The sequence below is a fragment of the Schistocerca gregaria genome, chromosome 2, assembly GCF_023897955.1.
Source record: "Schistocerca gregaria isolate iqSchGreg1 chromosome 2, iqSchGreg1.2, whole genome shotgun sequence".
Lineage (NCBI taxonomy): Eukaryota > Metazoa > Arthropoda > Insecta > Orthoptera > Acrididae > Schistocerca > Schistocerca gregaria.
The window spans coordinates 326,439,316-326,727,673 of NC_064921.1; the positions used below are offsets into that span (position 1 = coordinate 326,439,316).

Here is a 288,358-nt window from a genome sequence, read left to right on the forward strand (position 1 = left end):
CTAACGGCTACGAATCATACGCCGGTCTGTCGGTACCGTTTGGACCTTCTGATGCCTGCGTGACGGAGTCTAGTAAAAGCGAATACATTTTTCGAAAATAATATGACTAAGCGGTGTACTTGGAAAAGGTCTGGTGACATGCGAAGATTCCAGCTGGATTACATCATATCAGAGATTCAGGTATTGGATTTAAGGTATACCCAGGAGTAGATACAGAATCAGATCAGTATTTGGAAATGATGAAGAGTAGATTTATGTTCAAGAGAATCAGTGCGGAGAGAAGTGGGATACTGAAGTTCCGAGGAATGATGAGATCCGTTTGAAGCGTTGTAAGGCTGTACACAATGCAATGGTGGATATTAAAGCTGGTAGATCAGTTGAAGAGGAATGAATATACAAATATAGATATACGGACGGTAACTGCGAAGAATCCTTGGGTACAAAGGAGGTGTTTCAGCTGATCGACAATGGAATAAAAGACAAAAGTATTCAAGAAGAGACCGGAAAACAGCAATATACGACACTCGGAAATGAAATAAATAGGAGCTGCAGGAAACCAAGTTCAAATTGCTGCAGGAAAGCTCTGAAGAAATCGAAAGAGGGATGGTCGTTGGAAAGACTGATTCAGCGTTGACAAAAGTCAAAACAATCTTAAATTAAATGAAAAGCAAGGGTGGTGACAGTAAGAGAGGAATGGGAATTCCAGTGTTGAACGCAGAGGAGAGAGCAGATGGATGGAAAGAATACAATGGAGAACTCTATGACAAGGAGGAAAGTCTGATGATGTGATAGAGGAAGAAACTGGAGTCGAAATGGAAGACGTAGAGAATCCAGTATTGGAGTCAGAATTTAAAACAGCTTTGGAAAAATTAAGATTATATAAGGCACAAGGGACAGATAATATTCAATCGCAATTTCTAAAAGCATTAAGTTAAGTGGCAACCAAACGGGTATTCAGTTTGGCGTGTAGAATCTGTGAGATTGGATACATATCATCGGATGAAAAATATCATTCACGCAATTCCGACGAAAGCAAGGAGTAGATTAGGCTGAGAACTACTGCACAATCTGCTTGACATCTCAAGCGTCAAAGCAGCTGATAATGGTAACAACACTGAAGAAAAATCAAGTTATGTTCATAAGATTTATCGGCCGGCAAAAACGTTCCACAAAATAAAATGTTGCAAGACGTTCGAAATTTGCTAAAGTGGTTTGGCGGTTGATGGTTGACTGTGTGTGTGACGCTGCAGCGCAGTTTCACCGCGCGCGGCTGGCGAGGATAGTGAACAGAGCACATGTCGACAGCAGGGCGTAAGTCTTCGCAAATTTCATTCCGTGAACTCAGGAAGACAGTAATTATGCCTCGTAGACAGGCGCGAGAACAATATACACGCATATCAGCATTTGCGAGAGAACGTATTGTTAGATTGAAAGAAGCCGGCTGGAGTAATTAACGATTCACTCGACATGCGCTGTCACTATTCGACGTTGTTGGCAGGAATGAGCAAACCATGGCCGAATAAAGCGTCAAGAAGGAAGTGGTTGACCTAGTGAGACGACAGAAAGTGAAGACCGAACAATCGATAGAGAGGCACTCAAAGACCAGCATTCATCATCATCATCATCATCATCGATCCGGTGTGCAGCTGGTGCTTCAGTGACCACAAGGATCATTACTAGACCACTCGCAGAAAGGGGGCTCCGCTGGCTGCGCCCCTAGCGCTGACTGTCATTGGCCTCTTGTGCACCAACAAATTCGTTTACGGTGGTTGACTGAAGTAGAATTGTTTTCAGTGATGAGACTCGCATCGAATTTCGCCCAGATGACCAACGAAGACGGGTCTGTAGATGCCCTGGATAGCAGTAATGTATCAACCTGACTATGCCCGCCATACGACCGGAGAAGTAGGAGCGATGGTCTGGAGTGCAATTTCTTTTCATAGCGGGAACCCTTTGGTTGTCATCCGTGGCAGCATTACAACACAGCGGTACGTCTACGATATTCTACGCCCCTTTTTGGTGTCCTTCATGGGAACCCATCATCGGCTTGCATTTCAGCAAGATAATGCCAGCCCGCACACGCCGAGAATCTCTACCGCTTGTCTTCGGCTTGCGAAACCCTGCCTGCACAGTCACCAGATCTCCTCCCAACTGAAAACGTTTGTAGCATTACGGCTAGGGCCATAGGGATTTTGACAATTTAACGAACCATTTGCTCAGAATTTGGCGCGGTACCCCTCAGGAGGACATCCAGCTACTCTGTCAGTTAGTGCCAAGTCCAATAACTCTTTACATAACTTCCAGAGGTGGGCCATCGCATTATTGACTTGCTCAATTTCTGAAACTCTTGCTCTTGAATACATCAAGAAATTTTTATGAAATTGTAATCATTTATTTGTCTGTATATGTACATCAAGTCTACCGATTTTTCATTCGGATAATTCCTTCATGTTTCGTCGTTTCTTTTTTCCTTATAGTGTACAACATATACAAGGATCAAGAGGGAACAATAAAAAATAAGTCTAGGAGAACAAGAACGAATGTCTCGGATTAAACACAGTGCAAGGCTCGGTTGCGATCTTTCACCCCTAATGTTCATGGTATGTATCGAAGAGGTAATGAAGGAAATAAAGATAACGTTAAAGAGTGGCTTAAAATACAGTGCCAGAAGTTATCAATGGTTAGATACGTTGATATTGCAAGCCACTATGAATCTGGTGAAGAATCGCAAGGCCTATTGTGCGGTATGTACCCTCTAATCACTATAGAATATGCGTCGAGGGTAAACGGAAAAAAGACGGAAGTGTGAGGAGTAACTGAAATGAGACGAAGTGAAGAAATTCTGCTATCTTGGAAGCACAATAGCACATGCAAGACGAAGCAGCACTGTCAAAGAGGGTCTAACTGATCAGAATAAGTCTACTAATGTCAAAGACCAACCAGCGGTTGGAGCACTGCACTGTCTGGCGGTGAACATGGACAGTAGGACAACTAGAAAAGAAGAGAATGAAAGGGTCTGCGATGTGGTGCTATAGCTGGATACTGAAAATTAGGTGGACTGATAAAACAGGGAATCGACAAAGAAAAGAACACGTGAAAAACACTGACAAGAAGAAGAGACAAGACGATATTACATGTGTTAAGACAGCAGAGAACAATTTCCATAGGACAAGAGAAAGTAGTAGAGAGTAAAAACTATAGAGGAAAGCAATGACTGGAGAATGTCAACATGTAAATGAGGACGTTGGGTTCTTCTCTGAGATGTAGACGTTAGCACAAGATAGGAATTCTTGGCGGAAAACATCAAACCAGTCCAAAGACCAACGACACGGAAAAAAGTCGACAAATAACAGGAAGCGAATGCTACAACCTTACAGCCGTGTCTCTCTGCCTTTAACCTGCTTGTAATTTTTATCCATGATACATCATGTGGTAAATGATACGTAGACGCCAATCAATCATATTGGCTGTCGCAGCTGTCCTGTCTCCAATTAAAAGTTATGCACAAGCCGACTGCAGCGCCGCTATATGAATGTCGGAAATAACAACCTTTGTCGTCTTTCACGGCAAATACAGTATATTTTTCACTATTAGAAGCGGTATCTGCAGTTACAGGTACTACTTGTAAAGTGTCTTCATGCCAATTGTTCGCTTTAATGCTTCGTCTTGCTTGTCGCATCCGTTTGCCCTCTCCCAATTGGATGCTCTGTCATTATATTCTCAACCGTCCTCACCTTATATCGTTCGCTGTCAGCGAACTAATTACCAGTAACGTTATTATTTCCCTTCTGATCAGCAGGTTGGTATGCTGCCGCGTCTTGAAAAACACATCCCACCGTCCCTACCAGTAAACATTACTCCAAGTCCTATTCAGTCGCAGCTTCAACCGTTGCCCTCTCTCAAGCAATAAAATTCGCCCCAACATTTATCCATCCTAGCAACTATAACTGTTCCCCAAATATCCCACACCACAATTGCGTTCCCACTCCCTCTTCAGCTATCCCTATCCATTCCTCTCTTAATACCATGTCCCAGTCCACCCACCCAACTTCTTCCTCTTTGTCTTCTCGCTACCCACCTTATCACACACCTTCATTTCCACAGAGTCCGCCCAATGGTCTATATACTGACACCCATACCTCTTAGCCACTGCAGATCACGAAAGCTTTCCTTGTATAATTGTCAGTCTTTTTGATTAAAAAAAAACATGAAGAAAAACAACGTCGTATGTTGTGTACATAGATTTATAAAATCATCTTCTTATAGATTTCAAAACCATTTTTAAATTTTCATTCTTAAATCTTCATTTATATCGTAAAGCCTTTTGTCTGAAGAGCTTGGTATTGCACCTCTCATAGCCCATCCCTGCCCATGTGGGCGAAGAAGATGAAATAACAATAAATAAAAAAAACTTGTATCCCTGTCGTAAGGTTTGTCTGCCCGCAATACGGTGGTGGCTGGACAGCTTGATCGCTTGAGCTCACGCATCACAGTTAACTAACATTTTTTAATGTGTGGCGACAAGGCGCAAGGAAGAGGACAGTTGATCCAGAAAGTATTATTTTAGTTCTCTTTAGGCCCTGTGAGTGATCGCAAATGCGCATCAATTGACGACCATATTCAGTTCCGACTGGAAATACGTTATAAGTCCATGAAAACGTTGTCAACTGTGGCACCAGTCGGTAGTCTGTATTAACAGTTTCAACAAGATGGACGTATTATTATGGTTTTTGTTTCTGGACATCTGGGTGTATCTGCATCAGATTTTAATGGTATGAAAGGTTTTTATTCCATGGCCTTTTTTAGGCTGACATTCAGATCAGAAGATGGCAGTCACATAACGAAATCAACAATCAGTTGATGTAAGTCTGTGATAGGCATTGGGCCTCAAGACATTTAAAATCATTCGGTTTCCCACCAGTTCAGTGTACTCATATAACCGTCACTTCTCGTAATTTTGTCGTCTGTTGTCAATGTTGTACGTAATGGCTGTCCGTTATTTGGAGCTACTTCTTGAAAATGTCATAAGAGCCGAAATGGGCTAATAGTGGAAAATAGACAATAATTAAGGTAAATTGTGTCTTTTAGTGGTACCTGTCCAAAGAAAATAAGTAATATAAATGTAGCTGTGTAATGTAGGGTTGCTGTGCTAACTACGTACTTATCTTTTGTACATGGAGGTATAATAAGAGGAGTAGCCAAGAAGTCGTAAACTTGAAGCCGACGTCCACCATGTTCCTAGCTGCAAATTAGCTTTTCCTGGAATTGTTTTGATAAAAATCCCTACTTGCCTCATTTACGGGTATACTAATCATTCTGATTATAGGCTAAAGTGTCAAGGAATCACATTTAGTTCGTAAGTGGAGTCATTCAAGCGATACTTTCTTTTATATATATCTACCGTTTGGTTGAGACATTTTCTTTACGGTAGCGGTTTATTTCTGTCGTTTGACTTTATATTTCCTATCAGTCCAACGTGAAAAGCTCTTTGGGCGAACGGTGTGAGAAGGAACGATTGGAAAACAACCAAAAATAGAAAAATATGTTATCAACAATATCAGAAAGGCAGCATAGACCAAAAAGCAGTTTCGCCAATCCGTATTAAGGAAATGCTGGCTTACAGAAGCAGCGGTTTTATATCACATACTTCTCATCTTGATAATTCGAAACGTGCAACGAAAAGAAATTTTTGAACTAGGCGAGGATAAAATATTCATTAAAGACCAGAGAAACGTCTGAAACTGCCTTACAAACTCTGTGTTATTCACGAAAGCACTATAACAGTTGCTGTTTAAAACAACCGTTGCTTACACACGACAGAAACTAAAAACAGGAATCAATCGTAAACGGTAGTCTGCGAATGTTTTGTGGTGTTTAACATGGCGACGCCGACTTCAAACCAACGTACAGCGTAAGTCTGTAGTTACATCTTTTGTATCAACGCCTTTGCTTCTCATCGGTGTTTTTATGATCCTTCCTCTACATATGGTAAGCCGTATACTTCAGATTGGTACACTGCTGCTGTGGAGTAAGTCGAATACATTTGAAGAACTAGAGAACTATGTCTGGTACAAAGCATCAGATAATCCCCTACTCAGAGTTTTCAAAGTGTCTACTGACTGCACCTCCGACTAAGGGCTTTATTATGAGGGGCGTTTGAAAAGTCCGTGCAAAGTCAGACAGATGGCACCACCGGCCGTATCGAGGTAATGTGTAGTTAGTAGCATCTTTGGAAAGAACACACACCAAGTTTCAGCCATATTTGTCTACTTATTTGTGTGTGTGAATCAAGGAAGTCGAGTGATTGTCAAAAAATGGACGAAAAAGAATTTCGTGAGGTGACTAAACATTACTTTATGAAATGTAAAACGCCTGAGGAGACTACAGAGAAGCTTGATAAACATTACGGTGACTCTGCACCTTCGATTACAACAGTTTGCAAGTGGTTTCAAAATTTTCGGAGTGGCCATATGGGCACAAGTGATGCTGAAAGTTCTGGACGCCTTGTGGAGACTACGACTTTAGAAATCAATGATAAAATCCGTGATATGGTGATGGATGACAGAAGAGTTAAGGTGTGAAAGATTGCTAGTGCTGTGGGCATTTCGAATGTACGGGTACATACTATTTTACATAAACATTTGCACATGAGAAAGCTATCCGCAAGATGGGTTCCACGATTGCTCACGCTTGACCAAAACGGAATCGTGTGAAGTGTTCAGGAAGAATCCGCAGGACTTTAAGCGTTGTTTCGTCACTGTGGATGAAACATGGATGCATTACTATACTCCTGAGACCAAACAACAATCTAAACAATGGGTTACCAAGCGATAATCTGCACCAAAATAGGCGAAGAACATTCCTTCGGCTGGAAAGATTATGGCGACTGTGTTTTGGAATTCGCAAGGGATAATCCTCATCGACTATCTGGAAAAGGGTAAAGGTATTTCAGGTGCATATTATTCATCGTTATTGGACCGTCTGAAAACCGAGCTGCAGAAAAACGCGGGCGACTGGACCGCAAAAAAGTCATTTTCCGTCACCACAATGCACCAGCACACACCTCAGCAGTTGTGGTCGCAAAATTAATGGAAATAGGATTCCAGCTCGTTGCACATCCCCACTATTCTCTAGACATGGCTCCCTCGGGATACTGTTTGCTCCCCAAGTTGAAGACATGGCTAGCGGGACAAACATTTTATTTAAACGTGGAGATGATTGCAGCAACTAATAGCTATCTTGCGGTCTTGGACAATTCCTATTATTCGGATGGGGTAAACAAATTGGAACAGCTTTGGAGGAAGTGTATAAGTCTAAAAGAAGACTATGTCGAAAAATAAAAATGGCTGGTTCAAATGGCTCTGAGCACTGTTGGACTTAACTTCTGAGGTCATCAGTCCCCTAGAACTTAGAACTACTTAAACCAAACTAACCTAAGGACATCACACACATCCATGCCCGAGGCAGGGTTCGAACCTGCGACAGTAGCGGTCGCGCGGTTCCAGACTGTAGCACCTAGTACCGCTCGGCCACTCCGGCCGGAAAAAAAAGGTTTACCCCAAACACGTAAGTAGTTTTTATTTTTGCACGGATTTTTTAAACGCCCCTCGTACAAGCAACGAAAAGTACATGTTACGCTGCACAGCCCAGATTCGTTCAGGTGCAAGCACAGCAGCAAACAGAAACGAAGAGTTCCCAGTAACAGAAGTAGTTTGGGGAATTTTTGCTGCAGACCGTTACGGTAAAAGAACGCAGGCTAGGATGTAAAAGGAATGGTCGCCTGCGCCGTCCCTGGAACCTGTTGCGCAGTCTCTGTGCATCTGTGCCACGCGCGTGGCACTCCGTCAAGTGCGTGGGACTCACGCAGAACAAAAGTGCCTACCTAGAGAACGGCTTCTCCATTCACTCCTTGTCGTTTCAGAAGCTTTAATACCAGTCGCTGGTTATCATCGCTGCAGTAAGCTAAGAACCATCCAGCACTACAGGTTTTTCCTACTTGCGTCCATTACAGAGAAGAGCTTCATTCTAGATATTACACTACGGATGACGTCAAATGGAGTATCAAAGGTAATTTGTGTCTCGAGTAAGCCTTCCTTGGTAGTGAAGACTCAGCACGTTACATTGGATGGAGAGTCATGGACAAATGTAGGACTTCAGCCGTGCCCCAGGGAAGTGTATTGGGCCTATAGGTACACGTGTTGTATATTAAAGACCTCATTGTTACTATTATCGTGTCAGAAACATACATAAACACGGTTTATACAATTGTTGACAGATCAACATGGTTTATATAATCTTTGTTCAAAATTTGGTACTTCCATTGCATTTTCCGTTGTTGGTGCAGGTCGTCTTCTGTGCAGGTGGCTGGACACAGAAGCACATGTTGAACAATCTGTTCTTCCTCGAAGTCATATTGTGTTTTGTTTTCTACATTGTATCCCCATTTTGCCAGGTTAACCGGCGATCAGCCCACTCCCGACTTCAGCTTATTCAAGGACTTCCAGATTGGCCAATTCGCATCATGACAAGGGGCTGAAGATTCTGAAAATCTTTCACGAACAGGAGAGTGGGATGTCTCAGCCCTCCATAGTTGCAGCCTGGCTTCTTCATCAGTGGTCGTTAGTTTCTCCAGTGTTCTGACTAAACTTTTCCTCGAGCTCATTCTTGTGGGTAGGGTTGATGCTCATGCGTAAGCATGGGATCCGTTTTTTTTTTTTCTGATCTAGTTTCGTTCTTTCCCGGTTTGCTACTATTTCTCTTCGAACAGGAGGTGGTGCAATTACTGCAAAGTGGTAGAGCCATTCCATGTATAAAATTACTAACAATCTCAGATTTCTTGCAAATGATGTAGTTATTTATAATAACATACTATCTGACGAAAGCTGCACAAAAAACCAGTCAGATCTTGATAAGATTTCTAAGTGCCGAAAATAGTGGCAGTTTGCTTTAAATGTTCGTAAATGAAAAACTGTGATCTTCATAAAACGCAGAAAAATATCGTATGAGTACAATATCAGTGAGTCACAACTCAGACAAATATCTGAATAAAAGACGTTATAGGGATGTGAAATTAATCAAGTACGCTCAGTCGTAGTTGATAATGAGATAGCGTAGTTATTTTCTACAAGGGAGACTGCTTTCAAGTTTTGTTCCATCTGCCAGGAAGTCATGAATCTTGTCATAAATCTGGTCCGATTGTAGATAAGTTCGAACTCTATTCATTAAATAACAACTGAATCCTTTCCGGAAGTTAAGAAATACGGCAGAAGTCTAGGTGCCAATATCTATGGCAATGTAAATCTCCTGGGCAAACATAGCAAGCTGAGGTTAACATCCCTGCTTACAAAATCCATGTTGGTTTTGGTAGAAGAAATTTTCGTTCTCCAAAAAGGTCATAATGCAGGAGCAATAAACATCTCCAATAATTCTAATCGACGTCAGTGCTTTGTGCGACGCCCCTTTTTGTAAACGGGAATGACGTGTGCCATTTTACAATTGCCTGATACGCTACGTTGTACCAAGACGAGCCATACTCTGCTGCCAAAAGGAGAGCAAGTTCTTTCGCATAAAATACTTAAAATTACACAGGTATGTCGTCCGCTCCAGATGACTTTCTGTTGTCGAGCGATTTTAGTTATCTATACCGCGACCATTTACCTTAATTGCTGTCATTTCGGCATTCTTGAGATGGTTGATTACAGGAACAACATAATATACTTCCACAGTGAAAGAATTTCCGAAGACCAAATTCATTATTTCGGCCTTTTCTCTGTCATCCGCCTCTGATATGAATGCCAACGTGAAAAAGAAACTGTGTGCGCTCTGTTTCATTACACCCATGTGAGATGTTGTTTTCTGTAAACAACTCTCAACGCTTTCTGCTGAGACAGCGGACGTTGTTAACGTGAGGCTCATCATACTGGAAGTGCTTGTCTGAAGAAAGAAGTTATTTGATGGCATGAGATAATCAAGAGCACATTCCCTCTTCGTAACTCTCATATAAGTCAAGCTTTGAAGGACATTGCATTTTCACATTTCAGTCACCTGTTGCGCAGTGCTATGTTTAATGTTCAATCTCACACAGACGTGGACAGCAAAAGTGTCAAGTGTGAAGGAGAGCAGAAACGTTCAACGTCGGTGACTGTATACGCCTCCGGTATACCCCAGTCATCATTGTCACAGCTGCTACTCTTTTTATTCTGCTAACCAGGAAAGCAACATACAAACACAGGAAATCCCTACTGACAGTTGTTGGCCACTGCATAACCTCTGAGTAACGTGTGTGCTCAGTAAACAGCCTCCTCTAAAAGGAATGGACAGTTGCTGTAAGGAGACTGTCACCGTTCTAAGAGGGGAACAGGTGTTATGGTAAAAAGTATTCGAGGATGTGATAAGGGAACTTAACTAGTTCATGAAAACATGCAGACAATTAAAGACAATGAAGTAGACAATGAAAGATACTTTACATAGGTACTTCACAACAAAGGTAAAAATGTATCTTTGAATTGTTTCTGTGAAAGAGACACTGCTTTATTATTTAACTAACGACGCAGCCTGGATTCTCTGGGTTACTATTAAATATGTACGGCTGGGTGACTTATCTGGTGTAACGATAATTTTGTTTATGGGACACTGCAGAGAGCTAAGATTAAAATTCAGAGAACAACGTTAGGTAAATAATATCATCACTTTCATATAAATTAAACGTAACTTAAATGATTTAGGCAACATATGCCAGGTACTTAAAATGAGAGCTGTGAAATTGAGAGTTATAGGCTGAAATGGTGTTTAACTGAATTTCTCGCTAACAAACCGAAAACTGTCCGACTTCTAAACTTCCGATTACAGATTAAGACCTAGAATGGGCGTACGTACACTACTTTTGAACATGCACTTTTTTATGCAAATTGCTTTTTATCAATGTGATTTTAATTAGTGTAAAATGTATCTGACCGTAAAGACAGACTGAACAAAAGATCGCCCGCATCTCGTGGTCGTTCGGTAGCGTTCTCGCTTCCCTAGCCCGGGTTCCCGGGTTCGATTCCCGGCAGGGTCAGGGATTTTCTCTGCCTCGTGATGGCTGGGTGTTGTGTGTTGTCCTTAGGTTAGTTAGGTTTAAGTAGTTCTAAGTTCTAGGGGACTGATGACCATAGATGTTAAGTCCCATAGTGCTCAGAGCCATTTTGAACAAAAGAACAAAACTCGAGAATATCCAGAATGACTAACTGTTACGTAATTTAAATGTACCCTATTGCAAAAATGCATCTGTTGGTTTTACATGGAATATCACTGATTTAAAACTGTTCCTAATATTCTGTTAAAAATGTTTATTTAGGGCGGCAAGAAATCTTACCTTGGAACGGATAACTTGACTCTGCTCTGGCTTCACGGACCAAATGATGATCTGAAATAAACCACTGTGTGGCAGTTTGCCTTCTTATTCTTATTTCTTTTTAACTTGATGTTTTAGCATATTGGATTTATTTTCAAAATTGTTAATTATTGTTCACGCAAAAGTGCAAAGCTTGACAATGCAAATTTTACCGAGCTTCATGCAGCAGTGGGGATATGCTTGGTGAAGTATTTCTGAATGACAAAAGAAAGTGCTTTCAAATTTCCGTCCTTTTAGTGACACCAAAGTAAATTTCAGGTAATATGAGTAATCAGCATTCTCCTACAATCTAACTTCGTGGCTGATGGTTGCAATCACTGCATTACTATTGGAGTCTACGGAAACTAGTTCATACATGTTAGCCACTGATGGCATCGTGTATACGACTGGAGTTCACCCTCTGAGCATTATTTAAGGCCTGAGGATGGCGTATTGAATCATCGAAACTAGTAGCTATATTATAAATAACATAAAGGCTGCAGGTATTCCATCTTATCACATACGTGAATGGTCGAAGTTCCTCAAACCTCCAATCAGAAGGACTGTCGTACAAATACTTAATTGTTTAAATGACTATTTTTCATTAATAAGTGTCATATCAAAAAATTTTAATGTATTACTAATTTTAGATCAGAATACAGAATGCTAAATAATCTGTCTCTTGAAAACAGTTGTAAAATTTCTCTATATAGTTAGATCAGTTGTAAATTATGTTATAGCAAGGAGTTGTAAGGAAGCAATGTTACAAAACTATGAAATGCATAGAGTCAGTGATCGCACGTCTCAGTCGTGGTGATGTTTTTGCTTTGTCTTTGTTATGTGCTGGTTTAGTCTGTTACGCACTCTCATTGTAATGGTGGATCATTGTCTAAACTGTGGTCACATATACAATTTCAAATAAAATTCATGTATGAAAAGAAAAGTGATTCGTTAAGTATAAAAATACCAATTACATAAGACATAATATTTGAAATAGGTATTTTAGTTTTGAAGGCAAAAGTCCCAAGTTTGAGTCTCGGTCCTACAAGTTTTTTTTAAATATTTAGATGCTCTGTCCCAATAATACATGATATGTTGAACTCATGTTTCTTAATTACAGCGATAGAATAAGTACTTGGCAAGGTAAGTGAGCCGTCCCGAATTATTTTATGCATTGATTATGGTTGGTAATCGGGAGGAGAATTTCGTACGTGAGTTTATGTACCGTTATTGTATTATGTAGTTTGTCAACAAAAAAGAACCTTCATTGTTTCATCTTATGAGTCGCACTTCTAGCAAATACCTCAAATGCTTGTATACCTTTTGCATCTCCCCTTCCTCCTCGTGGTTCACATGCCACACTCATTGGTCAGAAATGATGTGTAATAAATGCCATAGACGTCTCTTCTATGCAACAATGGTATCTTATTGTTCCAAACATGATCCTTGACCACACCATAGGCACCAGCATGAATCCTATTGATGAGTTACTAACACGATGTTTAGATTAAATTGCGAATCGCAGATTTTTAAATTTGGTAGCTATCTTAATTTTTTTCAATAATAGTGTGTTGTCTGCCGGGTGAGGATTTTCATGGCATTATTATTTTTTCATGAGCGTGTATCTATCGAATCTGTTTGGCCGTATTCGTATTTGGAATTTATACAGGTATGACTCCATGACGAACAGCTCTATCTCAGATAGTAGTAGCTCACTCACTTTATAATTATATAGTAAATATATAACTTTACTTCCTTCTCGCTTCATGTTACACGTATATCGTGAAAGACTGAACATACTCGTAGCTTGTAATGTTTCCTTACATCCAGTATCTACGTTTTTAAATACCGTACATTTTATGTATACCAGGACGCTGCTATTTTTCGAGCTTTATTCAAGAGCTACACAGTTATGAAATAAACTTATTGCGGTTGCATTGCCATTTTCAAGGATCTGCAGATATATAGCTCTATTGGTATAAAAATGATTCATATGGCTCTAACCACTATGGTACTTAACATTTGAGGTCATCAGTCCCCTAGAACTTAGAACTACTTAAAGCTAACTAACCTAAGAACAGCACACACATCAATGCCCGAGTCAGGATTCCAACTTGCGAGCGTAGCAGCAGCGCGGTTCGGGACTGAAGCACCTAGAACCACTTAGTCACAGCGACTGGCACTATTGATATATATACTTCTTGAGTTATATATCTGACTGGTCTTGTAACAGTGTGTAGAATATTCACTTTCATATCTCATCACTGACTTTGTCGCTGTCAAATATTTGTGCATAGTATATTGTAGGGCAGGCTGAGTTGTTTTCTTTATATATTTTGTTCTCGACATAAGATGTTGTTACTGAGTAATTTTTGTTTCAGTTCTCGTTTTCTAAAAATTTGACAACTTTACTTGACAGAAGTCAACGATGTTGTATGGTTACATATTTATTTCATTCATCTGAGGAAAGCGTAAAAATTTTATTGAAAATTTCGTCGAAACCCTAGAACACAGTAATAGATAAAATGATAAGCGAAGACTACTAACAGAAACCTATACAAAGAATCGGTAAGCACCACACAGTTCCATATATGAATAACATAAATGTGTAATTATACACCATCGTTGACTTTTGTCAAGTAAATCTGTCAGATTTATAAGAAACAAAACATAAAAGAAGATACTCAACAACAACATCTTTATATAAACAACTTAATCTGCACTACAAATGCAGTACACAGACGTGAAATATGGAAGTAAGTATTCGACACACTGTTACATAACCAGCCAAATACGTAACGTAAAAACTGTATGTACTAGTAGCGCTATATATAACTGCAGATCGCTTGAAAATGGCGATGCAGCCCGAATATGCCTGTCGTCTAATTGTAACACTCCTGAATAACAATTACTTCAAAAATGGCAGCCTCCTGGTATAATATACATAAAATCTCTTTACAAGAAATCTACTGCACTGAAGGTCCTGGAGAATAAAAAATACGTTTGTTAATGTTTATTCTGTTATTCAATGCATCATAAGTCGAACATCGCGGCGTGGCAAAGTGTGAAGTGTGAAGTGTGAGTCTGGAGAAACACATGTAGATCTCCGTCATTTATATAAATAAATTCAGCAACAAGTTAAAACACCGCACCTCCATAACCATCTTTGTCCGTACAGTATGCCGGCCGCGGTGGTCTATCGGTTCTAGGCGCGCAGTCCGGAACCGCGCGACTGCTAAGGTCGCAGGTTCGAATCCTGCCTCGGGCATGGATGTGTGTGATGTCCTTAGGTTGGTTACGTTTAACTAGTTCTAACTTGTAGGGGACTGATGACCTAAGATGTTAAGTCCCATAGTGCTCAGAGCCATTTTAGAGCCGTACAGTATGAGTTTGCGTTCCTGGAAATACAATGCGAAATCCCATCACCGCCTGTCGGCTTTTCCGTACGTGTTAGTCACCTAACTTCTCCGGCCCGACAGTTGTGCCCTTGGCCCCAGATCGGCGTCGTTAAACTGAAACATCGCCGGCCGGAGCGTCTGCCTACTCCGCTTTCTGTGTCAAGGCTGTGGGCGCGGTTGGTTGGTAAGATGCGACGCGTCATACGGCCCGATAAGGAGCGGCCGCAACACGTCTTTCATAACAGTATTTCTTTGAAGTACACGATGTGTGTGTGTGTGTGTGTGTGTGTGTGTGTGTGTGTGTGTGTGTGCGCGCGCCAGTGTGGTGCATCACAACGCTGCTAGTGTATTGCAGCAAGCAGCAATGGCAACATCTGTCGAATCACTTCGAAAGTTAAAATAAAGAAAGTTTTTGATAAAAATTTCGGTTTTCAGCCAGGTGTCAGTACTGAGATACCGCACCGCGACATTTCGACAAGTGTCATACTCATCATCGTCAAAATATGAAACGAAGACCGTATGATTAGTAAAATACGCCTGGAAAGCCTATATTCACAAACAGTTCCATGCGAACAGCAAGCATTTGGTGTAATTATATAAACTACCTCAGAAATTATCTGTGGAAATGTGAATGACACATTTGATTTAAATCCGAAATTGTGGTTAAATCATACATACATTTTTTATGAAACGTTTATATGCTTGCCGCGCGGGATTATCCGAGCGGTCTTGGGCGCTGCAGTCATGGACTGTGCGGCTTGTCCCTGGAGAGGTTCGAGTCCTCCCTCGGGCATGGGTGTGTGTGTTTGTCCTTAGGATAATTTAGGTTAAGTAGTGTGTAAGCTTAGGGTCTGATGACTTAAGCAGTTGAGTCCCATAAGATTTCACACATTTGTACATTTGTTTATATGCTTACTAGTTTAGCGCCCGCTACTTTGCTCGCGTTGACTGTATTGCCTACAGAGAATTTTTTGTTTTTATTTAATAGATTTTTTTGTTCTTAGATTACAACACCTAAGCTTTTCACGCTAATTAAGGCCATATAAGCATGGTATTTTCCGAATGCACTTCTCACTAAAAAGCGGTTCTGGTATATGGAGTCCTAAGGTTTTGCTAATCATGCCTCCGCGTTCTTGTGGAGATATTTTCGTAGCAACTTTCATCCTCTAACAAATCTTTATTTATATCTAACCGAGAAGTGAAATATCAATTTAAAAAAATTAAGCTTTAATTGTTTTTAGTGTAACGAAATATTTTCTCAAAAATTTTCACTCCTCTGTTGCCATCCCTTGGGGGTTGAATTTTCATAAACAGTAAAACACATTTTGTTTCTAGTCAAAAACGAATTACCATTGATACAGCCTTAAAATCTGTTAGTACATCTTTGGTCATTATTTATTTTTCAAAAAACTTTAATCCACTATTTTACTCTCTTACTGGTTGAATTTCCAAAAGTGTTGAAACACGAATTACTTATTTTCTGACTGGGAAACCATATTCCAGTTTTCGCAGTTATAGCTTCAAAATTTCATTAATAGCGACATACTTTCAAAAAGCCTTTCATCCCCTATTTCATCCACTTAGGAGTGGAACTGCGGACAATTCCTTCTTAGACGATGCCTACACTGTAAAATCCACACCGTCTCCAAACTTCAAGTTTTTATTGTTAGCGTTTTGGGCTTGGGGATGACGAGTCAGTGAATTTGTATGACCCTATTTCACCCCCCCCCCCCCCCCCCCCGCCGCTAAGGGTTGAATTTCCAAAAACTGTGAAAGACGTATTTCTTCATTTCTAACTCGAAAGAACCAAATACCAATTTTCAAAGATTTTACTCTAAAAATGCTTTCGCAGTGAAATATTTTCAAAAAACGTTTCATCTCCCTTTCACCCCCTTATCGGTTGAATTTCCAAAAAAAAAAGTAAGAGAAGTGTGTTTTATTTATATAACAGAGAAGCCAAATACAAATTCTCGTAGGTATAGCTTCAAAAATACTTGCACAGTGACATATTTCCATAAAAACTTTCATCCCGCGTTTCACGCCCATAGCATCTGAAATTTCAAAGACAGTGAAAGACACGTTTTTATTTCTAACTGAAAAACCGAATTTAAATGTTCATAGATCTAGCTTTAAAAATGCTTTCGTAATAAAATATTTTCATAAAAAATCTCATTCTGTATTTCACCTCCTTAGATGCTCAGTTTCCAAAAATGTTGAAAAACGGATTTCTTTATTTCTGACTGAGAATTTTCGTAGGTCTATCATTAATAGTGACATTTTTCAAAAAACTCTTCATCCCCTATTTCACCTGCTCAGTGTTCAGTTTTCGATAAATCCCTCCTTAAACGACGCCAATATCGGCTTCGGCTGAGTTATGTGAGTCAGTCAGCCAGCCATTCAGTCAGGGCATTGCCTTTTACGCAGCGTGTATCGGTAGAGCGTGATAAAATTTAACAGAACATGGAGAATGGTCCATAGAACACTTTGAGGTAGGGAACCTGGGGTCGGAGAAGTCAGATTAAGGCGATAATAGGAATAAAATCACTTTCTTATTTACATTAGTTACAGTTAACTGCAAGTACCATCACTGACACAATGAATGTACTATTTGTAGTTTATCTTACAAACTGATGGCCATCAGCTTAAATGCAAGCATGACATCGGCGAACAAGATGCTGACGCACCCTGACAAATATCCCTGGTGTGTTACGAATCACATCAGAGGCACCTATAGTTCTGGCAACTAATTTCATATCCGTATCCACTGAGGTCTCATACAGAAGTGACTTCAGATATCTCCATTGGAAATAATCAAGGGGATTCGCGACAGGTGACCTCGCACACCATGGAATAGCACTCCCCTTCCAATCCTGCGATCGAGAAATACAGCACTGAGACGGTTGCGGACATCCACACTGAAATGAGGCAGTGCACCGTCATGGTGTGTCCACATCCTCTCACGTACAGCCAAGGGCACTGGAACTGTTTGGAGGAACCTCAAGCATAGGTGGCCATTCAGACCTGCAATTCGCTTTTACTCTACTGCTTTGGCTCCTTACTTAGCTTGCATTATCTCGAATCTCTTGCCCAACGTAATGTCCCGAGCGACTGGAAAAAAGAGCAGGTGACGCCTGTATAAAAGAAGGGTAGAAGGACGGATCTTCAAAATTACAGACCAATATCCTTAACACCAGTTTGTTGCAGGATTTTCGAACATATTCTCAGTTCGAATATAATGAATTTCCTTGAGACAGAAGTTGCTGTCCATGCATCAGCACGGCTTTAGAAAGCATCACTCCTGCGGACGCAACTCGTCCTTCTTTCACATGATATCTTGCGAACCATGGATGAAGGGTATTAGACGGAAGCCATATTCCTTGACTTCCGGAAAGCGTTTGACCCGGTGCCCCACTGCAGACTCCTAACTAAGGTAAGAGCGTATGGGATTGGTTCCCAAATATGTGAGTGGCTCGAAGACATCTTAAGTAATAGAACCAAGTACGTTGTCCTCGATGGTGAGTGTTCATCGGAGGTGAGGGTATCATCTGGAGTGCCCCAGGGAAGTGTGTTTGGTCCGCTGTTGTTTTCTATCTACATAAGTGATCTTTTGGATAGGGTGGATAGCAATGTGCGGCTGTTTGTTGATGATGCTGTGGTGTACGGGGAGGTGTCGTCGTTGAGTGACTGTAGGAGGATACAAGATGACTTCGACAGGATTTGTGATTGGTGTAAAGAATGGCAGATAACTGTAAATATAGATAAATGTAAATTAATGCAGATGAATAGGAAAAAGAATCCCGTAATGTTTGAATATGCCATTAGTAGTGTAGCGCTTGACACAGTCACGTCGATTAAATATTTGGGCGTAACACTGCAGAGCGATATGAAGTGGGACAAGCATGTAATGTCAGTTGTGAGGAAGACTGATAGCCGTCTTCGGTTCATTAGTAGAATTTTGGGAACATGAGGTTCATCTGTAAAGGAGACCGCTTATAAAACACTAATACGACCTATTCTTGAGTACTGCTCGAGCGTTTGGGATCCCCACCAGGTCGGATTGAGGGAGGAGATAGAAGCAATTCAGAGGCGGGCTGCTAGATTTGTTACTGGTAGGTTTGATCATCACGCGAGTGTTCCGGAAATGCTTCAGGAACTCGGGTGGGAGTATATGGAGGAAAGGAGGCGCTCTTTTCGTGAATGGCCACTGAGGAAATTCAGAGAACCAGCATTTGAGGCTGACTGCAGCACAATTTTACTGCCGCCAACTTATATTTCGCGGAAAGACCACAAAGATAAGGTAAGAGAGATTAGGGCTCGTACAGAGGCATATAGGCAGTCATTTACCCTCGTTCTGTTTGGGAGTGGAACAGGGAGAGAAGACGCTAGTTGTGGTACGAGGTACCGTCCGCCAAGCACCGCATGGTGGATTGCGGAGTATGTATGTAGATGTAGATGTAGATAGAAGATATGACCCATTGAGATTGTCGCCTACATTGCCGGCCCAGATATCCGCAGCAAAACGTTCTTGATGGTGTGACTCTACTACAGGTGAGGGTTTTTCTCGTCCCACACATGCCTACTCCTGTCGTTCGAAAAACCATGACAATCAAATGAGGCCTCGTCAGTAAACAGCACTATTTGGAGGAAATATGATCGATCAATCTATTGTTGGAGCAGTCACTGAAACAATGCGACCCTTTGTGCAAAGTCAGCCACAAACATTGCATGGACTGGATGTGGGTGTTGTGGGTGTAATCGTTGTTCGTGGAGAACTCGCCACATGCTAGGAAGTGCAGCGCCCCTTTCACGTGTAACACGACGAGTACTTGTAGTTGGGTCCGCTGCAACACGTTCCAGCACTTTCTCTTCGAAACTGGATGAGCGAGTAGTCCTTCTCTTGACAGATCCCTCGTTTCTCCTTTCCAATGAAGACGCATTCGTCGATCGTGGTGCACGTCAGCGACTTCTGCGAAACTGTACCGATACTGCTCCATAGTATTGTAGTGTGCGTCTCTGAATAGCACTGAGTAATGAATGGCTCCGTCCTTGATTCATAGCACGTTCTGTCATGGGACAATGTAAATTCAACAGAGCCTCCTCATGGACACCTAAAGTAAACAAAACCGGCAACATAACGTCCTAGTAACCAGGCTCGCCCTTCTTGCTTCCTGGCCGGAAATAAAGAATGTACATGTAAATAAACAGCACAGTACGTGCAAACTTGTACGCACGCTAGTTGTAAACAAGCTGGAAAATAGTAATGCCAGACAAAGCAGTAGACAAGTTTACTTCCATATCTCCTTAAGCTGGCTACTCCGACCCAGGTTCCCTACCTCAAATTGTTCAGTGGAGCTTTCTCTATGTCCTGTCACATTTTTGCACGCTGCTACGCAAACACACTGTATACAGAGATTGTACGTTAACCAGAACCGTTGCAAGCATAACTGTGTTTTCTAGATTTTAGCTTTCCAAACGTTATCAACGCTTTTAATGTTACTTCATTGGTTTTATGAGTGTTTTCTACACTGTGAACCCGAAATCCATCTACAAACTTTCGGATGCTGTTCAGGGATATTTTATGAATGTTTTAGTGCAAGGGACCCATGGCCTCCGGTGAACCGTTGTAGAGTAGCAATGTTGTAACGTTTAATTCAGTTTGTTGCCTTGGTTTCTTTCACAGTAGTGAAGAATCATGTAATACACATCCGTCGAGCCGCTCATGAGTACCGGTAATTCCGGGTTCGAGTCCCCTCCGCCAAAAATTTACAGTTGCCACCATTGCATTGACATATTGTCGTGAGCGGCTGGAAACTATGAATTCCCACCCATGCCTTCGTTTTCTTCCCCAATTCTCTATTTCGTATAACTTTCAGGAAAATATTATTTGCAATAATTAACATGGTTTCGACTAATTCCGTAGACTGCCTTTCCGCTAACTTTATCCTATATCCATGCCTGAGAGAATTATTGCGTAGGAAACCAATTATACTGATTTTATTTCCTTTTATGGCGTATCAGCACACTGTGTTGCCCTTTATCCGTAACCCAGTCAAGGCTAGCTCTGCGATGTATAAATGTGTCTTGACTGAAAAATCGCATCTGCGATCGTAGAATCAGAGTAGCTTTCTTGGTTCTGGTTGCAGAAGCGTGAGGAAGTCCGTTAGAAAAGTCGCATGGAATGAATGGCTGGGAGACGTCGAAGAGCAGGTTTAACCGCCCGTAGACATCTTTCCTTGGCGAACTACACTACTGGCCATTGAAATTGCTACACCAGGAAGAAATGCACATAATAAACGGGTATTCATTGAAGAAATATACTAGAACTGACAAGTGATTATATTTTCACCCAATTCGGGTGCATAGATCCTGCGAAATCAGTACCCAAAACATCCACCTCTGGCCGTAATAACGGCCTTGATACGCCTTGGCATTGAGTCAAACAGAGCTTGGATGGCGTGTACAGGTACAGCTGCCCATGCAGCTTCAACACGATACCACAGTTCATCACGAGTAGAGACTGGCGTATTGTGACGAGCCGGTTGCTCGGCCACCATTGACGAGACGTTTTCAATTGGTGAGAGATCTGGAGAATGTGCTGACCAAGGCATCAGTCGAACATTTTCTGTATCCCGAAAGGCCCGTACAGGACCTGCAACATGCGGTCGTGCATTATCCTGCTGAAATGTTGGATTTCGCAGGGATCGAATGAAGGGTAGAGCCACGGATCGTAACACATCCGAAATGTAACGTCCACTGTTCAATGTGCCGTCAATGCGAGCAAGAGGTGACCGAGACGTGTAACCAGTGGCACCCCATACCACACGTCGGCTGATACGCCAGTATGGCGATGACGAATACACGTTTCCAATGTACGTTCAACGCGATGTCGCCAAAAACGGATGCGATCATCATGACGCTGTAAACAGAACTTGGATTCATCCGAAAAAATGACGTTTTGCCATTCGTGCACCCACGTTCGTATTTAGGTACACCATCCCATACGCTCCTGTATGTGACGCAGAGTCAAGGGTAACCGCAGCCATGGTCTCCGAGGTAATAGTCCATGCTGCTGCAAAAGTCGTTGAACTGTTCGTGCAGATGGTCGTTGTCTTTCAAGTGTCCCCATCTGTTGACTCAGGGATCGAGACGTGGCTGCACGATCCGTTACAGCCATGCGGATAAGATGCCTGTCATCTCGACTGCTAGTGATACGAGGCCTTTGGGATCCAGCACGGCGTTCCGTATTACCCTCCTGAACCCACCGATTCCGTATTCTGCTAACAGTCATTGGACCTCGACCGACGCGAGCAGCAATGTGATGATACGATAAACCGCAATCTCGATAGGCTACAATCCGACCTTTATCAAAGTCGGAAACGTGATGGTACGCATTCCTCCTCCTTACACGAGGCATCACAACAACGTTTCACCAGGCAACGCTGGTCAACTACTGTTTGTGTATGAGAAATCGGTTGTAAACTTTCCTCAAGTCAGCCACCGGCGCCAACCTTGTGTGAATGCTCTGAAAAGCTAATCATTTGCATATGACAGCATCTTCTTCCTGTCGGTTAAATTTCGCGTCTGTAGCACTTCATCTTCGTGGTGTAGTAAATTTAATGGCCAGTAGCGTATGAGCGGTGTAAGTGCATGTGTTAAGTGTAGGTGACTGGAATGAGTATGTGTGAAGTGTTGAACGTCAGCTGAATTTTAGCTTTCAGAGCTGGCTTGTGGCGTCACAGGCAGAGGCCGTTTTTAGATGTTCGTATTGCGACTTGTCAGTCAGACCAGTGTGTGAACTGTGGATTTTCCACTGAACTCTCGATGAAATCCAACCGACTGGATGAAATATTTGACTTCGGTGGTTCGTTTTCGTGACGATTGGCCACCCGCCATCTCCACTCGGGGATGCAGTACCAGGCTACCGTGTCTTGAATGAAGCGTGCTGCTTCCGAGTACACTTAGGATAAAACATTTTTGTTCGGTTTCAGGTTAGACTTTAGTCTTATAATGTAGTTAATCCGTGCAGTAACCTAATTCACTGATCAAGGGCCACATTTTAGTTCGTACATGTTAATCGCTTTTCGTGCATTCACTACTCTTTTTCACGTCCTGCTGTTGGTGAGAATGGATGCTCTGCTTGAGAATCGTCTTTTTAAATTGTTAATACAATGCATTTCCTAACAAGTCGTGCTGAAGTCGTTTAGTCAGATTCCATTATGCATTGTAGATAAATCTTTGGGACAAATCTCATTGTACTCTTCAGGCGACACTGAAGACAGTGGGACATACTAATCGAAAGGGAGTGCCAACTATGATAAGAAGCACAGTAGATATGGCGAAAGATGTGACTCTATTTTCAATAGTACTTAAGTTCAGAATTAAAGTGGATCAGGTGATCAATAGCATTGAAGTGAGCGATTCAGTCTAATTGAAAAAAATGGGCTTCTTTTACAACATCCGAAATGATGCCGGTGGATTTCGCATTCACCGTGTATAAGAAATTAAGAAATTATTGGGATTTCTCTCACACCTGAAATCCATCTTCATGAAATATGGCATGATGTTTGTGGACGTGAACAGTGGACAGTTCGCAGTTGTTTTCTGTTCTCAGTTGTTTCGTATGCCATCTCCTTTTGCTGCAATTGACTGACTTCCAGTATAGGACAGTATTTGAGTTATATTACTGCATTTTATTTTAAACCAATTATTCTGATGCTATCTGAACAACTGAATGTTAAAATAACCTTCTTCCGCTTTATTTCTCTTGCAGATATCCTTCTTGGGCTGGAATGGTAGGTCTGTATGATTGTGGTAGCAAAAGGCGTGCTGTTGAGTCGGAGTTTAAGTAGCACGTTTATGCTGTTCGCTTGGGAATGCATTCAGATCCTAGTGGTCTGGAGTACGCAGTGTGGTAACAGCTATAGACTAAAAGGGGTATAAGAGAGATTTAGTCTGTCGCCCCTACTGTTGAATCTATACATCGAAGAATTAAAGAATGGTTCAAGGGTGGGCTTAAAATTCAAGGTGAAAATATACCAATGACGAGATTTGCTAATTACATTGCTATCCCCAGAGAAACTGGAGAAAAATTACGAGTGTTGTGGAATGAAATGAACAGTCTAATGACCACAGAATATGGATTGAGAGTAAATCGAAGAAAGACGAAAGCAATGAGAAATAAGAGAAATGAGAACAGTGAGAAACTTAATCATCAGAATTGGGGATCTCGAAGTAGACGAAGTTAAGGAATTCTGCTACCAAGGCAGCAGAATAGTCCATGACGGACGGCGCACAGAGGACATATGAAGCAGAGTGGCACGGGGAAAGGGGACATTTCTGCGCCAGGGAAGCCTGATAGTAACAAATATACGTCTTAATTTGAGGAAGAAATTTTTGAGGATGTACATTTGTAGCACAGCAATGATGGTAATGATACATGGACTGTGGGAATACCAGGACAGAAGAGAACCGAAGCATTTGAGATGTCGTGCTAGACAAATGTGGAAAATTACATGGACTGATAAGGTAAGGAATGAGGAAGTTCTCCACAGAATCGGAGAGGAAAGGAATATATGGAAAACGCTGACAAGAAGAAGGGACAGGATGATATGACATATGTTAAAACGTCATGGAATAACTTTGATTGTACTAGAGTGAACTGTAGAGGAAGACAGAGATGGTAATACATCCAGAAAATAATGATGGCCTTGGTTGCAAGTGCTAATCTGAAATGAAACTGTTGGCACAGGAGAGGAATTCGTGGCGGGTCACATCAAACCAGCCAGAAGACTGATGACTCAAAAAAACTGATAAGGCATTCGACGGAGAAAGAAGGAGATACAGATTTAGAATTAAGGAACGTAACACCACGTCAAGCACTAATGAAATCTCCACCTGCCGTGCACATCTTTGAAGGAAATTCATTCAGCTGATTTGCCACTGACTTTGAAAATCCTTCATACAATGAAACAGGAAGTTTGTTAGACATCCTGGAAGAAATCCAAATTCGCAGGTACATTTTGTGTGGGGCACAATTTTGAATGGACAGGTGTAATTAAAAAATACGTATCTTACTGATAATATGCAGAACTTGTTGTTCCGATATGACATGACGTATGTCGTGCTGACATTTGAAATGATTACACTGATGCATCAAACTTTTGTTGCGCTAATTAAGCTGTGGTTTGTTTGTTTCTATGTAACATACAAGGCTTGCCCAAACGGTAGCTTTCAAAAGATTATTCCATAATTCAGTTTCACTTCCATTTTGGATTTCATCTCAGAAAAAGTAATTTCCCTTCAGTAAAAAATAAGAACAGCTCTGTCATTACATCTATTACACATAAAATACAGCGCAATTAAAAATAAAACATTAAGTGAAGTAAAATATTGGTACAAATATAATGCACGTAATGAGAAAATAAATATACATATAAAGAGAATGCTCAGAAATATTCTAGTCTGGAAAAAAAAAGCGTTTTAGTTTTAATATTTGTGTACTTTCTGCAATCAACACCGTTTCCTGTTGCAACAGTACTTAGACGATACATTCCTGTCGCATTGTTTGTTGTTCTCGTAATGAGAACTTTTAATGTAATCTCTCTCCCTGTTCATCGTTAATCGTCGCAGAGGTCTGAGGTAACTGATCCACGTGACTGTACAAGAACTATATTCTCATGTTAATGTTGCACCTAAGGTAGTGAAAGGCGAACAACGTTCTTCCAGCCACATCTGTATCGTTACCCGCCTTGAGTTGCTCATAAAGTTTCCCATAACTTCCTTAAAAGAAAACCATCTTATTCATCTTCCTGATAAGTTCTTCCTCTTGTACGCACATATCCATTGAACATTCCTTCCTTGATAACTACCTACCAAGCAGGAAAAAGTAGTACTGTACATCGAAAGCGATCCCAGTCAGAGTTAAGTGACCTGACGAACTGCTTCATTAAGTTAAACTTGATGTAAAGTGGGGTAAAATTTATATCGACTCAGCTAATTATTGGTTCATAATTTTATGCATCCCGGCTTCCTTGTCACCTCGGATGGGCCACTCCTTCTGTATCGAACTTGGCTATCCAACAGAGAAAAGTAGATATTTCTAAAGCCTGACCGTTGTCTAGGACGCTGACAACCTTCAGATCCGCATACATAATCCAAGTGAGTTCGTGAAATCCCAGCTTTTCATACAGTTTTATATCATTAGAGTCTTCTCTCAAATACACCCAGTGACGAAAGGGAATTGTGTTCTTTAGTGGTTTAAAGCACATTGTTTCTTTAGAACCGTAATTAATTGACGTTGTTCATAGTTTAGGCATTAGAAGTTCTGGCCATTATCTTTGTTATGCTGGTCAAACATACAGTGTTTGTGGCGTTCGATTCCTTTTAAATTTGGCTGCGGAAGGAAGCTTCCGCTTTTCTCGCAGTGTTGTGTTCCACGCGCCTGTGTGTGTGCATTGTCGTCGTCAGTATGGGTGACACACTAAATTTAAAGCAAGTACCACAGTTAACTTTCTTATTTTTATGTTTTCTTCTTTTTTGTGTGTTTTTATTCACTTCAGTTTTAGTCCCTTTGAATTATCCTATTGAGTGTTATACTTGTGAAATGTCTTGTCTACCGAATGTAAATGTAGTGGAATGTGTACGTCAGGTCTACTATAGAGGTATGGTGATTACTTTTGTCTGTTTTTATCTACACCATGGCAATGTAGGTTACGGATATAGTCATTGTTATGAACTAGTGGGCTTTTGATTTGTAAAATTTTAACTCAATTGTATGCAGTTCCCTATATAGGCTTATTCGGCTGCCCTTACCTGTGGGTTTTATGCAACCCGCGACAACTTCAAATACCACATGCAAGTTTTTCATATTATCTTGTTCGCTATGTGTGAATTACTTGTGCTAAAGAAAAAATGAACAAGATCTTATGGTAGAAAATTTAATGAAGTTAAATTTTGTACTGGAATACGCTTTGGCTAGAGACTGTAGTTTTCGAATTATTCAAGAAAAACATATGAAAGTGACCTTCCAATGCGTTTTTTCTTCTATAACTCGGAAACCGTGGTCTTCAACGAAAATGCACCCCAGTACAAAATTTAACTACATTATATTTACTACATAAAGGTCCTGTTCATTTTTTTTCTGTTTGACTAACAGTTTGCGCATAGCGAGCGAGAGAATATGAAAATCCCTATTGCGGTTTTAAAGGTATTGTGGGTTGCATAAAACCCATAGATAGTGGCAACTGAATCAACTTCTATGATCTTGGGTATGAAATTTATTGTATCCGTGATGAACTGATACTAGTTTTACATTTGCTTTCTTGACTTCATTTCGGACTGAGCGAGGTGGCACAGTGGTTAGTACACTGGATTCTCATTCTGGGGTCGATGGTTGAAACCCGCGTTCAGCCATCCAGATTTAGGTTTTCCCTGATTTCCCTATAACGGTTCAGGCAAATTCCGGGATGGTTTCTTTGGAAGGGCACGGCTGACTTCCTACCCATCCTTGATACGATTGGAGATGGTGCTTCGACCTCCAAGTCGAAGGGTCGTTAAACCAAATCTTCCTTCCTTCTTCTCCTAGAGCAGTTCGGAAACGCCAAATAAAACACCATTACGTAGGCATAGACGAGTTCTATGCATCTCAATGAATTTATTTTAAGTTCGTTGAGGAGTATATTTACTGTCTGTTCTCTGTACGTGATCTATAGCTTTAAATCATTTCCTGAGAGACAAACAAAACACCATTAATATCTCAATCAATGTCAGTTGAGGAGTTACTGACGCACCGTAAATACCTTGTTTCTCTAGTTATCCTGCTACAGCCGTTGAAAGTAAGATGAGACTACCATCTTGGTAAGCACAAGGCTATTTCGCCTTTGATTTTCCTTTGTAACGACAGTAAACACATAATATTTTTAGAATCAAGGAAGTTAAGGTAATGTTCCCCAAGAGAATGATTCTCTTCGCTCGAACACGTGAACGCAACGCTGACGCTGACACGGGTTGTAGTTAGTCGGCGATGTTGCAGGAGAAACTGAGTCACCGCGGAGCGAATATCGCTCACTGCATCACGTAGTAGGCGACCATGACGCCTGTATCTCAGGCGTATGATGGTCTATTTCCACAGCTTTCAACACCTTACGAAACTGACTTTGCACAATATTCTCTTTTTTCACTGTTTGCTGCTAAATACTATGAGGAAGTGAATGAGACAATTAAAGCACACGGAAAGGTTAAGAGTATGCGCTTATTGTATTTGAGAGCATAGTCAGCAACACTTATAGCTTCAATACGAATAGAGTGTTGAGAATAATTCTTGACATATTTTGTTCCAAAGTTTTGCTCGTGATTCAGAAAATTTATGATGCATCTAATGGAAAAGTGTGAACTAACTCAACTACAAGTATTGACTCGGAAGAGAGCCTTACACTGCTCTGAAAGTCTCCACACCTGAAGGCCTGTGTCAAATCCGTATCAGCCACGCACGAAGCAGAAAGATTATTGAGAAATTCTGCTAAAGGTACCTCAGTATCACATGCTTCCAAATCTTAGTTACATTCATAGGAACAGACCGATTTCACTCTGTAAATTAAATTTCGCTGATAGGCCGCAATATTGAAACTGAATTTAAAGTCACAGCTTGTAATTCAACACACATACTTGTTTCCAGATCGTAACTGTAACAACATACGAAGGTACGTGCCTTACGACGAAAGCTAAATACGTACATTACCTCTTCCAGCCCCCCATGAACCCTGGACTTTGCCGTTGGCGGAGAGGCTTGCGTGCCTCAGCGACGCAGATAACCGTATCGTAGGTGTAACCACAATGGAGGGGTATCTGTTGAGAGGCCAGATAAACGTGTGGTTCCTGAAGAGGGGCAGCAGCCTTTTCAGTAGCTGCAGGGAAAACAGTCTGGATGATTGACTGATCTGCCCTTGTAACTGCCTCAAGTACATCGCCCTTGTATAGACCCTCTATATACTCCTTCCACCTTTCTGCTTTCCCTTCTTTACTTAGAACTGGGTTTCCATCTGAGCTCTTAACCTTCATACAAGTGGTTCTCTTTTCTCCAAAGGTCTCTCTAATTTTCCTGTAGTCAGTATCTAACTTACCCCTAGTGAGATAAGCCTCTACATCCTTACATTTGTCCTCTAATTCATGTAAATATTCATTTCTATTAATTCCCCCCTCCCCAATCCCCCGCCCCCACCCGTGAACCATGAACCTTGCCTTTGGTGGGGAGGCTTGCGTGCCTCAGTGATACAGATAGCCGTACCGCAGGTGCAACCACAACGGAGAGGTATCTGTTGAGAGGCCAGACAAACGTAAACATGTGGTTCCTGAAGAAGGGCAGCAGCCTTTTCAGTAGTTGCAGGGGCAACAGTCTGGATAATTCACTGATCTGGCCTTATAACACTAACCAAAACGGCCTTGCTGTGCTGGTACCGCAAACGACTGAAAGCAAAGGGAAACTACAGCCGTAATTTTTCCCGGGGGCATGCAGCTTTTATGCATGGTTAAACGATGATGGCGTTCCCTCGGATAAAATATTCCAGAGGTAAAATAGTCCCCCATTCGGATCTTCCGGCGGGGACTACTCAAGAGGACGTCGTTATCAGGAGAAACAAAACTGGCGTTCTACTGTTCGGAGCGTAAAATGTCAGATCCCTTAATCGGGCAAGTAGGTTAGAAAATTTAAAAAGGGAAATGGCTATGTTAAAGTTAGATATGGTGGCAACTAGTGAAGTTCGGTGGGAGGAGGAACAATACTTTTGGTCAGGAAAATACAGGGATATAAATACAAAATCATACACGGGTAATGCAGTATTAGGTATAATAATGAATAATAAAATGCAGGTAACCTATTACGAGCAACATAGTGAACGCATTATTGTGGCCAAGACAGACACGAAGCCCACACCTACTACAGTAGTACATGTTTATACGCCAACTAGCTCTGCAGATGACGAAGAAAATTATGAAATGTATGATGAGATAAAAGAAATTATTCAGATAGTGAAGGGAGATTAAAATTTAATAGTCATGGGTGACTGGAATTCGATAGTAGGAAAAGGGAGAGAAGGAAACGTAATAGGTGAATGTGGATTGGTGGTAATAAATGAAAGAGGAAGCCGTCTGGTAGAATTTTGCACAGAGCATAACTTAATCATAGCTAACACTTAGTTCAAGAATCATGAAAGAAGGCTGTATACATGGAAGAAGCCTGGAGATACTAGAAAGTATCAGATAGATTACATAATGGTGAGACAGAGATTTAGGAACTACGTTTTAAATTGTAAGACATTTCCAGGGGCAGATGTGGACTCTGACCACAATCTATCGGTTTTGAACTGTAGGTTAAAACTGAAGAAACTGCAAAAAGGTGGAATTTTAAGGAGATGGGACCTAGATAAATTGACTAAACCAGAGGTTTTACAGAGTTTCAGGGAGATCATAACAATTGACAGGAGTGGGGGAAAGAAATACAGTAGAAGAAGAATGGGTAGCTTTGAGAGATGAAGTAGTGAAGGCAGAGGATCAAGTAGATAAAAAGACGAGGGCTAATAGAAGTCCTTGGGTAACAGAAGAGGTATTGAATTTACTTGACGAATGGAGAAAATACAAACATACAGTGTATGAAGCAGACAAAAAGGAATACAAACGTCTCAAAAATGAGATCGGTAGGAAGTGCAAAATGGCTGAGTAGGGCTGCCAAATAGGACAAATGTAAGGATGTAGAGGCGTATATCACTAGGGGTAAGATAGATACTGCCTACAGGAAAATTAAAGAGAACCACTTGTATGAATATCAAGAGCTCAGATGGAAACCCAGCTCTAAGCAAAGAAAGGAAAGCAGAAAGGTGGAAGGAGTATATACAGGGTCTATACAAGGGCGATGTACTTGAGGACAATATTATGGAAATGGAAGAGTATGTGGATGAAGATGAAATGAGAGATATGACACTGTGTTAAGAGTTTGACACAGCACTGAAAAATCGAAGTCAAACCAAGGCCCCGGGAGTAGACAACATTCCATTAGAACTACTGACAGCCTTGAGAGAGCCAGTCCCAACTAAACTCTACCATGAGACAGGCGAAATACCCTCAGACTTCAAGAAGAATATAATAATTCCAATCCCAAAGAAAGCAGGTGTTGACAGATGTGAAAATTACCGAACTATCAGTTTAATAAGTAACAAATACTAACGCGAATTCCTTACAGACGAATGGGAAAACTGGTAGAAGCCGACCTCGGGGTAGATCAGTTTGGATTCCGTAGAAATGTTGGGACACGTGATGCAATGCTGACCCTACGACTTGGCTTAGAAGAAAGATTAACAAAAGGCAAACCTACGTTTCTAGCATTTGTAGACTTAGAGAAGGCTTTTGACAATGTCGAATGAAATTCTTTATAATTCTAAAGATGGCTGGGGTAAAATACAGGGAGCGAAAGGATATTTACAATTTGTACAGAAACCAGATGGCATTTATAAGAGTCGAGGGACATGAAAGGGAAGCAGTGGTTGGGAAGGGAGTGAGACAGGGTTGTAGCCTCTCCCCGATGTTATTCATTCTGTATACTAAGTAAGCAGTAAAGAAAACAAAACAAAAATCGGAGTAGATATTACAATCCATGGAGAAGAAATAAAAACTTTTAGGTTCGCCGATGACATTGTAAGTGTGTCAGAGACGGCAAAGGACTTGAAAGGGCAGTTGAACGAAATGGAAAGTGTCTTGAAAGGAGGATATAAGATGAACATCAACAAAAGCAAAACGAGGATAATAGAATGTAGTCGAATTAAGTCGGGTGATGCTGAGGGAATTAGATTAGGGAATGAGACACTTAAAGTAGTAAAGGAGTTTTGCTATTTGGGGAGCCAAATAACTGATAATGGTCGAAGTAGAGAGGATATAAAATTAAGACCGGCAATGGCAAGGAAAGCGTTTCTGAGGAAGAGAAATTTGTTAACATCGAGTATTGATTTAAGTGTCACGAAGTGTTTTCTGACAGTATTTGTATGGAGTGTAGCCATGTATGGAAGTTAAACATGGCGAAAAATAGTTTGGATAAGAAGAGAATAGAACCTTTCAAAATGTGGTGCTACAGAAGAATGCTGAAGATTAGATGGGAAGATCACATAATTAATGAGGAGGTATTGAATAGCATTGGGGAGAAGAGGAGTTTGTGGCAAAACTTTACTAGAAGAAGGATCGGTTGGTAGGACATGTTTTGAGGCATCAAGGGATCACCAATGTAGTACTGGAGTTCAGTGTGGAGGCTAAAAATCATAGAAGGAGCCCAAGAGATGAATACACTAAGCAGACTCAGAAGGATGTAGGTTGCAGTTGGTACTGGGAGATGAAGAAGCTTGCACAGGATAGAGTAGCGTGGAGAGCTACATCAAACCAGTCTCAGGACTGAAGATCACAGGAACAACAACAACATCATCCAGTTTGATTTGAACAACTAGTTGTTCAAACTGTTTTCCGTCACTCATTGCCTAACGCTGTATGTGTCTGCCAGTTTCTTCTTCGAGATTATTTTATTTCTAATTTCACTGTATCTGTCAGTAAAGATCAAAAGATACATTTTTTTGTATGGTACAATTAAATTCTATACAGGGAGATGGCTTCCATGATCCCTAAACTCTAGTTTAACGTAGTGGTTTCAGAAACTAAAAATTGATAATATGTTAAATTCATTAAAAAATAAGTGAAACAGGGTAGGAAATTGAATTGCTTTGTAATGATGAAATGTTTCCCACTTACATGTGTCCTTATAATCTGATGCTGGCATGTGGACTGAAAATTCTTCTCGGAATTCTTTTGGAAATGAAATGGATCCCTCCAGAGTAAAATATTCGAGGTTTTGAAAATAGTATTGACATCTATATAGTTTCGTAAATTAATAGCGAGATACCAGGCACAAAGACTTCCTTGAGTAATACTTAAAGAGGTGCGTTACAATATAAGAAAACCGCTTGGCTTCAACGCTGGGCGTCGCGCTTATACACTCCATCGCGGAGGTGTCAGGAGAAGGGTAAAATGACCTTCCCATCGTGTGATGCGTCCACGGAGGCGTTGAGCAGAATTGTGAAATTTGGTGTCTTTGTGACATCATCAACCCACCTTGCAGCTCGCATGAACTTCAGAACTCCATCCTTTTCCTCGCATGTGTCGGCGCCTTGCTGTTTGAATGGTCGCCGAGTTCGAGGGTAACGTCACAGGGCGCCACGCTTTTGCTTCTTCACAGAAGGAGGGTCTAGGTGCCCGTGAGCCTAATTTCAAACATATACATCGCAGTGGGAAATAATTAGGGTTTTTTGGAAAAGTGATCCATTAATTCTGTTGCACATTACAATTGAGCTTAAATACTGGCCTAGTAGGTGGAAAGTAAATATGCCCATTTGGAGTTATTGATTAGAAGCCACCAAGTGACCAGCATCTGAATAACACTAACCTAAAACAAAACACATACAGTACAGCACCAATGGGGTGGTCGAAATACATTTCATTACTGTTTGAAATCTTACCCAGTATTTAGCAAGTATGAGCACACTAGTCACGTAGTTGTGCGTGAGAGAAGTTGCTAAACTGGACAAATATTATTGAAGAGGAGTCTTCATTTTTTCTTGTGTGTATAATGCTAAAATGGGTGTATTGATAAAGAAAAGCAGTCAGAATCATAAGTGAAAGAGCAAAAGTGCTTGCAGTTAGGAGACTTTGAAAAGGAAATGGCCAATGTTAAAATAAGGAGTTTTTGAATTCAATGTGGTAACAGTAATACAAGCAAAGTTAAGGTTTTACACAAAGAATCACAAAATTGCTTTTGAGAGAAATATATAAAGACTGGTGTGAACATATTTTACTGGATCACAGGTTAAACATTTATATATGTTGCAAAAATCACAAAATACTGTGACAAACTTAAACTAGATTATACAGATAAAATACGATTCTAAATATTCTATGTTATAAAGTCTATACACACGCTGCTTTTATTACTCAGCGATATTAATACCATACTGAAGATCACTGGGAAAGCAGGTCCTTAAATGTTAATGGCAGTGTTATAATTGATACAATGATTGATAAAAAATATCACTTATGGTATGAGATATGTATTGCAACTCTAACTCTAATCTACAACATTGTTTTAATACACAAATTTCAGCCTAATTTACACATATGCACGTCTATAATTAGTACCAAACTCTAAGCATTAACAGTAAGTGTGCGACAGTGATTAATTGCCTGTTAAATGCTAACGGCGTTTCTACAACATTAGATATAAGCTAATTCATCGATGAAATGTGTCCTTTTCCATCACGTTTTCGCTCTATGTGCAGCTTAAGTCGAATGGTGTGTGAAGAACTCTCAAAGTGTACTTCTCACTCTCGAACTACTGATGTTTACTGTTTTTTAATTATTCAGCCACTAGTGCATGCTAAATATCACATTTGTTTGTGTCACAGTTTAGTATATGAATCATCAGCCTATCGCAAGAAGGCACTTCGTGGCGTTTCACCACTTTAGAGTAAGTGGGTATGCCTGTAAACCCCAGAAACTGTTGTGTGACACATGTTAACTTCACTTCACTCTTTGATGTCTCAGAAAATTAGCGTCGATCTCGTGACCCTGGATACTGAATTCACACCAGAATAACTGTTTTGCTGTCTCTGCTTCATACCGCAAGTTTGCTTTCATTGCATCGCAGTGGAAAGAACTTAGTAACAAACACATGGCTTACAGTATCTACTTACCCATCTGTTCAGCGTTTCTGGTCACTGGGAACGTGATGTTATGAGATGCAATTATAATAGAAAATATAGAACATCAAGAATTATACGTTCCGCATAATGAAAAACTACCCCTCATTAATAGATTTATTTGCACCTGGCTGTAAGTACATGTTGTCAACCAAAGTCTTCATCTCTATTGACCTACCTGTGAAGTTAGGACGAAGTTTATTCCCACCTATTTTTCACATAAATAAATTGCTTGTGGAGATCAAAGTTATTAAGAGGTTCGAACAAAAACGTTCTAAATGAGTGTATTGCTAATAAATTGTATAAAGGCTATATTTAACGTTGCATGCAATGGAAAAAAATTTCTTAGGCGGATGAATCGCATGTCTGCTGAAAAATGTTGTATCTATCTCAATATGAAAGAAAATTTTAAATACAAGATTATCCTGTCACTGCTTTAACACAGATTTTTCATGTCATTGCACTATCCAGCTGTTGGTGTGACAATTAAGTTCGAATATCCATTGGCAATTTCTTACTTAAAGAAAAACGAACGTAAACTAGATCCAGCGCGAATGAGGCGTTCTTGAGACTCTCTGGTAAGGATTACAGTTAACGTAGGTTAACAGTTTTCAAAATAGCGCCACTACCTGATAACAGACCACGTTATTTATCAAATGAAGGAAAACAACAATAAGCATGAGACTAAACACGCTCATGCCGCGGCTATGTGAAGCCACTTTACTCTGCATATAAAAGAAGCAGAGAGCCTCCGGTGTTTCTTGAGTTCCACCTAAAGTACGGCGAAACAAAAACGGCGAGATTCGAATACCTCGAAATTCAGTGTGCAGAGGACGTTCTTGTTTTCCGTTCCTTATCCGATGGTGAAAATAAGGCGAACTGTAAAAAATTATACTCGATATTACGATTTTTACTTGTTCTCAAGTCATGAAAAGCTTCTCTTCTCCGAAACACAACAGAAAAGTGTAATTTCATAGCCAGTTATATATATTGGTTAGATTATACAGAATATAGTGCAACCACTGCAAAAGCTCATATGAGGTGACGGGAAAGTCATGTTTATACAAACTAAGACTAGCAGTTAGAGGAGAGTCCAAGTGTCCAAGAAACAATTTAGCTTACAGTCGTCCCAGTCATAGCTTCGTAATATTGTGCTTTCTTAACGTGAAAATGCAGGACAGTGACATTGTATAAGGGCCCATCTTTACAGCAACAACAGGTTGCTGAATAATTCCGCAGCTTGATACATAAGTATCCTGTGAGAAATAAAATTAACCAGCTTAGGAAGTTTTAAGAATGAAGGCTTCGAACAACTTTTTCTTGGTTAAATTTCTTGGGTCTCCAGTCGGGTCGATAACTCAGGTCTCTGTTTTGGTCCGACACTATATATGAACACGATATCCTGGTTTGTCTAGGAGGTAGAGTGCAGTAGAATAAACTTAATCAAAAGCCGCGTACGAAGCCCTGTGTTTTGTAACGGCTACGAACTGAAAGGCAGCTGATCGGCACTATAACCATACCAGTTTTCTGATACAGAGTTTCCGACGTTTCTAATAAAACTGTGCATATTTTATGATTTCGACGTATGTATAACGACTCCTAAAGCTTATTACATGGATGTTACATTCTGCCCGTTATTTCTGCATTCTCTGTTCGTCAGTTCATTACTGACGTTGATGAATGAAATGAATATTCTTCTCTCTACCTGCCAGTAGGATAGCGCGATCTTTATAGACTATTGATTTATATCAAGTCGTGTAGCCCACACTTGAGATGTGTTACCCATTCGTTGGCAGTTTTATTACAAACTGGTCAAGTCCTCACCAAAGAACTTACGTTGCAGTAACAAAAAGGTCTCTTACGAATTCTGAATGGGTAGTGGACGTCATAAAACAACAATTAGAAGGAATAAAAATAACAATTGAACAGGAGAAGACTGCATAGCGCAGAAAGTAGGACGAAGAGGGAGCAGAGCTTCTGAATAACACATTAAAAACATTCTCTCTGTAGGGAGAGAGCTGAATTATTTATGTGAAATCGATTTCACCGATGCGCCTCCTACGATTCTTACGACCTGAACTACTCATTAAGCTCTGTAACTAGCGTAGTTATGCGAGTGCTGGTGAGCGTATTGTATGCCTCAGTGGTCATAATCAGCCGTTTCACGTTAGAAATCACTTTACGTCATTAGTGATATTTATGCGTATTAGTTATTAGTTCTTCCTAGGCGAACAACATGCACCTTACACTGCAGAGGTCGTTGCTCGTGACATCAGCTTAGTCTTCTATGTTTGTGTTACTTTGTTAGTAGTACGACTATAACAACAGTGCTCGAAGCACTATTTTTTGGTGTAGACAGCTCCAGTTAAGGAGTGGTGTTCTGGCGCTGGCAGGGCTGCGGAGGAGCTAAGTCTCATCAGTGATAGTGGTCGAGCGACAGGCTGCTCGCGAATCTGGAGGCGACGACGTCGCGGAGGTCGGCGGGGGCGGCGGCGGCGGCGGCGCCGGCGTCCCTCCAGAGCAGCGTGAGGTCGTAGAGCGAGCAGTAGCGCCGGCCGTGGCGGCAGACGCCCGCGCGGCGCGCCCTCAGCGCCCCTGGCGGCAGCGGCGGCGGCGGCGGCAGCCGGCCCTAGGGCTGCACGCTGACCGTGGCGGCGCCGCTCACCTCCGGCAGCTGCTGTGAGCAGAACGTCGCCACCAGCTTGCGGTCGCCCACCTTGCGCGGCCGGAACGTCTCCGTGAAAGACACCAGCTCTCCCGGCTTCACGTCCCTGGGGCGCGCCGGCGCAGAAACCGAGAACAGAGGAGGTGGCGCGAGGCATGAATTTCAGAGCTTCTATTTTCAGTTATCTACACTACTGGCCATTAAAGTTGCTACAACAAGAAGAAATGCAGATGATAAACGGGTATTCATTGCACAAATATATTATACTAGAACTGACATGTGGTTACATTTTCACGCAATTTGAGTGCATAGATCCTTAGAAATTAGTACCCAGAACCACCACCTCCGGCCGTAATAACGGCCTTGATACGCCTGGGCATTGACTGAAACAGAGCTTAGATGGCGTGTACAGGTACAGCTGCCCATGCAGCTTCAACACGATACCACAGTTCATCAAGAGTAGTAACTGGCGTATTGTGACGAGCCAGTTGCTCGGCCACCATTGACCAGACGTATTCAGTTGGTGACAGATCTGGAGAATGTGCTGGCCAGGGCATCAGTCGAATTTTTTCTGTATCCAGAAAGGCCCGTACAGAACCTGCAACACGCGGTCGTGCGTTATCCTACTGAAATGTAGGTTTTCGCAGGAGTTGAATGAAGGGTAGAGCCACGGCTGGTAACACATCTGAAATGTAACGTCCACTGTTTTAAAGTGCCGTCAATGCGGACAAGAGGTGACCGAGACGTGTAACCAGTGGCACCCCACACTATCAAGCCGGGGCATACGCTAGTATGGTGGTGACGAATACACGCTTCCAATGTGCGTTCACACCAAGTCGCCAAACACGGTTGCGATCATCATGATGCTGTAAACAGACCTTGAATTCATCGGAAAAAATGACGTTTTTCCATTCGTGCACCCTGGTTGGTCGTTGAGTACACCATCGCAAATGCTCCTGTCTGTGATGCAGCGTCAAGGGTAACCGCAGCCATGGTCTCCGAGCTGATAGTCCATGCTGCTGCAAACTTCGTCGAATTGTTCGTGCAGATGGTTGTTGTGTTGCAAACGTCCCAATCTGTTGACTCACGGATCGAGTCGTGGCTGCACGATCCGTTACTGTATCCAGAAAGGCCCGTACAGAACCTGCAACACGCGGTCGTGCGTTATCCTGCTGAAATGTAGGTTTTCGCAGGAGTTGAATGAAGGGTAGAGCCACGGCTGGTAACACATCTGAAATGTAACGTCCACTGTTTTAAAGTGCCGTCAATGCGGACAAGAGATGACCGAGACGTGTAACCAGTGGCACCCCACACTATCAAGCCGGGGCATACGCTAGTATGGTGGTGACGAATACACGCTTCCAATGTGCGTTCACACCAAGTCGCCAAACACGGATGCGATCATCATGATGCTGTAAACAGAACTTGAATTCATCGGAAAAAATGACGTTTTTCCATTCGTGCACCCAGGTTGGTCGTTGAGTACACCATCGCAAATGCTCCTGTCTGTGATGCAGCGTCAAGGGTAACCGCAGCCATGGTCTCCGAGCTGATAGTCCATGCTGCTGCAAACTTCGTCGAATTGTTCGTGCAGATGGTTGTTGTGTTGCAAACGTCCCAATCTGTTGACTCACGGATCGAGTCGTGGCTGCACGATCCGTTACAACCATGCGGATAAGATGCCTGTCATATCGACTGCTAGTGACACGAGGCCATTGGGATCCAGCACGGCTTTCCGTATTACCCTCCTGAACCCACCGATTCCATATTCTGCTAACAGTCATTGGGTCACGACCGACGCTAGCAGCAATGGCGCGATACGATAAACCGCAATAGCAATGGGCTACAATCTGACCGTTATCAAAGTCGGAAACGTGATGGTACGCATTTCTCCTCCTTACACGAGGCGTCACAACAACGTTTTACCAGGCAACGCCGGTCAACTGCTGTTTGTGTATGAGAAATCGGTTGGAAACTTTCCTCATGTCAGCACGTTGTAGGTGTCGGCACAGGCTACCTTGTAGGAATGCTCTGAAAAGCTAATCATTTGCATATCACAGCATCTTCTTCCTGTCGGTTGAATTTCGCGTCTGTAGCACTTCATCTTCGTGGTGTAGCAATTTTAATGACCAGTGGTGTAAAAGCAACGGCATGTCAACGATAAGTGCTTGTCAAAACATTATCCTTTATCATCATACTAAGCAATGAATACAAACAGAAATTGCCAAAAAGTGAAGAATCGATTGTTTTAAGGACGTAGTCTCACTTCGGAACCACTGCGACATACAGTTTTCAACCACCAGTCATTTCATGAAATACACTCCTGGAAATTGAAATAAGAACACCGTGAATTCATTGTCCCAGGAAGGGGAAACTTTATTGACACATTCCTGGGTCAGATACATCACATGATCACACTGACAGAACCACAGGCACATAGACACAGGCAACAGAGCATGCACAATGTCGGCACTAGTACAGTGTATATCCACCTTTCGCAGCAATGCAGGCTGCTATTCTCCCATGGAGACGATCGTAGAGATGCTGGATGTAGTCCTGTGGAACGGCTTGCCATGCCATTTCCACCTGGCGCCTCAGTTGGACCAGCGTTCTTGCTGGACGTGCAGACCGCGTGAGACGACGCTTCATCCAGTCCCAAACATGTTCAATGGGGGACAGATCCGGAGATCTTGCTGGCCAGGGTAGTTGACTTACACCTTCTAGAGCACGTTGGATGGCACGGGATACATGCGGACGTGCATTGTCCTGTTGGAACAGCAAGTTCCCTTGCCGGTCTAGGAATGGTAGAACGATGGGTTCGATGACGGTTTGGATGTACCGTGCACTATTCAGTGTCCCCTCGACGATCACCAAAGGTGTACGGCCAGTGTAGGAGATCGCTCCCCACACCATGATGCCGGGTGTTGGCCCTGTGTGCCTCGGTCGTATGCAGTCCTGATTGTGGCGCTCACCTGCACGGCGCCAAACACGCATACGACCATCATTGGCACCACGGCAGAAGCGACTCTCATCGCTGAAGACGACACATCTCCATTCGTCCCTCCATTCACGCCAGTCGCGACACCACTGGAGGCGGGCTGCACGATGTTGGGGCGTGAGCGGAAGACGGCCTAACGGTGTGCGGGACCGTAGCCCAGCTTCACGGACACGGTTGCGAATGGTCCTCGCCGATACCCCAGGAGCAACAGTGTCCCTAATTTGCTGGGAAGTGGCGGTGCGGTCCCCTACGGCACTGCGTAGGATCCTACGGTCTTGGCGTGCATCCGTGTGTCGCTGCGGTCCGGTCCCAGGTCAACGGGCACGTGCACCTTCCCCCGACCACTGGCGGCAACATCGATGTACTGTGGAGACCTCACGCCCCACGTGTTGAGGAATTCGGCGGTACGTCCACCGGGCCTCCCGCATGCCCACTATACGCCCTCACTCAAAGTCCGTCAACTGCACATACGGTTCACGTCCACGCTGTCGCGGCATGCTACCAGTGTTAAAGACTGCGATGGAGCTCCGTATGCCACGGCAAACTGGCTGACACTGACGGCGGCGGTGCACAAATGCTGCGCAGCTAGCGCCATTCGACGGCCAACACCGCGGTTTCTGGTGTGTCCGCTGTGCCGTGTGTGTGATCATTGCTTGTTCAGCCCTCTCGCAGTGTCCGGAGCGAGTATGGTGGGTCTGACACACCGGTGTCAATGTGTTCTTTTTTCCTTTTCCAGGAGTGTATATTTCAAAACCAGTTTCCTGTTTTCCCTACGCACAATTCCACACGTCGAATCTTTCATGAGCTTATAATGCCTAAAACAATTTCTAGCCCTAAACAGCAAGCAAAAATGAGCCTAAAATTTAATAAATTTAAGAGCACTTAGTGCTACAGTGGTTTCATTTCGAAACCACTTACATCTACATCTACATCTACATCCGTACTCCGCAAGCCATCTGAAGGTGTGTGGCGGAGGGTACCCTGAGTACCTCTATCGGTTCTCCCTTCTATTCCAGTCTCGTATTGTACGTGGAAAGAAGGATTGTCGGTATGCTTCTGTGTGGGCTCTAATCTCTCTGATTTTATCCTCATGGTCTCTTCGCGAGATATACGTAGGAGGGAGCAATATACTGCTTGACTCTTCGGTGAAGGTATGTTCTCGAAACTTTAACAAAAGCCCGTACCGAGCTACTGAGCGTCTCTCCTGCAGAGTCTTCCACTGGAGTTTATCTATCATCTCCGTAACGCTTTCGCAATTACTAAATGATCCTGTAACGAAGCGCGCTGCTCTCCGTTGGATCTTCTCTATCTCTTCTATCAACCCTACCTGGTGCGGATCCCACACTGCTGAGCAGTATTCAAGCATTGGGCGAACAAGCGTACTGTAACCTACTTCCTTTGTTGTCGGATTGCATTTCCTTAGGATTCTTCCAATGAATCTCAGTCTGGCATCTGCTTTACCGACGATCAACTTCATATGATCATTCCATTTTAAATCACTCCTAATGCGTACTCCCAGATAATTTATGGAATTAACTGCTTCCAGTTGCTGACCTGCTATTTTGTAGCTAAATGATAAGGGACCTATCTTTCTATGTATTCGCATCACATTACACTTCGCTACATTGAGATTCAATTGCCATTCCGTGCGCCATGCGTCAATTCGCTGCAGATCCTCCTGCATTTCAGTACAATTTTCCATTGTTGCAACCTCTCGATACACCACAGCATCATCTGCAAAAAGCCTCAGTGAACTTCCGATGTCATCCACCAGGTCATTTATGTATATTGTGAATAGCAACGGTCCTATGACACTCCCCTGCGGCACACCTGAAATCACTCTTACTTCGGAAGACTTCTCTCCATTGAGAATGACGTGCTGCGTTCTGTTATCTAGGAACTCCTCAATCCAATCACACAATTGATCTGATAGTCCGTATGCTCTTACTTTGTTCATTAAACGACTGTGGGGAACTGTATCAAACGCCTTGCGGAAGTCAAGAAACACGGCATCTACCTGTGAACCCGTGTCTAAGGCCCTCTGAGTCTCGTGGACGAATAGCGCGAGCTGGGTTTCACACGATCGTCTTTTTCGAAACCCATGCTGATTCCTACAGAGTAGATTTCTAGTCTCCAGAAAAGACATTATACTCGAACATAATACGTGTTCCAAAATTCTACAACTGATCGACGTTAGAGATATAGGTCTATAGTTCTGCACATCTGTTTGACGTCCCTTCTTGAGAACGGGGATGACCTGTGCCCTTTTCCAATCCTTTGGAACGCTTCGCTCTTCTAGAGACCTACGGTACACCGCTGCAAGAAGGGGGGGCAAGTTCCTTCGCGTACTCTGTGTAAAATCGAACTGGTATCCCATCAGGACCAGCGGCCTTTCCTCTTTTGAGCGATTTTAATTGTTTCTCTATCCCTCTGTCGTCTACTTCGATATCTACCATTTTGTCAACTGTGCGACAATCTAGAGAAGGAAGCACAGTGCAGTCTTCCTCTGTGAAACAGCTTTGGAAGAAGACATTTAGTAATTCGGCCTTTAGTCTGTCATCCTCTGTTTCAGTACCATTTTGGTCACAGAGTGTCTGGACATTTTGTTTTGATCCACCTACCGCTTTGACATAGGACCAAAATTTCTTAGGATTTTCTGCCAAGTCAGTACATAGAACTTTACTTTCGAATTCATTGAAAGCCTCTCGCATAGCCCTCCTCACACTACATTTCGCTTCGCGTAATTTTTGTTTGTCTGCAAGGCTTTGGCTATGTTTATGTTTGCTGTGAAGTTCCCTTTGCTTCCGCAGCAGTTTTCTAACTCGGTTGTTGTACCACGGTGGCTCTTTTCCATCTCTTACGATCTTGCTTGGCACATACTCATCTAACGCATATTGTACCATGGTTTTGAACTTTGTCCACTGATCCTCAACACTATCTGCACTTGAGACAAAACTTTTGTGTTGAGCGGTCAGGTACTCTGTAATCTGCTTTTTGTCACTTTTGCTAAACAGAAAAATCTTCCTACCTTTTTTAATATTTCTATTTACGGCTGAAGGAGTACAAACCTACGTTATTGTACCTTTAGACATACATATTTGCATAGTCAATTATCTCCTCAATATCATCACTATAGAAAAACAACATGCCACAATCTCCTACAAACACGGAGTACAATCTCCGCACCGATTATTGCTTTGAACGCTGTGACTGCTACAACGCACTACATTCGTAAGAGTACCACAGTGCACCACTTGAGATCTCAGTCTTGCAATAGCGATAGCGGTTTCATGCGAAAGGCACTAGGACTTCAAAAAATATTGATGACATAGTGGTTTCAGGGAGAAATCACTGCTACTCAAAGAGCTAAGAGAATCGTCAGGATCAATCAGTGTGGAAAGAAAAGGAACACTGAACTACGGAAGAATGATGGTGTGCGTTTGAAGTTCTCTAAGACAGTAGATACTGCGATAAGGAATAGAACACTAGGTAGTGCTGCTAAAGCGGAACGAGCAGGTCTAAAAAGGGCAGTCAAAGAAATTGGACTTTAAAAAATTCTTGCGCAACAAAGAATTAGTGCAATACATCTACAGTATAAGTCAGTTAGGAATGAAATCAGTACAAAATGCAGGGAAGGTAAACCGTCATGGCTGCTGAGAAAATCTGAGAAACTCTTAACGAAAATAGGCATGGAAAGACAGAATAAGTATACAGCAAAGTGAAAATAACGTTCATTGAAATGAAAAGCAAAGGAATGAATAGTGAGAGTGCAAAGGAAAGATTTCATTGAAGGCATCTACAAGGGGAGGAACTGATTGATTTGAGTTTAGAAGACGTAGACTACCGAGTATTAGAGTCAGGGTTTGCGATCAAATAAGATATAAGGGATACATAACATTTCTTTGGAGTTACTAAGATCCTTGGGCGTGGGGGAGGGAGGCAACCGAATGACCATTCAGGTTAACGTGTAGAAACTGTGAGGCTTTCGGGAAAATGTCAACCACAAGGTTTTGTATACAATTGCAGATAATTCCCAGTACTAACGCGCAGTCGTACCCAAGTTTCTCATAAGAATAACACATAGATGAGTGTAAAAGAAAGTTAAGTGTCCCCTTGATGACTATCAGTTTGGCTTTAACGAAGATAACGTATCACAGAGGCATTTCTGAGGATGGACCTGATAATCCAGCTAGTCTTAAGAAAAATCAACATGCCGTCATAGGATCTATCGATCCAGAAAAGGTGTTCAACACAAAACGGAGCAAGATGGATGAAATTATTAGAAAAATTGGTTAGCTGTAGGGAAAGACGAGAGATATACAAGAGCCAAGAAGAAACAGTAGGAAGGAATAGTTAGAGAACTTGAATTAAAACGAATGTAAGACCTATGGATCAATCTGAACATCAAGGAGTAAATCAGGAACTAAGAGAAAGATTCTGGAGTAGGGTTAAAATTCAGGGTCGAAAGATATCAGCAGAAAAAATAAATCATGTATTAAGACAAGTTACACCTGATGACGAACTCACATGACCCGAAATGTATCGTTTATTTAACAATACAAGAAAATTTGACTGATGGCGTTTCTTAATTCATACTTCCAGTGGATTTCTGAGAATATAGTTTGGAGCACATCATGGATGGAAGTGAATCGTGGACTGTGTGAGAACCTGAAAGGAAGAAAATGGAAGCGTTTGAGATGGGACGTTGTAGAAGGGTGAATTGATAAGCTGGAGATTCTTCGCAGAGTCGGCGAGGAAAGAAATATATGGAAAATACTGGCACGAGAAGGGATAGGATGTTAGGAGATCAGGGAATAACTTCCATAGTATCAGAGGAAACTGTAGATGGTAAACACTGAAAGGGGAGACAGGAGTTGGAATATAGCCATCAAATAATTGAGGACATTGGTTGTAAGTGCTATTCTGAGATTTACGTAGAAATTGGCGCAGCAGTGGTAGTCGTGGTGGATCACAACAAAACACTCAGAAGACTGATGAAACCATAAAAATTAACTTGTGTAAGCTTCAAAATGCCATGATATTTACAAGGTTATCAGATTTTTCGAGTATCTCGGCAGAATAATTATGATGGCGTCTCTGCCAGACGCTAAAACGACACTCCACTTCGACAATCGCATCTGGCGAGATTCCCGATGATCGATAATTAAAGATATTATATGGAAAAAAGCGCAATCTTACCTACATACTCTCAGTTATCAGAAAAATGTACTGGCATAGAAGAGTATGGCAACGCTGAAAAAGCTAGTTTTAATTGTGTTGTTTTTAAAATGCCAAAACCAGTAAAAAATGTAGTCATGATTTAGTTTAACAATTCTACCCGTTTCGAGCATGGTTTTAATATATTGTTCTGTTAAGATTAATCTTAATGTCAAAATGTATGAGATTCTGTAGCATGCTACTGTGCTGTTTGACTGCTGTTATTCGTGATGTAGCTGTTGGCTAATGACTGAACGACGAGCAATTATTCTCTGTTGAAAACTCGTGTTTTTAATTATTTGTTTGATGTTCACACTTATCGCAGTTGTTGCGACAAGAGGCGCACTTTCACGTATGAACTTTGTTTGGAAAACTATTCTGGGTTGCTCTACAATACGTTTCACATCTACATGCAGTCAAATAATGACGAACATGGCTAACAAACAGCTATTGTTATGGACGTACGTTAACCTCATTTTCAGATATATATCTTATTGTTTATATTAAACTTCTTATGTGACCAAGATTTGACCGAAAGTAGTCGACCCAGCATATCACATTTTTAACACGTTAAGTTACTAGTAAAGATTTGGATAAGATATGGGAATAAAAAATAAAACCTATTTGGTTCGCAGAGCACTGAAATTAGAAGCTGATGCGAGGTTATACTCAGTACGTATAAACTATTACAACAACGGAAAAATATTTGTTTTACATGTGTAAGCACATGTATTACATAAATAAATATCTGAAATTCTGGAAACATTTAGCCTTGTGACTTTCATTGTGGAAGTGTGTAGAAAAGAACATCACTTACAAACAACATGAAATATAGATTAAAGGTAAAACATTAATGTATTTTTTTCCTGAGGTTTTTTGTGCAAACTTATTACACATAATTTCAAATAAAATTGGAATCTATTCAAAAGTAGGAATATTGCAGTTAGTTTCTCCACCAATCACAAACTTCATCCGCAATTTTTCAACCCATTAGTATTTCCTTTACAACGTCTTGAATTTGTTCACTAATCTATGTTTGCTGTCTTAAATTTCACATTGTCCAATTTTGAAACAATATTTAAGGACGACTTCTGTCTCAAATGACTTGATAACTTAAGCAGACCTGAATATGCATTTTCTCCTCAGATTGTTGGAACTACACATACAGTTACTAGTATTGGAGAAAACAATATCCAAACTTTGTGCTTTGCAGTGAAGAGCAGCACAATAAGCTTACTGGAAGACATCACGATTAAACTCTCAAGAAAACCATCTTGAGTTTTATTCTAGAAGAGTAAACAGAATCATGTAACATTAAATTTCCTAAATGACTTCTGAAATCTTCCTGTTTCATTTGAAAGAACATTATGTTTTTAACAGTTTCACTGCTTAGTGTATAATTCATTCATTTGTACTTCATCTTCACAATTATACCACTAATTGCCATTATTTTGATTGAAGAACGAACATTTATACCATTATTCATATGTGTATAACTTAGCACAGCCTCTTACACGATTATTTCTTATCCATTAACATAAATCATCATTTATTTGTTTATATAAAAATTAACTGAGTTTGTTTGTTGAAAAATCAACAGTAACATGAAATTTGTGTTTATTACATGTTTTATAATCACCTTCTTCACCTTAGCAACGGTATAGTATATTGTGCTCGTGTCATATACACGGCTTTTGAAATATACCTTTGTTGCATAAACATTTTGAAATAATCATTTTCGTTTTTCTTGTCACGTTGGTGCACTTGTGGTGATCTAAAAGCAGAATGTTACTTCTTACGTCTCTCTTAAGTGAATCGAATAGGTATGTTCATGTATATCAAAACATCTCTATAAGCTCACATAAATCCATTTCACGCATTTCTAGTACTTTTCTTCTATTTAAAATACATTTCCACATAATTATGATTAGTTCAAGAATCTTTCATCATAATTAATCTGACTTTCACCTCAACCAGTACTCTGAATATATGAAGTAATTAGTTTGTATCGTGGTTCGAATTCTATACTGAGGAGTATATTTCTCTATAATAGTTGATAGTGCTCATTCTGTGGCGGTAGGAAGAGAAGAGTATACCACATCCCACACCTATTACAGCATTATGATGACCAAATCACCGTTACGTCCGTTACAGTTTCAATGAAAACTATGCTACAGACAGTACGGCTATATTTGAGAGCACTGGAAATTATTTTTCACTTCCAATATTATGATTTTCGTTGCTGATAGCTCAATAATACGCTGGATTTCAAGTGGTTGAAGAAGGATTAATTTTTGACCCTATCGAACATAGTACACAGTCAAAAGAAATAAAATCATGTTGTCTCTTTAAATCATGTTCCTTTATTAGTTTATGATAATCCCTCGTGCTGAGAAATTTCTAGGCTTTGAAGTATATTTAAGGTAAATGCACTGTCTCATGAAAAGAATCCGAAGACTTTATTAGTGGACATTAGTATAGGGTATGTTCCCCCCCCCTACGCGTTCATGGCGGTTTTAAGTCTGTTGTGGACACTTAGCGTGAGGTGTACGATTGTCTGTGGACAAAAGACAGCCCAATCTTCCTCAAGAGCCAAAACCAGAAAAGATAGTGATGTTTCACGCTGGGGTCTGGGGAAGTCGACATTCCCAAAGGTGTTCCTTTGGATTCACGTCGGGACCATGGACAAGGAATGTCACTCTCTGTGAATCACTGCCTCACGTATGCTGCTTTATGGCGGTGCGTTGTCGTGCTGATACAAATTATCATTTTCTCCAAACAGTTCTTCTACTGTGTGCAGTACACAGTGCTGCAAACTGTTTTCATAGTGTTAGCGTTTCCCCTTAAGCGCAATACGGGGACCATACTATTGGTAATACACATGACGACAGGTAACATTCTCCTGGCGTTCGACAAGCCCAGTATTTCCATCGGACTGACAGAGGGTGCAAATAACTTGTTTACAGTCATGTACTATCCAGTGGTGTTGCTCTTTACGTCAACTCAAGAATCGTTTAGTATCAACTTCAGAAATATGTTGTTTATGCATATCTCCTCGACCAATGTACCCAATTCTTTTTAACTCCCTATGCACAGTCATAGTGATAGCTGAATTGCTGGTAACACTCTGGAACTCATGAACCCTTCCTCTGATTTCATGCGATTCTTACAACGACCCTCCGTCAGCATGTGTGGCCCGCCTGGTCTTGATTTACTTGTGGTTGTTCCTTCGGGTTTCCACTTCAGAGGCTCATCACAAACAGTCGACTTGGACAGCTTTAGAGGGGTTTAAATATCCCTGATAGATCTGTTACTCAGATGACATCCAATGACGAGTCCACGTTCTAAGCCACTGACTTGACCATTGTGCTGTTACTGTTTCTCTAATGACAGCATAGTACTCCTTTTATACTGGAGGGCTCGCCTGTGATGACATCTAGTGGTCGGTTCCGCACTACGCATAGATGTCAGTGTAAATTTGATCATATATTAAACTTTAGCTACATCACTGGCACTTTTTCTTCAGATTACGGATTCAAATTGGTATGTTCTGTGAGGTTAGTAACAAGTGAGCGAGATTTTAATAAAGTTCGTAATTTAAAAATATTCATCTACTAATAACTGTCCTGCTCGGCAACAGTACACCTGACATGTGTTGTGCTCACCTAAATGGGATGACCTTTGGTCGGTTGAGGCCTGGTCCCTCAATGGTGAAGGTGCAGTCGGTGAGCAGCCTGTTGAGTGGGTTCTGGAACGTGAACGTCGCCTGGCTGGTCTGGCCCACCTGGCAGCTGCCTCGGATCTGTAGTCACAGATACAAACGACTCATGTGGACTTGTCTTCACACTGCATCGCAGCGTTCTTAATGGATGACTTGGTGTCGGACTCACCTGTATGCTCAGTTTGGGGTTGATGAAGGGGAAGTCATCCTCCTCGCTCCAGGTCTGACGCGTCTCCTTCACACTGGCGATGGCGTATATCTTGACCAGATTGTGGTCCACGAGCTTGTCCAAGTACTCTTGAGGCATTATCTGGATACGAAGTATCTCACCTGCGGGAGAAGAGAAAATATACTTGTATGTTATTACAGTATTTACTCACCTAGTCTTAGAAGGTAAATGTATTTGTTCATATTTTCCATTTTGTAAGCGGAAAGCGTCTGTGAGATTTCCCTATGAAGTTTACATCAGTCAGTGTTCACAGATTTTTAATTTACTAGTTATAAAAATTTCAAATTTTCATTCATCATAAATAGCACATAATGTTTCTTGTCCTATGACTGCGTTAGAGTATGGCATGAGTGAACACTTGCTCAACGCTTCTAGTAGTAGCCTTGAGGTTATGTTGACTCATATCACACTCTAACGCAGCTATCGGCCACTACTGATAATCACTGAATAGTTGAAATCGGCATAGACAGCAAATAACAACTGTGTGAGCTTTATTATGTACTTCAATTCAAATAGTCAATAGTATGTCAAGAGTCAATATTCACTAGCTCAGTACGAGCAATTCTCGTAAATATACTTACAGTTTATTTGACAAGCATTTCGACTTGAACAGTTGTAGTTCATGCTCGCTAGTATTGTTATTGTCACAATGGGCAGCGTCATACTGGATTGTTCCCCATGAAAATCATCGAAAATTAGATGAATCGTCGTGTACAACAGTTGCTGCTTCTTACCATTGAAACGCTATTGTTAAGTTTAACTACCTGAGCCACTACCTTAATAACTCCTCGTTTTCACACATATCACTATTTAATAATCGTCTTGTCACCGCGTTTCCCCACATTACTCACCTCATATTTCATACTCATTTCTATTTAGCCGCGCGGGTTTACCCGAGCGGTCTTCGGCGCTGCAGTCACGGACTGTGCGGCTGGTCCCGGCGGAGCTTCGAGTCCTCCCTCGGGCATGGGTGTGTGTGTTTGTCCTTAGGATGATTTAGGTTAAGTAGTGTGTAAGCTTAGGGACTGATGACCTTAGCAGTTAAGTCCCATAAGATTTCACACACATTTGAACTTTTTTTTTTTATTTCGCCTGCCGCTAGTCCCCTAAATTCTGACTGCCTCCGCTCGAGACACTGAGAAGTAGGACGCTTCAGAATTAAGCACCCCGTCGGCACTGAGATCACTAAAGGCAGACCATGAACCGCAAGGTGACAAGACTGCATCAGGTACTCGACCTTTCTCTGACTGGTTAAACCGTCGTAGCATTAGTCAGAAGTGATTTGCGGGAACCGCACCATTAAAAAAAGGGGAAGAGACATATGACTGGGTGAATTCTTGAGACATAGCATGATTGCTAGAGAGATTTTGTAGGTAATTAAGGACTAAAGAAGTGGATATTTGCGGAAGAAAAAGGCTAGTTGAAGACTATACTTCATGGAATTCTAGGTTTTTGAATCAGGATAAATGACTTGATATATCAGTTTTACGTTGTCTGTCAGTTGACGTGAACAGCACGGATTCTAAGGTACTGGTGCGAAACGTCGAGATATGGGCTAGGCTGACCAATACAGTGTCACAATCAACCGGAGAGATGCAATGTACGAAAGGTCATAGTGTGTGGTTGGTTATCAAACATCGAAATGCTTGTTTATGTTAATGGAATGTGTAGGTAGGTTACTTCATGATGCTAATCGTTTCTTCATGCCTGCTTTCCTGACCAAGGACAATAAATGAACCATTGTAGAAGCTCTAGTGGAGTTTAGGGAACACTCACGCTGTCCGCCCTGTATGATGAACTCGCCGTTGGCGCGCTTCAGCCTGTGTGCGGTGGCTCCGGTGTAGAGCACGGAGCACGCGGACAGGATGGCCGTGATGGTGCGCTGCTCTTCTGCCTTGTTCTGCAACACACGGCGTGGAAAACAGCAATAGGCGAAAGCTCTGCGGAGATACTACTGTCACTACTTTGCCGATAAAAGGCTGCGCCGATGCGCGGATATGTCCTCAAGTATCCGGAATAAGAATTACTATATAGCTAAAAATTCAAGTACAGAGCCAATATTAAGACCTTCATTTATTTCCATTATTTGCTATCGACGAATGAGTGCATCAAGGGACACCACACGTCAGTTGTAAGCGTAGCTGAAAACTGGCACTCTACATGCATCTGTGGAATGTTTGCGAGGCCCAGGAGCTCTATAAGTCTATTTTCATCCTGATCTAGCGGCGAACACGTTGCCTGATAATACTGTCTGTATGTTGCTGAGACCAGACCTGTCATGCTGTCTGTGAAGCACCACATAGACGACGTGTCTGACTGTTGCCTATCTGCGATGTACGATTATCAAGTTGTCCATATTATCGGTTAATGTTCTGTACAGGATGCGGCACTTAGATCCGGACAAATGAAACATTTTTAAAAGCAAATTTATTAGAACAACATACAAATAAAAATGAAACTCCTTTTACAGATAAGTTGTGGTATCTTTCAAGAGTAAAATTACTCTACGTAACCCCCTTCAGCAGCGATAACCGCCTCCAATCTTGTCCTGAAGAGATCGCATGTACTCTTTAAAACACTGCTGTCCATGTTCGAGAATGCTGCTTCGATAGCGGTGCGCAGAGATGCGACATTAGGGTGCCTCTTTGACCATAACTTGTCGACGAGAGCCAGTTTTGGACTAAATGGCTAATATGAACCGGTGCACCGTCCAGTTGAAAGACATATTGTCTCCCCGAGGTCGCAGTTACCATCAACGGTTTCACGACATTCGTCAGAACTTGATGATAAACTACTTTTGTCACAGTTTCTCCCTTTTCAAGTAAACGTCGCCGTATGATATCACCCTCCCTGGACACAAGACCTAGGACGTGAACCCCAGACTTCCCGGAAGCACTGTATTTGGCCACAATATCGTAAACAGTTGATCTCGGGTACTCGAAAACTCAAACTATTTGTGTGGGCGAACAATAATCGTTGCTCCTCGGTAGGACTGCGCACTTGTCTGTAACATCTCGGCCATTTTGAGGTTCTGGCTGTTTACTAATTGCCTATGGTCCTCAGTTACGACCTCCGGCGGATCTACGATATGGCGGGAAATTCCTCTTGAAATTTGTCCGGATTTAGGCGCCGCACCCACCCTGTAGTGCTTGAATCATCAGCTACATTGAGCGTTGGAGATAGAGTTAGAAGAGTGCTTCACTAAGATGAAGATATGTCCATATTTCATATAAGCAAGGTGACTGTGTAATTGCAAGAAACCAAAAAGAAATCGACAATTTGTCAGAAGTTTGGCTACTGTATTGACGGCAAGGAGAAAATCAAAGATCTAATTGCTTGAATTACGTGTAAAATGTATATCTTCACAGCGTACGTAAAATGTGTTGTAACTAAAGTGTGAGGCTGATCAAATAGTGTAATTTGTTTTTTAACACTAACCCAAGAGTCAAAAATTTTCAAGTACCGGGTGATCAAAAAGTCAGTATAAATTTGAAAACTGAATAAATCACGGAATAATGTCGATAGAGAGGTACAAATTGACACACATGCTTGAAACGGCAAGGGGTTTTATTAGAAAAAAAATACAAACGTTCAAAAAATGTCCGACAGATGGCGCTTCATCTGATCAGAATAGCAATAAATAGCATAACAAATTAAAACAAAGCAAAGATGACGTTCTTTACAGGAAAAGCTCAATATGTCCACCATCATTCCTCAACAAAAGCTGTAGTCGAGGTATAATGTTCTAAACAGCAGTGTAAAGCATGTCCGGAGCTATGGTGAGGCACTGGCGTCGGATGTTGTCTTTTATCCCTAGACATGTAGGTCGATCACGATACATTAGCAATTTCAGGTAACCCCAAAGATAATAATCACACGGACTGAAGTCTGGGGACTTGGGAGGCCAAGCATGACGAAAGTGGCGGCTGAGCACACGATCATCACCAAACGACGCGCGCAAGAGATCTTTCACGCGTCTAGCAACATGGGTGCTTTTTTTGTTATAATAAAATCCCATGTCATTCGAAGCATGTGTGTCAATTTTTACCTCTCTATCTACATTATTCCGTGGTTTATTAAGTTTCCAAATTTATACTGACTTTTTGATCATCCGGCACCTCCAAATACTAAGCCGTCGCTGAAAAAAAGGTTTCGACAGTAACGACTTTTCTACCTTTTCATGAATTGGGGATGATATTGTTGAAACGGTACAGTTCCTAATTGATGCTAGAAGCAAGTACAGAGCTATAATTACTACTTCATCTAAAAAGTTGAGACCAAAATGGAAATCTTGCGTATTGCTCCTTCGTGCAGTTTGAGTGCAGTGAGAAGAGGGTTGCGGTCTCGTAAACTGACGTACGGCAAGGAGAGCGGTGTGCTGATCACATGCTCCTCTACATCTGCATCCAACGGTTGGTACCGTTGGACCTTCATGGCGTATTCGGGCGGAGTTTAGCTTAATCCTAGTTTTTTAGAGTAGAAGGTCGAGTGCAGTGGGTAGAGACTTACGTGTATGTGGACAGTGACGCTGAAAGCGTGGCCCAGCTGGACGTTCTCGATCTCGACTAGGTCGAAGGCGACGTCGTGGTTGTCGGTGGACGGCAGCTCGTAGTGGCAGCGCGCCATGGGCAGGAAGCGCGCCGCGTTCAGCACGGCCAGGCGCTCCTCGTGCGAACCTGCGGCACCGCGGTAGCAACCTCACATCAAATTCTCCACCAGCTGGTCTTTGAAATATCTACTTACAGTTGACATGAATGTGGAACTGCAGTAGTTAACGAACACTTAACGTTTGTGCAAGCCGCAACCCCCCAAAACAACGAAACGAATAAATCAAAACTCGTAGGACGTGCAGACACTATACTGGAAGTAAATGGTGAAGATCACATGGTATATGGCGTACACGCAAGCGTAGCACCGCCCTCGTTGCTTTTTATGTAAACATTGCTCTCAAACGAGGTGAAAATGTAAAAACAAGTGACAGTACACCTCGTGGCAGTATCGGATCGTAAGCCAAACTCGTGGTAGTTAACCGAAAAAAGAAGTTTCTGTTACAATGAAATTGCAGCTCATACGGAGCACGCTGCTAAAATAGTGATCCTTGTGTGACGTGGACAGAAGAGGATAGTGCGCAAGAAAGGGTGCGTCACGATGATTGTGACACTATCTTCAGTTTCGTGAAGGACCGACCATTTTCGTCTACAGTGCTGACTCAACAGTGGATTACCAAGACACGTGTGTACCCGCCAGGGTCGACTCCTCAGGTACTGGGCTGGTGGCACGCAAACCAGTGTTTCTGTTTCCATTGTCCAAAAACTACGTACTACAACCATACTTGAACACTTTTACTGGCATGCTAAGTGGCAAGGTTTAGTGTTTTCGGCCTATTTCCGCTTCAGTTTCTACGGTAGTGATTACCTCCAGGGTAAATGTCAAAATTTCTTTGCATTAAATACAATAAGGGTACGGAACGGCTTAGCCATGCCTAGAATATTTTTAAACATCTTTTATTATAACTATTTCTTTACATTTGTATGGTAACCGTGAGAACATTTATTGCTGAATGAAGACAATCTCTAGTCCTTCCCGCACTTTACGGTCTTCAGATGTAACGCACCCATGCTGTTCCTACAGCTTTCCTGATCTCACCTACCCACCTTTCACACTCTGTCTTATTTCTTGGAATCCACCAACGAACATCTATGGTCCATCTATTGCTCATTTTGCCGCCCACTTATGTTTCAGTTTCATTACGGTCACAATTACGTCTCTCACTCCAGTCCTTTCCCAAGCAACCTAGTTTTTGAATGTTTTCCGCATTTGAAGTCTACCTCTCACCGCCATAGTAGACACTGTAAAATTTCAGTTTTAGATGCATTGAAAGTTTCTTTCTTGGAACTCTTTAGTTTACCGAAAACACCATACCAGTTTTATTGTTTTGTTTATCTGTTTTCCTATGCATCCAGTTGTATTATTCAGCACATAGTAATAAACTCGTTAGCACATTTTTTCCTGATCTGGAAAATGAGCAAGACTAAATGTCTTAGTTGTAAGACTACTTTCTACTTCCCCGCGAATGCAACGCACAAAAAATAGGCTTCACAACACACTGGCGAAAACTTTCTGGTTATTATACACTATTATCAGAAAATCCCTTAAGATTACTTATTCCATTCGCCCGCACCTGCAAGTGTGAAAGTAGATCTTTGTCTACATTATCAATGACAAAAGAAAAACAAGAAATCCAATGGTCTTAGAGCATCAGGTACAATGTTCATCTACCATCATCAAACCGTTTAAAAAATGTACATACATATTCAGTACCAATCATCTCACTGATTCGTTATGAAAAAATGGAAAAAAACATGAAAAAATGAAAAAACACGTGAGGTTGGTTTGTTTGAATGTTGGCTAAATATTATTTATCGTCCGCCATTTTTCAAAAATATAAACTTCTGCAATTCTAAACTTTCATAAACTGCTGCAACGGCGGGAGCGAGTTCTGTCGAATAACCTCTGTAGAACGTCACAGATCTCTCATCCGCTGCCGCAGCCTTTCCACTGTTGAACGATTTTGATTTTTCGATTCCACGATACCGTTTGCAGTTCTGTAGTCCTAATATGTTATCTGTTATCCTGTACATAATCAATGATATAAAAAGTGTGTACATGGAAAATAAGGCAGTCGTAAGAAACATGCACAAAATTATAGTTGTAGTCCATTGTCAAAGCATGCTACTTAGTGCGTGGTGGAGCGTGGAGTGTGTGAAATGAGTTTCAACAGCATGAGGACAATAAGAAAGAAGAGAAATGTGCTTTAGAACAGACTGAGACCATAAACCAAGCAAAATATTATTCGTAATTCCAATAACAGGTTTAACAGGACCTGTCACACATGAATGTGAGTTGCTGAAGTTTCGAACTCATTTCACAGTCAATTCAAGTAATTCTGACAACACATATTTTCGCTGTTGCTATTTTCTTACAACGAAACGTAGGTCAAATTCTATCTCATGATCAAGCTCATCTGTATCACTTCACTGTACTACACTGCCGGAAAAAAATTTGTACTCTGGAATGACGATGTAGATTTCGATCCGGTGATGGGATATGCCACACAGGGAATAGCAGAAGTACTGATAAGTTTCACCGTCGTGCGCTAACAGATAGCGTAGTGGCACGAGAAGTAACCCGTGCGACTCGTCAGCTAACAAAGAGTTGAACAGGTCGGGCAGGCGTGGCATAACATATCGCAGGACGGTTTTCGCCATCTGTGCAATCGATTAGATACCACAGTTAGCACCTACATTGCCGCCCGAGGAGTCTACGTTATGTATATGTGGGTGTTTCAGCATGGATCGATACCGGGCATGTCAGAATCGCTTGTGCTACTGACCTGCAAATTTAATTATTTCACGTACCACATATCTACTGTTGCAACAATAAATCTTGAGTAAATTGGAAACCTCTAAAAGAGTGTACCAATTTTTTTGCTGACAGTGTATAAGATACAATACCGAATTAGGAATGAACGGCAGTGATAACCTACAACAGACCAAACCACCATTTACGGGAAAGATCAGTTGGGGAGAGTAATCGAAAATACAGAAATTGAATACGTAAAGCACAAGGGGTATAGCAGATAAGAAGAGTTGAAGAGATCAATCACAGGAAAATATGGTGGATGCAATAAAATCCGTCTGAAGACTGACAACTACAAAAATATCATATAGGTGTATTTCTTGAATTTTCAGTTCAAGTAGTACAGTTTAGGATTTTGATATTGAGGTCGGTGTGTATGCAGTCGAGATTGCGAAGTAGTGTGCTCACGTAAAATTATTTTGGTAGCTCGTAGTTATCTACTGTAGCAACAAGTGGATCCCACATCGAAAGCAAATATACCATAGGGTTTCCCTTTGTCATTACTGTGTGGTGCACTTTGGTTCCTTGCCCACATTTATGTGATTGTAAGCTGACTGTAAATTAGGATTTTGGGTGATGTGCTGCGTTACACTATTGTGAAATGCCTCGAAGAAAACTGTCTATTAACACAAAAATATCACTGGTTCAGAAAATATCGTCCTAACAAAACACAACTGGCTCTTAGTCAGACGGAGTATTGAGTGCTATCAACAGGGGACCGAAAGTTGATTCTGTATTTCTGTATTTCCAGAAGACTTTTTGACGCGGAAAGATTTAAGTGTTTACTTTCCCCACACGCTATTCGAGAGCTTAAAAGTCGATAAAGAGAAAGTGGTTCGATGAACACTAAATATATTCTGTAGAGAAATTATGTACATGAAGATGCAGACGCAGCCTGTGCCCAGCATCCTGGAGCCGCACGCGACACTCGGATCGCATTACGGACTCAACACAACACAAGGAGCGTCTTTGAGTACCGTTACCAGTCTCTGAACAAGGGCACTAGAGCAAAAACGGCCTGTCACAGAGGAGTTACTTCTACTACAGTCGCAACAAGATGAATATTAACCTACAAAGCAACACAGTAAAACGCAGTCAAGAAGTAACTGTTAAGAATCCTGCACACGTATACTGAAGGAATGTTCAGCTCTGGAGTTCTGATGGCAACCCACTTAAAGTGGAGGGTTCTAGTTCAATGTCACCGGACTATGTGCCATTGCCTTCGAATAACTCAAAACCTCTCCGCAGTGCCTTATAAGAAAACGACATATGAAAGTGTTGATGATGATATCTCCGTCAGACAGAGGAGGTAAGCCCAGCGACATCCCAACTTCCTCTCGAAGAGTAGGCAGTGTAATGCTTCTGCTATTCGTTCCTCCCCTTCCTCCAGGTGTATACTCATCTCCATCATCACATACGTAATATTACACACACTCAGCAAATATTGTAAGCATTAAATAGTAAAAATCACCAGTCGGCATTTTTATTATCTTTCCAAGACATTTGACTGCGTATATTATGTTACTCTCTTAACAAAAATTAAATTTTAATGGACTCGGTGGCTTGCTTTACGATTGGTTTGAATAACATAAAAAAAAAGCAGAATGCAAAAAGTTGTGCTGAGTAATTCAAAGGAGAGAAAATTTTATTGAATAATGAATTTATTGAATAATGAATCACGATGGTATTCTGCGAGATTCAACTCTGGGTCCACTGATTTTCCTTTTTTATGTGAATAACCTTCTTCTTACTATTTATCAAGCAGAATTGGTACTTTTTGCAGACGATACTCATGTTGCAATAAATCCCTTTAGACAGAAAATCAGCAGAATAAATTGTTAACTACGTTTTTCAAAGAATTATTAAGTGGTTCGCTGGAAATGGACTCTCTCTAAATTTTGAGGAAATACGCTGTCTTCAGATCTGTATAACATATAGTTATACCAACAAGTGATGTAACACTTGAACAGCACTCAATAAACTGAGGAGAATTCTACAAATTTTTGGGTGTACGTATTCCTGAAAAGGTGAACTGTGAGAATCATATAATTGAGTTTCTCAGACAGTTAATTCCGGCTACTTTTGCTCTTATATAACTGATAGTCTAGGAAACGAATCAACTTGCTGACATATTTTTAATATTTTCACTTAGTAATGTCTTGCGGATTAATATTCTGGAGCAATTTACTCCTCAGAAACGAAAGCGAGCAGTAACAACAATATGCGGTATTCACCCGTGGCCGGCATAGTAGGTATCTCTTCAAGGAGTCAGGCGTTTTAACAGTACCATCACAATACATATATTCGCTATTGAAATCCTTCATAAATAACCCATCACAGTTTGAGAAGGGTAGTAATGTCCATGGCTACAACACTAGAGGGGGAAAAAGACCTTTATTATCCATCATTAAAGCTGTCAGAGGCTCAGAAAACAGTTCAATATGCAGCAACGAAAACTTATGATTATTTACCCAATAATATACAATGCCTAACCTAGTAAAGCAAATTTCAGATCTGACCTAAAATCATTTCTTGTGGACAACTCCTTTCCCGTAAACGAATAGTTACTTAAAACTGGTATACTGGAAAAAAATCTAGTATAGCTGCATTTTAGGACTAAAAAATAACATGATCATTAGTATTAACACAAACCAGGTATACATTTAAATAAAAAAAAGTTGTTCAAACGATCTATTGAACATGTAACTAGCTACCGCAGAAGAATAGTTGCGGAGAGATAAAAGATACAGTTACTCTTCTTCTGTCCTGACACATGTTAGAAGGAAGGGACTGGAAATTAATAATCACTAAGACCTTGCTCGAGAGACAGAGGGAGTTGTCTCCCCTGATAATTAAGTACAGAACTATTAATACCGCTTTTCTTTTATTGTCAACGAAACGCGATCTTCTTTTTCTTTTTTCTGGTATACTCATAACAAACACACTTCCTTTTCTTGCACAACTTTCCGAGACGTCTTGTAAGCACAACAAGATATTTTCCATTACATTCATACTATAAAGTTTATGATAAGGAAACATTAAAAGCAGTTACTGAAAAACAGATGCATATCATCAGAAGAATTTCTTGAGTTATGAATGTTTTCACTTTGTCTGGCCTTGCACACGACGTTCACAGCTCTCGTATATTACAAAATTGAGCAATTACTATTGACAAATCTTTACATGTAACTGCTTTATACTTTCTTCTCTTTCTTAATAGTAGATCGCAGCAGTGACAAGAATACTGATTAATTTTCTAATGTCTCTATATCGCAGGATAGTAAAACTGACCTGTTTTGCTTTTGGTAAACTAAGTACTGTTTTTTAAAAGTGAAGATACTTATGTAACCAGTTCTTTTTTTATCACAAGTTTTCACTCATGTCAATGAAAAGTTTATTTTTAACGCAGAACGAATAAACATGGGAGTTGTTCAGTGCATAATGGAGAGACGCACGTTGGAAACTACTGGGAGATACAGGAAAACAAATAAATGGGCCACGGAACAGAATGAAATCGATGACGTCATTGTGATTTCAATAAAAATAAAATGTTGGTACACGGGAAGTAAAACCAGGTAAATGGAATTTAGATACAACAAATATGTTATTTTTGATTCAGAGAGATAAGGAAACCCCATGACAGCGACCTCATAGAAAATCTTCAAGAACACCATGGAAAGCTACAGCTGGAATCCGTAATGCATGGATAATTTTAGAGAAGACTTTTATACAGCTGTGGTTCCAAGCTTGTTCCTAAGAGAATAAAAAAATACTTACAAAAAAAGCCAACCTTGACTGGAATTTTAATATTTGTGTTTAGTCATTTGTGTTTAGTCATCATTAAAATATGAGATCTTATTTCATGAAGAATTCTGACGAGATAAAGAAAATGGAAGTAATTTTCAAAATCAGCGTCCTAAATTTATTCTGGAAAACCTATATTTGAGAAATTATCTGGCAAAAATTTTCAGAATGCACTTTTTTCAGTGTATCTAAATACAGTTATGAGTATCAGATTCTAAAATAAGGTTCGAAATCCCAATTAAAATTGTAGGAATTCTCGAACCACACTTTCGACATTCAGTCATGAAAATGCTGTCAAATCAGTGATACGATACACGACCACAAGTTGTCAAACAAACCAGTTCATGTTAACTGACAGACAATATATAATGGCTAGAGTATGGTATGGAAATAGTGGTTGTGAGTGCGACCTGTTTACCTTCAGGGTCCTTGTATTGACTCGTGATGTCCTCCAGATCCGTGTCGCCCTCGTCATCGTCTTTCTCTGCTCTTTTCGTCACAATGCGCTGTCCAACACTGCAAAACAGATATAATATAACACACACTGTAGAACAGATGTTACTTTAAGTTAAAGAAACCCTCAAGGAGCAATAGAGTAAATTAGCCACTTTTCGGAGACATGTTCACCTACTTTTGTATACTCACACAGAAACTACTGAGCGAATTTATATGAATGTCTCCTTACTGCATTCACCATAACGTACAGGATTTGTTTCATCGTGTCAGTTCAGGAATTACGCTTATTAAAATTTGATATAGTCCAATTTGAAGATTTACTCACAGGAAACGACAGGTGCACACTAACACATATTGTATCATCGACGATGGGTTCTTGTAAGGTGTCACTAACGCCACAGTATGTTTTATAAATACGCAAATGCAGTTACTAATTAAAATTAATTATACACTCCCAACAATTAAAACTGCTACACCACGGAGATAACGTGCTACAGACGCGAAATTTAACCGAGAGGAAGAAGATGCTGTGATATGCAAATGATTACCTTTTCAGAGCATTCACACAAGGTTGGCGCCGGTGGCGACACCTACAAAGTGCTGTCATGAGGAAAGCTTACAAACGATTTCTCATACACAACCAGCAGCTGACCGGCGTTGTCTGCTGAAACGTTGTTGTGACGCCTCGTGTTAGGAGGAGAAATGCGTACCATCACGTTTCCGACTTTGATAAAGGGCGGATTTTAGCGTATCGCGATTGCGGTTTATCGTATCGCTACATTGCCGCTCGCGTTGGTCAAGATCCAATGACTGTTAGCAGAATATGGAATCAGTGGGTTCCGGAGGGTAATACGGAACGCCGTGCTAGATCCCAACGGCCTCGTATCACTAACAGTCGAGATGACAGGCATCTTATCCGCATGGTTGTAACAGATCGTGCAGCCACGTCTCGATCCCTGAGTCAATAGATGGGGACGTTTGCAAGACAACAACCATCTGCACGAACAGTTCGACGACGTTTACAGCAGCATGGACTATCTGCTCGGAGACCATGGCTACGGTTACCCTTGACGCTGCATCACAGACAGGAGCACCTGCGATGGTGTACTCAACGACGAACTTGGGTGGACGAACGGCAAAACGTTATTTTTTCGGATGAATCCAGGTTCTGCTTACAATATCATGATGGTCGCATCTGTGTTCTGCGACACCGCGGTGAACGCTCATTGGAAGCGTGTACTCGTCATCCCATACTGGCGTATCACCCGGCGTGATGGTATGGGGTGCCATTGGTTACACGTCTTGGTCACCTCTTGTTCCGATTGACGGCACTTTAAACAGTGGACGTTACATTTCAGATGTGTTACGACCCGTGGCTCCACCTTTCATTCGATCCCTGCGAAACGCTACAGTTCAGCAGGATAATGCATGACCGCATGTTGCAGGTCCTGTACGGGCCTTTCTGGATGCATAAAATGTTCGACTGCTGCCCTCCCCAGCACATTCTCCAGATGTCTCACCAATATAAACGTCTGGTCAATGGTGGCCGAGCAACTGGCTCGTCACAATACGCCAGTCTCTACTCATGATGAACTATGGTATCGTGTTGAAGCTGCATGGGCAGCTGTAACTGTACACACCTCAATGCCCAGGCGTATCAAGGCCGTTATTACGGCCAGAGGTGGTTGTTTTGAGTACTGATTTCTCATGATCAATGTACCCAAATTGCGTGAAAATGCAATCACATGTCAGTTCTAGTATAATATATTTGTCCAATGAATACCCGTTTATCCTCTGCATTTCTTCTTGGTGTAGTAATTTTAATGGCCAGTTATTCCATTTTGACGTTAAATGCGATTTCTATTATTTGTTTGTGCCAAAAATATTGATAAACTTCATCATGCATCTAAAATACTCTTTTCTTTACACCTTTTTCAACTAAAAGTTTATTTGTTAAAGCAACTAACTTAGACTACGGAATGATATAGTGACATTTGATATGCTGTGACAATAAATTGTGGTAGTACGTAATTGATATGGTTACTGAAATACAGGTTATCTGTAACATTGCTGACTTGGTATCGCGTTTTACAAAGTACTCATTGAGACTTTTCTACCTGTATTTGTTTTCAGAAATGCTTTCTAGGAACACGTTTATCGTGGATGTGTGTCCCAAGAATAGAAGGAAAACGGTAGAGATCAGGGCCGATCTAAAAGTAGTAGCGGACACCGACAGGCAGCATACAGAGGTTGGTCAGAAATATGGAAACACCATGAGAAACGCTTGCTTGAACATAAATGCAGATGCCAGCCCAGCCTACATGTTGCGCTGTTGTATTTGAGCACGAATGGTATCTGTGTTATGCCCTTAATACGTTGCTAGTCTCAGTTGTGGTCAGTACAGTATTCAAGTAGTTGTAAGTGTATTATGTCGGAGCTAAGTGAATTCTAACGTGGGAAAATTGTTGGTGCTCGTACGGTGGGTGCTTCCGTAACCAGGGTATGGGAAGTGTTAGATGTTTCGAGAGTCTCCGTATCACATATCTGACCCCATACAGGGGAAAAGGGGAAAATACAAGACACAAGACGGACAAAAGTGTGTGAAGCCTGATCGTGACAAACGGCCATTGAAGAGGATTGTGACGGAAAGTAAGAGGACGATAACTCCTAAAGTTACTCCAGAACTGAATGTGGCACGCGCGGGTCCTGTGAGCACCAAAGAACACGAAGGGAGTTCCAGAAGGAGGGAACTGCCGGACAAGCTAGAATTCCAAAACGCTCATCAGTGACACAAATGTCTGTAACAAGAAACCGTGGTACTCAAGCTATAAAACCTGCAGTATGGAGCAATAGGAGAATGTCACTTGTTCAGATCAGTCTTATTTCACAATGTTTTCAACTGGTATCCGAGCTTACGTCCCAAGACTGAGACACGGCAGTGGTTAGATTATGATTTGGACAGCCATATAGTGATATTTCATGGGCCCCATGGTTAATTTGCACGCTCGCATTACAGCTGTACATTATGTGACCATTTTGGTTAATCGAGCCCAGCCCATGATGAATGTTTGTTCCCCAATGGTGATGTTATGTTCAAAGATTATACGGCCCCTATTCAAAAACTCACATCGCCTAGGACTGGTTTTGTGAGCACGAGGTTGAATTATCGCACCATCGCTGGCTACTACGATCTACTACTTTGGAAAAAATGGTGCGTGATCGCCATCCACTTATCTTTAACTGAACTTACCACTATTTTGCAGGAAGAATGGTAGAATATTCCCTTAAAATCTATACAAGACCCGTATTTATCGTTTCCGAAGCGAATGGAATTCGTTTTGAATCCCATCGGTTTTCCTACACCGTAAAAGGTATGGTAACGGGTTTATGGTATTTCCATATTTTTTCTATCCTCTATATGTATATTTGTGTATCAATAATCGACTGCAAAAAGGCAGGGTGCAATGCAGTGATAATCATATATAAAAATCGTATACTTTCTTATGAAAGGTTGTGGAAGACAAGACAGGTTTCAGCATACCCAGCAACTCCATGTCCCGTACGCAAGGAAACGTTAATGTTCGCTTAGGAGAAATCAAATAAAGATAAATCAAGTACCAGTACACATTTTAGCATCATTTTGAATCTGAAAAGGGGAGAATGGTCGCCCTCCTGAAAGACCTGTTGCCATACCATGATATTTCGTGCCCTACAGGTCAGCTACGTCAGAGACGTGTATGTGGAAACAGTAGATAAAACAGGATTGTCCCCAGATATTAGCGGTACCATACCGCGAAATATGAACGTAGAATATGACCACTAAACTATTTAAGGGGCGTCAGCAGACTTTATTCCTCCGTCCATTGTGTTGTAGTAGCCAACACCGTCTGCTGCACATACCACTGTGTCAGCCTCCACTGTCGGAAATAATAGACGCTTAAAACTGTAATATGGACATGGACGCCTCTGAAAGCTGTCTCACGATTATAGCCGTGTACGTGTTACATACTAACTCGGTGTAGTAGTGGTAGTAGTAGTTTTAGTCATTCGTAGATCACTTTTACAAGCCTATTGGTTGTGGCGTGGTTACAATTTAAGACCAGGAAAAATAAGGCAATTCACGTATGCCGGTATTTACATAATTAAAAGTCTAGTTCAACAAGGTTGAAACATCTAATCAGCCGTGATCTTAAACTAGGTGCCATCCTGGCTTTTACCTGTAGTAATTTAGGAAAACCACGGAAGACCTAAATCAGGTTGGACGGATGAAGATTGGAGTGTTCACACTCCTCTGTGTAAAAGAGTGCTATGTTATTCGGTCTTCCCCTAGTGTACAATGCTGTTTTACAAAGAAGTTATTTAATAATGTAAAATATTAGTGTTATACACTTCATACATTTCTCATTGCCAGTCATTACACATGCCACGCATACATTTACGTGTTATTTCGTAACGTAACACTAACATGCTATCAACTGACGTCAGTACCATAGCGAGGGAGCTTGGTTCCCATTTACTAGCCTGAAAAGCTAAGTCAGCATCTCTCAGTAATAAGTGCGATATTGAGCTCAGATGGTGGATAAGGTGTATTATACGTGGCATAGTAACATTTCCCAGAGAAAAAGAAAAAGTAACTTAGTGTGAAAGTGTAATGCAAAATGATACATGTTTTATTATCGTTATTATTATTTATTTGTGTTACATTTTGTTCCAAACTCGGTGTAGTCTAAGTAATTCTTCATTGTATAGAATGCATTGCTTAACAGATACTATTTAAATGTCTTTTTAAATGAGTTCACTTTTCGTAATCTCTTTAATTTTACGCAGTTTTATGCTATTTTGAGTTTTATGTTTATTTTTTCTCAGTAAATATAAGTTCAGTATAGATCTTGATCCATGGTCACGTACAAAGTTATCTGTGCAGTAATTATCGCTGTTGTTTTCGATGTGCACAACTGACTGCTAAATGTACTCACATCGTGTAGTTAAAATTCCCAGAGTTTTGAGCACACCTTTACAATGAGCTCGGCTATTATTCTTGATTATTAGTCTTTATGGCCTCTTTCTATAGACAGAAAATTGTGTTCATTTGTCGTACACTTGTTCCCCTCAAAGAATTCCATAGCTAAGAATTCAATTATATGAACAATTGTAACTAAAGATCGCTGGCTGTTACACACTGATGATGGTTTTCTAAGGGTATAACTACTAATGTTATTCTATTTGCAGGTATCTTTGTGTGTATATAATAATTCATGTGAAAATCAGTATTTATTCCTAGATATTTGGTGTTTGCCACACAGTCTATAGAGGTGGCACCTACTTTTCATTTAACAGTGGAATTTTCCGTTTTCAAATTGCAATTGACGTCACTTATTTTCTTTATTTTCAGTGTGACTTTTGTTGTACGTTGACCATTAGCAAAGCTTCCTTGTGGGTTTCATTTGCTTTCTCTGCAAGGAGTTTACTTTTTCTTCTTTCTTAGTGATCGATCCTGTTGCCACCAGGAAAGAGAATATTTTCCCTACGTGGAACACTGTAGAGAATGTCATTGATGTATATCTGGAATATTATTGGTCCTAATATGTTAACCTGAAGAACTGCTATATTAATGTATTTTGGGGATTGATAAATGTTTCAGTTAAAGTTTAGCCTTATTTGAGATATGTGTCACCTCTGCTCTTTGTAACATATCTGCACAGAAAGACTGGAACCAGGCATTATTATTCCTAATGACTGTAGCTTATTTAGTTAAATATTATGTTCAGTAGTATCAAAAGTCTCAAACATCTAAAGATATGCCTGTGACACACTCTCTTCGACAAAAGCATCAAGTACCACTTTCGTAAAATTTAATACTGCTGATTCTGTACTTCTACCACTTTGACAAGCAAATTGAGATTTACTTAGAAACTTATATTTATTGAAGTAATTCATTGATCTGTCATTCATAATTAATTCTATTATTTTTAGAATGATGAAAGCAGGGAAATCGTACAGAGGTTTTCTATGTGTTCTGCACTACTTTCATTTAGCCGAGATACGAATGTCGCCTGCTTCTCGTAAATACTTTGAAAAATTTTACTCATGGGAATAAGTCGTTTACTAAGTTTTTTTGGAGAGGGGAGGAGAGGGAACCTGTATACTTGGTTGCAATGTTTCTGCGCACACATGAGTACTCCATGTACACCTGCTGACTTTTTACCTTTTATGTTGTGTATAATTTTTTGTGGATGTTAGTAACATCAATTTATTTAGTGCACAATTATTTTCAGTTATTATATTTATTTTTCGGAATTTTTGTTTTAATTTCTATGCAGTACTCAAAAACTTCACATCCATATAGTTTGCTAGGTGTTGTGGAACATTATTATTTCCCCCCCCCCCCCCCCCCCTCTCATTACAATGTTAATATGCTTTTGTTTGTCTCCTTCACTTTCCCGTTTAGTGATAACCCAGAGTGCTTTTCTTTCATGCTCTGCATTATATATCTTTTGTCATTAAATGACGTGTTTGAAGCATTCAGAATCTTCCTATAAATCTTATTGTACCTTTCTCCGTGGAACTGAGATACTCAAGGATTTTGGAGGAGTTCCAAATATCTGCTGTTGTCCTTTATTTCTGAGACACACTGATATCGATGTGGGTAATTCGGAAATGTCTGCAGTTTGAGAACTTTTTTTCCATCCCTGTTTATACCGCTGTTATTTGCAGACATGGTCTGAATGTCAAAGCTCTTTCACAGCTACACCACACTATTCGGTGTCCATATTTGTGGCCACATAATCGATTTTTGATACAGTCATCGTTGTAACCCTTGTTGTGCTATTGACCAACAGGGACGTGTCGAAACTCTGAAGGATATTTATGAAGGTGTTACTAGTTTCATTTATGATATTTGTGTCTATGTTTATACCGCCACACAAAATTATGTTGAATTTTATAGTTGGGACTTTATGTAGAACTTACTTTAATTTATTGAAAAAACATCCACACTACGCCAGGGTGGTCGATATACACATAAAATAATTAATTTATTGGTGATATCAGGCCCTGTTAGTTCAATAGCTGATATTTCAAAGCGTTCATCTTTATTTTCTTTACTTATTGCAAAAAATTAGGGTATGTCTTGACATAAACTACTTTATTTTTCTGATACAAATGCATGATCCTCCAAATGTTGGAGGATCATTTGAAGTATTCCTATAGTAATAGTCTGTTCATTGATACAACAGTAATACTAGACGTTGTATTTCTATGTTTCTATACCAGCACTCAGTGGCACAAATTACCGTTAGTTCAAAGACTGGAGCACAACAGGATTTTACTTTTTTAGTGGTAGCAGATTTTGATGAAGGGCTGTAAAATCCTTGAAATGTAGATATTACTTATTCTAATTGTAGCAGCTGTTTTGGCGTGTTTGAGTATTTCTACATTTTGCAGAACTTTTTTTTAACTGCTAGAGATAATCTTTACGCAGGTGAACCTATTGTCTGGACTTACCCTAAAAAGACCTACTTCTCCTACTCATGACACTTCCATGAAACAGCTGTACCAGACTTCCGTTCCGACTCCTTTTTATGTGTAAATCATGCCTAGGGGACAGTCCCGACTGGTACCAGAGCAACATGTGCAAAGTCGGCTGCTGCCAGTGCCATTTACAACTTCACATCAGTCTGCCTCACAGCACCACTAAGGCGTGACCGATCATGGCGCCGGAACAGCTCGATAATGTGTACATTTATCCAGGAAGCATCGCGTCCAGGTCACCACCTATATTATATGCCCCACCTCTGTCCAAAAAATTTCTCATCCCACCATCCCACATGGTACTCTTTTGAAAAATCTTTACGTGTGCAATCTCCTCCTCCATTAAAGCTTGTGGCTTAGCTAGATGATATGCGACAAAGGATATATATTATCAATAACTTTTCCAGAGAATGAATACTTATAACTCCCCACTTGTCTATAGGAACCAGCGTAAGACGGCGAATTAAATAGCATGTCCTTTCGTGTGAATAACATGACAATCAGTAAGTAGCTTTTGTGCAGGCGACCATGAGAACTGAAACACTAATTTCCCAAAGTATCATCATAATCCTAGCATTAGAGAATGCAATAAGTAATCAAATAATAACGGAGTTTTTAATAAATTTTGCTCGACACATGTAATGTTGCAAAGCATCACTGTACGACAACTTAATACACTTACAGAGTTCTTTGTTTTGTTTCCTGACTATTTTTGTAACCCATTACCGTGATGTGTTGCTATGATCTGTTATTAGCTACTGTGTGGCCTGTATCATCCTTGTTTCCTAAAGGCTACGCCATGTTGCTGCAAGTACTCAGCCCCACTCTCCATTTCTTGAAAATTTGGCTCTTTATTATTCCCAACACACCTTTTATCATGTCTTACTTATCTGCTCTTGTCTTTTTCCGAAGTTTTCCCTTCCAAAATATTTGTTAAAAATTTATTGTGTATAAATATCCAAAACTTTTCTGTTCGTTGTTGTCAGCATCCTCTGTTTATTGATCTCTTTCAAAACATATTGATTTGATTTAATTTCTGTCTAGCTGGCCCTCATTTACCTTCTGTGAAGCCACATTTTTATCGCATTTTCTGCCTCTTGGTGACTATATATATATATATATATATATATATATATATATATATATATATATATATATATATATATGCCTGTCTTCAGCAATGTCTAACTTTCACAGTCATACAGAAGCACTCTCTAGCTGAACTTACTAACGAATTGTTGACTTTTTTGTATTAAAAGATTTGTTCAACACTAATTGTCTAATTTAAATAAAAGCACGTTTTGCTGTTGCAATTTTTTCTGATTTCTATGCAGTATCTGTTGTCTTCTGTAAATAACTAATTGTATGTGCGTCTTATATTTCAGTTGTTTCTATTTTAATGTCCGGTGGCTTCTGATTTTGAATTTACTTAGTAACATAATTCTTGTTTTTGAATACTACTTTTAAATTAAATTTTTTTTATAACTGTCGCAAATTTAGAAATGATGACTGTGAGCTTTGAAGGTAATATATTAAAATATATATAATTAGACAGTGAATAGGATTATCATTCACTTTAACTCCTAATTTCTGATGTTTTTGCCCTGAAAATTGTGCTCTGTATCCACTAGTATCTGCATGGTCATGAAAACCAAATGTCAGTAAAATAAAATGAAGTCGAAGTGTTATGGTTCGGCGCGCCATTGGACACGACATCTCGGCTCTTAATACCTGATTTGAAACTGCCACATCTGGCAGCATTTAGAGCCCGGGGTCTAGCCCCCTCCTTAAGCATCTATTTGGAAGAACGATTGCATGTTCCGCTGATACGTCGTCCGTCGAACATGTTTTGTGCACAGTTGGATCGTCATGATCGTACACCAACCACCATTTATGCTTGGTAGCATCACATAAAAACCACACACGGAGAAACTGTTGTATAGGAACGTATCTACGCTCTTTTTGGTTCCGTGCTGAGACGTTCAAAACATGTGACTGCAAACCAAGGGGGCATCATACTACACTGAATTCTCGTAATCGCATATGATGTTTACTTCTGTATTTCAAATCATTTGATTTGCATAAACTTGATTTTTTCCCTTTCATCCAGCTTGAAATCCTCGTTTCCGCAATTGTTAGTACAGTTTTGTAGCACAAGAGTAGTACATGAATAAAGTCGCGGCTGTAGGTAGCTACATGTAAAAGCCAAGAGTTTCCAGTTTTACAGCGCATGCTCAGTCGACCCTAGATCTGTTGTACAGTTACGTTTTACTGCTACTCCAGTGGCAGACAGCTAACTGAAATTACATTAAGATGTTATACAGATGACAGAGTGATATTCAACAACTTAATAGCTCGTGCTCATGGCGTGGTGATCTCACCCACCACACATCAAAATGCCGAACAGGTGAGCGATGGAGTGATCATGCGTATCGCGTAGTACAAAGGAATGTCACTCACTCCAGCGCCTCTTATGACACTTGACAGTGACAGCGCATTGAATTGTGAGGGCGTTGTGTGCAAATACGACTGCCAAGTAGCTTTGAGACCGAGGCTGATATATTGCGTCTAGCAAACGGTAAATTCTGTCTATAGATCTCTGAAGACATACGTCATGATTCGCCCTTTGCCTTTACCTCTAACCGGCGCAGTCTTCAAAATTTGTCTTAGGATCTTGTGGAGCTGCAATGGAAATTCTGAGAATAATTATGTGAATAATTTGTCAATAATTTATAGTTCAATTATGTAATAAGTCAACCATCGGGCATGCATCCGTACAAGACAGTAACGAAAAAAAAATTGTATTTCTGCAAACAGCAGTAATTTCTCTAATCGCTTGAGGCAAATCTTATCGACAAAGAGGTCATTAGAGATGGAAACTCAGATGGGGGAAGAATTGGAAAACAAACCAGCCGTACAAATTCAAATGAGTCATCCCACCATTCGCCTTAGGCGAAAAGGGAAAGCACGGAAAACTGAAACTATATGGCAGGAATAGGGATTGAACTCTGTTCTCCAGAATAGGAGTCCACTGCCTTACCGCTGTGGCACCACAAACCGTCTCCTGCAAAAGGGCCAGGCCGATTTCCTTCTCCAATCTGAGCTTGGCTTCCGCCTTTAATGATCTTGTCGTCGACGTTCCCTCCTTTTCATCTGCACTAAAGCACCTAAAATGAGCATTTAATTTATTTTGGTACTGTTTGTAAAGATATCTGTACACGCACTTGTCGAGTAATCCATATATAACATATTACTATAAAAATTAGTTAATTAACATTCAGTTGTTTCGCAGATGGAGGATGGAGGACGCAAGCCATGAGTGAAGGAATTATGCCGAGAGAACTTCATAACTATTTGGTAAGAAAAACTATTGCATTTGTGAAAACTTTTGAAGCATTTGATTCTAACTTTCGCTAGTAAAAAACATGTTCCTGACATGGTAATAACAAAAATCACAAAATATCCAAAAAAAGTGACGTAATGAAGATATCACATCGCCTTAATTCCAGAACAGGGGAGTACAAAACTATGTCATCTTACAAAATATCCGGAATTTTAAAATACAATGGTAACCGATGTTCCGATCAGTTTTCAGCGGTCTTCCTCAGCATCGAAGAGATCTGGAGACAGACAGACTGCTGCTCTTGAGGCTTACAGTGGTAAATTATCGTTATGAACTTTCAAGGTCTCTAGTGAGAACAAAGGTAGGTATCTCTTTGATTAGGACAGTGCAAAAAGTTCAAAGACTGATATTATTTCCGACGCATAAGCTGCATCAGCGTAATAGCTACGATGCCAGTTTCAGCTGGCATCTGTAAACAACAGATGTTCATTCTACCAGTCAGTTGTGAGCTGTAAATGTTAAGCAATGGACGTGTGGCAGTATGGTATCAACATCGTTGTGTCACACATCGCAATGGAGCAACATCTCTAAAGCAAGTGTTCAGTTTTTGAAGAAGAGAAAGTCTGTGCAAAGTTTCTCCCTCGCACCTCGTCACCCGCAAAAAGCAATGGGACATGGACGCCTGTCTTGATTTGACTGAAATGCAAAACGAGGAAAATCGTTTTCTAGAAAAATCATCACCAGTAACAAAACTTGCTGCCGTCAATACGAACCCTCAGCAAAACGAAACAGTGCAGAAATACACATGTAGGGCCAACGCGTTGATGACATAACCGGCATTCAGAATTTTAATTCCAGACGGACGTGACACGTGAGTTGAACAACATCCCAAAGAAGGACATTTCTGACGATTTCACATGGCTGTATGAACGTTCTGTGCATTGTACTCAAGTGAGGAGGGAACGGGGGCTATGTAGAACAACTGAAGCATTACAACCAACATCTTAATTTTGTCTACTTTTTATTAATTCAGTCTTTTTGTACTAAGGAGTAGGTAGTATTTGGAAACGTAGCGTGTCCGTGCCAAAGAAACAAACAAAGAAAGTCTCAATGGTAACTCATCGTTGAACCGGTAATAATTAGAAGTGGAGCTAATTTGGTCACAGTGCACGATGTTTACCGCTGTTGTAGTACTAGAAGAGGAAGTTGATCGTCAGTGAAAGAATATACGCAGTGTGAACCATATATGTAAAACACGACGTTTAGTTTGTCCTTTGGTATTGACCATAGTTACCGCATGCGTTGTGCGATGAGCAACAGGAAGACTTCTTGTCGAACTCTGATAGTGCTGACAGCCTCGGACGTTTCCACCCTTTTCTAAGGACACTTTGCGGCTGTATCCCTATAAAACGTGAGCTAACCCCTTAGAAGCCAGCGCGACCGCGATTTTCGCTTTCGTGTACAGGTTGTAACCACTGTACGAAATCTGAACGTGATCAGTGATAGCAAAGGCATAGGCGAGCCCGAGGATGATACGCAGGGCTACCGCCACGCTTTTGTACAATTAGAGAGGAAGGTTGTATGCACGTTCGACCGAATTTTCAAACTTATGCGACATAATGAGTGGGAGTTACAGGGTTTAGAAGAAGTGATCCTTCAATTCTGTTCCACGGTTTATCTAATAAGCACTGTTTTAAGCAGGTTGCAAGCATCACAGTCGATTTTGTGCTGTTTTCTGAAGTTGCGCAACCAAAGCGGATGCATCGACAGTTCTTCTGAAACAAACGTACTTTACAAACAGGAGGCCTGTATTTCATTGCTTGTTGAAGACCTCATAATAGCTTGAAATTTTCTTTGCTGACTTCTGGTTGCAAATTTCAAAAATGCTTAGCATCTTATAAGGTCTGCAATGAGAGAGAAAAGGAATAAGCTAAAGATTTAACATCCGTCCACAACGAGGACATTAGAAACGGAGCACAAGCTTGATTTGGAAAATATGGGGAAGGAAATCGGTAGTGCCCTTTAGTAGGAATCGTTTGAGACGGGTATCATGCAAAACTAAATCTGGATGGCAGAAAGGGAATTTGTTTGGTGGTGACCTCATTAGGAACACTGAGTGTAGAAACTTTTTGTTTTTATATACCAGGTGTGGTCTGGAAAGTATTAAGATTAGTACACTATTCTACTAACTGATACTGGTTGATGGAGAGCCTGGAGAAGCCCCACTCGGAAGTGTTGTCCTCTATGAAGTGGCAGAGGTCTGCGTTGACCTCCGAGAAGACGAAGGGCGCGTCATACTGGTAGCCCACCTCGCCGCGCTTCACCGCCTCCACAGACGCCGGGCCGCAGCGGTAGCGCTCTGCAGCACACCCAGTGAAATCACCTCCATAGAAGTTATCTGCCGACCTTATATTAATAAAGGCAGATCACTCAATTCAACTGTACGTTGAACAGTTGTTGCAGTTCATCAACGTATCCTAAATCAACACTGCATATCTCAACAGAAATGTTCTTTTCAACATATAATTTATTATACAAGCTACGAGTTTGAGTTTTTATGTGAATCAGTTTCGTCAGCACTATTTGTTCAGCTTCTGTTTACTTGACAATATAACTTCTGCCGCACAGAATATTATATTGTTAAGTTGTAAAGCTGATGCTAATCACAAAGCCAGGTAACAATGGAGGTAGTGTGACATCGCTGCTCCTTTGTAAATATTAACGTGCACACACACACACACACACACACACACACACACTATCTTTGAATCAATGTCAAAAGCTAGCTTAGATTATTGTCTGACTACGTTATTGTCTGCAAGGTACTTTAGCCGTTGATTAATTTCAAAGGAACAAGCCAAAATACCCATTATTGCAATATCCAAACTGCTTAACGAAATGTAAACAGAGTATAGTGTGGATAAATATCAGGGAAAACTGGTTTTTCAATGAAGCATTAGTTATTTATTTCTGCGCGCATTCACATCGAATAAATATATGTGGCCAAGGCTACTAAGCGATATGAAGAGTGACGCATACATTAACTTCGTTGCGAGGAACATATGGACGCCGGCACGGTAGCTCAGCATGTTCGGTCAGAGTGTTACGTACCCTCTGTAATAAAAAAACTGAGTTAATCGATCATCAACTAACTTCATCGGATGTCTTACGACGTCCGCCCCGAGCAAATACAACGAACAAAAAAGCGAACAAACCGAGATTTAAAATTAAAAAAAGAGCGCTAATGTGCTGTTTCCTGGACTCGGGTTGAAGCACCAGCCCCGAATCGAATCCGCCTGGCGGATCAACGACGAGGGCCGGTGTGCTGGCCAGCCTGGATGTGGTTTTTAGGTGGCTTTCCACATCCCATTAGGTGAATAATGGGCTGATCCCCATTTCCTGCCTCAGTCACACGACTCGCAGACATTTTAAGAAACGTTCGCACTATTTCGTGGCTTACACTAGATGCAGACATCTGGGGTACACTACTTCCGTCCCAGGGGGTATGGGGTTGGTACAGGTAGGGCATTGGGCCACCCTCTCACACTAACATTGCCAAATCTATAGTAACAGGGCCGACCTCACGTTGAAGCAGGACAATCACCCAAAGAAATGATGATGATGATTCGAAGAATTCTCTGAAAGCGAGTAAAAACTACAAGGGAGATCGCCCAAGAAGGTAGTATGAGAGTTACTTTCGACTATAGGTTGAATATTTGGAATGCGTGTCATGTCTAATTAAAGAATATTAATGGAGGGATTCAGATGGGTGCGCTAGATTCTCAAGTGGCTGTTAGGTCAGTTCTAGAGATACTTAGATATCTAAAAGGGAATCGTTGAAAGAAGGGGAACATCAATAGTAAAATCTTCTGACTTGTTAAGTGGCATCATATTCCTCTTCAAACATCTCCAGTGTCCGACATTTCGAAAGAAATATGATTCGGCGTAAGAGATCAGAATATTTTACCATAAATGGCAATGACTACGAAAACCTTCAGATTTACAAAGGGAGAGCAAAATAAAATTGTCCTGTAAAAGATTTTATGCACCTTAATATAGGCAACATTATTTACGTCATCTTACCTAGACGTCGATGATTTAAGTTGGTTTGCCTATCTTAAGACGCATAAAATACTTTCTGGGACAGAAAAGCATTTGGGAAACTTGTCACACTACAAAACCACGAAACTGTCTCCATCTTATTTTTCGTAAGCTGATCATAAGAACAAGATAGAGATTAGAGAAGGCACAGTGGCATATGGACTTTTTTTTGCATTCCTTAGTGATTGCCAAAGAAAAGGCGCAGTTAACGGTGCAAAATCTCATACAGTAGAAGCGGACTGTGTCGTTTTGTTTTTCTCCACTTAATTTTATCCCCCTACATCGGTAGAGAAATAGCAGCAGAATTGTTGTGGCTTTTCAGTCAAACATATTGTTCTATTGGAGAGGTCTTAAAACACCAAAAAACACTTTCCAAAATGTTTGTCACCTATTTAAGCATGTGATCCTGAGACGGTGAGGGTAACATTGTTAAATGAGCAATCAGAGAGTTGGATAAAGAGAAAGGGTCTGTGTGTGTAGGTTGCGAGTATCCTACTCTGAAACAAGTATTTTATTTTTAAGTAAATACTATTTATTTTTACTTTAATTCACCTCAATATAGAGCAAGCAAAGAGGTTTAACGGCACATTCAAGTTGAAAGTATAAACAATGCATTTGTGACCACGCGTATTTTATAGCAAAATTGTTTGGCTGGGTGCCGCAGAGCGCTGTAATTGGTGCCTGACCCCTGTTCCCGCAAGCCCGGCGAACTTCTCGACTGCTATATTTACGAAATATGAAACGTAAATTTTATCAAAGTAATATTAGTGCTGCGTCAGAAAGGCATTTTATGTTAAGGAACACATTAACTACACTGTGGCACACAGTACTGTAACGTGTGAATTTCGAATGTCAGTTTGTGTTTGAAATGTTCATGAATATATTTGTGATAGCTAAACCTGAATCAGCGTTAGCCCTTACATGAAACCAACAGTATTCCAAATATGTCTGCTTCCTAAAGCAAAACAAAAAATCAGGGAAAATATGGTCAAATCAGAGAGTGTAAGTGATAAGCAGAGAGGAATGTTCTGGAATGTTCTGTTCTAGGTGAATGCTCATTAGGTTAGGCAAGAAGAGTTAGCAGGAAAATGGGAATGGACGAGGTCTTTGAAGTATTCAGTGGGAAATGAAGTGGTCCGTAATAATACAAGGTGTATGAAAAAGAGTAATCGAATTTAGCGAGAATATATGTTCCACTTGACAAAAGATAGAGACACTTGGGATACATTTTCGCTTATGCATCGAAACTAAAACTTTACCTTGCTCGCTGGTGTAAGTTGTCGGTTCATGTGGTGTCAGTAAGTATATCGCTGGTGCAGGCAGCTCGTTGTTCATTACAGTGAACACCTTCCTGGGTACTTTGGAGATCTGGAGGTTTCCACAACTGCCAAAACATGCTGAAAATTTAATTTTGCAACCGAAAGGGAAACCCCTGCACTCACACCTGCACGTAAGCGCATTTCTTAACAATGAGCTACCTGAACCACGTATCAGCACTGAGGAACATACGGATCTGGCATTACAACAGTGGCTTTTTATGGAACTATAGAAGACTCTGACTATGTGCTTCTCATTGCACAACAACTACCGATGGACTGCGCCGCGTATAGTAAACAGCAGTCAACACAGTGATTGAAGAAATGCTCCCAAAATTATACGATGAGTTTGACTGGTGTCTGAATGTTTCTCGGGCGTTTGGTGAACAATTATGAAAGGTAGATCCAAAGTTTGATCGTAACATAATTATAAAAAGTACTCGAAGGTTCTACATGCATATGTTTAAAATAAATCCCCTTATAAAATCGAATGGTTCTTTTCGTAGTCCTATACGTAATGAAAATTTCATCCGAAGTTTCAGTCTTCATTCATGTAGAAAATATAGTCTTGTAACACTCGATGAATCTTTTTGAGGACTTCGTGGACGACATCTCAGCTCTTCAAATTTGAATGTCGGTAGTGGGAACACAAGGAGTTGTTAAAAAGCAATGTTGTAGCTACACTGATGATCCAAACCATTATGACAACTACCGACCGCAAGGTTGAATCTCACCTTGTGGTGTTGCGAGCGAGTAATGATGTAAGGAAATTGTATAAGGGGAGCGGAGGCGAATGGGGAATCGTTCTAGCTATGACAGGGGGCCGTAAATGAAGAAACCCACCGATTAAGCGACTTTGATAAAGGGCATATTTTTATGCCCCTGCGATTGGAAATGAGCACCTAGCAAACGGCGAACCTTACGTCATGAGCATGTATGGTAAGTGGTTGAGGGGCGGTGAAACCACAAGTAGCCGACAACGTTCTGGACAACCACGTCACAGAACGTGGAGGTCAGAGGCTTGCCTGCTTTGTAAAGCAGGGTAGACGACTATCTGTGGAAGATCTGACGCTAGAGTACAGTAGTCGTACAGGCACAAGTGTCTCGGAGCACTTCGTTCACAATACGTTTCTCAAAATGGGATGACCGAACGATATCGTCAGTTTCTATTGCAATATACACGAGATCATCGACATTGGACCATGGATCAATGGAGACGTTTCGTCTGGTCAGACAAATCACATTATGTTACAGTAAACCGATGCCTGGATATGCTCTCACCCAGGCGAATGGTTTGCCCGAAACATGTTTTATACCGCGAACGTAGGCCGCTCAGGGCAGTATTATGCTACGGGGGACATCCATTTGGATTTCCATGGAACCTGTGGTTGTAGTGGAAGGCAGCTTGACAGCTGTCGAATACAAGAACATTATTGTGGACCACCTGCCTCTCTTCATACTACATGTCTGTATCAAGAACGATTGCATCCTCCAGCAGGATAATAGTCCAAGTCACTAGCCCAGAATTGTGCTACAATGATCTAGGGAGCATGATAGTGAAATCACGTCGAGGGGCACTAAGTTCACCCGATTTTAACTAGGTGGATTACATCTGCGACACTATCAGGGGCTAACTTTGCGTCTCTGAACAACGGGTCATTAATTTACAGGATTTCGTTGAACATTTGTGGACACATCAGTTACCACGTACCTGCATAAACTTACCGAGGACTTGTCGAATCAGTGGTACATAGAATCGCTGGTATACTGCGTTCTAAAGGAAGACGAACATGTATTAAACACTTGGTCATCATATTTTGGCTCATCAGTGTATGTGGCGAATGAGGGTCGCCAATATTTGGTGTAGGGGAAGGCATTTTTGCTTAAAGTGTCTAGCACTGGGTGAGGTGCGACGGGTTTGTGGATTAGGTATTGCAGGTCTGAAGCGCTTACCGTCGCTCTTCTCTTGTGGAGTGGCGTCGATGACCTGCCAGCCGCCGTATCCTGGCGGCAGGTCGGGCCGCTGCATCCAGACCTCGTTCCAGACGTGAAAGTTCCAGCAGATGTCGGGTCGGCAGCCTCCAGGGCCGCACGCCATCTGCTCGCCGTCCCTGGTGAAGTACTTGTCCAGCGTCAGCGAGCGGTTCGTGTCGTGCGCCGACACGTAGTTGGTGATGGAGCGGCACGGCAGACCCAGCGCCCGGCACACTGCAACCCGCGCAACGCCACTTGAGGAATGGCGACTACGCTGTCTGCATTATAAAGCTCAGTCTGTAAGCAGGGCGATGAAACATACTGTCTAGCCAATACTGGCATTTAAATGGCTGTGAGTTCTGATAAAGTCGCGTCATTTAATTCTTCAGGTGAAGAGAGACACAGCCCTGTCTATTGCCTAGTATGAGTCACTTACAAGGGACACTAACAGTAAACACGAAGAAGTGCTGTTATAACAGATGACACAGGACACCAAAAGAGATGTTAAAGAGGAGGTCGTAAGACGCTTGGTGCGAGAATGTTTGATGTGCGAGCTCTAAAAACTACAGAGGTTAACTCATGAGAAGGAGATCGAAAATTCCTGTCAAATGCAGAAGAAAGGGCAAATTGATGGCTGGAAGACACTGGGAGTCTCTACAATAGAAAATAGATTTGCCACTCAGTGACAGAAAGGACAAGATTGATACGGAAGAAATAAGCTGACCAGAAATGTGATCAGTATGACGTCGCCACTGCTGTGGAGCTTAAGGCAATAAACTTACTTCGCATCGGTAACGTCTCTACACATTTCTGCTGTTTAAATTGCTTAGATAGAGCATTCAAGTTTTATTAATGTAGCCGACTCCTGTCATAGATATTAAAACATTTTCGAATGGAAAAAGTAGGGAAACAACAAACGACTTACTTCTGTTGTGACTGTGTTACTACATGAGCGCAAAAATGGTCGAAAACGTGCCATTCCTGTACTTGGAAGAATAAAATGACTTTTATTTAATAGAAGCGACTGTTCTTGTTGAATTCTCATCAAATTATTACCTTTATTGAAGGGAATTTTCAGTTGCCTCAAATTTTCAGAGGACTTTTACCACACAGTCATCACAAGGACAGATGTTTTTTGAATGTCAATTTTAGAGATCTTAAATCTGAAGGGACGAGCTAAACTGTGTCGTTTGAATACAGCGCCTCGGAATTTCATGAACTAGAAAAATGCTCACCTGCTACCTAAAATCATGAAACAGAAGATTTTCGGCAAAATTATTCGGTAGATGACTTTCTGTCAGAAGAAGACTCGTTGTCACGCTGCCAAAGAAGGTTAGGACCGATAAATATGGAAAAGTATCAGTGATTTGTTTGAATACCATAACACTTTAATAGGCATGGGCTTATTTGAGGTGGTATGCCTTTCTAAATTTTGTACCGATTCAGCCAATTAGAGAAGGAATTTCATTACATCCGATCTTCTGAATCATTGTGCGATATAGCCTTTTTCCTATAAATGTGTTCTGAATCTCATTAAGCCATGGAAAAAGTGTAATAGACTGGCTACGGAAAAATAAGATAATACTGCATCTTCCTTACAGATTATAACAGTGTGTCGCACCGAGATTCACATTCGGAACCTTGCTTGTCACAGATCATGTTCTTAAATACTGAGCACCTGAGTACCACCCTCGACCATGCTTCGCAGCTTCACTTTCACCAGTACCTTTTCTCCTACCTTCTAAATCCTACAGAAGATCTGCAGAGGAGTTTACTTGCAAATCTACACCGTCCAGAAGTCGGGTGACCAGAAGACAATCTATGTTGCATACAAAAATTCTCTTGTGTGTATAAAACTTTTCAACCAAGAGCTATTAATTTCTGATCTACGATCGTACAGTAATATCTGCGAAAGGCAATTTGCATACTAGTCTTCTTTTATACACGGCTTTGCGTAACAAAGTGGTTCCGTTCCAATATGAACTACTGCGTAGTAGGAAACTTTTATTTCAGAGTACTGCACTAGTGATTCCAAAACTTGTTGAACATCAGAGAAACATTAAAAGTAGGAAACCTAAACGTCATGTCGAAAGTACAGCTTTGTGACTTGCTCAATGATTCTAATGAGAGACGCACGTTCACTTCGAAACTACAATTCGACAGTAATGACCTGTGAACGGATGGACGTTCGTAATTGAAATCATTAACCCGTAACTGACATGCAAGGTCTTGTGGACCGTCACCATTTTCCTATCGCTTCCCTTTTATAAACATTCGATCCACAGAACTGATTCACCAACTTCTTAGGGATGGACTGACATTCGTGTTCACTGTGAAGAAGAGTAGGCCAGAAATCCCTACTAACTTTCTTCTTCAAAGTGGAGGGCCGGAGAAGACAGCTGTTTTCAGGTTAAAGGAAGAGATGTTACTGCTCTCTTTTGTTCCGAAGACGAAGAAACTTGTAATCCTGATCTCTAATGTGCATCATTCTGAGATCCTCGATCCAGAGACGCAAAACAGAGATTATTTCTTTCCATAACGTAAAAAAAGGCGGCGTGGGTTCCGTGTATCAAATTGTGCAACTTACAGCGTAAGCGAGAAGACTAGGACATGGCTTGCAGCATTTTTTTATGATAGATTTTGGCTGCAGAGTAAACACTTATCGCCTATGCAGATCTTTCAAGAAGGCTCCAGGCGTAATACGTCTTGATGTCATTAGCAAAGACACTAACATATCCCCTTACGACACGCCTACTGCAAATAGTCTCGCAAGGGAACTCACTTTTTCAATCATGCACATACAGCACATACCACATGAAGAACTTCCACAGCTTCACGCTCTTGACGAGACATTTGGTAAAAGAATAATCTGTAACTTTTGCCCTCTGGAACTCAAAAGGAAGAAATCCTTAACAACAGTATGGACGTGCAATTTGTCTTGGATATGCACGAAAAACCATGTAAAATTTGGCTTGAAACGAAAAAATAAGTGGGGTTTTCTTCAGACTTCAATCTGAAGTTCAAAGTACACGTTTTCTCTGAAGACGTATTATTTTTATCTCGATAGTAAATGCTTTAAAATGGTTTTCAGCAGCGAAGGCTCAGATTTATTTCACGCAAACTCCCAAGGTGTGACAGATCGCAGCATGTTAGTTATGAAAGAAATATTAGACATATTAGTTGAGGGTTCATGAGCGCAGAGAAAAATTGATGCCGGGTGTAACATGATGACTTCAAGCACAAGAGAACGTGCGTCGCTTCGTGAGGTGAGGCAACCGGCATGACACGTGTGACCCACAGCCTTGTGTAGATTTTATGACAGGAAGTTCATTAACATAAGTAAAAGGCACATAGAGTTTGGCAGCCGTCCAAAGCCCATAACCAAAGCTACGTCGACAGGAAGCGTTACTAAGAAATTCACAAGAGTCGTGACGTGCCTTGTTGAGTCAGACGTCAACTAAGGCAAGATATTTTGGGCGGCTGAATGGACGTACATACTTTTCGACAGTCTCCTCGCGCCAGTTTCTGAGACACATAAGGCCTATCACTGACGTTTTTCGAGAAATATTCCTTTGTAAGAGTTTGACATCTCGAACTGGACGATGTTGAGGATGGAAACTGGCTGCAGCGTTGTTTAAGGAACCTTAAACCGCACTGATTACAGGTTAGTTAGCGAGAAACGCAGGCAACCTAATTCTGGTTGGTTAGATGGAAAGTACAATCGCTGAGTGATTACAAGGAAATTCAGAACGATTAAGACAATAATTCTACATCGTGTAGTAACATCTTAAATGGGAATACGTGCGTACTGAAAAAAAAACATGGTATTCAACGTGGATAGGTTTAAAAACTGAGTAGTGACACTGACATAGGATGAAATGAGACGAAATTCTGACCGCAAAACTTTATGGCAAAATGCTAGATGTATCAAGAATCACACATGGGCCTGTTCCTTTTACGACTGACTATCACTCAGCACATCCGTTGCTTTGCAAATCGGAAGCAATCTGCACAAAGTTTTGTGTGGATGAGAGTTTTCTAAAATAGACACAGTCAATTTTGTTGTCGTTGTTGTTGCTACTGTTGTCGTCGCCGTTGTCTTGAGTCCGCAGCCTGGTTCCACGCAGCCCTCCACGCTAGTCTACCCTATTCAAGTCTCTTAATCTCCGCAACGCCACTGCAACCTACATCCATCTGAACCTGCTTACTGTGTTCATCCTGTGGTATCCCTCTATAAAACTTACGCCTCATACTTCTCTCCACTAACAAACTAACTAACTATTCGTTGGTGCTTCAGGAAACATACACTGTCAATTGATACTGCCTTTTTACCAAGTTGTGCCATAAATCTCTTTTCTCCCATATTCGATTCACTACCTCTTCATTAGTTAACACATATTCCCATTTAATAACTCACATTCTTCTGTATGGCCACATTTCAAAAGCTTATATCCTTATGTAGCCTGAGCTGTTTATCGTCCAAGTTTCACTCTAGTACAAGAGTACTCTCCAGACAAACACCTTCAGAAAAGACTTATTACTGCTTAAATTTCTCTTTTTCAGAAGCGCTTTTGATGCTATAGCCTGTCTGAATTTCATATTCTCACCACTTCTGCCATCATCAGTTATTTTGCTGTTCAGTTAGCAACATTCGTCTAACTACATTTACTAATGCAATTCTCTCAGCATCACCTTATATAATTCTACTAAAATCAAGTTCAAATTCATGTCACCTACTAAGATGCAAGATCCTTTGGTGATGTAGTAAATGTAAGCTCCTAACTATAACCAAAAGATACGTCCATTTATGTCACACATTTTGATGCTTGGAAACTTATTCATCAAAACCTACAGGGAGCTTCACTTTGGTCTAGAATCATTAAATCTGGCAGGGTGCAGGGTTTCACAGTACAAGTAAAGCAAATAATCTGAAAATTGTTCATTTGTAATTATTTCACATGAAAAATATTTTTTTTGTCATTTGTAATACGACTGTGTGTCATTTATGTCACACATTTTGATACTAGCATACTCACTCATCAAAATCTGTAGGGTATTTTCCGTTCAGCTAGAATCATGAAATTTGTCAGTCAGCAAGCTTTCACAGCATAAGTAAAGAAGAAACCCGAGAATTGTTATTTTGTAATTATATCACACAAAAATATTTCTTTTGTTATCTGCATGCATACTTAAAATTAAAACAGTCTCGAAAGTCTTGGAATTCCTGGGCTGATAACTTGCCATTTTCGATGTCGATGACAGGGAAAAATCGTCGAGATTCTCGATTCCTGGAATGGATAGACTGTCTATTCATTCCACTCACACCTGGTCAATTTTTTTGTCTAATGTTCACCGAATGAATATTGCAGTTTCTTCTAAATGAATCACTATTGCCAACAATATATCTCGTATTGGAGTATATGTACAGGAACGACAAAGAATTCCGAGACACCTGAACAACAGCCTGACACCGAAGATCTACCTCACCACTCCTTTATGGGCTAAGAATCTTCTTGGTGAGTGCGTGGAGCTACACCGAAATGTGATATCATAGGAGATAATTATGGCACAATCAGCTGAACAGCTTATACATCCAAGTTGCTGACAAGAATAATATACAGAAGAATGGAGAAGAAAATTGGGGATGTGTTAGATGACGATCAGTTTGACTTTAGGGAAACGAAAGGCACCAGAGTGGAATTTCTGAATTTGCGGTTGATAACTGAAGCAACCCTTCCGTGAACCATGGACCTTGCCGTTGGTGGGGATGCTTGCGTGCCTGAGCGATGCAGACAGCCGTACTGTAGGTGCAACTGGAACGGAGGGGTATCTGTTGAGAGGCCAGACACACTTGTGGTTTCTGAAGAGGGGCAGCAGCCTTTCAGTAGTTGCAGGGCAACAGTCTGGATGATTGACTGATCTGGCCTTGTAACACTAACCAAAACTGCCTTGCTGTACTGGTACTGTGAACGGCTGAAAGCAAGGGGAAACTACAGCCGAAATAGCGTGTACGAAGTATTGTACTAAAGAGAAGTAATATTTTGTCGAATATTTTATGTATTAAAGTCTCAGTCACTTATTGGAGCATATCAAAGAACTCCTCGTTAAGTCAGGGAGTGTATTTTCGTACGGCGCAACGCGTGAGGATTAAGAAGAGACAAAGGCACAAAATGCACTAATACACAATGAGTGAACGTGTCGTGAGTACGTCAACCTGCACTGCCACCCGGCAGCCAATCAGGAGGCGGAGCTGCAGCCGTCCTGACGCGATCCGCACGCGCAGCCGCCGGCAGCCGGCAGAGAGCGCCACCTGCCACTCACCTGTGACGGTGGCGGCGGAGAAGACCCAGCACTGGCCGTAGCGCACGGGCCGGCCGCCAGAGCGCAGGTACTGCTCCAGGATGGCGACGCTGCCCGTCCAAGCGTGCGGCGCCGTGCCCTCCGCGTACGGCCCGCGCCACCGGCCCCACAGCAGCCCGCGGTCATCGTTGCTGTTCACCTGGCACAACACAACACCGCACCACTCTCTCCTCAGTACCTCTCAACTTTCGTGTCTACAATAGTCAGGGCCACACGTTATAATCCCAATTAAAACCACTTGATATAAGAGAAAAAACTGCCAACCCCACATATAATGTAACCATAAACAGCAGTAGTTCCAATATCTTACATCCCTCTGCAAGCGTGCCTCAAGGCTCTGTCATTCCTCCATTTCTCCTTATCCTCTACACTGCCGAATTCCTAAACCACATTTCTTGTTCATCTCTTCTGGTATACTGACGACACCGCCATCCTACTAGTATACCTAACCCTCCTGAAATTTCAGCATTCTTTCAGCTCCATCTCAATCATTTTCCTGCTGCAACCAGTATCTTCTTAATAGCAGCCCTACCAATATTCAGGCAATAATTTTTGGACGAACCACCTACACTTCCGTCCCTATGATTTCTACCTCCTCTTTTATAATTACCGCTACCCAGTCAACTAACAACTAAAATACCTCGAACTAACCCTCGATCGTAAACGCAAAAATCGCATCTACAAACCACATAACTAAAAAACACTCAACAACTAGTGTTGCAGTCTTCACGCCTAACACTGATTTGATGCAGTTCTCCACCAAAGTTTATCCTGTTGAGGTCTCTGCGTCTATCTGTAACTGTTGCAAACTATATCTATTTTAACCAGCTTATTGTAGCCAAGTCTTGGTCTCTAGTCACCGCTTTTGCCCCCACACTTTCCTCCAGTACCAAATTAACTATTTCTTGATGCCTTAGGATACATTTCATCAATCTATCCCTTCTTTTCGCCAAGTCGTGCCATAAGGATCTTTACGCTGTGCCACAATTCATATTATAAGTTGTACAGTCTGCCGATTTAAACTACTACATTATTCTACTGCACCTCATTTAAAAAGCTTCTAATCTTCTATTGCCTCATTGCTTCGTCTATTTGTCATCCGTATACTATTACACTCAAACCAAAAGGAAAAAAATCCTTTCTTGCTCGCAGCAGACTAACACTGTTAAAATTATTAACTTTTGCAAGACGAGGATTCCATCCCTCCACACCTACAAAGCATTAATCTGACCAATCCTCTCTTCTGCCACAGCCGCCAGGTTCACATTACCCCCAAAATTGTAACAGTGTCTCCAAATCATTGAACACCTGCAATCCGCCTTGTCTTCTGTATACGTTTACAGTAATCCTACTCCCCTTCTCCCGTCTCACATACTAAAACCATAGCCAGTCCTCCATTTCCCACAAAGCTGACACTATTAAACCTGTCGTTTCAACTCTGATCATTCCAAAAGCTTGGTACACGCTCATCCTCCCAACCCTCCCACTACACTACCAAGATTTCCAAATAGATCGAAAATGGAATGACCAAATAAATGGAGAAACCACTGTAAAATTACTTTGACTTATACGAATATCTATATTAGCCATTTCCAACGGCCTTGACGCAGTAGTAACACCGGTTCCCGTCAGATTACCGACAAGATGCGCTAGCTAGCATTTGAATGGGTGACCATCCGGTCTACCGAGCGCTGTTGGCAAGCCGGGTGCACTCCGCCCTTGTGAGGGAAACCGAGGAGCTACTTCATCGACAAGTAGCGGCTCCGGTCTCGTAAATTGGCATACGGACGGGAGAGCGATGAGCCGACCACACACACCTCCGTGTCCACATCCAGTGACGCCTGTGGACTGAGGATGACATGGCGGCCGGTCAGTAGCATTGGGCCTTCATAGCTGTTCGGGCGGAGTTTACACTACTCGCCATTAAAATTGCTACACAACGAAGATGACGTGCTACAGACGCAAATTTAACCGACAGGAAAGAGATGCTGTGATATGCAAGTGATTAGCTATTCAGAGCATTCACACAAGGTTGGCGCCGGTGGTGACATCTACAACGTGCTGACATGAGGAAAGTTTCCAACCGATTTCTCATACGCAAACAGCAGTTGACCGGCGTTGCCTGGTGAAACGTTGTTGTGATGCCTCGTGTAAGGAGGAGAAATGCGTACCATCACATTCCCGACTTTGATAAAGTCAGATTGCAGCTTATTGCGATTGCGGTTTATCGTATCGCGACATTGCTGCTCACATTGGTCGAGATCCAATGACTGTTAGCAGAATATGGAATCGGTGGGTTCAGAAGGGTAATGCGGAACGCCGTGCTTGATCCCAACGGCCTCGTATCACTAGCAGTCGAGATGACAGAGATCTTATCCGCATAGCTGTAACTGACCGTGCAGCCACGTCTCGATCCTGAGTCAGCAGATGGAAACGTTTGCAAGACAATAATCATCTGCACGAACAGTTTGACGAGATTTGCAGCAGCATGGACTAGCAGCTGGGAGACCATGGCTGCGGTTACCTTTGACGCTGCATCACAGACAGGAGCGCCTGTACTCGACGAGGAACTTGGGCGCACGAATGGCAAAACGTCATTTTTTCGGATGAATCCAGGTTCTGTTTACAGCATCATGTTGGTCATATCCGTGTTTGGCGACATCGCGGTGAACGCACATTGGAAGCGCGTACTCGTCATCCCCATACTGGCGTATCACCCGGCGTGATGGTATGGGGTGCCATTGGTTACACGTCTCGGTCACCTCTTGTTCGCACTGACGGCACTTTGAACAGTGGACGTTACATTTCAGATGTGTTACGACCCGTGGCTCTACCCTTGAATCGATCCCTGCGAAACCCTACATTTCAGCAGGATAATGCACGACCGCATGTTGCAGTTCCTGTACAGGCCTTTCTGGATACAGAAAATGCTCGACTGCTGCCCTGGGCAACACATTCTCCAGATATCTCACCAACTGAAAAGGCCTGGTCAATGGTGGCCGAACAACTGGCTCGTCACAATACGCCAGTCACTGCTCTTGATGAACTGTGGTTTCGTGTTGAAGCTGTATGGGGAGTTGTACCTGTACACGCCATCCAAGCTCTGTTTGACTCAATGCCCAGACGTATCAAGGCCGTTATTACGGCGAGAGGTGGTTGTTCTGGGTACTTATTTCTCAGGATCTATGCACCCAAATTGCGTGAAAATGTAATCACATGTCAGCTCTAGTATAATATATTTGTCCAATGAATATCCGTTTATCATCTGCATTTCTTCTTGGCATAGCAATTTTAATGGAGTGTAGTGTAGTCATTTCATACAACATTACACTGATTGACGAAAGTCATGGGATAGCTTCTAATATCGTGTCGGATCGCCTTTTGCCCGGCGTAGTGCAGGAACTCGACGTGGCATGGACTCAACAAGTTGTTGGAGGTCCACAGCAGAGATACTGAGCTATGCTGCCTTTATAATCGTCCATAATTGCGGAAGCGTTGCCGGTACATCATATGTCCCGTAAGTGTTCGATAGGATACATGTCAGGCTATCTCGGTGACTATATCGTTCGCTTGAACTGTCCAGAATGTTCTTCAAACCAATCGCGAACAATTGTGGCGCGGTGAGGTGACATCATTGTTTGGGAACATGAAGTTCTTGAATGGCTGCAAATGGTCTCCCAGCTGTACACCTAGATGCCGACTCCCAATCCGTTATCCCATGACCTTCGTGACCTCAAAGAATTATTGTTCCTCACATCATAACTCTCCCATAGTGTCCTATCTTTCCCACAATCCGCCTTCCAATTGGTCTCTGCATACCTCTTTTCACCCTCGTACCTACGTTGTTTTCGGGCGAGGCCCTTCTATTAGCTGGAATCCACTCTACCATCTAATACCATATGTTCTTATCCGAACTGCATGCATGCACACACCATCTCAGTGGCTTTGGCTCGGCTGTGCCCATTACACCAGCGCCCAGGTTCATTCTCTTAAGAATAGCTTAGTTTTTAATTTTATCCCGCAGCGCTAACCTTCAGCAGCGCCACCCAAATTCCCTTCTTCGGTGACAATAAGTTCCATTTTATTCTTTCATTTATTCCTCATGTTTCTGCTCCCTACGTTGCTATACTTTCTACAATAGTTTTAAATATCCTAATCTTCGTTTCTGACATAATGAGTGTGCTCCATAAAAACCCATTTATTTGTCTGGTTGCTTGTCTTCTTGATTTGACTTTTACTGGGCTGATTTTTGTTAATAATGTCTCTCAAATATTTTTAAGGCTCCACAGACTTTACTATCCCAAAATCTAACGTCAGATATTGACCCACTCCTCCAGGTGGCCAAATATTCTGTTTTCACTTAATTAATGGATAAACCTCGTTTCTGGTATGCGAACTTTTCTAATTATGTCATTTTCATCCTCTGAAAAATTTCTCTGTCATCATCAGAACACAAAATGATTAGTTTACCATCATTTTTTGACACACTCATACTACGGCATGAACGTTTTCATAACGTTTAAGCAGAATTCAGCTATATTTTAAGTACTGGAGGAACCATCGTGCAGCCTTGGCGTAACCGTTTGGTCACGAAAACCACTCCAGATATTTTTGACTTAGTTTGATTCTCCGAGTTGTGCCATGATATAAAGTTCTGAAAACGAGAAAATATAAGTGACTCACGCCACTTTATAACATTGGAGTCCACAATTTACAGAAGGGAATGTCATCTTAAGCTTTCTTAGGATCAACGAAAACCATACGGTCTCTAAATTCCTGTCCAGTGTTTTTCTTCCCCACGAGCTGTTTCAGGCAAAACCTATGATTTTACTTCATTCATCTAAATCTTTTGTTTAATAATAAACACAATAACATGGAATAGATCTTACACTACGATTAGCTATACATTACAAAAGAAGAGGGCACCCATTATCACAAAGCTCTCAATAATAGAAAGGAATCATAGCGTGTAGGCTTTCACGGCCGGCATCGTCAGTAGTTAAAACTTCCGGGCTGAGAGGCCGTGGTCGAACAGTAGAACTTCTTCTCCCTGACGTTTCGTTGCCAGCTGCGGACAACATCTTCCGAGACGAGTCTACGACTGGCTACCAAGCCGCGGAGGTCCTGTATATATAGAGCGGGTAGAGGGCACCACCACTCGTCACGTGATGTCAACAGTAAAACTATCTCTGACTGGCGTCATTACTCTCGATCGAAGGTAATCGATTGTCACATCTTTGATGCAAGGTTGATCGCCATATTTTATCTAACTTCAAACCTTCTTCTTTCTTGTTAAAATTATTGTGGTGTTTAAAAATCTCTATCGCCTCTCTATACATACGTGCATGATAATGCGATGTCTTAGCTAGCACGCTTGTCTCGCTAAATTTTATCTCATGGTCTCCGTCTTCGAAAACATGTTCTGCTACAGCTGACTTATCCGTGTGTCCCAATCGGCAGTTCCTCTTGTGTTCAGTCAGGCGAGTATTGATACTTCTTTTAGTTGTTCCAATGTAAACTTTCCCACAACTACACGGAATTTTGTAAACACCCGGAGTAGCTAAAGGGTGTCGTGCATCCTTCGCCGATCTTAAACATTCACTAATCTTCTTAGTTGGTCTGTAGATTGTTTCAATTCTAAACTTGGCTAGCACTTTTCCGATACGGTCCGTAATATTATGGATGTAAGGAAGAAAAACTTTCGCTGCTGAAGGTTGTTGTTTTTGCATGTTTTCGGACATTTTCTTTCTAGGGTGGAGTGCACGATCTATCTCCTTATCAGTATATCCATTTTTCCGAAAAAACTCTGGCTTACATATCTGACATATTTCCCACTGATATAGTAGCCTTGTTCCGGCACTGCCTATCTACGACTTATTTCCAGTATAATAATGAGTTCTATGAACAAATTGATGGAGTGGCTATGGGTAGCCCCCTAAGTCCAGTTGCTGCTAATATTTTTATGGAATTTTTTGAGCAACAGGCACTTCAGTCAGCCAGAAAAAGTCCTTTGAAGTGGTATCGGTATGTGGACGATACTTTTGTGATATGGAATCACGGAGAAGAGCAACTGAACGAATTTCTGAAGCATTTGAACAGCATTAATTCAAAAATTCAATTTACCATGGAGACAGAGAGTAATGGACAGATTAATTTTCTGGACGTTTCAGTAATTAAACGAGCAGATGGTACTCTTGGTCACAAAGTATACAGAAAAGATACGCATACCGACCGTTATCTTCATAAGAGTTCAAATCATCATCCCAGGCAGAAGAGAGGTGTCATCAAAACACTGGTGGACAGGGCCAATACAATTTGTGAGCCAGCGTATTTACAAGAGGAACTAAATCATTTGCGGACAGTTTTTGTTCATAGAACTCATTATTATACTGGAAATAAGTCGTAGATAGGCAGTGCCGGAACAAGGCTACTATATCAGTGGGAAATATGTCAGATATGTAAGCCAGAGTTTTGTCGGAAAAATGGATATACTGATAAGGAGATAGATCGTGCACTCCACCCTAGAAAGAAAATGTCCGAAAACATGCAAAAACAACAACCTTCAGCAGCGAAAGTTTTTCTTCCTTACATCCATAATATTACGGACCGTATCGGAAAAGTGCTAGCCAAGTTTAGAATTGAAACAATCTACAGACCAACTAAGAAGAGTAGTGAATGTTTAAGATCGGCGAAGGATGCACGACACCCTTTAGCTACTCCTGGTGTTTACAAAATTCCGTGTAGTTGTGGGAAAGTTTACATTGGAACAACTAAAAGAAGTATCAATACTCGCCTGACTGAACACAAGAGGAACTGCCGATTGGGACACACGGATAAGTCAGCTGTAGCAGAACATGTTTTCGAAGACGGAGACCATGAGATAAAATTTAGCGAGACAAGCGTGCTAGCTAAGACATCGCATTATCATGCACGTATGTATAGAGAGGCGATAGAGATTTTTAAACACCACAATAATTTTAACAAGAAAGAAGAAGGTTTGAAGTTAGATAAAATATGGCGATCAACCTTGCATCAAAGATGTGACAATCGATTACCTTCGATCGAGAGTAATGACGCCAGTCAGAGATAGTTTTACTGTTGACATCACGTGACGAGTGGTGGTGCCCTCTACCCGCTCTATATATACAGGACCTCCGCGGCTTGGTAGCCAGTCGTAGACTCGCCTCGGAAGATGTTGTCCGCAGCTGGCAACGAAACGTCAGGGAGAAGAAGTTCTACTGTTTGACCACGGCCTCTCAGCCCGGAAGTTTTAACTACTGAATAGAAAGGAAGTTTAATAAAAACTGGGCCTCTAGTAATATTATGTAAAGCATATGTTTGGCATTCGAATGAGAATAAGGTTAGCGTATAGGGACAAATGAGTATTTTTGAATATTTACAAAAGCTGAAAGGCATTAATAAAAGCGGACGCTCAAGAAAACGAAAGAGAGATTAAAAGGAGATAAACCTGAGCCGTAGTTTATCGTTTTAACAGCGTAAATTCTGTGATGCAGAAGCAACAAGACGTGTGAACGTTAAGTGCAAAAAGGGAGTAAAAATGCTGTGCCTAGAGGCTACAGTGGGAAGATTCATAGGTGATATTGCCCTACTAGCTGAAAAAAGGTAAGAGCCTTAAAAGGGTTAAATGGAATACACTGGCTGTTTATAAGACAACTACGAAAATGTATGAAGAAACTATCACAAAAGTTCTGTACAACAGTGCAAATAACAATCATCTAAACAACTAAATTGTGTGTGTGACAGCAGAAAAAGCGAAAGAGTTTGGAGATCGAACAAGCAACGAGACTGAAGCCAGGCAGAAATGAGAAGCAGAGTGGCACAACGACGAATATTTTCTTCCAGCAGTGGGCACTGTTGCATTGTAACCGCTCGTGGAAACTGCACGACCCAAATGGGTGTTTCCTTTGTCACAGAAAACTCAAGCTGCACATGCAACTTGCGGAACTGATTGACGGAGCAACCCTGTCCCTATTAGAAAGCAAATCAGTAAAAATAACTATGCAGCAGCATACAGTGCTCATCATCGCTAGCAGACATACGATCGCTAAGAGAAGTGCGGCGCTGAGAGGACAAGTCGTTGCGGCTGGACAGATATGTGAAACTTCCTCTTCCGTTATATCATGAAGAGCTCGAGTTTCATGAGATCTGACATTTATGATTCTCAGCTGTCCGCTGTCGTCACACTTGCAGTAATATACTGGTTGTCTCAGCAGTCCGCGTGATAATCTTGTGAACGAATGCGATGGCCGTAATGCTATGGACACTTGCATGCCAAGAACATTAATCCTAATGCCGCAACGTAGCATCTCCAATATGTTATATTTCAGTCCCGCAGACACCGTGTAGCACACACATTATGTCACTGACGACTACATACGTATCTGCGCTATTACGAAATAACTGCTTGAACACAAGTCTAGAATATAGCATTACGATGGATTCTGCTGGATGCTTTTTAACAGTTAACAAGAAGTATCCAGTGCGTAAGGATACGATGTTGTTCGAAGTTTCTTGGAAAATAATTTGTGATATTCAGAAACCGAGAAAATGTGCGGTGTTGTATCACGGAATTATTTGTATTAGTTCTGGGTGGGTAAATAATTCGAAAGTTAGAGTATTTTCTGGCAAAATTATTTGTGATTTTGAGGTTTCACCTGCCCAAGGAAAAGCAATTTTCTGTTTGTTTGCAGGTACATATCTGCATTCTTGATACACACTGACATTCCCGCGACACAGCACCGTAGTAGACCGCTAGAACCGTAAGGGAACAAAAACATTTATCGATATGTATTGGCAGGGACAGTAAAACACGAAGGATAACCAGGACTCTAACGGCGACAGTACTGTCCCGGCCCTTGCTCACTCCTGCCGCCATTCAGCAGGTGGTTAGTCATCGTGTTTTACTGTTCCTGCTAGAACATATCGAATAACAAATGTCGCACTACACTAATTTTGGACAACTCTATCGAATGTGTACCTAAAACTCCACTTTAAAAATCATTTTTCTGTGCTGAATAATACAGAAAAAATAAATAACAAAAGACATTAAATGTGTTCTATATCGAAGACCATATGTACATGTGACTTCGCCGCGCCGGATTAGCTGAGCGGTCTAGGGCGCTGCAGCCTTGGACTGTGCGGCTGATCCCGGCGGAGGTTCCAGTCCTCCCTCCGGCATCGGTGTGTGTTCGTCCTTAGGATAATTCAGGTTAAGTTGTGTGTAAGCTTAGGGACTGCTGACCTTAGCAGTTAAGTCCCATAAGATTTCACACACATTTGAACATTTTTGAATACATGTGACTTCTGGCTGGGCGATTATATGAAAGACGTTTTGTTTAGTGCTTCGATTACAAATGTAGTTGAACTGAAGGCAAACATTGCGCAACGCATTCTGAACGTGACTCCTGGGACACTCCGCTCTGTTGTGGAACACGCTGTTTCTTAATAGGGCATATGTCCATAGGCTTTTTTACAGGGTGATTAAATTGAAGTTCCAGTTTCAAAAGGCTGTGAAAAGAATCACTGCTCAGAACGATGTCAAATTTGAACGGAATATTATCGAAGATGGGAGAAACATTCTGGGAACAAATAAAAGTTAACAACAAATATAACACTAGAAGGCGGTGTAAGTAGCGAAATAAGCAAAATAAAATAAGCATCAGTTTGCGTCTGAGACGCTTGGCATTACTGTCTCAACGCAGGATCATGCACAGCTGGTAAAACTCATTTACAAAAATGGTGATTGTGTCTGGACGTTCAAGGGTATGTAAAAACAAGCGTTGGTGCGATGTATGCCAAGGGTCTGGAGGAAACGATTACGAAATTCGAAAAGATAGGTTCTTTTCAAGTGCAGTGTGCCAGAGGGAGGAAAACAACTGATCCGACGTCAGTAGAGTAAGTGGCCACAGCGCTGTAGGAGGGGGTCGAGCGGTGGTGTGCTAACATTCAGTGCACAGGGAATTGCCCGAATTTTGGACATGCATGTGAGTACGGTGCACAAAAATCTGCGAAACATCCTACATTGCTATCCATACAAAATTATCTACGTTCAGAAGTTGCTTCATGTTGACCTGCCAATAAGAGAGACGTCTGCGCTATAGCAGAATTTATTGCATACTTGGAAGCGGACAATGAATGACCATGGAATATTCTGTGGTCAGGTGAAGCCCAATACTATCTCCAAGGACATTGCACAATATGGCCAACTGAAAATCCCCCCGCACATCAACCGGTACCGCTTCATCTCGCAAGGGCAACTGTGTGGTGCGGGTAGACGGCATCATTTATCATTGGGCCATATGCACACATCAAAAAAAGGGTGCATCACCTCGGTTCCGAGAGTTCCGGAACCTGTACAGAAAATTGGAACAGAGATAGACATAAACATCATTTCCGCCCTTTTTATTGCTCATGAAAACCACACATTGCACTTTGTACCACCATACAGCGAGACCTTCAGAGCTGGTGGTCCAGACTGCTGCACACACCGGTACCTCTAACAGCCAGTAGCACGTCCTCTTTCATTGATGCATACCTGTATTCGTCGTGGTATGCTATCCACAAATTCATTAAGGCACTGTTGGTCCAGATTGTCCCACTCCTCAACGGCAATTCGGCGTAGATCCCTCAGAGTGGTTGGTGGGTCACGTCGACCATAAGCAGCCCTTTTCTATCTATCCCAGGCATGTTGGATAGGGTTCATGTCTGGAGAACATGCTGCCCACTCTAGTCGAGCGACGTCCTTATTCTGAAGGAAGTCATTCACAAGATGTGCACGATTCGGGCGCGAATTGTCGTCCATGAAGACGAACGCTTCGCCAGTATGTTGCCGAAATTGTTTCACTATCGGTCGGAGGATGGCATTCACGTATCGTACAGCCGTTACGGCACCTTCACCAGAGGAGTTCGTCGGCCTCACATACTGGCAACCAAAAACATCAGGACACAACCACCACCTTGCTGCACTCGCTGGACAGTGTGTCTAAGGCGTTCTGCCTGACCGGGTTGCCTCGAAACACGTCTCCGACGATTGTCTGATTGAAGGCATATGCGACACCCATCCGTGAAGAGAACGTGATGCCAATCCTGAGCGGTCAATTCGGCATGTTGTACGGTCCATCTGTACCGCGCTGCATGGTGTTGCTGCCGGCCGCGGTGGTCTCGCGGTTCTAGGCGCGCAGTCCGGAACCGTGAAAATGCTACAGTCGCAGGTTCGAATCCTGCCTCGGGCATGGATGTGTGTGATGTCCTTAGGTTAGTTAGGTTTAAGTAGTTTTAAGTCCTAGGGGACTGATAACCACAGCAGCTGAGTCCCATAGTGCTCAGAGCCATTTGAACCATGGTGTTGCTATTGCAAAGATGGACCTCGCGATGGATGTCGGGTGTGAAGTTACGCATCATATAGCCTACTGCACACAATTTGAGTCGTAACATGGCGTCCTGTGGCTGCACGAAAAGCATTATTCAAAATGGTGGCGTTGCTGTCCGGTTTCCTCCGAGCCATAATCCGTATGTAGTGGCAATCCACGGCAGTATTAATCCTTGGGTGGCCTGAGCGAGGTATGTCATCGACAGTTCCTGTCTCTCTGTATCTCCTCCATATCCATGTTCACTCCGAGACGCTTGGACACTTCCCTTGTTGAGAGCCCTTCCTGGCACAAAATAACAATGCGGACGCGATCGAACCGTGCTATTGACCGTCTGGGCATGGTTGAACTACAGGGAACAGGAGCCGTGTACCTCCTTCCTGTTGGAATGACTGGAACTGATAGGGAGTCAGACCCCCTCTGTCTAATAGGCGCTGCTGATGGCTGTTTACATCTTTGGGCGGGTTTAGTGACATCTCTGAACAGTCAAAACGTCTGTGTCTGTGATACAATACCCACAGTCTACGTCTATCTTCAAGAATTGTGGGAACCGGAGTGCTGCAAAACTTTCTTTGATGTGTGTATAAACGAAGTCAGTGCCGAAAGACTGCTGTAAACATGCCCACGGGAAGAAATTCAGTTTCATAGTAACGTTGACCGATGAGTGTGCCGCGTTCAATGATTTGGGGGTCAGTGAACCCATGCAGTATTATTCCTCCACACACCACAACACTTGGGCCACCAAAACAACTATGTTCGACAATTTTCGTGGGTGCATTACGTGTTGCCACCTCTGTGCAAAATCACTGCTCCAAATTTGTTGTCATCCGAGAAGCGTGAGCGAACGCAGTGGCCGTTGGTCCAACCCATATGCGTGTCGTGTTACCCGTACAGTCACTGACAAACGCTATGGGAGAGTGCACCATCTTCGTTCCAACCCTTATATATGGGTAGAATTATTTTTATGCACGATGGCACTCCTCTACACATTGCACAACCAGTGAAGCAGATGCTGCAGAGACATCTCGGAAATGCTATAATGACGATTGTTTATGTCAGCATGGCAATGCAGCTTGTCATAAAGCTACATCTGCGAGGCAATAATTTGCGGACAATAACACCCTTGAAATGTTTCCAGAATGAAATTTTCACTCTGCAGCAGAGACTGCGGTCATATGAAACTTTTTGGCAGATTAAAACTGTGTGCCGGACCGAGACTCGAACTCGGGAACTTTGCCTTTCGCACTTGCCCGCGAAAGGTAAAGATCTCAAGTCCTTGTCGAGGTCCGGCACACAGTTTTAGTCTGCCAAGAGTTTCATTCCTGAAGTGAACTGGTCTGCCGCTAGTCCCTACGTGAACCAATGGAACCGAAGCGCCATCGTCGACATCACTGCCTTCTCTGGTTTGCCCCCACGAAGAACGGGCTGGCTTTCCTCCACAGACATTCAGACACCTCGCAGAAAGAACGCTGGCGCGGCGCAGGCGGACACGTACCACGGCGGAGATGGCCCTGGCGACGGCGACCGGGTCCCCGCGCAGCGCGTGCGGCAGCGCCGCCCTCTCGAGCAGCAGCGCCACGGCGGGCAGCACGGCGTCGTCGAACTGGCCGAACACCCAGCGGCGGCCGCGCGGCCGGCGCGCCGAGCCCAGCCACACCTTGCCAGTGTCCGCCAGCACGTACTCGCGCCGCAGCTCCTCCTTCTCCAGGTGCACCTGGTCCTCTGCAACACACCACCACCAATTCCCTCACTGCTGGCTGCGTATATCTCAGGGATCAATATACGTAACCTCCATTTACAGTATCCGTCAAGCCCTCATGCGTAACTTGATCTAGTGGAAACCGTTGGAAGTTGAGGAGGTGCGGATGAATAGCTAGGCAACGATGACCTACAGGATGGTCCATTGTAGTGATGCGGCCACATATCTCACAAAATAAGCTTCAAACGATAAAACTACAAAGAACGAAACTCGTCTAGCTTGAAGGGAGAAACCAGATGGTGCTATGGTTGGCCCGCTAGATGGAGCTGCCATTGGTCAATCGGATATCAACTGCGTTTTTTTTAAAATAGGAGCCCCCATTTTTATTACATATTCGTAAAGAAATATGAATGTTATAGTTGGACCACTTTTCTCGCTTTGTGATAGATGGCGCTGTAATGGTCACAAACATATGGCTCACAATTTTAGACGAACAGTTGGTAACAGGTAGGTTTTTTACATTAAAATACAGAACGCAGGTACTTTTGAACATTTTATTTCGGTTGTTACAGTGTTACTTTTGTGAACTTATCATTTCTGAGAACGCATGCTGTTACAACGTGATAGGGAATCAATTTGAAATCCCTTATCAATAGCGGTCAACACTTCGTGTGAATAAAGAGCTAGTTGTCTTTCTTATATACGATAGGACACGGAAAAGGCAGGTGTCGGTATAACCAGAGCTCACCTTTGCACCAGGGATTGAAGAGCACGTAGACGTCCGTGTCGTGCTCGTAGCTGCGTCTGACGTCACGGCGGTCAGCCCGGCTGCTCTGCACGACGCACCGCCACACGCCCACCGGCGCCACCGTCGATATCTGCACCTGTAGGCACACACCGGGTCAGCCCCATCTTGCCGGACTGGCGGCTCCAATTCACTAAGCCAAACATATCGCACAAATGTGGTACTACAAGGAGGAAGAAATACAGTGCTCCATTTAGATGTCATTTATTTCTTTTACATTATAATTTACTATCAGTTATTCTCTAAGAGGCAGTACTATGAAACCTACATCCATATTACGTTCGACGAAATTAGGGTTACTAAATTTATTAGCCTCTATCTCAAGTTTGTAACTGTCACGTTATCAATAATCACTATCACCTAAATCCACTGCACCAAATGTATTACTATAGGTCTGCGGATGCCGACATCCGCGGATTCAATCTATAATAATAATTATCGTTGTTTTAATTCATGATGTCGCCTTTCCGGCTGAGATTTTTTTTAATATGTGACTTGTAAGTACTGCATCTTTTCCAGTCAGTACAAACTTTCATTTTATTAATGTACTATATGCCTAATTCTGAAGACGACGCTCATAGTAGCGGCGAAACCAGGTCAATTTTAACTTAATATTTGTGACCGAGGGCTCATTTGTTACAATATCATTATTATTAACCATCTGATGCAGAGCACCAGTACGGTGGCTGCAGTATCCTGAAGAAGGTACACTGAAGCGCTAAAGAAATTGGTAAAGGCATGCGTAATAAAATACAAACATATGTAAACAGGAAGAACACGGTGCGGCGGTCGGCAACACCTATTTAAGACAACAACTGTCTGGCGCAATTGTTAGCTCGATTACTGCTGCTACAATGGCAGGTTATCAAGATATAAGTGAATTTTTACATGGTGTTATAGTCGGCGCACTAGCGATGGGACACGGCATCTCCGAGGTATCGATGAAGTGGGGATTTTCCCGTATGTCCATTTCACGAGTGTACCGTGTATATCAGGAATCCGGTAAAACATTAAATCTCCAACATCGCTGCGGCCGGAAAAAGATTCTGCAAGAACGGGACCAGCGACGACTGAAGAGAATCGTTCAGCGTGACAGAAGTGCAACCCTTCCGCAAATTGCTGCAGATTTCAATGCTGGGCCATCAACAAGTGTCAGCGTGCGAACCATTCAACGAAACATCATCGATATGGGCTTTTGACCACTCGTGGACCAAAGCTTTACGCCTTGCCTGGGCTGTCAACACCGTTATTGATCATTAGAAACATGTTGCCTGGTCGGATGAATCTCGTTTCAAATTGTATCGAGTGAATGTTCGTGTAGGGATACGGAGACAACCCCATGATTGCATGCACCCTGCACGTCAGCAGGTGGCTGTTCAAGCTGATGGAAGCTCTGCAATGGCATGGGGGCGTGTGCAGTTGGAGTGATATGGGACCCCTGATATTTCCAGATACGACTGTGACAGATGACACGTACGTAAGCACACTGTCTGATTAGCTGCAACCATTCATGTCCATTGTTCGTTGCCGCGCGACTGCTACGGTCGCAGGTTCGAATCCTGCCTCGGGCATGCAAGTGTGTGATGTCTTTAGGTTAGTTAGGTTTAAGTAGTTCTACGTTCTAGGGGACTGATGACCATAGATGTTAAGTCCCATAGTGCTCAGAGCCATTTAGCCATTGTTCGTTACGACGAACTTGGGCAATTCCGGCGTGACAATGAACACCCCACACGTCCAGAAAATATTTTCCAGGAACACTCTTCTGAGTTTAAACGCTTCCAACGCGACCAAATCCCCAGACATGAACATTATTAGCATATCTGGGATGCATTGCCACGTGCTGTTAAGAAAAGATGTCCACCCTCTCGTACTCTTAGCATTTAGGGACAGCCCTGCAGGATTCATGGTGTCAGTTCCCTCCAGCAATACGTCAGACATTAGTCGAGTCCATGTCAGCACTTCTACGTGCTCTTGAGCGCCCTACACGATATTAGGTCTGTGTACCAGTTTCTTTCGCTCTTCATTGTACTTTCAATGTTGATACCTGCAACGTCTAAGGACGAAACACGCCTTTCTTCGATTGTTACATGATTGGATTACTGAGTTCGTCTCACATGAGGAACAATGTTTGATATAAAATCATATTTAACGACAACTTGTAAGGCAACTGCAGCTGGCTCATCAAATTTTTCGGAAATTTCAAATAATTCCTTTCTTTAAAGTTGTAACTTACGGTACGTATCATAGCTATGTTTTAAAACCTGGTTATGATCAATCTATTTATACTTAGACAAAAGTATTAAAGTATAAACCAGGGGCAATGCTATCGTCAAAGCTGCAGCATATGTAACTTATTAAAATGATTTATAAAATCCACGAATGTGAATAAAAGATCTGCGGGTGAGATAGTGCAGATGCGATGCGGAAACGGATTTCATTCCTTTTAGCCGCAAAGACCTCCATTTATCACTTGTAGTTTACGAAAAATGACTCGTTGCGATTGACATTACTGACTAGCGCTCTGTTCTACATTCGCTCGTGCAAACTTAAAAGACTGGATTCGTTTTCGAGGGAGAACTAGTTTTAACGGTTGTTCTGCCGAATTACAGTTTCCATTTCCTGTACAATATTTCGACATCCGAGACAGCCGTCTTCCCCAGGAGCTCAGAGTTTTCCTGTTACGTGATTCGTTGCCTAGATTTCAAGCAGGCTGTGGACTGTTGGTCTCACGCCGTTATTTACAGCACATTTTCATTCCCGACGTCCGCTGTGCCCTTTGATTCTCTTTTATTTTACAGAGCACGCGCTAAGACTCCGTGAAATGCAAACTCTCTCAGTGTTTTCCAACTGTATTGGATGTGATGGTCGACGAGATTTTAATAAATTGAGAGCCGGACCCAAAGCGTATTTAAACTGAAATCTCCATCCCCGTTTATTAGGTTTCCTGACATCTTTATTTCTAAAGTCTCAGAAACTTGCTGTTTGCTCCACGATACTGGTCTCATCGTACTTAATTTCATAATGCTTTTCGAGGCAGTGCTCTGCAACAGCTGATTTGCTAGATTGTTTTAGCCGATTGTGTCACAGATGGTCCTTGCTTCTCACCTCGACTGTTCTGCCCAACGAAAGGAAGATAAATCGCTTATTTACTTTATGTTGGCCCAGCATCCGTAAAGACTGGTAGATTCCTAAGGAAATATGGCATTCAGTGTAATTCGCTCCCTTCAACAAAGATAAAAAGTATTCTTTGTAATGTTAAAGACGATCTAGGTCTCCCAAAGCTGGATGTGTATCGCATGTCATGCGAATGTGGCATATCTTAAGGGGGGCACGCTATCAGAACATTCGATGAGAGATGCAAGGAACATCTGCGACACACCCGGCTAAAACAACCAAGCTGTCGCCGAGCACTGCCTCAGATACTATCATGATTTCAAGTACGATAAGACCAGTAATGTTGTGCGAACTCCAAGCTCCTGGGACAACATAATTAAGGAGTGTATTGAAATAAATATGTTAGAAAATCCAATAAAAAGAATGGAGATTTCAGTTTAAATAACGCTTTGGATATAGCATTCAATTTACTACAATCTCGCCGACCATCACTTCCATCAAAGTTGGAAAATGCTGAGGGAATTTGCGTTCCATGTATCAGCACGTGCTCTACAAAACAAAAGAGCATCAAAGGGCACAGTGGATGTCAGGAAACGAACTCAGCTGTAAACAGCGACGTGAGATCAAAATAGCTCACAGTCTGGTTGGAGTCCAGGCAGCGAGTACAAATAACAGCAAAACTCGCAGCACCTGAAGAAGACTGTTGAGTCGGTCGTCCAAATATAGAGCTGAAAATGAAAGAACAAATCGGGAGAGCACTCGGAAGACCACTAATCAATCAAGCAGAGAAAACCTGTGAGATTTTTTGTTTGTACTTCCTTAAAAATATTAGGTTGGTGCGTAAGAGCGTAACGTTTTCGTTTTGCATGTAGGTTTCCCAGATGCTGTGGGTTTGCTTATCTACCATCATTTTTAGTCTGTAGTTCACTGTAGCTATTTGAGTTTACATATTGGCATTTTGTCATATGGAGATAGGTGGTGGAGCAGTGGACGCGAGAAAATGGTGTACCAAGTGGAGAAAGCAGAACATTTCCGACATATTCTTCCCTTTGAGTTCTACACAGGGGTAATACGAGTAGCAGAGGAGGCAGACAGACACCTTTGCACAGAGAATGGAGATAATGTCATTGGACGGAACACCGCGAGAGAACGGTTTTCTCGTTTTAAGGAGGATCGTTGAGACATTAGTGGCTCTCCATGTTCAGGAAGACTTTCGGTGTTTGATGAATATTGTTTAAACGTATTAGCCCACAATGATCCATTTCAATGTACTCGAGAACTGGCAAATGTGATGAACTGTGAACATTCCACCATCATCCGCCCGTGGTAGCTGAGTGGTAGTCTGCCTTTGGCAGGGCAACAGAGCGGACGGGTCCGTGTTTACCGCGTGCGGAGCAGGAGCTCGCGTTGTTTACATCCTGACGGCCGTTGCTTAAGTGTCGGCTCACCGTATACTCTCCATGGTGGACAGTTACCGTAAATCTACACTCTGACTTACTTTCTGCGACGATTGTGCCCGACCCAAAACACTCGAGATGGAGCGAGGAAGTGAAGATCCCGGTGACAGATATTATCGGCATACATTTATCGATCGTGAGCAGCACGGTCTATGTTAAAATCATTAACGACCCGGGGTGCGAACGCATCCTACGTCAGACCAAACCGGGGTTCCGCTTCTGTCATGATGATGGCGATGTGGGGGCGGTAACCGTCGACCACGCGGGCTTAGATATGCCGTCGATACGCATTTTCGAATTGCCATTCGAACTTCCTGCTGAGGAAGTCGTCGCGGCACTCCGACAATAGGGCACAGTCCATGACCACACTGCGGAGAAGTGGACACAGTTTGGGACATATCCTGTCCTAAGCGGGATCTGACAGGATTGATCACCGAAGAAACGTCCCATCCTACTTACAGATCGGTGGATGCCGTGCAATAATTATATACGACGGCCAGCCTCGGACCTGCTCCTGGTGCGGCAAAGAAGGCCACCTTAAATCCGAATGCCAACAACGGCGTATTACGCAACTTCCAACTGCCGAAGGACCACCCACGTCGCAACCTAAGGTTCTACCGGTGACCTATGCCGCTGCTCTTGTTTCTCCTGTTGTTGTTGTGGTCTTCAGTCCTGAGACTGTTTTGATGCAGCTCTCCATGCTACTCTATCCTGTGCAAGCTGCTTCATCTCCCAGTAGCTACTGCAACCTACATTTTTCTGAATCTGCTTAGTGTATTCATCTCTCGGTCTCCCTCTACGATTTTTACCCTCCACACTGCCCTCCAATAGTAAATTGGTGATCCCTTGATGCCTGCTTCTCCTATCGCTTCGCAAAGACACCCCGACGCCATTAACGACGCCACATACGAACTCGACCAGACATCGACGGCTCGCCGCCTCGGACGGCCATCGACGCCGCTCCGACGATACCGACACAAAAAGACGCTGACCCTGCCGTCGGCAACACGATGGAGATCGATTCGTTCATCGTCCCTACGGGGCCTTCATGCCAGAGCGACGCGACTCCCTTCCACCGTCGGACACGAAGGGTCGCATAAGGAAACAACGCTCTCCGAAACGTCGCAAGAGAAGGCGCCGCACCGTTTCATGCCAAGAGGAGACGTTACAAATCGAGGATGACGCAGCCGTCGACCAGCACGAGGCCTCAGAATCCGCTACTGCCGCTGAAGACGTTATGAGCGCAGAGCAGCAGGCCGCTGTGACCGAGAGGTTCTAGGCTCTTCAGTCCGCGCTGCTGCTACGGTCGCAGGTTCGAATCCTGCCTCGGACATGGATGTGTGTGATGTCCTTAGGTCAATTACGTTTAAGTAATTCTAAGTCTAGGGGACTGATGACCTCAGATGTCAAGTCCCATAGTGCTTAGAGCCATTTGAACCATTTTTTGACCGCGGAGACATCCATTGGTGTGCCTGCGTCCGTCTCCCCGACACCCCATGCGGACGCTGAACTTCTTCACGGGCATATCCTAGGCGACACTGCACCACGCGCCATTACATCATCTTCTGCAGACAAAATGGACGATACACCGGTGGCCGCTTCCACGGCGTGGCACGACGAGGAGGTCAGGGAGTAGGACCTGTTACGGGACACTGCCCCGTCGGGGCCGAAGCACTAATCATACTCTCCCCAGAATCCCCTGCAGGAGATGTGCTGGGCATCTGAGGAAGTTCTGGAGGAAGTTCACTTGGTCAGTCTCCCGGACATCAATGGCTATAGCGCCGACGCCTCTGCGAGTGATCCTATAGGCTGCGGTGTGGCCATCTACGTCCGCCACGGGATTTCTGTGACCGACAACGCTTTCCTTCCATCAGCTCGGGCTATGGCACTTACTGCCATGGGGACACGCATCATTAATGTTTACGCTCCTTCAGGCGCCGACCAACGACATGAAAGGGCTCAGTTTTATTCCGAGGAAATCGCCCCTCTGTTTTTAGGGCGATATGACCATTGCTGTTCTGCACCCCAAAGATCAGATTCCACACTACACTACATGTCAGGAACTAAGTATAGTGGTGCGAGACCTGTTGCTTCACGATGCCTGGGAAGTTCAACACGGCGACTGTTCTGGCCATACCTTTCTTACCAGTCATTCCGCAAGCCGACTACACAGGATATATGCTTCACAAACTCTTAGATCTGCGATACGGGGCGCGAACGCTGGCCACTGGCCTTTTCTGACCAAGGCGCTTACATCTGCACGGTCCTTCTTCCGTCGCAATCTGTATAGCGCAGCCGTGCGTCATAGAAACTAAATACTTCTAATCTGCATGACCTGACATGTCGCCAACAAGTCACTGAGACGTGGACAGACTGCGAACGACGCCTTCCCCTCTACCGTTCGACAGTGAGATGGTGGATGGACTGCGCCAAACCAGCGATCCGGAGGACACTGATGAGATACGGGAAGGACATGGCCGACTGGCATCGCACCACTGTTGACTTCTATTATGCGATTCTCCAAGATCTGGATACCCAGACAACCTGTTGGAACGGCAAAGAACTAAGGCGAGGATAATTGCGCTGGCACGCCGGAAATTGCAAGAGGTAGGGCTACGGACGCAGGCGCCATGATCATGCTGGATTAGAAATTCCATCGATGCATCATATCCGACGGCGTAGTCGGCCGCTCATCAACACTCTGACCACGCCTCATGGACGCAGGTGACCAATCAGAATGGCATCCTTCACACATTCGTCGAACACTACCGTCGCACTTATAGTGAAGAAGATGCGGATACTGAAGCAGACGACTCCATTTTGCATTACGTCACGCGCACTCTCCCCTACACGGAGACGGATGCTTTGACAGTGACGGTCACGCGAGACGAAGGGGACAACGCAATCGACAAGGGTGCAGTCAACAGATCGCCCGGCATTGACGGCTTACCGATTGAGTTTTACGGTACGTTCCAGGACCTCATGGTACCGCGGTGGACGACTATGTATCAAGAACTGATGACATCTGACCAAGCAGTCCCACCCGCCTTTGCTGAGGGCATCATCATTCCGGTCCACAAACCATCCCGTGGTTTGACGGTCACGTGTTACAGACCGCTCGACGTACTCAGTGCCGATTACAAGATTTTCGCTCGCTTACTGGCAATGCGACTCCGAACAATATTCCCTCATATCCTCTCCCCAGAGCAAACGACGCCTGGGGGACAGGTTAACATACAGACTGCCACAGGGGAACGTCGTGACTTAATTTCGATGGCGGCGGCCTGCAGACTCCGTGCAGCAGTCAAATTCAAATGTTCATATGTGTGTGAAATATTATGGGGCTTAACTGCTAAGGTCATCAGTCCCTAAGCTTACACATTACTTAACCTAAATTACCCTAAGGACAAACACACAAACACACCCATGCCCGAGGGAGGACTCGAACCTCCGCCGGGATCAGCTGCACAGTCCACGACTGCAGCGCCCAGACCGCTCGGCTAATCCCGCGCGGCCTGTGCAGTAGTCGTCGCTATAGACTTCGAAAGCGCCTTCGATAAAGTGCTCCATCGTTTCCTGTGTTCGATGGCCCCCCTAATGAGTATCCCCCCTCCGTTCCTCGACGACCTCCGGCGTCTTTACAACAGTGCCACTTCACGTGTCCAAGTCAATGGACGTTTAGCAGGGCCGGTACCCATCTGCCGTTCCTGTATGTCATTGTCCTTGAGCCCCTCATTGGGGGTTTGACAACCACGGTCGCACCCTACGCCAACACACTTTCCGCTGTCGGGCATATGCTGATGACCTCCTCCTTCTCATTCGCTCCGGCTCTGAGATTCGTGCAGTCCTCAAACTGATTATCCGTTATGAGTCTGCCACTGGCAGTGCCATGAATTTCGCCAGATCTTCTGCAATACACATTGGACGAGGCCTCCAGGAAGCTGATGTGGCACCCCTGCTGCTTGTGCGGACTTTCCGGTACCTGGTCATTACCTTTACCCCCACGGTCTCTTGCACTGAGGCAAGACCAAGACACAAAACTGAAAGATGCATGTGTGCAAACGGACCCCTGTGGTCAGACAGCTGCTCCCTCTCCCTCAAACCGGGGACTAAGGGTGCCTGAAGTTCTTAAACGGCCGCAATGGTATACTGTGGTAGGAAGTCTCCCGATGATAAAACAAAATGATACTATCTGTTAACACTGTAGCAGTACGAGTTTATCTATAAATCCATCTACCCAGAGAGGTTTGGGCGTAGACCCCAAAAGGGTACACCTAAACCTAGAACATGCAATACAGTTAGCGCGCTTGTAAGAGCCGGCTATCCTCACTACAGCTCTGAGACGTGTGGTACGTGTTGGTCATGAGTACGGCAGGGACGTCACGTTCTCGGTAATGGAGGCTGTAGACAGAATACAGCTAAAGACGATGAATCTCCCCACCGACTTCGGAGCCCTGGGAGACTTAGTGATAAAAGTTTTCGAAAGACCAAACGAAAAATTTGATTTAGATGAATTATATAATCAATCTGTCATCACAAATGGGAGACTAGAGCACGACTGAACCAAAAACTGGCCAGAGTCACACATTAAAAAATACGTTGCACGTCAGCCATTTAAACGTAGGACAGATTAACTCACATAATAGTAAGTCAGTCATGCAGGAACTACGAAGAGTGGTGGAGGAGAGGAGACTGGATGTGCTCTGTTTGACGGAGCCATACTCCCAAGCTGCGCGAAGCCCCTTTGCAGCAGCCAACTGGCAAGTAATTCACAGTGAAGTGGAACTAAGACCTACATTAATGATTACCAATAGAGCGCTGAGAGCTATGGTCCTTGCATAGTTCTCTGACGACCACTGCAACGTCGTGGAATTACAGTCACAAGCTGGAGTGCTGTAAGTTATAAACATTGTACTTCCAGTACGGTAGGGAAACTGATGAAGTGCTAGACAAATTAAGAGACCACGGCGTTGCGGGGGCGCAGGTGTGTCGTCACGGCTGATATAAATGCGAAGTCTCCCCTGTGGTTCAGCGGCATCTGAGACGACCGAGGGAGGAGAAGTACAACTAGTGGTCGCCAATAAGCATGGGCACCCACCTACCGACACAGGAGGTGGGGGTGAAGGAATGAATATTTATGTTTCTTTGGTGACGCCTAATCTCGTAACCAAGGTAACAGAATGTATGGTCTGGAATCAAGCTACAACCAGCGACCACAATCTCATTACATACTCACTAGGAGACTGGGAGTGCCGCTGGGAGATGGAGTGGGAGACACAGCTCAACTACAACAGGACTCATTGGGATCGCTTGGCGAGAGAGTGTGACATACCGACATTGCCAAAAGGTGACGAGAATGTAGAGGAATACGCTAAGGAGCTAGTGAAGGCAGTTATCAGGGCTGTGAAAGCAGCCGTACCAACCAGGAGGAGAGCCGTTGCGGCTTCCCCGTCACCATGGTCACCCGAATTTGGACGGATGCGCCAGTCTGTAAGGAGGGCGAGGAGGTACTACCAGCGAAGTGTCGTCTGGGCCGAAAAGCAACGCTGGCTGCAAATATACAGGGAGGCGAAAGAGCAGTTCCAACTGGAGCTAAGGGCAGACATGTTAGAAAGCTGGGAGAAATATGTTCAAAGCCAATTGGCAACAGAGCCATGGGGCATCCCGTACAAGTTAGTACGGGAAAAGATAAGATCACCCACGGTGTTGTCTACCGTCAGGGATGGGGACGGATGGTGGAAACTTGTCAAGAGACTCGCGAGGTCCTCCTCTGGGTCCTATTGCCTGACGATAGAGAGGATGACGACTCTGAAGTGTAACAGCGAATTAGAAGAGAAGATCAACAGGATTATAGGAACAATAATATGGTATATCACTCCTCTGAAAAGGAAGTGGCTGCCCAGATAAAGGCAAAGGCAAAGCTCCTGGCCCAGACGGCATCACAGCCGGGGTGGTGCAATTTCTGGTCCCCAGCTGGTGGCACCTCTCACTAAGATTTACAATGAGTGCTTGAAGCTCAGGAAATCCCCCCCCCCCCCATTTGGAAAAAAGCCAACGTAGTGATAATCAAGAAAGGCCCAGGTAAAGATCCAAAGGAAGCTAGATCGTACAGGCCCATTAGTTTACTGGACCTGCTGGGGAAACTTTCTGAGAGGTTGCTAGCAGACAGACTGGCAGCACACCGCGTGAGTGACACGCAGTTCGGTTTTCGGTTGGGAAGATCGGTGTCTGATGCCATCGCTCTGGCCGCGGAGGTCTGTGACACAGCCCCGCACAAATACGGTGTCGGCATCATGGTGGACATCACAACCTTTGACAACCTGTGGTGGCCTTCGCTCTTCTCCCGCCTACGAGAGAAGGAGTGTCCGGGCCTGCTATAAGGCTGTCTTAGGAGCTATTGTGAGGATAGGGAGTTATGGCTATCGTCTGGTAGCGGGAGTATCAGTAAAAAGATCACAAAGGGGTGTCCACAGGACACTGCCCTGGGACCACTCTTTTGGGACATTAACATGGAACCCGTCTTGGATAGCCTGCAGAACAGCGACGATGTGCTAGTGGGCAGAGCCTATGCAGACGACCTCCTCCTGCTGGTTGGCGGTCGTAGCCGCGAAGACTTGGAGCCAAGAATCCCAAGGGCCATATCTATCCTGACCTCATGGTGTCATACTACCAAAATGAAAATTTCACCAAGCAAATCCACATATTTACTACTAAAAGGACAACTTGTCAGGAACCCGACGGTAAGAATAGACGGATCACCAGTTCTTCGGCGCCATGAGGCCCGATACTTTCGTGTAGTCGTCGATGAGATGTGGAACTATACATCACATATTGACACCGTGACGCAAACATCTTTAGAAACGCTCAATAATTTGATTGGGATTGGTGACAAACGATTCCACCTGCCACTAGCGTTAATAAAACTCTACCACAATAGCATTCTGACATCAATTGTAGGATACGGGTCAGGGGTCTGGGCCCGCAGGCTTACTACGGTCATGCCTGCCATGGCCGTAAGAAGAGTGCAGCGAAATATGCTCCTGCGCTCTGCAGGGGCATATAGGACAACTCCAGGGGGAGCATTATCAGTATTGATGGGACTTTCTCTTCTTGATACAATGATTAGGGAACAGACGGCGTGGTATTGGGCAAAAAAGGAGAAGAGAGACAAAATAATTGAATTAATGGGCATTTCTTTCTTGAGTCCATATAAGTGTCGGCCTACATCACGTTTATTTCGTTAATAATTATGTGTGATATATTCTGCAAAATTAGAGCCTCTTACTACGATCGTTAAATTTTCTCTTTTTGCTCCATTATCATCCGATAATGCATTCTCTAATGCATCATTTAAAATAGTTTTTTCTAGTCATCATTAGTCTGACTAGTTTGATGGGGCCCGCCACGATATCTGTTTTCCTCTACTGGTTTAACTATTTACTGCTCCCTCTAGTTCCATGGTAGTTATTCCATGATGTCTTAACAGATGACCTACCATCCTGTCTCTTCTTCTTGTCATTCGTCATTCCTTTCCTCGCCGACTCTCCGGAGAAGCTCCTCATGCCTTAGCCTATCAGTCCACCTAATTTTCAACATTCTCCTGTAACACCACATCTCAAATGCTTCGAATCTCTTCTTTTCTGTTTTTCCCACATTCTATATTTATGCTGTGCTCCAAACGTACATTCTCAGAAATTTCTTCCTGAAATCAAGGCGTATGTTTTATACTATTAGAGTTCTCATCGCCAGGAATGCCCTTTTTGCCAGTGCCCATTGCTTTTGATGCCCTCCTTGCCCCGACCGTCACTGGTTTTTTGCTTCCTAAGCAACAGAATTTCTTAAATTCATCTATCTAGTGATAACCAATCCCGATGTTAAGTATCTTGCTGTCCTCATTTCTCCTACTTCCCACTACTTTCGTCTTTCTTCCATTTAGTCTCAGTCCACATTCTGTACTGATTAGACGGCACATTTCATTCACCAGATCCACTGATTCTTCTTCAGTTCCAATGAGGATAGCAATGTCATCATCGAATCTTATCATTGATATCTTTTCATCTTCAATTCCAATCTTGAACCTTTCTTTTATTTCCGTCATTGCTTCACCAATGTACGGATTGAGCAGTAGGAGGCAAAGACTACATCCTTTTTCCGAGCACTTCGTTCGTTTTATATATCTACTTCGAAGCCAATCTGATAAAACTGATGACTTAAAAAAGGTGACTAGTTATGTTTGTTATCGTCCGCTCGACTATAATTCTACAGCTACGTAGTCCTCAGGCTGTTTGAACATATACGGAACGAGGCTCCTTTCTGACCCTGTTAAATTAAAACTATCTTCAATAAGCATTTATATAGCTCGAATTTTTCAAGATAATTCTTTGAATGTATAGAGAGTGAGTTTTCTTGACAGCATATAAGCTAAATTCTGCTGCATCTCAACCGAATTCAAACAATTACATTGTCACTTTGTTAGCAGTCAGTGTCCTAAATACTATCATAGTGTGGATAGTACTGATACTCAAGGTTTACTAATGGCGGAAAAACTTCACAACTCACAGAGTGAATACCGATATTGTCACATCATGCGCGTCACGAATTGTCCTCAAATATGCACACAGAACTACTGAAATAATCAGAAATAAAATCTTTCAGCTACCAACAATGACCTACCTCTCAGTGAGACGTTTAACATTTACAAACAACGATACTAAAATCTAAAGAAATATCGTCTTTGTGCAGGCACAGTTACTAGAGCGCAGGTGCCAGAAAGCCTTCAAGTGCCAAGTAAGAGCGACACTTCCGCCTGCCAAAGCAAGAACCTTGGCAAGAAGTACCAGACAGGGAGATGCGATCACACTGACACCAAGTGTGCGAAACCCATACGGCGGAGATGCAAAGTGAGTGCGAAACACGTGGTGCTTCACAAGTAACACCGTCCTACAAACTCGTTCCGTCGGAAACACGGTAAGGGAAGATTAAAGTCGACATAACGGCAACCCTGCCCTGGGCAGCAGTGGGTGTTAGGGAATCATTTCTGTGAAGAAGAGTTGAGTCACCTCCGAATCGAATCCGCCAAGCAGATTAACGACGTGCAGCGTTGCTTTGGCCAGCCTGGATGTGGTTCTTTGGCGGTTTCCCTCATCCGATTAGGTGAATACCTGCATGGGTATTCATGTGCCACCTCAGTTACATGATTCTTCTTCCGTGCTCCGTCCCAGGCATTGGGTACATATATATGTGGAGTGAACATAGCCTACTGCCCATGTTCTCGTCATCAGACCTGGATAGTCACTTCATTTTGGGAGGACGCTGCTAGCCTACAATTTGCGATAATAACGAAACTTGAACATTAGACGTATTCACCTTGTGCTCAAATGTGTGTAAAGTCCTAAGGGACCAAACTGCTGAGGTCATCGGTCCCTACTACTTAAACTAACTTCACGCTAAGGACAACACTCACACCCATGCCCGAGGGAGGACTCGAACCTCTGGCAGGAGGGCCGCACGTATTCACCTTGTTTTATGTACGTTTGAGTTTTAGTAACAGTTGTGGTGCAGTATTGTTGTTGCTGCGGATGTAAAGTGAAGTATTTTCAAGGAGGACCAGTTACTTTTCATAGGCAGGCACAAAAACGTATAATTTAGAATGTCGTATTGATACGAGTACTTTATATGTTGAAAAATATGGAGACACGGTATCATAAAGTCTTGTATTATAGACATAATTTCTGCGATTTTATGGCCTCGCGCTTACGAGAAAAGTGCCAGATAAATTTGCAATTACGTTTGAGTAAGCTGTCAGTCAGTGGATACGTATTGGCGCTATGTTCATATGCAGACAAATTTATGCATGGCATTCTGATTACTCTCTTCCAATTTATGCACATTCTCAAATCCTTGTGTGTATCTAAGAATTTGTGCATGAGACACTCTTCTATACAGTGTCATTGTAACGTAATTAATTAGAACAGTTTCCACAATATGAACCAGTGCAACGTAAAACGCAAAAAAATATTGTTGGCTGTCATTTCTTTTATTACTCCAAAATTCGAACAGTGATTTTGTAATTTTTTTATCTTTATGTGCGAATGTATGCTTTACTTTTCTGAAGAGATGACGACAAAATGTAATGCATATTTTATCTGTCAATAAAAAGCAGAAGATTGAAAGAAGAAAAACTGAAAGAAATAATGGAAAAGCGGGTTGTACATATCGCTTACCGTATTAATAGTAACAATTTCATAGTTCCATATGTATTGTTTTTTTGGTTCACGTGTTTCCATTACAGAGGTTCAGACATTTATATCCAGTGGATTGGCCTCATCAGTCTCCAACCCTATACCGCTGAACTTTCGGTTGTGGAAATGCAAAAACAATAAGTTTGGGTAACGACGTACATGACCTGGAACAGAGTTTTTCTACCCATGCAACTGTTCGAAAGAGTCCGTGTACCAGGTGGTTATAATTAATGTGCAGCAACTCATGGAGGTCCAGTGTGGGCTGTAACTATCGTATGGCAGCGAAACTTGGTAGATATTCTAATGCGTTAATGCGTAATCGATTTACTCTGGAAAAACTTAATTCCAGTTTTGGCCACCAGGTGCAAATCTGGTGCTATGAATGCAAGAAAGACGTATATAAATGTTTCCGTATGTAATGGTTCTGTGATGGGATCTGGGCGGAATAGGTCAATCAAGTGACAGAGGTATTATTAAACGTTCTGCAGGAAAACAGCGGTTTCCACACAGTTGCGCCTTTCTAAAGCCGGAATCATGCTGTACAAGAAGGTCTCAATAACTTCCAGACGTTACGGTACACCTGACAGGCCCTCAGGGAGCATTATGTTAAAGAATAACGAACCGAGAACAAAGGTGCTTGTGAATCCACACCACACAGACACATATGGCGAGTGCAACGGGTATTCGTGCACAACACCCGACTTAACAGTATCTCCAATTCGGCAAGTGTGTGTATTCACTGCCTCTCGTAGTGTGAAATACGCCTCATCACTCCACAGAATGCAGTCCGGTCACATGTTATAAACTTTGATCCGCGCCCGGACCTAAAGAACGCTGCTGCAAATCATGAGGTTTCAGTCGCTGCACCGTCTGGACCTTGTACGGGAACCAGTGTATGATATGGACAGCAAAACTTTCCTTACTGTTGACCATGAGATGGGCAATTCTCGTGACACTGCATGAACACTACACTATCTGGGACACAGCAACCCCTTCAACAACCTCCACGTGCATAGGACGCCTTCCTCTCCCAGATGCCACACCAAGCTCACCGATGTTTTCGTTTTTTTTTTTTTTATCACCTTCTGTAAACTACTTAATGACATTGTGCCTCTCCTCAGACCTTTTAGTCGGCGATACTCACTCAATGCAGCACTATAATTGCTGCCGTTCACGTAGAACAATTTCACTAACAGTGCATTACCTCTCTTCTCGATAGTCATACTGTTCACTCACGACATGGCTTGTCAGATGACAGCGTGGATATCCTATCGTCATACAAACAGTGTACAGCGACAGATAAACACCCGGTGGCCAAAATTGGATCAAATTTTTCCAGCGTAAATCGGCTCCGTATTCACGCATTAGCGTATCTACCAAGTTTCGCTGTCATACGATCATTACAGCCCACATTGGACCCCATGAGTTACTGCACTTTAATTATAACCACCTAGTATTACCGGCGGTTTCGTTGAGGCGTTGCTGTGCATCCATTGCTGCTCAAAAAGAACCCATGGAGAATCTTCTGTGACAGTGTATCATGTAACTCAATAATAAAACATTGTATCCCACATGTTCATAGGAACATATGGCGTTGCTTTGATTCTATGGACCAACCCAATGTCTGTTACGATACTGTAGGCACGAACTCGTTAGTGTTGGTATGTAGCAAATCGCTGGTGAGGGCAGCTGCCCCGTTTGCTGTACGCACCTGCAGCGTGAGCGTGGTCCCGTCCTGGTGGTGCACCTTGGCGTCCCAAAGGCGCTTGTCGTCGGTCAGCGACTGCTGCTGCGTCACCGCCAGGATCACGCACGTGCCCTTCGTCACCGATGGCTGCGGACCTGCTCCACATACAAGCATTAGCACGTCAAACTCGCCGCTAACCACAACCTACCATAACCTGCGATACTACACACATCAGACGGCTGGCAAACTCTAGTTGTTATTTTGGGCCACTTGTTACAGAGTCTGTTAACTATTTATATGGGACGAATACTGAATCTGAAAATACCTATTAAAATAACGACACCAATTTGTTCCCTTAGAATATGAACTAACATTCCTATCCCTGGCTTGAATTTCACGTTCGCTTAACACAGTAACACGAAACATTATGAAACAAGAACGTAATACAACGGATATAGGACTCAATGTGTAACAAAATCTGAATTTATGTTAACCTTAAATGTTAAGCTACTCACTTCCAGCAGAACTGGAGCACTTAAAAGTAGAAGCTGTGTCACATTAATACACTACTGGTCATTAAAATTGCTTCACCACCAAGATGATGTGCTACAGACGCGAAATTTAACCGACAGGAAGACGATGCAGTGATATGCAAATGATTAGCTTTTCAGAGCATTCACACAACGCGCTGACATGAGCAAAGTTTCCCACCGATTTCTCATACACAAACAGCAGTTGACCAGCGTTGCCTGGTGAAACGTCTTTCTAATGCCTCGTGTAAGGTGGAGAAATGCGTACCATCACGTTTCCGACTTTGATACGGTCGGATTTATCCTATCGCGACATCGCCGCTCGCCTTGGTCGAGATCCATTGACTGTTAGCAGAATAAGGAATCGGTGGGTTCAGGGGGTAATACGGAACGGCGTGCTGGATCCCAACGGCCTCGTATCACTAGCAGTCGATATGACAGGCATCTTATCCGCATGGCTGTAACGGATCGTGCAGCCACGTCTCGATCCCTGAGTCAACAGATGGAGACGTTTGCAAGACAACAACCATCTGCACAAACAGTTCGACGTCGTTTGCAGGGCATGGACTATCAGCTCGGAGATCATGCCTGCGGTTACCCTTGACGCTGCATCACAGACAGGAGCGCCTGCGATGGTGTACTCAACGACGAATGTGGGTGCACAAATGGCAAAACGTCATTCTTTCGGATGAATCCAGGTTCTGTTTACTGCGTCATGATGGTCGCATCCGTGTTTGGCGACATCGCGGTGAACGCACATTGGAAGCGTGTATTCGTCATCGCCATACTGGCGTATCACCCGGCGTGATGGTATAGGATGCCATTGGTTACATGTCTCGGTCACCTGTTGTTCGCATTGACGCCACTTTGAACAGTGGACGTTACATTTCAGATGTGTTACGACCCATGGCTCTACCCTTTATTCGAACCCTGCAAAACCCTACATTTCAGCAGAATAATGCACGACCGTATGTCGGAGGACCTGTACGGGCCTTTCTGGATACAGAAATTGTTCGACTGACGCCCTGGCCAGCATATTCTCCAGATCTCTCACCAACTGAAAACGTCTGGTCAATGGTGACCTAGCAACTGGCCCGTTACAATACGCTAGTCACTACTCTTGATGAACTGTGGCATCGTGTTGAAGCTGCATGGGCAGCTGTACCTGTACACGCCATCCAAGCTCTGTTTGGCTCAATGCCAAGACGTATCAAGGCCGTTATTACGACTAGAGATGGTTGTTCAAATGGATCTGAGCACTATGGGACTTAACTTCTGAGGTCATCAGTCCCCTAGAACTTATAACTACTTAAACCTAACTAACCTAAGGACATCACACACATCCATGCCCGAGGCAGACTGTAGCCCCTAGAACCACTCGGCCACTCCGGCCGGCCGAGGTGGTTGTTCTGGGTACTGATTTCTCAGGATCTATGGACCCAAATTGCGTGTAAATGTAATCACATGTCAGTTATAGTATAATTTATTTGTCTAATGAATACCCGTTTATCACCTGCATTTATTCTTCGTGTACAATTGCAAATGCCAGTAGTGTATTTAAGCTCACACAGGACATTATAATTACATAAATATGGCGCAGTTCGTTCTTAAATGTTTCACCTTAACCGGAAACGGGCAGATTACCAAGTATGCTCAACATACGTTTCTATTGTTATTTGCGACGCCACCCCAGTTACAAAGCGTGGCCAGAAACAGTCTGAAAATCTTGTCAGAATGTTTCAGGATAGGTAGTGCTGAGAAATAATTGTCAAGGAAAAACTTCGACACATTGCACCTTTTCCGAGTTAATTAATACTGGAGTTTGCCAATCAGGCCGTTGCGCGCGCAAATTCAGGCGCCCACCACTCAAAATTAGTTCTCATAGTGTACATCACAGCGCATAAGACTACTCAGCGTATGGCTCGGGTTCGATCCTTACTATCGTCTCACGTCCGGTTTTTGTAGCGCTCTTTTGTTCGGCCTTAGGAAACCAAACGAAGTAGACGTTTTGAAACACCGTCGCTTGAATCCACGCTCGCAACGACTTCGTTGGCTAACTTCAATGCTAAGTAACTCGGAAACACCACAACGTATCAATTTTTCTTCCTTAACAATTCTTTATTAGCACAACCTACTGCGTCCGTCCCCGGTGGATGCGTGGTCAACGCGACAGAATGTCAACCGTAAGGGCCCGGGTTCGATTCCCGACTGGGCCAGAGATTTTGGTGTTGTGTTGTCCTAATAATCATCATTTCATCCCCATCGACGTACAAGTCGCCGAAGTGGCGTCAAATCGAAAGACTTGCACCCGGCGAAAGGTCTACCCAACGGGAGGCCCTACTCACACGACAACCTACCGTGTAACACCCCTACAACTTTTCAGGCTGTTTCTGACCACCCTGTGTAGTGATCTTACTTCAGAACGCTTTGTAAACAATGCACCATCTACACTAAGTATTTTTTTTAACTACTCATTTGACGCGGCCCACTACGAATTCCTCTCCCCCTTCTTCTTGTCAATGTTTTCCACGTGTTCTCTTCTTGGCGATTCTGCACGGAACCTTCTAACTTCTTATTTTATCAATCACTAGTTTTAAACATCCTTCCACAATATCACACCTCAAACGGTTTGATTCTCTTTTCCTGTTTTCCCATTCTTATTTTCCTTCTTGGTTCTTTTACTTACTGTATATTGTCTCTGCCTGTGGTGTACGCCTGTTTTCCTGAGAATTTCGAACATCTTGCACAATTTTTAATTGTCGAACACTTTTTCTAGGTCGAAAAATCCATGAACAAAATATAACTACACTATTAGTCACCAACCCCCTGGTGTCACTGTGTACCACAGTCTCAATTTCGTTGAGTATATACGACTTGCTTAGTGACAGTGAGTAGTTCGGTAGTAAGAGCGCCTACGTCAACATATCGCCAGAGCTTACATCCCGAATTCTTCACATCATTTCACAAAGTAAATTTAACCACCTCCGATTCGCAGAGCTGGGGTTCATTTCTTGCTTTTGTTCCAAATTAACTATCCAGGGATTACGACATCCAATTTTTTCCCTTCGAAAGAACCCTAACACTCACCCTGAAATGCCACGCTCTCCGGTGGTGTAATTATGCTCTCATTTAAGTTCTGAGATTGCTTATCTTTTCGTGGGTAGATGCTGCAAAATGTTTCTGAAATACTTTTGGACTTTGACATATGTTATTTCAAGTTATGTGTAAATCTTTGGCCGTTTTCCTTAACCTCCATGAATTGGTCTCTCAGTCCTTTCCGCACACGAAGAGATGGTTAGGTACTCTTCTCTTCCATTCACATGTAGAATACCTGCTTGGATCGGATTTTGTTTTCATCTTGCTCTTTGGGTTCTTCCAGTACCCTTCTCAGAATCTTCCAGTCTGTCTGTCATTCCCGCTTTATTAAGGTCAATTATACAGAGTCGCGAAGGGCTTTGGCGTCGCAGTGTGTACTTCTTGTTATAGATGTTTTCCGTCAGTTTGTCTGTCATTTCCATCTTATTCTCCGTGTTTCGATGCATGTCTTCTTCCTGGTACTTGAATCAGCAAGCGTTTCATTTTCTTCTGTAGTTAACAGTGCAACTTTAATGTTATTAGTACCTGCGGCGTCCTCATAGTCTGGAAATGGTTTCCCTCGGGGAGGGGGGGCAGCACAGCCCCGATAAATGTTAAGTATTTTAAAATACACTCGGTTAAATAATGTCTTTATTCGTAGTCTAGAGACACTAAATGTCTTGCTGTTGTGCTTCTCATTCAAATGAGTTCAGTAGGACTGCTATGTCGTACAGAAGTCAGCAGTATTCAGAGGATGCCTTCGTTTGTATTGAAGGCACTACCCTCTCAGGGACTACTATCTGCCTAGCTCTTTCCACCACTCTTTAACCACACTGCCAAATCTAGTGAACATCTTCCCACCCCACCGACCCCCTTTCATATACATCATCTCTCCTTCTCTGCCTCTCCAGAAAGCGCAAACGAGTCCTGCTCATTCACTGTTTCTCCAGTCTTCCCCTTCTGTCAGTTATCAATAAAGACCATTCCCATCTGCTACCTCACAGGCTACCCCAATGTAGCCGTTCAGCCCCTTTTACTACTACTGGTACACGTTCTCCGCTAGAATTTCTGTGGCAAATATTGATTGGCGTGTTAACTTAGCTCCATCGCAGAGAGTTAGCAAATCATTAATATTTACGGCTCTTCGACACGCAATGTCTTTTCTTGTCATCATATATTTTAGTTCATTAAAACCTCTTTTAGGTCGTCGTCTACCTGTTTTGATGCCGCCCGCCATGATATTCTGTGTCAACATCTTCTTTTCATAACAAACACGTCCCGAATTATTTCTTGTATTTATCCAAATCTCTGTGTTTTCCTACTTTTTTGTGCACCGTCAGGTTGCGGAGTACGGATGTAGATGTAGATGTAGAACGAAAGTCAGTAATTGATATATTTATAAAGAGTTTCCAGACTCGCTACTGTGTGATGTTAATTTTTACTTCTTTATTTCTTCCACGACTACATTAATTCATCATATAGAAGAACAGTCAAAACACAGTTGCCAGAGATGTTATACGTTTGTCAGTACTTCTAGACAACATATACATAAGTAGTAATTCATGCCCAGTGTTCTACTATAACACAAGAACGTATAATAAAAATAATGTCATAAGCACGGAAGTTATCCTCTGTTGTCTTAACACATGCCCTGTCATTCTGTCGCTTTTTCTCGTCAGTTCCTTTCTCCGCCGATTCTATGAATAATCTCCTAATCTGTTATCAATACATCTAATTTTCAGCATCTTTCTGTAACACAGTCCAGATCCCTGCTTTCCTCGCTTCCATACAATTCCTGATTCATTACCATGCAACGTTGTACACGTTCGATGCTAGTAGACTTCTTTTGGCGAGGGATTCCTGTGTCAGTCTTTAAGAGTCTGCTTCTCATGGCTGCCTTGCATCATCTGTCACTTTTTTGTTTTGCGTACAAAGTATCAGATTTCCTTCACTTCATCTATTAAGTGGTCCGCAATTTTTAACTTAAGTTTGTATACAATCTCATTCCTGATATCAATACCTTCATGACTCTTGAGGTTTCCTCGGCATAATGAGTATTCCACGAGATTTCAAGCTTGCTGCCAGATGTCGTCGACATCTTGCCACGATATTTCAGCTGACAGCCATTCAGCCATCTGAGTTTGAACTCACCTAAAGGTGGCTGCATGGTTTTCAGCCAAACTATTGTGGTAAGACGTCCGGCTGCAGGCCTGGTACATCATGGAATGAGTGCTTGCGCCGCTCATTGATTTTATCTCTACCACATTCTGTGCTGAGTAAAACTGCTTATTCCATTTCTCACTTTCAGAGAGGACAGCAATGGCCCTCAATTGATATCTTTTAACCCCGAAGCTTATTCAAATTTGTGAACTTTTATTTTGTTTCCATCATTTCTTCTTCGACATTCAGGTTGAACAGAAAATGGAAAGAGTGCATTCATGCCTTCCGCCCTTTCTCATGGTTCCGTCTCGATTCTTGCATTCAGGGTGACTTTTCGATGCACAATAGAACGCCGCCTGCAGAAAGTAGATAAGACTTTTGGAAATGCTAAGAAACTTTCTACCAAGTTCCAGTGAATGTTACATCTGGAGAGCGCCCAATATAAAGTCACGAGATAACGAAGTGATGACATAAGGATGTTGCCATCGAAAACGATTCTTCATAAGACGGAGACAACTCCATCGGAAATTAAGTTGGTGCTGATGAATGAATACATGAATCGGTCCCTGTAGAAACACCAAACAATTTTCTGATGATAATTCTCTTCCATTTTTTGTCCGGTCAACAAAGGTTTATTCAGTAAATAATGTCAAACCAATTAGTTTACAGGCACGGCCTAAATAAACCGCCTGTGGCTTGAATAAGCAGCCACATGCAGATATCGGTAAGAACAGACACTAGAGACACTCAGTTTCATGTTAACAAGGTGCGGCTGATTGCTACGAGGAAAAGTATGCCTTATTTGTCAACGACATTCACGAAGTACCTATACCCATAAATCCCCGAGAAAGTACTGTGGTTATAAAATTACGACCCTCTGTCTCTTGGTTCACTATTGAAAATTTTCATGTATTTCGCGGACGACATACTTTGTTATGAGATAGCAGCTCCAGGAAGTCTTTATCATGTAATCATTTTCGGTTCTAATTAGTTCTTTGGTTTTGTAATTACTGAACTACAGAAAACTGGTGATGAAGCCATAAATATCAGTTTACGTCAAAAATGATACTGACTTCGGGGTCCTTTTTAGAATTTTCTCTACTTTGTCAGATTTCTTAGTACACGTCGATCTCACCCTGTTTAATGGACAATACACGATTTTCATCGTAATGCACACCAAGTGATCAAAAATAACAGGACACCTATGTGTAATTTGGAACTGACTACTAGATGTCGCAAGACGTGGATCCGTCATTATAAAAAGAAGCTGGGAGTATCGTAATTAGAAAAGCACAGAAGCACTAACTGCAGAATGGGGCGGTCAGGAGATCTCAGAAGGGAATCGCGGTTACCCGTCATTACTGATTTTGTTCAGACTGATGGTATATGCAAGGATTGGTTAGAAATTAAACTGGCAGAAGTGGGCGTTCCAAATGGCCAAGAGCTAGAAAAAGAAATAATAATGGCGTGGGTCGCATAAGACGAGCCATTTACGTTAGCGCAGCATCCAAGCAGCGGGTGGCGCAGCGGAATGAGCACGGAACGATAATCCGAAGATCGTCGAATTCAGCTCCTCTACGGAAACTCTTTGTCTATTTTCTTTCTTTATGTTACTTACACTGCAAATAAACTGAAATAATGCTCAATGTAGCGTATGTATTAATATTTTTGTAAAATTTGAGACTGTAAATAAATTTCAAGGAAGGAAATGTAAAACGTACACTGGAACTTCCTACAATATTACATACTTTTATTATTTTACAGTTGTCTATTTACTCGTACTGGGGTAATATTCACCGTAAAAACAGGGGGAGCAGCAATTTTCTTGCCATCTTGCACGCGTCATAAACGCCGCATTTTTACAATTACTTTGTTGTTTGAAAGCTTCTAGACAAAAATATGGCTGGTATGTATTTATGAAAGGATCTCTCACAGCTCACAGCTCATAATCTGACAAAAAATCAAACGTAACGCGTCATTTCGCCACATATTGGCGAGCAGAGCTTGCGATGTACAATGACGCAGTGTTATTGGGGTGTAATTTTATTTTTGTCTCTCGATGAGATAAGAGCAGCTTTGAAGGTTTCTGATCAAATTCTTCAGATGCCGATAAAAAAGAAACATCGTACGGCTGGGCTACGGCGTGCAATTCGGGGAAATCCCTTTAATACTGCACGATGCCAGTTCTTCCTCACTTTGAAAAATATTCTCGTGGTTGTTATGGATTTGTCTCCCCAAGAGCCAATTAATAGAATAAACTTGTTCTGCACATAGGGCTTCACCAATCAAGTTCGATATATTGAACATTATCTTGGGTTATTTGCAGTGTAAATAAAGTAAAAATTGAAAATTTTAAAAAAAGAAAGTTCCCACGCCGACACTCAATACCGTAATACACGGTTTACCTGTCCGTAACATTTCTTCTATGCTACTCGCTTCTGGGAATTACGCTGACCCAAATGGCGTATTAACCGCCCGACACGCGCCAAAAATGCTATTTGCTTGTAAACGCTTGGCCATCTGGAGGTCCCATTTCTATCAGTTTCATTTCTAACCAAGCGGTGGTTATATCATTAATTTGGACGAGATCGGTGATGACAAGTAGATGTGGTGCCCTTATAAGTGACTTCCAATGTGGTTTAGTCACTGAATGTTACCTGAGTAACAAACCCGTCAGGGACGTTTAAATTCTTCTAGAGCGTTCGAGTTGACTGTCGGTGTTGTAAATGCGAAGCGCAAGCAGCCACAGCTAAACCAGGACAAGGTAGACCATGTATTGATGGACAGGAACCGCCGGCTATTGCGGAGGGTGTTTGTAAAAAATCATATGAAATCAGTTGGAGCGAGAGCCGTGCGTTATAAAGTGCTACCAGCAGTCCATCTATTGCAGTGACTGTGCGTAGGGAGTTATAATGGGGTACAATGGTCGAGTAACTCCTCATAACTCACACATTTCTGTAGTCAGTGCTAAATGATGTTTGAGGTGGTGTAAAGAGAGACGATCCTGAACAGTGGATTTGGACTGATGAGTCGCGTTATACACTACGGCAATGCAACGGAATGGTTAGATTTTGGCGAATGTCTGTAGAACGTTACCTGTCATTTAATGCCAACAGTGAAGTACAGAGAAGGTTGTGTTACAGTACGGAAGTGTTCTTCATGGTTACGGTGTGGTCCCCTATTGTGCTTAAGAAAACGCTAAATGCGAAAGGGTACGAACACATTTTACAGCACAGTGTACTATGTACAGTAAAGGAATTGTTCTAGGACAGTGATTTTTCGTATCAAAAGGACAATGCGTGCTGTCATAAAATAGCGTATGTGAAGCAGTGGTTTGTGGACAATCATCATCATCGTTGTTATGATAAATCGTTGCGTTCATTGCTGAGAGCCGTGACCCTATGGAACGCCTCCGTCCCGGGTGATCACCACGTTACGATATATCCCACCCAGGACGTAGACTGGATATCTTCTTGATTTGATTTATTCACCTGCTAGCTGCTCGCCTCCTAGGTCCCATGCGCTCCATCTTTCCCTCCCTGATTATTTTGCCTAGATTTTCTTCATTAGGGTCATAGATCTTGAGAATTTTTTGGCAGACACGAGAAGAAAGGAGCCTTGAGATACTGAGTTGCACAATAATGGACATTAGATCTTCTTCCAGTCCATTTTGTGTCCAGCATTTTAAGGCAGCACCAAAGCTCATATGCATCACTACGCTGCTTGTCTCTGCCCTTAGAGATCCACTTTTCGCTACCGCAAAAGAAGACGGTAAACACAAATGCTTCAACAAGCCGCATCTTTGTGCTGTTCGTTATCACTCTATTCTAGCAGACCTCGGTGAGTTTCTTCATTAAAAAAATCACCCTAGCGTGATCCGTTTTCTTACCTCACCAACTTCCTGTATCTCATATACGAGGGTAATCCCAAAAGTAAGGTCTCCTATTTTTTATAAGTACTTAGACCTGTTTATTTCTACAATGGTTTACATCAGTTCACAGCTTGAACAGTTAGCTGTTTTTCGACGTAATCAACATTTCTGTCGATACATTTTTGTAGTCGTTGTGACAGTTTTTATATGACCATGTCATACCAGCTCGCCGCCATGTTGTTAAGAAAGTTATGAACCTCTTCTTTCAACTCGTCGTCGGAGCTGAATCGCTGGGACCACAATTAACGATGACAGGTAATAGAGACTCTGAAAAAACTCAGACGAGCGATTCAGAACCGGGGAAGAGGGATGTTGAGCAAGGGCGTACACATTCTCCAAGACAACGCTCGCCCACACAACGCTCGGCAAACCGTTGCTCTCCTGCAACAGTTTCAGTGGAACATAATCACCCACCCACCCTATACTCCTGTCTTGGCGTCCAGTGACTATCACCTGTTCCCTAGGTTAAAAGAACATTTGGCCGGAAAGCGATTCATCTCCGACGACAAGGTGAAAGATGAGGTTCATAACTTTATGAACACCATGGCGGCGATCTGTTACGATATGGGCATACAAAAACTGCCACAGCGTCTACAAAAATGCATCGACAGAAATGGTGATTATGTCGAAAAATAGCCAAATGCTCAAGCTGTAAACTGATGTAAACCATTGTAGAAATAAACAGGTCTATGCACTTATAAAAAAAACAGGAGACCTTTCTTTTAGGATTACCTTCTTAGGTGACCCAAGGCAGATGAAAGAACGCACTATTTCCAGTTCCGTTAATTGACCTGTGGGTTGGACCTTTACTGCTCGATCAGCTATCATGAGTTTGGCAATGCTGAGATTGGTGTCTAATCCATATGATAGACTAAAGCCCTTTACTTTCGTTAGTACGTGAGGAAGTTCATCTTCATTGTTGGTTAAAAGCACGGTGTCGTCAGCAACTCAGAGGTTGTTAATGTTCTTCCACCAATCGAGATGTCTTTAATCCAACAGTCAAGAGTTTCCCTAATGAAATGGATGTTGCACAGTTGGGGTATAGGAAACAACCCTGGCTGACACCTTTTGATACGCTGAAGAAAATCAGCGCTTGAACACAGCTGTGAGGTGATTACTGTATAGATTTCTCATCAGTGCTATCAATTGTGGTGGGACACCGAACTCAGAAGACGCCTGCCACAACTTTCTCCAGAAAACACATTCAAAGTCTTTCCTATAGTCAGGCAATCAAATGAAAACCGGAATGAATACCTCTCGTGATTTTACAATTTGTTGTCGTATGTTGAGAATCTCTTCACTAATTTCTTTTCCTACAACAAAACCTGCTTCCTCTGTAGATATATGAGGCATAAAACGCTGGTCCGAGGTGTGGATCAAAATTTTGCTTGCTTATGAGATGAGAGCAACACTTCGGTAGTTGGAGCAGTTCCTAATTGACGCTTTCTTGTGTAGGAGGATGAAGAGAGACTTCAACCACTCTTCTCGCCAGTTCTCAGTTTCCCATATTCTTGGCGGCAACACATCTACACTTTCCTGCCGACTTCGCTGATCATCTCCGCAGATGTACCGTCTTCCTTAAATGGTGTGGCCGCACAGAGTCCCCATTGTACACCTTTCGGATGAGTTACAAGACCGACTTCGCTTCAGACTCCAGCGTCCAGCCTTCGCTGGTTTCTGCTCTTGAAGAAGATTGGGCTTCCGTTCCTCCACAGACAGTCAGACACCTGATTGAAAGTGTCCCCAGCAGAGCTGAAACCTTCACAAAGGTGAACGGTGTACACATCGCATAGAAATGTGCACTAACAGGTGTCCGGATACTTTTGATCAGATAGTGTGTTACAATGCTCTTCGTACTGTGTTAGGTATTCTTTCGTATTATTTCGCAATGTATGTCTTCGCCTTGATCTCAGAATATGGTAATTACAGTGGTCAAACTGAATGTTGAAAATTGCTTTATTGTCAATGCTGGACATTATAGGAAACAAAACTGATTTTTTTCTGTCAGGTATACTGATAAGGAAACAAAAATAAAGAAAATAAACATACTTCCATTCAATAAAAACGAACAAAAAGCAAGAACAAAACCTTTACAAAAGATTCCACTCCAAATACCATAGTTTCTTCCCTCTGTCTCTTGCATAACACATTGTTTATGAACCAAATGGCCCTCCTCGTAATTGGAGACACTTTTAAATGCGGTTAGGCAGACTCCATATCACTCGTCCAGGTATTCTTGTAGGATATTCTCTCATTCCTCCACAGTGGCCTGTGAAGAGGGAGACGACGCCTGCAAACCGCTCGTTTTAGCATTGTCCATGCATTATCAGCGCAGTGAGATTTGGAGAATATGGAAGCCATTCAATCCAACTGATTGCACGCTCTCCTAGAAGGTCTTCACAAGATGTGACAATGGACGAATGTTTTATTGTCCATCAGAGTGAATCCCGCTGCAATATGTTTACCAAACGGAACCACGATGCGTGCAAGCCATTCGCGCCAGCCATTCGCAGATGTATAGGCACAGGTGGTGTCCAGCGGACATACGAGTACATGATTTCACCCCAAAATATGACTGAAGTTCCTTGATAAGGGTGGCGGTCTACGGCGCAGCTAGCGTGTAAACGTTGTCCTCGTTGCCTACTCACACGAATATCAGTATTAACAGGGTGGAGACTGACATTGGTCTTATCGTAAAAGTGGGTTGTGTCCCACTTCTACCTAGTTCATAAAGAGTCGTTTCGTGCCCGTCTCGGTACATGATGTAGAAGAGGAGCCGTGAGAGATCTTCTGGCTCGTAGTCGCTGCTCATAGAGCCTGTTTCGTGCTGTTTGTGTTGACACATGCACACCTGTAACTGTTTGGAACTACCGCTGCAGGCGTGTATCATTGTGTTGAGTGTTTCTGCTTCCTGTTACACGCAGGTATCAGTCCTGTACAGCTGTTTGTTTTCTTCTGCGTCACTTCTTTGATGATTCTCAATTAATCCTGTCGCTAGAAACTTATTTCGGGTTCTACAGACATCAGTTTGACTCACAGCGACATTCGATGCGAAGTCTACCTGTCTCATTCTCCGCTTCTTTACGGTGACTTTACAGAGCCTCTGATTGTACGTTACTGTTATCCGAACAATCCTGAAGCAGCACAGCTCTAGCAGTGACATATGACACAAGTACCCCAACGTTCACAGGGGACACGGTTGCCATAGATACTGGCCCCCTCACAATAGAAAAATGGACTGTTTCTGCTACAATTACATTACAAATAAACCAAACCATTGATGAAATAACGTACTTTTGGACCACAACGTTCGGTATTAAAGTTTCGGCAATATGCAACGTTTATTTTGAGCACTGTGTAAGAGAGAGAAGGAAATCGTATACTGTATTCGGTGAGCTCCAGTGTGCTGTCCGGCTGCCGGGTCGTGCGACGTACTCACCGAAGTTGAACTGCAGGCGCAGCACGTCCGCGGCGTCATCGAAGGGCCTGGTGAAGCGCAGCGCGACGAAGAAGGGCAGCCCGCGGCGCAGCACGGGCGTGCCGAACTGCACCAGCTCGTACTGGTCCGTGTGGTGCGGGCGCGAGTTGTCCCGCGCGTACAGCTCCGCCAGCTCCACGACGAGCGGCGCCTCGCCCGCCTCTGCGCATGCGCACAAACACACCTCGCACTCACTTCTGCTGCTATTCACATTTCACTTTTTTTTTTTTAATCAACGAAATATTTTACCTCTTCCCCTTATTCCACTCCTTCCTTTCTGACAAAATATGAGTACTATCTGCGAACTAAGCTCCGTATGTGAATTATGGGAGTTGAATTACATTGCGTCAAAATACACGCTCCACTCACATTAATGTGACGACGGCCTATGTTCAACGCCAACGTGCAATAAGCACTCGGCAGGTGCAACCTCTAGGAGAGAGGGGGGGGGGGGGGGCGGTATATAAAGCGTGCCGGGTAGGGGCTATCGAACACCTCGCGAACGCCTTCAACGAGATTACTCGTACCCGCGAGTTCCCAGCATAACTGGAAACACGTGGAAGTGGTCGCGATACACAAACCAGGGAAAGACCCTTTATCCCCGCAGCACTACAGCCCGATTAGCCTCTTGCCAACTCTCAGCAAGATCTATGAGCTCCTCCTGCTTATTCCCATACGAGACCACATCACCGACGAGCGACTTTGGCCGGATTTCCAATTCGGATTCCGACGGAAGCACTCCGCCCCACAACAGATCATGAGACTAGTGGAAGCAGCCACAGAGGGCTTCAACCACAGAGGCTACTGCGGGATAGTCCTACTTGATATAGCCAAAGTCTTCGACTCAGTATGGCATAAAGGGCTACTACACAAGTTAAACACACAAGGGTTCAACGGGAGCATAGTCAGGTTAATCCAAAGCTATCTCACGAATAGAACCTTCTCTGCCAAAGTAGAAACAACCACCTCCACCAAAAGGCGTATTCGTGCTGGGGTGCAACAGGGAGCGGTCCTGGGGCCCGTTTTGGTCAGTCGAACATGCGGTCACTCCAACGGCCCCCCTAGTGCACACTGCATAGTACACTGACAATACCGCCTTTTACAATCGTAATGCGAAAAAGGACATGGTCATTCGTAGCTTACAAAGGGTTTTAGATACACACGAACCTGGGCCCGTTGCTCGCGCACCACCACCAATCCTGGAAACACACAGGCTATCTTGATCACCCTGAGATTCGGGAGAAGCGGACCCCCTCAAGGCCCCCCCCCCCCCACCCCTTCACCAGCACCTACATGGATCCCCACTCCCCTGGCGCAGATCCGCCAAGTATCTCCTCGAGACTAACGTGGAAACCGCATATAGACGAGATCCACAGGAGGGTCTGTGTCAGAATGTCCATTCGATACCCAGTCTTCAACACAACCAGCTCCCTTCCCTGCTCTGTAGGACTAAACGTCTATCAGGCCCTCATACAGCCAGTAATGCAGTATGCGTGCCCTGTCTAGGGATACGCGGAAAAGCAGCACCTGGACAAACTCCAGAGGCTGCAGAACCGCGCCCTCAGGAGGGCACTGCACCTACCCATGGGATTCCCCACTGACGATCTGCACGCCGCTGCCGAAATCCCACTCCTCAAAGAAATATTCCAAGATCTGGCAAGGGCTTTCTATGAGAGCTCTTCCAGATCTGGAAATAATCTTATCCAATCCCTAAGTCGGTATGACATGTCCCGCTACAAGCACAAACGCCAAACGCCCCATGACGATCTTCGACGACTAAGTCGAAGAGAGAAATCCCAAAATCCCCAAATCCTAAGACCAGTCCTTAATCCTTAAAACACCCGACATCTCGCCAACCTCAGGCAAGTACTAGACGCCACCAGAACACCAACACGACACGACACACAGACAGCCAAAACAGTCAAACAGAATCACACACTCACAACGCGCAGTGTGGAGTAAAAGCCAACACGCTACAAACTCCTCAAAACATTTCTCCAAGGAGGGGGGGGGGGGGGGGGGAGGGGGAGGGACGAGCGGAAAACGGTGCAGTCATTTTCGAAGTTCGGAAACGGAGCGGTTTACCTGACGTCGAAAATGGCGCGATCATTGGCTTTTAGGCCAATGGAGGAAGCATGTCCGAAACGGCTGAGTTCGTAAACTGTTCATGACAGGCCGTGGCTTAAGTATATCGTGGGTGGAAGAATGGTACTATCCGAAATCAGCGCCGAGGCTGTTATGGTGCACCAGGGTGCATAGATGACAAAAGTGAACGATGGCCTCGTAGACACGTAAGGGCGAATAAACGTGCAACTGTTGAGCAACTCATCTCCCAGATGAACCAAGTGGCTACCAAGATTGTCTAAGCGAACGATGCTGCACGTGGGCGCCTGGTTCATGCACCTAAGCTGACTGCTGTTCATCGACGACGACAGCTGTAATTTGAACGCCAACACCGCAACTAGACATTCACCGAGGCAAAAGGTAGCCTTTTCAGGTGACTTGCGGTTTACGTTCCAAAGGATAGATGGCCGTTAGCGTGTACGGCATAAAACGTTTGAAAGCAAATACCCTGTAACGACTGTGGGAAGTGTCCAGGCCAGAGACAGCGTTATTGTCTTGGGGATGCAATCGTAGCTTTCCATGGGCGATCTCGTCATTGGCGGACGCACATGGATGAACACACGTATACAACTATCTTTGGAGACCATGTCCACGCCTCCGTGCAATTTGTTTTTCTTCTGCAAGGATGGCATCTGCCAGCATGACAATGCAAATTGTCACACTGCTCGCAGTATACGTGTGTGGTTCGAAGATTACCAGGGCGAGTTTTCCGTACTCCCCTGTCCACTTCGCTCTCCGAATATAAACCTAGTCGAGAATCTGCGGCACCAACTCGATCGGGTTATTCGCTCCACGGATCCTCAAATGGTGTCCGCATGGCTTCACATCCCTCTTGATACCTTTCACAAAGTCACTGACTCTCTTCCTGCACGTCTTGCGGCGCTCTTCGCCCAAGAAGTTGGTGCTTCAGGCTTTTGACAGTTGGTCACATTCATATGAGTACACAATGTACATATATAAATCCTAACTGTAATATAAATAACGTAACGTTGGAGCTCTTCAGGAGTGAATTATGAACTGTTAAATTCGCTAATATGGACAAAGAGTAAACCACGTTGCTTCGCCTATAGTAGAAGTCCAAAGGTGTGTAGCAACTTAAAATCCCGCCAGACTTGAAGTCCGTTCAGCAATACGGTTTTTACTGGTATGAAAGATCTCTAAGCTGTTTGTTTTCTTCTCAGAATTTGTGTTTTAAACAGATCTAATGTGCTGAGTCGAGGTGTTGTGTATCAAGGGTGATTTATGTTTAAAATTGTAACAAATATTCGTGATAACGAAAGAAGTGGGCATCCCTCTACTGACCCAGTAAAGTCTCCGAGAAGTTTCTCGAGGTTTTCGTTTTGGGTTCTGGCTCGATTATTATGCTTAGTAGATTGACAATTCGTAGTATACAACATCGAACGCAGTAGAATATTGTCCCTGTCTAGTCATATTATAAATTAACTCAGTAACTGTCGGAGGAATTTTGACACGGTCTTTGATTAATAGATACACTGATTCACGAGGAGGGTTTGTATATATAATTTGTGATTAAAGTAATGATGAGTATGTAACATATGTATTATTTAACTGGCATTAGGAGTGACGTTTGCGGCGATCATAGGAGTTACGAGCTGGTCAGCTACGTAGAAGGCGGTATCCGCTAGAAAAAAAAAAAAAAGAAAAGAAAAGAAAAAAGAAAACAGTGAACAGCCACCGCAACTACAGAGAGCAGCGAGCCTTGACTATAATCTACACATATTCAATATACATGAGAGTTAATGACCTGAATGACTAACTCATCATCGCCTAGTCCAAACAGCTATGGATAGAAAGTTGAAATTTGAAGAGGGTGTTGATTTTACACCGTAGGCGTCTTGTAACAAGTAATTTTTCGAAATTCGAAATAGGGGACGAAAGTATTTTTTTGAAAATATGACGCTGTTAAGACAATTTTGAAGATAGAACTACGAAAATTGGTACTTGTTTTCTCGGTCAGATGTACATGTTTCAGCATTTCCGGAAATTTAGGCCCTGTGAGGGTGAAATTGTGAGTAAAAGTTTTTTGGAGGTAAATAATTATTAAAGATTTGCTAAAGTATTTTTAAAGCTACATCTGTGAAAATTGGTATTCGACTTTTCAGTTACAGATAAAAAAAATAGATGTTTCAGTGTTTTTGGAAATTCAACAACTATGGACGAGAAATAGCGCATGAACGCTTTTATGGAAATATTTCATTACGCAAGCATTTTTGAAGCTAAATCTCTCAGAATTTGTATTTGGTTTCTCTGTTAGAAATAAATAATACGTGTTTCACTGTTCTCGGAAATTTAACCCCAAAGGGAGTGAAATAGGAGATGCAAATTTTGAAAGGTAAATCTATGAAAATTGGTATTTCGCTTCTCAGTTGGATATGAAGAAGTCTGTGTTAGGGGATGAATGTGTCTATGAAAATATCACCACAAGAACGTAAAAGGCATAATTAACAATACCTTGGACTCCAGCTACCAAAATCGCTTTTTGGTCAGAAGTACATTCGGAAAAGACCATGGTTCTGTGGGCTGAATTAGCGTGAAAAGTTTAGCTATTGCAGTTTATAAACAACATAGAAATTCGATTAAAGAAAACAAAAAAAAAATCTCTGCAGACCATAGAGTCTACGCGAGCGAATCAGCGGGCCGTAAGCTAGTATGTTCTATACATATCTTTTTAGCCTGTGTTTGAAGGCTAATTTCAGGATCTACTGTGTAGGGATTTACAAGCGATTTTAGCTAGTGGACTGATTGTATACAATTTATTATCGCTACGCTAGACAAGTCTTGCGGTCACAGATACTCTCACGCTAGCCGTCCCAAGCCGGGGCGAGTCACTCATTTCATATACTGTGTGTTTATAATTAACCTTTCGCTACTTGAGAGGCCGTCATGGAAGACGAGTGATCGTAGGAGAACGAAACTTTGTCGAAACATTTTTAAGGTCACACGAAAGAGAAATAACGAGTTAAACAATAAAAAGAAACACATTTTAATTCCTACGTGAAAGGGTAACATTTGTTTGGTGTGTACCATGTTTACGTTCCTGTTTAAAAACTTCCCTTAATGTGACGACCATCTGCCCACGACAGTGTGAAACTGCACTAGAGATTGCTCTAACGCTACCCAAAACAACTGCGGAGCGTGAAATGACAGCTGTCGTGGCACAGCTCGTCCACTGCTTGTAGATCGCGCATTGTCGACATAAAAGTTTTCTGGGTGTAGTACCCACCCAGAAAACTTTTATGTCGACTGACTCTGGCCGCGGAAGCCCACGCAATTATATCGCACATTGTGTCCAGCAGTCTCAGCCACAGGAACAGTAACTTCCTCCACATTCTGTGGCGCAGTTGGCTGACAGCCTCTCCCAGGAACAATTCCGAAATCGCCAGTCAATTCCATCTTCCGAATTATTTACTTCAACCGCGGTGCTGAAAGAGGACCTCTCCGTATTCCTTTGGTGTGCCGAAACTCACGAAGAGCAGCAGCACTATTGCCGTTGTTTTGATAAAACAACTTTACGAATAAAGCACTACTCATGTCCAGACCCACGCTGGCTGTATGCAGCTCTTGTGCACACTGATGTCTGTGTCTCGACAATACGTCGCCGTACCATTACCGGCGCCTAAGAGCACGTCATGACACTAACTCTACTAACAACATAAATCCTACAGCGCGCAGTCTGAACACCATTCCTATAAAGTTGGGCACCCATACGATTAACAGTTTTCCATCGAGTAGCGAAAGTTCAATTATAACTATCCTATATTTCCCGGAAGTTCGGATGAGCATCTCACTGTGACTCCAATGTATTGTCTTTGCCACACCTTCCGCAGTACAACACACTCCTTGCTTTGTGTAGTTCCCTGGGGTGTGTATGAGCATTTCATTGTGAGCACGTTGTACTGTGCCTACCACGCCTCGTACATGAGAGTGACAGGTAAACCATTTGCTTCTCCTCTCACGAAAAGCTGCGTAACGCTCCTTTCCCGTTCTCTGTACGAGGACGATTTAGAGCTCTTGGCAAGTCCGCTACGTCAAAGAGACAGCCAAGTCAATCACTTTTCCCGGCACGGAGCATTGAGTAACGGCCTTTTCTAGTCACTAGCTTCTCTCATGTAAAAGACGCCAGGCTCAATAGCCTTCAGAACGGCGGCGGTCCTACGATGCGTGCCAACACAAAGCTATATGACAGCGTCATCCCAATGCTCATTCAGTACAAGAGACTCCACAAATTAACACGAGACATGAAACTGTCAGTCAACGCTTTACATTCTCCTCACGTAAGTCCTCTCTAAATGGACATTACACGGCCTAGAATAGTTATTAAGGGATAGAGCGAAGTGGTGAAGTCAGGTGGCTGTCATTGATGGAGACCAGGCCTTAAATCTTCCTTCTTGTCTTCCATAAATCAGGCAAATTTCTTTCAACAAGACCCTGGAGAATACTTTATGTTATTCTTGTCCAATGCGAAAAAGCAGGATCCCTGAGTTAGCACTCAGTCTTTGGTACCGCAGCGCCGACGGAATGCTAAATTATAACACTCTTTTCTTCCTCTCCTCGATTACTTCACAGCAACAAAAAAGAAAGTTTAATGAATAGGCTAACATCCGCACACGACAAGAATACCAAACATTACGAACCCCAAACACTATTATCCTTTCAGGTGCGTATGACATTCCACATCAAAGTCCATCCACGGACTGATGTGTATGGAACGTCCAACAGTGGACTATAAGCAGAAGAAGACGAATGCGAGCACCATACAGTCCTGGAATTAGTGCAACATCGATGAGTAGCCCTAGAGTATTCACACCTCGGACTTCTGTAAGCGGTTTTACCCGAGCTTACTGACATGCTGCCCCAGTCTTGACTAAAAGCCTGCAAAATGATTTTTAAAAAATCTTGTTGTCCAGTGCTGCAGTAACGGTCTTTGAAAGGATCTATGCCCTTTTGCAAAATACCTGTGGACAGAACTATATTTTTTAATTAATTGTTTATTTAATTCCTCTTGGGGCCTAAATAAACTTTTGAACTGATTGATCATTTTCATGTAACTTGCTGGAGTGTTGTGTACCGAAACAGGCAGCTCTATAATACAATCTGCATAGAGTGCAAGAGAGGACACTTTTCGCCATTGCCACTGTGCTCTCGTCTCTCTCCCACAGAACATATTCCAGCTGTTCTCTCCGCTGGTAACTGGACACGCTGGGGCACTCTTCCTACTTCTGACTTTCTCACAACATTTATACAGGGTGATTCAGGTGCCCCTACCACTGAGTGTTAGACAACCTGCAACATCATCAAAAATCACAATTGAGAGTTTCATATTCTCTCGCTCCCTACATGTAAACTATTAGTTCTGCAGAAGAAAAGTGAACAGGATATTCGTGTAGAAAAATCAATGTAGTTAAATTTTGTACTAGGATACATTTTCGCTGAAGGCCGTGGTTTTCGAGTTATTCAATAAAATGCATTTTAAGGTCACTTTTGTGAATTTTTCTTGAGTAATTCGAAAACTACAGCATCTAGCGAAAACGTGTCCCAGCACCAAATTTAACTACATTAAATTTCTTACAGAAAGGTCTTGTTAATTTTTTTTGTAGGACTGATAGTTTTAGCATAGCGAGCGAGAAAATATGAAAATCTTATGTGTGGTATTTCAAGGCGTTGTGGGTTGCAGAAACCCACAGTTAGGGGCATGTGAATCATGCCGAATACACGGAAACCTATCGCCACCATTTTTAAAGTAATATTTGTTGTGTTCCTATTATTTCACCTGCATGGGAACATCAGTGTCATAACAGCCACGACCATACATGCACTAACGCTTAAGCCCATCTTATACAACTTTAAATGTAAAACACGTCTCTTAAAATTAACTTAATTGATGGTAAGATGAAAATACAGTATTGGTGAAGAGTCACGTGACAGGTTTCCTCGCGCTGCTGCGACTCTCCTCGTCACTCGCCTTCTTAGCTGAACACTACTAAACTACTGAAAGAGAGAATTACTTACCTATATGTGCAATTTGTGACTGAATGGAATGCCTTGGACCAAATGCAATGGGCCTTTCTTCTCTGCCTCATCAGAATGAGTTCATTCATGGCGTTTGATTATTATAGCTAAAAACTAAATGGTCGAGGGCAGAATAATGAAACAAGCAAATAATCCTGATTAACACGGAAACGGATACCAATCGTTTCACCTTTATGACGTATGCGCAAGTGCAATAATACCGATGTCACAATACGGCTATTATGTAAGGGCACGTTTTGGATGATATTCGTTGTAGTAGAAGAATGCCTACGTGATACATGTATGATGGTGCACCGGCAGTGGCTATTCGGGAAAACGTAGCACGAATCTTCGACAACTAGGACGTCGGTCGTGGTTCGCCAATACCGTGGCCTCCCAAGCTACCAGATTTGAACCCGTTGGGTCTTTTTGTGGGTATATTTAAAAGCGTTGGTGTATTCCGTTCCGGTTGATATGAGTTCCAGGAATGCATTGTAGAAGGTTGTCAGTGTATGTAGAACACGCCTGGAATTTTTCAACGTGTCGGGCATCGATAAGGAAACGTGCTCGCCTCTGCATCGCATTGAGTGTTGACCACATGGAAACGCGGAACACTTGTCGTAATGTGTTTGTCCTCAAGAGCATATCTGCAGTTTGGGTCCTCAGAGACTCTGTTATACGGTGTTCATGTACTCAACTGTAACACATCGCATCTGAGAAACAATTGGTTCCGTACTTATGTTTGTTAGGATTATTTGCTTGTTCCATTGCCCTCTATTCCTTTTCGTTTGCACTCACAATAGTGAAACACTCTGTAAATCGGCCTATTTCTCAATGAAAGAGGCGCTCCTCAGTCACGGCCTTTTGTGGTAGAAGCTATTGCCGCCGTTATGCTGATGGCGAGCCTCAAATGGCCCACAGCTGCTGGCAATTTTCCTTTCACAAGAAAAATGCTCATTACAGTGCGCGATTGTATTTTTTCCTTTGTTACCGAGTAAATTACATATGTGACGTCATATAATCTAACGCAACCATCGTACATCAGAGCCATAAACACGATCATGCCCTATTCTTAAATTAGTTCCTGATACGCTAGATGCTTGTTCAGGACAAGCAATCGGACCCTTCTTCGAACACCAATAATTTTTTTTAACTGAACTCAATTCAAATTTTTACAGGCGGAAACATTCCTGATTTACTTTTTAAGTATAAATACTTTCCTAAATCGCAGGGTTTAATACGAGTCAAGAGGTAGCCATCGGCTACTGCTTAACAAATAACTATATACAAAAGTACTCTGGTAGATCACTGACACTGGAATCTATGAAGACTTAAAGTTTTGGAACAAAAATTTCATCAACAGGAAGAAAACGTACAACCGTACTAACTATGGCCGGTTAGACACTGTTTCCAGAGAAAATGCCATACAAACCACTCCGTCAATTTAAGCGTAATCCTGTTATCTTCAGAGCGACCTGTTCGTACAACGTAATGCGTAGAGCGATACCTTTCGACAGAGCGAGACGAGATAGACATCGTAGAATCAGCGCATCAGATAAACTATTTTTATTCAAAGTCATACTTGGACCACCAGAAGCTACTACGACGAATCACCTTATTTCGCAACCTGTTTCAGTCGGAACAGATGGTTATCAGGCATGCAGAAATTTCCCTCGGTGGTGTTGATCGTAAGAGACGTCTTTCCAAGAAAGCAGTTATAGCCAAAACGAAAAGATTATACATTGTACTATATGTATATAATGTCAAGAAACTGCAATTAATGACGTGTTACACCCTGGGCAGATGGTAAATAAATTGACAAGGAATCTTCTGTGTTCGAGACTTATTCATGAAAACAACTTGTAATGCGACCTAATGACATCTGGGTAGTCAATGAGACTGAGGTAAGCTGACCTAGGATGAAGATAATAACGTGTCGATAGATCTATTTAAGATAAATAATGGGTTATGTTGCCCACGCTCAATATGACAGCATTCGTACATTTCAGTACTACTGAATTAACTTGTGACCATATTAAGGTTGCGATGTAAAGGGAAACCTGTAAGTCCTCCTAAACAAATGCATGGGTTCATATATTTCACAATTGCCATTGGAGAAATCATTACTTAAACTGCACGAGACAATTTATATATTGCCTTATCGATGCTAAGAACTACATGTGAAAAGTAAACGGCCGCCCACTGATTTCTTCAGTCCGAAGAAACGCATCATACCGAGCGAAGTGGGTCTGTTATTAAAAACTCCGAATTTAAATTCAGGAAAAGAGGGCTCACTACCCACCATTCATCGCGATTTTCCTGTGGTTGCACCAAAGAACTTCGAGGGAATGCCAGATTTGTTTCTTAGACAGGTAACTGTCGCCCCCTTCCCTATTCCCTGTCTAGAAAAGTTGATCGATAAAATATTGAACTTCAGTTAACCATTTTCAAACGCACCGAACTGATCTACCTAATAAAACATGCTGGATTCGTATTACATGATGAAGGGAAATCATTCTGAAAGGCACCGAACTGTTGAAATGAAAAAAATATAACGAGATTTAGATGATGTGATTCAGGGAAATGATGAAAAACATTCAGGAGCAGCGCTGAAACTAGGGAAACTGGAGACCAGGACACACTTCACCTTCGCCACCCTTCCTCCGGCCAACATCGCCGCATTTTTTCTTTGACACTTATTGCCTTGTATCCGCTTTCGTTTATTGAGACCTAATCGACTTTACAACGAAGTAAGCGGTGTAAGCAGCAGCACTCCGTCTTCAGGCCACAAGTGGCCCAACGGGACCATCCGACGGCCGCGTCATCCTCAGGTGAGGATGCGGATAGGAGGGGCGTGTGGTCAGCACACCGCTCTCCCGGTCGTTACGATGGTTTTCTTTGACCGGAGCCGCTAGTATTCGGTCGAGTAGCTCCTCAGTTGGCATCACGAGGGTGAGTGCACTCCTAAAAATGCCAACAGCACATGTCGGCCCGGATGGTCACCCATCCAAGTGCCGGTCACGCCCGACAGCGCTTAACCGGTGTATCCACTGTGGCAAGGCCGTTGCCCCAAGTAAGCGGTATACATTTCAAATATACATTTTTATAGTGCAACAAGTAATAGAACAACACCACCAATTCGAAACCGAATTGCTTACAACAATAATGTGGTTCCTTTTTTTCTCTGCTTTGTTGCTGATCAATGAAATAACAAACGTAATTATCGTGGTAAATTAACTAAAACTTGCACTGCAAACATCGTGGAAAAGGAAAGTATTATTGATGTGCTGTTTTCGCAGACTGGATTGGTGGTCGGGGGCTCTTGCTGTTAGCTAATAAACAGATTGTAATAATACTTCATTCAGCCTGTGTAGTTGCTAGGTACGATTTTGTTATGTTTGCTAACACTGTGCTTGCGCGATCCTTGAATGGATTACGACTTCCCAATCAGTTAGTCTGTGACAGTCCAAGCAGTGGGCCAAGAGTAGGCCATAGGATTTACCAATGCAAAAAAAAAAAAAAAAAAAAAAAAAAAAAAAAAAAAAAAAAAAACTACACGCTCACGGTGTATGGAGATTCTAAGAGGAATGCTGTCCGCTGTTGTACGGTGTATGTGGCAAGATATCCCAACAGACGTCAATCATCTCGGCAGTTATTTATCAGCCTCTTCAACCAATTGCATGAAACTCAAAGTGTAACATCTAGACAACGTAACGCAAGGAGGAGGAGGAGGAGATTAGAGTTTAACGTCCCGTCGACAACGAGGTCATTAGAGACGGAGCGCAAGCTCGGGTGACGGAAGGATGGGGAAGGAAATCGGCCGTGCCCTTTCAAAGGAACCATCTCGGCATTTGCCTGAAGCGATTTAGGGAAATCACGGAAAACCTAAATCAGGATGGCCGGAGACGGGATTGAACCGTCGTCCTCGCGAATGCGAGTCCAGTGTGCTAACCACTGCGCCACCTCGCTCGGTCGTAACGCAAGGTAACAGGTGACAACAGACGAGGGTGAAATTAATGTTCTTGCTGCTGTTGCAGTTGATCCGCACGATATCTCCCGCATAATCGCACGACGAAGTAGCATGAGTAAGGCAAGTGTCTTACACATTCTTCGTCGACATTGGTTCCATCTGTATCACATCTCTCTCCATTAAGAGGTCCTTGGACACGATCATGAGAAATGTGTTAACTGCTGTACGTGAGCATTGAGACACGACACTCAAAATGTATGATGTGTCTTGTTTAGTGATGAAATCGCATTTACAAATCAAGGCCAGTAAAACGCCAAAATATACATTATTGGTCAGTTGACAATGCGCGTTGGCTTCGTCAGGTGGAAAGTCGGCTTCCATGGAGTGTAAACGTGTGGTATGAGATAGTGAAACATCAGCTCATAGGCATGTTTTTCAGAGACGGAATATCGAGCGCGCAGAAGTAGTGCAGTCTCCTAATAGCTCATCTTCCACGGATGCTAGAAGACGTTCTCCTGCGGACTAGAAGTAACCTGTAGGTCCGACAAGACGGCTGTCCAGCCCACAGCGCAAGAAGTAGTACAGCATGTCTTCACGAATGGTTTCCAAATCGTTGGTTTGGGCGCAGAGGACCTGTACCTCGGCCAGCCCTTTCCCAGGATCTGATGCAGTTGGACTTTTTTCTTCGGGGAAAGCTGAAAGACGCCGTCTACTAGGACATAAAAACTACATCTGATGATATGCAGCGACGTGTTACCCGTACTGCAACCAGCTGCCGGCCGGTGTGTCCGTGCGGTTCTAAGCGCTTCAGTCCGGAACCGCGTGACCGCTACGGTCGCAGATTGGAATCCTGCCTCGGGCATGGATGTGTGTGATGTCCTTAGGTTAGTTAGGTTTAAGTAGTTCTAAGTTCTAGGGGACAGATGACCACAGATGTTAAGTCCCATAGTGCTCAGAGCAATTTGAACCATTTTTTTTAGCAGCCTGCGCGGACATCTTCGCTGAGCTGCTATCAGTCGTTCCATACTAGACTGAAACGTGTATTGCCGCTGCCGGTGGACATTTTGAACACAACCTGTGATGGTCATGTGTCTCGTTGCTGCTGGTCAGAATCCACATAACTAGTGTACCGACTTGTGCTGTTCTTTAGTTTGTACTACCACAGGTGTTGTACAGGTGTGGGTGTGGAAACTTTTCAAAATAAGATATTTCTCTCGACTCGCCCTAGAATCCTGTAATAAACGCATATGATATTCTAATTCACCCTACTTTTAGTTTGTTAATGTCAGTAGGCATTGTTCTATTCAAAAAGTATATGTTTGCACAAGAAATACACTTTATAAGAACTATTGCAATCTACTGATTGGCAAACAAGTAGTGGAGTAGTGTAGAAACAGCATCAGTGTGCATCGAGCAAAGACCCCACTACTCAACGCCGAAGAGGGTTAAACGCAACAGAGGAGCTGTTAAGCTGTTAGTTATTGAGTTTCATATCACTCCTCTCAGACGCCTCGTTTATTACTCTGGGCGTACACAGCCGCGACCAGTATCACCTTTTTTACATCGCAGCGGGACAGCTCGTCGCCATCTCGGTGTCACCGAACCCTGGTGTTTGTTATCGCCAGGGGCAGTAGGGCCGCGGGGTTCTTTACGAGGGACCTCGCGCCTGTGTACACACGCTGCGTTTCTCGCAGATAGGCGCGCGCGTCATCAGGCGCCGTGTGACGGGTGAGCTTCTTGCGTCGGCGCGGCCCATTTCCCAGCCTCCTGGCCGTGGCGCCTGGAATAGATGACTCCGCTGCGGCTGCAGGCGGGCGTGCACCGCGCGCGCCCAGTGCAGTGACACGCTTCTGCCTATCTGTGCGTGCGTGCGTGTGTGCGTGTGTGTGTGTGGCGTCTATCACTGTCTGTGTGTGCGTGTGTGTAGCCTCGTTCCGCGCGACCGCACCGCGTAAGCTAAACAGCGTTCATAGCGCGACTTGGTTCTCCGGCACGCGGCCAGAATAAGCGGACGCGCTTATTACCAGAGGCGCCAACGACTCGACCGAGCGGAGCGCTTTTGCCCGTGGCATCACCGCTGCCGAGCACGATTTGGAAAACTTAGCTAGGCACTCGCACTCTAATGTGGAAGATTTTACAGATAAAAATGGGAAATTGAGGGAATGTATCTCCAGTGACTGTCAAGAACAAGAAAGTTTTTAAATCGTCCCTTGATACAAAAATGTAAGCATCTATGGCCGGTGTCAATATCATTAATACCCTGTTGTGTGTTCTGGTAGACCATTTTACAAAATACTAAAACACCCGACGTTTCGGCCACGTTGCAGCGGCTTTCCTCACTACGTACACTAAGCAACCCTCTGCTACCCAAACTAACACGTCGGCTATTTTAATATTGTAGCATTGCAGTATTTTAAGATGACGGGGCACTAGACCCGAAGGATTTTAAAAAGATTCTTTACTTGATTTTTAGGAATCAGTCAGCAGAATGGCTTGAGGTGGAACAATTTGAGCTCAACTATTGACGATATTAAATATTTATAAAAGAAAACCCCCACCCCTCACTCCTAATTCTTTAAAGAACCAAACTCCAACGTGCAAAACAGCTTCAGGCGCCTGACTGCAAATGAGTTAATGTGTTCAAAAAATATTCGGCCTTAAGCATGAAACCGTGAAAGAGTTTATAAAAGGGTAAAAATTGTGCTTAAAGTTCGTTGGATGAGCCTGGGTAGTTTATGCTTCGTTTTAAGAAAAGCTAGTTTTTCACGCATCTCAGTGTTTGTGACGTCATATCTCATGAACTTTCTATCGTACGATGCTATAATTTTGGAGGTGCACTCAATGGTTTAGCTGCATAGTGTCTGAAATTATGTTGCGGATAGAATTAGTAGGAAAGAAGTAATAAATTAAAACTTCACACCAAATGCTGAACTTTTACTTCCTGAACAGCCAAAATGTGGTAAGAAATAAACTTTTTTTCTTTCAGAATTTCTTAGATGTCAGCGAGAATAAGGTTTCGTAAATGTTTGAAATTATGTGTAAAGTTTGTGAGAAGTCGCTAATTGCTATCAAGCTAAAATAATAAATGAATATAAAAAGGGTAATTTGCACGGCGTGAGTTACCGTGCCTCATATACCCAGTTTCTAACTCTCATACTTGTCTTACTGTGTTAAACCTTTAATATAAGATTGTGAGAGCAATTAAACATTAGATTACAACAGAATTTTAAATTTTTAAACTCGGTAAATAATTGTATGAAATACTGAAAATCAGACTCTGTTGCCCTTGCAAGCAGTTAGATAGGGAGCCTTCAACGGGCACTGTTAACCTGCTTAGCCGCGTAGTAATGTAGATACGAACTGCCAAGAAGACCCTTCGAAATAATGCGAAAACTTACATCAGAACACGAGGAAAGATAGATATAATTGGCCCAATACAAACTCACGCGATAATGAAGTAATGCCATAAGTATCTTTCCATTGAAAACCATTCTCGTTAACACACAATGCAAATGAAGACGGCACTAACCAACATTCATGCGGTTCCACAGTAACAAGTATCGTAACAATTCACTGTGCATCAAAATTCCTGTACATGTTGGCGCAAGTGAGACAGTCCAGCCCAAATGGACACAGACTGAGTAAATAAGAAGTAGTAAATGTATCGAAGCTCTGTTTTCACTATGTTATAGCAGACAACGTGGCGAATGTTTTGACGTATACAACTAATTTTTAACGTTTATAGCAGCTGAAATGCGACGTCGACTGTGTTTTTGATAGAACTAGTCACATTCATTATGGTAATGGCATGAGAGGACTTGAACGACTGCCGTGGATGGATTATGATTGAATGAACTTACAGAAGGGAAAATTGCTACACAGTGAACACCTTCATCAAACGCCACAAAACTGATACCCCAATATTTTCATGTCTGTGGAATATGCTGATTAAAATTTCATCTGAATACGGTCTTATTTTCAGTACAGAAGAAAATCTATTCCCACAGATGACGAAGTATGTGCGTACACGATAAGTATGGATACTGGATGCGTCTAATGTTATGGAACTCCCCAAGTCGAGACAACAACACAGCATGCTCGGGTACCCTCAGCCGTCTACCGTGATTCTGACTTCGTGAAAAGTCAAATTATTAGAATGAGGGACGTGGGAGCACCACATAACCGATCACACAGAAAGTTGGTTGGAGTGCAATGGCTACTGAACGACTGTTGAACATCAATGTAGCACAAATACCAGACGCGAACCCTTCCTGAAGGTCTACACCAACAGATGCACTGTTCGAAATTGATTATCTTCGAAATTGATTTTGGAGGTACTGAAATCAACGTCTTAGAAAGACTTGGTGAATGGAAGATCATTCCTCGATTTGTGCTACTCGACTAATGAGCAGCAAGCTACACAGATCGAAACTGTTCCATATTTCATAGACGTGTGTCGCCGAGTCACGCTTTATTGCACGTTATGAGACTGGGGCATCCAATTCGCTCCTGAGAGTGCTAAGCAACCATCATCGGAGCAGAGCACATCTTTATGGATCTCATTTCATCAGACACTGAGATATGTACCATCAAAGCTTCGGTCTATTCCAAAAGCAGTTCTCTCTGGCTGTTTGCCAGCGCTTCTTACGAAGCCTTTGGAACTATAAAATCTTGGAAAATCAATAACCAAATAACCGGATTCAACCACTGTAATCCATTACCAGATCTAGACTAAAATGATAAGCACATAAATAAAAAGCAGAAGTGCAGAAATAGCGTCAAATTGGCACAACATGATAAAATAACCATAACATATCGACAGTATTACAGTAGTCTCCTGAACAAACATTCTATACGTCACATTTCCACTTTTTTTAACTTTTGTAACTCGTCAGTCTTTGGTTAGATGCTGTCCTCCATCTCTTTCCCATCTTGTGCTAATCGTGTCATCGATACGTAACTATTAGATCAAATGTTTACTGTAATTTTTTCTATGTGTTTGTCTTGGTATGCGTCTCTTTTTCTTGTATTGCCCCTCTGGTTTCAGGTTAGCTACTCCTGGACACCGTAGTAGATGTCGAACTAGTATTTAATGCGAATCTCTCACACAGCGGAGAGTTTCAATCTACTTGAAAAAAAAAGTGCAAGTTACTCTCGTATATAAGAAGGGTAAAAAAAAACGACCCACAAAATTCCAGACCAGTATTCCCATTGGTGCTATTCTGAGTTGGACTATAGCACATATCCTTGAGAGGAAAAGCTTCTGCTCGAAATTCAACACTAATTTAGAAAGAATCGCTTGTGCGAAACTCAAATTACCCTTTTCTCGCATAATATCCTAAGAACAACGGATGATGTCAACTGACACCTTGCATACTCCTAAATTTTGGAAAATATGTGACACAGTGCACGCTGAAAACTCTTAACGAAGGCTCTCAGATATATCAGTGGCTCCAAGACTTGTTAAGTAATGGAACCAAATACTTTGCCCTGGACGGCAAATATTCGACAGAGACGATGGTTTCGTCGTGAGTGTCTCGTGGAAGTGTAACAGAACCGTCCTTGTTCCTTATGAGTACAAAAGATCTCACAGATAGGGTGAGTAGTAATTTGTGACTGTTTGCTGATAGTTCTGAAGAGTACGGGGAAGTATAGTCTTTGATCGACCATAGGAGGATACAGGGATGACGTAGGCATAGTTTCTTGTTGGTGCGATAAATGGCAGCTAGCTCTGAATGTGGAAAAATGTAAGTTAATGCAGATGGATACGAAAAACAATCTTGTACTGTTCGAATACGTTATTCGTGATGTGCTGCTGGAGTCACGTAGATTAAATATCTAGTAACACTTATGCAAAACGACATGAAATGGAACGAGTACTTGAGATCGTTTGTAGGGAAGGCGGATGGTCGACTTCGCTTTATTGTGAGAATTCTTGGGAAGTGTAGTGTCTCGTTCGAATTCAAAAACTCTGATATTGCTCCGTTAGACGTCAGCGAGGCACTTCATAATTTTCGCTGATGAGTCTCGGTTAAACATGCAAGGCGACTTACGTGAAAGATACACGGTGTTTAAAAAAAGGTCACATATTTCTGTGGGAGGTAGTATTGATCGAAACTAGAAGAGAAGTTCGAATAATAATGTGTCCGGAAACCAATACCTGTTAAGATATGGGCCAATCTGTTCTCTCATTACCATTTGTCTGTTAAATAAAAGGAGACAGCATACGCAGTGCTCCATCTGGTTACCACGCAACATGACACACCCATCAGCCCATCCTCGCGGTGAATCACTCTTTCTTTCGAATACACCTGACACCATTCGTATTGCGTTACATGCATTGGTCATACGCTTCTGTAACATCTATGCATCGTCGATGGGTTGGGCATACACCAGTGTATTTAAATGTACTTATAGCCAGCACTCCAACATATTCAGGTACGGCGAACGGCAAGGCTATGCTATTGGACATCGTCGACCAGTCCATCGCCCACGAAACGTTGGGGTGAGGTACCGCCACACGATCCGATGAAAATGGGACAGTACTCCATCATGCATAAACAAGAACCCTTGTCTTTCTGCAAAGTTAAAGTTTTCCAATGTCTCTTTCTATTCATTATGCAGAAATTGATGACACACAGCGCCTGTTAATCTCTTAAACTGTACGGTCTTATTTGCCAACGATAATTCCTGTCCATACGTTGATACTGAAGCGATCCTAATGCATCACCTCCATGAATGCTCGAGGATTGGCATTTGTCCACACGTACGTATTGTGGTAGTTTACTGTTTATTATCTTGTGATGGCCTCCATAACCTAATGCACATTACTCGTGGCAAGTAAAATGGCCGGTATGTCAAAAGGTATTGGTTTCCAATATATACTGCAGTTACAGGACGTTCTACTTTATTTTTGACCAAAACTATCTACCGCACCATCATGTGACACGTCTTTTGAACAATCTACACGTCCTTCGGAGTAGCGTCAATGTGTGGGCTGGTATATATTTAAGTAGACACACAGTTCTCCACCCTGCGTGCGTCTGTGACCAAACAGACATCTTTGATGTTTAGGCACGTTCTTGAGCCACTATGAGATTGTTTATTTCATCCCACGAGATGACTTCGCTTAAATACACCCATGGAACGTCCAACTAGACCTCTCGACTGAACGCTGTAGTACATATTTGGGATGGTCTCGGGAGATGTACTGCAACTTTGTTAGAAGAGTGGCGGTGTAATGCCATTGTTAAGATCATATATCTCTGTATGTGCTGTGCTGCTGCATAGAGTAATCACTCTCCAAACGGATGTTACTTGTGCTGTACCAAAAGGCCGCAATCGTTTCGTAAAATTCAAATATTTTCTAACGTAAATACCTTATGTAGCATTGTTTCGTATTGTACGTTTGCCGTGGTCAATATTCTATACTTCGTATAACTTTCGTCACATTAGAATAATAGGTTACATTTCGTTTGTAAATTTTTCCTCAATTACGTGAAGCGTGATATAGAATTTTGCTTTGGCAGGGTTGTGTAAGTACTTGTATAAAGTCCCTTACAATAAATAATAATTTCTAAATATTTATTCCATAAGATATTTTCCGTTTTTGCTTTTTTCCCACGAAAGTGCTTTAGAAGAACTAAAATAAAGGTAAATTTGTTATTTACATTACCTTCTAAACAGAACTAGTTCAGAAATGTTCAAATGTGTGTGAATTCCTAAGGGACCAAACTAATTAGGTCATCGGTCCCTAGACTGACACACCACTTTAACAAACACATGCTAAGAACAACACACACACACACACATGCCCGTGGGAGAACTCGAACCTCCGGCGGGAGCGGCCGCGAAATCCGTGACATGGCACGGCCACTCGGGGCGGCCAGAACTAGTCTCTCGCCCTACACATGGCAACTTAGACCTAACGTTTCTAAGAAACAAGTATATATTTTCCATCTCTCTAATCGTCTAGCATCAGCAAAGATCGTCCCACGGTTTGGCCCTGTTGGCATAGTCAGTTACAACGAAAAGACAAAATACATTGGTGTCACATTACACAGAACGCTGATATTTTTCAAACACGTTGGCAATGCAGCTAAGAAGGTACGTACACGACTGAACAAGGTGAGGAATCTGCCTGGTAGTATGTGGAGAGAAAATACGTGGTCTGCGTGGAGCATCCCTTGCGTTGGTATACTCTTCAGCACAATATTAGGCACCAGTTTGGCTCCACAACGCTCATGTCAAGAAATTTGACGTTCATATGAATACAACTACGAGAATAATTAGTGGCTCAGTCATGGTTACCTCGTATTACCCCGTCGGATCTCCTTTTGCCCAGTGCAGTGCAGCAATTCGACATGGCATGGACGCAACAAGTCAGTGGAAGTCTCCGGCAGAAATACTGAGCCACGCTGACTATAACCGTCAATATTCACGAAAGTATTTTCAGTACTAACTGACCTCTCGATTATATCTCATAAATGTTCTACAGAATTCATGTCGGGCGATGATCTTGGTGGCCAAAACATTTACTCGATTATTCTTCAAACTAATCGCAAACCATTTTTGCCCTCTGACATGGAGCACTGTCATCCATAAAAATTCCATCGTTGTTCGGGAACATGAAGTGCATGAATGGCTGCAAATAGTCCCCAAGTAACCGAACATGACCATTTCCAGTCAATGACAAGCTCACTTGGACAAGAGGACCCAGTCCATTTCATATAAAGACAGCCCGCACCATTATAGAGCCACCACCAGCTTGCACAGTGCCTTGTTGACAACTTTAGTCTATGACTTCGTGGGGTCTGCGCCACATTCGAACCCTTCCATTAGCTTTTAACAACTGAAACTGAGACTCATCTCACCAGGCCTCGGTTTTCCAGGCGTGTAGGGTCCAACCGATATGGTTACGGGCCCAGGGGAGGCGCTGCAGGCGCTGTCGTACTGTTAGCAAAGGCACTCGGGTTGGTCGTCTACTGACATAGGCCATTAACGTCAAATTTCGCCGCACTGTTCTAACGAATACGTTCGTCGTACGTCCCTCATTGATTTCTGCTGTTATTTTCAAGCAGTGTTGCTTGTCTGTTAGCACTGTCAACTCTTAGCAAACGTCGTTGCTGTCGGTCGTTAATTGAAGACTGTCGGCCACTACTTCGTCCGTTGTGAGAGGTAATGCCTGAAATCTGGCATTCTCGGCACACTCTTGACACTCTGTATCGTGGGATATCGAATTCCCTAACAATTTCCGAGGTGGGTTTTCCCATGCGTCTAGCTCCAACTACCACTCCGCGCACAAAGCCTGTTAATTCCTGTTGTGCGGTGATAATCACGTCAGAAAACTTTTCACACCAATCACCTGAGTACTGATGGCAGATCCGCCAATGCACTGCCCTTTTATACCTTGTGTACGTGGTTCCTCTAAAAGTGCACGGCCGACTTCCTTCCCCATCCTTCCCTAATCCGATGAGACCGATGACCACGCTGTCTGGTCTCCTTCCCCAAACCAACCAACCAACCAACCTTGTGTACGCTATACTACAGCCATCTGTATACGTGCATAGCGCTATCCCATAACTTTTGTCACCTCAGTGTACACCTACATGCGAACTGCCAGTATTTCCGGACAGCTGTCCCTCTCACCTTCGTGGAAAGTTGGCCCTCTACAACCTTTGCCAGCAAGTTTCTAAAAATGAATCAATCCCTCTTCACGACTACACTGATCAGTCAGAACATTATGAAGACCTACCTAATAGCCGGTAAGTCGACCTTTGGACAGATAACATTTGCGAAGCGTCGTGGCTTGTAAGCGATGACGCCTTGGTACGTCGCTGGAGTGAGCGCGCAACACCTAATTCCCGTAAATTTCGGGGAGGGGGCAAAGGCCTCTGACGCTACGTTCAGTCACATCCCAGATGTGTTCAGTCGGTCACATCTGGCAAGTCGGGGGGCAGTACGTCCACTGGAACTCGCCACTGTCTTCCTCTAACCCCTTCGTCACACTTCTGCCGTTATGGCATCGCGAACTATCTTGCTGAAAACTGCCACTGTCGTCGAGAAACGTGGTCGTCATGAAAGGGTAAACGTGGTCTGAAACCAGTGTACGACACTCCCTGCCGTCGTGGTGCCTTGCACGAGCTCCACTGGACCCATGAATGCCCAAGTCAATGTTCCCCAGGGCACAATAGAGCCGCCGCTAGCTTGTCTCCGTCGCGCAATACAGGTATCAAGGAGCTGTTCCCCTGGAAAACGACGGATTCGTGCCCTCCCACTGGCATGATAAATACGGTATCGGGATTCGTCAGATAATATAACGCTCTGCCACTGCGCCATCGTCCGGTGCCGATACTCCCCTGTCACTTCATTCGTAGTTGCCGATGTCGTGTTCTTAACGTTGGTACACGCATGGGTCGTCGACAGTGGGGACCAGTCGTTAGGACGTTCGGTGCACTGTGTGTTCAGACACACTTATAATCTGCCCACCATTAAAGTCCGATGTTAGTTCCGCCACAGTTTGCCCCCTGTCCTGTGTTACTTGTCTGCCCAGCATACCCCACGACTTCTGGACGTGGTTTCAAAATGGTTGGCCACGTGTCGAAGACACTCATCCCAGCACTCCTCGAACACCGACAAGTCGCACAGTTTCCGAAATGCTCGTGCCGAGCCTCCAAGCTATCAAAAACCGCTCTCGGTAAAATTCACAAAGATCGCGTACCTTCCCCATTCTACACACGGAAAGGACGCTCACTGACACTATATGCATCTTGCGCTTTTCTGACTAGCAGCCATTCCACGCCAGTGACCCTGCTATTGCCTGGACGCGTTTATATCGACAACAGGTGGGTGGTTATACTGGCTGGTAAGCGTATTTACTCTCGGTGCCTATGAAACGACTCAAATCCACGGAAGCAGCAAATGAAGGAGTCCAAATGCTTTCTAGTGGGTTCAACCAGGACGTTGAACGGAAACGTGAGTGACAAGCCACAAAAACCCGGATTTACGAACTGGTTCAAAACCCAACAGTCAAAGATGCAGGCTTTCACTATCGTAAGGAAATGTGGGTACAGCTTAACAGATAGGAGAAGGTATGTATAAATACAACTCGCTCAATTGGTGTTTTTATACTGCATGTGGCTGTGCTGATATAAACACAGTGAGCGACATTCAGTACCCTGACAGACGTTTCCCTAGTGGTACCAGTCTACATGTAGCACCCGACGAGGCTCAGCACTAGATTGAGTCTTCCGACGTTCGTATGTTCTCTGCGGCGTTTAATGTTTATTTGGTATAAATAGTTACAGATGTGTACTTTTCATTTGAATTGATACTGAAGTCGTTATAATTGGTACATAACATAATAATAAACTTATTAGATAATTAATATTTCCTTATATCATTATGGTGTCTAGAGCAATGAAAAACTTAGTGAAGTTGTTTAGCGTTTTTAGAAAACCCTGATATTTTTATTTTCGTAGTATCCTGTATGCTGTAGAGAGTGACTTACTGAGGATATTGTCGCATTCGTTTTAGGCTGTGTATTGGCGGTCAGCTTTGCACGCGGCTTCAGTGCGGCATTCCGTCGTGCTGAAGAGAGTCCAATGTGGATGTAGCCTATTTCTGTACGGAGCGAGGCAGGCGTCGTAAAAGAACGCTCCGTGGCCGACCATCAGCTGTGAGACGACTGCTGCCTAAGCAACCGCCGTTCTGAGAAGACAAAAACACCACTCCACACGGCAGAGGCCAAGGTCAGCAGCTGACTGCCTAAAAGTATTCCTGTCACATCCGCCCGTGCCAAGACCTTTCCCAGTCAGTTTTTTGTAAAGTGGTACAGAAAACTGAATAACCTGAAGCACGAAATACACTGACGGGAAAGAAACCGCATCGCCAAAGAATAATTAATGTAAAATAATGAAATTTCGGAAATACATTTGCCTAGGTAACATATTTTCGTGATTAACATTGCAAGATCACAGGTTAAAAAATCCATTGTAAATGTGAAATGCTGGTACTATAATAATCTGTGTAACCGCCAGATGGTTGAATGTAAGCATGCAAACGTGCACGCATTTTTTGTACAGGTGCCGTTTGTCAGTTTGTGGGATGAAGTTCCACGACCGTTGCACTTGTCCGATATGTGCTGAATTGAAGACAGATCTGACGATCTAGTAGGCCAAGACAAGATGTCGATACTCTGTAGAGCATGTTGAATTACAACAGCAGTATGTGAGCGAGCATTATCCTGTTGGAAATCACTTCCTGGAATGCTATGCTCGACAGGTCGAATCAGCGAACTGATGTACAGTTTTGCAGTCAGGGTACGTGGGATAACCACGAGAGTGCTCCTGCTGCCGTACGAAATCATACGCCAGACTAAAACTCCACGTGTATGTCCAGTGGGTCCAGCACACGGACATGTTGGTTGCAGGTCTTCAACTGGCCTCCCCCTAAACAACATAACATATGGCAATCACTGGCACCGAGGCAGAACCAGCTTTCATCAGAAAACACACCTGACTCCCACTCTGCCTTCAAATGAGCCCCCGTTGTCACCACTGAAATCAAATTGACGGTTGTTTGGGGTTGCTGCAATGGACGCTACAGGGAGTCTGGCTCGGAGCCGTCCTTGAAGTAGCCGATTTGTAACAGTTCGTTGTGTCACTGTGGTGCCAACTACCACTCAAACTGCTGACGCAGGTGCAGTACCATGAACTAGAGCCACACGCCGAACATGGTGGTTTTCCCTCTCGGTAGCGCAATGTGACCGTCAGCAGCCGGTCTCCTTGCGACCGAACATTCTCGTGACCATCGATGCCAGCAACCATGTGCAGTGGCTACATTCTTGTCAAGTCTTTCTGCAATGCAAATACTATGTGGAAAATTGCCGAAGCCAATGGAGCCAGAGTAGTTTGCACCCCGCCACATGCTCTACGGAAGACCTTTGAGTCACACAGAAGATAACTGAAGTAGGGAACTATTGGTACCTGGTTAGACAAATTTTTGTTTTCATTGTTAAAACCGAGGAAGAATTGATTAGGCGAATTGCAGGATGTTTCTTTGAACCGGTGGCCCGATTTTCTTCCCCAGGCATTGAAGCCTATGGACAATCATCAGTGGGAACAGTTTGCAGTGGATACGCTAGGCAAAACTGACACCAACAATGACTTTTTGGAAAAGTTTTGTTTCTCCTCTGAGGCAACGTTTCATGTATCTGGCAGACCGATTCATCATAAAATTCGCAAATGGGGTTCATAGCCTCGTCATGTTATACGTGAAACGGGGAGAGACGGTCCCAAGGTCAATGATGCGGACTGATGCACAATTGCATCATCAGTCCATACTCCTCATCGAGTCTACCGTCAATGCTGGTATTTAGCTGGACATGCTACAAGAATTTGCTGTGCAACAACTGCAACACCTGCGATCTGATGTCGTATTCTAGTAGGATGTGCAGCACCGCATTGATCCCTAAATGTCCGTCAATTTCTAGATGAAAAGTTTCCGTATAGGTGGACTGGACGAGACGGTCCAATTCGATGACCACCACGATCCCCTGACTTCAAACCACTAGACCTCTTCCTGTAGGGTTTCGTAAAGGTTCTGGTGTACGGAACCAAGGTTAGACTTGAAGTCATCCATTCGCAATGCATCTTGAATCTTGCGTGGAGAGAAGTGGCATTCCGACTAGACATCATCCATGCCACTAAGGGTGCACTCATTCTTGTATATTAATGAAGAAATGTAACTTTATGACTTATATCAAGTTGAAAACTATTTGTGAATGTTAGTATAGTTTTACAGGCATTAAAGTCTTCACCTGTAAAGATGATTTACGGACACCTTGTTCGTCGAAATTCAATTTCAGTGCCTCGATTCTCTCACAACGCTTAAAATAATATTTATCTTCTACAACTCAGCTTCTATAATGTATCAATCAACTGAATAATTGTCAAATACACCCTATCTCACCCTCTTTTCCTCTACATGGCACTTAATTGTGAACTGCAGACTAGTCATGAAGACGCTGGACTTAGCAGTCTTGGATGTTTTTAAGTAAACCGTAAGCCGTAAGCAAATGAAAAAATATATATGTTACTTGTTCCACATACTCTTCAATGTCACCAACACAATACACTTAACCACGTTACTCGTTGGACACGCTTCCACATGAGAAGTTTGCTCCAAGCAATCAGTCAAACGGGAAGTAAGTAAGTCAGCTGTGTTCCTAGAATAATCTCTCTTACTGGTTTACATCTTAAGAAAAAGGATAAGAGAAAAGTTAATGCACGACAGTCGGTCTTGGGTGTACAATCCTGTTGTTAACGTGTGTAGTCCGGTAGCTCGTCCAGCACGTAGCCTTGAAAGAATGAGAAATCGAGTTTTGTGGTAATGGACGTTACATTCTTCCTGCTTAGGTAGTAAGACAAATTGCTTCCTGCGTTTACTGCAACGCCCAATCCCTAGCAGGAAGGAATTACGTATTTTATCTGTTTATTTTACTGACTTCCAGTTTATTATAATGCATTTACCTTGAAGAATAAAATGGAGTGTTTCAGTCTTCGTTCCCTTAATACGTTTTCAATGTTAACAGTCCTAATGTCATATCGCAACTTTTCTAGTTGTACTACCACGAGTCCAGTCAGAAATTTTACTTTCACACTAGTTTTAGTTCACAGTTACAAAGAAGAGGAGTCAGTCAAATACTTCAGCTTCGATCGTACTTCATTGGCATAGCTACTTCCGCAATTTTTGTCTTCCATAACCATCTATTATCTACTGCTGTCGCAACCGATAAAATTGCTGGTGTAGCTTCAAGCACTGAACGACAGTTACTTCCACTCCGAATAGAACTGCACTAATACTTCTAGTCTAAGCATAATTAAATTACAGTAACTCTTTACTTATGGCGTAGTACATACATAAATTATTGACCCTCACTACACAACAATGTACTGCTTCTCATAATTACCGTTGTTTGTGCAATTTTATTACCGTTTCAACATGACATTAGCTTTGTAAATACGCCACCCCCTGAATCGTCCATACCATTAGGTTCAGCGCTATATAAACTACTGCAGCTAATTCACATGTCAGATTCATACCTTGTTCCATGTTTTCCAAAGTCCCTTAATTTGTTAATAGATCAAATGACCGTTCAAGAACAGGATTTCTCTCTCATCGCCTAGTGTCACGTGCAGGCATTCCGTCTTCCTGCTGAGCTTCGTGCTGTGCTCGGAGATAAAACGTAACCGCCCTTCTTCATTTATTGAGAGTCTGTATCAGTTAGAAGATTTAAAGCAAAAAATTTCTAATTATATCGCGCATATTGTAGTTACTATCATGATCATGTTAACAGATAGAAGTTGAATATCATCTAAAGGTAGGTAATTAATTAAATCGAACGTGCACCTAAATACACCAAGTATAATTAAAAAAGAATAATGTGATTAGGTTACCAGTTGCAAGTGGCTGAAATGTATGTAGTGTATAAGAACCAGGTGTATTGTCGTATTGACTATGTCCATTGGGATTGAATACAAATTAATATTTATTGTGGTTTCCACATTTACCAGTACTCAGTATTCACGAGTGAACAATATTTAAGATTATTTCAATAAAACTTAATGCCTTTTAAAATGAATTGGCGACTGATAAACTTTCCCGCGTCACTAGAGCTTCTCAGCGTCACTTTGAGTAGATTCTTTACATTACGGTCTGCCTCGAGACATTCTTTTTAAGTTTGTGAAGGAAACAAATTCGTTAAATAAAGTCGGGATCATAATGAATTATTTTTTGCGATGTCTTAGATGAATCACGTTTCTTGTTACACCAGGTCGACTCTCATGTACAGACACATCGTCCGCCAGGCGAATAGTGCTCGAAAAATGCACCATGCCTTGGACGCAGTCCGGTGGGAGCAGTACTACGCCAGTTCATGTTGCCTCCCATGGGGTCTGTAGTAGTAATGGAAGTCACCATGACACCCGTGAACTACGTAAGCGCTGTTGCGGCCCATTTGCACCCTTTCATACTTGATGCTTCCCCCAAAGGCGATGTCTTCTTCCAGCGAGAGAAATATCCCTGTTAGAAGACGAGAAACGTGCTACAGTGGTTTTAGGAGCATCATAGTCAACTCACGTTGATTTCTTGGTCACTAAATTCAGGTGTTTTTAATGGTAACTCTCTTTAAATGTTGATATATGTAAGATAATGCCTGTAACAAAGGAAAAGTATCAGTGGTATGCGATTACAAGATTAGAGATGAATATCTTGAGTACGGCTCGTAATATACACTCATGCTCATAAATTGAGGATAATGCCGATACATGGTGAAAAAACGCTCTGGAGGGCGGTTCGTGGGTTTAAATCACATCAGGGTATGACCATGCATTGCATTTGACACGCGGTCGTCGCACGGTGGCGCTGGCATCAGTCCACATACGCAGAGCATTGTTGGTGCAGCTAGTAAGTGTGCAGACGTTTTCAGACGTGCTAATGGTGACTGTGTGTTGAAAATAGCTCAGATATTGATGACGTTATGAGGAGTAGCGACTGGAGGCTGGTCAACCACAGCAGGTCGTAGTACGGGTCGTCCGTGTGCCACAAAGTGTGATCTCAAGATTATGGCAACGATGCCAGCAGACAGGAACGTTTCCAGGCGCTACAGTACGGGACGTCCACAGTGCACAACACCACAAGAAGACCGATATCTCACCATCAGCACCCGCAGACCGCCAGGGAGTACTGCAGGTAGCCTTGCTCGGGACCTTAGCGCAGCCAATGGAACAGTTGTCTCCAGACACACAGTCTACACACGACTGAACAGACATGTTTATTCACCCACGGACCCGCAACGTGCATTCCACTGACCCCTGGTCACAGGAGAGCCCGTAAAACCTGGTGTCAAGAACACAGTACATGGTCATTGGAACAGTGGTCCCAGGTTATGTTCATGGACGAGTCCAGGTATAGTCTGTACAGTGATTCTCGCCGGGTTTTCATCTGGCGTGAACCAGGAACCTTAATGTCCTTGAAAGTGACCTGTATGGAGATCGTGGTTTGATGGTGTGAGGTGGAATTATGATTGGTGCACGTACACCCCTGCATATCTTTGACAGAAGAACTGTAACAGGTCACATGTATTGGGACGTCATTTTGCACCACTATGTCCGCCTTTTCAGGGGTGCAGTGAGTTCCACCTTCCTCCTGATGGATGATAACGGAGGGCGCCAAAGAGCTGCCATCGTGGAGGAGTACCATGAAACAGAAGATATCAGGCGAATGGAGTGGCCTGCCTGTTCTCTAGACCTAAACCTCATCGAGCACGTCTGGGATGCACTAGGTCGACGTATCGCTGCACGTCGTCAAACCCCTAGGACACTAGGAGCTCCGACAGGCACTGGTGCAAGAATGGGAGGCTATACCTCAGCAGCTACTCGACCAACTGATGCAGAGTATGCCAATCCATTGTGCGGCCTGCGTACATGTGCATGATGATCATATCCCATATTGATGTCGGGGTACATGCGCAGGAAACAGTGGCGTTTTGTAGTACATGTGTGTTCGGGACGGTTTTCTCAACTTATCACCAATACCGTGGACTTAAAGATGTGTGTCGTGTGTGTGTTCCCTATGTGCCTATGCTATTAGCTCCAGTTTTGTGTAGTGCCACGATGTATGGCACCACATACTGCAATTATCCTTAATTTATGAGCGTGATTGTAGTAATTTAGAGGTAATATCAAGAAAGGATACGAAATTGGATGACTATGTAAAATCAGTATTGGGGTAGACGAATGGATTCTGGGGAAGTTCGGAGCACTTGTAGACAAAGCACAAGACACTGATGCGACACCTGCTCGGGGAACACAAATGTGAATCTTTGGAAGAAAGGTGACGTAGTTGCCGCACAACTCTGAACCGAAAATTTAAAGAAGAGTGTGTGACCATCACATGTTTCATGCAAGCATCACGAGGTTAGGGTAAGAGAGGTTAGGACTGGTACAGAGGCGTATAGAGACATTTTCCCCTCTCTCAGTGTGTGATTGGAATGGAGGAAAACGATAATATTGAACGAAGTAGGTTCTGCTGTGCACTGCTTCTCATAATTACCATTGTTTGTGCAATAGAGCACACAATTATATTACTGTTCCAACATGACAATAGCTTTGTAGAAGGTATACACTCCTGGAAATGGAAAAAAGAACACATTGGCACCGGTGTGTCAGACCCACCATACTTGCTCCGGACACTGCGAGAGGGCTGTACAAGCAATGATCACACGCACGGCACAGCGGACACACCAGGGACCGCGGTGTTGGGCGTCGAATGGCGCTAGCTGCGCAGCATTTGTGCACCGCCGCCGTCAGTGTCAGCCAGTTTGCCGTGGCATACGGAGCTCCATCGCAGTCTTTAACACTGGTAGCATGCCGCGACAGCGTGGACGTGAACCGTATGTGCAGTTGACGGACTTTGAGCGAGGGCGTATAGTGGGCATGCGGGAGGCCGGGTGGACGTACCGCCGAATTCCTCAACACGAGGGGCGTGAGGTCTCCACAGTACATCGATGTTGTCGCCAGTGGTCGGCGGAAGGTGCACGTGCCCGTCGACCTGGGACCGGACCGCAGCGACGCACGGATGCACGCCAAGACCGTAGGATCCTACGCAGTGCCGTAGGGGACCGCACCGCCACTTCCCAGCAAATTAGGGACACTGTTGCTCCTGGGGTATCGGCGAGGACCATTCGCAACCGTCTCCATGAAGCTGGGCTACGGTCCCGCACACCGTAGCCCGTCTTCCGCTCACGCCCCAACATCGTGCAGCCCGCCTCCAGTGGTGTCCCGACAGGCGTGAATGGAGGGACGAATAGAGACGTCTCGTCTTCAGCGATGAGAGTCGCTTCTGCCTTGGTGCCAATGATGGTCGTATGCGTGTCTGGCGCCGTGCAGGCACACAGGGCCAACATCCGGCATCATGGTGTGGGGAGCGATCTCCTACACTGGCCGTACACCTCTGGCGATCGTCGAGGGGACACTGAATAGTGCACGGTACATCCAAACCGTCATCGATTCCATCGTTCTACCATTCCTAGACCGGCAAGGGAACTTGCTGTTCCAACAGGATAATGCACGTCCGCATGTATCCCGTGCCACCCAACGTACTCTAGAAGGTGTAAGTAAACTACCCTGACTAGCAAGATCTCCGGATCTGTCCCCCATTGAGCATGTTTGGGACTGGATGAAGCGTCGTCTCACGCGGTCTGCACGTCCAGCACGAACGCTGGTCCAACTGAGGCGCCAGTTGGAAATGGCATGGCAAGCCGTTCCACAGGACTACATCCAGCATCTCTACGATCGTCTCCATGGGAGAATAGCAGCCTGCATTGCTGCACTGTACTAGTGCCGACATTGTGCATGCTCTGTTGCCTGTGTCTATGTGCCTGTGGTTCTGTCAGTGTGATCATGTGATGTATCTGACCCCAGGAATGTGTCAATAAAGTTTCCCCTTCCTGGGACAATGAATTCACGGTGTTCTTATTTCCATTTCCAGGAGTGTAGATTGTCTCTTACTTGCTTGTCTGCTCTTCTCCCGATTCGTCATTAGTACTTTATTCTTTGTCTTCCTAGTTATTCTACCCCTTGACCTAAATAAGCGTCGGCGTCTCGAGTGTATTTAATTTCGAAGAAATAGCAGTAAATGGTGGCAGCTCGTATCGATAATGGCTGTCCACTATTATCTGTGCCTTTCACTCAATAAAGGGTTAGGCCGCGTCCCGTGAAAGGGCGCCACCTGTCCGTCTGTGAGGCTTTTATAAGGCTCACCGAACAGGCTGGAACTCTTCTATTTTGGCGTTCGGACTGGAGCGGATGTGCGACGGAACGCCTGATGAGGGCCACGCGCCATGGCTATGCGGACTCGCAACAGGAAGCGGGTGCTGGCGGGACTCCGTTCTGCGAAAACATGTGGTACTCTGACAGCACCGGCTAGTGATAGGCAGAAGTTGGATGAATTGAGCAAATTGCTGCTGTGACTGCATCTCCTATGTCAGCTGCCATTACTAGGAGATTTGTAATCGGAGAGCGCGTTTCTGAACATTTGCTTCCGACGTTTCTGCCTGCTCCAAACGGTGCTTTTTCACACTCATTCTGGTCCATTTTGTTTGGGCTGCCAAGCGGCTTATGTCCAGATCACGGCCAGCGGCAGCCACGACGGTACTACTGCTCGTAGGCTGGCAACGAGTCATCGCGAAGCCAATGGCATGATTCTTTGACGTAACCTATGAGAGTCGAGCACAAAGAAAAAGTATTTCTAGAGCCGAAATTGAAACTATTGTCTTGTTCGCTGTTTTTCGGTGTATTGGTGAGTTCAGAGAGAAATATTTTGTGATAATGGCTGTGAGTTCTATAAAGTGTACTGAGTTAAGTGATTTAGTTCTGAACGGAGACGTCGTCGATGCAAACCTCATAGATTAATTGCATAGACACGAAAATGTTCCAAATGTGGTGGTGAAATGACTCTTAAAGAGGCAGATGTTTGTGTGAGCCTGAATCGTCTGAAGCGGAGCAAAGGCGCCACTTTGAGCAAGTGGTCAATATTTTTTGATTCAGTCATGGGAGAAGGTATGAGGATCAGTGTTTATTAATAATAATATCGCACGTTCAATATATTATTAAACATTGATGCACGTATCTTCTTAAAAAGCATTGATCCACTTAACTTCTCCGATGATTTAATCAAAACACTTGATCCATTTACTTGGTGTTCTTGCACTGATGGACTGTGTAGCAACACACAGCAGAAAAATATTTCGGTGCTTTTCAAATGCATATGGTTGCTACGCTGTCCTCGGTTTGCAGATGCTAGCACAGTGCAAACAGCTGCGACTCACACAAGGAGCTGTTAAATTTATAATCCTCGTATACAGCAGTTCTTCACCCTTTGTTCCGAATGTATTACTTCTATACAGGCACTCTGCCTGCTGCTCTCTCAATGGCTAACACAAACAGGTGAAACACCGTCTTTTGTTCCCATAATACCTGATGGTGAGCGCCGACAATTTTCCTGCACAAAAAGGTTAGGTACGCCACTGGCCCTGTTCTAGGCTTTCACCCTGTTAAGCTCTGTTTCTGGTTATAAGAGGCCTGTAAGCTCGAACTAATTGACAGCTGTGGCGTGTTTTGGTGAATGACAAACAGACTAACCTTACCTTGTATTTTTCTTAAAATTTAAATTGTTATTTCATTAATTTTTCTGGGTGTTTCGAGCTTATCAAATTGATTAACTTTACCTCGTGTTTTTCTAGTATCAAAACAGTAATCTCATTATTTTTACTGTGTGTTTCCCATGGCTTAATCACCTTGTAGGTGGTATTAGTTAACATAAAGGAGTTTTATAAATGTTTACTAATGTCTTATTACTTTTAAGGTATTTCTGGGGCTTAAGAGTTCAAGTGGGTGTTCACCCTGTATAATTTGTGTAAACTGTTATGACAAGGTTTTAATAAATTCTTTTTTATATTACAGTATGGCCATTTACTGCAGGAACTTAGCCGAGAGTCGAGCAGAGTACACGTTCAGTACTGGTGAATGTGGTCAGCTCCTGGTTTACCGATTACACATTCTGTTGTGAACGTATTTGGTGCCTGACACCATGTGTTTTTATTGTTAGCCTTTCGACAACTATTAGTCCTTCTTATGAGATTAATGCAGTGCTGGCCTGAGTAAATAAAATTTTGATTCCTTTTAGGGAATGACCTTTCTATTGCCTGGCAACTTCCGATCATCGCTGCCTACTTTTCAAGCCGAGTCGTTTAGAAAACGATCCAGCATTTTTGTATCTCCATTCTGGCCTATCTTCAGCACACGATCAATACCACGCTTGTCTCTAGACCCTACTTGTTACTATAGACTGAGGCAAAAAATTTAGATGGATACTGGCCGTCAGCAAACACACAAAACTGGCAGTACATAGTTAACCAATTTTCAAATTCTTACGACACTCGGTGACTGCTTGGAAAGGAAACGGGAACCAGCCTGGTACTAATGTATGAGGACAATGGCAACACAGGTGCGCTACAAGCTTTAGCTATTGCAAGTTGTTATTCAAGTTAGTCATACTTCGTGTAGGACATGTAAATGGGTAAACACTAAATCTAGGTCTTAGAATGTTGTAGCTGTGCGGACGACGAAGAATGTAGCCTACGACAATGCTGAGCAGCCGTTGTTGCTGCTGCCGTTCGATGATAAGAACGGCGAGTCGTCTCCAGAGCCACGGATGATTATGGGACAGGCAGTAGTTGTAATTAGAGCTGCTTCCGCCCGCCCACTCCTGCCGTGCGCTCAATACTCGCAGGTTAACGAATAAGGCGTGTCTGCACTAGCGCGAGCGTAACTACACACCGCGTCTGCGTAAGTGCCCATCGAACTATTGCGCATTCTTTCATGATTCAAGCTGCTGTGCCTCCCCTCTGCTCGCAACGCGATAAACTTTTCATAAGTAAAGACAAACTACGGTACCGCTACTACCATTTCCTTGTTGCTATCGATACTTTTCAACAGAGTTCCTTTGGCTATTAACCAGAAATTTTGACTATAACTACAGTTATATAATTATATAGAGTCAGAAATAAATACACTATTACATCGATTATTTATTAGTTTCTGTAATATAGGTTACAGCTTCAGAATTAAGAGTACAGAACAAGTTAACAATGGATATTAAACGGCGAAAAACTTTGGTTGGTGCAGAAGGTATTTTATCTACATTTTTGACGTTACGAACCCCGTTAATATGTAGCACTGCCTAACTAGGGTTTACAGATGACCAACGTAATCAACAAAAACACTCTCCGGGGGGCCTCCACCCAGGTGGATTGAAGCGACCCCCTACGCCCATCGGAATGTGACTTAGCCATATTAGATTGCAACATTGATTCCCCATTTTTGTAACATCAAGATACAGAGTACTTCAGGTAAGGGACTCTCGGATCTTGCTAATGGTTAGGTGACCCCCCACAACAGAATTATGATAATATTTGAAAAGCTCTTCATCCTGGCGCCTACAAAGGCAGAGCATGTTCTTCCTCAATTTGTACCCAGCGACTCTCAACTGCTGCGTAATGGAGCCCAACGTGGGGTCATGCTCTTGTTGTTGCTCAGGGTCAGCAGAGGATACCCAAGCCACGACGGTCACAGTCTGGCGCGGTGCTAGTGCGGCTCGCCAGCTGTAATGAAAGGCAGCTTACTGGCTACTGCTGCGGGCACTCACCGTCGGCGACGGCGGCGTCGGCCTCCGCGGCGGCGGCGGCCTCCTGGCGCCGGCGCTGCTCGTACTCGGCGGAGAACCTGGTGACTAGGCCGCGCTCGAAGGCGCGCTCGCTGTCCTCCAGCAGCGCCGCGGCCGGCGCGCGCCCGCCCACGCCTCCAGATATCGACACCGACGGCATCCTCACGACGGCCTCACACTTCTGCTCTGCAAACACGCCGCGTCATCGCTACACGACAACTTCAATACAACATCGTCTGTGATACTTTAAATTATGTTATCCACTTACGAGACGAGGCACATGCAGAAGTCGGGTAGGTAATAACCAAAAAATTTGTTGTTATTCACTGTAGTATCAATTACGACGTAATGGTTTAGATCGTCAGTGGACATCATCACTTTTGGACGAAAATGAAATGAAAATGACAAATGCTAGGTTGATGCGTAAGTTCGTAGCGTTTTTGTTTTACATGTTGTTATTCCGGTTGCTATCGGTTTATTTATTGATAGTCCTTTATTATTTGTAGGTGTCGCGCGGGATTAGCCGAGCGGTCCAAGGCGTTGCAGTCATGGACTGTGCGGCTGGTCCCTGCGGAGGTTCGAATCCTCCCTCGGGCATGGGTGTGTGTGTTTGTCCTTAGGATAATTTAGGTTAAGTAATTTGTAAGCTTAGGGACTGATCACCTTAGCAGTTAAGTCCCATAAGATTTCACACACATTTGAATTTATTTATAGGTCACGGTTGTCACTTACAGATATTGAGTGGAGCTGTGGACGCTAGAAAATGAAGTGTCAAGTAGAAGAATCGGAACATTTCCGACATACTCTTCTCTTTGAGTTCAGAAGAGGGATGACAGCACCAAAGATAGCCGTAAACATCTGCGCCGTGTATGAGGATAATGCCTTTGGACAGGACACAGCAAGAAAATAATTTTCTCGTTTTAAAAAGGATTGTTTTCGTGTAAGTGACTCTCCATGTTCAGGAAGACCTTCGGGGTTTGATGAAGATCGTTTAGACACTTTAGTCCATAATGATCCACGTCATTGTGCTCGAGAACTGGTAAATGTCATAAACTTTGATCATTCCAACGTCGTGCGATATTTGTACGCAATGTGGAAGGTTCGTAAATTGAGTGTTCGAGTACCGCTTCCCTAAGCCAAAATCACAGCTGGTCGGAGTGGCCGAGCGGTTCTTAGCACTTCAGTCTGCAACCGCGCTGCTGCTATGGTCGCAGGTTCGAGTCCTGCCTCGGGCATGGATGTGTGTGATGTCCTTAGGTTAGTTAGGTTTAAGTAGTTCTAAGTCTAGGGGACTGATGACCACAGCAGTTAAGTCCCATAGTGTTCAGAGCCATTTGAACTAAAATCACAAAAACCAGCGGGCCGCCACACGTGCATCTTTTGCTTGTTCATCATTAACTGGCTTATTAACAACACCGACCAGTACTACGTGTATCGCTGCTGGTGACGAAAAATGGTGTCTTTATGCTAACATAAGGAAAGAAAGGAGTACAATGACCTGCGGGCACCATCGAAAGATGGTGCAGACGCAGTCCAAGTACAACGACCAGGAAGACTGACTGAAATGATGGTACTCCACAATAACGTGAGCCCGCATTCTGGTAGACTCGCAAAAAACTCTGTAGAGGACTCGATTTGGGAAGTCATTCCTCCCCCACCTTATTCATCTGATCTCGAGCCCTCAGATTATAAGCTGTTCCGTTATCTGTCGAACAAAAGTGATTCCTAAAAGCGGTGGCAGACTGTTGTAGCTACTGCAGGAGAATATATACTATCGACGATTAAAGTTTCCGTTATTGTGTTTATTAAACTTATGGAAAAACTCTACGAACTTATGCACCAACTCAATAGAAAGCGTGTCCATAATGTACCCACGCTCTTAGCTCAAAACATTTGTGACATGACTGTCACGCATCCCTATTGGATACTTTTTCATTTTCTGACACTATTTCCTGGCTATTTTCTTGAAGGAACTGGGCAGGTTTCCATGTTTCCATGGGAGGATAGGGCAGCGTATTTTATTGCTGGCAAGGTGCGCTGCGAGGGTGGACTCAAATTTCTACTTGTGGCCAACAGGCGGTCAGTCAGTCACAGTAGCAGGGGTAAGCATGCCCAGGGAGCCGGGCAGTTTTCGCAGAACTGAAGCAGCAGCCCATTCTGTGCCTTAGATGGCGAGAGGTGGCATTTGCTGGCGCCAAAGAATAATTGAGGCTGACATTTTCCCCTTTATCTAAGGACAGACCGCTGAGACGCCCAGCCAGTGCGACAATGTCGATCGCATTTGCTCCCAATCGAAAGGGTCGCCCCCACCACCATGCTTGGCACAAAGAGAATGACCAGTCGATGGTACACTGCTACATGCCTGTACCTCTTGTGTGTTAAAGTGCATTTTGCATGCCTAGAGTGGTAAGTATCTGCTGTGTTCCCCCATTTTTAAGTGAAATAAGCTATGGTCTTGTTCGTCAAACTGGCTAGAGCATTGAGTCACCCCGTCCACGTGAAGTTGCTTTGAAAGTTAGGCTGCTGTGTGTTTTGAACTGATTCAAGGACACCCTAGATGACTTTGGGAACATGTAGCTCTTACAGTTCCGGTAGTGCGATCCATATTCGGAGAAGCTCGCAACTTACTTCTTTCTGCTCATAACTTGTGTTACCTAACTGACTAATTTTTTTTATTTCTATTTGTCTCGTTAACTTTGACTTCGCGGGATGCGCACATCTGGAAATCTTGTTGCGTTTTCCCCACTCAGTCTTCCATATAATTTGGGTCCGAACGTAGTGTTAACGTCAATTTCAGTAACTGCAATCGAATTTTAAAATAACTTTGCTCTCTGTAAATTTTTTTGTGAATTCTGTTCATTTAGTGGAGCAAAAAAGTTTGTCACACCTAGACCTGACTTTTATTTCGAAATCCGTTAATCATCCTACAACTTCCGCGTGGTTAGACAGCCCACAAATTATATATATAATTTGTGGGTTGCCTATATATATGGCTTGTAGAGCCTTGTCCTTCATTTTTATTCTGTTTTTAATCTGTATTTGTATTGCATGGGTGGTAAGTCGATAATGCTATCATTACCGTTTATGCACACAGGCCTGAGGATGGTGAACTGAAGCACCAAAACTGGGAGCCATACAAAAAATGGCATCATAAGGACGGCTATAGATATTTCATTTTCTTACATAAATTACAGCTCCGTCTTTCACCTCTTCCCACAAAGATGAAGTCGATTCGAGGATTTAGACATTGGTGTGTGCGTAGGGTGATCCGCACTGCCACAGCCGATTTATTGGGTCGCAAGAGCCGGAAAAACACAAAACTAATGAGAAGCAGCAGAAATGAGAATACCGAGAAGCTTAACATAAAAACTGCTGACCACAAAGTAGGCGAAGTTAAGGAATTCTGCTACCTTGGATGCAAAATACCTTGTAGCTCATAAAGGACGAAGCAAGGACATAAAAAGCAGATTAGCACGGGCAAAGAGGGCACGCTTGGCGAAGATAATTTTACTGGTATCAAACAAACACATTTATTTTAGGGAGAAATTCTCATAATGTGCGTTTGGAGCCCAGCATTGTATGGTAGTAAATCGGGGATGTGGAAAAGCCGGACTAGAAGTGAATCGAAGCTTTAGAGATGTGCTACAGTAGAATGTTGAAAATTAGGCAGACTGATTAGGTAAGGAATGAGGAGGTTCTCCGCACACACGGCGAAGAAAAGAAAATATGGAAAATACTGAGAAGACAGGTGACGGGACATGTGTTAAGACATCAGGGATCCATGGCGCTAGAGGGAGATGTAGAGGATTAAAACTATAGGGAACGACAGAAATTTGAATACATCTAACAGATAATAGAGGATGTTGGGTAAAAATGCTACTCTTAGGTGAAGAGATTAGCGCAGGAGAGGAATTCATTGCGGACAGCATCAAAGTAGTTAGAAAAATGATAGTGCAAAAATAGAGAAGAGCCAGATTTACCTACGTTAGTCTCTGCATCTTTCTGTAGGCTCTACGAGTCGTCTTCCCAGTACAAAAAGGCTTGTAAACCTAAGGCTTGTAGAGCATCGCCGGCCGCTGTGACCGAGCGGTTCTAGGAGCTTCAGTCCGGAACCGGACTGCTGCTGCGGTCGCAGATTCTAATCCTGCCTCGGGCATGGATGCGTGTAATGTCCTTAGGTTAGTTAGATTTAAGTAGCTCTAAGGCTAGGGAAACGATGACCTCAGATGTTAAGTCCCATAGTGCTTAGAGCCATTTGAACCATTTTTGTAGAGCATCAAGTCCTCTTTAACAGAATACGAAAGTCCTGCTGTCTTTGGTAGAGGATGAAAAAACACTTTGAGCTTGGTAGATATCCGACCTATTTTTGATGACGGGCTTCCCACGTATGGCAGGAAGCCGCGGGTTTAAGTCTAAGTCTTCTTCCGGATCCCTTATGTCCGCCCTAGAATGTAGCAAGTGTTGTATTCAGGCTGTCGGTTCACTCTGCAGATGGACGAAAGGCTTTCTATCGAAATATTACAAGAAACTAAGTGTATGCCCCTGCACTCGCTGAAATTAATGGATTAATTATTACGCCGGGAAGTCGCGGAAACACACGAGTAGCTCATAGCCATCTTTCAGGCATTGAGCATGAGGGCCATGACAGCACAGAACATCACACAACAAATGGACAGTGGATCGATGACTGCAAAACAAGTGGTTACAGGATGGGCTCGCGACAACGTGCAAGAATGGTAGACATAGGTTCTTCCAGAAGGAAAATACAACGAGAAGACCGTAGAAATATTTGACAGGTTCCTACAGATAGGTGTATTACGACAGCCGAAATCCGAGCAGAAGTTACAGTCAGTGTGTCACTGCGGATCGTCGGGAACACCTTACTGTAAGTCAGGCTGACATCTCGAGTTGTCCCGCGCCGTTCACCGCTGGTATCTCATCACTGACCAGAGAGACTTACACAGAAGTGATAAAAGTCATTGGATAGCGACGTACACCTATATGGATGGTGGTGGTATCATGTAGACAAGGTATAAAATTACAGTACACTGACGGAGCTGTCATTTGTACTCAGCTGATTTATGTGAAAACGTTTCCGGCCTGATTATGACCGCACGGCGGAAATGAACAGACTTTGAACGCGTAATGGTAGTTGGAGCTAGACGCATGGGACATTCCATTTCGGAAATCGCTAGGTAATTCAATATTCCGAAATCCACAGTGTCAAGAGTGTGACGAGAATATCAGATTTCAGGTATTGTCACTCACTACAGACAACGAAGTGGCCGAAGGCCTTCACTTAACGACCGGGAGCAGCGGCCTTTGGATAGAGTTGTCAGTGCTAACAGACAAGCGTGAAATAACCCCAGAAATCAATATGGACCCTAGACGACTGGAAAATCGTGGCATGGCCAGATGAGTCCTAATTTCAGTTAGTAAGAGTTGGTGGTAGGGCTCGAATGTGGAGCAGATCCCACGAAGCCATGGACTCAAGTTGTCAACAAGACACTGTGCAAGATGGTGGTGGCTTCATAATGGTGTGGGCTATGTCTACATGGCTCACTGACTGTAAGTGGTTACGTTCGGCTACACAGAGACCATTGACACACATACATGGACTTCACATTCCCAAACAACAATGGAATTTTTATGGATGACAATGCACCATGTCAATGGGTCACTACTGGTCGTGATTGATCTGAAGAATATTCCGGACGGTTGGAGCGAATGATTTGGCTACCAATCGACCAGTTATGGGACACAATCGAGGGGTCAGTTCGTGCACAAAATCCTGAACCGGCAACACTCATGGACGGCTATAGAGACGGAGGGGTTCAAAATTTCGGCAGGATACAAATGGTTGAAATGGCTCTGAGCACTATGGGACTTAACGTCTGATGTCGTCAGTCCCCTAGAACTTAGAACTACTTAAACCTAACCTAACCTAAAGACATCACACACATCCATGCCCGAGGCAGGATCCGAACCTGCGACCGTAGCGGTCCCGCGGTTCGGGACGGAGCGCCTAGAACCGCTAGACCACCGCGGCATGCTCGGCAGGATACTTCCAACGACTTGTAGAGTCTATCCCACGTCGATTTGCTGCACTACGCCGGGCTACAGGAGATCTGACACGATATTAGAAGCTGACTTTTGTCACCTCATTGTATAGGTTCAAATGGCTCTGAGCGCTATGGGACTTAACGTCTGATGTCGTCAGTCCCCTAGAACTTAGAACTACTTAAACCTAACTAACATAAGGACAACACACACATCCATGCCCGAGGGAGGATTCGAACCTGTGACCGTAGCAGTCGCGCGGTTCCAGACTGAAGCACCTAGAACCGCTCGGCCACCACGGCCGGCATTGTATAGGTGTACAGTAAAAATCGACTGGGAAATTGAGTGACACTTTATGGCGTCAGTGATGAGTATCCTTTCTGTTTATGTCGGTCAGATCGACGCTAGCGTGTTCGAAGACGACCTGTTAGTAAATCATATTAACTTGAATCAGGCATGACAAGAAATTCTTCAAGATAACACTCGAAGGCTGTTTTTCTTCCGTGACTCAACGAATGAAAGAGTTCATTAGTGCCCATAAGAGTCACACTTCGTATTGATGTTGAAGACGGACGCCATTTCCAGATGAAAGTTTGATCATTTAATACCTGTTAGCGTTAAAAACCACAACAAAGTTTCATAAACATTGTACTGGAGCTTTCATAGTGTAACACTACCCGTTGCTGAATATGTGCCCTGTGCGTCGAAAGGTGGTTTACGTAGTATAAACGACGATGTATAAAGTCAATCGGCGTGTGAGCATTATGGCATTGGAACGGACGGGTGTGATCTGCCGCACCCCGCCCAGCTGTGACAGAGCGTCGGAAAGGCACCCGCCGTTACGAAATGCAGGCGGGCGCGGGCGCGCCGGAGCGTGCTAGCGGTCTGGGCGAGGCAGCGTCTATCACAGCACCACGTGCCTCGGGGACGGACGGCCGATGGAGCGGCTGCAGGCGCAGCGGTGACGTCACCGCGACTTGCGCAAGCGGCGAGGAGCGAGGTGCAGCGGCAGCGCGCTTCCGCCTCACGCCTCGCGCCACACGTATGCAGCACGCCACGCAGTGCGCCTCCGGCATCGCAGCCAGCGGAGTTGCTAATAGGGACGCCAATACTCAAATCAGCTGGTGTCCTCTCGCTTGCTGATGCACCTGTAGTTGTTTATGCACTATGACGACCTCAGCGCGAGTTCCGACACTGAGCGCTCTTCCTAACCCTAGGTAGGGTTAGAAGCAGCCTGTGGCTGTTTTTTGATGATTCTGTGGAGTATGGCCGCGCCAGATTAGCCGAGCGGTCAGGGGGCGCTGCAGTCATGGACTGTGCGGCTGGTTCGAGTCCTCCCTCGGGTATGGGTGTGTCTGTTTGTCTTTAGGATAATTTAGGTCAAGTAATGTGTAAGCTTAGGGACTGATGACCTCAGCAGTTTAGTCCCACGATCTCACACACATTTGAACTTTTTTTTTGTGGAGTATGGGAAGGTGTCGTCGTTGAGTAACTGTAGGAGGTTAAGATGACTTAGACAAAATTTCTAGTTGGCGTGATGAATGGCAGCTAGCTCTAAATGGAGAAAAATGTAAGTTAATGGGGATGAGTAGGAACAACAGACGCATAATGTTATAGCACAGCATTAGTAGTATGCAGCTTCACATAGTCACCTCGATTAAATATCAGGTCGTAACGCTGCAAAGCGCTATGAAATGGAACGAGCAAGTTAGCATTGTAGTAAGAAGGCGAATGGTCGATTTCGGTTTATTGGGAGAATTTTAGGAAAGTGGGGTGAATCTGTAAAGGAGACCGCATGTGCTCGTGCGAGCCATTGCTGACTACTGTTAGAGCGATTGGGATCCGAACCACGCTGGATTAAAGGAAGCTATTCACAGGCGGGCTGCTAGATTTGTTACGGGTGGGTTCGAACAACACGCAAGTATTATGGAACTACTTCAGGAACTCAAACGGAAATCACTGGATGGAAGGAGACGATCTTTTCGAGCAGCATTATTGAGAAAATTTAGAGAACCGACATTTGAGGCTGACTGCAGAACGATTCTACTGTCGCAAACATACATTTCGCGTAAGGACTACGAAGTTACGATTATAGGGGTTAGGGCTCGTACGGACACATATAGGCAGTCGTTTCTCTCTGGAACAGGAGAACAAATGACTAGCAGTGGTACAGGGTACCCTCCGTTACGCACCATACGGTGGCTTGCAGAGTGTGTATGTTGGCGTGGATGTACATGTAGATGACGGATAGGCTGAGCAACGCTCTGCTACATTTTGCTGATAACGCTGTAGTGTATGGTAAAGTTTCATCTTTGAATGACTATAGGAGACTACAGGATGACTTACACAGAATTTCCGTTTTTTGCGACGAATGGCAGATCCAAACGTAGAAATATGTAATGCAGATGAGTGGGGAAAACAATCCTGTAATGTTCGAACACTACATCAGTTGTGTACTGCGTGACATACATCGATTACATATCTAGGCATAACGTTGCAAAGCTATGAGAAATGTAGCGACATCTTAAGGTAGGTATCAAGGAAGTCGAATGGTCGACTTCAGTTATTTGGGACAATTCTAGCAAAGCGTAGCTCATCTATAAAGGAGACCGCATCTAGTGCGACAGATTCTTGAGTATTGCTCGAGCGTTTGGGTCCACAACAGGTCGGATTAAAGGGGAAGACAAAGAAACAAATTCAGGGCGTGCTACTAGATTTGTTACTGGTAGTTTCGATCAACACGTATCACGTAGATGCCTCGTGAATATAAATTAGAATCCGTGGATAGAAGGCGTTGTCCTTTTTACGAAGCACTATTGAGAACATTTAGGGAACCGGCATTTACGGATAATTGCAGAATAATTGCACTATCGGCAACATACAATTCGCGGAAGAACCACAAAGACAAGGTAAGGGAAAATGAGATCGTATAGGGGCACACAGACAATAGTTTCTCCCTCGCTCCATATCGCGGCGATTCCAAACTGGGGGAGACTTAGAAGAACACTTTGCCTTTTTATTGAATTATCTGTCAATGTCGCACCCCTCCACGATCACGCCACAGGAGTGGGCGAAACAAAGTACGAGCTCCCTTTGTTGCTTCTGATCGGGTTCGAATTTCGTCGAATGGTTTTGAACGGTCGATAGTGGTTGCATCCTTTTTATCAGAGCGAACGGTGTGCGATCATGTTTAATAGAGTTGATGGCCCACAATATGCTCACAGAAGGGTTGAATCGTCCGAGGGGGTGTCAGCTGTGTCACAGATCGTCAAGGACGTCGTCCTGTTGCACATCGCACTGCGAACTGTTGTCTTCGAACGCGAAATGCATGAGAATCAACGTCCGAAGGGAAAGGTCGGTTTCATTTTCATGTCCATACTGGGCGGCGATGTGTCTGAAACCTTTTACTCGGCCACAGCTAAGAAAACCACGCTGTGAGTAGAGGTTTGAGCTCCATCGCAGAGGCGTCAAAATAAAGGATGAAATGTGAATAGGAGTGGGTGTGACGTCCTTTCCATCGTTTGGCACGTCTGCAATGACGTTGGACGCGATTGTGGCGAAGTTTGGTGCCAATGTGCCATCATTAACCCACCATACACCTCATATGACCTGAGCTCTGGCCTTTTTTTCGCATGTGTCAGCACCTTGCTCTTCGAAGTATTGCTGAGTCCGAGGGTACCGTCGCAGGGTGACACGCTTTTGCACCATTGCAGAGGAAAGTTGTAGACACTTTTGAGCCAAATTTCAAACTTAATATCGCAATGGGATATAATTACGGGGTTTGTAAAAAGGGTTTCTTTACTTGCATTGTGCAGTGCAGTTGGCAGTTTATATAAAACGGGAAGTTGGGAAGCTGTAGGAACTGAAAACTAAATTAAGTCAGTATCCGTATCTGAGTTGTCACCGCGTCTGTTTGCCAAGCGGAGGGACCGGGTCCAATTACTGGTGTTGCGATGGGAGGACTGGAACGAAGCCCACACAACTTCGTGTGGCGAACTGGCGAGTTACTTGAAGGAGAACTAGCAACCGGGAGAGCGAACGGTGGGCTGACCGCATACAATGCCACACAGCATCCGAATGGCGTCATATTACAGAGGACGACGGCCGGTTGCATCTTATGGTGCTCTGGGCGTGATCGTGGAGTTCTATAAGTTTGTTGTTAGTAAGCCTGCTGTAAACTCTCCCGATATATATATGGAGACTGAAGCGACGAATGAAAATTTGTACCAAGGCCAGGATTCAAACTTAGGAGACCCGCTCACTAGACAGATGTGCTAACCACTATATCATCCTGAGAATTTCGAATGAGATGCGAGGTGTGCTTCCAATCCATCAATTTAAATGAAAAGAGATCACTAATAATAGGATACTAAGAAAGAAGTTGTTATATGACTGATTCACTCTTCCTTAGATTCACTGAAACAATAATGTGTCTCGTCCCTGAAGATGCCGTGGCGTCCTGCTAAGGCTGACGCGCGCATGGCGACCGGATTCCACGGACTCGAAGTAAAGCGCGGCGTGCGCATAGTGTTTGCCACATAGTCCACCAGTGATGAACATGGAAACGTTAATTACTCAAAGCTGTGAAGTTCAAGAGTCTACCAAAATATTTGCAGCTCCTCCAAGAACAAATGTAGTTTGTTTTAATCAAACACCGTCGTCTATTAATCGAGCACCACCTCCAGGTAACAAAGTTGCAAATCTACCTGCGAGGTTTCTGCGTACCAGTTACGTGAGCACTCAATAAGCCACAACTTTCGTCTACAAAACTCGTGAAAACGGACTAGAGCTTCGCTCTCGCTCCCCAGTTAGTACTTCAGAATTCTTCAATGCTCTCCGTAGTGGGAAAATAACGTTGTCGATCACGAGCTTCTGACTTCACATATGGAAAATGGAAATGCCGTGTGGTTAGGGCCTCCCGTCGGGTACCCGTTCGTCTGGTGCAAGTCTTTCGAGTTGACGCCACTCCGGCGACTTCCGTGTCAATGGGGATGAAATGATGATGATAACGACAACACAACACACAGTCCCTGTGCGGAGGAAACCGGCCTTAGTACAAATGTTCAGTCGTCGCTTCGGTGTACATACGTATCTTACAGATGTCTGAGACTTTAAAAGGTCTCTGCAAGCATATGGTTTCGTTTTAAATTAACATTCAACGAGGACTGTGTAGGTCTCCAGTACTACCCTATGCGGATGGGAAGAAACCGAATGATTAGTTTCCGTTTGCCATCAAAAGCCGGCCAGTATCATGTCCCAGGGCAATGCCTGTCGAGTCAGACAAAAATCAACTTCAGTCGGGTCTTAACTGCATCATTGTCTTTTAGCCTTTAAAATTTGAAGGCATCATAAAAATAGTTGCTCATCAGTAAGTTCTAATATGTAACTGGCTTAACACTGGTGTTTATTACAAACAAAAGTACTGCCTATGACTTTCACTGCGCGTCTATGTAGTAGCCTAAATAAGTCAGCCACTTTTAACAGTAAGAAACCTCTGTTTGCATAAATTCGCCGTAAAAATTTGCCGCGTTTGATAGCAAAAAGTTGGTCGTGAAATTTCAATTGCTGACAATGAGTCGTTCATGTCCAAATTCCAGCTGCCAGCTATAGTGCCAGCCTTTCCAGTACTTCTGGAGAAACTGTCTTTCCAGATGATCTAATGCACATGTGCAATCATATGACAGTTGAACGGTCAATACACTCAAGCATTTGGAGTCCAATATTTCTGATCTGTGTCTGATTAAATGAGTAGTGGAATGTTCTCCTTTTATTCTTCCTGCTATCGCACTCGTTATGGGATTGGTTCATGGTGCCTGAAACCATAGTGTTTCCTCAACTTGTCTTTTGTAGAGCATATCGTAAGTTGATTAAATGTTACAAGAGATCCACATCTCTAAATCACTCAGACCTGCTGATGAAATATACTTTTATTGATTGTCGGTTTCGATCAACCGATCATCATTAGCTAACATGAAAATACACTGATGGCCAATAACATTGCAACACCATGAAGTCGGCATGCAGAAAACGGTAAATTGACATGAAGGGTAGTATATGTTTGGATATGCAAATGATCGTCGTTTCAGAGCAATTGTACAAAATATTAGCTTGGGGCAGAAATTCATGGCGTTTTGCTTCTCATGTTGGTATTCCGGTTGCTATGGGTTTATTTACCGATTCTTATTTTTTATTTGTAGTTCATTGTTCTTGTTTCAGTTTACGTATTGTCATTTTGTCATTTGCAGATGGTGAGTGGACAGTGTACGCTGGAAAATGGAGTACGTGGTGGAGAAATGGGAATATTTACGATATATTCTTCTTTTTTAGTTCAGTAGAGGAGTGACACCAACGGAGGTAGGCAGAAACATTTGCGCCGTGTATGAGGATAGTACCACTGGACAGAGTACGGCAAGAAGTTGGTTTCCTCGTTCGAATGAGGATCGTTTTGACTTTAGTGACTCTCCACGTTCAGGGAAATCTACAGGGTTCGATGAAGATCGTTTAAACGAATTAGTCCACAATGATACATTTCATTGTGCTCGAGAACCGATAAATGTGATGAACTGTGATCATTCCACCATCGTGAAAAATTTGCATGGAATCGGGAAGGTTCAAAAATCGGGTGTATGGATACCGCGTGCTCTAAGCCAAAATCACAAAAATCAGTGGGTGGCCTAATGGGCACCTCCGCTTGGTCGTCATCAGTTCGCTCGTGAACAACACCAATCACTCCTATCCTTTTTAGTTACTGGTGACGAGAAATGGTGTCTCTGTGCTATCATTAGCAAAAGAAAGGAATGGTTGAACGCAAACAAAGCAGCAACTTCCCGTGCAAAGACCTTCGCGCATCCACAAAAGATAATGTTATGTATCTGGTGGAACAGCGAGAGAGTGGCGTGCTCCGAATTGCTTCCCCGAGGTGCACCCATCATAGCTCACATTTGTTGTCAACAAATGAGACATCTTGCAGACGCAATGCAAGAACAACGATCAAGAAGGCAGCGTAAAGTAATGTAAAATAAATGTGTGACTAGGGCCTCCCGTCGGGTAGACCGTTCGCCGTGTGCAAGCCTTTCGATTTGACGCCACTTCAGCGCTGCGCGTCGATGAGGATGAAATGATGATACAACACCCAGTCCCTGAGCGGAGAAATTCTCCGACCCAACCGGGAATCGAACCCGGGCCCTTAGGACTGACATTCTGTAGCGTGCTATTCCACGATAATGGCCGCCCGCTTTCTGGTAGACTGACAAAAAAATACTATACAGGTGTGGGATTGAGAAATCATTCCGGACCCACCTTATTCACCTGATCTTACGCCCTCACATTTTTGTCTTTTCCGCTCTCTATTGAACAACCTTCAAGAAACTTCCTTTCGGATGAAAATGCGCTCCGAACATGGCTCGACGAGTTCTTCGTCTCAAAACTACGTGGTTTCTACAGTCGCGGAATCGAAAATTTACCCAATCATTGTCAGACTGTTGTAAATAGTGAAAAAGAATATATTATTGATGGCTGAAGTCTCTGTTATGTCTATCAGTTGTGTTTATTAAGCTTACGGAATAAGGCTACAAACGTAAGCACCTTAACAAGTAACAGACTCCATATTCTGGATATAATAAAATATTGCGGAGCAGGTTGCTCATTCAGAAATTGCATTGAACGTTGTTAATAAAAACATCCTATTACATCTGGTGTAAGAAAGAGAAAAGTCAACACGCAATTATCGGAATTCGACAGTGGCAGAATTGTGACTTATCGAGGATGGGACTTATCGTTCAGGGGTGTTGGTCCTCGCATTGATCGGAACTTACATGGGAATATGGAACTGAAGTGTTGTAGAACGGAATACACAATGGCATCATGATCTAAATGGCCCTACAAGCCTAGCGTCAGAGAGGAGAGACATATTGTTCGCCCGGCGTGCAGGATCATGAAGCCACGTCATATAATTCGAATCAGGAAACGGGTTTGTTTGCAGCAATACGAGTATTAATATGTACAGTTTTACGTCACGTGGAGCACCAAGGACTGTCAGCACGGCAGCTGTCATTGCAGATTCCCCTGACGCAGAGTAGAAAGAGACCAGTCGCCGGTGGTCCTTCCAACGGCAACAATGGACACAGGTGTTGTAGCACATTTTCGTTTCAGACGAGACCCCATTCTGCGTATGGACGTGTCCCTGTGTGTAGGTTTCGCGGGGAACGATTGTTACCTAACTGCATTCATCATCAAATGGGCTCAACACCTTACGGGAGTACACAACAGGATCAGCTTTAACATCCATAAGCGATAATTTGGGCAACAGCCTTTACTTTTGTGACGTGTTCAGGTCAGTGACTCTGCCGTATTTCTCCGTGACGTTATCTTCCATAAAGATATCACAAAGCCGCGCTTTTCCCGTGCTGTTCTAATTTTCCTATTTGACACAAACTGATGTACCCGTATCTGTCATCCAAGCTCAATTGGGCTTGATAGCCAGCCAGGTTGGAGCTATTGTTGCTGCCAGAGAAAGAGGCTGTTCTAAATTTCGCACCCTGTGCACCCCCCCCCCCCCCCCCGAATCACTGAACATTTAATCATGCAGTCTTACCTCTACCGTGCATGCGCACAATAAGTAAAATTTCGTTATCCTCTTTCTTTTTTGAGGTTTCCATTGTAATGCCCAGAAGTGTATTCACATCATCCTGCGTGGTACCATTCTTCTGTGCTGTCAATAAAATAAAATTCCCCAAATAGTATAATTCGCTAAATAATTTTAGTTCATTTTCTACATCTAGGTTTCATCTTCACTAGTGGCTGTATACAATGCGAATGCCCGACTGAATGATTCAATACAGTTAATTTCGTCAGTAACCGTCCCGTGTTCCATTACACGTCTACAGCCAACGTTCGGCGAAACACACCACATTCGGGGCAAGTCCTGACTAAGACTATTTGTACTTGTTTGCTGTTGTCATTATGAAATCAAACAATACTTTCAATAAACCACAAATATGAATAGAAATGTATGCTGTTTATCTGTCACGTTCTTACACAGGTAACAACACAGTTCGAGGACTTTTGCTTACGTACACTGCCAAGGTTTGAACTTTAAAACCATACCACTTCAACTGCCAGTCTAATGTAAGTATCGTTGCGTGTACCTAGAAGCTGCCCCTGTAAGTGCATCCCTCACTGCACAGCATGCCAAGTCGACTAGGTTCCTCCGCATCATCGTAAGGCAACACCAAGGCTCGCTGACGCAGCCCTGCAGCGGTCCGACATGTTGTCACAGTCTCCTCAGCCTACTGTTTGGCCGGCAAACAGACCTCTGTCCCACGCGGCAAGCGGTACGACTCCCTACCCACCGGTAAATGACACGGCAGCTACTCTGACCGAGAAGGTGAAAGCTCCAGAAATACCTATGAAAAGGTGAATGCAGAGGAATTACACGGAACATACGATTTTTGATATCATACAGTTCGTCCCTTTAGAGAACTTGAACACTTTTGTATCTCAACAGGTTGTGCCCCACCTGTTATCCTTGATTACTTGACGTGACACAGTTCGAACTCAAGGAGGCTGTTTGCCACAGGATCGAGGTATTGTGGCTCCCTTGACCCAGAATGTATTATGTTATTAAGTTGTGTGCAGCGGAATAAGCAATTGACAATCCTGTATGGTGTTCGCTACAGGTTTACTGCAAGCTATACGTGCTCCTGATTTATAGCTGAGTGGTGATGTTAATTTGTAACACGATGCCCGAAATTGGTTATGGATTGTCTCACAACTGCAATACCACTGAAGACGCTGAAACTGGTTGTGCAATAATCTGATTAGTACAGTTATGAGCAACTACAAATTCGACACTCATCTTTGTTCCACTTATGTTCACTCTAAGAAAAAAAAACGCACCACGAACGAAGTATCCGAATGTGAGGGGGAACGGTAGATGTAATGTGCAAGTCTACACAAACAAATGATTACAATTTCACAAAATTTCGATGATTTATCAAGACAAAGAACTTCACTAATTGGCAGACCAATGACTCGTTCGTTCAAGGAGTTGTTCGGCTTGGCACTGATCGACAGAATTATTGGATGTTCTCCTGAGGAATATGGAGCCAAAGTCTCTCTAATTGTCCCGTCAGATCGTCATAATCTCGAGACGGGTCGACGGTTCTGCTTGTAGTGCTCCAGAAGTTCTCCATTTGGGGAGAGACCCGGAGACCTTGCTAACCAACGTAGGGTTTGACAAACAAGAAGGCAAGCAGTAGAAACAACCATTGTGTGCGGAGGGGCATTATCTCGCTGACTTGTAATCCCAGGATGGCTTGCCATGAACGGCAACAAAACGGAGTGCACAATACCGCCGACGTACCGCAGCGTTGTAAAGGTGCCGCGGATGACAAGAAATGGCATCCCAAAACATCATTTCTTGTTGTCTGTGAGTATGGCGGGCGACAGTCACGTTGGTATCCCAAAGCTCTCTGGGACATCTCCAGACACGTCTTTGGCCCAGAATCTCATTGACTGGAGCAGAATTGTCTTCACTGATGAGTACCGCTTTCAACTCAGCCCCGATGATCGGCGAAGACATGTGGGGAGACGGCCAGATAGTGTGGGATGGCAACCTGGCTGTGCTTGCTATATGGCCTGACAACCAGGAGTGATGGTCTGGAATGTCAATTTGTTTCGTAACAAGGCCCCTTTGGTTGTCATCCGTGGTAAACTTACAGCACAGCGGTAAGTCGACGATATTCTACGCCCCATTTTGTTACCCTTCATGCCAAGCCGTCCTGGGCTCACATCTCAGCAAGATGATGCCCGCCCTCACACGGCGAGAGTTTCTACTGCTTACCTTCGTGCTTGCCAAACCCTACGCTGGCTAGGAATGCCGACAGATCTCTCTCCAGTTGAGTACGCTTGTAGCATCATCAGCAGGAGTCCCCAACCAGCTCAGGATTTTGATAATCTAACGCGCCAGTTGGTCAGAATTTGGCACGATATCCCTCAGGAGGACATCCAACAATTCTGTCACTCGATGCCAATCCGAATGACTGATCGCATAAGGGCTAGACGTGGACCAATCCATTACTGACTCGCTCAGCTTGTGAAGTTCTTCCTCTTAATTAATTAATCCATTTTTTCCGAAGTTGTAATCACTGTTTTGTCTGTCAAAGTAGTTCACATATACGGATTCCCGTTCCATTCGGATGATCCATTCGTGGTGCGTCGGATGTTTTTTTTTTTTTCCTTTTTGTGTGTGTTGTCTAAGTGTTTCATCTGTTATGGGCGAATGTACAAGTGTTGTTTCAGAGTGAATGTTGCTATTATCGGTGCCTACGTACCACGTGACTCGCTGTTACTGAGGGCCGGTGCAGCACGGAAAGCGGAGCTCCCGGCAGCAGTCTGAGAAAAAACCGGTTGGCTCCGGGAAGCGGCGCAGATCTGCTCTGCCGTGTTTCCTCCCTCCAAACTTCTAACTAATCTGGCTCAGCTGTAAAGGGTAACAACAAAACGTCAGTACCGCCTCGCTGAACTGCACACACTAACTATCTACATCGATATTATCGATTTTATGTCATCTCCCATTCACTTAATGTGCAAGGGAAACATGGCCGTCTATATGCATGTCTATGTGCTTTACTCTCTCTCGACCTATTCTTGAGGTGCCTAAACTAAATATATCCTAGGCGAATTTATCTAGCAGCGATTCCTGAGAATGACAAAACTTTTCTCCGAAGCATTCCCACTTATATTACAGGAGCACTACACTCCCGTTCGGCTATATAGGTCTGCTACAAACTCAAGGCGCGTTTCTGAATTCGTACGATGTCTTTCACGCGATCTTGATAAGGGTCCCCTACAATGGAAAAATATTCTACAAGTGGTCACACTGCTCTCCTGCATGGGATTTCCTTACAGAGACATTGGATTTTCCGAGAACAATTCCAACGGAGCTAAGTATTTCATTCGCCTTTTCTTACACGGACTTAATGTAATCGTCTTGGTTCATATTGTTTGACGGTATTTTCCCTACACACGATGCAACGTGCTCAGCAAGTTTATCATTATTATCTTAATCTACACTCCTGGAAATTGAAATAGGAACACCGTGAATTCATTGTCCCAGGAAGGGGAAACTTTATTGACACATTCCTAGGGTCAGATACATCACATGATCACACTGACAGAACCACAGGCACAGAGACACAGGCAACACAGCATGCACAATTTCGGCACTAGTACAGTGTATATCCACCTTTCGCAGCAATGCAGGCTGCTATTCTCCCATGGAGACGATCGTAGAGATGCTGGATGTAGTCCTGTGGAACGGCTTGCCATGCCATTTCCACCTGGCGCCTCAGTTGGACCAGCGTTCGTGCTGAACGTGCAGACCGCGTGAGACGACGCTTCATCCAGTCCCAAACATGCTCAATGGGGGACAGATCCCGAGATCTTGCTGGCCAGGGTAGTTGACTTACACCTTCTAGAGCACGTTGGGTGGCACGGGATACATGCGGACGTGCATTGTCCTGTTGGAACAGCAAGTTCCCTTGCCGGTCTAGGAATGGTAGAACGATGGGTTCGATGACGGTTTGGATGTACCGTGCACTATTCAGTGTCCCCTCGACGATCACCAGAGGTGTACGGCCAGTGTAGGAGATCGCTCCCCACACCATGATGCCGGGTGTTGGCCCTGTGTGCCTCGGTCGTATGCAGTCCTGATTGTGGCGCTCACCTGCACGGCGCCAAACACGCATACGACCATCATTGGCACCAAGGCAGAAGCGACTCTCATCGCTGAAGACGACACGTCTCCATTCGTCCCTCCATTCACGCCTGTCGCGACACCACTGGAGGCGGGCTGCACGATGTTGGTACGTGAGCGGAAGACGGCCTGACGGTGTGCGGGACCGTAGCCCAGCTTCATGGAGACGGTTGCGAATGGTCCTTGCCGATACCCCAGGAGCAACAGTGTCCCTAATTTGCTGGGAAGTGGCGGTGTGGTCCCCTACGGCACTGCGTAGGATCCTACGGTCTTGGCGTGCATCCGTGCGTCGCTGCTGTCCGGTCCCAGGTCGACGGGCACGTGCACCTTCCGCCGACCACTGGCGACAGCATCGATGTACTGTGGAGACCTCACGCCTACGTGTTGAGCAATTCGGCGGTACGTCCACCCGGCCTCCCGCATGCCCTCTATACGCCCTCGCTCAAAGTCCGTCAACTGCACATACGGTTCACGTCCACGCTGTCGCGGCATGCTACCAGTGTTAAAGACTGCGATGGAGCTCCGTATGCCACGGCAAACTGGCTGACACTGACGGCGGCGGTGCACAAAAGCTGCGCAGCTAGCGCCATTCGACGGCCAACACCGCGGTTCGTGGTGTGTCCGCTGTGCCGTGCGTGTGATCATTGCTTGTACAGCCCTCTCGCAGTGTCCGGAGCAAGTATGGTGGGTCTGACACACCGGTGTCAATGTGTTTTTTTTCCATTTCCAGGAGTGTATATCTATATCTATACTGGAGAGCCAAAAAAACGGGTACACCTGCCGAAAATCGCTTTGGGTCCACGCGACCAAGCATAAGTGCCGCAAAAGGACATGGACTCGACTAATGTCTGAAGTAGTGCGCCGGCTGCTGTGTCCGAGCGGTTCTAGGCGCTTCAGTCCAGAACCGCGATGCTGCTACGGTCGCAGGTTCGAATCCTGCCTTGGGCATGTATGTATGTGATGTCCTTAGGGGTAGTTAGGTTTAAGTAGTTCTAAGTCTAGGGTACTGATGATCTCAGATGTTAAGTCCCTTAGTTCTTAGAGCCATTTGAACCATTTTTGAAGTAGTGCTCGAGCGAACTGACACCACGAATCCTGCAGGGCTGTCCGTAAACTCGTAAGAGTGCGAGGGGTGAAGAGCTGTTCTAAACAGCACGTTGCAAGGCATCCCAGATATGCCCAACAATGTTCATGTCTGGGGAATTTGATGGCCATCGGAAGTGTTTAAACTCAAAAGAGTGTTCCTGGAGCCACCTGGTACCAATTCTTGGCGTGTGGGGTGTCACACTGTCCTACTGGAATTGCCGAAGTCTGTCGGAATGCACAATGGATATGACAGGATGCATGTGATCAAACAGGATGCTTACATACGTATCACCTGACAGAGTTGAATCTAGACATATAAGGGGTCTCATATCACTCCAACTGCACACGCACCACACCATTACAGAGCCTCCAAAACCTCGAACAGTCTCCTGCTGATATGCAGGGTCCATGGATTCACGAAGTTCAGGAGGTTGTCTCCATAGTCTTACACGTCCATCCGATCGATACAATTTGAAACGAAACTCCTCCGATCAGGCAACATATTTACAGTCATCAACAGTCCATTGTTGGTGTTGACTGGCCCAGGCGAAATATAAAGCTTTGTCTCGTGCCGTCATCAAGGGTACACGAGTGTGCCTTCGTATTCGAAAACTCATATCGATGATGTTTCATTGAATATTTCGCACGCTGAAACTTGTTGGTGGCCCAGCATTGAAATCTGCAGCAATTTGAGGAAGGATTGCACTTCTGTCACGCTGATCGATTCTCTTCAGTCGTCGTTGGTCCCGCTCTTGCAGGATCTGTTACAGGCCACAGCGATATCGGAAGTTTGATGTTTTACCGGATTCCTGGTATTCATGGTGCACTTGTGAAATGGTCGTACGGGAAAACCCCCACTTCATTGCTACCTCGGAGATGCTGTGTCCCATCGGTCGTGCGCCGACTATAACACCACGCTCAGACTCACTCACATCCTCATAATCTGCCGTTGCAGCAGCAATAACCAATCTAACAACTGCTCCAGACACTTCTTGTCATATACCGGCCGGAGTGACCGAGCGGTTCTAGGCGCTTCAGTCTGGAATCGCGCGACCGCTACGGTTGCAGGTTCGAATCCTGCCTCGGGCATGGATGTGCGTAATGTCCTTGGATTAGTTAGGTTTAAGAAGTTCTAAGTCCTAGGGACTGATGACCTCAGATGTTAAGTCCCATAGTGCTCAGAGCCATTTGAACGATTTTTTTGAACTTTCGTGAAAAGATCTCGCTGCAACGAAAAACGCATATTTTTTTATGATCACAACCCCAACTAGCTTCTCCTATTCTTTCTATTTCGTGACAATAAAAAACGAGCTGGTCTTCTTTGAATTTTATCGATGACCACCATCAATCCTATCCGTTAAGGACGTAATACCGCGCACAAGTAGTCCAGAACGGGACTGACAAGCGTAGCGTAGGTAGTCTTTTTAAGCAATGTGCTGCGTCTTTCAAGCGTTCTGCCAAGAAAACGCAGTCTTTGGCTCGTCTTCCCCACGACATTTTCTGGATCAAATACAATCGCGTCCTTTATTTTTGTTATAAGCATTATCTTATATTTGCTAACGGCTTTGCCACAGTGGTAACATCCGTTCCCGCCTGGTTACCGGTGTTAAACGCCGTTGGGGTATACCGCCCTGGTCTTCTGAGCGCTTTTAGCAAGAGGGGTATACTCAGCCATTGTGAGGACAAGAAGAGCTACTTGACTGAGAAGTTGCGGCACGGGTCACGAAAACTGACAACGGGCGGGAGATTGGTGTGGTGACCATATGCTACTCCATATCTGCATCCAGTAACTCCCATGGAATGAAGATAATACGGCGGTCGGTCGGTGCCGCTTGGCTTTCTAGGCCTGTTTGGATAAAGTTAATTAGTTTCTGACATTTATCCACAGTCATAGTTGTCATTTTCCTCAAGTTTCTCTGTAGCTCATTGCGATCGGCGGACCACATATACTACCCTGTACACGATAGCTTTGTCGGTGGACACTCTTACACGCTGCTGAAACCATCTGATAAACCATTTACGTATACTGAAAACATTAGAGGTCCTAGTACGTTACACCAGACGTTATTACCGTTTGTGCGGAACATTAGCCAACCAGTACAACGTACTGGGTCCTATCGGTCAAATATTCCTCGACCCAAAGATGTGTTTGCAAAGATATTCCACATAATCGTATCTTAGTTATGAGTCAGCGATTTGGTACAGTGTTGAACACCTTTCGGAAGACTAGGGAGACAGAATCTACTTCGTCACTTACATGTCTTGTTTACAATATGTCGTACATGAATGAAACGAGTTCTTCTTGACGCGAGTGGTCTTTCCTGAATCCACGCTGTTTCTTTGAGTGGAGCCTGTTTTGCTCCAGGAACGTTTGAGATTAGTATATGCCCTAGGACCCAGCAACAGATAGCTACCGCCTGTACTGACCTGTCATATCTCCTATGTTACGTTCACTGTGCGTCCCGAGTCCTAAGTAAAAGATTCAGCTTCAACCACGAAAGGAATGTGAGACAACCTGTATGATACTCAGGTACCTTCATCCAGCTGTCTATTGAAGAATCTGTGCTCATTTCTGGCCGGTGGGGACAGTGTGGGAATCCCGTGCTGGACAAAATCTTTAATGTGGCCTTCGTTTTCTCAGATGAGGTCTTATATCGTCTGGATAACTGTAACTAGTGCTTGTGCTGTATAGTAGTTTGTTTTATGTGCTTAGCGATGAATATTATAAGAAAATAACTGACTGAAACTCTGTGCATGCACTGTTAAATGCACAAAGAGGACACCAGCGGCAACGTCAACATCTGATGCAAAGACGACGATCAGCCAACACTCCGTAAGACACTGCAGAGTGATTTGAGATTGAAATTAGCACGCTGGTGTGCAGTCTGTTGACCATCACATTTGCTTTCCTTGGACCGGTTGTCCTCGTGTTGAACACCACTGCCGTTGAGGCACCACAGTCACTGAAATCCTGGACTCGGGCTAGGAAGAAACCTTGTTCAAGTCCCCATCCGGCTAACGAGACGTAAGTAACTCTTGGTTTTCCGAAACTGTATTAGGCTAAGACAGAGATGGGTCTCATAAATAGGTCACGCATGATTGCCTCCCACATAAGATGCAAAATGAACTAGTGCTCGGTATCTAATGATCACGTTACGGACTAGACATTCAATACTAGCGAGTCTCCTCTTTTTCGAGCTCCACTGGCCTAACAATTTTTATTATGAAACCAACGTATTTATGTGTAATAGAGAGTTTACAGCACCCTACAGTTTCTGCTGGTTTATTCAGTACAACTGAGAAGCACACTAGGCTCTAAACAGGTGCCAAAAGACAACACAGTACACCACACATCAATCCCGATCCACACCGTTCTCCTCATATTCTTGGAAAATATCTTCTTGAGAAACGATAAAAGCTAAACGTATCCGTAAAATGCTTTCAAAAGCAAAAAAAGTTTAAAAAACGTCTCTGTAAAACGAAATACCAAGTCAGCGAAGGGTGCCGTAGCATTTATCACTGTCAATAACATTCTTCTAGGTATGTGAGCATACTGTCAATATGTAGAATTCTCCTACGATTCGACTACTGCTGCAAATGACCTTCCTCGGCTCTGAACCCACAGTGGCCGAAACGTTGGAGAATTTTACATATTGACAATGAGGTCTACCTGTCAGGAATAGGACAATGGGGTGTAGGGCTTTACGTCAGGAAAGAAATGGAACCCAGCGTAGTTGCAATAAGGTATGTAAACGAACGGCTGATGTGGATAGATTTGACAGTGTCTAGCAATAAAATTAGGATTGTGTCAGTATATTCGCATTGTGAAGGGACAGATCAAGATAAGATGGATAGTTTTTATGAGGAACTCAGAGATGTAGTTGTTAGAGTAAAGGACAAGGACAGTGTTCTGCTCAAGGGGGATTTTAATGCCAGGATTGGAAATCGAACAGAAGGGTATGAAAAGGTTATGGGTAAATTTGGAGAGGATATGGAGGCCAACAGGAACGGGAAACAACTCCTGGATTTCTGTGCCAGTATAGGCTTAGTAATCACAAACTCCTTTTTTAAACATAAGAACATTCACCGGTATACTTGGGAAGGCAGGGGAACCAGATCTGTCATTGGAACAGTAGTGTGTAAAAGTAGGATGAAGCAAACAGCATGGTAGAATGACACAGTCAAGGAAGACTGTAACAGGAAAAAGAAGGCGTATCAAAAATGGCTACATACTAGAACTCAGGTAGACAGAGAAAGATATGTTGAAGAAAGAAACAAAGCCAAACAGATAATTGCACCATTCAAGAAGAAATCTTGAAGACTTTGGAAACAGGTTGGAGACTATGGGTCAAGCTGCTGGAAAACCATTCTGGGGTGTAATTAGCAGTCTTCGAAAGGGAGGTAAGAAGGAAATGACAAGTATTTTGGACAGGTCAGGAAAACTGCTGGTGAATCCTGTGGATGCCTTGGGCAGATGGAGGGAATATTTTGAAGAGTTGCTCAATGTAGGTGAAAATACGATCAGTAATGTTTCAGATTTCGAGGTAGAATGGGATAGGAATGATAATCGAAATAGGATCACATTTGAGGAAATAGAGAAAATGGTCAATAGATTGCAGTGCAATAAAGCAGCTGGGGTGGATGAAATTAAGTCGGAACTCATCAAATACAGTGGAATGTCAGGTCTTAAATGGTTACACAGGATAATTGAAATGGCCTGGGAGTCGGGACAGGTTCCATCAGACTGGACAAAAGCAGTAATCACACCAATCTTTAAACATGGAAACAAAAAAGATTGTAACAACTACAGAGGTATTTCTTTAATCAGCGTTGTGGGTAAAATCTTCTCAGGTATTGTTGAAAGGAAAGTGCGAGTATTAGTTGAGGACCAATTGGATGAAAATCAGTGTAGGTTTAGGCCTCTTAGAGGTTGTCAGGACCAGATTTTTAGCTTACGGCAAATAATGGAGAAGTGTTACGAGTGGAACAGGGAATTGTATCTATGCTTTATAGATCTAGAAAAGGCATATCCCGGGTTCCTAGAAGGAAGTTATTGGCTGCTCTACGAGATTATGGAATAGGAGGCAAACTTTTGCAAGCAATTAAAGGTCTTTACATGGATAGTCAGGCAGCAGTTAGAGTTGACGGTAAATTGAGTTCATGGTTCAGAGTAGTTTCAGAGGTAAGACAAGGATGCAACCTGTCTCCACTGTTGTTCATATTATTTATGGATCATACGTTGAAAACAATAGACTGGCTGGGTGAGATTAAGATATGTGAACACAAAATAAGCAGTCTTGCATATGCGGATGACTTAGTTGTGATGGCAGATTCGATTGAAAGTTTGCAAAGTAATATTTCAGAGCTAGATCAGAAATGTAAGGACTATGGTATGAAGATCAGCACCTCCAAAACGAAAGTAATGTCAGTGGGAAAGAAATGTAAACGGATTGAGTGCCAAATACGGGGAACAAAGTTAGAACAGGTGGACGGTTTCAAGTACTTAGGATATATATTCTCACAGGATGGCAACATAGTGAAAGAACTGGAAGCAAGGTGTAGCAAAGCCAATGCAGTGAGCGCTCAGCTACGATCTACTCTCTTCTGCAAGAAGGAAGTCAGTACCAAGACTAAGTTATCTGTGCACCGTTCAATCTTTCGACCAACTTTGTTGTATGGGTGCGAAAGCTGGGTGGACTCAGGTTACCTTATCAACAAGGTTGAGGTTACGGATATGAAAGGAGCTAGGATGATTGCAGGTACTAGTAGATGGGAACAATGGCAGGAGGGTGTCCACAATGAGGAAATCAAAGAAAAACTGGGAATGAACTCTATAGATGTAGCAGTCAGGGCGAACAGGCTTAGATGGTGGGGTCATGTTACACGCACGGGAGAAGCAAGGTTACCCAAGAGAATCATGGGTTCAGCAGTAGAGGGTAGGAGGAGTCGGGGCAGACCAAGGAGAAGGTACCTGGATTAGGTTAAGAATGATTTTGAAGTAATAGGTTTAACATCAGAAGAGGCACCAATGTTAGCACTGAATAGGGGATCATGGAGGAATTTAAAAGGGGGCTGCTCCAGACTGAACGCTGAAAGGCATAATCAGTCTTAAATGATGATGATGATGATGATGACAATAAGGTTACATATCCTGAAGAATTTTATTCACAAAAGAAAAGGGGCTTGAGCACTTATAAGTTTTCGACAGTTATGCTCAATTCTGATGTTATATCTAATTCCAGGGACTTATCGCTAAAACACTTTCATGTTTATCAACAAGTTTTGTTACTATGATACAAAACTGCTCTGAAGGTTGTTACATAGGAAGGATATTCAAGAAACAGAAACTAGTTTTCGTCATAAATATGATCATTTCATCCTAGTATTCAACGTATTTCATTCAGTCGTAAGATGGCTGTATAGATTGCTTTCTTTTTTCTGGAAGTAGAGCTCGCGGAAGTAAGTGCCCCTCTTACGAAAACAACTATTAAATCCTTAAAAATTACACAAATAACTGAATAAAAAAGATAAGAACATTTAAAAAACGTAAGTGTGATAACAATTACTACAACATTTAAGAGGAAACTTCCTTGTTTCCCACGTCGCAATTTTTGATACGAAGAATATTTCCTCCTCTCTTTCCTGCTAAATTCCCGCGTGCTTTCCTTGTTTCATACTTTTTCTTAAGTATTCACGTCATATGTATTTCACATTCGTTAAAGAAATAGAGTTGCCTCACATAACATCCCTGAATTCTGTCGCTCAAGAGCACAAAAAGCAAAAGAGGCTACGAAAAAAACTGTAGATGGGCCCGCAGCAATAAAACACGCATACGAGGAGTGATCAAAAAATAAAAGGAATTTTTTTTAATTTCGTGGGTTTTATACACCCGTTTTTCAAAATTTTTTTGTCTTGTTGGTACAAATGTTTCTAATGAATGTTCGCCTTTTCAACTGCTTTGAATATTTAATTCATTGTGGACAGTCGAAAAAGTTATGGATGTTTTCGGGTGCTCACCGAACTTTTACTTTCGAAAAAGACGGATCAAAGAATTTGAATAAAATTTTGCATGAAAGATTGGATAAATTGCTGCACCGCATTCGAATTGTTGACTATGGTTTTTAGCGAATCTGCTATGAGTAAGACGTGAGTTTACGAGTAGCATAAACGTTTCAAAGATGGTTGAGAAGACTTTGAAGACGACGACCGCCTGGACGCCCTGCCACACCAATTACTGACGACATTGTGGAAGAAGTAAAGAAAATAGTTCTGGAAAACTGCCGAATTACCATCAGAGATGTTGCTGATGATGTCGCTGTATTCTTTGGCTCATGCCAAGCAAGTTTTTCGGATGTTTTGGGCATGAAACGCGTAACAACAAAGTTTATTTCGAAGTTTTTTAATTTCGACCAAAACCGATGTCACGTAGAAATCTCTCAGTAATTGCTGCACGAAATCGACAACGATCCTGAACTTCTGAAGAAGTTTGTAACAGGTGACGAAACATGGGTATACTGGAACGTCGTAGAAACCACGCCGGGTTGTCCCAAGGGGAACTACCTGAAGAGGCAAGAACGAACGAAATTCGCCAAGTTCAAGTACATGCGGAGGTTCTTCTCACTGTTTTCTTCTGTTACAGTGGGATAGTGCATCATGCGTTCCGGCCTTATGGTCGTACGGTCAATAGGGGGTACTACCTGAAAGTTATACACCGTTGGCGTGAAGCAATCCGAAGAAAATGACCAGAACTGCGACGAAACCACTAGAGGAGGAAACTGCATGACGATGACACTTCCGCTAACATGTCAACGGCATTTCACGATTTTTTAGCAAAAAACAAAACCGTTATGTTGCCTCAGCCACTGTATTCACCAGACATGGGCCCCTGCAACTTCTTTCTATTCCCGAGGCGTTTTGCCACCACTGACGATAAAAACAGAATCACTGAAGGAGCCGAACACAATAATGAAACGTGTGTTCCGGAATGGCTTCCAAGATTGGAAACAAGCGCTGGCACAAAAGTATTATGTCTCAGGGGGATTACTTTGGAGGTGACAGAGTTGATGTTGATGAATAAATAAAAATTCTTTAGGAAAAACAAATATTCCTGTAACTTTTTGATTACACTTGTTATTTACGGTTTAAGACAATTTTAACGTATCTTTCTTGTGTGTGTGCTGTTTAGTCACATCTAGAGTTCATAATAATGTAAAACAGTTAAATACTTGTTAGAAAATGCAGAATCCCCTCAGGAATGTTAGCGTACTCATTAAAAGGGTTCCTAGAATACTATGACACAGTTCGTTTCAAGAAAGGTCATCTACCAGAGATTCTTAAAGGAAACTATGCGCTCTGTGATGCCTAAAACAAAGGAAGCTTTAATTCTTGCTATTGTCAATTAAATGTTACATTGCTCAAGTTTGGAATACATTCCAAAACGTGATAAATGTCAGATCGCAACTTTCTAGTCAAAACATTCACAACGAGAAACAAAACAATTCTTGTCTGTTCCTAAAAGCAACATTAGTGCTCAGAATTCATTGTGGAAGTGATGAAGCATATTATGTTAAGAGTGCGTGAGCATCGTGAAGCTTGAATGAACACGTAACGACCAGTACTTACATCAAGAATGCTGGAAGACGGCGTCGAGACGGCAGCCACTGAGGGAGGCGGCGGGCGAGTGAGCAGTCGCGCGCATCGCTCGCTTTAAATATGGCGGGCGCTCCGGCCGCGCATGCGCTCTGCTCGCGGCCGGCGCAGAGCGGCACTTGACGTCCGCAAAAATAGTTCGTCGCCTGCTGGCATCTCCAGCTCGCGTCTTTCCATACTTCTCGAAATCGGCTGGCCTAAGATAGGCGTGATACTGCTTCCAGCGTATACCACGGAAGTCGGCTGCAGGTTTCACAATAGAAGTGTCACTCGTCTCAAAGCTGCAGTTCCAAATAGGTTGCTGGAGAGAAATGAATTGTCAGAAAAAGGTGGCATGTGATGCAACATAATCGTAATTTAACGAGAATAAAATGCTACATTTTCAGACAAACTCACTCACTTTAAAATGTTTTCTGGAGCAGCATTTATTGAAGTATTGCGGCGTGATATGTCTGTAAATAAATCAAGTTATACTCTCTTAGCTCTTTTCTGGACTGGTATCAAGTAGGGCACCACAATGTTCAATGAAAATATGTTCGATAAGAGTAAGTTCTTCATCGTTTCATCTTCCCAATTTATTATCTTTTGTGTTTCCCTCTAACCCTTTAGGATGGTGTCGTAACAATTACTTTAGAAAAACGCAACGAGCTGTCACAGCGTTGTCAAAACTGTACGTATTTTTTAATGGTATCAGTTGCCTGATTCTATCCATAACAGATAGCTGAACATTGTGACCGTAACGTACATAAATGAGGAATGATTAAGAACAACTATTCTCTATTAGATATTTAGATTTATTTTATTACCCTTGATTAATTCAGTTTTACTTGCAGGTGTCTCCTCGTAAGACACACGTTCAGTTTCAATTCGCCGCTGTGCATGGTCGTGCTTTATCTGTACCACACGTGCCCGCAGTGTATACTGTGCACTCTGATTAGAATTTCTTAGCCAAGGTGACAGTAGGAAAGAATTCGCAAGTAAAAAGAGACAATGGCAGAGGTCTTTTTATGTAAACTAAATGTGAACCTTCCGAAAATGGGTGTGAAAACGTTTGAATGCGATACAAGGTAATTAAGTAAATTTCAAAATCAAAATAATGGTCGGTTCTGTAAATGCTTCTTCAATGACGCTGATGCCAATGGGAGGATAACCTCTAATCTGCCTGGTTTTCTTTGACCAGCCAGTGTCTGCAGGAAACGCATTTGAAGATCCGCCTTGAGACGGAACACTGTTATTTATTCTTTAATCGAAACACGCTTCTGCAAAGTTATTCCACCATCAATGTGTGTGTGCCTCTCTTATTTTTCACTTCTTATTGCTTTATTTTGTTCCAAATGATCCAGATCTCATATTTCTGAAGTACACCTCTAATGAGGCACAAAATTAAAAAGTGTCAGTATCACAATGTGCTTACGTACAGATACTGCATATACATGCTGACTTTCTAATTACAGCACCACATCGATTTCCACACGTAATAGCGATATATGAACCTTCTTATCCCCGCTGCAAAGATGCCGAAACCAATTTGACGAGCCACATCGTCATAGTCAACAGTTACTGGTTGAGGCCATAAGACTGCATTTTATGAAGTACGGCATATTTTTGTGAAGTAACGCCCGTGGTTGCTTTACTTGAAACAATTCTTTTTCCTGACACAATCATATATGTTACTGGTATGTGTCCATGCATGAAGCTACTAGAATCTTCGGCTGAACACCTTTCTGAGGATGAAACTTGTAACACAAAAATATAAATCTGGTTGTATTCGAGAATAAAAATAATTTCATACCAACGGCGGGAACAGTCAGTAAAGATACGAAGGCTTTACAGAATGTAGAAGCACGCTCTCCTTGTTGAATCTGTATTACACGAGAATGCTCAACAACTTCAACGATTCATGTGAGGATTTGTCGATCATCTTTCCTACAGTCTGGGTTTGGCATCAACGGTCTCCTACGACGTTTTATACACACAGAAGAGGAAAACGTACTTTAGTTGAAGCTAATTAGACGCTGTTCAAGTTTTCCACGTCGGGAACTCTGTGCTAACTTGGGGGAGCCGAAAAACCGCAAAATTTTGCCAATTTTTCAGTGTCTGTTCTATGAATTACACTCCTGGAAATTTAAATAAGGACACCGTGAATTCATTGTCCCAGGAAGGGGAAACTTTATTGACACATTCCTGGGGTCAGATACATCACATGATCACACTGACAGAACCACAGGCACATAGACACAGGCAACAGAGCATGCACAATGTCGGCCCTAGTACAGTGTATATCCACCTTTCGCAGCAATGCAGGCTGCTATTCTCCCATGGAGACGATCGTAGAGATGCTGGATGTAGTCCTGTGGAACGGCTTGCCATGCCATTTCCACCTGGCGCCTCAGTTGGACCAGCGTTCGTGCTGGACGTGCAGACCGCGTGAGACGACACTTCATCCAGTCCCAAACATGCTCAATGGGGGACAGATCCGGAGATCTTGTTGGCCAGGGTAGTTGACTTACACCTTCTAGAGCACGTTGGGTGGCACGGGATACATGCGGACGTGCATTGTCCTGTTGGAACAGCAAGTTCCCTTGCCGGTCTAGGAATGGTAGAACGCTGGGTTCGATAACGGTTTGGATGTACCGTGCACTATTCAGTGTCCCCTCGACGATCACCAGAGGTGTACGGCCAGTGTAGGAGATCGCTCCCTACACCATGATGCCGGGTGTTGGCCCTGTGTGCCTGCACGGCGCCAAACACGCATAAGACCATCATTGGCACCAAGGCAGAAGCGACTCTCATCTCTGAAGACGACACGTCTCCATTCGTCCCTCCATTCACGCCTGTCGCGACACCACTGGAGGCGGGCTGCACGATGTTGGGACGTGAGCGGAAGACGGCCTATCGGTGTGCGGGACCGTAGCCCAGCTTCATGGAGACGGTTGCGAATGGTCCTCGCCGATACCCCAGGAGCAACAGTGTCCCTAATTTGCTGGGAAGTGGCGGTGCGGTCCCCTACAGCACTGCGTAGGATCCTACGGTCCCGGCGTGCATCCGTGCGTCGCTGCGGTCCGGTCCCAGGTCGACGGGCACGTGCACCTTCCGCCGACCACTGGCGACAGCATCGATGTACTGTGGAGACCTCACGCCTACGTGTTGAGCAATTCGGCGGTACGTCCACCCGGCCTCCCGCATGCCCACTATACGCCCTCGCTCAAAGTCCGTCAACTGCACATGCGGTTCACGTCCACGCTGTCGCGGCATGCTACCAGTGTTAAAGACTGCGATGGAGCTCCGTATGCCACGGCAAACTGGCTGACACTGACGGCGGCGGTGCACAAATGCTGCGCAGTTAGCGCCATTCGACGGCCAACACTGCGGTTCGTGGTGTGCCGTGCGTGTGATCATTGCTTGTACAGCCCTCTCGCAGTGTCCGGAGCAAGTATGGTGGGTCTGACACACCGGTGTCAATGTGTTCTTTTTTCCATTTCCAGGAGTGTATTTAACTTTGTATCTTACTTAAAAATCCTTCAGAGCTTTCTTGTACAATGTAAAATTGTCTGTAATTTTCACTCGTCTGACATGCGCTACATACTTATCAATATACAGAGTTTCCAAGGAACAGTAAAATACATTATCAGAAAAACTACATAAAGGACACATTTGGGCTCTAAAATTTTTCGTTGTACGCCTTTTTAAAAGAATAATGATACACTCCTGTAATGGTCAAAGGTTAACATCTACAACTGCATACCCCCTCCCTCCTCCTCCTCGAACCCCCCCCCCCCCCCACCCAACCACCCACTCAGCCTCCTAACCTGGATGGGATGTTAATTACTCTTAAGACTGCCTAAAATGACAAAAAATGCAGGTCTTTTATGAAAGGTATTTCTAAATGTCAAACAACAGCAATAACAGCTCCTCCTTCCAAATACAATGTCATTTCATAGCAGCTAATTGACTTTTTAAAACATTAAATTTGCGAATGAAACAAACTTGTCGCAGAACAGACACTCATGATGATGTTGTCACCTAGGGTTTTCCCGTCGTCGCAATATCTCTCAACATCCTTCTCTTTGAGGTCCTGTACGGGTGCATTCTTGTGAACATGGGTACAACAATGTCTGCCAAAGGGAAAGTACCAGAGTCCAGGTTTTTAAAGCTGTAGGGTCCTGTGCTGCACCTTTTCCGATAAATGATTTCCAGCACAGAGTATGGAGCTGTCTTTTTCATTGTTGTTACCGAAATTATCCCTCTTCTTGCTAGCGTAAAGCCCCAAACTCATGGAATCTATTCGTTAAACAGCCATGCCTGTACCTATTGACAGATACAAGAAGAACGATACAAGGCGGCACCTCGTGTCTTGTAAATTTGGCTTCGCCGCAGGTTTAGAATAGTCAGTGGCGAAGATAGTCCAGTGTATCTCTGTTCGTATCTCCACAATACAGTGTCTGAAATTTGGCGTGCTCTTGAGTCTGGTTGTTTGAAAATATGAAGGGTTTTCCTTGTAAATGGTACAGTGTTCTTCCCTTGTCTAAAGGGGATAATAAATAGCGCCGTATCCGGTAGCTGCATGAAGTGAAAGAATTTGCACGATGTTGAGAGTACAGAGCGCTGGGGGAATTATACTATCCACTCTTCTGGAAATAGGTGTAATTTTGAGAAGATGATAATCCTGTCAGGAATATCGATATATCCACGTCTCCATCTGCGATGGTCAAACTATCACAGTCGACAGTCTTCGATATACACTTGAAACACCAGGGAAACGGGCATAGCTCTGCGTAGTAAAATACAGAGATATGTAAACAGACAGAATACGGCGCTGCGGTCGACAACGCCTATATAAGACAAGTTTCTGGCTCAATTTTTAGATCCGTTACTGCTGCTACAATGACAGTTTATCAAGATTTAAGTGAGTTTGAACGTGGTTTACAGCCGACGCACGAACCATGGGACTCAGCATCTCCGAGATAGCGAAGTGGGGATTTACCCGCACGACCATTTTACCAGTGTACCGTGAATATCAGGTGTCCGGTAAAACATCAGATCCCCGACATCGCTGCGGCCGGAAAAATATCCTGCAACAAAGGGAAGAACGTCGACTGAAGAGAATCTTTCAGCGTGACATAAGCGCAACCCTTCCGCAAATTGTTGCAGATTTCAATGCTGGGCCATCAACAAGTGTCAGCGTGCGAGCAATTCAACGAAACATCATGGATATGAGCTTTCGGAGCCGAAAGCACACTTGTGTACCCTTGATAACTGCACGACACAAAGCTTCACGCCTAGCCTGGGCTCCTCAACGCCGACATTGGACCGATGATGACTCCAAACATGTTGCCTCGTTTCAGATTGTATCGAGCGTATGGACGGACGTCCACAATTGCTACAGAGTGGCTCCAGAAACACTCTTCCGAGTTCAAACACTTCCGTTGGTCACCAAACCCCCCAGGCATGAATAATCTTGAGCATATCTGGGATGTCTTGCAACCTGCTGTTCAGAAGATATATCCACCCTCTCGTACTCGTAAGAATTTATGGACAACCCTGCAGGATTCATAGTGTCAGTTCCCTCCAACTCTACTTCAGACATTAGTCGAGTTCATGCCATGTCGTGGTGCGACAGTTCTGCGTGCTCGCGCGGGGGTCCTGCTCGGTATTGACAGGTGTACCAGTTTCTTTGGCTCTTCAGAGTAGATCTGTTAATAAAGATCCCATCGACTTCTTTTATTGCATGCTTAACCACAACTCCAAATGAAGTACCTTTTGTTGGTATCGTTTTCTCTCTCTCTCTGTCTCTCTCTCTCTCTGTCCCTCGCTCCGTCCGAACAGGCCTCGGAAAACCCAACGGTTCGGATCGACGGCCGTGTCATACTTGGTCAATAGGTTATCGACGTCGAAGTCTTAGATTCTGCGCTACAGAGCTTCTACATACAACAAACATACTAAAGGCTCAGAAAATTCATGCCTTTTGTAACGCAGCTTCCCTTTTTGAGTACCTGCAGACTACACTACAGTCTGCGATCTTGTAATATCCTATGCATAGATGAACGGAATGTGTAAAGAGAATGGTTGATTTGAAATATTATTAATCATCAAAAATAACACAACTTTTATTGTTATTAAAGAGAATTGTCATTACACAAACAACCGATCTTGTGACATGAGAATATACATAATATGTGATCAACAGTACCTGTACACCCCCAAAAACATACCTTATTCTTATTAGGTGCATTGTGTTGCCACCTGCTGCCACGTACTCCATATTGGCTACCTCAGTAGTCATTAGACATCGTGAAAGGGCACAATGGGACGCACCACGGAACTCACGGACCTCGAACGTGGTCAGGTGATAGGGGTGTCACTTGTGTTATACGTCTATATGCGAGATTTCCACACTCCTAAACATCCCTAGGTCCACTGTTTCCGATGTGATAGGGAAGTGGAAACGTGAAGGGACACGCAGAGCACAAAAGCGTACAGGCCGACCTCGTATGTTCACTGACAGAGACCACCGACTGTTGAAAAGGGTCAGAATGTGTAATAGGCAGACATCTATCCAGACCATCACACAGGGATTCCAAACTGCATCAGGATCCACTGCAAGTACTATGGCAGTAGAGCGGGAGGTGAAAAAACTTGGATTTCATGGTCGAGCGGCTGCTCATGTTGTTGTCAGTCCTGAGACTGGTTTGATGCAGCTCTCCATGCTACTCTATCCTGTGCAAGCTTCTTCATCTCCCAGTACCTACTGCAACCTACATCCTTCTGAATCTGCTTAGTGTATTCATCTCTTGGTCTCCCTCTACGATTTTTACCCTCCACGCTGCCCTCCAATACTAAATTGGTGATCCCTTGATGCCTCAGGACATGTCCTACCAACCGATCCCTTCTTCTGGTCAAGTTGTGCCACAAACTTCTCTTCTCCCCAATCCTATTCAATACTTCCTCATTAGTTATGTGATCTACCCATCTAATCTTCAGAATTTCTTCTGTAGCACCACATTTCGAAAGCTTCTATTCTCTTCTTGTCCAAACTATTTATCGTCCATGTTTCACTTCCATACATGGCTACACTCCATAAAAATACTTTCAGAAATGACTTCCTGACACTTAAACCTATACTCGATGTTAACAATTTTCTCTTCTTCAGAAACGCTTTCGTTCCCATTGACAGTCTACATTTTATATCCTCTCTACTTCGACCATCATCAGTTATTTCTCTCCCCAAATAGCAAAACTTCTTTACTACTTTAAGTGTCTCATTTCCTAATCTAATTCCCTAAGCATCATCCGAGTTAACTCGACTACATTCCATTATCCTCATTTTACTTTTGTTGATGTTCATCTTATATCCTCCTTCCAAGACACTGTCCATTCCATTCAACTGCTCTTCCAAGTCCTTTACTGTCTCTGACAGAATTACAATGTCATCGGCAAACCTCAGAGTTTTTTTTTCTTCTCCGTGGATTTTAATACCTACTCCGAATTTTTCTTTTGTTTCCTTCAGTGCTTGCTCAATATGCAGATTGAATAACATCGGGGAGAGGCTACAACCCTGCCTCATTCCCTTCCCAACCACTGCTTCCCCTTCATGTCCCTCGACTCTTATAACTGCCATCTGGTTTCTGTACAAATTGAAAATAGCCTTTCGCTCCCTGTATTCTACCCCTGCCACCTTCAGAATTTGAAAGAGAGTATTCCAGTCAACATTGTCAAAAGCTTTCTCTACGTCTACAAATGCTAGAAACGGAGGTTTGCCTTTTCTTAATCTAGCTACTAAGATAAGCCTTAGGGCCAGTATTGCCTCACGTGTTCCAACATTTCTACGGAATCCAAACTGATCATCCCCGAGGTCGGCTTCTACCAGTTTTTCCATTCGTCTGTAAAGAATTCTCGTTAGTATTTTGCAGCTGTGACTTATTAAACTGATAGTTCGTTAATTTTCACATCTGTCAACACCTGCTTTATTTGGGATTGGAATTATGATATTCTTCTTGAAGTCTGAGGGTATTTCGTCTGTTTCATGCATCTTGCTCACCAGATGGTAGAGTTTTGTCAGGACTGGCTATTTCAAGGCCGTCAGTAGTTCCAATGGAATGTTGTCTACTCCCGGGACCTTGTTTCGACTTAGGTCTTTCAGTGCTCTGTCAAACTCTTCACGCAGTATCATATCTCCCATTTCATCTTCATCTACATCCTCTTCCTTTTCCATAATTTTGTCCTCAAGTGCATCGCCTTTGTATAGACCCTCTATATACTCCTTCCACCTTTCTGCTTTTCTTTGCTTAGAACTGGGATTCCATCTGAGCTCTTGATGTTCATACAAGTGGTTCTCTTTTCTCCAAAGGTCTCTTTAATTTTCCTGTAGGCAGTATCTATCTTACCCCTAGTGAGATAAGCCTCTACATCCTTACATTTGTCATCTAGCCATCCCTGCTTAGCCATTTTGCACTTCCTGTCGGTCTCATTTTTGAGACGTTTGTATTCCTTTTTGCCTGCTTCATTTACTGCATTTTTATATTTTCTTCTTTCATCAATTAAATTCATGCTCATAGGCCACACATTACGCCGGTAAATGCCAAACGTCGCATCGCTTGGTGCAAGAAGAGTAAACATTGGACTATTGAACAGTGGAAAAATGTTGTGTGGAGTGACGAATCTCGGTACACAATGTGCGACCCGTTGGCAGGGTGTGGGTATGGCGAATGGCCAGTGAACACCATCTGCCAGAGTGTGTAGTGTCAACAGTAAAATTCAGTGGCGGTGGTGTTATGGTGTGGGAGTGTTTTTCATGGAGGGAGCTGGCACCCCTTGTTGTTTTGCGTGGCACTATCACAGTACCCCCCCCCCCTCTCCCCCTCCCCCCCCCCCATGAACCATAGACCTTGCCGTTGATGGGGAGGCTTGCGTGCCTCAGCGACACAGATAGCTGTACCGTAGGTGCAACCACAACGGAGGGGTATCTGTTGAGAGGCCAGACAAACGTGTGGTTCCTGAAGAGTGGCAGCAGTCTGGGTGATTGACTGATCTGGCCTTGTAACACTAACCAAAACGGCCTTGCTGTGCTTATTCTGCGAACGGCTGAACGCAGGAGGAAACTACGGCCGTAATTTTTTCCGGGGTCATGCAGCTTTACTGTATGGTTAAATGATGATGGCGTCCTCTTGGGTAAAATATCCCGGAGGTAAAATAGTCCCCCATTCTGATCTCCGGGCAGGGACTACTCAAGAGGACGTCGTTATCAGGAGAAAGAAAACTGGCGTTCTACGGATCGGAGCGTCTAATGTCAGATCCCTTAAAAGGGCAGATAGATTAGAAAATTTAAAAAGGGAAATGGATAGGTTTAAGTTAGATACAGTGGGAATTAGCGAAGTTCGGCGGCAGGAGGAACAATACTTCTGGTCAGGTGAATACAGGATTATAAATACAATATGAAATAGGGGTAATGCAGGAGTAGGTTTAATAATGGATCAAAAATAGGAATGCGGGTAAGCTACTACAAACAGCACAGTGAACGCATTATTGTGGCCAAGACAGACACGAATCCCACGCCTACTATAGTAGTACAAGTTTATATGCCAACTGCAGATGACGAAGAAATTGATGATGAGATAAAAGAAATTATTCAGATAGTGAAGGGAGACGAAAATTTAATAGTCATGGGTGACTGGAATTCGATAGTAGGAAAAGGAAGAGAAGGAAACCTAGTAGGTGAATACGGATTGGGGGGTAAGAAATGAAAGAGGAAGCCACCTAGTAGAATTTTGCACAGAGCATAACTTAATCATAGGTAACACTTGGTTCAAGAATCATAAAAGAAGGCTGTATACATGGAAGAAGCCTGGAGATACTGACAGGTTTCAGATAGATTATATAATGGTAAGACAGAGATTTAGGAACCAGGTTTTAAATTGTAAGACTCTGACCACAATCTATTGGTTATGAACTGTAGATTAAAACTGAAGAAACTGCAAAAAGGTGGCAATTTAAGGAGATGGGACCTGGATAAACTGACTAAACCAGAGGTTGTACAGAGTTTCAGGGTGAGCATAAGGGAACAATTGACAAGAATGGGGGAAAGAAATACAGTAGAAGAAGAATGGCAGTAGAAGAAGAATGGGTAGCTTTGAGGGATGAAGTAGTGAAGGTAGCAGAGGATCAAGTAGGTAAAAAAACGAGTGCTAGTAGAAATCCTTGGGTAACAGAAGAAATATTGAATTTAATTGATGAAAGGAGAAAACATAAAACTGCAGTAAAGAAGCAGGCAAAAAGGAATACAAACGTCTCAAAAATGAAATCGACAGGAAGTGCAAAATGGCTAAGCAGGGATGGCTAGAGGACAAATGTAAGGATGTAGAAGCTTATCTCACTAGGGGAAGATAGATACTGCCTACAGGAAAATTAAAGAGACCTTTGGAGAAAAGAGAACAACTTGTATGAGTATCAAGAGCTCAGACGAGAGAAGAAATGGAGAAGAAATAAAATCTTTGAGGTTCGCCGATGACATTGTAATTCTGTCAGAGACAGTAAAGGACTTGGAAGAGCAGTTGAACGGAATGGACAGTGTCTTGAAAGGAGGATATAAGATGAACATCAACAAAAGTAAAATGAGGATAATGGAATGTAGTCGAGTTAACTCGGATGATGCTTAGGGAATTAGATTAGGAAATGAGACACTTAAAGTAGTAAAGAAGTTTTGCTATTTGGGGAGAGAAATAACTGATGATGGTCGAAGTAGAGAGGATATAAAATGTAGACTGTCAATGGGAACGAAAGCGTTTCTGAAGAAGAGAAAATTGTTAACATCGAGTATAGATTTAAGTGTCAGGAAGTCGTTTCTGAAAGTATTTTTATGGAAGTAAAATATGGACGATAAATATTTTTGACAAGAAGAGAATAGAAGCTTTTGATATGTGGTGCTGCAGAAGAATGCTGAAGCTTAGATGGGTAGATCACATAACTAATGAGAAGATATTGAATAGAATTGCGGAGAAGAGGAGTTTGTGGCACAACCCGACTAGAAGAAGGGATCGGTTGGTAGGACATGTTCTGAGGCATCAAGGGATCACCAATTTAGTATTGGAGGGCAGCATGGTGGGTAAATAACGGAGACCAAGAGATGAATACACTAAGCAAATTCAGTTGGATGTAGGTTGCAGTACGTACTGGGAGATGAAGCAGCTTGCACAGAATAGACTAGCATGGAGATCTCCATCAAACCAGTCTCAGGACCGAAGACCACAACAATAACAACATCACAGGACAGGCCTACATTGATGTTTCAAGAAGCTTCTTGCTTCCCACTAATGAAGAGCAAGTCGGGGATGGCGATTGCATCTTTCAAGACGATGGAGAACCTGCTCATAATGCATGGTCTATGGCGAAGTAATTACATGACAAAAACATCTTTGTAATGTGCTATCCTGCACGGAGTCCTGACCTGAACCCTATAGGACACCTTTGGGATATTTTGGAACGCCGACTTCGTTCCAGGCCTCACCGAACGATATCGATACCTCTCCTCAGTGCAGCACTCCGCGAAGAATGGGCTGCAATTCCCCAAGAAACCTTCCAGCACCTGATTGAACGTATGCCTGCGAGAGTGGAAGGTGTCATGAAGGCTAATGGTGGGCCAACACCACATTTGCCGGCCGCGGTGGTCTCGCGGTTCTAGTCGCGCAGTCCGGAACCGTGCGACTGCTACGGTCGCAGGTTCGAATCCTGCCTCGGGTATGGATGTGTGTGATGTCCTTAGGTTAGTTAGGTTTAAGTAGTTCTAAGTTCTAGGGGACTCATGACCACAGCAGTTTAGTCCCATAGTGCTCAGAGCCATTTGAACCATTTGAACACCACATTGAATTCCAGCATTACCGATGGAGGGCGCCACGAACTTGTGAATCATTTTCAGCCAGGTGACACTTTTGACCACAATTATGAGACAGTGAGAGAGGGAGAGAGAGAATGGAGGAAGGTTGAATAGGGAGAGAGATCGATGTTCCTTGTCGTAGTAACTATATGTACTCGAATTTTATGTACTGGATAAAGAATAGTGCTAAACTTAAATTTATCAAAGAGAAATAGTAAAAAATCCTTTCAAAAGAAGGATAAGAAGAATACTCAGGGGAAAATAAGACAAGTCTGGATTATCGATTACGAAAAGCGTTTTTCTTTTCATTTGATGCCGTTGAAAGAGGCACTACGCACTGTATATCACTTCAGCAATCTGGTGTTTCACAGAAGACAAAAGACAACATACTGGAAAAAATATATTTCCCTTTCACAGTCAGGTTTCCTTTATATCGTATATTATCTTTCAACCATATAATCAGTTTCTTTTACTAGAGGGTTATGAGCACAAGAAACTATCACTTTTCATTTAAATTAGATTTAATGTCGACTATGAAACACAAGAAATTTGCGTCACGAGAACTGTTATTGTTAGTAAAGGACTTTAACATCTTGCGTCATAATGTTCTACATATACACTGAAGAGCCAAAGAAACTAGTACACTGCTTAATATCGTTTAGAGGCCCCCGCGAGCACGCAGAAGTGCCGCAACACGACGTGGCATGGACTCGAGTAATGCCTGAACAGTGCTGGAGGGAATTGACACCATGAATCCTGCAGGGCTGTCCATAAATCCGTAAAAATACCAAGGAGTAGACATCTCTTCTGAATAGCACGTTGCAAGACATCCCAGATATGCTCAATAATATTCATGCCTGGGGAGTCTGGTAGCCAGCGGAAGTGTTTAAACTCAGAATTTTCTTCCTGGAGCCACTCCGTAGCAATTCTGGACCTGTGGGGTGGCGCACTGTCCAGCTGGAATTACCCGACACCGTCGGAATGCGCAATAGACACGAATGGATGCAGGTGGTCAGACAGGATACCTACGCACATGTTACCTGTTATTGTCGTATCTAGGCGTATCAGGGGTTCCATATCAATCGAACGGCACATGTCCCACGCCATTACAGACCCTCCACCAGCTTGAATAGTCCCCTGCTGAAATACAGGGTGTCACCTGCTGGAGTCATATGTAGATATATTACTCCATATCACTCCAACTGCACACACTCCATACCATTACAGAGCCTCCACCTATACGTCCATCCGCTCGATACAATTTGAAACGAGACTCGTCCGATCAGGCAACATGTTTCCAGTCATCAACAGCCCAATGTAGGTGTTGAGGGGCCCAGGCGAGGCGTAAAGCTTTGTGTCGTGCCTCATCAAGGATACACGACTGGACCTTCGGCTCCGAAAGCTCATATCGATGATGTTGCGTTGAATGTTTCGCACGCTGACACTTGTTGATGGCCTGGCACTGAAATCTGCAGCAATTTACGGAGCAGTTGCACGTCTGTCACGCTGAACGATTCTCTTCAGTCGTCGTCGGTCCGTTTGTTGCAGGACATTTTTCCGGCGGCAGTGATGTCGGAGATTTGATGTTTTACCGGACTCCTGATATTCACGGTACACTGGTAAAATGGTCGTACGAGAAAATCCCCACTTCGCTACCTCGGAGATGCTGCGTCCCATCGCTCGTGCGCCGGCTGTAAACCATGTTCAAACTCACTTAAATCTTGATAAGCTGCCATTGTAGCAGCAGTAACGGATCTAACAATTGAGCCAGAAACTTGTCTTATATAGGTGTTGCCGACCGCAGCGCCGTATTCTGCCTGTTTACATATCATTTGAATACGCGTTCCTATACCAGTTTCTATGGCGCTTTAGTGTATACATGTGAACGCTCAATGGTAACCGACGTTAGGGTTCACCAGAGTAATAGCATTGAAAGTGTATGAAATGCAGTAATCGGTTTTAACATTATAGAGCGAAATTATAGCACTTTTTTATTTACATTAGGATAACCGCTTGATGTAAGAATTCCCGGCTCTTTTAACGAGAGACAGGCGTTTCTTAGTGGGGTTGTGAGCATTATTTTGACACAGTATTGCAAATTGGTAAACTTGTCGCTCAATTTTTATGAAAGCAGCAATCGGAAAACAACGAATTTCTATACCGGTTGCATGACGGTGTGGTAATGCAGTTCGATCAAGGTAAAGATAAGGTATTGGTGAGAGAATTTACGAAATTCACTGACAGTCTTATAATTCTGAATCTTCGTTTGTCGTATGATAATAAAATATTCAAACAGCCTAAGCGTTAAAACTAACACTGATAGACTGTTACTGTGATTGATTATAGCTCACATCTAATTTTGTTATCTATATAATATAAAATAGTTTCCAATTTGATGACGCAATTCGTTTGTCACTGATAACAGGGTTCGTGCTTATAACGGAGGACATCAACGCTTGCCGTTGTAAAACTGACGAATAACTATAGAATAGATTGGTGATCCCTTCCGTTATTAAAAGTGACGTGTACTGTAATAGGAATCACATTTATATTAGATACACATGCTACAGAGCTAATAATTTTGTGTTACACCTTACGTAATCAGTTGGCTGTTAAGCACTGAAATATAGCTCACTAATACGAATCACATTTATATTAGATATACATGCTACAGAGCTAATAATTTTGTGTTACACCTTACGTAATCAGTTGGCTGTTAAGCACTGAAATATAGCTCACTAATTCTTCTTCGTCATTTGTTATCGAATCGACCTGAAGCCAGATCGTCTCATTGGCCGCTCTTCTCTCTGAAACGGTTACATTTATCGTCTGCAAAGCTATGTCGCGTGCTGCGGTATGCGGAGACACTAAAAGCACCATAGTAGAACACAGAAGAAGCTCCTAAGTCGATGTAATAGCCAGTAAGAAGCAGTACAATTCAAGTTTTAGTTATCGATTATTGACATTTTACCCTTCTTTGGTGCCTTGGACATGAGCTAGGACCTTAAGATTTTGCATGTAAGGAGGAATAGCAGCCGCGTTGCACGGGAGAATGTGAAAAGTGTTCATACGTAGTATAAACCTGAGAAATCCGTCCATTTTCATCACTTGTTATCGAATCGACTTACAGCCAGATAGTCACATTGGCCGCTCTTCTCTCTGATACGGTTACATTTATCATCTGCAAAGCTATGTCGCGTGCTGCGGTATGCGGAGACACTAAAATTACCATAGTAGAACACAGAAGAAGCTTCTAAGTTGATGTAATAGCCAATAAGAAGCAGAACAATTCAAGTTTTAGTTGTCGATTATTGACATTTTACCCTTCTTTGGTGCCTTGGACATGAGCTAGGACCTTAAGATTTTGCATGAAAGGAAGCCTAGCAGCGGCGTTACACGGGAGAATGTGAAAAGTGTTCATATGTAGTAAAAACCTGAGATATCCGTCCATTTTCGTCATTTGTTATCGAATCGACTTAATGCCAGATCGTCACATTGGCCGCTCTTCTCTATGAAACGGTTACATTTATCGTCTGCAAAGCTATGTCGCGTGCTGCGGTATGCGGAGGCACTTAAAGCACCATAGTAGAACACAGAAGAAGTTTCTAAGTTGATGTGATAGCCAGTAAGCAGCAGTACAATTCAAGTTTTAGCTATCGATTATTGACTTTTTACCTTTCTTTGGTGCCTTGGACATTAGCTAAGACCTTAAGATTTCAGTGTCAGTATACCCAAGCGAAACAAATTTAAAAGTTCAAATGGTCTCTCCAGAGCACGGCCCATTTAAATAGCTGGCTGTGCAGCTTCCTTCTTTGACGTATGCCACAGAAAATGGTCTGTATGCTAGGCTGTATATATGGGAACATATAATCGTACATGATAATGCTTAAGTACGAGGTGCATTCAAGTTCTAAGGCCTCCGATTTTTTTTTCTCTGGACTGGAAAGAGATAGAAACACACGCATTGTTTTAAAATAAGGCCGAGTTCATTGTCAATACGTCCCAGAGATGGCAGCACCGTATGGCAGATGAAATTTTACCGACAGCGGCGAGAATGAGAACTGTTTTAAATATTTAAAATGGCGACGTTTTCTTTACTTGAACAGCGTGCAATCATTCGTTTTCTGAATTTACGTGGTGTGAAACCAATTGAAATTCATCGACAGTTGAAGGAGACACGTGGTGATGGAGTTACGGATGTGTCGAAAGTGCGTTCCTGGGTGCGACAGTTTAATGAAGGCAGAACATCGTGTGACAACAAACCGAAACAACCTCGGGCTCGCACAAACCGGTCTGACGACATGATCGAGAAAGTGGAGAGAATTGTTTTGGTGATCGCCGAATGACTGTTGAACAGATCGCCTCCAGAGTTGCCATTTCTGTAGGTTGTGTGCACACAATCCTGCATGACGACCTGAAAATGCGAAAAGTGTCATCCAGGTGGGTGCCACGAATGCTGACGGACGACCACATGGCTGCCCGTGTGGCATGTTGCCAAGCAATGTTGACGCGCAACGACAGCATGAATGGGACTTTCTTTTCGTCGGTTGTGACAATGGATGAGACGTGGATGCCATTTTTCAATCCAGAAACAAAGCGCCAGTCAGCTCAATGGAAGCACACAGATTCACCGCCACCAAAAAAATTTCGGGTAACCGCCAGTGCTGAATAAATGATGGTGTCCATGTTCTGGGACAGCGAGGGTGTAATCCTTAGCCATTGCGATCCAAAGGGCAGGTGAATCCTATGAACATTTTTTGAAGAACACTGCAACAAAAACGTCCGGGAAGCTCTGCGCGTGTGCTGTTTCACCAAGACAACGCACCCGAACATTGAGCTAACGTTACGCAACAGTTTCTTCGTGATAACAACTTTGAAGTGATTCCTCATGCACCCTACTCATCTGACCTGGCTCCTAGTGACTTTTGGCTTTTTCTAACAATGAAAGACATTCTCCGTGGCGAACATTCACCAGCCGTGCTGCTAATGCCTCAGCGATTTTCCAGTGGTCAAAACAGACTCCTAAAGAAGCCTTCGCCGCTGCCATGGAATCATGTCGTCAGCGTTGTGAAAAATGTGTACGTCTGCAGGGCGATTACGTCGAGAAGTAACGCCAGTTTCATCGATTTCAAGTGAGTAGTTAATAAGAAAAAAAATCGGGGGCTTAGAACTTGAATGCACCACGTATAAGTAAACTCCCACTCACGAAAAAAAAAGTTTACCAAAACAGTAACAGTCTATCAGTGTTATTTCAAAGTTTTATTTTTGTTGGGGTCCACAGCCTCAATGTGTTTTGAGAATGAAAACATGGTCCGGGTAGACTGTATTCTTTTTATTACGTGCGCAATTGGCCAATTTCAGACCTGCAAACGCTACAGCTTATTTCAAGGAGATACAGATATCAGGGGAAGAAATGGCCCAGTGCAAGTAGGACTTGAGCTTCGAGGTTTCAGTACAAACTTAATTATGTATGTAGACAGTCTATCCACTGGGAATCGAGAATCTCAACCAATCTGGCCAGTTGTCGACATTGATGCTGGCAAGATATCGGTCCCAGAGATTCCAAGATTTTCGAGAATATTTATATTTCAATAACATAAATGCGACAAAAAAATCATGCAGGAGGCAGGCGACTATTATTACAATAATCAGCAGTTGTTCATTCAAGCTGACTGGATCGCAGGAGTAACAGTCAAATATGAGGCAAGGAATTACTTTATTGTTCACATGGCGCGTTTCTGAGTTTATCCATCATGAGATATCCAGGAGCATTTACTGCACGTAGATATGTGAAAAAATCATTCACTTACTAGTCTTCGAATGTTTGTATCACATAAAACTTAAAACGCCACATCTACGTGCAGTAAACGTTCCTGGATATGTGGTGATGGCTAAATTCCGAAACGCGTCATATGAGCAATAAAGTCTTTCTTTGCTTCATGTTTCGCTTTTGCCATTGACGTCGGATAACAAACAACAAAAGAACTATAAATTTGTAAATATTTACAAATTTATAGTTTTTGGATTTTTTCTTCACTTATACTGTAAAATCTTCCTTTTCGGTAAATTTCATGATACTAAGCCAAAGTGACGTACCCGATAGGATTTTTAATGGATTTGCGAGTATTAAAATGTGTGACGTAAATGGCCTTATCTTTTGATTGCATTGACTTAGAAGCTTTCATTTATTCTACCGCCAAGGGATCGTAGGCTTTACTATGTGACACAAATTCCAACTTGATACGTCTACCCATTGCGGAGGAGAAGAGTTTTTAAAAGTCGGTCAGACAGGCAGACAAACGGACGTACGGACGGACAGCAAAACTGTCCTATAAGGCCTCCGTTTTTCCCGATAGACGCACAGAAAGCTAAAAATAAGTCGTGATTTTGGAAAAGGTCTTAGATTCTAGGAAACATATAAGTGGACGATTCCAGGAAACGTGTAAGTGGACGTCGTCTTCTTTTATGTGACAACCATGATTATCCATATCCAACTGCAGTGTACAGTGGCGCATCATCCCATGAAAGAACGCAGTGGTTGCGCACACCGGCTGCTCTGAAGCGGTGTCGATGGCGTGAACGGGTACCGTGCTGTCACGTGACATTCCATCGCTCAAGTGAGCCTTGACAGTGAAGTGTGTGTGTGAAATCTTATGGGACTTGACTGCTAAGGTCATCAGTCCCTAAGCTTACACACTGCTTAACCTAAATTGGTCTATGCCCGAGGGAGGACTCGAACCTCCGCCGGGATCAGCCGCACAGTTCATGGCTGCAGCGCCTCAGACCGCTTGGCTAATCACGCGCGGCGACAGTGAAGTGATGTGAATGGTTTTCATGGAATCAGCTCAGTAGGATGAGTCTACGTGGAGAGCTGAAGCAATGGCAGAAAGAAGCTACCTTGTTTGGGCGTGCCAATGAGGACCCCATGAACGAAGTTGCCTGTTTTGTTGGTGTATCAGCAAGTATTTTTTTATGTTCTTTAGTCATCAATTTCTGACTTGTTTAATGCGCCCCGCCACGAATACCTCTCCTGAACCGACTTCTTCATTTCAGAGTAGCACTCGCAACTTACATCTTCAATTATTTGCTGGATGTATTCCAAACTCCGTCCTCCTGTACAGTTTATGCTCTCTACAGCTCCCTCTACTACCATGGAAGTCATTCCCTGATGTCTTAACTGATGTCCTATCATCCAGTCCCTTCTCCTTGTCAGTGTTTCCCACATTTTCATTTCCTCTCCTAATCTGCGCAGAGCCTCCTCATTCCTTACCTTATCAGTCCACCTAATTTTCAACATTCGCCTGTAGCATGACATCTCAAATAAGTCGATTCTCTTCTGTTCCAGTTTTCCCACAGTCCATGTTTCACTATCATAAAATGCTGTGCTCCAAGCGTACATTCTCAGAAATTTCTACCTCAAATTAAGGTCTATGTTTGATACTAGTAGTCTTCTCTTGACCAGGAATGCCCTTTTTACAGTGCAAGTCTGCTTTTGATGTCCTCCTCACTCCATCCATCATTGGTTATTTTTCAGCCTCGGTAGCAGAATCCCTTAACTTCATTTACTTCGTGACCATCAGTCCTGATGTTAAGTTTCTCGATGTTCTCATTTCTGCTACTTCTCATTACTTTCGTCTTTCCTTGATTTACTCTCAATCCATATTCTGTACTCATTAGACTGTTCATTCCATTCAGCAAATACTATAATTCTTCTTGACTTTCTCTCAGGATAGCAATGGTTTCAGCGAATCGCTGTCCTGCTTCGATAAAGAGATTGAATAGTAGAGACGAAAGACTACATCCTTGTCTTACACTCCTTTTTGATCCGAGCGCTTCGTTATTGGTCATCCACTCTTATTATACCCTTCGCTTTTGTACTTGTTGTATACTACCTGTCTTTCCCTATACCTTAACCTTATTTTTCTCAGAATTTCGAACACCTTGCACCATTTTAAATTATCGAACGCTTTTTCCAGGTCCACAAATCCTGTGTATGTTGAGGGGGGACAAGTTACTCTCTAACCTACTTCTCTACATGGAAAATTATTAAAGATTTTATTACAATCTGACACGCCTTGATCGAAACTCTAGAAAGTAAACGGCCTGAGCAGATGTTGACAGAGCCTAGTAGGGCGCTAAAAGCATGAGGTATTTTTATGGTTCTTCGCTTGTAGAAATGGCATTTTGGGAGTTGAACGCAATTGGTGGCGTGCCCACCCCTCAGTAAATCTTTCCAGACAGGTCCACAGCCGTACAGAGCAGACATGGCAGCCCATTGTCGAGACAGGTCTCCAGCAGAACAATGCCGAGCTACCTGCCACAGCGCCAGCAGAAGGTTGGGCTGGGGGCTACAGACAGAAGGAGCACATCTACACAGTGGAGTCATAAACCAGGCATTATGTGCAGAGCCATATGTAATAAAAATTCACACGTTTTCGTGTTCGCTGATACTGCTAATAAGCTGTGAACCACTTCCATCGGCCACCTCAGTTGTATAAGAAACTCTATCATCCGAGAAACGTTTAGAGATAGAATCTTTGTTACTCCTCATAGCTAGGACTAACAAGTTCCAAGTCACAGGCGATTTAGATAAAGATCTTTAAGACTGTACCTGTTTGCTTGTTGCCTTGGGAAGTGACTCAACTTCAGAGAAAATCATCTTCACTCTCTGCGAAACATAAAAAAGGCCAGTAATTGACAGTTTCTTTATTTTCCAGAGATGCAGGTTTCTTAACTCTTTCCCTGGTTTGACATGAGTTTTTACTGTCATGTAGGGGGGGGGGGGGGGGGATATAGCGCCTATAGAGGCCCTGTGATTGGCTCAAGACGAAGTGAAGGCAGAGTCGTTTGTACATTTTGCGGAAAAACGGGATTTTCTTTTTCTGGAGAGGTGCGAAGCACTCGGGTGCTGGACTTTGGTCTGGTAAGACTTCTGGTCGATTCTCTGGCATGTGTGGGTGGTGCTAGGGACCTGTCCAGAGACTGACTTCATTTGTGAGTAGTTTAGACTGGGGAGCCTGTGGTGAAGTACTTACTGTACCGACAGTGTGACTTCAAACGCCTTGGACTACTTGTTTGCTGAGGGTACACTAATTCGTTTTTGGATTACCAGTCTTGACGTTTGCTATCATTGTGCGCTCTTTCGTATAAGTGAGGCAAATTGGTCCTTGGCATGACCAGCGACTGGGTGTGTCACGCACTGAAATCTACCGTGATTTCAGGACTGTGATAGAGAGTAAATTTCCATCCGTCTGCCTGGTCGCCTGACTGTGAGATTTTTGCATTTCTTTCGTGGGCGCGAGCGATTCACAGGTGCCGCCTCACGTCTCACCTCCACCGCACACGTCTCGCCAGCTGCAAGTTGCATCGCCACACTAAGCAAACAGGGTTACGTGCTGCCACTCCAGCATTGTCAGGGCGTACAGACCTCAATCACCACTTGCTCTCAGCTGCACCTATGTAGTGAAACTACAGCAGATTTGATCAATCAAAGTCTGCTCAGCATCAGATCAATTCAGATTGCGTTATCCACATTTTTAGGGACATAGTACTTGAATCACTTCTTCTACCCAGGATACTTGTCCATTGTACTCTTAAACCACATGTTAGTTGTTTACAGTATTCAGGCAGTAGCTTTTTTAGCATAATTTATGTCTGGTTTAATAAAATAAATGTTGTTAGTAAATTTTATTTCATTCTCAATCATCTATACAGTCACTTTCAACGTGTCTTGATTTATCTTTATTCTTGGTTCTATTATAAACCGCAACGTCAGAATATTCTCTCTGGCGCCATTACCTTTCCTGAAGCCAAGCTGATGGTCATCTAACACAATCTCAATTTTTTCCATTCCTCTGTTTATTATTCTTGTAAGCAACTTGACTCGATGAGCTGTTAAGCTGTTTGTGCGATACTTCTCGCGCTTGTCAGCTCTTGCAGTCTTCGGAATTGTGTGTATTTTTCCAAAAGTCATACTCATACATTCTACACACCAACGTGAGTGGACGTTTTGTTGCCATTTCCCCCAATGATTTCAGAAATTCTGCCTTAGTTGATCTATTCCAAAGCTCTCCTAAATTTTGATTCTAATACTGGATCCTCTATCTCTTTTAAATCAACTCCTGTTTCTTCTGTTAAGTCTCATAGTGCTCAGAGCCATTTGAACCATTTGAGCCTGTTTCTTCTACTATCTCATCAGGCAAATCCCCCCTCCCCCCCCCACCCCCACACTCCATAGAGGCCTTCAGTGTACTCTTTCCACCTGTCCGCTGTCTCCTTCATTTAACAGTGGAATTCCCGTTGCGCTCTTAATGTTACCATCCCTGCTTTTAATTAAATTGTAGGTAGTTTTGACTTGTCCTATGTGCTGAGTCAAGTAATATTGCACAAGTAATAGTGTAGCACTAGCAGCCATGTAAGACTGCTTGAGAACAGTAGCGGTAAAAACATGCTAACCGACAGGTACAGGAAACGAGTGTCACGCTTTGTCAATGAGAGTTGATTTTAAAGCCAACAGGAATTTTCTCTGTTAGTGAATTCAGGCCCACTGCAATCAGTTTCCGAGCGAACACCACTAACGAAGCCGTATGCAAAGGACGTTCGCAGTCAGATACCTCGCAAAAGACCATTTCCCACAGCGACAAAAAAAGCTGCAGGTTTCAAATGGGCCACACCACACGGAAACTGATGAGTAGTTGAGTGGAAGCATATCGTTTAGCTTGCTGAGTCACGGTTTTGCCTCTTTTGAAATGACGCAAGGTTGTCGCAATGAGATGTTTAAGATGCAGTGTGTGGAGGTTGATTCAGACTAGAGCTGGGTCTATGATGTTATGATGCGGTTTCCCTAACATGACATTGGCCAGCTTTGTGGTTACAGTGAACATGAATCAGGACGAAACTTCCTGGGAGATTAAAACTGTGTGTTGGACCGAGACTCGAACTCGGGACCTTTGCCTTTCGCGGGCAAGTGCTCTACCAACTGAGCTACCCAGTCACGACTCACGCACCGTCCTCACACCTTTACTTCCACCGGTACCCCGTCTCCTACCATCCAAACTTTACAGAAGCTCTCTTGCGAAAGGCAACGGTCCCGAGTTCGGGTCTCGGTCGGGCACACAGTTTTAATCCGCCAGAAAGTTTCATATTAGTGCACACTCCGCTGCAGAGTGAAAATCTCATTCTGGAAACATCCCCCAGGCTGTGGCTAAGCCATGTCTCCGCAATATCCTTTCTTTCAGGAATGCTAGTTCTGCAAGTTTGGCAGGAGAGCTTCTGTAAAGTTTGGAAGGTAGGAGACGAGGTACTGGCAGAAGTAAAGCTGTGAGGACGGGGCATCAGTCGTGCTTGGGTAGCTCAGTTGGTAGAGCACTTGCCCAGTAATGGTAAAGGTCCCGTGTTCGAGTCTCGGTTCGGCACACAGTTTTAATCTGCCAGGAAGTTTCATATCAGCGCACACTCCGCTGCAGAGTGAAAATGTCATTCATGAATCAGCATGTTTATTTGAGCCTTCTCGGTGGCCAGGTGTTGCCCATTTTTATATACCTTCTTCAAGAATACCGTGTGGAACACTTCAATCTTATAACGTGACAAAAGCAGTGTTCATAGGCCTCTAAGCACACATTGCTGATTTCACGAACATTTAGCCATCCTATTTCATCATCGACTGGTCCCCTACATTACCTGACCTTAATTCCACAGAAAATGACTGGACTGGAACTACAGTGGAGTAGGTGAAACGTGGCAATCAACTTTACCCGCAATCTGGTAGGTACCGCTGTGGGATCCAGTCACCAATCAGTGCCTTGAGCTGGATGTGGCATACCTGAAGATACTTATAGATTCTGTTCCTCGTCGAAAAGAGACTGTCATCGTAGTTACAGTCAGTGGCACACGGTATTAGCACGTTGTCTCTAGGGTTATTACAAGGCATGTTCAAAAAGTAAGTGTTCTAGTCTTCTATACTTATTTAACAAAAGTATCTTTGAAAAAAATACGGCTATTGTTGATAATCATGGCATAAGATTCTTTATGCCCTTCTTGAAGAACTCTCCTGCCATCCCCTTCCCCAAGTTCAGCACTTCTTTCTGCTCCTGCTCTCGTACGTTGAAAATTTAGTTCCACTCGTATGTGCCTTTAGGGAAGTGAAAAGACAATAATCTGAAAAAGCCAAGTCAGGGGAATACGGGGCCGGAAGGGGAGAGGGGGGGGGGGGGGTTCAAAACAACCCAAGCAAATGAGTCCTTGGTGGCTCAGGCTGTGCAACAAGCACACTTCTCTCGTCAGCACTCCAGGCCTTTTGTTTCGAATTCTGCTTTTGAGGGGAAAACAGAGATTGGAATACATCCAGAAAATAACTGAGGAAGTAGGTTTCAAGAGTTGAAGAGGTTGGCACAGGAGAGGAACTCGTGGCGCGCCGCATCAAGGCAGTCAGAAGACTGATGACTCGAAAAAAAGGAGGGTCTCATAATACCGTTATGCTTTAATGGTCTTCCCCTGAGGCAGAAATAAGATCAAAATGATGCCTTTTCGGTGCCAAACCAATGATACAATGATTTTTTTGTTGTTGCACGAAATCGTTTTGAATTTTTTGCAGGTGAGGAACTGGTGTGACGCTGCTGTGACAACTGTCTGTTTGTTTCAGGCGTGTAATGAGCCACCCACGTTTCGTCTGCAGGCAGAAAATCCCTACGTTCCAACTAAAGTCGCTCAAGAAACCCGCGGACGCTCTTGACCCGATTTTTCTTGCAGTGCTGTCTCAGCCATTTTGGGGCTCACCTCGCTTACTAATTCGGTATTCCAGAGTTTCTGTGAGTGTCCCGTATTAGAGAGTTCTAGAGAGCTGTGGAAACATCATAGATATTTCATCCATTGTCAGTCGGCGGTCTTGACGAACAGTTTCCACGATTTCTTCCACCAACTCATCAGCAGAAATTGAAGGTCTTCACTCCGCTGTCTATCATGAGCATTTGTTCTGGCTCCATTAAACTCCTTATACCACTTAAACACACTTTCTGTTCATAAAACCTTCGCCGTAAACCGTTTTGATTCGCGAAAAAATTTCGGTAGCTGTTATTTTTTCCGCAAGTAGGAAGCGCATCACAGCACGTGGCTCGCACCTGGAGGGATTTCTTACCGGCATCTTTCACGTAAGTGGGCACTACAACGCGAGTTTACGCACAACTGTGTTCCTGCTATATTCGTTCTGGTCCCCCCTGTGCTACAAACTTTTGTCAACCCCCAAAAAACAAAAAAACAAAAAACACTGCCCGTAGTACAATTGTTTCCCGAACATGCCGTGTAATTTTTTTGTGCGATGTGCAGAGATCACTGAGCTTTCACACGTGTGTTATATGAAGTGATTCTTCTTTTCTGTATCGTCTTTTCACGTTTTTCCCTTGTATGCTCTTGCATGTGACGGCTGCTCGTAACACACCGCACCACGGACATAGGCCAATGGCGATGGGGGAGGCGGGAGGGGGAGGAGGGGAGGCAGTATTACGCTATGGAGGACATTCACCTAACTTGCATCAGACCTTTTGTAACAGATGGCAGCACGATAGCTGTGGACTATGTGAACATTATTGCGGTCCACCTACATCCCTTCATATTTGATATTTTCCGCAACTCTGATGGCGTCTTCTATCTGAGTAACTGACCGTATCACAAGGGCGTAATAGGGCGCTAGTTGTTTGAGATGCAGGGTAGTGACGTCTTGACAAGAAAATTCGCCTAATCTGAAACCGATAGATCTGGGACGCAGTCGGGAGACAGTTTCGCTCCCACAAACCAACGAACCGTGCTTTACTGGAACTGCGTGACCTGTGTTTAGGCATATGACACGTCATACATCCAGAGACCTAGTAAAGATTTGACGAATACGTGGCAGGCAGAATTGGTTCTGTATCGCGCTCGAAAAGTGTGCCAACACCCTATTAAGAGACTGAAGGCAAGTGGGCTTCAAAAATTCGATTTTTAGGTTTTAGCATATTTGAAATGCCTGGTCTTCCTGAGTGAAACAGTTATTGTTTTATACAAATACGACAATTTTTTCGTGAGATATGATGGTTTTCCTGACGAACGGTCTTTGCTCGAATGATCATGACACTTGGTGCAAGTACAGGAGAAGTGCCAGGTATGACCACAAATATTCTTTACCTGCATCACTAATGAACGAAATTAAACTCATATTTAAAGACTTTTGTAAAGATACCTTGTTGAAGAAATGTCTTCATGGGAAAACCCAAAATTTAAATGATTGTGTGAATTCTGTCATTTGGAACGGGTTGCCGAAAATTGTATTTGTTCAGCTTACAGCCCTCAAGTGGTTCAAATGGCTCTAAGCACTATGGAACTTAACTTCTGAGGTCATCAGTCCCCTAGAACTTAGAACTACTTAAACCTAAATAACCTAAGGATATCACACACATCCATGCCCGAGGCAGGATTCGAACCTGCGACCGTAGCGGTCGCGCGGTTCCAGATTGTAGCGCCTAGAACCGCTCGGCCACTAAGGCCGGTTACAACCCTCAAACTTGGTGTTTATGATGCTATTTTATGCTTCAATGATGGTGTAATAAGAAAACAGGATGTTTTGGAATTATTGGGCACAAAATCTAGATGAAATACAGCAAAATCCTTGGTGCTAATAGATAAAGAGAGAATCCGCGAAACAGATATTGCTAGTCTGAAATGCACAAGAAGCCAGACAGAAAAGAAGAGGGACCAAGAGAAACGAAGATCAGTATGATTCAGATGATGCTCAGTTCATCCAGAGACCTAGTAAAGACTTGCCGAATATGTGGCAGGCAGAATTGCTGCTATATCGCACTAGAAAAGTGTGCCAACACGATATTAAGCAGCTGATTATGTTTTAGGTCTTCAGTGAACAGCGTACACGACTGCCAACTTCAAATGGAACGGCTTAAGTTAAATAAAGAGGACCCTTAAATGCTTAATATATTCTGTGTAAAAGTCTGTCAGAACAAAGTATGTGACGCGTCCCGCACATAGAGAGACGCTATAAATAGATGCGGCAGAATGGAGCTGTTACTTAATGCCTCAATTGGTGCACTGACACTTGCTACTCAGTAGTTGACATCCATTTCGATCACCATTGCTAGTGCATGTTTCTACGAACCGGGTACAGGCTTACGCCCATGACTCGGTTAACTGATGGAGATAAGAGGCAGGACGGAAGTTGGGTTACGATTTGTTGTCGTGTTGGCACCGTTGTCATTAGAAAGGGAAAATTAATTCATCTGGATAAGGATGGAGAACGAAGCGACTATTGGAAACTAGAGAACGGTTCTTTTATTATTCAAACTCATTTAACATGAAATGTTGTATCGGAGGTCTTTGCCTTCTTATACATGGTAACCTCAAAATATTTACAACCATGGTAAGCTTATAGTCATTGCCACAAATGTTGATATTTCGTAATTATTTATCTTGAAAGTAGCACTCCATATTATAATTCCAGTAATATTCAAATTTCGTAGTTTTAGATGTCCTAAAGAGAACCAGAATTGTTCCTCATACTGTCGCAAGCTGTCGACGTACGCAATTTACCGTCCAGTTCAGTGCACCATCGTTTGTATCGTCCTCGTCGCTTCTTGATTACACGTACACAAATTAACCGTTTCAGAGCTGACAGTCTCTGCTCTTTCTTTGATTTCCGTTCTAGAAGACTATCACGCATTTATATCACAAATCAACTAAAATATTAACTTCAAATATAAGGCAAGAAAGAAGTTAGTTTATAACTGTCGCTAAATGATGGAGAAGAACGACAGATGGAAAAAAATGCATTTATTAATAATTGTAGAAAAAATATTTGCTCCATGTTGGTGGCAAAGTATTTACTAGGCGGAGAACAGTAGTCCAAAAGGCACGGGATCCACAATCCGCTGTTGTCGAGCAGAAACCAGAAAATAATGAAATGACTGAGCCAGTCATTGCTTATATCCATTTTTTATTGGCGTGTTAGTAGTTGCCCCTAGCTTGGGCCATAAAAATTAACATAAACAGCTTTAAGATACTGTTACGAAGTTATTATTACCTGGTGCAGTGGCTGAAATGTTCTCACTAGTCAATGTTCCTTTAGAAAACGAAACTGAAGTGAAAATGAGATAGCGTGCGCTTTTTTTAAGTGTTGCGTGACCTGAGACAATGTTACACTCCATGTTTTGCTATTCAGTACTCTTAAGTTGTTGTCTGTGTCCGGAATGGCGAAACATTATTGAAAACACTGTAGTCAGGTGCGGAGTCGAGGTTCTAGTGCGCCAGTTATGATTTCTATGTTTGTGGATAAAATTTTCCAGAGAACGTTTAGTTTAGGACCCTTATAGCCGTAGTTCACCCAAGCCAAACTATAACTCAGTTTTTTACAGAACTTAAGCGCTCGGGATTTTAACCTCAATGCATTTAGAAAGGGAGTCACCATATTCTTGTGTATTTCCGATTATCCTTCACTATAGCTTAGGTCCGAGTTATTATGCTTAATGTTGTTCTTTCCAACACTACATTCCCTTGCAAATTCGTTCTCTTGCAAATGCATTTGTCTGTATAAACCTCAGTAATTTTACGCAGTGATGTTCAAATCCTAATCCGGTCGTCTGATTTCGTTTTTCTATGACTTTCGTACCGTCTTCTTGTCACACCCGCTCCTTCTGGAAGACCAGGTTGATCCGTTCCTTGTCGGTGAACCTCCAAGAAAGACGTTCCTGGTGTAATGGGCGTTAAAACAAAATTTTACGCACACGTTCTCGACAATATCATGCGATATTATACAGCAATGTATCTACCCTTGTGGAAAACGCGAAGGAAAAAACGGGCTTCCTTTATGTTATTTTCAGTGGTTGTACATCAAAACACGTTCAGACGTTTAATTTATGACCGTTTTATACATAGGACTGAGTGGTAAACACCATCTGCTCGGAATGGGTTCAGGCAAATGAAGCTTTTTACTACGTCTGTTATCCGTTACTTGCAGAGCCTGCAATGTTTCTTACTCAGAGAGTTTAATCTTGCATCTACTGCTAACGATGACGAAACATGTGAAGTTTCAAGAAGGCCTTTAGCGCACGGCTGGAAAGGCAGGAAAATTTTTACGTCAAAACTTTATCATAATGTGTGTCAGAACAGGAAATCGTAAGAATTCTTAACTCGACAGCAAGAATTAATTTGCATCAAATTGCAACTGAATGCTCTTCAAACTTTTCATTACAATAAAAAATTAATATTTAATTGGAGTCTGAGGTAAGTACATTGTTCCTCCCATTATTCAGCTGCGTCACCGGTGTACCATCTGTGACGGAAAGTTTAAAAAAGTGTTACCCCCTATCGTGACTGATGCACCAAGCACGTAAGTTCACTTTATTTCCTGATATTCCATTACCCTACTTACCTTGAAGCCCACAAACCATTAACCTTGTACATCGATATACAGGGTGTATCATAATTAATGGCGTAAATTCATACAGTTGAAAGTACACGTTACTAGAAGCAAAAAAACTCGATAAACGTAGGGTCGAAAATGCACACCTTAAGAGCTACGAGCAATTTTTCATCTTCGGTACTGTGAAGCAAATCTCTTCTACTGCAAGCTCTTTGCTCTCCATATTTTGGGATGTGATAATATGGACCAGAACAAAGAAAAAAATGTCCAGTAAACATGTGCTCTAAAATGCATACCTTAAAAGTTATGAGCACTTGGGCATTAGAAGAGTTGTCTTACAAAGTATCGCAGATGACCAAGTGCTCATAACTTTTAAGGTATGCATTTTAGAGCACATGTTTACTAGACATTTTTTCCTTGTTTTAGTCCATATTATCACTTTTTTGCTTCTAGTAACGTGTACTTTCTACTGTATGAGTTTACGCCATTAATTATGATACATCCTGAACAGTATCTGACCAAAAGTATATGGACATCCCCATGTATTGCGGAATTGACCATTAGATGTCACGACAGTCTGACCCCCCTCCCCACCCCCCTATATAAAAGGACGCGGGGAGTATTGTGTTGTCAGTAGAAAGGCAGAAGGCAGTTACAGCAGAATTTGCATGGCGCCTTAAGTCTTCCTAGTTCCTTTAACTTCCACTTCACTTTTTCTTTTCATCTTCTAAACATTTTCCTTTAAATATGTTTATTCGTGGATGGTTTTGCATCTACAGCCTTATTTGTCTTTGTTTTTCATGTGCACTGTCATTTTAGTCATTTGCTAATCACGTAAAAGAAAGGATGAGCAATAAAGATGACATACTATGTACAACACTCCTCACGTTTAGTTTTTTTTCTAAAATATGAGAATACACAAGATTGTCACGGTTGGAAAAAAGAACTTGTGCAGCCTAAGCTCTTCTTTTTTTAAATTTACCCTAGTTAATATTTCCTTTTATAACATTGCTGAATTTTATTTATTTATAAAAACAAAATTTATGTGTTGTTCTGGTGGTTCACAAAGACTCAAACGATGCTTAAGAAAATGTTTTGGAAAAAAAGCCGTCAAGCCGGCCAGTCATGAGAAGCGGTAAATGCGAGTTCGAGTCCTGCCCCAGCACAAAATTTCAACTTTCGCCCTTGTATTACTACAGGATCCTATGCGGTTGGAAGTCACATTTCCCACCAATCTCTTTCCTTTCTTTCCCCTTCTGTTTCACAGAAATATCAAAACATTTAAAAATTAAAACAGGCTTGAGAGAGGGGGACAGACTTTCTCCATTGTTTTTCAGTTGCGTTTCGAAAAAGTAAGACGGGATGGAGAATAAGATCAGAGGAAGAGGAAATAAATAAAGTTAAACTTGGAAGGAAGAGAGAGAATCTTGAAACTGTTTAGCTTTTGCTAATGATTTAGCTATCTTAAGCAGGCAACCTACAAGAAACGACGGAAGAGAAAACATTCTCCAAGAGGTAACAGGAAAAAACTGTAATACGAATTACGTTTCCGAAAACTGTATACATAAAGAACGTAAAATGTGCACCAAAATATAAGGAATCAAAATATGGAAAATAAAGAACGTTTCAGAACTTGGATAACTGGGAGAAATAATCCAGCCAAATGCTCTGGACAAAGAAGCTGACGTAAACAGAGCCAGAAAAATCGAAATGGCATTCCACTTAACAAGGTGACCTACAATAAAAGAGTCTAGTTTATTATCACAAAATTGAAGCTTATAATACGGTGGTTAAAACTAGATGTTTCTTGCTTTAAAATGCCTCTCCATAAGCACAGCCAAACAGTAATCTGAAGAAGAAGGAAAGAAGAAGAATTCGAGACATATTAGATCCAAAATATGAAAAACTCAAACGGACCGAGGAGACGTATGAAAAAATTAAGTATAGTAGATACAATGAGAAAGCGGAGGATTACATTTTATGGCCACTTAAAGAGAAAATATAACAAGAGCACGATAAAATAAACGTTCAGTATTTTTGACAATAATCCAAAAACCCAGATGTCATCGTTTATAGAAGTTAAGAAAGATCTACAGGAGTTCAGAATAACAGATAAACACAAAGAAAACGGAAATGAATTCAAATAAAAGGCACGACAACTCAAGGGTTTTCAGAAAAAAGACAAAAGAAGAGAAGACGTACATGGACAGAAGGTATAAGAAAACAGCAAAGAGTGGGATTAGCCGAGCGGTCTCAGGCGCTGCAGCCACGGGCTGTGCTGCTGGTCCCGGCGGAGGTTCGAGTCCTCCCTCGGGCATGGGTGTGTGTGTGTGTTTTGTCCTTAGGATAATTTAGGTTAAGTAGCATGTAAGCTTAGGGACTGATGACCTTAGCAGTTAAGTCCCATAAGGTTTCAGACATATTTGAACATTTTTGAACAGCAGACAGCAAGAATGAAGAAGGATTGAGAGGGCAAAAAAAAAAAAAGGAAACAAATATGACGTCATAAATCAGTCGTTCAGAGCCACTGAGTTCGCCAAATCCAAATGAGAGTAAAAAGATAATTCGGTTTACAACTCGAATAAATCAATCACATTATTACTCTGTGAAGAACCATTGGAGACGACGGGTGTCTTGTACCAAAATATTCAGAACAGCCTGGTCGAATTCGGGTTCACCATGTGCGAGGGGCGTTCATTAAATAATGGAATGCCGCGCGGAGTGGCCCGGCGGTTTGAGTTGTCATGCCACGGACTGCGCGGCCATCCCGCCGGAGGTTCGAATTCTCCCTCGAGCATGGGGGTGTGTGTTGTTCTTAGAATAAGTTAGTTTAAGAAGTGTGTAAGTCTAGGGACCGATGACCTAAGCAGTTTGATCCCTTAGGAATTCACACACATTTGAACATTTTTTGAAGAAGAGGAACACTTTTTTCCTCGCCAGTTTCGGTTGCAAAAATGCGGAATTTGTTGTGGGACATCGTAGAATATTCCCGCTTCAACCCCTAGAGTATCATGCAAGTGGCGGTATTATACGTATCGGCAGCCTTCAATACGGCGTCTGTAACGGAGGTCCGTTCCAAGCAGAGAGCTGTGATTTTCTTTTTGTGGGAAACCAGAGCATCGCAGATGCTCATAGGAGCTTGTAGAAGGTCTACAAAGACTTGGCTGTGAACAAAAGCACGGTGAGTCGTTGTCGTTGGGCAATGCTTGTGTCATCATTGCGACAAGGTCGCGGTAACCTGTCTAACCTCTCGCGTGTCGGCCGGCCGCACACAACTGTGACTCCTGCAGTTTTGGAACGTGCTGTCACTCTCATTCGAGCTGATCGACAAATCACAGTCAGACACCGCGTTGCACAACTGGACGTCTCTGTTGGTAGTGCTGATACACTCGTCCAACCGTCCGGGTTCTGAAATGGTGTGTGCCCGCTGGGTTCCTCGCCATAAAGAGCAACGAAGAACCATCTGAACTGCCTGGGCGTTACGAGGCTGAGATGGTGACAGTTCTTTGCCTAACATCATAACAGACTATGAAACATGGGTTTATCACTTAGAACTGGAGAGAAAACGGGAATGGATGGAGTGGCGAGCCATCACCTTTCCTCCGAAGAAGAAGTTCAAAGCCACACCCCCAGCCGGTGAAGTCATGGCGACCGTCTTCTGGGACACTGGCATGTTATTCCGTTTGATGTCCTCTCTCATGGAGCAAACATTGACTCTCTAGTGTTTTGTGTTGCTCTCAGGAAACTGTAGGAACTTTAATGTGTTCATCGTCATATAAATGCAAACGAACTTTTCCATCACAACGCAAGTCCTCACACAAGTTTGGGTACCTGATACAGCTCACAAAACCTGTTGACCCTCACCCATCCTACAGCCAAGATCTCCCACCTGTAGACTTCCGTCTGTTCGGCCCAATGAAGTATGCAATCCACGAGAACCAGTACGTGGGTGATGGGGAGGTTATTGATGCTGCAAGACGGTGGCTCCGACGTCGACCTATAGAGTGGTAGCATGCCGATCTCTCAGTAAGGTAGCATAAGGCCGTCGAATTTAACGGAGATTATGTCGAAAGATAGGGTCTTACAGACAAAAGATTTGGGAATAATATGATACGATGGAGTCCTGAATTAAACTAACCTCTTTCAGGAAACGGGGTTGCATTACTTATCTAAAGGCACTCGCATAAAGCCCCCATAGTATCCATGTGAGGAAGTGAAAGTTGGAGGATAAACGGTTTAGACTAGAAGAGAATAGAAGAATGCTGAAGATTAGATGGGTGGATCACGTAACTAAAGAGAAGGTACTGAATAAATTGGGCACCAAAGAAATTTGTGGTACAACCAGACTAGAAGAAGGGATCGGTTGGTAGCACATACTCTGGGACATCAAGGGATCACCAATTTAGCATTGGGTGGAAGTGTGAGGAGTAAAAATCATAGAAATGAATTCAGTAAGGAGATTCATAAGGATGTAGGTTGCAATAGTTATTTGGAAACGAAGAGGCTTGACAGTCTGCAGATGACGAAAACGAAATACTTGTTCACAGGTCAAATCACATATTTATCGTATTACTTCCGCAAACTGTGTCGTTAAGAATGTTTTTAATGCTTGTACATCAGGAAATCAATCCCAGGATATAATTCCAGTGATTGTTACTAACGTTGGACTACGTTTCTCTCCAAGTTTCAATTTGTGTCACACTGTACTCCACTATAGTGCTAAATTTTGGCTTTGTTCTTGTGTTTTGTTTGTTGGTTGCATAATTACTCGGAGGTGAAGACGCTTGCACAAGATAGCGTAGCATTGAGAGTTGCATCAAACCAGCCTTCAGAATGGAGACCACAACAATAACAACAAGAGGACATTGTACAGCACACCCATACACAGATTTTTTGTACCTTTCGTTTAAGTATTTGGAGCATAATAGGTGTCCACAACGACTTTAAAGTGACATACTATGCAAAGCACCCACAAAAACTAGTCGTATTCACAGTGTACTGTGACACTGAACTTTCGCTGTAATTTGATTACTGTTTCACATCCAATATTCGCGCTACGTAGAAGCGTATGTATTGACAGCTTGGTGCGTGGTATTACGCTCCAGAGTGCCCAGTCTAGATTTGTGGAACTCAGCTGATGATTTTCACTGAACAATGATGAAAGCCGAAGCGTGCTAGGCAGCATGCATAGGCGCTCACCAGCCCTAAATGCCAGTTGTATTCGGCGGCACACAGCTTCTCCATAGCTCTGGATGTGGCACACCGCCTTAATTGCCGTAGCAGGGCGGAGAGGCTGGCGTAGAACAGCGCTGCTCACACCAGAGACGGCCGTGGCATTCCTGGCCTGCAGTAGCAGCCTCTGTAACTCCACACCACTGTGCGGCGCGCCTCAGACCGTGGTGGCTCGCTGCGCCCCACTGCGGCCGCTTCTCAGGCACTCGCTTCATATACACACTCGCCTTTGCCGTGCAAATCTTAATTCAGTTTCTCGAACTCCTGTACACTGAGGTGACAAAAGGCATGGGATAGCGATATGCAAATATACAATGGCGGTACTATCGCGTGCACAAGGGATACAAGGAAAGCGCATTGGCGGAGCTGTCATTTGTACTCGGATGACTCGTATGAAAAAGTTTCCGGCGTGATTATGGTTGCACGAACTGACAGACTTTGAACGCGGAGTGGTAGTTGGAACTAGACCCACGCGACATCTCATTTCGGAAATCGTTAGGGGGTTCAGTATTCCGAGATGGTGGAGTGTGCATTACCTCTCACAACGGACAACGCAGTGGCCGACGGCCTTCACTTAACGACCGAGAGCAGCACCCTTTGCGTCGGGATGTAAGTACTAACAGACAAGCAACACTGCGTTAAATAAGCGCAGAAATCAGTGTGGGACATGCGACGAATGTATTCGTCAGGACATTGCGGAAAAATTTGGTGTTAATGGGCTAAGGCACCAGACGAACGACGTGACTGCCTTTACTAACAGCACTAAATCGCCTGCAGTGCCTTTCCTGGGCAAATAACCATATCGGTTGGACCCTTAGAAGCCTCTAAGACCCTGAACTGATGGTAGGTTTCGAATGTGGCTCAGGCAGCACGAAGCTATGACACCATCTCGTCAACAAGGCACCGTGTAAGCCGGTGGTTCCATATTGATGTGGGCTGTATTTACATGGGATGAAATGAGATCCAACTGAACAGATCATTGACTAGAAATGGTTATGTTCGGCTACTTGGGCGCCATTTGTAATCAAACAACGATGGTATTTTTATGGATGAGGAGTCACCATGTTACCAGGTCACAATTGTCGCGACTGGTTTGAAGAACATTCTGGATAATTCGAGCGAATTGTTTGGCCACCGAGATCACTTGACATAAATCCAATCGAACATTCATGGGACATAATTGAGAGGTTAGCTCGTGCATAAAATCCTGCACCAGTAACGCTTACGTAATTATGGGAGACTATAGATACAAGATGGCTCAATATTTCTACAGGAGACTTCCAACGACTTGTCCAGTCAATGCTACGTCATGTTACTACACTGTGCCGAGTGAAGCAAGGTGCGACACGATATTAGGAGCTATCCCATAACTATCGTCCCCTCAGTATTCATGTACATTAAAACCATCTGACAGTGTATGGTAGAGGGTACGTTTGCACCACTGTCACTTCGCCACTTTCCCGTTCCATTCGTGAGTGGAACGTGGGAAGAACAACTGTGAGATGATCCACATGAGTTCCAAAAGAAATCCATTGGAATTCGATTACTCGATAAATAGTACAATTCTCAAGGCTGTCAATTCAACTAAGTACCTGGGTGTTAAAATTACGAACAACTTCAGTTGGAAGGACCACATAGATAATATTGTCGGGAAGACGAGCCAAAGGTTGCGTTTCATTGGCAGGACACTTAGAAGATGCAACAAGTCCACTAAAGAGACAGCTTACACTACACTCGTTCGTCCTCTGTTAGAATATTGCTGCGCGGTGTGGGATCCTTACCAGGTGGGATTGACGGAGGACATCGAAAGGGTGCAAAAAAGGGCAGCTCGTTTTGTATTATCACGTTATAGGGGAGAGAGTGTGGCAGATATGATACACGAGTTGGGATGGAAGTCATTACAGCATAGACGTTTTTCGTCGCGGCGAGACCTTTTTACGAAATTTCAGTCACCAACTTTCTCTTCCGAATGCGAAAATATTTTGTTGAGCCCAACCTACATAGGTAGGAATGATCATCAAAATAAAATAAGAGAAATCAGAGCTCGAACAGAAAGGTTTAGGTGTTCGTTTTTCCCGCTCGCTGTTCGAGAGTGGAATAGTAGAGAGATAGTATGATTGTGGTTCGATGAACCCTCTGCCAAGCCCTTAAATGTGAATTGCAGAGTAGTCATGTAGCTGTAGATGTAGATGTAGATAAGGGGTCAATGTCGGAAATCTGATCAACAGCTATCGTATACTCAGTCTTTAACATAAGAGATCGAAAAGACTTAATGATAATTACAGGGGAATAACTGTTTTAACACCTGAGTATAAAGTGCAAGCAGAGCTTCACCTTTATGCTTAAAACCAATAGCTGAAACAATTTTGACTGAAGACCATATTGAATTAGGTTAGCAAGAACAACAGTGGATAGTATATTCACTTTGAAGATACTGATAAATAAAAAAATAAGTTAATAATGAGACACACAAAGTTTTATCGACTACTAGTTGAGTACTCGGCGATGTCTGGATATGTATTTATCACATTCTTCTACTATTCCATTTCCTCCTCCCCATTATCTCTGTCACTTTGTGTCCATATCCCCTTGCCCCTCTCGCTGGTCGTCTCCTCCTCCACCCTCTCTCTATTCATCTCCCTCTCCCCCTCTCTGTCTGACCATCTGCTTCTCTGTTCCTTTTTGTACCTGTCATCACGTTATCACCTCCACCCAATAAGACTTTATCGGTTCTTACCCCCACAGTATTTCTATTTCTTTTCAGACAAAAAGCAATATATTTACCAAATTTGGTTGGACCCTATCCAGGCTTTCAGGACGAGATTTTTACCCGCAGCTTCGTCCGCATGCGCACATGTCACCTTTTTTTGTCATCAGTCTTGTGACTGATTTGATGTGGACCGCGAAGAATTCCTCCCGTGTGCCAACTTCTTCATCTCAGAGCAGAACATGCAACCTACGTCGTCAATAATTTGCTGCATGTACTCCAATCTCTCTCTTCCTCTACAGTTTTTGCCCTCTACAGCTCCCTCTAGTACCATGGAATTCACTTCCTGATAACAGATGACTCATCCTATCCCTTCTCCCTGTCAGTGTTTTCCACGTATGCCTTTCCTCTCCGATTCTGTGTAGAACCACCACATTCCTCATCTCATCAGTCCATTTGATTTTCAACATTTATCTGTAGCATCATATCTCAAATGATGCGATTTTCTTCTGTTCCGGTTTTCCCGCACACAATGCTGTGCTCCAAACGTACATTCTCAGAAATTCGTCCTCAAATTAAGACCTATGTTTGATACTAGTAGATTTCTCTTGTCCAGATTTGACCTTTCTGCCAGTGCTTTTGATGTCCTCATTGCTCCTTCAGTCACTAGTTAGCTTGCTGCCTAAATACCAAAGTTACTTAACTTCATCTAATTTGTGACCATCAATCCTCATGATACGTTTCTCGGTGTTCTCATTTCTGCTACTTCTCATTACTTTCGTCTTTCTTCGATTAACTCTCAGTCCATATTCTGTACTCATTAGACTGTTCATTCCATTCAGCAAATCATCCAATTCTTCTTCACTTTCACTCAGGATAGCAATGTCACCAGCGAATCGTACCATTGATATCCTTTCACCTTGAATTTCAATTCCGCTCTTGAACTTTTCTTTTATTTATATCATTGCTTCTTCTATGTACAAGTTGAACAGTAGGAGCGAAGGTTTGTCTCACAGCCTTTTTAATCCGAGCACTTCGTATTCGGTCGTCCACTCTTATTATTTCCTCTTCACTCTTGTGCATATTGTATATTATCCGTCTCTCCCTGTAGCTTACCCCTATTTTCCTCAGCATTTCAAACATCTTGCACCATTTTAAACTGTCGAACGCTTTTTGCAGGTCGAAAAATCCTATGAACGTGTCTTGATTTTTCTTTTGTCTTGGTTCAATTATCAACCGAAACGTCAGAATTGCCTCTGTGGTGCCTTTACTTTTCCCAAAGCCAAACTAATCGTCATCTAACACAGTCTCAATTTTCTTTCCCATTCTTCTGTATATTATTCCCGTCATCAGTTTGGATGCATGAGCTGTTAAACTGACTGTGCGATAATTCTCGCGCTTGCCGCCTCTTGCAATCTTCAGAATTGTGTGGATGATATTTTTCGGAAAATCAGATGGTATGTCACCAGACTCATACATTCTACACACCAACATGAATAGTCGTTTTGTTCCCAATTCCCCTAATGATTTAACGAATTGTGGTGAAATGTTATCTGTCCTTCTGCCTTATTTGATTTTAAGTCCTCCAAAGCTATCTTAAGTTATGATTACGATATTTGATATCCTATCTCTTCTAAATTGACTCTTTTTTCTTCTTCTATCACATCAATCAAATCTTCCCCTCATAGAGGCCTTCAATGTACTCTTTCCACCTATCCGCTCTCTCATCTGCATTTACAGCGGAATTCCCGTTGCGTTCTTAATGCTACCACCACTGTTTTAATTTTATGGAAAGTTATTTTCATTTTCCTATATGCTGCGTTTGTCCTTCAGACAATCGTTTGTGTTTCGATTTCTTCACATTTTTCATGCAGTCATTTCTTCTTAGCTTCCCTGCATTTCCTGTTTATCTCATTCCTCAGCGACTTATATTTCTGTATTCCTGAATTTCCCTGAACATTTTTGTATTTCATTCTTTCATCGATCACCTGAAGTATTTCTTCTGTTACCCATGGTTTCTTCGCATTTATCTTATATTTACAAATGTTTTTGGTCAAAATGGTTCTGAGCACTATGGGACTTAACATCTGAGGTCCTAAGTCCCCTAGAACTTAGAACTACTTAAACCTAATTAACCTAAGGACATCACACACATCCATGCCCAAGGCAGGATTCGAACCTGAGACCGTAGCGCAAGTTCTGTGGTTGATGTTTTTAGAGATGTCCATTCCTGTTCCATTGTACTGCCTGCAGAGCTATTCCTTATTGCTGTATCTATAGCCTTAGAAAACTTCAAGCGTATCTCGACATTCCTTAGTATTTCCGTATCCCACTTCTGTGCGTATTGATTCTTCCCGACTAATCTCTTACATTTCAGCCTACTCAATTAGTCTTTCTCCTCTCTCATTCCTTGTTCCAAGCCCAGATTTTCCTGTAACCTATTCTTCTACTACCTCCACTACAACTGCATTCCAGTCCCCCGTGACTATTAGATTTTCATCTCTCTTTACGTACCTGTATTGCCCTTTCGGTATTCTCATATACTTTCTCTGTCTCTTCATCTTCTGCTTGCGACGTCGGCATGTATACTTAAACTACCGTTGTCGGTAATGGTTTGCTGTCGATTCTGATAAGAACAACAATAACACAATCTCTGCCCTACCTTCCTATTCATTACGAATCCTACTGCCTTTATACGATTTTCTGCTGCTGTTGATATTACCTTCTACTCATATAACCAGAAATCCTTGCCTTCTTTCCACTTCACTTCACTGACCCCTACTATATCTAGATTGAGCCTCTGCATTTCCGTTTTCAAATTTTCTAGCTTCCCTACCACATTCAATGTTCTGATATTCCACACCCCGAGTCGTAGAACGTTATCCTTTAGTTAGTTATTTAATTTTTTTCTGATGTTTTCCTCCCCATTGCTAATCCCGTCTTGGAAATCCGAATGGGAGACTATTCCGCAGCCGGCTGGTGTTACCGAGCGGTTCTAGGCGCTACAGTCTGGAACCGCGCGACCGCTACTGTCGCTGGTTCGAATCCTGCCCGGGCAGTGATGTGTGTGATGTGCTTAGGTTAGTTAGGTTTAAGTAGTTCTAAGTTCCAGGAGACTGATGACCTCAGAAGTTATGTCCCATAGTCCTCAGAGCCATTTTTTTTAACTATTCCGCAATCTTTTGCCAGTGGAGAGATCGTCATGACACTTTTTCAATTACAGTCCACATTTCCTCTGGATACATGTTTTGTGTCTTTAATGCAGTGATTTTCGTCGCCTTCCGCATCCTCACGCCGTTTATCACTGATGATCCTTCCGCTTTTTGGGACAGTTTCCCGCTTCTAGGACAAGAGAGTGTTCTGAACCTCTATCCGCTCCTCCGCCCTCTTTGACAAGGTCTTGGCAGAATGAGGTTGACTTCTTATTCCGGTAACCTTCGGCCGCCAATCCCAATTATTAATCAAAATTCAAGCGGTAGCGTGTATCGACCCGTGACCGAGGAGGTCCCGATTATTAATCAAAGATGGGAGCATTCTCGTCTGACGTATATTTCACATATTTTTAACATGTTTCGCACATACTTGTACACACATTTCATGCGTGTGTATGGCGAATTTCTCCCTGCAGTTTCGTTTTTAAGCAGCTCAGTGTTTATGACGTCATATCTCCTGAACTATGTGTCGTACAATGATATAATTTTTCACGTACATCCAGTGGTAAATGCGAATGCTGTCTGAAAAATGTGTTGCGAATAGGGCAGGTAGTAGAAAAGTAAGAAAATTAAAATTCCAGGCCTGATGTAGCAGTTTTATTGAATGAACAACGAAAATTTTTGTAAGCGATAAACATTTTCTTTTCATCATTTTGTGATGGTTGTCAGCCAGAACAAGTTCGTAAAAGTTTTAAATTATGTGTAAAGTTTGTAGCAAGTCACTAAGTACTCTCAGTCTCAAGTACTGGATGGATATAGTCAGGGTACTGGCGCGTCGTGTGCCATTCTCTTTTGTCACCCCCACCCCTGAGAGGTTCTTACCCCCACGGTTGTTCTTTACAGACAGGAAGTAATATGTGTACCAAGTTTGAATAAAATCAGTCCATTGGTTTGGAAGGAGAGGTGCGACATACGTGCATACATACATACACACATTTTTATGAAACTCTCTAAGACAAGAAAAAAGAAAGACCACGAAGGAATTATCTGAATGGGACGGTAATAAGTAGATGTGATGCACATGTACAGCCAAACAAATGATTACAATTTCAGAAAAACTAGATCATTCATTCAAGAGAAAGAGTTTCACAGGCTGAGCAGGTAAACAGCGCGTTGTTCTACATCTGGCCTTTATGCAAGCAGTTGGCATTGATAGAGTTTTTGGATGTCCTACTGAGGGATATCGTGCCAAATTCTGTCTCACTGGCACGTTACATCGTCAAAATGCCGAGCTGGTTGAAGGACCCTGCCCATAATGTTCCAAACGTTCTCAGTTGGGGAGAGATCCGGTGACCTTGCTGGCCAAGGGTAGGTTTGGCAGGCACAAGCAGTAGGAACTCTCTCCTTGTGCTGGTGGGCTTTGTCTTGCTGAAAGGTAAGCCCATGAAGGGCAACAAAACGGCGTGTAGAATGTTGTCGACGTAAGTGTGCCGTGGATGACAACCAAAGTGGTCCTTCTATGGAATGAAATGGTACCCCAGACTACCACCGGTGGATGCCGGACAGTATGGCGGGTGACAACCAGGTTGGTACTGCATCACGATCTGGGGCTTAATTCGAAATGGGACTCATCACTGAAGACAACTGTACTCCATTCAATGAGATTGGAGGCCGAAGACCCTGGCAGCTATGCTTGCCAACCCATCTGTCATCTACTATACGACCAGACAATGGGGAATGACGGTCTGCTGCGCCACTTCCTTTCTTAACAGGACCACTTTCGTTTTCGCCTTCGGCACCTTTACAGCACAGCGGTACGTCGACGATATTCTACGCCCCATTTTGTTGCCCTTCGCGGCAAAACATTCTAGTCTACCATAACGGCCATCCTCACAAGGCGACAGCTTCTGCCGCTTCTCTTCGTACTTGCCAGACCCCACCTTGGCCAGCAAGGTCACCGGATACGTCCCTAATTGAGTATTATGTGCAGGGTCCTTCAACCGCCTCGGTATTATGACCACTTTAGGCGCCAGTTTGGTAGAATGTGGCACTGTATCCCTCAGAAGTACATCCAACAATTCTTTCAGTCAATTCCAAGCCAAATATATGTTTCTATAAAGGCCAAAGATGGACCAGCGCCATGTGAAGCTCTTTTTCTTGAATGAGTCATTCAATTTTTCTGAAACTGCAATCACTTGTTCTTCTGTACATATACATCACATCTATCGATTCCCGTCTCATTTGGATAATTCCTTCGTGGTGTATCGCTTTTTTTTCAGTGTATCTATGTCAAGGTGTTTGGCGTATTAAACAGGACAAAACTTTGTATTACAAGAAAATGGAATTCCGCGATACTTGATATGGTCCAAAAACAGCTTGTCCTATGAAAACAAACTTCTACTGAAAACAAGGAACAAAATAAGAATGACATTATAACTACCCAAGGAGTTAAACAAGGTTTCAGTGTTCCCCAATTTTATGTAGTTTATTTACAAATGGCAGGATTAAAAAGATGACTGAGGTAACAAAAAGAAAACAAAGGAATAAATCTATATACGGACCATTGTGTAAAAATATTCTCGAATGGTATCGACCTAACTACAATAGCCACTTCAGAACAAGAGCAACAGGGAAAAATTTTGAAATTAAAGCAAATTGATGAAAATTACAATTTCAGTAGAAGTTACGACTCGTATCTTCACTAGAGTGACTGCCCATTCGTCTTTGATCCGCTTACATACTTTCCTTAGCGCGTGTCCGCAACGCCACAAAGACGAAAGTAATGGCACTCTGCGTAAAATAATAAGTACCATCAAAAATAGTGGTGGAAACCAAATTATCTAACTACCTGGGTTGCGATATTTCTTTTGGTTACGATAAAGATATGAAGAAAAATTTCAGGTTGTCATTGAACAATAAAAATAACATAAACATAAATCCAATAGTGGTTGTGGTAGTGGTAGTGAATACCTCTGAAGTGAAGAATTAAAGTCCCAGTGATCAGAAAACGGAGTGAAGATCTCTTTGCAATTATGCGAATTTATTTTTAAAAGGTAAAGAAACAAGTAGGGCAATGGATATCGCCTTATTAAATCTGAATTTAAAGGCTCACCTTTAAAAGTTAACAGGCATGCATGAAATAAACAATGAATGCAAAGTTAAAGAAACAATTATGTTTAATTCCGGTCTTGGTACCAATTTTGGAATCACGTAATGAATATTTCCAGTGGCCAAGCGAAAAGCATATCACAAAATGCTAATGTAAGTGAAGTCGTAAGAGCAAACGCCTTTCAAAGATACAAAGTGTATCGTGCAAATCAAACATCTAACTGCGCTCATTAATTACCGAAACGACAAACTCCGCAAAGTTAACAAATCCCGCGGCCTCCGAATTCTGCCACTGGAAAGCACTGCTGCCCAGTTCTCACCAGATAACTTCCAGTACTCATGACTGCATGTGCGCTGGCTGGGTGTGGCAGTTAACAGTGTTCGGAACACATCTTCACGAGAGATTGCAGCGAGACATTCGTTGTTGGAGGCAGAAGGCTGAGTGTTTGTCTTTACTAAAATTCTAACTACTCTCTAGTTTTAGAAAAGTTCCAGGTCATCCACCAATGACGATAATGTTTTCGACCACTCTCCAATCTCTAGTCAAGTTTTGCAGAGATTGCGACCACCGCCCCAATAAAATTTCACTACTTCGACAGAGCTTCTGCAAGAGGAGACGTTTTGTTTTACTTTTAGATGGGGACAAAGGCAGAAGCTGGCCGTCTTCCTAGCCACGTTCCAAAGCAGCCGTTGAGATGCTGCGTCTTTCAGTTACCACTGAAGATTCCAGACACTACTTTTTTTTCTTTTTTTTATCAAAGGAGCCATTCCTTCCGGTGGCTATTGCATCTTTGCACGAGCACTTGCTAGTCAGTCGATGCACTTACCTCCCCTCTAGTTAACGTGACCAGCCCCAAGCCGAAGGGAAACAGCAAAGGTGGACGCAGCTGCATCCATGAAGCCCGCTTTAGGCTACACGTTTATGGCCATGGCAACGGTCGGTTGCTTGCATCCCTCTGTCCTCTCTATCTGCTAGGCTGCTGTGCTGAATAAACGGAAAAATACACCTTCTCAGAAACAGAAGAAAACGGCTGGTTCAGTTTCTAGCTTGACCGCAGGCAATATGTGGGATTAACATGCATTTTGAGAGTAGTAATATGGATTATGAGAAAAACATCTCCTTCACTCTTTCATTATGTAAATAGCCGTGAGGAAGACTATGAGAGCATAAAAATATGATGAAAGTATGTAGAGTGGCACTACATGAATAATTAAGCCATCTTACACTGGTATGATGAACCTTCTTTCATAGCAATCGAAGAACACACAAGTTGTGGCCGGATGAAAGTAGTTTTGTCTGGTAACAAAAGTATCTACTATCTGAAGTAATTGCATAAACAGATCGACAGATTAATGCAACTCTGTGAGTGCTCTGAAACAGGAACTTTACACATGAACTGAAATAGAAATACTCTGGATTAGAGAATCGGTTAGTCCTATTTACAGTGTTGGGCAGCAGCATTTTTGTGAAAGTGGATATTATAGCTGCAAAATAAATGGTGGTAGCAACACACTGCATATTCTTAAAGCACTTCAATCTACAAGTTACTATGATAAACGTGCAGGAATCCAGTGAGTGTGAGAGAAAACAGAGGGACAACTGGTCCAGATTTTCGTACATATGAAGAGCTTGTCGTCATATTGCAGCTTGGGTTGCTACGGCGACAGTGGCATTCACAACGGAAACAGCCACGTGACACATCCCCTCTCCAACACTGTCCGTCTATCAGTGGTCTCTGGTATGACCTCGAAACCTTTACCTGTCTTCGCAGTTTGGTTTCAGAAAACCTCTTTCACTGACTCTTCCCATGTTGATAAACAACTGGAGTCGTAATCACTCTCCTCCGAGAAAAGCAACAGAAGGATTCGCCGTGGAAACTTTTCTGAGAACTCGATTTTGCACGCTCCTCCCAGAAAAGCAACGAAAGAATTCGCCCCGGCTACTTCCCTCACAATACAATTTTAAACGCGACTGATATTATATGTGACTTCTTCACAGAGTCCAAGAAATGACTGCTTTACAAAACTGCTTACAGTACGCGAGCAGGAGCCGCTTGTTGCCAGTTATACGCCATGCAGTTCCTGTTTCATCTCCCTCACTTAGAAGAAGATACCAATAAACTTATAAAATAGCCTCAGTATTACATTTCCAGCTCTGTAACGACGATTCAATATTTTCGTGTCACTAAATGCTGTTATCCAGGCGGACGGCTGCTCGAAATATGCACCACACGATGGTGGCACGCCAGTGATGGCAATATTATGCTATGGCAGACATTCACCTGGGTTTACATGCAACCTAAGGTAGAAACTGAACGCACCGTGCCAGCTGTGGAATACAGCAACATTACTGTGGACCACCTGCAACACTTCATAGTCGATGTCTTCCCCGATGGCGATAGTATCTTACAGCATGGTAACAATCTGTGTCACAAGGCCATGCCACAATGGCTTGAGTAGCACGACAGCGAGCTCACGTTTTCGTCTTGGCAACCACATTTGCTTGATCTGATCGCATTGAAAAACGTGTGAAACGCTTTCGGAAGCCACCTCCGCGCCCACAAAATAACGGCCCGAGCTATAAGGATGTTGCCGGCTCGGTGGTCTCGCGGTTCTAGGCGCGCAGTCCGGAACCGTGCGACTGCTACGGTCGCAGGTTCGAATCCTGGCTCGGGCATGGATGTGTGTGATGTCCTTAGGTTAGTTAGGTTTCAGTAGTTCTAAGTTCTAGGGGACTAATGACCACAGCAGTTGAGTCACATAGTGCTCAGAGCCATTTGAACCATTTTTTATAAGGATGTTGCGTGACCTTCGCTAAGAGATCTGGTACCATATTTCCCTGGACACCCGATAAGGACTTGTCGAATCCACCCCATGCAGAACGCTGCTGTATTGCGTTCCGAAGGTAGACGGACGTGCTATTAAACTGGTGGTCATATTGTTTTGGATCCTCATTGTATGTAGTATTCAACGACATAAAGATTTATTCTTCGGTAGCGTATGTTATCGGAGTTTTACCAGCAACCCATGCTGTGATACACAACCCTTCTCATGTTGCGCTTTGCACTACAGCTGGATGAGTGTATTCGTAACGCTTTTGCGCTTATTAAAGAAATCAGTGACGAAATGAGTTATTCTTTCGCTCTTCCCTACGTCCTCTATGAATCCTTCCTGGTGAGTGTCTCAGACTGGGAAAGCTATACTGTACGACCTGTAACCTACCTGTTTCGTGGATAGACTACACGTCGTGGGGATTTTTGCTATGAGTCCCACTCTGGCATCTGTCTTTTATAAAATTACTTTCATATCGTCGTCCTACTATGAATCGCTCCATACACATATCCCTCAGCCACCCAAAAGATACGACTGTTTACAGTAGTTGTTCGGTAATTGTTTAGTCAAACAATATAATGGTATAACCGTACAAACAATATAAGCATATAGTCAAACAGAAGTAGCTCTTTGCGCCTATCAACGCGCGATCGTTACAAACATTAATGTAGGTTGGAAAAGCGCATTGATGAATAACAACATATGTCAGAGCCACCTAATAAGAAGAAATGAGGTTTCTGAAACAACAGATAATTCAGAAATAGGTAGTATATTTCATAAAGTGTTGCAAGCGACGAGTCTGAAATGCATAACGCAAGTTTTGAGCAGAATTACAGTGGTTTTGTTAAACTACAGAGAACATTTTTACTATACTCCATAACTGGCGTAAGTGCCAGTCCTCATGTTCTGAAGAATGCAGTGTAACACAGTGATGTAGATGTTACCGCCCTCTTCGTCCTAACTGAATTGTTATCTTGTATCTTTTCTTCGTTCTGCGGAAGAAAGACCTTAGCATTACCGATACCCGTACAGCGGATAATGCAAGACTTATGTCGGTGCCGTTTGCAAACAACACAACAGATCGCGCTGTTGTGTAAGCAGGTATGTTGTCATGGTGGAATATCAACTGGAACTGCCTTTATTCAAGAAGTTTGCTGTATACCATTGCTCAGACACTGTGCACCGGATTTACACAAGAATGGTAATTTTCCCACTTCTGCGATTATTACACCCATTAATGGGCAGGTAACATCAGAAAACATTAAACAGCTGCCTGTCAATTGCTTTCAGGTTCATAAAGACAAATCGATGCCTCATTAGGAATCACTGTAACATATATTTCCTTATAATGTGCTCTTTTCAAGTTCATGTGTATGAACGGATACCAACTCACTCTCATTACTCTTTGTCGTTACGTCATTTAACGGGGCTTTCAGTGGTCTCATCCATCAGCGATACCCAAAAGCTCTTGTACAATAGCTTGTGGTACAGGCGATGCAATATTTACACTCTTCCGAATCTGGCACTTCTTTTTCCGGTTCCTGAATCACCTTTTACTTCAGAAATCTCAGTAATAACACCGTCTGCCGGCCTGAGCAGATACTCAGCCATCGTTTCCAGGGCTTACGAAACTGAAAGCTGGACGTTCATATCCTTTTTTGGAAAGTTGGCTACTGATTCTGCTTTAGCGTGCATACATAAACTCAGAGACCGAGATATTAAAATCGCGAATGGTAGTGAGAGTGTCGGAGGCAGTCTGGCGTGGAGAGGAGCCACGCAAGGTGCCATGCCTTGCTAGTGGTGCCAGAGGAGAGTTTGGTATTAATAGAGGATTTTTAGTGATTTGCCTTTTTGCTTCGCGTAGTTGTTGCTTGCTTACGCACTGGAGGCATTTTCTCAGATCTGTGTATGAATAAATTGAAAGCAATATTCGTATCTTTGTTGTGACCAGGCACATGATTATTGATTTAAAACATTGTGGAATAATTAAAGTATTTGCAAAACAAACTGTCCAAGGAACTGAAAGGTCTGAGTAAAGTTTTTTCAGTGTTTGAATCGTCGCTTTCCAGAACACAGTAAATTAAAAGTTTTCGTTGATTCCTTTAATTTTTACACTGGTTAAGGCTTGTTGGTTGATTAAACCCCTCCTTACCATTTAATTTCTATAAAAAAAGGAAAAGGGACATATCTGCATCAGCAGTTGTGACCCGGCATGGCACTCTGCATGGATCGCAGTATTTCTTTTGAATTGTTTTAGCGCGTTGCTGGATGCAGAATATTCATGCAGCTGCAACGGCAAGTCGAGGTAAGTTGTCTGTTGCGTACAGGAGGAGATGTTAGAGAATATTTTGAAAATTGCAGTCAGACACAAGACAACTGATTTTTCATGATTTATAGTATGAGTAATTAATTTCTGTGTTTTGTACTCTGTCAGAATACTGACATGGCCAATAAGTAACAGGAAGTTCCAGAAAATGTTTGAATACTGACATGTCGGAACGAGGGTTTTCTTAATACAAGTTGTACGCCTACATATTAGACTTTACAATAATGATAAGAAAATTCACTAGATAGCGTAGCAATTTTTAGTAAAAAAGTATACATAACGATAATATTGTCAGAGATGTAGATTTACACATTTCCGTACGTCTGTTACCATAATAATAATTTTTGGTGGTAAAGCTTTCACCAGCTAATAATAATAATTTTTTATAATAAAAATTTCAAAACAAGTATCTCACCTCTCGCAGGAGCATACTTTTCTAAACAGCCTCAAACGACGGTGTCACTCTCTTACAATGAAGCCTCATTGGAGAACATCTTTGCATTAAAATGCCTCTAGAGTTCTAAAGATCTATGGCCGAGTGTATCTTGTTCACAAGTGAACCCTGTAGAACGTCCCAAATAATTAGCAGTGTAACAGTTCGGCTATCAGTAAATTATGTTCCACATATCTTAAACCTGTTCTCGTCAGTATTCCTACTTTGTTGCTTGCGACTAACTTTTAGTACAGGTGATGTAACTGGAATAAGAATAAGCCTGTGAGTTTCCAGCGTTACTGTTGAATTCAGGGGCTACAGAAATACCGGAGGTTAACCTCAATACCGAGAGCAAGCGCTACAGAGAGTGTAACGTGACGGTAACTCCAGCTGACGTAACTTGTACATCGAGGCCCGGCTGTCAGCGCGGGGCGTCTGCTTCGCCTGTGACTGTTAACAGCCGCCGAGGAAGTCCTGCCTGCCTGGCAGTTGACCTAGGAGTGGCAGCGAGCCAAATAGCCGTGGACCGCTTCCCAGCACACCGGCACAGCACCATTCGCTCGACTGTGTATACGTTATCAGGTCAGGAGTATTTTCAAGCACAAGAAACGTTTTCGCTGACGCTGTGTGCGCATGTGGAGGCGGGTGACACGTGTCCGGAGGCGACTGCACTGTGCACGCGTGCCGTCTCTGCGCGTGCTCTGCGTAAGAATCAACAGCTGTCGTTGCCACTCCTTGTGATCAATACTGCTGGAAATTTAAACGGGTAGCCATAGGATTTGACGACTCAGAAAAGGCGTTCGGCGTGGTAAAATGGTGCAAGAATTTTGAACAATTGGAGATAGGATGGAATAGTGACAGTATTCTGGAAAGGATAGATTACTATTCACCGTATAGAGGAGATGTTCAGACGACACAACAAAAAGACAGCTAAACATTTGAGCTTTCGGCCAAGAAGCCTTCTTCTAAAGTAGACAACTATACTATTAGTGACAAATGAAAATCTGTGCTGGACTGGGACTCGGATTTCCCACTCATCGCGAGCAGGGGAGCGACAGTGTGACGGTCGAAAAAACTCGAATTTTTTTATTACTGAATTGTAATGTATACACATTGAACCCGCCCCCCATGAACCATGGACCTTGCCGTTGGTGGGGAGGCTTGCGTCCCTCAGCAATACAGATAGCAGTACCGTAGGTTCAACCACAACGGAGGGGTATCTGTTGAGAGGCCAGACAAACGTGTGGTTCCTGAAGAGGGGCAGCAGCCTTTTCAGTAGTTGCAGGGGCAACAGTCTGGATGATTGACTGATCTAGCCTTGTAACAATAACCAAAGCGGCCTTGCTGTGCTGGTACTGCGAACGGCTGAAAGCAAGGGGAAACTACGGCCGTAATTTTTCCGGAGGGCATGCAGCTTTACTGTATGATTAAATGATGATGGCATCCTCTTGGGTAAAATATTCCGGAGGTAAAATAGTCCCCCATTCGGATCTCCGGGCGGGGACTACTCAGGAGGATGTCGTTATCAGGAGAAAGAGAACTGGCGTTCTACGGATCGGAGCGTGGAATGTCAGATCCCTTAATCGGGCAGGTAGGTTAGAAAATTTAAAAAGGGAAATGGATAGGTTAAAGTTAGATATAGTGGGAATTAGTGAAGTTCGGTGGCAGGAGGAACAAGACTTCTGGTCAGGTGACTACAGGGTTATAAACACAAAATCAAATAGGGGTAATGCAGGAGTAGGTTTAATAATGAATAGGAAAATAGGAATGCGGGTAAGCTACTACAAACAGCATAGTGAACGCATTATAGTGGCCAAGATAGATACAAAGCCCACACCTACTACAGTAGTACAAGTTTATATGCCAACTAGCTCTGCAGATGACGAAGAAATTGATGAAATGTATGATCAAATCAAAGAAATTATTCAGATAGTGAAGGGAGACGAAAATTTAATAGTCATGGGCGACTGGAATTCGGTAGTAGGAAAAGGGAGAGAAGGAAACATAGTAGGTGAATATGGACTGGAGCAAAGAAATGAAAGAGGAAGCCGCCTGGTAGAATTTTGCACAGAGCACAACTTAATCATAGGTAACACTTGGTTCAAGAATCATAAAAGAAGGCTGTATACATGGAAGAAGCCTGGAGATACTGACAGGTTTCAGATAGATTATATAATGGTAAGACAGAGATTTAGGAACCAGGTTTTAAATTGTAAGACATTTCCAGGGGCAGATGTGGACTCTGACCACAATCTATTGGTTATGACCTGTAGATTAAAACTGAAGAAACCGCAAAAAGGTGGAAATTTAAGGAGATGGGACCTGGATAAAATGAAAGAACCAGAGGTTGTACAGAGTTTCAGGGAGAGCATAAGGGAGCAATTGACAGGAATGGGGGAAAGAAATACTGTAGAAGAAGAATGGGTAGCTCTGAGGGATGATGTAGTGAAGGCAGCGGAGGATCAAGTAGGTAAAAAGACGAGGGCTAGTAGAAATCCTTGGGTAACAGAAGAAATATTGAATTTAATTGATGAAAGGAGAAAATATAAAAATGCAGTAAATGAAGCAGGCAAAAAGGAATACAGACGTCTCAAAAATGAGATTGACAGGAAGTGCAAAATGGCTAAGCAGGGATGGCTAGAGGACAAATGTAAGGATGTAGAGGCTTATCTCACTAGGGGTAAGATAGATACTGCCTACAGGAAAATTAAAGAGACGTTTGGAGATAAGAGAGCCACTTGTATGAACATCAAGAGCACAGATGGAAACCCAGTTCTAAGCAAAGAAGGGAAAGCAGAAAGGTGGAAGGAGTATATAGAGGGTCTATACAAGGGCGATGTACTTGAGGACAATATTATGGAAATGGAAAAGGATGTAGATGAAGATGAAACGGCAGATACGATACTGCATGAAGAGTTTGACAGAGCACTGAAAGACCTGAGTCGAAACAAGGCCCCCGGAGTAGACAACATTCCATTGGAACTACTGACGGCCTTAGGAGAGCCAGTCCTGACAAAACTCTACCATCTGGTGAGCAAGATGCATGAAACAGGCGAAATACCCTCAGACTTCAAGAACAATATAATAATTCCAATCCCAAAGAAAGCAGGTGTTGACAGATGTGAAAACTACCGAACTATCAGTTTAATAAGTCACAGCTGCAAAATACTAACGCGAATTGTTTACAGACGAATGGAAAAACTAGTAGAATCCGACCTCGGGGAAGATCAGTTTGGATTCCGTAGAAATGCTGGAACACGTGAGGCAATACTGACCCTACGACTTATCTTAGGGAAGAAAGATTAAGGAAGGGCAAACATACGTTTCTAGCATTTGTAGACTTAGAGAAAGCTTTTGACAATGTTGACTGGAATACTCTCTTTCAAATTCTGAAGGTGGCAGGGGTAAAATACAGGGAGCGAAAGGCTATTTACAATTTGTACAGAAACCAGATGGCAGTTATAAGAGTAGAGGGACATGAAAGGGAAGCAGTGGTTGGGAAGGGAGTGAGACAGGGTTGCAGTCTCTCCCCGATGTTATTCAATCTGTATATTGAGCAAGCAGTGAAAGAAACAAAAGAAAAGTTCGGAGTAGGTATTAAAATCCATGGAGAAGAAATAAAAACTTTGAGGTTCGCCGATGACATTGTAATTCTGTCAGAGACGGCAAAGGACTTGGAAGAGCTGTTGAACGGAATGGATAGTGTCTTGAAAGGAGGATATAAGATGAACATCAACAAAAGCAAAACGAGGATAATGGAATGTAGTCGAATTAAGTCGGGTGATGTTGAGGGTATTAGATTAGAAAATGAGACACTTAAAATTGTAAAGGAATTTTGCTATTTGGGGAGCAAAATAACTGATGATGGTCGAAGTAGAGAGGATATAAAATGTAGACTGGCAATGGCAAGGAATGCGTTTCTGAAGAAGAGAAATTTGTTAACATCGAGTATAGATTTTGGTGTCAGGAAGACATTTCTGAAAGTATTTGTATGGAGTGTAGCCATGTATGGAAGTGAAACATGGACGATAAATAGTTTGGACAAGAAGAGAATAGAAGCTTTCGAAATGTGGTGCTACAGAAGAATGCTGAAGATTAGATGGGTAGATCACATAACTAATGAGGAAGTGTTGAATAGGATTGGGGAGAAGAGAAGTTTGTGGCACAACTTGACCAGAAGAAGGGATCGGTTGGTAGGACATGTACTGAGGCATCAAGGGATCACCAATTTAGTATTGGAGGGCAGCGTGGAGGGTAAAAATCGTAGAGGGAGACCAAGAGATGACTACACTACGCAGATTCAGAAGGATTTAGGTTGCGGTGGGTACTGGGAGATGAAGAGGCTTGCACAGGATAGAGTAGCATGAAGAGCTGCATCAAACCAGTCTCAGGACTGAAGACCACAACAACAACAACAACACATTGAACAATTATTCCCTAAAATATTATTCGCGAACTCCAAAAAGTAACTATTCTGTGCCTTTTTGAAGTCGAGCGTGCATGGCACACCTCTACGTTAGAGAACTGGTTCCGCGCTCACACTCTCTGGGTATACCGACTTGAGTAAACGAGATTTGCTGTAGGGTTGTTTGTGTGGTTTTACTCAAAATGTGAACGAAAGTTTCAGTAGTCTCTTTTGGAGATACTTTCCTAAAATAAAATCCAGCCGAAGCGAAATCGTCAACATCGCTTCAAATTTGGCAATATGTGTATTCGATATCGGCCATAATGTAAGTGGCAAATGCCCATCAAATCAAAATCGGAGATGAAATGCGCCGATTCTGTGAAGATAGATACGCCAACGGAGATGCACTCAGCACTCAGGTCAAAGTCGCAGAAAGCGGCCATCCACTAGCCGGAGCGATAGTTATTACGGAGCAGGCAGCGACGATATCCCGTTAGTTTCAAGCTTTGTCCCTTTTTCTTATAGGATAAATATTTGTCAAGCTTTAAACGCGTTTTTCTCAAAATCATGTTTTTTGGCATGGTTGTCGTCGCCCGCGCTACAGTAATCATCCGAATTTAATGATTATTTGTTTCCTTGAAGCAAAGTGAATTCTCTCCAGTTCCTCTTAGTCGATTTCATTTATGTTGATACTCAGTATTTTTAGACCAAAAAAGAGGGGCCCAAAAATAGCCATTTTTCAAATATCTTTTTGTTTCAAATGCCTACGATGAAATAAAATTACATCTGTAAAGATCAGGGTGACATGTTAATTTCATGTTTCAGATAACCGCAATCGGAGTTACAGCGACAACCATCGATCTACCTCCTTTCAGCGCTGCCTTGAAAAATTCCAATTACACATTGAAGAAATTAATATTTTCGTCCGTCACTCTGTCATTTCCCCATAACCACTTCAGCTATCCGTGGACGCTCCCCCCCCCCCCCCCCCCCCGCCAGATCGACCATATAACTTCCACGAAGACAGTCTGACATATAGAAATTTATGTCGGTATCGGAGGAAGGGCGGGGGCGGGGGGGGGGGGGGGGGAGGAGGGCGGTCGTGCACGGATAGCCGAAGTGGATAAGGCGACCACTCTCGATAAGCTGGGAATCGGGATTCGAGTCCCGGTCTGGCACAAATTCCCACGTGGTACATCTATACTTAACACACCTGGTGCCTAGACATACACATTCAGCGAATTTATTTTAACTACTTCACTTCTACTCGTAAGCTCCCTTTGTTATGCGATGAAAGTAAGACACTTCTGTAATCAGCGAACGTAATTCTTCACCTGCCAGTGCAAGTATACGTCGCATGTTTTACATAATGGCATATATATTGGTGGAATTACTTTTAACGAAAATATCGGTATTCCGACTTCGATAAATAGCCGATCGCTTAAGGAGAGATGGTTTTGTCCATCCCACGAGTCAATAATGTACAGAAACGGTTCCACTTTTATTTAAAGTGGCAAAACTTTGTCCAGAAACTGACGGTGGATTTCGTTTTTGAATTTTCCAGATTTTGTGACTGTTGCGTACTCATTATGATGTCGTTCCATAAATACACTCCTGGAAATGGAAAAAAGAACACATTGACACCGGTGTGTCAGACCCACCATACTTGCTCCGGACACTGCGAGAGGGCTGTACAAGCAATGATCACACCCACGGCACAGCGGACACACCAGGAACCGCGGTGTTGGCCGTCGAATGGCGCTAGCTGCGCAGCATTTGTGCACCGCCGCCGTCAGTGTCAGCCAGTTTGCCGTGGCATACGGAGCTCCATCGCAGTCTTTAACACTGGTAGCATGTCGCGACAGCGTGGACGTGAACCGTATGTCCAGTTGACGGACTTTGAGCGAGGGCGTATAGTGGGCATGCGGGAGGCCGGGTGGACGTACCGCCGAATTGCTCAACACGTAGGCGTGAGGTCTCCACAGTACATCGATGTTGTCGCCAGTGGTCGGCGGAAGGTGCACGTGCCCGTCGACCTGGGACCAGACCGCAGCGACGCACGGAGGCACGCCAAGACCGTAGGATCCTACGCAGTGCCGTAGGGGACCGCACCGCCACTTCCCAGCAAATTAGGGACACTGTTGCTCCTGGGGTATCGGCGAGGACCATTCGCAACCGTCTCCATGAAGCTGGGCTACGGTCTCGCACACCGTTAGGCCGTCTTCCGCTCACGCCCCAACATCGTGCAGCCCGCCTCCAGTGGTGTCGCGACAGGCGTGAATGGAGGGACGAATGGAGACGTGTCGTCTTCAGCGATGAGAGTCGCTTCTGCCTTGGTGCCAATGATAGTCGTATGCGTGTTTGGCGCCGTGCAGGTGAGCGCCACAATCAGGACTGCATACGACCGAGGCACACAGGGCCAACACCCGCCATCATGGTGTGGGGAGCGATCTCCTACACTGTCCGTACACCTCTGGTGATCGTCGAGGGGACACTGAATAGTGCACGGTACATCCAAACCGTCATCGAACCCTTCGTTCTACCATTTCTACACCAGCAAGGGAACTTGCTGTTCGAACAGGACACTGCACGTCCGCATGTATCCCGTGCCACCCAACGTGCTCTAGAAGGTGTAAGTCAACTACCCTGGCCAGCAAGATCTCCGGATCTGTCCCCCATTGAGCATGTTTGGGACTGGATGAAGCGTCGTCTCACGCGGTCTGCACGTCCAGCACGAACGCTGGTCCAACTGAGGCGCCAGGTGGAAATGGCGTGGCAAGCCGTTCCACAGGACTACATCCAGCATCTCTACGATCGTCTCCATGGGAGAATAGCAGCCTGCATTGCTGCGAAAGGTGGATATACACTGTACTAGTGCCGACATTGTGCATGCTCTGTTGCCTGTGTCTATGTGCCTGTGGTTCTGTCAGTGTGATCATGTGATGTATCTGACCCCAGGAATGTGTCAATAAAGTTTCCCCTTCCTGGGACAATGAATTCACGGTGTTCGTATTTCAATTTCCAGGAGTGTAGTTTAGATGGACTCGAGGACCACATTTGTTCTAACGTCTTATAGATATAAAAAGGCTGTTGGTAGCAATTTTCTGGGTGGCTCATGGTAAACAAATCCGCCACAGTTGTAAAATACTTAACTGTCCGAAGTCTTTCACGACAGAAGGCGCTATACACTACCACGGATTCGGGGTCTAGTACCTAAAATCTGAAGTGAAACAACAGACGTAACCTATTCCATTAAGCAACTAAGAAGTTTTAAAACATCAAAGATTGACATTTAGAATCTGAAAAACATATAAAATGTGTGAATCATAGCCTACGTGGCAGTATAAGTAGGACGTCTTGTCCATCCCCTAACAACTAACAGACAAACATCTACCGTAGGTGGACTGTCAAATAACATCCAAAATTGTGCATCGATGTTATTTGGCGGTCCACCTACGTTAGTTGTTTGCCTATTAGGACATGCCTGTTAGGACATGGACATGACCTCGTACTACTGTTGGGTCATCGACAAGACGTCCTTCTACTATTAAGTAGGCTACTGCCCAATCAGTTTATCTGTTTCACAATTTCTAAATTCCTTAATGGAGTAGATTGCAACTGTTGTTTTTCTTCAGCTTTCCGATACTTCTGATGATGAGGCTAAGATCCTGAAATCGTAGTAGGGTATAAGCGACTTCTGTCGCGCAAGACTTCAGTCAATAAAGTATTTTACAACTGTGGCGCATTTGTTTGCCATGAACATGTTGCAGCACTGTTGTAGATGTCCCACAAATAAAAATTTATGTTTTTGAGAGCTGTTAATTCATGTCAGTTATGATGATAAAATCTAATTTTAATAAGATTTTAAAACTTTATTTTCTTCCCCGTTAATTCCATTATATTTCAAGATATCATAAAAATGTTGATTCCGCATACTTCCACAACAGCAAAAGAAAAGAAGTAAGATTGGTTTTGAACACAGGAAGTTTCGGAATTGCGCTCTTAGCCACTGCGCTACCATCGGTCGCACTTGGTTATACGCCGCGGGGGTAACCTGATAAAGTTGCATCGAAACTCTTGACTATCATTGTCTCGTAAGCCATTGCTTATTGGTACCTAAGCCAAAATAAGCGTCCCTTTATTTTCATCCTTCTATCACCCTGCCAGGTTTCGACTGTATCGTCCGCAGGTCGTGGTCGTGCGGTAGCGTTCTCGCTTCCCACGCCCGAGTTCCCGGGTTCGATTCCAGGCGGGGTCAGGGATTTTCTCTGCCTCGTGATGATTGGGTGTTGTGTGATGTCCTTAGGTTAGTTAGGTTTAAGTAGTTCTAAGTTCTAGGGGACTGATGACCATAGATGTTAAGTCCCATAGTGCTCAGAGCCATTTTCGACTGTATCAGAGAGCGACCTATGGCGGATTCCCCATGTTAGTAACGATGACGCTGGGGTCAACATTATACATAGACACTGAGTGTTCATAGTAAGCTTGATCTCAAGATGGCTGTTACTCAGTCTAAACCAGTTATCAGAAAATTGTAATTTTGTGCTGCATTGCGATCAAGATTATTAAATAAAAACTTTTAACGAATTTTATAGATAGCTGTATCTCTGTCACCTGACGATGTCAGGTCTTAAATTCCATTCATACTGTTCCTCGTTGGTTCTTTTACATTTTGTATACTGTTGTCCAGAATTAAAGAAACAAACCACTGTTTCCCCGTCCTGTATCTATAAACCGACATAATCGTACAAACTGTTAACAGATGTCCTTACGATCGTGTTCTGCACGGAAGATGCCATTCCGATAATCGGACAACCAAGCTAGCAATGACGTCAGGACCCGTATCAGGCGGGGTAGTGTTTTCACGGTAATCCCACATCCACAATCGCGGTGTAAACTGTCACAGACGGTGCAGTATGGCATAGAGAAGACGCCTACGGACTCTCTGCTGTGGAAGGCCATAGGAAGGATGGAAGCAGGACAATCGCAAACTGATTTGGCGAGATGGACTAATGTGAACCGTTCTCTTGTTTTTCGGATGAGGCGACGGCTTATAGAGACCGAAACTGTATCCAGAGACCACGACAGCGCCGACCACGTGTGACATCAGAAAGACTGGACCGTTATTTAGCTGTAAGGGCACGACGGTACCGCCTTAGTACTATACGGCAACTGGCACCTGATCTAGCCCCATCCCCTGGACGTGTTGTATCGAGGGAAACGGTGTACAGAAGGCTTCAGCAGAATGGCCTTGCTGTCTGAGACTTTCTGTTTGTTTACCTCTGGCGTGTCTTCACAGAAGGGAACGTCTAGAGAGGAGCCGTCAACATGCCACCTGGAAGGTCGAACGACAGATGAGTCCCGATTTGGTCTGGAGAGTGATTCCCGACGGATTCGCATTTGCATGAACGTGGAACATGATTTCGGGACTCAAACATTGTGGAAAGAGATCGATACGGAGGAGGATCCCTAATGGTGTGAGCAGGGATTACGTTGACCACTGGAACACCCCTTCATGAAATTGTATTGCTGAATCAGCAAGATTTAACTGGTGTCAGACTCCATAAGGAGATCTTGGGAATCCATGAGTGGTTGTTGCGAGGTGCTGTGGGCCCAAATTTCGTATTGATGGACAATAATGCTCGATATCATTGAGCACAGGTGGTTGATGTTCTTTTGGAAACGAAAGGTATTGCACACATGGCGTGGCCTGCTCCCTCTCCCGATTTGAATCCCATAGAGCATGTTGGAGATGCACTAGGGAGCCGGGTTGCGTCACGTCATGTCCGACCAACCACTCTCCAAGACTTGTAAGCAGCATGGGCGCTATTGCCTCAACACAAGATTGATGACGTCATTCACAGCCTTTCCCCTCGATGTCAGGTCGGTATCGGTGCCCGAAGTGGACAAACCCCATACTGGGCCCACTAACCAGTTGTCAGAATGAGTACGCAAATCCGTTAAGTTGAAAAAAAAATGAAGAACATTTTTGTCTACCGTTATGCATGTTGCACTTGATTTCGCTCTGTATTCGTTGTGTTGTTTCTACTTTACTATCACTTGTTCATACTATTTTGTGGCAAAATAAACGCAACCTTGAAAATTTTGCGTTTATTGCTTTAATATTGGACACCACTATATATAACCAGTCTTCTCCTACAATGTATATTTCTTTTGCTGAGGACTTCATTTTACCCCTCTTTACATCGTATAAAAATTATTCTGGGTCGACAAACCCTACGGAAGTATCTTCAGTTTTCGTAAATGTTGCTTCCATTATTAATCGTACGCAACGTTATGAAATCATAATGAATGCAAGCGTTGGAAAACTACAATCTAACACAAACATGTGATTCGATATTGCGCATTCAAGGGATAGTAATGCACATATATTGAAACCAATTTCCATTGTGACATTGCATCCATTATATCGCGTGACTTAAGCTCAGTATTCAACGTCGCCAACGCATATCTGTGGAATGGAGGCAACACTTTCGGCCGGCTTGGGGAAAAGGAGCTTGTATCGTATAAATCCTCGTCACCATGCTTCGTGCCAGTGCCCAGGGGTAAAACACACACATGCTCACATACCTACAAGGAGACATGAGAGAGAGGGAGAGAGAGAGAGAGAGAGAGAGAGAGAGAGAGAGAGAGAGAGTACAACATTTACAACTTCTTCACATTTAAAAATATGCCATAAAATTATTTAGTTAATGTTCTCATGTTATGAGAACGTCACTGAGATACTTAACCTACATACATATATTCATGAGTCAAAACATTATGACTACTTGCTTTAAAAATGTGTTGGTCCACCTTTGGAACGCAATGCAGCAGCAATTCTGTGTAGCAGCAATTGGACAATCTTTGACAGGCTTCCGAGGGTGTGTGGTAACAGATTTCTACGCACGGGTCACGTAATTCAATTCCCATAATTTATGAGCCGCTAGTCTGTGAACACCGAGATGACGCACAGTAAAGTCCCAGATGTGTATATGGCGCTCATATCAAGCGAATCTGGTGGCCAAGACATCAACGTGAGTAGGGAGGCTATGTTCGTATGGCGCCACTCTCCATTGTTGCCAGATGTATCCAAGATGGCGGCGGCGACGTCATCCAAGATGACGGTCTGTAAACTTGGCAACAGCGCTTGAAGTCATCCAAGATGGCGGCCGTGACGGATTTTGGCGGGAGTTTTAATTTTGGCCAGAAGATAGGTCAATTGGGCCACCTCCACTAACCTAATTCCCCCTCCCCTCCCCCATAAAATGGCAGGAAGTTCAACCTCCATCAGGATAATGCAATACATCATGGTATCTCTACTAACCTAAGAAAATGGCGGGAAGTTCAAATTCCATCAGAACAATGCAACACACCTCTACTAACATAAGAAAATAGTGGGAAAATAGGTCACTTGAGCCACCTCCACTAACCTTAGTCATCCGACTGCCACCTCTTCCTAGGAAAAGGTGGAAAGAGGACTCAACCCTGTGCTGGATGTAAGTCTTTATTTTGCTTCCAGTCTTCATTCCAACAATTTGAGGCCCTACTGCCATCCAGTGCGTTCACCGCGAGGACTAGAGTCCAACTGACCTCGTACATACTACTGCCACCAGAGGGCACTGTCGACTGATCTGTGACGTAATCCAAGGTGGTGGGGGGAAATGGCGGCCAACAGTGTGCTCATTACAAGGTCTGGGCCTAGTACAAAGTACTGTCAGCAGAGGGAACTGTCATCTGTTATGTAACATAGTCCAACATGGTTGGGGAAAATGACAGGAAACAGTCTGTTCACCAAGAGGTCTGAGCCTAGCACACAGTACTGCCACCAGAGTGCACTGTCATCCCCCTCCCCCAATTAAATAATCCAAGATGGGGGTCCAGGGTGGGGGAAAATGGCATGAACCAATAGGAACCCTTGATCCAGTTACGTGTTAGACTTCAGCCAGTAGGATGGCGGTATCTGGTAAAATCATTGTAGGGGATACAGGCAAGGCTCAGCAGCTCTGGGACCTCAGACTTGTTCAGTCAGTCAGCTGCATCAGCAGAAGAAGAAGAAGAACCATGAAGCATCAACAGCAGTCGCAATCCAGCACTATCCTGCAGAACAGGATGAAATGGAAAAGTAAGTATCCCATATCACATCTTTCTCTTTGATTAGCATTATTATTATTCATTGCTTTCGTGTCGTGGTCCATATCTAATGCTTCCTCGTTTTTGTTCTGCTAGGCTGAGCGCCAACATGTCAATCTTTGCTGTGTCCAGACCTGTAGCATCCCCGGCTGCCATCTTGTCAATACCTGCAGTGGCCTCTAGACCTGCGGCAGCAGCAACGCCCTCCAGCATTTCTGAGTCTGTAGGGACCACGTGGGATCCTGTAGCGCACATAGCCCACATGCTGGAGCAGGACAAGGAGATGGTGTTGTCTGTCCCACTCATCGATTTATGTGATGAGGACACACGATCTGCACCCGATACATCGAACGCTGGTGGTGGTCCTAAGCAACATCAAGATGGAGGACAGTACTGGGCACTGACATACGACCCATTATAGCAGAACATCCCCATGATAGTGCAACCACAGTGTGCAGATGCTGTGGATAAGAAGGCATTGAGTGTACCCATGCTTTTCACTTCCACGTAAAATTTAACGCCAGCCAGAGTGGCCGAGTGGTTCTAGGCGCTACAGTCTGGAACCATGCGACCACTACGTTCGCAGGTTCGAATCCTGCCTCGGACCTGGATGTGTGCGATGTGCTTAGGTTAGTTAGGTTTAAGTAGTTCTAAGTTCTAGGGGACTGATGACCACTGCAGTTAAGTCCCATAGTGCTCAGAGCCATTTGAACAATTTTTTTTAAATTTAACTCCCAGTGGAACGAAACATGTAAACATTGGTATAGAAGTACATCGCGTCTGACGCTTGCATTCGAGAATAGAAACTGAAAATGTATCCAAGTGTATTAAAATGGCAATTACCGAGTTGGACTGGGACGAAATATATCGTGCAGAGCGTTACATCAATCAGCAGATGACTACAGAGTGTTATCCAACTCGTACGCCCCCAGACATTTGCCTCACTGGTGTGACACTTTCTATTGGAACAGTGTGTGATGACTGTGCAGTATGTGTGAAATCGGGTTGCAACAGTGTTTATCTAAGGCATGTGTCTGTTATGAAGTTATACGATCTGGATACTGTGTCACGTCTTGCATTGGAGAGACTGAGCCGTTGGTTGCCGAGCATAGACTCTGCATGCAATGATGTTGTGAACTCCCTACGTGTGCATAGTGTACATGTTGATGATTTGAAGCAGCAACATGTTTGCACATGAACGGTGAACATAAAGAGAAACAGATTAAATGTGCATGTGAAAACCCTGAGTACTGTGAGGCATCCATTGAGATACAAGCGGAATTTATTGCATGTCAAAAAGCTTTGTTTGGTAAATCTGTACAGGTGCGAAGAAGAAAATACATAAAGAGTGTAATGATTCTCCTGAAATACTACATCCTATGTATGATGGTGTCCGAAAAGTCTTTCCCTGATTACATAAATTGATAACACAGGCTAGAAGTAAGATACAAATATGAAACTGGTGTCTAATGGTTTACAAACTATCAAAGATTTTTTTCACACATCAGTAAACTTCCACATGAGCACCCTTGGTAGCACGTAGCACATCTAGGCGATATTCAGTTTCCGTCCACACATTAGCCAACATCACTGGAGGGATCGACTCAACGACTGTGGTTATCCGTTGCCACAGGGTTTCAAGATCTGGTACACGTGTTCGGTAGATCTCGTCCTTGACATAACCCCATAAAAACAAATCTAATGGGGTTATGTCAGGAGAGCATGGAGGCCAAACCTTTGGCCCATCAAGACCAATCCATCGCCCAGGAAAGGTCATATCGAGGTAGGCACGGACGTCCAAACCCCAATGAGGCAGTGCACCGTCTTGCTGAAACAAGACATTGGGATGATACTGAAGCAGCTGAGGAACATCATACAGTTGCAACATGTTGTTTAGTGGTACTTAAGATATGTAAATAAATTAGCGAAATCAATGTGAAGTGAAGTATAAATTAGAAAAATAAATGAAAAACTTAGTTTAGTTTAGAAGAATTACACACTGGCAAACAGCGGGCAAAGCAGTAGTGGCAACGGCCAGCGCTTGCAAGTCAGCACGTGAGGAGAAGCCATCGCCCTCCCCACATAAGTGGAAGCTGTCGTTTCAGCCGTCAGGGCATCGCCCGTCCGGCTCACGTGTTTCTCAATTGTCACATGTGATCAAAGGCCCTCACCTACATTCAAAGAACCAATGACCGACGTTAACAAGATTCTTCGAGAAGCTTTTCAGCGTGACAGAAGAGTCAATGACCGTGAAGTCGTTCACCCCCAGTGAACAGAAGTGAATAAATACGCGAGACAAAGTGGACCCAACAAGAGTAGTTTTCAGTTCAGTTTCGGTGCTGAAGACCGTCATGCAGGAAGAGACGACATCGTACACAGAAGCAGCAAGTCCGCCGATGTAATGGAATAGCAAGCAGCAGCCTCGCGGCCAGAAGACAGAAGTTATAAGGTATTTGAAGACCGATTTTTACGTACCCGGGTGACTCGTGAGGATGGGAAGGAGACGGCCTCGCATCAGCTGTGAGCTGGGATGAAGATCTGATAGCCGAAGACTGGCAAGCTGGGGTCCGTTGTTCGAGTCCGGAACACTGGCCTTCCCCTGCCGCGCCGCTCCGCTGGCCGACGCACAACACTGACACACGCGGCCGCATAGAGAGAGAAACACTGGGACGCCACATCCAAGGTATCACCATCCGATTCACGACTTCGTTCTCAACAATTAAACGGGCCACCGCACGAGACGCGTCTCCAGTCAACTGAGCGAAACGGCGACACGAGATACACACCGCCAGGCGTAATCAGACGCCGCCGCTGCCGCAGCAGAAGGCTTCGCAGACGACACAGCTGCCGATCTCCCAGCCAGAACAATCCAGTAAGTAATCCGTTGTACAAAACTTTCAATAAAAGTTATTTTATGTAAAAATGTTGTTTCATTCAACCTCATACCTGAGCCAAGGAAGAACCCACCCTGCCCACATGTTGTTAAGAGAGAAAAAGGAATTTATTTAGTGTTTTTCCCCCTGAAATAATGATTTAGAATCAAATGCCCTTTGCAGTAATACTCATCCTGACAATTGACTAGCATCAAAAGAGAAAACCTAGTTACATAAAAAAACTTGTTGTTAAGATGGGGGAACAGGCACATAGTAAGAGGAAGAAGAAAATGAGCGGATATATAAAGCCCCACGCTGCGGAGATGTCTGATTAGTATACACTGATATATCAGGGAAGAAGTGAGTGATTCAAGGCGGAAGGCGGTTCTTGAGAAATTACAGTTAGTGATGTTAGGGCATATGGATAGACAGCAAACACTAAGAGAGACCTTTAAGCCGGTTACTGGCTCTCTCAGACAGCTCTCACTAAAAACAAAAACACACGATAACGATGCCATTAACGAATTCATTATCCATCACAGCCCTGGTCAGATAGATACAACATTTGGTGTTAGCAGGGGGAGACAGTACATGTTGGGTACGCACCCTATTACTGTAACTGATGACACAATACAGACTGATGATAGGCGGTTTGAGAGAACACCTGGCTTAATGAATCTTATTTTTCCTATAATTACCAAAAAACCCATAAATTATTATGTTAATGTTAAGGGAAACGTACAGTGAAATACTAAACATGACTGATGTACATAAGATGGCGAAAAACCTGAGCGACAAGAAATATAAAACCAATACTTGATGGAGAAAACAACAACAGCGGCGGCGGCGGTGATGGTATTGACATTGAGCATAAGGCAATGAACAATCTAATACCTCAGTATATATATTATGACGACCCCAATGAGCTAATAGATCGACTAACACTGCTCATGGGATCAGCTGGTGCACGTAAAACAGCTTATTCGAATGAAGGTGTTTCAATGGTCTCTGAGCTTAGAGAGAGAGGTATCATCACAAACCAGCATGCAAAACATACCCCCATAGAAATGTTATGATTAAAGTTTTGGATGACTAAAGGCAAGCTGATCATTTAGATATGAGGGAATAGTCACATGAGAATAATGGATTCAAATACGGTTTAATGATTATTGATACATACTCCAAATTTTCCTCAGCATTGCCTGTGAAAACTAAAACTAGAAATGTCGCGGATGTTTTTGAGCGTTTGTTACACACAGGGACGAAACGATGCCCAGACAACCTCCAAACCGATCATGGTGGGGAGTTTTACAATAGGTATTTCAAGACCTTGAAGCAGCGATATGAAACACATCACCACTCGACATTCACTCACCTTAAGGCAACTATTGGGGAGCTTCTGAATACATCAATAAAAGGTCGAATGTGGATGCGTTTCATCTTCGTGGCTCATACAAATGGACAGATATCCTCCCAGAAATATTTGCTCAGTATAATCGAACCAAACATACCATAATAAATAGTAGACCAATCAATGTTCGTGATAATAGACTCATAGATACAGTGTACTACCGCATTGAAATGCTGGGTCCACGAAGACAGAAATTTAATATAGGTAATTTGGTGTGTATTTCAAAACACAAGACTGTATTTGAGAAAGCATACCTACCGAACTGGTCAACAGAGATATTTACAGTTTCAAAGGCGAAAAGAATGAATCCTAGAACTTATATATTGAAGGATAGTAAAAGTGAAGAAATTTAGGGCTGCTTCTACACGGAGGAGTTGCAGAAAAGCTCAGAACTGGATGTTTTTCTCGTGGAGAGAGTCATAAGACGTTGTGGAAATAAAGCACTAGTCAAATGGCTTGGTTTTCCTGCTACGCCATACAGTTGGATTGATCCCACAACTTGCTATATAATGGGCGCGCATAGTCCACAACCAATACAGTAACATAACGTGCGTGCTGGGAGACGCATTAGAGAAGGTGGTGGTATTCTAGACAAACTGCCAAAGGAATTACACATCCCTGGATATAACTACTGCGGACCTGGGTCAAAGCTTCAGAAACGCTTGACACGAGGTGATATGAGGGTTAATTGCTCGATAAAGCGTGCATGGAACATGACATTGCATACGCTGCAAATAAAAATTTGTCAAGTCATCGCATTGCAGATACGATTTTAGCCGATAAGGCAAAGGCGATATGGAGAAGAAAGGATATTGGTATAGGTCAACGCATTGCAGAATTTACAGTTGATAAAACCATCCGAGGAAAAATTAAGTTGGGCTTAGGAGTGATAAATTTCAAGCGAGTTATGAATGCTGCACGTTGTGCACTAAACAAGAAGAAAGACAAGGGCGGGCAGCAGAGCAGTTTGAAGAACTGTATCCAGACTGAAATGCGTGGGCTAGCAGGACAGAGCGGATTAGGTTGTGGAAAGGGGCCAAAATAAGTTGTTGTCAGTTGCACCCAACATACAAACTTTATTTATCAACACACAGTATTACAACAAGGATGTAAAACACTCAAAACTTTAATCGACCTCAATTGATTAACTTTAGATCGGCTAAAGGCCACACTCAAAGTCCAAGACACAAGGTCTAAGCAAGAAATTGAAATACAAGGTTCTTCTGGAGGTTTCACCCAAAAATATTTTCTAAATCTTCAATCTAAACAGGCTGGAGGCCTTAGCAATTTAATTTTAATGGAACTTGGCTGGAAGCCGCATATTAAGCAAAAAGAAGAGTTTCAGTCAAAAGGCAGAAGGCCATATCTTAAAACATTTCATGCAAAATTCGGCTGAATGCCCCATACCAAAGCATAACAATCTTATGCCTTAAGGGCAAGACAGGAACATTAATTTAAGAGGTATTAAAACTCGGCTGAAGGCCACACATCAGCAAATAATTTAACGGCTTAAGCCCTAGAAAGAAGAGTTTCAATTTCAAAAGGAAGAAAGCCGTGTCTTAAAACATTTCATGTAAAATTCGGCTGAAAGCCTCAATAAGGAATAACAAACTCATGCCTTAAGGGCAAGACAAGAACATTAAATTAAGCTACATTAATACTCGGCTGAAGGCCACATATCAACAAAATATGTTTAACGGCTTAAGGCCTAGAAAAAGAATTTCAATTTAAAAGGCAGAAGGCCTTATCTTAAAACATCTCATGTAAAATTCGGCTGAAGGCTTCATATAAAAGAATAACAATCTCATGCCTTAAGGGCAACACAAGAACATTCAAAAAAATGGTTCAAATGGCTCTGAGCACTATGGGACTTAACATCTTAGGTCATCAGTCCCCTAGAACTTAAAACTACTTAAACCTAACTAGTCCCGCGGTTCTGGACTGCATCGCCTAGAACAGCAAGACCACCGCGGCCGGCACAAGCACATTAATTTAAGAAATATTGATACTCAGCTGCAGGCCACACATCAACGAAATAACTAAAACCCGAACAGGGAAATTACTATGTAACACACACAAGGAACGCCGCTCAGAAGTTTCCAAGGGTCGGCCTGGGATTGTAACACTAAGGTCCGTTTAGGTGAGGCAGGCAGCCTGTCCAATTACTTCTTAATCTGGAGGCAACCCAACCGACAGACAACCGACCGACCAATCAACAAAATCAGTTCCGCCCCACGCAACCAGTAAATCACCACAAGATTTCAATACAACGACACACAGAATATTGGCGTCCACAGCGACCAAGAACACCTCAGCTGTCGAACTACACGCCGTGCTGGACAGCAACAACACGACGATGAAAATAAACTGCCGAAAATTACGTCAACGACCAGGGCAGGTAATCTGAACGTCAACAGCCACAAGGGAGAAGATACCGCTGGTCAACTTCAATAACAGGGAATAAATTAAGTTAAAATCCACAGAAAGACGGTTGGAATCTTAGCCGACTTGAATACACACACGTTGTTGCTAGCGGGAATGTCCCACAAGCGACAACCAGGATCAAACGAAGAAATGTATATGTATATGTCAGCCAATGAGACGACCAAACGAACGACCAACCAACGGTCGTCCCGCTATAATCCCCCTCCATCGGCCAGTTCATGTGTGTCGCCAGCGGTCGGCGAGCAATGGCTGTCAGTGCCTCACCGGCGCTCCGTCCCCAACTTCACTGCTGCTGCGCCCCAACTGCACTGCTGGTCCAACTGAATGCCAGACACACGATGACCCAGAAATACTATCGGTCGCTCCCGAGATGGTACGACAGTGCGCTTATCGATACGCGCTGCTGCTGCCGCTCACAGGCAAGTAAAGCAGGAACTTAGTGATGGCAGTAAATGGAATAAGAAAAGGAGGCGGCAGTACCGTAATAGAAGATGGCAAACAATAAATGACATGAACACGAGGCGTGCATGGCTCACTGACAGCAATGTATGCAGCTAAAAACGCACTGAAACAGAATGATGCGAGAAGAAGTAGTAGAAGAGGAGGATCGGTTAAAGCACCTTGAGTTCTACCAATACCCTAAACATCCGTCGGTTTTATTCCTTTTCCTCTTCACGCTCTCGGCGGTAGGCTCCCTTGCCGGTGGTGCCGCAGCTATTGCTCGAACGGTCAAGAATGCGCAAAACTCTCAAGCACAGTTAGAAGAGGCGAGAAGACATAATCGCATGATGGAAGCCGCAGCCATCGGAAAAGGACTATACTTGAAACCATGCAGGAAATGGCTTGGTCTGTTCATAAATTTAAAAGAAGCCCATTAGCGGTTCTACCAGATCGACCACTTACAAATACTGATCTTCTTAGGTTTGTTAGAAACAAATTCAATATACCAAGATTCCGTGGTGTGTTTATGTGGGATACATTACTGAAAACAATGTGGAAAACTGGGCCGGCCAGTGTGGCCAAGCGGTTCTAGACGCTTCAGTCTGGAACTGCACGACCGCTGCGGTCGCAGGTTAGAATCCTGCCTCGGGCATGGATGTGTGAGATGTCCTTAAGTTAGTTAGGTTTAAGTAGTTCTAAGTTCTAGGGGACTGATGACCTCAGATGTTAAGCTACAATAATTGACGCTATCAGGACTTTTAATACATACCTCTGTGGGCATCTATGCATCATGTTTCTCTTGACGTTTGCAAAGAAGAAAAAGAAGCATGCTATATGAGGTGGAGCTTTAAACATTCCTTCATCAGTTGAGCTTCAGATGCAATGTCGTACACTTTGACATTAGAAGAACGATCATCTGTGTTGCGTGCAAATTACTTCCCACCAATTGATTTGAGCATTGGTGAATGGAGTATCGCATTGATTGGACTGGAGACGTACATCAGCATCCCAAATATCACTGAGACTAACAACAAACTACATCTGGATATTAATGGTGAAAAAGATATTGTTTAAATAGAACCGGGTGCATACGATATCGACGATTTAAGTGAAGTCTTCAAACAGGCTGGAAAAGGTATTGAACTAAATGTAAACATCAATACACTTAAATCTGAAATAAAGACTGTAAATGCAACGATTGCCTATAACCAGAAAGGTTCAATAGCGTGCCTACTAGCTTTCACAAAAGCGCAGGGTTTCAGGAAGGATTCAAGTAAATTTTACAAGTCAGATCAAACTGTGGACATACTTCCCTTCAGCACAATCCGAGTCGAATGTAACATTGCAACGAACTCCTATCTCAACGATAGTCTGATTCACACTTTTACAGTTTCTTCCCCTCAGTTCCAACGGGGTATAAGGTTGTTGAGATCCCTGCCAATGCAATATAGCGTCCAGTGACAGCTCAGACATTTGACTGTTTGGAGCTGCGTATTGTGGACCAGAATAATCAACTTGTTGACTTTCGTGGTGAGGAAATCATTGTACGATTACATCTAAGGCAAGATGGGCGTACGGCATAAAACAAGTGCACGCAATCCACAGCACGTCACTTTGCTACCGAACCGCAAAGTAATAACATATGCAAATTACAAGTTTCTTAAATCAGTTGGCTTGAAACCGCGTAATGATGTCCTCACTCAACATAATGATGAGAGAATTATACGTGAGGGATACTTCTCTCATAAACCTTACGCTTTAACCACGTTGAACAAGAACGATGAAATTAAGATTGTCATCCAGCACCAAGACGCACTCACGCTTCCATGCAAGAGTTTCATATATCTAGTGGCGTCAGTCAAGAGAAACGATGCAGCGATACAATATGATCCAAACTTACACCTAACGCTTTAGCATTCCTGTTCCAAGAGATACACTATGAACTCAGTGGATCTGAGATAGATCATACACACAGTTTTGGCATAACATCAACCTTTAAAACATATGTCTCTGCATCACCCACGGATTTGCATAGTTTAGAAAATGCGGGATGGTCCATAGACGATCCAGAGGACAGAACAGTTGCAGAGTACAAGTGATTTACTGCATGCATACCTCTTAAAATGCTTATGGGCTACTTTGAGGAGATGGGACAGATTATTATGAACACTAAACAAGAACTCATTCTGGTACGGAGTGCGACAGATAATAAATAACTCATACATTCAAGAAGCTCAAGAGGAGAATGTGATCACAATCAACAAGGTAATATCGAAAATCAATCACATCAGTGTATCAGACAAGGAGCGTTTGAAGCTTTTAAAAGTCCTGAATTCCAGTACATTTCTGTCACTGACATTTCGCTCATAGGAGGTTTTCGAGTACCTAGTGCTACCGACTGATAGGAGACAAACATGGGCTATTAAAACCTCTTCACAGCTACAGACACCTAGATTCATCATACTTGCGTTTCAGACTGATAGAAGAGCTAATATAGCAAATTATTCCACCGTGTTCGACAGCTGTAGTTAAATAATGCCAAAGTCTACCTCAATTCAAAATTCTACCCATATGACAATTTACATGAAAATGAAAATTTATACAGTCTAGCATATGACATGTATGTAAGGTTTCGTGCTTCTTACTATGCAATTGCTGAAGGAGAGGGAGGAGGGTATCTACTCAGTCCATGTAAGTTCAAGGAGCGTTCACCGATCATTATAATAGACTGCTCGAAACAGAACGAGATAATTAAGTCTGGACCTATAGATGTGCGAATTGAATTTGAATCATCGACAAATTTCCCAGAACAGACTGCCGCATATGCTCTAGTTCTACATGACCATGTGATCAACTACTGCCCGCTCACTGGTGTTGTGCAACATGCTGTATAAATGAATAGGTGCTGCACGATACCTTGAGCATTCCACAATGGTGTCTTAAGAAGTGAACATCATTGCGGACGCTCAGGGTTTCTATGATGGTGAGCGTAGACAGTTCATATTTAAAAATCTTGCATTTGTAGCGTACACACAAGATTCTGGAATAATAGAGACATTCTCAGCAAACATTGCAGCACCAAGGTCTTTCAAGTATGTGAAGTGTGCTAAGACACGGAAGAGTGCAAAGTGGTCAACACATTTCTACCATGGAATTCAGTGGAATGATCCTGGCATACCCTATAAAGATATGGTGACTGCCCTTAGGTGCTTAAATTGTTCGATCACACGGATACCATCATCTTCGTGAAGGGGAAGGAGAAAATCTCATGGATGCGCCGAATCTTTAAGTTTGCTGCTATTCAAGATGTGGAAATATAGGTGTCCTTCTTTCCATCAACTCCAGAATACGTATCAAAGAAGTGTTGCTGTATCTGCTTATGAAAATGTAAAATTACTTTTAAGTTGGATGACAAATAAATGAAATTTTACCTCACAACCTCTGTGTTCCTTTTCTTTACAACCCTGTTCCAACTTTGACATTATACAGTTTTTTAACCACATACTATGTCTATGCTTTTCTTCAAGCACAGGAGATATAATTTTAGACAAGTCTGCTACACATCTTTGGAAGCGGACACAGTCACGTGCCTCCAGCTCCCATAACCCAATTTGTGCTGCATGATAGGAGTAATTCCATGTAATCATTCTATATATTTTAGTACCTGCCATCTTAAACTTCACCTTCATAACAGCACACATCTTCAGCAAAACTAATGTCATTTGAGACATGCACAGCCTTTATATACATACATAATGCAATAGAAGATAGGTTTCTTTTGTAAATAACAACAAATATGTGTATGGTGAATAACTCTTTTCTTGGTTCATTCAGTTCACACAATACAAAATAGTTCTTGAGGAACAGTATAATTCTTGAGGTACAATCTAGTATTCTTGAGGAACAATATAGTATTCTTGAGGTACAATATAGTATCTTGAGGAATAAATTGACTCTGCTATTCCAATGCAGAAATACTTTTAACTCACACACTACAACAGTAACACTGGTATAAGTCCACAGCCCCGGTAGCGCAGCTTCTACAATAATTCTGATGGGCTGTGCATGCTTAGAATCTAATTTGAACAGTCCACAATAGCAAAGGTTTTTAAAATAACAATTTTGATGGACTGTGAGCTATATATACACTTACAAACTATTCTGACTTGGATGGCTAGCGGCAGGTGAAAAACTTAAAGGTATTCTATTTAAAACACGCACATGATGTATATATATGAAATACACGAAATTAATTACACCATCATAAAAGGGTCATGCTACTACTCAACAGACACTCTCTCTCTCTCTCTCTCTCTCTCTCTCTCTCTCTCTCTCTCTCTCTCTTCTCTCTCTCTCTCTCTCACTCACTTACTCACTCACTCAATCAGAGTCCCCCATCCCTCATCTCGCTACAGCTGAGTAGTGTGAGTATGGGCGAGTTTCAGTCTCGTCATCACAAATAACCCTTTTATCGTCATGGGGTGACAGACCGATTTTAGACTGTAGTACAGTGTACACTTCGTTTCCTCTCGATCGAATACTGCTCTGCAGTACCATATGCGTTGATTGCGGTGCAGCACCCCGAACGCCACTGCACAGGCACTGCAAATAGTCTTCAATAAAGAGGGCTCTAGATGCCATGCAACGCACACCCTTAGCCCACCTCTGGGTGGCACCTTCCAATGTGCGATACGCATATATTTTTGAGCGTAGACCTACAAACTCCACAATCAGCAATCCATTCGACTCGTCTGACGAGACTGATAATCTTCTTGTTCTGTCGAATAATAGCATAAGAATTATCGGCTGTGTATGAGAACGTGACCAATTCATTATCATGGCACCTAATTACTTCATATGGATCACACTTCTTCACCCAATAGATGAATCGTTCTGTATCCATATAAAGTAATTTATGATCTGCGAAATGAGTTTACGCAAACTCATAATGAAAGCGGTACATGTGGAGTTTAGATAGGTCTGGTATGCGTATCCCCACATAAATAGGTTTCATAAACTCTACTGCAGTCTTCCCCATCTCCACAACAACAAAGTTCTTATTGAATATGGTGACCTACTTAAAATTTGGTCTGGCAATGCATTTTCTTACACTATAACGCCTATCCCATTCGGTTGTAATCAAAATTTCACGTCGTCCCCTCAAATTCTCCATAGTTCTCCATTGAATTATTCATTAATTTATAAAAATCTTTCTCAAAGTCACACATTGCGGAAGCTCTCTGTGTCATATTCAAATCAATATACTCCTTCAACCAGGGGGATTGCTTGAAGGAGATAGCCCGGGTGATTCTAACAAGCTCTATACCCAAAATAAGGCACTGCTGGAGGTTACAATAATGAATAATGTATCTTCGCTTATCCGCCAGTACTCTCATCAATTTTGGTGTGGAGCCTCCGTACAGAACTAGTTACTCTGGACACAGCGGCAAATCGGCATGCGCATGATGCAAACTAGTAGGGTATGTGAGTTCAGCCTCTACCACATACCCTACATCAGAATCAGCTGTCATACCCCCACGATTTTTTCACCTACTCCCTTGCATTGGACTTCGGCAGCTGTCGAAACTCACCAATCGGCAGTGATTGCTGCATAACATGCCCACATAAATTACTCACGTCGAGGTAGATTATATAACTCGAATCAAGGGATGCGTTGAACCTGTCACCTATCCGTGGGTTATTTGCCTTCACATGCCTATGAACACATTGGCAAAATCCTCCATGGATCCCTCGCTCAAAGAAAAGAAGCATGTCAGTATCGGTCAGTAATTCAATGCTGCAGTTCGTTTTCTTGAGCATTGCGTCCCAAGACAAATCAGGTGCCTTGTAATAAAAGGCGGGATCCAGAGAATATGTGGTCACACATAGACTCTGGAATATCTCGGAAACGTAGCAAGCAAGAGCTCGTCTGTGTCCTTGTAAATCCGTGTGTACTCTCTTAAAGTGGAAATATTGAATTCCCACCAGCCATTCACGGCATGCTCATACTCTGCAACCATTATGGCCTCACCTGTGAGGTTGCTGGAGAATGTAGTTATGTCGGGTAGCCTGATTTCGTTGAGCTTCACCATACTATCCACATACTCATATGGGAAAACACCCTTCCTAGTGACAAGTTGAAACTTTTCCTCATTGGGGAATGCAGCTCGAGTGATATGCATATCACCCCGTGGTAGAGTTTCAGCGAATTTCTGGAGTGTTGCCGACACAAAATGTAGCGTATCAAGGAAGCGGAGCATCATTCTCGGCGTCATTCGTTTTCACAATGAAATATACTTCTCAATGCTCTCAGGTAGGACACTGACCTAATCTTTCTCCAAACCGAAATCGGCCAAGTGCTCAACAAGAAAGTGAGCGTCATACACACTTAAATTGTGGAAGAACACGGGTATGTGTCTAGGTAGCTAGTACTTCAAATTTGACGCGTTGTGAGCTGCGCCACGGAACTTCCCCGTATGTTGACAGTGGTCCCTACGAGGATATCTGCTTCTCTGTCTAATAGCAGCACACCAATATGACAATCAAGCGTGTTATTATACAAATCTTCATTCTCCTGCTATCTTGTCATGGGAACGTTGCCGCTGTAATGTGTATCGACCTCCCGTGAACGTTTTTCAAGCTCAGAGAGCAACCAAACCGCAGGGCTGTCCCCAATGTAAGATTTGTATCGTTTATCATCATATGGTGATACAATTTGGTATGATACAATATGGTAAATGTTTTCTATAAATGTGATAAATCAGGTTGTAGAGTCACCTTCTCAGCGATCACTGGAGCGAGGAGGCATTCAAAATTAGCATACACTACAAACGGGCATCGCTCCTGGTGGCGAGCATTCTTAAACTTTATGAAAATGTTTTCGTCAGTAGGCATAATGACACATACCGAATCCCTGGAAGCACAGTCTACTAGATGCGCGGATAATAGCTTGTCTGAGGAGAAATAATTCAGGCACCTTAAGCAAATATGTTTTACACGGTGATTAATTGATAGGTGGGAGGAAACGAGTCGGGACATGTCTTTGATTCTAAGATTGTGATAATTATCACCTTCAGAGAAGAGCAGCATGTTTACACTTTGAGAAATGTAGGGGACTGACGACGATATGCTAGTCTTGCTCATCTGACTTGCTTTTCTTCTCCAGGCCATAAACATGAACTGATGTGTCGGTATTCTGTACCTCAAATTTAGGGATGTCCTGGATCTTGATGGGGAACTCTATACCATTGAAGTTATAACGCCCACGAATATTATCACCTACATGGTATGTACTCAGATGCTCAGGGTGATCGCTTTGATCATACTTTCTTTCGCAACCCATGTTTGACCGTGCAAAACAAGCTTGATCGTTTCTGTTTTGGACATTAATACATGCCTGCTTATTAGCTATAGCTTTATGGAGTGTGATTAAGCTTTACCCTCCATTTACCAGATCATAGACATGTGTGTGGATATCCAGGTGTAGAATTCTGCTGAGTGCCTTAGCTGAGCTTCTCACTTCCATCTCAGAAAACCAGTCCATTATAGCATTCTTTGTAGATTTATGAAGCCACTCAGCGAAGCAAATCATTTAGAAAGCGTATGATAATAAAATGGTGAATTTCTTTTAGTATTTAGGAATTTTGTACAGTGGAAAAGAGGAAATTCTGGGCTATTTTGGTAAACATCTCATGTTAGGGCAAGAATCTTTCTATGCAGGCAAGCTGAGACATCAAAAAAGCGAATGTTAAGTATTTGTGGGACACTATACAATTTCTGAGAGTTCGACTTGGTTCTTATTTTTACATAGCGATGTGACTTAAGTATAACATTGAGAACCTTGTTAGATGCGTGCTTTTCATGGCGACACGTCATCTACATGTCACACATGTCCCATTTGAATCGCGAGCAGTGGAGCAGATTTCTATTGCACGATCTGTGATGTCAGTACGCACGTGCAGGCAAGACACTGTGGTGTCAGTATGCACACACATGGGCTATAAACGACATGCATGTCCTGTTAGGATCGCAAGTGATGGAACAGATTTCTAGAGCACGATCTGTGACATCAATATGTGCACGCAAGGGCTAAACACATCACCCCATTACGATCATGAGAGAGAAAGCAGTCAAACAGATGAGAGGGATGACAGCAATACTGTTTACTAGGCGGTACTGTTTACTAGGCCCAGACCTCATGGCAAACACACTATTTTCCGCCATTTTCGCCCACCATCTTGGATTACATCACGGAATGGACAACAGCGACCTCTGTTGGAATACTGTACACTAGATCAGTTGGACTCTGGACCTCGTGGCAAACACACTGGACGGTGATAGTGCCTCAAATTGCTTAAATAAAGACTGGTGCATGATTTCGACAGTTGATGATTAGCAAGCATGTTTTTGCAGAGTCTTTCAGATGGATTATTATTTTGATAATCTGCGAGTTGTTTGGCGCTCTGGACATAAATTATCGGATTATTTACGAGTGATTTGCAGGTCTGTGTGCAATGCATTATTTTGGCAGTTTATAATTAGCAAGCGCATATGCAAAGCATTATGCATGGGTTATTTGGGTAATTTACGAATTGTTTGCAGGTCTGTATGCTCTGTACTGAAATTATTTCGGTAATTTACGAGTCGTTTGTAATGCTTTATTTCGATAATTTACTAGTAGTTTACAGGTCTGTAGGCTGTGTGGTATGTTCCGAAGCATGTCACGTGTGTTTTGTATCACTGTGATAAATACACTATCTCCCAAAATCCATCCCTAAATAAATTGTTCCAAAATAAATAATGTACACTCCTTTCTCTCTCCAGCAGCCCAGTGAGGCTGCGTCATTTTCCCACCACTCTCTATGAAAAGGCGGTGGTCGGTTAGTAGAGGTAGCCCAAGTGACCTATTTTCCCGCCATTTTCTTAGGTTAGTAGAGGTGTGTTATGTTGTCTTGATGGAATTTGAACTTCCCGCCATTTTCTGGGGGAGGCGAGGGGAGGAGGGGGTTAGTTTAGGGGAGGTAACCCAATGGACTAAAATTCCCGCCAAAATCCTCAATCTTGGATGACGTCACAGCCGCCATCTCGAATGACGTCATGAGCTGTTGCTAAGTCTACAGGCCGCCATCTTGGATGACGTCATGGCCGTCATCTTGGATACATCTGACAACAATGGAGAGGGGCACCATATTAACACAGTCCCCCTACTACCGTGAACTCACTATCATGCTCCTCAAACCACTACAGTTCTATTCTGGTCTTGTGGCTCAGATAGTTATTCTTTTGGAAGGTGCCATGTGCCGTCAGGGAAGACATCAGATATGTGGGCATGCATTTGATCTGCAATAACATTCAAGTGGTCGACAGCTTTCACGGTGTCTTCGATTATTATCACAGGTCCCAAACAAGCCCAGATAAATGTTCCCATACACAATACTGCCCCCGCTGCACCGCCCTGTGTCTGGGGCGCGTTGCACGTTTCGAGTAGCTGTTCATCTGGATTATGGTGTGTCCAGACACCACCATCAACCTGGTGTAACAAGAAACGTGCTCCATCCAACCAGGAGACACGTCCCACCCCCTCCTCAAAAACACACACACACACACACACACACACACACACACACACACTGATCCACACTCCAATCTCAATGATCCTGTACCCACTACAAGCATAATCGAAAATGTCGTTGGCTCAACATAGAAAAGCGTAGGATCGTGTGGCACAGAGCCACATGTTCTACAACGAGGGCTAACAATGTGCTCCTGAACATTTTTGCCTGCACAAGCACTGTACTCAGTCATCACACCTGCCACATACTGCTGCCTATCCTCCTTTACAGACTTGCATGTTCTGCGTTGGGGCTACGACGTCGAGCACGTTATCGCCTAATCGTTGTTCCACTTTCCTTCAATCATTTCCCATAGATTCTCAGGACCATAGCATGAGATCAGCAGACTAGCTTTGAGACTCTTGAACCCTGGGAGGAAATTGTCTCTTCTGGCTATTGAGCCCCACTCCCTATAGGATAAATGCCAAGACACGTGATTAAAGTTAGAAATAATCGGTGATTCTGTACAAGATATTACAGCAGTGAAAACATTTTATATTCTTTACTTTTTCTTCTGCTTAATTTTTCGTCACTTAGAGCCAGTGGAAGATCATGCAGCGACAGAATAGTAGTATCGAACGCGAGATAATAAAATATCAGTTAGTTTTTCTTCAAGTCAGCTGTTTGATTGAAATTAGTTTCTTTGGTTCAAATGGCTCTGAGCACTATGGGACTCAACTGCTGTGGTCATCAGTCCCCTAGAACTTAGAACTACTTCAACCGAGCTAAGCTAAGGACATCACACACATCCATGCCCGAGGCAGGATTCGAACCTGCGACCGTAGCAGTCGCACGGTTCCGGACTGCGCGCCTAGAACCGCGAGACCACCGCGGCCGGCTTTAGTTTCTTTGAAATATGTTTGTTAAATATCAGATTCCTCTCTCATGTGATCTCTAACTTCATACTTAAAAACTAATAATTCGTAAGAATCTTTTAAGGCTATATTCTGTTATTTCATCTCTTTCTTGTCCTCCTGAAATTTCTTCTAATATTTGTTCACCTTTAATTTCCACTCTCACTTCTTTCTCTCAGTCTAACGAGCTACAGGCAGAGGGCGGTAGGCAAGCTGGTTGATTCCATTTGTATACAGCCATCAATGACGGGAATACACTTTTGTCGACTGCTCTGAACTTGATGTGGCGGTTTTTCGAACGTCATGAGAGCTTTTCTCATGTTTACGGTGAGAGCTTTACAAGAGGTTTGATCATAAAGCAACACTTTATAGAGTAGTTTCTTTAGGGATGCAGGAGGCTAAACTACTCGTAAAGGCGTGTGGGTGCGGCAAGACAGGAAACAAACTGTAGCTACAGCGCCGACTAGCGAAAATTCATGGATTTCAAAAATTTCAAGAACCGTTGGGAACTCGTGGAATCGAATAGTCGGTTTTTGTCCCTCGTAGAGGATAGAGGAGAGGTCTTAGCGATCAAACGAGAGCTGATTTATTTCGCTAGTATATCAATTTATCAAAACTGACATTGGTATTCCATAGGAATTGGTCAAGCTCATTTCGGGAAAGACTGCAAAAATAAGATCTGTTTCCGTGCTTTGAGTTTCATCATTTGTATCCGACGACATCTGTTTCCGTTTCATGGGCAATATTCCTAAGACAGACCGAGGTATCTTCTTGAGCTGGTGCGAGTATTGCTCTTACGTGTACTCACTGCCTGGCTTTCCAACAGACTGTGGGGTATTGTTGGTCTCACCCCGCTTTTTACAGCCAAGTTAGATTCCCGACGCTCACTATGCTCTTTGATGCTCTCTCGTTCCTCAGATCACTAATATCCCTAAAACGACTCTCAGCGTATTCCACCTCTGGTGGATGCGATGGTCAGCGAGATTTTAATAAACTGAATGCCGGACCCCAAGAGTTATTTAAATTGAAAACGCCGTCCTTGTTTATTACGTGATCTGACATCTTCATTTCGATGTTGTTGTTGTTGTGGTCTTCAGTTCTGAGACTGGTTTGATGCAGGTCTCCATGCTACTCTATCCTGTGCAAGCTTCTTCATCTTCCAGTACCTACTGCAGCCTACATCCTTCTGAATCTGCTTAGTGTATTCATCTCTTGGTCTCCCTCTATGATTTTTACCTTCCATACCGCCCTCCAGTACTAAATTCATGATCCCTTGTTCTTCCTGCCACCAAACTTCACTAATTCCCACTATATCTAACTTCAACCTATCCATTCCCCTTTTTAAATTTTCTAACCTACCTGCCCGATTAAGGATCTGACATTCCACGCTCTGATCCGTAGAATGTCAGTTTTCTTTCTCGTAATAACAACGTCCTCTTGAGTAGTCCCCGCCCGGAGATCCGAATGGGGGACTATTTTACCTCCGGAATATTTTACCCAAGAGGACGCCATCATCGTTTAATCATACAGTAAAGCTGCATGCCCCCGGGAAAAATTACAGTTGTAGTTTCCCCTTGCTTTGATTTCGATAAACTCCTTAATTATGCTGCTCCAGAAACTTGGAGTCTGCACCACGATACTGATCTCATCGTATTTGATTTAATGATTATATTCGAGATAGTACTCGACGACAGCTGATCTGCTTAGTTGTTTAGTCGGGTATTGCTGATGTTTCCTTCATTTCTCCTCGACTATGTGGTAGCCTGTCCCGCATAATACAAGCCACATTCTCATGGAATGCGGTACACATCTGGCTTTCGGTGACCTAGATCGTCTTTAACACTACAAAGAAGGCTTTTTATTTTATTTGGAGCGAGCGAAATACGCTGGATGTCTTGCTTCAGTAGAATTTTACCGCTCTATCAGGATATTGGGTCAGCGTAAGGTAGATAAGCGATTATTTTGCTTTCCTTCCTCTAGCTTTCTCTTAATCTCTTTCTTAGGTGTTCTTGATTTGGATTGCATCGGTCTTTCAGTTTCATGATCTTTGTACCCATTCCTGTAAAATTTTATTCGTGAGTGTAATTCTTCCACAAGGTTCTCCCTGTCCGAAAGTTTTAGAGCTCCATGGACCAGGATATGTAGCAACGTATTTTTTTGGGACGGGTGGAGTGAACATAGAGGTCAGTGTGTACACTGACTTAACTAACACGTCAGATAAATTGTAATTGGTCCTCATTTTGAAGATACTCGTGGATTTTATATTACGATGGATGGAATTTAAATATTTCAGGAACTCCTGAACCTCTTCCTCTCAATGTGCTCACACTAGAAACGTCTCGTTAATCTACCAATAGAACAAGATGGTTTCAACTTGGCTTATTCTAGTGCTGTAGCTCAAAATATTCCATATGTAAGTTCGCCTCGACAAGTGATAACGGACCACCAATCACCGCGCTTTCGGTTTGCTCACTGTAATTTCCATCAAATAGGAAATAAGTAGATGCCAGAAAGTGCGTATAAAGATCTGTGAAACAAACGTGGAACTTTTCTGCAATTAATTCTAAGGAATCAGAAAGCGCAACACCTACAGAAAGAGACTACACCGAAACTGACCACAATACTCGTATGCTGGTGACGCAGTTGACTGAGGCGATATACAAAGTCAAGGTAGTTTCCGATGTGGTGTTCGCAGCTCCCCACATGTGAAACATAGTTCGTTAAATATAAAACCAACTATAATGGTTGGTCTAGTGAAGTAAAACGTTGAGTCACAGTGTGCCATTACATTACTACAAACTTCGTCCATCACATGTGGCGAACTCCTCTTTCATTGTCTCATGCAATCATATTTTTTCTCCATGCTTCCTTTCTTAAACAATTACTCTCTTTTCACGGGTGAACATGAATAAAACTGACGAACTGCAGGGATGGAATGCTGACTGGAAATGGAGGAAAAGAGGTCCTATGAACTTATGTCCGGAAATGCATCGTTGCCACGGTAGATGACACTGACGAATGACAGTTCCTCTGGCCACATATCATGCGTCCTTGTGTGTTTCAGTGACAGGGACAGTAGCGGTTGTCATACAGGATACACAAATCGTACTTTGCCTTACACCATATTAGGATGCTGCTTGCCTCTGGAAGCCGGTCCTCCAAATCCGGTGTACGCACAGTCCGGCGCCTCCCTGTCCGTTCATCTGTCTGAAAGAACCCATGATCACACAAACGCCCAAAAAGGGCTTGAAATGATAAGTGATGTGGTTAGTGTCTGCAAGGATACTTGTTTCGGTATAGCAGTACAGCCTCTCGACTGTTTCCATCTACTTGGTCGCACAGAAATACTATCTGGGCTTGTTCTCGAAATGAATTCCGGTCCATTCTGCTGCTTCAGTATGCTGCGTCAATATACACAGCCTGCAACACACAAGAAACACAAGGCACGTGGTCAGAGGAACTATCATCCGTCAGTCCCAGCTAGCGTGGCAACGATTCATTTCCGGACACGTGTTCATAGGACCTTTTTTCCTCCATTTCCAGTCAGCAATCCGTCCCTGCAGATTGTCGGTATTATTGATGTCCATTCTGTATAAATGAAGACAAGGAAAAGAGAGTTTGAGCTTGAGGTGATCTAACTGTATCAATTGTGTAAGAAGGAAGCATGGAGAAATATGAGTGCATGAGACTATGAAAGATATGGGATACTGACGGTAGTTGTTGAAACCCTAATCTATAAGAGAGTGTGATTGAGTGAATGTAGAAATACTAGGATAATGTTAATTGTAAATTTAGAGGATCCAGAAAATCACTATTATACGTAATATATAATTAAAATGAACAGTGTGTAAGCCGTTAGAGTTTTTGGGCGAACCAAGTGGAGGAGTGGATACGGGAGCTGTAACCCTAAAGGTCGAGTGCGATGACAAGCGGGATTTCAGCTGGTGGCCTCAGAGAAAGCAAAAGTACACTAGGGTTCAGCCGAGAAGTATCCTGCGACTTCCATGGGGACAGCATGTGGCAGCGAGGTGTCTGGTGGAGACGTCAAAGCGGCGGAAGATGGGATATCTTTCGGCCTTCAGCACTGGTAGCGGCAGAGACGACAGCGACTGAACCACTTTCGAGCCACAATAAATGTGAGTGAAGTGAAGAGTCAGCCGGAGATTCACGACAGAGAGAGTTAAGAAGATAAGGCAAAGCAAAGGCAGTGTATGGTGATCTATGGGGCATCTATTGCAACGCACTCATGGCAGTCTCGAAAATAACAATATCCACTGGGCATGTCAACAAGCTGGTCGATCATCCTTAGACGACATGAAGATTTTGCTCCTGGTGAGAACGATAACGACATGCCTCTTGCCAAGTGTGACAGAAATTCAAGATCTGCAAGTAAACATTTTTTCCTCGTAACATTTTTTTGATTACATGTTATAATATTGCACGGTGGATTATACCAAGTTTTCTTCTTGTGAAACCGAATGTATCTTTGCCATATCTCAAGCTTTAATCGGTGTGATACGAATCAATTTGCCAATAAGAAAACATTATCTCTGGCACAGCGCTAAACTATCAATGTAGCCTTACCGCATGCCGCATCCTCAATGCTAATGATCTAAGAAGAGTATCAGCCAGAACAACCTAAGACACCACCACCAACCCATATAAACTTTACTTTTTGCCAGCTACTGCGAACCAGTCCACGACTTAGACGAAGTACACAGTGAACTTGGGCTTAGCAACCGAAATATTCCTTATGTTCCATGTAAAGTGAGAGTGTATATCCAGTGCAGCGGCGTGTAATGAAAGTAAAAGAAGAGATTAGTGTTTAGGCAAATGAACAATGTTTATCGAAAGATCTCCTAGAGAGGCAACTCATTTATTATGTTGCAGTAATCTTTTGCTTGCAGCAGAAATTTTTCTGTGTTATTTTTCTATGAATGATGTATGTAAGTGTATGTAATTGTATATTGCATCTTTGAAACATATATATGTGTCCAGAATAAAATATTAAGTTTTTGAAAGGTTTCAGTAACTTGTTAGGTTAATATTTTGGGGGATGCTTTATTACTGATATGTAGGGACATTTATAATTGTGATTAAACTTTTCACTTCAAATTAGGGATACTAAGAATATTTTGTTGCATACGTTGAATTTATTGCTTTTCTACACACTGGGCATTTTTACAGTCCAAATATCAGAATTTGTGACGATTATGTTTTTGTGTGTTATAAGTTGATGAATATGTGAAGATAAATGTAAATTTCGAAACATTTATGTTTCACAGTTTCATGAAAATTTTTGATGGTGTGCTTATAGTATGAATGAAATAAGAAAACAAATAGTTGTATAATACTTATTAAAGAATATAACAGAACAATTTGAGAAAGAGATATGGATTTCACTTTTAATTCTATTGAATAGCGTTTGTTTCTGTCGTGTGTTTTTTCTTGACGGTAAAATTTGAAACCATTTACACGTGTGTGTATGTATGTCACTCATATGGACCATGGTAATATTGCCGTCCTACTGATTGTATGTGTTAGAAAATTAATTGTGTGGATCAGTATGACCTGGAGCCATCATGAAATGAGAGAGAGTGAATGCTAAATCAGTCCTTGAGGCATTACGTTTATAAAGGTAAGATGTATGATTGAGTTTGGGGGAGATATCCACCATATTAAAGTAATAAGTATGAATGAGATTTTTAAATGTATTTTAAGTTCCTCAGCATTGATTATGAATGTGACAATGGCGCATATGTGGCAATGGCTCGAATTGAATGAGTGAGAGAAGCGTGTTGATGTGGAGTTGAAGCCACTGACCTTTCTTCTCATATCCATACACACCATTTCTTCAAAATAGTTAACTTAGTGAAAAATTGACTGGGGAAACTGCTCTCAGTGTAACCAACCCAACATCAATTTCTTTCCCAGTGGTGAAGGTGATGAGAGATGTCAGCCTTGTTTGAGCCTCCTCCTCTCATTTTTAATTCAATATTTCTTGGAATTAAGATCAATTTTATGTGAGTTTGTTCTTATTTGTTATCAAGTTGATTTACAAACAGATAACGAGTGATTACCGGGTTCCTTTGTAGTGAGTTCTTCAGTTGATTTTACCTCATTGCTTTCTTCTTCCATTTAGTATGGTGTTAGTGCGTATAGTACAGCAGCCAGCAGGCTACCATTCGGCAAAAGCTATGTTGTCTCGCGCTGGTGGAAAGAGAGGAATTTACGATGGGGTTCCCGTTTGCGAACCAGTCAGGCTGAGTGCAAGGGACAAGGAGGCAGGCCTTGCCACTTACCGGGGTGCTGTGGCGTCCATGTCTCGCTGAAAATGGCAGGGGGTGTCGCTCTGGCCACGTGTTGCAGACTCGCAAGGGAACGCCTTTTCCCTAGAAACAGGGAGGAAAAGAAGCAGACAAACCCTATGGGGAATAAAACTAAGCCTTTCGAGCACTCAGCTGGCCAAAAGGATGTCGTAAAAGTTTGTTTGCTAAAAAAAAACATGATCCTTTAGATTGTGGTCGCAGAGCGTATTAAAACAGAAAACATATTTTTTCCAGAGCTTAGGTCAGTTAAAGTTATATGTTTGCCTTGATTTGCAATAATGGGTTGGGGGGGGGGGGGGGGGGGGAAGGGCGATAGGATCTCCTCGACACCTGCTTGAAAATCTGAAGAGGTGAGCATGAGCCTGTATCTGCTTCAGTTAGGAGTATGTGTAATTGTCTCTTCTGTTCTGACTACACTGGTGGGAGCTAAATACTATTTTTAGTTTTTTTTGTTGGAAACTGCGTGTCACATCTGCCTCAAGGTTGGTAACATGGGCAGAAAGGAGGCACTCCTACAAAATCAGATGGCGAGGCACGTACAGCAACTTACGTTTAGTCTCATAGTTCAATTTGGCTTGTAGAGGACAATACCTCATATTCAGAGACAGGAAGTTCCCCGTGATCAGCAGCTTCCACTGATTCGATATAGACGTCTTCCACTCTGCAATGGGCTTTTCAGCATCGACTGAATTTAATTTTGTATGAAGTGTGACAACCCTAATTATTGTACTAACGAACCCATTGCCATAACTTTGTTTTTATGCCCATTTCTTTAATTACTCACTGTTTGTTAAGCAGGATCCTAGTCGTGTTTCCTCATGCACAGCAGTATTGTAACCACTAGGCTCTTGGCGGCTTCCTGCAGGATTAGGTACAGAGTGTCAGGAAACAGTACGAACTTTGATTCGTTAGCCCATGGGGGGGGGGGGGGGGGGGGGGGGAGACGGACTCGCAATCTCATGTACTTTATTTCATGATAACGTTCGAGGCGCGGCTCGGCTATAGCTGATGTGCTTGGTTGCTTTTGCGGATACTTTTTCAAGTTTCATCGGGAATTTCATTTCAAGAAGAATGCAATAAATGATCCAGAAACTCTTGAAGCTTTTCCGCTGCGTGAGGCCGCACTACAAATGTCTCGCCCAGTTACCTATAGGGTCATTGCTTCAAAGTGTTTCATGTATAGGTTCGCCACGGCAGGTGGTAACGGACCACCACTCGCCACGCCATTTCACACGAATGTGGCATGTCTTACGTGGGACAGACTATCAGAACAGTCGAGGAATGATGCAAGGAACTTCAACGACAGACCTGACCTGATTAAAACAAACAACCAAATCAACTATCCCCGAACATCGCCACAAATATAATCACGGAATGAAATACAATAAGACCAGTATCATGGTGCAACTGTCAACTTTCAGAGACAGCGTAATCAATTACACTACTGAGAAAAAATGTCAGAAAACCTAAAACGGGAACGGCGGCTTCGCTTTAAATAACACTTGGGGTCCGACATTCAGTCTATTAAAATCTCGCAGGCCATTACGTCCACCGAAGTTTGGAGGTGCTGAGGGAACTTGCGTTTCACGGAATGTCAGTGCGACGTTTGAAAAACAAAAGAGCATCAAAGAACGTACTAGATTTCGGGAATCGAACTCGACTATAAATAGTGGCGTGAGACTGTTGAAGCCTGGTTGCAGCACATAGCTGGATCGGTCCTCAAAATACTGTGTGTGAAACAAAAGCTCTGCAGAACCTCCGAGCACAATATTAACTTCTTCGTATTACGTGATAGCGAAAGGCCTATCCCTAGCGGATAGGCTATGTGCTGGCATCGGTTTCCATCCTCACTCTTCATATCATTCAACAATTACACACACAATCACACATCTTAGTCATCCACACGATAAAGAAAAAATTATACCAAACTGGCACACAGAGAAAGGTAACGTAAAGTTTTAACTTTTGCGTTTAAAAAATCATTCACGCAAGAGGATCGTCCATACATACCATAGTTTGACCACAGCGCAAACTCCTGTATGAAGGATGTACAAATAAGTACTCCTGCCGCTGAAAAGCAACTGAAAGAGTTCAAAACAAATGAATCACTCAGTCCAAGAGGAATCTCAATTTCAGTTTTACAGAGAGTACTCTTCGCCATTGACGCCTTTCTTAATTTGTAATTATCGTGATCTACCGCCCAGCGGAAAGTCCCTAGCTACTGGAATAAGTCAGGTGACTCCCTTATATAAGCAGGGTTAAAAAAAACGAACCAACATAACTACAGACCAATATCCTTAATGCTGGTTTGCTGCAGAATTCTTAATTATATTCTTGGTTCGAAATTTCCTTGAGAGAAAAAGCTGCTGATCACAAACCACCACGGAAATAGAAAGCGAAACACACCTTTTCTCACACGATATCCAGCGAACCATGAGTGAAGGACAAGGGACTCTATAAACCTAGATTTTCTGAAAGCGTTTTGAGCAGTACCACATTGTGCAATAGGTTCTCAGACACATGAAAGACTCGAAGATAAATAATAGAGCCCAATAAGTTGTCATCAACAGCGAGTGTTCAGAAACAAACTTACGCTCACAGGTCCGCTAATATTCCCGACATGCACAAACGATCTGACGGATAGGGTTAGTAGAAATCTGCAACAGTTTGCTGATGATGATGTTGTAGTGTGCGAGAAAGTGACTGAGCGGCTGTAGGACCATACATGACGACTTGTACAGAGCTTCCATTACGTTTGGTGAATAGCAGCTTGCTCTAAATGCGGGAATGCGTAAGTTAATGCAGATTAGGAGGGAAAACACATCCGTAATGTCCTATTACAGTATAAGAGATGTGATGATTGCAGTCATGTCGATTAAATATCTCGGTGTAACGTTGCAAGTCGATGTTTTACCCTTACCAAACGGAAATCAACGTTTTACTTTATTTTTATTGCTCGTTTAACAAAGTCATTTGTTAATAGGCACGTAAGACACCTTTTCATGCTGTTGACTTACGTTGTGGCTATGACAGACATACTAACTGGGACCAAAATTTATCCTTGACTTAGTTATTGAATTCTGCTTTTATCAAAAATGTAGAATTACTGAAAATCTCATGGCTGTTCCTCCCTATTAATTTCAAAGGAGCAATGGCTCACAGTTTATTTCGAAACAATTCGTTTGGTTTAATTCTCTGGCCAAGTAATATTGACTTTAGTTCTGCGAATATTAAAATTCGAAAAGATTATCAGACTTCGGAACAGAGGAAAGTGATTGAACGTTCTATTGTAATTAATGACTGAAAAATAATATTGTCGAACTTGGCAACTGAAATTAGTTCCTATGCCAAATAAAAAAGCTTTTGTACTTAAATATTTAATTTTTTATCATAATTATGAACTTTTCTCTTTGATAAAAATTGAAAGGAAATGTTCGAGGAAATAATCACGGTGTTGTTAACTAAGTCGTTTTAATTACCTTAAACACTAATAGACACAAGAACGTGCAACAATTCGCATCAATAAGTGAAATCACTTGAGAGACAACTATAAGCGAGGCAAGACAGCAACAGCAATACAGTGCAGTGGAATGGCCGATTTCGCCATTGTCTCGTCTTTGAACAATACACGAGTATCAGTGCTCTCTTTCTTTTCACTACTATGATATTAGCACAGTGTGTACAAGGATCACTGGTCGTTCACAGTCGACAAATATTTTGTTTATTAATTATAATTTCACTTCGTATGGACATGATGCTTTCACAATGACATTAATTATTTAAGTAAAAACAGATGGTAAATGCCTTTAATTTTATCTGTGACGTTATAAATGCCCCCTTTGAATGTTGTGCTCCAGTCTTGTGCTCTGCAGACAATCAGAGGACAATATTGAACACAAAAGTTTATTTCGTTTCGTTCCACATTTCTTTGTTAGTTCTTCAAAAGCGTTCATAGGTAGTTACATTGACACTGGCGTGTTATGTTCATTCTATACAGATTTGAGTATATCAGTTCCATTTTGTTTCAAGTGATAGTTTGCGGCTTCTGACCAACTAATAATCATAACATGATTTACATTACCATTATTAGTGATCAGGTATATGGACCAGGGTTATATTGTCGTCCTACTGAATGAACGTGTTACAAAATTAATTATGTGGATCAGTGTGACCTGGAGTCATCATTAAATGAGAGTGCATGCTAAATCAGCCCTTGAGCATTACGTATATAAAGTTAAGATGTATGATTGAGTTTGGGAGAAATAAAAAGTGGTTAAATGGCTCTGAGCACTATGGGACTTAACTTCTGAGGTCATCAGTCCCCTAGAACTTAGAACTACTTAAACCTAACTAATCTAAGGACATCACACACATCCATGCCCGAGGCAGGATTCGAACCCGCGGCCGCAGCGGTCGCGCGGTTCCAGACTGTAGCGCCTAGAACCGCTCGGCCACTCCAGCCGGCTTGGCGAAAATATCCATTTTATTAAAGTAATAAGTATGAATGAGATTTTAAAATGTGTTTTGAGTTCTTAGGCATTGATTATGAATGGGAATGGCGCATATGTGGCAATGGCTCATATTCAATGCCACTGGAGTCTGTTTTACAGCTTATGCTCTGAAAATTTTTGTCGTCTACCTAGCAACGTGTGGTCTTTGGGAAAAAGTGGCATTGATAACCCAGGGATGACAGCAGGCTCCAGTAGTGAGTTAACAATAACGTGTGCATTTGATGTGCATGTAGTATTAGAAAGTATCAAAAATGCGTAATTCATTTTTACAATGATTTTGATCTAAATACAGTAGATACTCTCATCAGAAAGTACATCACCAATGTTGGATAAGTCGTAAATTCTATAATCTTTTGTCATTCCAGAAATATTTTTTCAACTAGAATTGTTTTTGACACATATTACAAATTTTCAGAAATCCTTTTGGATTTGATATAATAATGTTTATACAGTTTTTATGTTGTGGTTGCATGTTTTGTTATATCTTTGTATACCACTAATCGCACTCGAAGAGTCTTCATAGCAAGGTAGTCATGGAGCAGGGTGTATTTATGGGGAACACTGAATGTGTAGATGCCTCGAATACCACCGCAACAACGTAATTATCATCCGCTGCTAACTGTCGGTTACTAAAGTTGAGACTGCAGCAGAAACGACAGTGGGCAGAATACAGTGTGCTTGCTTCAGAGACCTTTTAGGAATTCTTCCACACAATGCTACTTACGATCATGAAATTTAACACTTCACTTCCGGTTTTTAAGTAGAATATTTTTTTGGTTCTCTTATCAACATTAGTGTTGTCAGGCATTTCATCTCTAGTACGATCACACGGTTCGCAAATCGAATCTCTCTCAAAGGTTCAGTGATATGTCTTTCAATGGAATTCTTTAATAATGCTGACTTTGACATGTTTCGCTAATAGGTATCATTTAAAATGTGAGGTTTTTACTTTGTCACATTTCGAGTTTTTGCTACAATCGGCTTTATACAATCCATGATAATGGCTTAGCGATTTGCGCACAGATGTTAATCTTAACATAATTCATAAAACTTATTTAACAACGATTTATCACTCACTTCAACACACTTACATTATGTATAGTGTACCATTCAGGTGTGCTTTACTTTTTCGCGAAGCAACTTCGTGTTAGGCCATGTACCTTTGATACGAGTGGCTGTGTTTTACGTAGGTGTAGCGATTTCAAATTTTTGGCACCCAGCATAACACAAGAAATAATCACATACAGTCAGTTCCGGTGACCTTGGAAGTCAATAATGTAAGGCTGTATCATTTGATCCAGTGCAACCTATCCATCATTCTGTAATCCTTTGATTTAAAACTTCCCGCACTTCCAGACGCCAGTGTGGCAGTACCCCTTCCTGTTGGTAAATGAAGTCGTTCGAATCGGTCTCCAGGTGAGGGAAAAGAAGGTTGTCAAGCATATCGAAATATGTGCTTCCTGTAACAGTATTCTCGGCAAAGAAAATTGGACCATATGGACCATACACCTTTTCCTGTAAAACTTCACAAAACACATTAAATTTTGGAGAGTCCCTATCATGTTGTACAGCTTCATGTGGTTGTTTCGTACCCCATATTCGCACATTATGATGGTTTAGCTTTCCATTTAAAGCAAACGTTGCCTCGTCCTAAACACGATGTGTGGAAGAAAAATGTCATCCTCCATCTTGTCAAGAACGAAATTACAGAACACCACACGCTGTTGTTTGTTACCTTCACGAAGAGTTTGCAGTAAATGAATTCCGTATGGTTTCACGTGTAAACGTCGAGGCAACGCACGCCAGGCGAACATCGGGGGCATGTTGAGCTGTCGAGCTGTGCGGCAAACGGATTTCTGTGGACTCCTTGTGAAATTATGGCGGATGCGTTCGACGTATGTGGTACACATTCGGGACGGCCTGGCGATTTGCCTTTACACAAACCTATTTCTCGGAATTGTTCATGCCATCGTCTAATGCTCTGTGCTATAGGATGATCCAAACCATACCTAGTACGAACGTCAAGCTGAACAATTATTACTGATCCGCACTGCACAGAACTTTTAACACAAAACGCTTTCTGTTGTCCTGACACCATTTTTACTGGAACTGAAGTGGGCGCACACTGCTGCTACCTAGCGGGAACCATGTGCAACTCGAGAGTTCGCTCTTTCCAACAGTTCGTTGTTCACGCACATATCTCAAATAACATAATAGTTATGATTTTTACCCCCTGTTTTGTAACTACCACTTGTTGTTTTTTCGTTTTGACGATAAAGACTTAGGATGTGATTTCAACAAAACCTTACCACCTATGTGGTACTTTTGTCTTTTTCTTGACATTTATCGTACTTATATTTGGGGGAGTTTGCTTGATGCATTTGCAAAGTAAATGTTTGTTAGATCTTTTCTTTTCACGTCAGTTCTGTCATGGCATGTGGGAAAGTGATTTTAGCCATTCCTCGCTTTCTGGATTATTAAACATTAGCTCTGAGGCTTTAAGGGAAGATGATGTGTGAGGAAGGTTATTTTCTGTCTCCTTAAAATGTTCCACGTGAAACACCCACTTAGTTTGATGGTTCGGTATGTATTTTCTTATGAAACTATTGAATTCGTGAAATACCTACTCCACGGGATTCCCTCGAGAAATAAAAATCATGATAGAATCTGTTTGGCGCTCTGTTCTTTTACAAAAGATTTCCAGTTATGACTCGTAAAGTTTGCAGCATTGTCTGACAAAATTGTTTTCGGCCTCCCTGTGCTAGGAATGTTATCATTCTTTATATGAGGGGAGTCGAATTAGTAGTTTTTAGTGCTAACAACTTGACATACTTTGGGAAAATTGATCCCTCTACGTGATCTTGGAAGCTACGTCTGTCCATAAACATTCTAGTGGTTTAGAAGGGAGAACAGCGTGTAGTGGAAAAAGGCAACACACATTTATCAGTTCGGTTTTCTGACATGTTGTATAAGTTCTGAGTAGCTGCTGAATGTATCTCTTCATGTTTGGGAAATAGCAGTAACGTTTTACTTTTTGTGTACATTTATTTATGCCAGTGTCCCCAGACACCATGTATACCAAAGTAGGGCTTACTGATGAGCTTCGGGTACGTATTGCACACCATTCTTCAGACCGAAGACTATAACGATAAAACAATATTGTGATATAAGGTGTAATGTGCTCAATCAGATTTGCAGGTTTGTGTCTCAATGCTTCTTTAACCGGTGCCCATTTAGGATCGATGTTCTGTGAATGTTGCATACTACGGCACATTTCTAAATATTATTTCCTATATGTGGATTGCTTTAACAACAGAACCTTGAATTCAGCAGTCCGTTCAGTTAACTCTTTACGTGGCTCTAAACCTTGTGGAAGACTTGATAACTCATCAGGTGTAATATTATGTTTGCCTTTTATGTGAACGATGTCTAGGTCGTATTCTTGGGAAAACATCGATCAGTGTGCTAAGCGCTGATGCAATAATTTACACCTCATAAGGGAACTTAAGGCCTCATGGTCACAGAAAATCTTCACCTGTTTGTTATGAACGTAATAATTAAACTTCTTTAACGATCACACTACTATTAATGCTTCTAGTTCTGTTGCAGAGAATGATCTTTCGCATTCCGAGAATGACCTACCTGCAAATCCGATGATTCGGATACCAGTGTTAGAATTATCTTCTTCTAATTGGAAGAGACAGGACCCAAGGCCTGATAAGAAAGCATACGTAACCAAGCAGAAATCTTTTTTCATATCAGAATAATGTAAAATTTATGCATTCGGCAGAGCCTGTTTCACCTTGTCAAAATCTGCTTCGCAGTTATCGTCCAGTACCAAAATGCATTTTTCCTTAGAAACCGAATCCAAGTGATTCGAAATGATCGGCGGAAAAATGAGGCCAATCTTAAGAAAGTTTTCAGTTGGTTCTTCGTGCAAGAAGGTGGCATGTTTTCCACTACCTTTATATTTTTGGGATCGGGCTTAATACCTTCGTGTGAAATAATATGCCCTAAAAACTAAAATCTTTTTTCTTATAAATTTAGATTTTTTTAGGTTCGCCGTAACTCCCGCTTCATGGAACTTCCAAAGCACTCTTTCTAGAAGCTCCATATGTTCTTTCCAAGTATAAGTAGCTACCAGCACGTCATCTACATAGACGGTTACTTTATTCAGGATGACAGCACTCCAAACTATGCACAAGGTTGTTATGAATCCGCCAGGGCTCACATTAAGGCCAACTGGTAGGACATGAAAAGATAACGTCTACCGTTAAAGATAAAGGCAGGGATTCTTCCGACATTAAGACTTGCCAAATTGACGTTCTAGATGGATTGAGCGCAACTTCTGGATTTGTACCTCCAGTTTTCTGGTCGTTTCCTAACAGGTACGAAGGTCTCATTAATTTCGCTAGCGTCTAACAATAAACGTACACTACCATCTTCTTTCACAACGGACAGTAGCGAACTCTTATACGAGGCTAGAGATTTCTCAATTATTCCCCAATCAAGCATCTTCTTGACTTCATTATTTACAGCTTCTTTCTTAGTTCCACGAAAGGGGTACGTGTATCGGCAATATGTTTCATGTGCTTTAACTTTTAATATGATATACGTATCCTTTTATGATACCAGGTTTCTCAGTGAATAGTATTAAGTACCTATAAAGCAAGCTACGGAATTCGTTTTGTTGTTTCTCAGGTAGACACTCAGACTCAAATCCTTTACCTTGCAGTACTGTTTCAAATTCTTGCATGTCAATGTTGTGCATTGAGACTTAGGTCACTTCAGCTAGGTGAAACACTGGAATACCTGTGTGTGGTACCTCAAGCCCTTTAAAGCTAATTTTCTTTCTCTGACAACGTTTGCCATTTTTAGTTTCTGTTTTAATCAAACCTAATACCAGTTATTTCCCGTCTACCTCCACAAAACTTTTCTCTACAGAGGAGCAGATTCTTGCGTTTCCCTCTCGTAAAAAGCCGATCCCCAGAATGCAGCTGGTTCTACTACCAGGAACGAGTTTTTGAATGCTCCATTTCCTGTTACACTCTCTACTTGTGTCCATCAGCCAACATTCTTGGATTTAGCACC

General features: G+C 43.1%; 1 protein-coding gene across 4 annotated transcripts; it reads right to left on the reverse strand.

The window, feature by feature from the left end:
* Window positions 1-33,622: 33,622 nt before the first annotated feature.
* Window positions 33,623-193,236, reverse strand: LOC126336969 (hemocyte protein-glutamine gamma-glutamyltransferase-like). 4 transcript variants are annotated; one of them, XM_050001180.1, is made up of 16 exons: window positions 193,177-193,236; window positions 182,045-182,193; window positions 164,634-164,837; window positions 129,203-129,403; window positions 116,092-116,222; window positions 99,512-99,647; window positions 98,560-98,786; window positions 85,639-85,816; window positions 79,297-79,551; window positions 74,117-74,285; window positions 61,016-61,113; window positions 53,884-54,050; window positions 51,151-51,274; window positions 49,315-49,475; window positions 49,090-49,226; window positions 33,623-37,315 (listed from the first exon to the last, which is right to left on the reverse strand). In XM_050001180.1, exons 3-16 carry the CDS (start codon window positions 164,809-164,811, stop codon window positions 37,174-37,176), a joined length of 2,304 nt encoding a protein of 767 aa, XP_049857137.1. In that variant the 5' UTR covers window positions 164,812-164,837; window positions 182,045-182,193; window positions 193,177-193,236; the 3' UTR covers window positions 33,623-37,173. The 4 variants fall into 4 exon arrangements, with proteins under 4 accessions (XP_049857137.1, XP_049857140.1, XP_049857138.1 ...); XM_050001183.1 differs by having other exon boundaries at window positions 164,634-164,832; window positions 193,177-193,230; XM_050001181.1 differs by lacking the exon at window positions 182,045-182,193.
* Between the last annotated feature and the right edge of the window lie 95,122 nt (window positions 193,237-288,358).

Excerpts from the sequence above, each read along its gene's own strand:
- LOC126336969 (XM_050001181.1), bottom strand. The coding sequence starts at position 164,811 with ATGCCGTCGGTGTCGATATCTGGAGGCGTGGGCGGGCGCGCGCCGGCC. Across the intron at positions 79,552-85,638 it reads CTCCGCCGCCACCGTCACAG|TGTGCCGGGCGCTGGGTCTG; the intron begins GTGAGTGGCAGG and ends CGCGGGTTGCAG. Across the intron at positions 61,114-74,116 it reads CTCTCCATCAACCAGTATCA|TGTTGGACAGCGCATTGTGA; the intron begins GTTAGTAGAATA and ends TCTGTTTTGCAG.